This window comes from Microcebus murinus, chromosome 1, assembly GCF_040939455.1.
Source record: "Microcebus murinus isolate Inina chromosome 1, M.murinus_Inina_mat1.0, whole genome shotgun sequence".
NCBI classification, from domain to species: domain Eukaryota; kingdom Metazoa; phylum Chordata; class Mammalia; order Primates; family Cheirogaleidae; genus Microcebus; species Microcebus murinus.
Window position 1 is genome coordinate 108230953 of NC_134104.1, and position 232580 is coordinate 108463532.

Below are 232580 nucleotides of genomic sequence, written 5' to 3' on the forward strand. Positions count from 1 at the left end.
ACACTGTATAGGCCTCTCAATTGTTACCAATTTTAAAAGAGAAAGGAGGATATTATTTATCAGCCCCCTAAACCTCGACAAGAAACAATGGCAACTGGCAGGCTCAGCCCAGCCCAAAGGGACAATGCAGTGGGTTCTGGACTTCACCTCCCTGCTCTGGTGATGCTGCAATGACGTGTTCTCTAAGGCCAGACTTCACCTGGCCCTTGGGGCCTTCCCTTGTCTCCTTCCCCCAGTGTACTCTTCTGATTACCTTCTTCCAGGATGTTTCTGGGATTTGGTGCCAAGCAGTGAAAAAAGCACTGGCTTCAAAGCCAGATGGTCCTAGGCTAGGTTTCTATGCCAGCATCCATTATACTGGTTTGTGACGTTGGAGATGTTACTTTACTCTCTGAGCTTTGATTTCCTTTTCTGTGAAATGGGGATAAGATGCTAATGTATAGAGTTGTAGGGTCACAGGAGATCAAATTTGTCTAACAAGACACTTAGCATATGGTAGGTGCCCATAAATCAGAGTTCTCACTCCTGGCTGCACCTTAGAATCACTTGGGACACATTTAAAAAATACTCATGCTCCGGACCCATGATCCAGGGATTTGACTTGTCAATTTTTCAAACCTCCTCACGTGAATCTAATATACAGCCAGGGTTGTGCCACTCCCAAAAACATTTCGTCCTCTTTCCCTTGCTTCTGCTGGTTGGTACAGGGACTGAGTTGTGGTCCTAACTGACTCCATGCCTGGGGTCTGACTCAAGACATGCCACCCCAGGGCCAAAAACTTTGTAACATATTCAAGTTACCACCTGGTGCATGTTTATTGGAACTGCCACATTGTGCATTCATTCCATTGTGCCACGCCTTTTAAACTATGTTTTCCCAATTAATCCTATCTCTGCAAGGTAAATTATATCACTGTCTCCATTAGAGAGTGAGAAACTGAGATTCATAAATGTACATTCACTTTTTGAACAAACCTTTGTTGTGTGCCAGTGACTGCTCAGGACAATACATCAAAGTGATGCCTCTGGGTGAATGAGCTTGCTTGAGTCACAAAGCTGGAAGTAAGAAAGGAAGTCGGGACTCAGCCTCACACTGTCCAACTCAAAAGTGTACTTTCCTCTGCAGCTCATGGCCACACAGCCAGACAGTTCAGGCCAGCACGCACCCGCACCAGGAGAAGGGTTTCGTGTTTAATCATCCATTCAACCCCTGCCTCCAGGTGGTGCTACCCACACTGCAGTGTCCCTGAAGATGTTCCCCACGTTGTGCAAGTCAGTGGCCCTGCCATTTCTATCACTGCCATTTTACAGATGGGGAAACCAAGGCACACAGACATTTCTAGGATCACAAAGCCAGTAAGTGCCTGCCAAGTGTCAGGCTGTTTTGCAAGCTTCCACAGAACAAGATACCCACTTTGTGTGTAGGCCACTGCCAAGATGCTGTAGGTGTTCAAGCCCCAGTAAATGATATCTGAGCAGTGCCTGGCAGGGCCCTCCTGAGGGAGGCAGTGACCTAAGAAACAAGGGTGGGTAGGAAGTTCCATAGTTGTGGATTCCAAGCAGATTGTACATCTTCACAATTATATTTAGCTTGTACTGCGTCACACACTCAGCCAAACATATGAAAACACAGTGTCTGCATCCAAAGAACTAAATATACAAAAAGACAGAAAGATATGTCAGGAGGAACAGAGTGAGCTTCTCCTTTCCATGCTATTTCCAGGTTCTGGTTTGCACTGAGAGCTGAAATCAGATACTGAATCAGTATTTATGGCTTTTTGTTTTTCTCAGTAGGTACGGTGGAAAGACAGCCACCAGAGCCTGCAACGGGGATCTCTGCCCACTGACTCCGCAGGTGCACTGACATGCGAGCGAGCAGACAGCAGTCTCATACAAAATCCAGAACTCTGGTTCTTAAACTTTATTTGCATCAGAACGCCCAGGGAGCTTCTTAAAACATGAATTGCTGGGCCTCATCCACAGTTTCCAATTTCTTTGCATTATAGCAAGTTCCCAGGTGACTCTGATGCTGCCCCTCTGGGGACCATGCTTTTAGAACCCCTGGTCTCCAACAACCAGGCTACTGTATGAATGCTAGAAGGGGCCCAAATCCAAGATATATGACTGTTTAAGTGATAAAAAGGAAAGATGACAGGGGAAAAGTCAGGAGAAGAGTTCACTACTATTTATGTAGAAAATAAGTTGGCATACACACTTGTAGCTGGTATATGCATAGACTACTTCTGGATGGTTATAGAAAAATGTGAATACAGTTGTTCCTCAGTAAACATAGAGGACTGGTTCCAGGACCCTCATGCGTACCCAAATGCGCACGCGTACTCAAGTGCCACGGTAGGCCCTGGGAGTGCAGAACCAGCCGATACGGAGAAATCGGCCCTCATTATACTTAGGTTTTGCATCCCGCGAATGCTGAATTTTCCAATCTACTGTGTTCGGTTTCAAAACATTTGCATATAATGGACCCGTGCAGTTCGGACCGTGTTGTTCAAGGGTCAAATGTAATTGTTGCCTGGGGACTGGGAGTCAAGGGTGCTATGTTGGCTGTTCGGTGGGTCCCGCCTCAACCGCAACACTCCCCCAGATTATTTTCCTGCCCTCTCTGCCCTGTTCAGAGTGTCCTTTACAGCCTCCATCACGCTGTGTCCCTTGATGGTCACTTCCCGCTGGGTTTGGCCAATGGGAAGCACGACGAAATATCTGAGAGTGTGTCTGTCCCCAACTAGCTCCTCCACTAAGGCTTCCGCGCGCACTGGGCTCCACCAACACCGCTCCCTTCTTCAGGCCGTCGTCAGTCTCCGGCCTCCACTTCCCTCGTTTGTCCCCAAACCCTGCCCACACCTCGGTAAGCAGTGCCTTCATCAAAGTCTCTGCATTTGAACCTTCTGGGGGAGAATATTGTTTCCTTCCAGGATCCTGACAGCGGGGTGGGAAACTTCCTGTTCCCTATCTGGCCTTTAGTATCATTTAAATATTTTGCCACATGCTTCTAATATCTGCTAAAAAATAAAAAAATATATATTTAAAATAAATCACAGAAATGCAAATTCATTCTTGAATAATCTAGAACAGTGAGTTCCAAAGTGAATCACTGGAGAATTGGTGTACTAAAAAATCTAATGTCTCGGCCGGTCGGGTGGCTCACGCCTGTAATCCTAGCACTCTGGGAGGCCGAGGTGGGAGGATTGCTCAAGGTCAGGAGTTCGAAACCAGCCTGAGCAAGAGCAAGAGGAGACCCCGTCTCTACTATAAATAGAAAGAAATGAATTGGCCAACTAATATATATAGAAAAAATTAGCTGGGCCTGGTGGCGCATGCCTGTAGTCTCAGCTACTCGGGAGGCTAAGGCAGGAGGATTGCTTGAGCCCAGGAGTTTGAGGTTGCTGTGAGCTAGGCTGACGCCACGGCACTCACTCTAGCCTGGGTGTTAAGCAAGACTCTGTCTCAAAAAAAAAAAAAAAAAAAATATATATATATACACATATCATAAGAATCTAATGTCTCTTCATCTTGTTTGCCTCTAATCTGATGCCAATAATGAGCTGTTATTTATCTTCTTATGTTCCAGCCCTGTCAGCACAGCCACATTGAAAGCTCCTGGAAGACAAGGACCACAGCTGAAGCCTCTTTGCAGTGCACTCCGTGTCTGGGTAGCCAGAGTACAACATGGTTGAAAGAAATTTTCAGTTTTGGTGTCCCACACTGATGGAGTTCAAATCCCGTCTATGCTGCTTGCTCGCTTTGCTTCCACCCAACTCCTGTCCCTCCTGGCTTCCTTAAGGGACTCACCACATCACAGAAAGGGTTTGTACTGTTTGGACATGGCCTCTTGGGTGCCATGTACATTAATGCTTTTACATGATTTCATGACCCTAAGAAGCCAGCCACTAAACTCCCAGTTGTTTTCATACCTACAAGTGTATGACGTCCGCCCTCATCACGCTGTGCCTGAGCTGCACCCAATCCCCGGCTGGAGTAAGAGTGGAAAGGGTGGAGCATCGGAAAGGGTTTTGGCCTATGGTACCAAGACTTAGAGGACACAAAAATTGTAAATAATGATTTTGAAAGCTTAATATCTATTTAGCAAGAGTAATGATTTGAAGTGGGAAGTGCCAGATGGTGTGCACTGTTAATAAAGCCCATCTGTGAGCCCTATCATGAATTATAAACTTGATTTGGAGGAGAACATCTCCTGCTGTTTGCCCCAGTTGCCAGAATGTCTCCTTATAGCTCGAGGGTCGGGTATGAGGTGCGGCAGGCAGAGGAGCCTGTTGCTTAATACTATATAATAATTGTTACATGATAGAAGAACCAAAAATCACGAAGGCTAGCCTTTTAAGGTTATATTAATAAAATGTTTGTGGCATCCAGAGGGCCATGTGGATACTTCCTGCTTCACGCACAAGCTTGCCCCTGGAGCACGGAACAGCCTCACTACAGGCAGCGCCCCTGTCCCCAGTGTTGGGTCCGGACAACTCCTGACCTTCTGCCCCAGGCCTGGTGGCCCCAGTTTCTGAGCCTCTCTATCCTCACTTGGACTCTTGAAAAGGACTTCAGCTTCTCTTGAATTAGAGGCCATTTTGCTGCTGCTTCTCCACCTTGACCCTGCAAATGCCCTGTCCCCTTGATGTCTCACCTGCAGATAATGAGTTTTCCCACCTTCCTCCTCCTTGGTCCCTCGGAACCAGGTCACCTGGATGACCCCGCCTGGATCCTCTAACAGAAGAGGGGACTAGACACTGAGCAAGTCACTTAAATCTCTGAGGCCGAGTTTCTTCATCTGTAATGATACTTCACTGAAGAGTTCCAGTGAAGACTGATGTAAAGCGTCCGGTTGCGGGTAGGAATAGGAATAGAGCAGGCCAACCCTGAAGCTCAGTCCCAGGACGGTCGGCTTGCTGTCCCCCACACCCCCCGCACACATACACACACGCTCTTTCCTTTGCTTTCTGTCTCACCTGCAGTGAACGCCCTCTCCATACTCCCCACAAAGCCCCAATCAACACATTCCCTGTGAAGTCTCTTTACTATTCTCACCCTCAAAGGGCTTTCCTTCCCAGAATCTCTGTAGGTATTACATCTGATTATGTGTTGCCTTGTGCTGCTCTCAGTTATCTGCCCTTGTGCTTATCTTGCCTCTGAAATCGATTACAACATCCAGAGAGACATGCCTTCTATGTCTTTACACCTTCTCATATGTTTCTGATCTAGAGTTGGAAAGACAGAGGAAGCTTAATTATTCCTATTTCTTTGTGATGCATCTTGTCCTATGTCAGTGCTCCTTAACCCTCACAGTGCATCAGAATCACTTGGGGAACTTTAACGTGTGCCAATTCTCAGGCCCCACTTCCAAGGATTCAGTTTCAGTTGGTCTGGAATGGAGCCCACCTGTGGGCGTTTGTGCAGAAGCTCTCCAGGTGATTCTGATAGGCAGCTAAGACTGAGCACCCCCTTTACCATATGAACCAGGATGACTTTGTCCTCAGCTGTACTTAATTCCTCATACCACTTCAATTTGTCTTCTGGCTGCACTTTCTCCATTTTAATATTTCAAATTATATCTTATGAGTTAAATTGCAACTCTCATTCCTTTCTGATATAATATGCAAAGAATCGTCTTTAGGCAAGTGAAAACTTTCTGCCGTTACCTCATTGGGCAGAGAGTCAAGCTGTGAAAAAAAGAGCCGAGGCTAGGCACTGGCACTGGAAGGCCGAGGCAGGAGGATTGCTCCTAGCACTCTGGGAGGCCAAGACGGGAGGATTGCTCGAGTCAGGAGTTTGAGACCAGCCTGAGCAAGAGAGAGACCCCCGTCCCTACTAAAAATAGAAAGAAATTATCTGGACAAGTAAATATATATATATATATATATATATATAAAAAAAATTAGCCGGGCATGGTGGCACATGCCTGTAGTCCTAGCTACTCGGGAGGCTGAAGCAGAAGGATTGCTTGAGCCCAGGAGTTTGAGGTTGCTGTGAACTAGGCAACGCCACGGCACTCTAGCCCAGGCAAGAGGGCGAGACTCTATCTCAAAAAAAAAAAAAAAACAGCCAAGTAATTCCCTTTGAGATGAGACTCTCATTAATCAATGATCCCTTCTCCAAGCACCTGCGTGAAGCCAGGCAGTCACCATTTGTGACATTCCACTTCCTTTCCCCAAATACATTAGACAGCAGAGCTAGCAAACAGTGACCAAAACTACTTTTATGTATTGGGGTCACCAATAAATAACGATAAGAGAAAAGGAAAAGAGGCAAAACACAAAGGTGATGAATTAATGAGGCTATTAAGACAAAATGATTTAATGGCAAATACGTGAGAAAGTGAATTAATGAGGCTTTGATGGCATTTACAAGTTTCATTTCCCTTGAGCATCTCAATGAATTTAATATCTCCTGAAAAACTTTTGAAAATATTATTTTTGAAGACTTTCTGCTAACAAGACAGGAAAAGCACCCTCGAGAAAGATTATTCTCATTCACCCCTTTTGGGTTTACTACCGTTTTAATTAGTGGTGAAATGAAACCATTAGGTGGAAAGGAAGAAACCTAACAAGTCATAGAACTCTTTAGCAGCCAAGGTACTTATAAATACAAATTTTTGTAAGATGCTTAAGACAAAGAAGGAAAGGAAACCATGAAGAAGCATACACTATACTGACTAAATTGTCTCTAAATTATAATGTTTTTCAAAGTTTTCCATGAGGCACCAATGAATTTTGAAATATCCTGTCAGATTTATTTTCTTAACAATTGCTTAAAGGAGCTCTATTTATCTGTTCAGAACCAAGAGAAATATTATACTTTGTTATAGACTGTGTTACTGGGGCTCCATTGCTTCAACATTTTCTCTACAGTGTACAGTTAAATTAGATTCTGGAATTTATGAATTTACTTCTGCATCTACCCCTTCATTCTTTTCATGAGCAAAGTTTTTTTATTATTCATGAATCTTTGGTATGGAACAGGTTACATGTTTCCTTGGAAATCATTTCAGGACATTGTTTTTAAGAAAATTTGTCATTTTTCTTCTTGATAATTCTACAGGGAGGCCCCCCAAGTGCTTCATGCTGTATATTCTCCCAGAGCTTTTACACATTTTAAATCCTCCCTCTAAAATATGAACTAAGACTAAGGGTAACCAACATTAGGAAATCTTCCGATATGAGAAAAAGTGACCCCAAAACAAATATACAGACTAAGGGAATATAGATGAATAAAATATAAGAGTAAAGAGAGCAGAAGAAAACATTGAAACTATTAGAATTTATATCCTCTGGGCGAAAAAGGAAGCTATTGCATCCATTAAACAAATAAAACGTAGGAAAAAAGATACAATCCAATAACATGGAAGAGTTCATAGAAATTAAAAATATAATAGCCAGAATAAAAATCTCAGTGATTTGATTACTGAAAATGATGTGAAAAAATCAAGAGTAGAATGATAAAGCCAAGGAAATCTACTACAAGTAGAACAACAACAAAAAGCAAATGATGAAATAAAAGACAAAAAGATAAGAAATAACACAGGAGGTCCAACCTGAAATCCAGAAAGGAAAAGCAAGGGATGTGTGGTGAGGAGGTGGAGAAAAATCACACAGAGATTTTCTAGAACTTAAGGACGTTAGTTTTAGGTGGAAAGGGTTGGAGCCTGGGAAGTCCATCATCATGGGAAACAGGAAAAAGACACAAACTAAAACTAATACTGGAAAATTCTAGAACACCAGGGATAAGAAAAGATCCTAAAGCTTTTGGTGATTATTTCTTTCAAGTTCATATTCAATGAAACAGGAATCAAAATGACTTTAGCTTTCACAACAGCAACATTAGACAGAAGACAGTGGGAAAATGCCATTGAAATTCTAGGAGGACTCAAAAATTCAACCCTTAGCCTTTCTTAGGAAAGTATCAAAGAGTACATATACCAGCAAAAATGGAAAATGAATTAAGAAATAAGAAGTTATTGAATGGAAGTAAAAAGGAGTCCTTCATAAAAGAATTGTGATGGGAAGTCCTAGAAAGTTGCTCCATGTCCTTGTCAACACTTGACATTTTCCGTTTTTTGTTTTGTTTTTCATTTTAGCCATCTAGTAGGTGTGCACCGGTATCTCATTATGGTTTTTATTTACATTTTTCTGATAACTAATGATATTGGGCACCTTTTCATTTGTTTATTAACCATTTGGATATTTTCTTTTTGCCTGTTCAGCCCTTTTGCCCATCTTTTAAATGGTATTATCTTCTATTTTCTTATTGATTTGTAAGAATTCTTTTATATGTTCTGAATATGAGTCCTCTGTCAGGCTCGCCTTATACTGTGTTAAAGATGTATTTTGATGAATAAAAGCTCAAAGTTCAATTTATCAGTCTTTTCCATTATGGTTGGTACTTATAATATCCTATTAATATTGGAGTTTTCATTCTTAAATTGGGAATATTCTGTACATACTTTTTAAAACGTTTTTAAGTTATCAGTGTTTTGAAAAGCATTTGACAGATTAATATTTCTTCAAGAACACTTTTTCAATGGCTGCGTATTATTCCATTATATGGATATATCATTCCTTAAGCAACTCAACACTTACCGTTGTACATTCAGATTGTTTTAGAGCATGACTTCAATAAAATTATAAAAGTAATGAGTGTATTACAAATTAGAAACTTAAGATTTTAGAATGCAAGTTTGCCTATTTCCAATCTTCATTGCCCAGTGAGTATATATTGAGCACCTAATGTTTCTTTAGCATTGCTCTGAATAATTTTGGAGGATACAAAAAGAACACATAAAGTGAGACCAGTCCTGAAGAAGCTGACAATATATTTGGTGGCCTCAAATTTCTCCTATTTAGAAATTCAGGAATAATGATAGCTCAACTGTTAATAACTATATTTGGGATAGGAAGAAGGCCAAGGGAAAGCAAGGTGGATGCTTTTAGCAATTAGACTAGTTGGCTTCAAGGATCTTGAAGGGTCTTCACATGTTGGGGTTGAGTACTCCACAGTGTGGGGGCTTGTGTCATCAAATGTGTGGAATCAGGAAATAAGCAGTGTGTATCTAAAGGACAGAGAGGTGTTGCTCTAGATTGAAAGAAAGGGTAAATGTGGACAAGTCATGGGAAATAAGAGTGAATAAGTAAGATGAAACCACATTAATGAAGGCTTTGACAGGAGGAATTTGGATCGGATTCCACAGGCAAAGTTTCACTGCAGCTGGGGGTGAGGTGGTGAGGAGCCAGGCCATCAGATTGCAGCTGCCATAACAACCCTCAGGCTGGTGGGAAGTGAGGGAAAACACAGTCAGACAAATTAAAATGTATAGGAATAATCCAAGGGCCAGGTGATGTTACCTTAGAATAAAGATTTACAGCTAACACAATATTTAAATGAGACAGAAAACTGGATATTTGTTTCCATAAGGTCTCTTATTCTAAATAATATCCTGAGTTGTTCTTTAAAATGGCATTTCAAAAAGAAATAAAATATCTTGGCAATAATTACTGAGAGCCACTGACAAGTGTTCCCTCAAAAACAACTTTCTATATGCAGGAATAATTATGATTTTGCCACTGTTTGGGAAAAAGAGAGAAAGAGGATTTATTGAACAGTGCTTTTATGTTTACTCACATGGCAAAGCATTAAAACATAATGACCCAGGTTCAAATTCTAGCTATACCATGGTAGAGAAGTCATTTAAGCTCTCTAAACCTCAGTTTACTCATCTGTAAAATGGGGATAATAATAATTAGAAAAATGCCTTGTCACATAATAAATATTATCCTGGTCTCTGAGGTAAATGTCATTATTTTTAGAGATTTATTGATTAAAATATTAGCTGCATAGGGATAATCTATTAAATATATTAGGATAAAGTTTATCATTTATTATCATGGTAAATGAGGAGTTAAAATATATAAGTAATAAGCCATGAGCAATGGGATATTTAATCAAAAGCACTCTCTAAGGACAAAGTAGCATTCCTTGGCTCTGCATCTATTATAGCCATAGTATTATTAATAGTAATAAAGTGGTTGGTTTCTATAGAGCCTAAGACTTGGAAACAAAGCCAAGCAACATATGTATATATTTATTTAACAGTGTGAGACCCGGCAACATTTGGTGGCAGGCGTGGTGTTCCACTCAGTGGGATGAAATGCGTGCTTCACGCCAGCTTCTTTAAAGGGACTGTTATTCATCACAGCTGTAATGTTCCCTTCAGAGAGCTCCCACCGGAATGGAAAAGGCTCACTGGCAATTTATATACAAAAGCCAACCCACGTTTGGCTTTGAGAATTCACTGGGAAAACCGTATGCAGTCTCTTAGTTATTCACGGACATGCTCTGATTTCTGATGGAAGTGCTGTGGTTTCGTTTTGTTATCATCACAGCAAAATTAGAAAGCAGCAAAGAAAAATTAAAGGACTGGCATGTAGACATCTTCTAGCCGACAAATTGTTATGTGGGAAGTCTTCATGGTTCACTTGCCATGTAAAAATAGGCATCATTCACACAGCCCTGTGTTTGGAGTGTGTAAGTTGGCCTTTGCCCCTGCTGTCCAGCCCTCCCCCACTTCACTTGATGAAGTCACACAGTCATCCTCTTCCCTATGAACACTCAACTCGCCCTGCGGAGATGCAATGGGTCTGAGCCGCACCAACACCCTGCCCCTCAAAACAGTGCCACTTCTGTACACTACACTATCTCTTAATATCTAATGACATGTGTGATCGAAAAAATATATGTGCAAATTACTTTACAGTTGAATCTTGATTCAAAAGGAATAACATCTCCAGTTAACACCTTGCAGCCAGAATAGTTTCCCAGCCCTTATTTGGTAAGTACCTAACTCTGCACACCAAGATTCTTCCCCAAATAATATATTATCTTGTATCTGCAGAGGGGTGATCTGTTATTCTAAAAGCACATTCATGTGCACCATCATATTTGATCTTCACAAGAAATGTGAGAAGGAGACAAGGCAAGCACCACAGTGCCCATTTTACAGAAGGCAACACCGGAGTCCAGGAAGATTAACCAGTTTGCCCCAAATCTCACAGCAGAGAGGGGCGGACGGGAGGCTCAAACCCAGAGAATAGTAAAGCATACTGTCCAACACTTTATGCTACTTCCCTGGAAAGTTTTTTGCAAGAGAAAGGGCTTCATCTCCTACAATGATGAGTTAAATCTCTACTTAAATGATAAAGAATAAAAATAAATAGTTTCTTTTAGTCTCAGAATGAAAAGTAAGCATGATACTGGATTGTTTAAACATGAAACATACAAGGAAAATGATGCTGTCACCTTGGGCTGTGCTCCTCGTAAATATTTTGAGTAGTCAGAACCTGTCAGGTTACTTGAGCAGCACATGAGAGAGACACATGAGTAAGCCCTTTTAGTGCAAATATTTGCTAAATTTTATTTGATGACAAACTGAATTTGGTTTGTCAGTTATACTAACCAGGAACACAATTCATATTATACATAGTTGTTATGTTTCAGGGCTAACAGGTAAAAATTCAGTGAAGAAAATTTTACATTTTGTATTTTCTCTTTTTCAAGGACTTTAGTGGAGATAAGCTATCACTGGCTATTAAGAAGCTCAAAGTCCCATTTATTTATTTATTTGTTGTTGCCATGGTTGACCTTGGGGTCTTCATAAATTCTTTGTCTAAACTGATACCTAGAAGAGTTTTTCCAACATTTCTTTTTCTATAATTTTTATGGTATCATGTCTTAGATTTAAGTCTGTTATCCATCTTGAATTAATTTTTGTGAGTGGTGAGACATATGGATCCTGTTTCAATCTTCTACGTGTGGCTATCCAATTTTCCCAGAACTATTTATTGAATAGGGCTTCTTTTCCCCCAGTGTATATTGCTGTCTACTTTGTCAAAGATCAGATGGCAATATGTGGATGGTTTTATATCTGGTTTCCCTGTTCTGTTCCATTGGTCTCTCTCTCTATTTTTGTGACAATACCATGGTGTTTTGGTTACTAAAGCCTTGTAATATAGCCTAAAGTCTGGTGAAGTCACACCCCCAGATTTGTTCCTTTTGCTTAAGGTTGCTTTGGCTATTTGGGCTCTTTTCTGATTCCAAATGAAGTATAGAATTATTTTTTCCTAGATCTGCAAAACAAATGACATTGGTATTTTGATGGGGATTGCATTGGATATGTAAATCACTTTAAGTAGTATGGACATTTTAACAATGTTAATTCTGCCTATCCATGAGAATGGATTTTTGTTAAAAAGTCCCAAAACAATAGATGCTGGCATGGATACAGAGAGAAAGGAATACTTATACACTGTTGGTGAAACCGAAAACTAATGCAACCTCTATGGAAAACAGTATGGAGATTCTTTAAAGAACTAAAAGTAGACCTACCAAAAAGTTATTTTATCAAAAAGACACCTGCATTAGAATATTTACTGCAGCACAATTCACAATCACAAAGATGTGGAATCAACCTAAGGCCCATCAATTTATGAGTGGATTAATAAAATGTAGTATATGTATACCATGGAGTACTACTCAGTCATAAAAATTAATATCTTCTGTGACAATCTGCATGGAACTGGAGACCATCCTAAGTGAACTATTGTAAGAATGGAAAACGAACACCACATGTACTCAATATTAAATTGGAACTAACTGATCAGCACTCACGTGTGCAGATGGAAGTAAAACTCAATAGAAATCATGGAGGTGGGAGGGGGACAAGGGGATCGGTGAAATCATAACTAATGGGTACAATGCACACTATCTGGGTGATGGGCACACTCACAACTTTGACTCAAGCAGTACAAAAGCAATCCATGTAATCAAAACATTTGTACCCCCATCATATTCTGAAATTTAAGTTTAAAAAGTTTAAAGTCCAATTTGTAGTCCACTCTGGCAAGATAGAAAGAACTTTGTTATATTATTTTGATTACTAATTTTGCCCTCATTTCATCTTATTTTTTCAATGCTTTTTTCCTCCCCATATCCACTATTTTCCTTTAAAAACTGTATTGCACTATATGTATCTTTGAAAATGACCACAAATTCTTTTGCAATGAATGAAATAGGTATAATTGAATACATGTGTAAACCAGGTGTCACTTGGAGACTCCTTGGAAACTAGGTAAATCTAGTATTCCCCTCAAAGTATGCCCATCTCTACAGTCCTGTGGGCCATGTTAGTTCAGGCCGATTTATTCATGTTTTCACTCCTTCTTTCAACAATTATTTACTGACCACCTACTACATCCCAGGTATTATTACAGGCAATAGCAACACAGTGATGAAAAACACAGGCAAGTGCCTGCTCTGGTGGAACTTACATCCTAGTGGGTGGGAGGCAGGTAAACACACAAACAAAAGTGAAAGGACTAAAAATGCATGAAAAGATATTTTTAGATAGTGAAAAATTTAATGAAGAAAACGAAACAGGATGCTGTGAGGTCCTGAGACGTGGTGAATTTCCGCCGGGGGGTTAGGGAGGCCCTCCCTGGACGGTGGCCACTAGCTGAGGCCTGAGGACCTGGGGGAAGGGCTCTGGCAAAGGGAACCACCAGGGCGAGGCCTTGAGGCCAGGCCGAGCTGGGCACATTTACAGAGACTGGGGAGGCGTCCGTGGCTGGGGTTGGTTGCACTCAGAATAGAAGGGCTGGCCCGGATCACACAGGGCTTTGTATAAAGGAGAAGGGGGTGGACGTTTATTCTAAGTGGGGGGCTGAGGGATGTGACTGTGGATTTTTAAAAAGTCACTGTTAGTGTTTTGTGGAGAGAGGACTGTACAAAAGCAGGGCTGAAAGCAGGACACTCATGAGGAGGCTCTCGCGGCTACCCAGGGGACAGGAAACAGCTGCTTGAACTCCGAGGGGCTGGCTTTTTGAGTAGAAACAGGTGCGCTGGGACCGGCACACAGGTGTAATCCTAGCACTTTGGGAAGCGAACGTGGAAGCATTACATGAGGCCAGGAGTTCAAGATCAGCCTGAGCAAAAGTGAGATGTCGTTTCTACAAAAAATAGAAAGCTTAGCTGGGCGTGATGGTGCATTCCTGTAGTCCCAGCTACTTGGGGGGCTGAGGCAGGAGGATTGCTTGAGCCCAGGAGTTTGAGGTTGCTGTGAGCTCTGATGACACCACTGCACTTTAGCCTGGGCAACAGAAATAGTTAAGGCAGATTCAGTTGTGGCGGTGCTGAGAGTGATGCAGACCTCCATCCTCAATTCCCCGCTTATTCCCCTTGCCGGCTTCTGCAAGAAACTCAAAGGCACCAAGGTTGTCATTTTTGGAATTTTACTTAAGATGTGTGGGGCCCTGGGCAGGAGCTCACTTTAGGGAGCATGTGGGTATCTTTGATACAGTCCCCTTTGTCTCACTCTGCCCCTTTGAAGGGTCTTTGGTGCTTGCCTGTGACCTCTCTCTATGCCAGTCCTCAGACACATGTAATCCCGTCCCCACTGCCAGCTTCCTCTGAGGGACAGCCCCTCTGCATCAGTGGCAGTCTGAGATCTTTGCAGGCGTGTTAGCTCACATGGGAATCCACCCGCTGTCCACATGAAGTATTACGTATGAGCTGACTTGTGGCTGGCTAGATGATATGCCATTATGGTTTGTAGGCATTTAATCAGATATTTCTTTTTATTGTATGATTTACTTTTCTATTGTTGTAATCTGTGTATTTTTTTAAGCCTCAAACATTCCGTAGGCCATTGTAAAGCTCGCCTGTCCTGCGTTTGTGGAACCCAACGAGTCGAGCAGCCACGTCCAGGCTTGTCCGTGTGGCCCAGCCTCGCTGGCGTTCTGGCGACTAAAACCTCCGTCTCACTGCACAGAAGTATGAACTGCAGTGTCAGCAGGTTTCCATGACACCACCACGATGTAACACACACATCTCTCCCACACTCCACTTGTCACGAGGCCCTGACAGCGCAGGCAGGGCTTCCTGTGCTGCCCGCCCTCCTCTGGCTTGCAGGTTCCTCTCCACTCCCGCGCCCCTCCTCCCCCACGGGGCCTGGAAGGACCCACCCAGAGCCGGAGGTAGCAGAAATTCAGCTCTGAGGACTGGAGCTGAGGGTGGGCCCGGGCCAGGCCGTGAGGGAGAGAACACTGTTACAAAGCACTCAGGACCCCGCATGTGGGAATCTTGGGGAAAGAGGTGGAGGTAGAGCTGGGGAGGAGAGGGAGAGAGCAGAGAGCATAGTGAGGGAACAAGGCGGGAGGCCGCTGGGAAGACAGACCTGCTCCTGGAAGAGTCCAGGAAAGTCACCTTCATCCCCCTCTGCTCCAGCAGCTTGTGTTTCAGCAGCCACACAGGTTCGTTTCTGACATGGTTCCCCTCCCTGTTCCCCACTTTCCTCTCCTGCTCCATCTGCCCCGCACCCCTTGGAGGTCACAAGGGCCCTACATCCATGCAGAATTTTGAAACCCAGAAGTAGATCTGGGGATTGAACATATTCGCTCTGGAGCCAGACTGCTTGGGCTCAGATCAGCCGTGTGGCTTAATCACCTGTGGGCCTCGGGCACACTTCTCCACAGGCCTGTTTCCTCGCTGTGAAACGGGCTGGTAATACCACGGTTACTACTTCCCCCAAGTTGTAGTGAAGTTTTCTGCGAAGTGCCTATCGTACAATAAGCACTCCATAAGTGCTTAGTTATTATTATTTTAAAGACTTGTCAAAACAGGATCACAAAATTGTAGTATATTTTCAATATTTACATTTAACAAATTATAACTTTTAATCCCCAAAATGCAAAGGCATGTAACTGTGATATTCACAGGTAATTACAGAAGCCAGTTTTTTTTTTCTTTAATTAGTTCATAGCACCCCAGGGGTAGGATGGTTCAATCATGAGACATGAGTCTAGAGTTGAATGAGAAGCAGGTATGTCTATGACTGTATTTATAACCTCATTTGGAAGCAATGTTAAAAGTCTAAATTCGAGGTCCTTTGTGAATGTTTGTCTCCAAGCCAAATAGTCTTCTGGTTCCCTTCCTGACTCCTTCTCCCACCCTCTTCGTATTTTAAAATGAGTAAAACAGATAAACTCAGGGAGTTGGAATAGACTCCTCGTCCTGTCTCTCTGATTTCACAATTAGGTTAACAGAGTATGAAGCTTTTGCTTCTGTAATTGAATGATTTATAGGTTCACATATATTACACACATCGGGGAAGGCAGAGAGAGAGATTTAGCTTAAGATGTCGATGTTGAGGGGAGAGACGGTGCAAGGCTAAAACTCATTTGTCCTGGAAACACCTGAAGCCAGATCAGTCTTTGAGAAGACGAAGGCCCGCAGGTGCTGGCCAAAAGAACATTGTGGGGAGGATAGGCAAACTTTCCCTACCTTGCAGTTTTGTTTTCATTCATATATGCCCAGTAGAAGCTGTGTGTAAGACAAGCAGGGAATGGATGACTTCCTACCCAATAGTACTTCATGGCTACAAACATGATCCTAAATTATAGCAGCCCATAATGTGGCAGCCTCAAGAGGGACACAAAGTTAACACTGCCCCACGGTTTCCCCTGGAAACACCAAAGGCATGCATAAAGGGCTTTGTGGCTGCTACCCGGGAATGTTGCTTGCAGAACTTTAAAAACAGGAATCTTGCCAGCTCTCAGGGAAGCTGAGATGAAAAGTCTACCTAGAGTAAAGCAGACTGGCTGACCTTTCCATGGCCCTTTTATCCTTAAGAGTCTGTGGTTTTGATATAGTGTTGAGTATTTTTTTTTTTTTTTTTTTGAGACAGAGTCTCGCTTTGTTGCCCAGGCTAGAGTGAGTGCCGTGGCGTCAGCCTAGCTCACAGCAGCCTCAAACTCCTGGGCTCGAGTGATCCTTCTGCCTCAGCCTCCTGAGTAGCTGGGACTACAGGCATGTGCCACCATGCCCGGCTAATTTTTTATATATATATCAGTTGGCCAATTAATTTCTTTCTATTTATAGTAGAGACGGGGTCTCGCTCTTGCTCAGGCTGGTTTTGAACTCCTGACCTTGAGCAATCCGCCCGCCTCTGCCTCCCAAGAGCTAGGATTACAGGCATGAGCCACAGCGCCCGGCCTAGTGTTGAGTATTTTTTAACTTTCTTTCAAGAAGAGTCAGTCAATAGATGAAAAACAAGGTCTGGTTCTGCACTAATTCCCCCATGCATTTTTCAAAGGTTTTAAAAAATGAGCAAATATTGTGGTCACTCAATAAGTAGCAATAATCCAAACATCATGAGAAATTTAAATTTGTCTACTTTGGAGATTTGAGAATTTAAAATTGCTATGAAACCATACTTGGGGTGGGAAGGAAATACCATTTTATAAAAATGAGAGACAAGTCAAGTCATTTTTGCTCTGCACATAGTAAGAACACAGCACGATTTTTTGTTTTCGTTTTAGTTTAGTGAATGAGTTGTTGAGGAACACAGTTTGCTGTGTCTTAATGTTGATTATTTTGGAAGAAATAAAGTTATTGGCCAGTGATGACAACTTAAAAAAATAGCTAGTATTTATAAAATGTACTCTACCTCAGTTATCCATTGTCGTGTCACAAGCCACCACAAAATTTAGTTGCTTAAGACAATATTTTATTATTTCTTAAGGTTTTATGGGCTGATTGGGTTCAGCTGGGTGGCTCTTCCACTCCATGTGGTGTCTGCTGGGTCTAGAATGTCCAAGATGTCTGCCTGGCTTTTCAGCTGGGATAGCTGAAACAGCTGGGATTTGGCTGGGCATTGTGCCCTCTCTCTCCAGGTGTTCTCTCCAACAGAACAGCCTAATCTCTTTGCATGATGGCTCAGGGCTCCTCCAAGCAAGGAAGGAAGGCAAATCCCTGAGTGCAAGTATTTATTAAAATGCTGCTTGCGTACTACTTGCTAGTATCCTAATGACCAAAGCAAGCTACCCAGCCAAGTCCAGATCGATGGGAGACGGACTATACAAAGGCTTAAATACTGGAAGGCATGGTTCATTTGGGGCCACCAGTGTTCAGTTATCCACACAACCCATGCACCAAACCCTGTATTGGGCATTTTACATCCATTTCCCTTCTTTAGAAATCAAAACAACCTTATAAAGTGAATACTATTTAGAATCTTCATTCTAAGGTGAGAAAACTGAGGCACAGAGAGGGTAAGTTATTTGGACAAAATCACACTGGTAAGAAGTGGCAGAGCTGGGATTGAATCCAAGCCATGTAATCCCAGAGCCTGAACCCACTGGTCTGAAGGCATAAGCACAAGAATAGGAAATTATTAACTTCTAGAAGTAAATGATATCCAGATAATTTCAGGTAATATTTGATTTGGGGATTTACATATTTGATAGCAATTATAAGAATTTTGTCCTCCTTTTTTTAAAGAGAGGTCGAAAAGAATTGTGAATCACAGAGGCAAGAGCCCTAGATTGATGAATTCCTTTGACCTGGGTTAGAATTTTACTTCTTATTCATTGTCAGTCAGCGTCTTAATTTTCTCAAGTATAAAATGGGAATGATAATATCTAACTGCTGAGGCTGTTGTAAGTATTAAATGAGATAATACAGTAGTGTGAAGTATCTAGAATGTTCTTGATGCATAGAAGGCCACGTGTGAGTGTGACAGTGGACAGAGCTGACTGCAGGGACACATGGGGAGATTCATGGGGATTCGTGTCAGGGGATTCATGATCTCCCACATAAGCTCACCGGAGAATGCTCAAGGGAGGGAGCTTTAACCACAGAATAGGTGTCACAATTGCCTGTGGCTAGGAATCCCCGGCCAAAACAGAGTGGCAAAAATTATTGGTTTGCTACACCTCACCTAGGAACACCAGAAAAATAGACATTATGGTTCCTAGAAGACTCACGACTGGTGTTGCCACAAGACTAGTGTAGCTAACCCAGCCCAACCTCAATAGGCTCTATTATCAGCAAATTTAATCCAGCTCTAAGGATCTTCCAGGGCATTCCCCAAATTCAGCATGTCTTAGCTCAGCAAGTATCAATTATCTAGTCCTGATCACCTTCCAGGGCAGAAACCATTTTTATGCTACTAAAGATGTGGAAAAGGGACAAAAGAAAAAATCGATTCATCGTGGATAACGTTCCAAACCTTAGTTTCCATTGTCTGGTTATGCCAGCAGCTGTCTGCTGGTTTTGAGGCAGTTTGCAGCTGAAAGAAACAGGACTCCACATTTCTTCCTTTAGGGTCTGAAGGATGGCTTTTTCCATGGTATTAAGGCTACAGTTCTATACATGAGTTATGGCAGCTTTAAATTACAGCCACAATATTATGAGTAAAAGGATAAATCTCTCACTGCCTTCTTTTAGCCCCAAAGCAGTTGGGGGGTGGGGAGGAGGCCACTTACCCAAAAGCAGTAAAATGATGGTAGGAGCTGTGTCTGTCTTTTCTGACGAAAAGACAGCTGGCAGCAGGCTTTGCTGAGATGCCCTCAAATGCTAACGTGTTATTACCCAAATCTCGCCTCCCCAGATGAAAGAGGAAGGACAAAGTAAAAGAGGATGATTGAGGAGAATGAGAAAATGACGAACTCTTTTAAGATCTGCTTGTTTTATTTACATTTCTGATAGTATATTGCCCAAACACTGCTCTCTGAGGACTCAAGGAAACCCTTCCCAAGTACAACTTTTGGTTTTTTAAAGGTAGTTGTCTACAATTTATTAAATGTGTTTCTTTCTTGCTATTTCATATGCCTGCATAATACCTGAGCACAGTGCCATGCTACTGGGATACAGTTTCTATTTCATTAGCTGTGTAAACTCATGTGAGTTACTTACCCTTTTTAAATTCGGTTTTGTCATCTGTAAAATGGACATAATGACACCTACATCACAGTGTGACTGGGGTAGCTAAGTGAAGTTGTTTGCACCTTCCTCTCTCTCACCGTTCTTCCAGATTCAATCAATTCTGCACCCCACGTGTCTCCTGCATGGATTCCCTTCACTCCATTTTCCCGCTGATACCTCATCTCTCACCTGGACCATGGCAGGAGCCTCCAACAGGTTTCCCTACCGGGGATGCCAGGTAGAATGCACACTGACCTTCCTCCACCCAAAGCCCTTTGCTCACCTCCATGGGCTGTAGGTTAAGGTCTGAACTGGAGCAGAGCACCCAAGGCTCCGTGATCTGGCTGCGTGGCCTCCCCAGCTCGATACTTCACACCCAACTCTTTCTCCATGCACAGCTTCCCATTCCCCGTGGCAGACCATAGCGTTTGCTTTTTCACCAAACTCCTCCCCACGCCCCCACCATCTTTACACAAGTCATTTTTTCTGTGTGGAGGGCTCTACTTCCTCTTTTCCAAAAACATTCCCGTGCCCACTTCAAGACTCAATCCAGGGATCATTTCCTCCGTGGAGTTTTCCTCTCCACTGCCCAGGAGAAGGGGGCTCCCCTGCCTTTGCACAACGTCGCCTACCTGCATTAGGGCACTTTTCGTTTCGTTTTATCACAGTCTGCCCCACCTTGCTGGCAACTGCGGCAAGTGTCTTTGTGGCCCCTGTGCACTGCACAGGTCCATGGATAAGGACTCAAAACATGTTTCTTGAAATGAGCTGATAAATGCAAAGTGCTCACTACAGCATTTCCTTCCTTTCAAACGGTGACTTTCCTCCCTCCCTCCCTCTTGGCTCCAGAAGTCAAACTTACTTATTGTTACTTTCAAAGTAACAAATTTATTGTTACTTTCAGGAACAATGGCAAACTGAATGGATCTAGTTTAGCTCAAAGCACACAGGAGAGTGGGGAGCCGTTATTTTAAGCCATAATGAGAAGACTCTAAATAATAAAACACACAAGGCTTAATTCTGAAAACATTTATTGTATCAATGATTTACACTCCATCTATTTCAAAAAAAGAATCTGGAGGCAGTGTATAAATATTAAAGCATCTTTAAAATATGACAAATAAAAAAATAAAATCCAGGACAAAAATATTTCAAAGACAGCAGAAAACTAAATGCCTTCTCAGCCCCCTGAAATATCACTGCTGCATAAGAGTAAGGCCAGGGAGGACAAAGGCAGAACGTCCTTGACTGCTCTTGAAGGTGCTTTGGAGAGCCTCAGCTAGTGGTGCAGCCTTTGAGGGGGTGACAAAAGCTATTTATCATATGACAGAATTGAGAATCCAAAAGATTGTTGCAACTATGTGGCCAAATGTGCAGTGGCAGGGGGCATTGGCAATATACGTAACCTTAACATTTGTACCCCTATAATATGCTAAAATAAAAAAAATTTTAAAAATGTGCAGTGGCCAAATGTGAAATTTTTGGTTGACGTTTTTGTATGAAACTTATGTTTTAAGCACACATCTTTGTCCTTGCAAACCTTTTAGCAGCCTAGGTTAATTTCCAAACAACTGCATTCCCTTGTATTCTTTTCCCAGCCTAAGAATTTGTTTGTTAACTATTTTAAAATAAAAAATTAAGGAAATCCAAGCAGCCTTCTCTTCCTTTGATTAGAAAATTCCAAGGAGCTCTAGTCCTGGGAAGAGATGGAGGCACTTTGGAGGCTCCGGCGCCAGCCGCACCAGCTCTGCGTGTGGCAGCTCTGATGCAGCAGTGTGGCACGGTGACAATGCTTCTCGGGTCCCATGCCCTCACCCCACTTGTGCCTCTCCAGTGGGGCTACCAGGGCTTCAGCCGCAGCATTTTAAAGAAGAAAGAAATTATTTGAATGGAGGACTTTGTGCAGAAAAAAAAATTTGGAAGCTGAAGAACAACTTTGAAAAATACACAAGAACAAAAGACTTTACTCTGTAATAAAAAGGAACAAATTGCTAATACATGTAAAACACGAGCGAGTCTCAAATACATTAGGCTGAGTGAGAGAAGCCAGACCCCAAAGGTTACACTCTGCACTGCTCCATTTACACGATGTTCTGGAAAGGCAAAGCTACAGGGACACACATCAGATCAGGGCTGGCGGGGAGCGGGCTGAGGGGAGGGCTTGACTGTAAAAGGCCACAGGGAATTTGGGGGCTGATGGAGCTGTTTTGTGTCTTGATTGTGCTGTTATTACAAGACTGTTAAAACTCATCGAATTGCACACTTAAACAGGGTGGGCTTTACTGTACACAAATTATACTTCAATAAACCTCTCTCACACACGTACTCACTCATGGGATCCTGCTAGGGGTGGTTAGAATCAGGGTCTGTGGCAGTGTCTAGGAAAAGGCCACTTGGATTTTGCCTCTGTTGTGCACTTTGTTCTGTGGCAGATTCTGTTTGTAGAAAGAGTTTTGCTGCTGAAAACATTTGGAAACCACAGGCTGAGACTAATGCCAGTAAGGGGCAGCTAAAGTTTCTTACAAGAGCAATGCCTCTCTTTGCTTTTCTTTTTTTTCTTTCAGATGTATCTTACTAAGGGGCAGAAATCAAAAGAAGAAAAAAACAGACTGTGTACTTTTACTTTCCCTGAGTAACCCCAGAAGTGTTTTCTTTCCTTACAATTTAGTTTTAATAAGAACTCTGTGCTCTCTAAATTTAGGGCCAACGGTATGGCATGAGCCGTCTATCTTTGCCAGCTTAAAAGGGCCAGGTGAGTGATGCCCCTCAGGGTGAACAGGTGCAAGTCAGCGATGCCTTTGTGAACCTCAAACAAGCACCGGACAGGCTTTACTGGACCCCAAACAGCAGTGGAAGGACAGCAATAAAAGCACTTTGGAACGTTTTGCAAGCCTGGGAGGCTGGGTGAGTAAATCATCCCTGAAGCTGTGGTTTGGCTCCAGGAGCCAGACAGCCCTCCTGAATTCGGGGTTGTGCAACGCTGCCATCTGAACGCCCTTCGGTCGGGCCAGCCCCAGCGCCCTTTCTCCACCAATCCCCACCACCCGCCACTGCCTTCCGCCCAGACTTCTCACAGCGGCCTGAAGGTGTTAACGTTTATGAAAACTGTGAGGGTTTGCTGACACACACTGGGACTAAGGGTATTCATTGGAAGATGTGAAATTCCTTCTTTCTGGCCTGTCTACTTCCTATCAGATGTGCAGATCGCTGTGTGCTCAATCATCCTCTGACGCCCAGAGCTCCCATGCAGCCCATCCCCACCTGGACACATACCTCCTACTCCAGAACTTTCCCTGATCTGACTCCACCTCCACCCTCACAGACTTGCTACGGGGCCTCTGGAAGTCATCATCTGATCCCAGCTCCTGCCTGGTGGCCTCTTTTCCATGGCTCCCTGTCTTCCCAGATGCCAGTGTCAGCTCCTCTCCCGTCCTCCCCAGGTCTGGAGTTGTGACAGTGTCTTTCTGTTGCCAGCCCCTGGATGCTTCACCACCCTTCACTGCTTTCCTAATCCTGCCCGCACTGTGTAAATAGTCCTTTCGTCACATTTTCTTCACTGAATCCCTAGGATGGTTTAATCTGATTTATGTTAGGACAGCAGCCATCATTACTCCCTGCACCAAATCCTCCAATGACTTTTCAGTGTCCTAAAGATAAAATTCAAACTCCTTTATGCCCTTCCTCCCTGACCTCAGCTCCCACCACTCTCCCCTTCTCCACTGGGCTGCATTCTGTTCCGACTCTTGCCCATTTGGTGCTGTTTGCCCCTGCTGCCCCCTGTCTGGATGGCTATCCATACGCTGGTCTCAGCATTACGGTGGTGGGTCCGGTGCCACCTCTTCAGAAAGGCCTTTCTTGGCTTCTCTAAGTAAAGTAGCTCCTTCCCTAGACACTCCTCATTCATCCCATTACCCTATTTTGCCTTTTTTTTTTTTTTTTTTTTTTGAGACAGTCTCACTCTGTTGTCAGGGCTAGAGTGCCATGGCATCAGCCTAGCTCACAGCAACCTCAAACTCCTGGGTTCTAGCGATCCTCCTGCCTCAGCCTCCCTAGTAGCTGGGACTACAGGCATGTGCCACCATGCCTGGCTAATTTTTTCTATATATATTTTTAGTTGTCCAGCTAATTTCTTTCTATCTTTTTTTAGTAGAGACGGGGTCTTGCTCTTGCTCAGGCTGGTCTCAAACTCCTGAGCTCAAACTATCCTCCCGCCTTGGCCTCCCAGAATGCTGGGATTGCAGGAGTAAGCCACCACGCCAGCATAGTTTGCCTTTTTAAAAGACTTTATCACTATCTAAAATTACATAAATTATATTGGCAAATATGTTTTTGTCTGTTCCACACTGACATAAGCTCCAAGGAGACCAGGCCTTTGTCTTACCTTACTTACTACTGTGTCGGTCGGAGTTACAGCAAAAAGAAATGATGGCACAGTCAAACTAAGCCAAAAGTATTTCATAAAGGAACTATTGCAAGAAAGATGAGGGCAACAAAGGACAGTGCAATACCCTGGGGCTAGTAACACCAGGTTATTCAGAGGGTTTGCCCAAAGCTGCCTGATGGGCTACGGCCTTTAGTTGCAAACTCACTGCAACCTGGCAGGGAGGCAGGTTCACTGGTCATGCACCTTCCTCCCAACCTTCCAATCTGCCAGCGATTCCCATTATCTAACAGGGAGGTGGAAGGCAAAGGAGTTGATGCAGTCCATACAGGTGGCCTTCCTGGGACACAGCAGGGTGAAGAGCAGAGTGCCTCTCCAGAAGCATAGCATTATCTAAACTAAACTCAAGAAGCTGCTCAGCACCAGGCCCACCACCTTGGATAGCCCCCGGGAGCACCAATCACCTAGACTCGTGCAAAATGGCAGCCCTGCCTGGCAGTAGAGCTCACAGAAGGAGACGTGCAATGAATCCATGAATTTTCATGGGTTTAGCTCTGGTTTCTGGAGACTGGTTGGGGCAACACTCATTCCCTCCTTAACACAGGGCAATCAGGAAAGATGATGATTCCCTCCACGGTAGGCTTTCTCAAAGGGTTTCCAGGACATCAGTCATGACCCTGTAAGACAGACAGAAAAAATTCCTGAGACTAGCAGGCTTTTACGTTCCGTGCCAAGGACATTTCTGAAGTTGAAGAACAATCTCTATTTATGAGCAGCATGGAAACAGGAGCTTGTTTTGCGTTGTGTATGGAGGCAGGGAGGAATCAGGTAGCAGGCTGGCAACACTTCTGATTTTTTCATGGAGCACAGAGCTCTCCAGACTTTATGGGGGTAGGAACAAAATCATCTATCTACAGGATTAGTGGCTGAATGGGGAAGAAGCCAAGTTCCTACACACTACTGCCATCAACTTTTAGCAAGGTGTGGAGTCACTATGGTGACATGTATGGATAGGTATATCTATGTGGATTATTAAACAGAAATCCCCCTTGAGTGCCTATTCAAGGTATGGAAAGTGGCGAGAATTCACAGCAACATGAAGATAGAAATCTTGCTTTTAATAATAAGCAACGAGAGGAGCTGCAGATGCATGATTGAGAACCAATTGCAAGGGGTTGTGTTACATTATGAAGGGTGGAGTGGGAGCCACTTGTCAAAAGGGTTTGAACATTAAGCCATAGAATAGTACGATGTGATGGAAATTGCTGCCAGAAGAATTTCCCCCACTTTCTCAGTGTAGGACAGGTGGGAAGAGGAGGTGGCCTGGGACGGCTGTGAAATGCAGAGGCTGGGGCAGATGGGACAGACTGCCAGGATGCGCTACATCCTACAGTCACCCTGAGTCTGCCTGATGGCAAGATTGTGTCATCCCATAAACACTCCGGAGCTGTAAACAGCTGTGAGCTCTCTGCAGCTGTGTTTACCTGGTAAATTTAATTTCCCAGCACACCTTTCCATTTGATCCATCCTGTATTATTTGGATGAAATAATGTCATTGCTTTCAATTGCTTTGCATTATCTTTGTTACAAAAGGAAAATAAATCCCTGGCACGTGTTAATTTCCTGTAGGAATTCTGGCTTCTCAGATGGGAGGCTGCTGCATGCTTGTTGGCTGATGACACACTGATCCACCAAAAAGGAATAAAACCAGCAAGTACATGTCCTCTGGGGGGCTTTTTAACTTCAAGCTTATAATGTAGAAACTTGTTCTGTCCTTTCATAAACCACTCAGAGGCCACCAGCTGATAACAGATTAAGAAGTTCACCTTCTATATGAAATTTGCAATTGATGGGGGGAGGGTCTTTATTTATTCAAAATTTATGGAGCTTTTACTAAGTGCCAGGCTCTGAGCTAGGTATGGAAGACTCGAAGATGTCCCTCAAGGAGCTCACAGCCTATGCTGGGGGAGGGAGAGACAGAGCAATGCTGTGGTGGTGAGAATTCCAGGGTGTTGGAGGACCTAACGGAAGAGGCTGCCGACCTAGACTGGGGCTCAGGGTGGTCAGGAAAGTGTCGTGGTGTCTCCCATTTGCCTCTGCAAGTCTGCTCTCCACCCTGCTTTGTGCCCTGGGGGCTGACTTGTAGGGACTTCATCAATGGGGAGCTCCAGCAAAAGATGAGCCAGAGAGAGGAGAGTCAGGCTGGGAGGCTAATTCTCTGGGACTCCTCCTTTCAGGGTCATTGCAGACTGGCGGTATCCTCTATAGAATGATGCAGCTCCTGCTGAGGGCGCCTCTCCATAGGACTCTTTCCTGTGGGTTCTAGTACCTTTCTCTCCCCCAGCTCTTCCCAGCCTCTGGGGTGTTCATAGTACTGCTGGCCATGGGGCACTGCGCCATCGCTTTTTGGTTTCCTTAAACTCTGCTCTCGCCTTTATAACCAGTCCCTTTAATAATTCTCCCTAATTATCCAACGATAATGTGGCATCCATTTCCTGCTGGATCCTGATGGTCATGCAAGCTTTCTAGGAAGAGGTGATGCCTGAACTGAGTGTGGAATGGTGAGCAGCTATTTGGGTGAAAAAAAAAAAAAAAAAGAAGAAAGCATTTAGTCAGAAGCAACGGGCAGCCAGTGAAAAAATATGGAGGGAAGATCAGGGACTGGACCTGTTCTTTCTATCCTGCCGAGCTGATGGAGCAAGGGATACAGCAGGTGCCCAATTATGTTTATTGACTAATGAATGAGATGCAATGAATTCACTAGGGACAGTGAGCAAGGGGGAGAAAAGAGAAAGAATACCAAGTTAGAATGGAGGCAAGCAGGATCCAGATGAGAATGGACCCAATAAGCCAGGCTGGGTAGTATAGGAGTTATCCTGAGGGCAACTGGGAGCCACAGAGAGTCCCAGGCAGGGGCAAGGACCACATCAGATGTGCATCTCATGCAGCTCTCTAGTAGCATCAGTGAGTCAGACAACAATGGAAGACCAAGATTGCAACAATGAGGGCAAGAAGAATGCCAGCCTTTGCCAAGGCAGGGCAGGATGAATGGAGAAAAAGAGAGAGATTCCAAATGGAAAATCCTTTGAGTCCAAGGGAATGATTAGCTGTGGCTTGTGGAAGATAGTCACAATTTATTGTTGAGTATAAATGTATAACAATGTATAAAAGAGTACACATAACATACTCTCCTTCTTGAAAAATTAACAACATATTTTACTTTTAAGGCCAGGAGGGATATACCTTCAGATATCAGCAGTAATTTGGGGATGTTGAAAAAACAGGCACTTTTTACTTCTTTAAATTTTCCTTTCTAGTATTCTCCTTCTTGTTTTTAAAACGATAAGCATGTATTCTAACAGCAAAAAAGTTCTTTCAGACAGAAGCAGAGAGAGATGGATGAAATTCTGGGCAGGGATTTGTCCATCTTTAAAACGTAGAGGTTTCCACTATAAGTCGAGCATTCTTAATCTGAAAATTCAAAATATGAAACACTCCAAAACATTTTGAGCACTGACGTGATGCCACAAGTGGAAATTCCACACCTGACCTCATGTGACAAGTTGCAGTCAAAACACATTCAAAACTTTTGTTTCATGCACAATATTATTAAAAATATTGTAAAAAATTATCTTCAGGCTATGTGTATAAGGTGTATAAGAAACATATAAATTTTGTGTTTATATGTGGGCCCTATGCCCAAAGTCTCTCATTATGAATATGCAAATATTCCAAAATCCTAAAAAATAAAAAATCTGAAACACTTTTGGTTCCAAGCATTTCCGATAAGGGACAATCAACCTGTTCTTATCAAACCTCAGACCACAGAATATGAGAAGCCTGAAAACTTGACTTGTAGCTTAAGAGTGAAGAGCACAGGCTTTGGAATCAGACAAAGGATGAAGCTTTACAAGGGCAGGTGCTTTGATTTGCTCACTGCTGTTTCCCCAGGGTCCAGGACAGTGCCTGGCACTCATTAGAAGCTCAAGAAATACTTGTGCAATGAATGAAAACCAAGTTCCACCACTGACTAGCTGTGTTACTGTGAGCACATTAGTTCATCTCTCTATGCCTTGATTACCTTTTCTCTAAGATGGAGAAGAATAACAGTAATTAACACAGAGATCGGTGTGATGATTACAGGAGATAATACACACAAGCAGAATGTTTGGACACAGCGTGTTCTCAAACTACGGCCAGCGGGCCACATGCAGGTGTTTTTGTCCGTTTGTTTTTTTACTTCAAAATAAGATATGTGCAGTGTGCATAGGAATTTGTTCATAGTTTTTTTTAAACTATACTCCGGCCCTCCAACGGTCTGAGGGACAGTGAACTGGCCCCTTGTTTAAAAAGTTTGAGGACCCCTGGACTAGAGTAAGCTCTCAACGAACAATGCAAAAGTAAACAGTCCTGGCCCATTCTAACCGAAGACTTTCCCACTAGAATTTCATTTCTTTGCCCTTAGCTTTCAAAACACAGATGGTCACTTAATCCATCAGGCACAGTGCCTATGGCCCATGAAAATGTTTTCTTTCTTTTAAAATCAGAAGAAAACGGAATATAATAATAATGAATATGTAATAATAAACCCAGCCTAGCTTATAGTCACCATTATACCAATATGGTTGTAAAATATAATTTAGAATTTTTGTTTTTAATGGCAGAAAGGCCCCATGAAGGCAAAGGTACCTGCGGCCCACAAAAGTCTTGTGTCCCTGTTTCTTTCATCACCCTATTTTTATTATTCCAATGGATAATTTTATTCAAAACTTTATACATTAAGCTGCTAATATAAGTCAGATGCTGTGCTGTACAGAACAAAATCTGAAGAAAACTGAGAGGGCTCTGAGCTTGGGGTGCTCCCCAGGCACAGTGGTAGGTAATGGAGAGGCCACGGGGGACAGTGATAACGAGATGTCATCACCCAGGGGGACGTATTGTTTCCTCAAAAAGCTGATGATGCAGGTGAATGGGAAGTTCCTAACACATGATCCCAGCATGATGAACTCTGTGTATCAGGAGGAGAGTGACACAGCATTGTGGCATTGTATCATTTTTCAAGTCAGGAGCCTGAAGCTAAAAAAAAAAAAAAAAAAAAAAGAGTTTTTTTTTTTTTTTTTAATATATAGATGACAAGACATGGATCGGTAGAGGTATGGGTTTCCTTCTTTTTTTTTTTATTTATTTCATTTTATTTTAGCATATTATGGGGGTACAAGTGTTAAGGTTACGTGTATTGCCCAATCCTCCCCCTCCCCCATCGAGTCAGAGCTTCAAGCATGGCCATCCCCCAAACGTTGCACCTCTTACTCGTTGTGTTTGTATATACCCACCCCCTCCTCCCCCCTCCCACCTGCCTGGCACTCGATAAATGTTATTCCTATATGTCCTTCTTGATGTGTATAATGTATCATGTCAGAAATAATCTTGATTTTGCCAAAACACCTAATATATAAGCCCTGAAGGAAAAATAGCAATAATGTATAAAATGTGAAGATATCAGTGGGTTTTACTACATGAATATCCAGATAAAATTTCAGCCATTTGGGGAAAGAGGAAAATAGAAGGAAATTATCACAATATTGCAGTAAGTGTTTTGTCAACTTGGAGATGGAGTGCCGTCAAAACCTAACTATAACTTATCTCTGGGGAAGGTAATTGTGAGCTATTTTTATTTACTTTTTATTTTTATATTTTGCTTATCTCTCTATAATTCTTTTGTTTTTACAATGAACACCAGCAAATTTTATCTCTAAAAGTCAACATAGTTTTCTAAACCCACCTATGCAAGTTATAATGTCACACATTGAGGATTGAAAAACTGGTAATAAGCTAAGTGTTCATCAATACAAGATTGATTATATTTTAGTCTAGCCTCAAACAGTCTTTAAAAATTATTAATTAGATCAGATTTACTGATATGGAAAACATTTCCAATGTATTGTTGAATATAGTGTCTTAAAATATATAAAAGAGTACACATGACATAATTTCCTTTTTAAAAAATTAAAAATATCCCTTTTTAAGGCCAGAAGTGATATACATTAAAATCTCAGGACTAAATTTGGGTTGTTGAAAATACAGGTAATTTTTGTTTTTCTTCTATACAAACTTTCTTTGTAGTTTTCTCTTAAGAAAAACAAAAGCAAACAAACAAAAAAACTATGAGCATGTATTCTCTTCTAACTAGCAAACATTTCCCCTGAACATTTCTCTAATTGAAATCCAATGTGATTTTAAAAGGAGGAACAAAAAAATGTCATTGCCACAAATTTGACATCTCAAAGATTTATCTAATCATTCCCCAACCAACCTGCTTCTCTTTCCTGCTCTGTTTATTGGGACCATTCTTGAGTTCATAAGCTCAGCACTTGTTTCCCAAGTCAAGCTGCAATGAATTGCGATGGCAATAATGGCCTCCCTAGTAGCAAAGGTGAAGTTACATTTAGGATGGGCTGAGGGAAAGGCATTCCTGACAGGGGACACAGCATGAACAGCGACTGGGAGCTGAGAATATGTGAGGAGACCCTAGTGGGTGAGGACAGAGTGTGAGAAGAACAATAGGAAGTAAAGTGGGTCAGGTTAGAGGGTCTTGAATATCTGACGGAGGGGTCCTCAGTTCATCCAGGAAGTGATGAGGCCATTGGGTTTTTGAGCAGCAGAATGACCAGGGGTAATTGGAATTTTAGAAAGACTCATCTGAGGGCTGAAAGCAAAAAGATCAGTTTTACTGCCACTGTAAATATCTTGGAGAAGAGTCTGGATGAACCCAGCAGGAGTATAAGAGGAAAAAGTGATAAATAAGAGACCTTCCAAAGGAAATAAAATATTTACTTTTTGGATTGAGGCTGTCAGCCTGCAGGGAGTATGCCCTCAGGCTTGTCCCAGCTCCAGGGAGACACATCCCCTTGGCCTTTGAGACACAAACCTGTCACTCTTCCATCCCACAAGGGCAATGGTTGTGAAGGTGCCCACGGAGCCATCGGGCACGGCTCACAGAGGTGGCCATCTGTCCGCAGGCACACCTGTCTAGACGCACCTCAGAACATCCCAGTGAGCAGGTGTTATGGTTGTATTCTCCTACCCAATCGAAAGAAGAAAACCAAACCAGGAACATTTAAGTGACTTGCTAAAAGTCTCACAGCTATTAAGTGGCAAAGCCACAACCAGCAGGGAAATATACAATTGAGCACCTACTGTGGATTAGTACCCATGAGTACCCATGACCAGGTACTCATTGTATTATACTTTACTGGGATTAATCCTCACAGTAGCCTTGTGTGCTATTATGTGATAGATGAAGAAACTGAGGCTTACAGAGATACGAATCGCTCCCAGAGCAGGCAGGATGATTCAGGATTGGGACTAATGTGTGTGTGATTCCAAAGCCCTAGCCTGCAGTTCACTGCAATATGACAAGTCACACCAGGGCAGAGGAAAAAGTTAAAGACTACCCAGTCAAATTATTGGACTCAGTGAGTCAAGAAGTTCCCATTTACTCTTCAGTACATATAAGGATAAAATCTGTTCTCCCACTATTCGATCCTGCAGTTTGGCCCAAACCTGTCTCTTTGAGGCTTTCTCTTCCCCACCCTCCACACAAGCCTGTGCTCAGATACTCGCTGGTGCTTGGAACCACAGAAGGGCTCAACTTTTTTGATCACAGCAGAGAAGAACTCAGTGTTAGCAAACTGAAAGCTAAATCCCAACTGTCAGAGAGATACTTACACTTTGTACAGTGCCTGTTTCCTTAAAAACCAAGCAGTCCTAACTAAGCGTCTGTTGTGACTAATTAGAGGAATGTTCTTTGGACAGACAGACTCAGAAGCTTCTAACAGAAAAGTAAGATCAGCCCTTTAGAACTGCTTCTTCTCCCTTACAGGACAGCAGTTCTGAACAGAATGCTTAGTGGCCAAGTTTCACCAGGGCCTTAAATAAAATTTCTTCAACGTGGAGAGATCAGTGAATGAAGAAAAACAAAAGGGCTGGAAGCCGCTCCAGAGTTCTGCTCATCTTTTTTGCTGGTTTCGTTCCTTTGCTGCCTTGTAGGGGAGGGAGGAGAAACTAAAAATGAATAGGGTTCGTTAGGACCGTGTTCGGTATTACACTGGAATAAGACATTTGCTTCATTCCTCACCCACATTTACCCATTTTTTCTGGGAGATTCTTTTCATGATCCCAGGGTCCAGCTAACCAACACATTAAAAAAAAAGAACAAAAAAACCCACAACTAACATTTATATGATGTAAAATGAATCTGACTTTAGTGAAAGATATTCTGCCCCAGTATAGCAGCTTTTGTATTCTTTTTGCTCCCAGCCATGTACACATTATCAACGTTTGTCTACACTTTTCCCATAAACCCAAGAGAAGGTTCTCTGTGACCTCCAAGAAGAAACATTTCATTTTCTCACATCATACCTCCGATTTGGTGCTCATATCTACACAGTCACCAGGAGAGACTAGAGGGCGTAGAAAGATTGTGCACCTTTAAGAAAATGTCCTTACTGCTTAATATTGTTGTGCATATTCCTCTCTCTCCAGCTGGCTTGTCAAGTCCCTGAGGGTAGGGACCACACTGCACATCTCAGAGCCCCCATACAAGTCTAGTTTGTGGGAGGCATTCAACAAATCGGTTAGAAGTCACAGGCCGGGAGAGCAAGTCAGGGGGATAGCTGGGAGAAAGAAAAGCCAAACATGGAAAAACACCTACAACCTGAGAACAGGCCTCTTCTGCAGTGCCCATGATAACACTGACTTGGATCTGATTTTGCCACCCAGTTCCAGCGGTGCAGGAATAAAGCCCAGAGCGGTGTCGGGTGGCCGCAATGGGGAGATGAGGCTGCAGCCGCTTGGCAGCTCCTGAACCCGCCAGAGTGAAAGAAGAGAGGATTTAAAGTGAGGCTCACCTGCCACTGCCTGCCAAGACCTGACATGCCTTGGAAACAATCCCTGAAGCCTCAACAATTACCAAAAGTCCTCAGCCCTTTGGTTGTTTGTGGCACTGATCTATGACATAGCCTCCAAGTCCCGGCGGGTTTTGAGAGGGCAGAAAGGACACTTGCCTGAGCCCAGAGATTTCTATATTTAAGATAGTTGTCTCAGCCTCTATTTTGGAAATAGTCTGTCACAATTAAACTGTGAGTCCTTCTCTGTGATGTTATTTCTTTGCAGTTGACACCCTGCATTGTAAAAGACACTTTTTTCAAGAGATAGCCCATATGGATATTATTCCACATTTGTGGTAATGACTATAAAGCAGAATGATTATTTTATTTCTATTTAAGCAAGAAGCCAGACTCACAGATCTTCATCTTAAAGAGTACCATACTTGTTGCAAAAACATGCAGCATTTTATATGATGGTTACTGGTAAGGGCAGCTCCAGAATTTCTATACCAGAGGGGTTTAGAGTGTCAATATGTTTGGAAACAGAGGAGGAGGATGGAAGCCACATGTATATGGCATCTTTCACAATATTGGGAAAACTTCAGTTGTTTATATCCAACAGTGGAGTGGGGCCTTCAGTCCTAGCTATAGGCCCTGAGTTGTCACGGCTATTAGCCTAATCCTGCATTTCACCATGATTCTCAATCATTTCCCACTCCTCCCAAGGAAAATCTTGTTCAGTTTTAGCATTTTACTCTCAGATCAACTTGGCTGATTTTCAATATGTTTAATAATTTAAGTAGGTTTAATATGAGTTATCTTTGATTCCTCTGTTTTGAACCCACCCTCTGTTCTCCATCTCCCCAATCATCTCTCTCCTAGACTATTGTAAAAACCTCCCACCTCCCTCCCATTCATCTTCTTGCGTGAAGGGACTCTCTTAATGCATATTCACGTCACTCCCCTTCTTTAACAGTTCTCTGCAGTATTCAATCTGACTTCCTTAACAAGACATCTCTAGGCTTTTATGATCTGACCCCTGCCTGCCATTCTTAGAAAAATGAAAAAATTGTTCTTTCAGTTGTTGCAGAAGTTAACAATGTAACGAAGGCCTTTGTAAAGGGTTTCCAGGATTAGGGTTTACTGAACACTTTGCAGCACTTTGCAGCTCCCCCGATGACTCCCACTTCCAGGGAGCAATCTCTGCCCATGAAATAGTGACCATCATTGGATTCTGTCCAAAAATGAACTCTTAGGCTCTTCCCAAGGACAGTCCTAAGAAGAAGTGGGGTTCAAATCAGGGAAGATTACATATGGCATTCCTTTCTCAGGTATACATCTTTACCTTGGCAGCAGGCAAAGGCTTATGAATATTTTTTAGCGTTCTGAAAGCTTTGAAGGACTAAAATAAAAATAGCCAATCTAATTACCAGTACTGTTCAAAAGCTGTTGACTTAAGAACAAGCCTATTAAATGACAAGGGAAAGATCTCCTTGTGGGCCCAATTGAGCCCAGATCTGCTGGGGTGTTGAGCTGTGCTAAAAGATTGCTTGTGTACTTTGCTTTGTACTTTGCAACTGGGGCCTGTGAGGGATGTCTTCTCCTTGGGCTTTGAGATCCATGTTAATGGCTTATTAAAGATGAGTGTTTAGGGCAGGCAAACTCTGACACTGAAGGAGAGACCCCAGTTGACTTCAGAACTAGCCAAATTGGAAGGAGCCAGCCTTTGGCAAAATGCTCAAGAAGAGGAGGTTTGCCTCCTGTCCCCTCACCCCTCCCCCTTTTGGGGCCTTCTATGGCACCTTACCAGAGTGATGTGGGGACAAGGTCCACATTATGAAATCATCACACCTGGGTTCAAATCCCTTAAGATATATGGCCTAGAGCAGGGAGAGTCAAACCAAGTCCTGTGGGCCAAATCCAGCTTACCACCTGATGTTGTAAATAAAGTTTTATTGGAACACAGCCACACTCATCACTGAGTGGTCTATGACCACTTTTGTTCTATAATAGTAGATTTGAGTAGTCACAATAGATGGGTCACAATAGAGTAGTCAAATATAGCTTTCAAAGATTAAAACATTTTTCTTTTGACTTTTTACAGAAATGATTTGTAGACCCCTGGCTTAGATCAAGTGACTTAACTTCATTTTCTTTATCCCTAGAATGCCGATAATAACATTCCAAAAGATTTTATGATAATGCGAATAGGTGTTAAACAAAAATAGATAAATATGTTTGGAAAACTTTTGGTTAAATAAGTATGTGTTCCTTTACTATAGGTCCTTTCAGAGTTTTTAAGAAGCCAATCAGGGAATCTGGCGTGTATTTCCCAAATTAATTTAACCGTGGAACCCTACTGTCATGGAATAATGTACAAGAGTTGTCTTCATACATACATGCATGTTCCTCAGGGTACACAAAACCTTCCTAAGGGATGCAGATAGTTTTAAAGGAGCCAATTTCCAGATCTTAATTACCTCTGTATTTTTTCATAAAACTGACCCACCTGAGAATAAGCCTGCCCTCCTAGTACTGGGGTCTTCTCCTCTTATAAAGAGGAGAGAGTCTCACCCCTCCCTCACCCCGAATCTTAACTATGAGGGCTTGCACTGGAGTCCAAGTACTCTGGATTACTTGCTCCTTTAATGATAAATCATGAAAACTGTAGGGCCTCCGTCTTATACAGATTTTTGTTATGCCTGAAGCTCTGTATTAATGAGGTGTTTGGGGCACTCTGAGATGTTGTGAATTCAGAATAGCTAGAGTGGTACACGTTTGTGACACATTCTTTAGCCTATGACTGGAATGTTTTTTGAAACTACCAAATTTTTTGAGAAACATTGAAGAAAAACCCTTGGGTAAAAATTCTGCATCATTTCTTCCAGATTTTGTGCTCTTTATTCAATAAGCTAGTTAAAATTTATTTTATCAGGTCATATTATAAAATATTTTTATCAATTGTGATCAATCCCCACCTGATTCCAAGTTATCAAATGTTTGCTATTTTCTATTCCTATTAATTAAAAAAAGAATCTTTAAACTTATGATGAAAAAATTTAGATGTTAACTTAGAAATGTATAAAAAGGGTATGTGACTTCTTAAAATTCTCTTTGGGCTGGGTGTGGTGGCTCACACCTATAATCCCAGAACTTGGGAAGGCCAAGGCAGGAGGATTGCTTGGGGCCAGGAGTTGAAGACCAGCCCGGGCAACATAGTGACAAATAAATAAAAAAATAAGCCAGGCATGGTGGCATGCCACTCCACTCCAGCCTGGGTGATAGAGTGAGATCTGATCTCTAAAAAAGAAATTTTAAAAAGAAGAAAAATTCTCTTTTGATGTAAGTAAGCAAAAAAGTTTGGAGACTTGTCTCTTGCAGGACCAGTTTTCTCAACACTCTCTCTGGGAAATGTTAAATCAGACAGGTCTATGAAGAGTCCATCAAGAGGCCTCACCCACCATATAGCAGCTATTGAATAACTATCTGTTCTTTTCTCCTGGTATCTCTGTCTGGCCAATCTGATCAATCTATTCATTCTTGGTCTCCTCTCTCCGAAACTCCAAACTTGCTTTCGGAAAGGGTTTGATGAATTAATTTATACTAAGAGATGATTTAATCTAGGGTGCTTGCTCATGTTTCACCCAGTGCTTGTACTTTAACAGTGGAGAAAATATAGGGCAATGGAAGAGGCATGGCAGGACCCGGCACTTCCCTATCAACCAACATCAGGCCTCTGAGAGGGACTGCTGATGAGCACAGCTTGCCTTTGCAGGGGATGTTCCACTGGGACGAGTGGGTACTTCGCAAGAGCAGCCTCAGGGCCTGGCTCCGTCCCTGCTGACTGGGAGGCTGAAGCTGCACAGTGGGTTCTGGGCCCCAGGAGCACATTCCCTCTGAGAGGTCACATGGGGAGCCGTCTACCAGAACACTTCTGCGCCTTCTCCCGGCACCACCCACGCTCAGCCAGCTTGTGGTATTTGGGGCTGTCTTACTTTCTCAGGAGTTAGAGAATAATCTGGAAAGGCCAATTCTGTGAGCTTTCTCCAACCTCTCAGATGTGTTCAGCTAAACATTTAGCAGAGCACAAGAAATTCTGACCCACCACACACCGTTTTAGAGAAGCCCAGAAAGCAAATCCAACCAAGGTGACCACATTCTCTCCCTTCACCTTCTGAGCTTCTTTCCTGGCCTCACACTGCTCCATGTTCAGTTTTGGTGGGGGCTGTTGCTTCCAAAGAGAGGCTGCGACTGCAGGGGACTGCTCTCGGGCCATATTCCAAACCACCACCTCCAGAAAAGGCTGGCCAAGTTATTTTCTAAAAGTCCTGATTCCTGAAATGAAAGGCCTCTGTATCCCATCATTACTCCTCCAGGCTTTGCTCCCTTTACCCTAAGACTCTATGTTGGGGTGGGAGAGACTAGCAGGTAAGACTATGTTGAAAAACCAAAACAAAAAATCCCATTTAAAGTTGTTCAAATGATAATAATGATAATTAGACTACTAATAAATAATAATAAATGTATCTGAAGTCCAGTGGTAATTGGTGTGTCCAGTCAGGTTTGCTCCAGCAGCTCAGCTAATCCACTAAAGCCCTCACTCCTGCCTGGCCACAAGGTAGGCTCTGTCCTCAGGCTCCACATGATTAGGGTCGCAGCCTACCTGGCCCGTGCTCTCCACCATGACTACAGCGCTGTCCACCTCACGTACTCACACTGCACTGCTCAGGGAAAGAGCCTTGTCAAATAGCAAGGGAAAAGGTGTCTTTGCTAGAAGCCCCAGCAAATCTTTGTTTCCCGTTGTCTCAGATTGGGTTATGTGCCCATAATGCAATCACTAGATTAAGTCAACGAGGGCCAATCCCTGTTTTGTGGGGTGAGAGTAAACCCCACCGAAACCATAGGTAGACCCATTTCTTCCCTACCTTGAGACCAATAATTTGCTACATAGGACAAGCCTGGTCACTAGTGTTATACTGACTGACCTTCTGAACTCTTGACTTTGCCTTGCCATGACCTTCAAGACAGAGCCCTTTCTTCGCGTTTCCTGATGGACACCCTGGCTTCCAAATATCTGTCTCCTCTGGACCCAGTATGGGCCACTGATCCCAGGATACCACCTCAGTTGCTTGCCCACTTGGAGTGGAATTTAGTTTTAAAGCGAACATCTCTCTAGCTCTCTCTTCTTACTTCTCCAATAGGGCTTTTCCCCTGGAACAGCCTCAGAGTCAGCAATCTTTCCTTCAGGGAGTAGTCGGGTGAGTGATGGCTCCACAGCCTCAGGCACTCTGACAACTTGGCAGAACACAAACCGTCCCGGTCTGTTCCAGGCCATCCCCTGTGTTGGCCCCTTCCAGTTAGCAGCCTTGCTTCCAGCTGCAGCCCACAGTGAAGGGAAACACTGATGGAAACACTGTCTCCACTGTTATGTTAAGGGATTCTCCATCAAGCCAGCTGTAAACATCTCTCTCTTGGGTTAGGTAGCCCAACCAGAGTGTAGCTCTAACTGGGGTAGGATGGGAATCAGCCCCTGAAGTATTGCAGAGATCTCTTCCAGTGTTCAAGCTCCTGTGGAGGCATATGTGGACTCCCTCTCTTCCCTGTAGGCATCTGGATCAAGAAGCTTCTGCTTGTCCCCCTGGGGCCCACCACCCATGCCTATGAGGTGCATGCTGGTATGGGCACCACTTCACCCAGACCAGTCCTTGGCCACATCAGAGCTCAGCCTGACATGCTCACAGTTAAGGCTCCCTCTGACCCTTGGTGATTGCTCAGCCAACCCTGGGAACAGCTTGCTTTGTTTGTGCTGCTTCTGTGAGCCACATGACTGATTTGTTACCCACAGTGCAGGCACTCTGCTGAGCAGCCTGAAACTCTGCCTCTCCTGCCCAGCCCTGACCACTGGAAATCCAGGCTGACATGGCCGCGTCCTCTCCTGTCTGAGCTCCATGCCTGCCCCTTGACTTTGAAAAACATGTGCCCTGCCCTGGCACCCCAGGATTCTGGCAGCTGGAACTCCCTACACCAGCCTGTCTATTCTAATCCCACACAGCTCCTCTCAGACGAACTTCCAGTCCCAACCAGCGTATACTGCTTTCCTCTCAGGCCTTTTCTATTTTCCCTCCTAAAAGCCACAGTGTTTCATAAAAACCTCATGCTCTACCTTCCTCTCCCATACCTTTATCCTAAAGCTGCTACGTAGCCTGCTAAAGAAAAACACTTCACCCCTCCTGTTTTATATTTAATGTCCAAATGATGTTCTTTCCTCTTAACATATTTAAAAATCCAGCTTTCTGTTTCTTCAGTTGCAACCCACTGCTCTGGGCGCCCAGGCAGTCTATGGAGTGTCATAGAGGTGGGCTCTCGAGCTAGAACTCCAGGCGTCATGCCCTTCAGGGCACAGGCTAGCAGGAAGGTGGGCTGCAGTAACCCTTTATAAAGGACTGAGGCCCCGGGGTGGGCGGGGAGAGAGCGTGGGCAGGCGGCGGGGCCTGTGGAGGGTGTTGCCTGCACTGCAGGGGTGGTCACAAGGTGTGAGCTGTGACCAAGGCCAGGATTAGGAACAGCTGACTGCACCGGTGACCCCACCCCTGAACCTCCTTCCCCTGGTGCTCTCAGAGTGGACTCGAAACATTCTGGAACCTGAAGTGAACAGCAATTTGACCTTTTCCGGGCATCCCACTCCCTTCTTTTTGATAATGGCCAGGGTGTAAGAATCAAGGCAGCAAGTTAGAGTTGCTTTGAAAATAATCGGAAAAGTCTGCCAGCCAGGAATGATGTTTAAGCTCCTCCCAACGATCATCTGTGAGCATTCATGCAGTGCTCCACATTTCCAGGGAGCTGAGGCAGTCGGTGATGAGTATCGGGACGGAGCATGACTAGGGCTGTGAGTCCTATTTTTAATTCCTCTTAAGATCCTCACTCATAGCCTGAATGAAGAAACCACGACCCCCTCTCTTCAGGCTGAGGCCTCCTGCAGGGCTGAAGCCAGAACTTTATGTCAGTACCCCCTGGACTGTCTGGTCAGAGCCAACAACTCTCTCCTCACAGAATGTTCTAGTTCCCCTTTCCTCTCATAAGCCGTAGTAGACACAACAAAGTCAAAACCTAAGCAAGTGAAGATGCCAAAGCTTGCTTGAACATTCACGGATCAATGCAATTATAAGCGCCTTTGTGCTTTCAACCGAATGCTTTATTATTAATATTTATGTGAAATTAAAACCTGTTTTGAGCTCCTACAATCTGGTAAGTGTTCTATAATTGCATTTACTGATATTGCCCTGATATTGAACACCTGGGAACAGATATAATAAATAAAGGATGTTGCGAATCTCAGGTTTGATTACTCTCAAGTCAGACAGGCATGGGTTTGAATGTAGCTTTGCCACTTAAATTCGCCAAACATCAGTAAAACAGGGTAATTATACCTACTGTCTAGGGCTGCTGTGAAGATTAAGTGAGATAAGATTTGTAAAAGGCCTAACATAACATTCAAAAGTATGGCTCATTCTCAATAAATAGTATTAAATAGTTAATACTATTAATATTAATATGCTACATCAAAGTGGCAGTTCAATATAATCAGGAGACCCAGATAAACAAAGTGACTCTTAAAAAGCTCTCTTTTGGGGGATGGTCATGATGGAGACTCAGACTTTTGGGGGGAGGGGGGAAATGGGCATTTATTGAAACCTTAAAATCTGTACCCCCATAATATGCCAAAATAAAAAAAAAAGAAAACATGAAAAAAAAAAAAAGCTCTCTTTTTTCCTTTATGCATTCAACAGTATTCACTGAGCACCTGCGCTGTGCCAGTCACCACTCTAGAAGCAGCAAATATAGTAGGGAACAAGACAGGGAAAGCCCAGAAACCCTGGAGGTTACCTGAGAATAATGTGAAAATAGCAATAGAAAAGGAAATAATTAATAAAGAAGATAATGAAAAAAAAATACTTATGACTCCTTTGGTAGGCCATTCCAGAACTTTTTTAAAAAAACTTTCTAAGTTTTTCCTTATTCTCCTTTCTATTGCTTTGTAGGCCATTGCCTCTAATTCCACCCTACGTGGAGAAGAGTAAACTGCTGGTCACCCTCAGCATGTTAAACCTATAAAATAAATCACAGTGATAACCAACACGCATAGTGCTTACTAATTTAGGTTCTTTAGAGATTACTCATTTAATCTTCACAGCAATCCCATGAGGTAGATACTGTTTTAAACCCCACTTTACAGATGGAATAACCGAGGCTCGGAAGCTAAACACCACCTAATCATAGGCAGAGCTGGGGTCTGAACTCACGCCACCAGCTCCAGGGTGCCTGCTTCAGCCACTGCACCATTTTGCCTCTCTCATCTCAAAATCTCTACCCGGGTTGCTAGTCCCACATCTACCTCTTTTTCAGTTCGAGTGGTTCATGAAGAGAAACCAAAAGCCTTTTTCTTTTTTCTCTCCTTATTTTATAAATAAATGCAATCGTTTTCCTTTTTACTGAAAACAAAAACCCAAGATCAGTGCTTTATCTCCAAAAGGGTTTTTGACAAGTTATTGCAGAAAGGGTCTTTAATTTATTCACGTTGTCCTCATTAATGGAGAAAAAGTCTTGCTGGGCCAAATGAAGCCAACGTATCTCTCACTCACCATCTAATTGTCTTAAAAGCATGATCCAGCACTGCAGTTAAAGCAGCAATTCTACCCATCTACTGCGAGAGCGCAGGCGACTGTGAGATTCCGTGAGATTAGATTAGATGCACACACAGCCAAGGTCAGGGAAGGGACTGGAGAGCACAGGAGACAGACGTGTTACTCAGGTCTATGTGGGGGCTTCAATGGCTCTCTGGCTTTTCCCCATCATAAAAAAACTGCTCTAGGTAGAAAGATGGTAGCTCCACATCCGCCTACCTACCAACTACGTCTGTCTGTCTGTATCTATACACATATCTGCACCACACACTCACACATGCAATTCCTTCTTATTTTCCTTATCTTAACCATGAAAGCATTAATTTTGTGTTTACCCTTTCAAGTCTCCATCATGGATAGGAAAGAAAAGCCCACCCTCGTAATTGTCCACTTCCCTGGCAAAACTTCCAAAAAACAAACCATAAATGTAAACTAGAAAATGTTATCATTTAAATATATAAAATATAGACCACATAGGTATAAATAAAGATTATATGTGTGTATGTGTGTTTGTGTGTATATATGTGTGTGTAGCATATTTCAGACCACAAACAGTGGTACAAAATATATAACATTTAGTTTCATGAAAACAAAATCTAACAAGTCTTATGTGGAAAAAATGTCAGCCAAGGAGGGCTTCTCCTCCAACTGTGTGCCCAGGCGCCATGTGGGAGGGGCTTCTGGTCTGGGTCCCGGCAACGACTGAGGCATCCTTCTTTCTGTCTGGTCTTTCTGTCTGGTCTCTGATTGTCCACACAGAGAGGCTGTAAGGCTCTGAGGGGGCAGCTCTCTCTAAGGCCATCCTAGGGCGCCCTCACTACCCAGGACACAGGCAGCTCTGTGCCGCTGTCTGGGGCTCTTGGACCCTGCTGCCCAGCGTGCACTCAGGGTTTCCAGGAGACGCTGGGCTGGCTGCCTCCCCAGCCTTTGAAGTGAGGATAGAAGGATGAGTACAGATGCTCATCACTTTTAGATTCTACTTTTTTTATCTGGTATTTTTCTTACCCTTCTGCTTCCTTCCTTCCCAAGGTCTCAGCCTGGGGGAGCAAGCAGCGCTTGGGAACCCTTTCTCAGGCCACATCAGAGTTTATTTGATCTCACTTCGTCTCCCCTCTAAGCCTCCTCTGTTCTCTGTCCACCTAATCTGTGGCTTTTTGAAGGAATGAAGGGTGAAAGGAAAGACTCGCTCTTTCTCATTAGGTTTTCTTTAAGCCCTGAGCCCATCAGCACTTTTAAAAGCCAAAACCTTTTTTCTGCTACAATAACTTGAGGCGAAGAGGTGGCATGCCCAAGTGATGCAAGGAAAATTGGAGCATAGGAAAATGGAGGGCAGGCAGACATTGGTCTTTTCATTTATCACAGGTACACACCTGCGCATCCCAATATGAGTTACACATATATGTATTTAATATACAAGAATTATATTTACACATATAGGCATGACTTACCAGTGAAGTTTTGGGCCATAGATTATAGCTTTAGGGGGAAAAAAAAACCATGGATGCATACTTCTATCCAATTCTTAAATACTTAAGTTATAAGCATTTTCAATATATGTTCCAAATTTAGAGTTTATAAAATGTTGGGAGAAATGGAGAACCAGAAGATGACACATGATGATAGATAGATAGACAGATAGATAGATTTCTCATCTCCAAATGCAGAGAGAGAAAAAGGAGCAAAAATTTCTCATTCAAACACTCCATAACAATAGACTTATTGTAACCCCAGCCATGTCATTTAGTTTAACAATTTCATTTTCATCTTTAATAAGGATTAAAAGTGTGCTCAAATACATGGCAAATATAAGACCACAGATTTCAAATAATGAAGTTGATTGGGATGGAGGTTTAAAATATTGGCTTATTCATGAATAAAACATTTTAGAGCACTAAGCAGATAATAAAGAATTCCTAATCCTTGCACCAAATGCCACGATTCACGATGTTTTTCTTCTTAGGAAATTGCCTTCATGCTAAACTCAGACATATTTGGTAAAAAATCAGGCCATATAGGATCTTTCTACACAAAATGTATGTAAAAGAAGTTGTTAAAAAATCAGTCTTAGGTTAGATTGATTATGTCTTTAACTTATTGCTACTAATCTAAGGCAAGAAACTTAACTTTTGTTTCTATCTAAACATACAAAGGGAAATTATTCTTCCCATAGGTACGGAGATAGGCCATGGCAGTCTCTGATTACCTGTGTCGAGGGAGCAGCTATTTAGGGAAAAGATACTCCCATTCTTCTAGCCAGTCTGGATCTTAAGAGCACAATCCTCCTCTTCCAGTTGTTTTGGCAGGAGCCAGTTTTTGTTCCTGGATGTGTAAACATATTTTTACTACAAACCTTAAGTGATGAGATTCAGGGAAAACAGTTTCTCAAGTATCAGGAGGGACTATGGGCAATAGACAGAATCCTGGGGGAAGTGGCCTCAGGAATAGGGATACCAAATTTAGCAAGTACAAATACAGGAAAACTGGTTAGATTTAAATTTCAGATAAGTAGTGTAAGTCCCAAGTATTGCATGGGACAACCCCAACGAGGTGGAATCATGTGAAGACGGAAACTGACCACTGGGTGAGTGCCCAGTGGGAGTATGGGCTTACCGACCAAAGGAGTAAACAAGTGGCCACTGGGGCACATGACCACCGGGCAGCCTGGCCTCAGAAAGCAGCTTACAATTCTTCCAAGGTCGCTGACAGTAGAACAGGTCCACAGGGGGCTCTCAAAGTGAAGTGTCAAACTGAAGCAGTGGGAGTAGCATGCACCTACCTTGGAATTAGTGTGAGCAGCTTGGCACAGGATCCAAGCAAGACCAAAGTGGGGCAGAAAAGGGAACAAGGGGCCTGTGTACCCAGGGAGCATCTGTCACACCAATGCGTGGCTTGTCTCTAAGTTATCTTAGGATACAAATCTGTGCTTGGGAAGCTCATCTGTTTCTGTGCTTCTGTATTTTCCTTTTTCCGTCTTCTTGTGTTTTCACCTTATTTCTCAGTCAAATTTCCTTTTGAAAATTCTAGCCTCTGTCTCTGAATAATTAACATCTGGGTCTTTAGTCTTGATCACCCTCATCAACCCCACCTCTTCCTGGCAACCGGAGGACACTCTCTTTGAAAAGAAAATCAGTGTTATCTATGTATAATTTATATGTAATAAAATTCACAAATTTTATGTGTACACTCTGAGTTTTGACAAAAGTTTACAGTTGTATAACCACCACCACAATCAAGATTATAGAATATTTCCACCACACAAAAATATCCCCCGTATTCCTTTGCAGGTAATCTCCTCTTCCCACACCTGGCCCTTGGCAACCACTGATTTTCTCTCTAGCCCTACAGTTTTGCCATTTCTAGGACTTCACATGAATGGAATCCTATTGTATGTAGTCTTTGGTGTCCAGCTTCTTTCCTTTGCATAATGCTTTTGAGATTCTTCTATGCCGTGTGTATCAGTTTTTCATTTTTTTTTTAACTACCGACTAGTGTTCCATCATAATGACATACCACAATTTGTTTAATTCTTTCAAGAATTAATGGACATTGAGGCTGTTTCCAGTTTGAGGCTATTATACAAAGGACTCCTATAATAGTCAAATAAAATTTTTTGTGTGTACTAGATTTCTTTTCTCTTGGGCAAATATTAATGAATGGCATTGCTGGGTCATATCATAATTGCACATTTAACTTATTAAAAACTACCAAACTGTTTCCCAAACTGGCTCTATCATTTTGCATTCCCACCAGCAGTGCCTAAGAGTTTCAGTTACTCCACATTCTCATCACACTTGGTATTGTCAGTCTTTTGACAACAATGACTGTGTGGTAGTATCTGACTGTGCCTTTAACTTACATTTCCCTAATGATTCATGTTTAGAATCTTCCCACGTGCTTGTTGGTTATTTGTATATCTTCTTGGATAAAGTTAGTTTGTCTTGTTTGTACTTAGCTGTACATGTATCATATTCTGGATACAGTCCTTTTATCATATAAGCTTTGCAAATATTTTCTCCCATTCCACAGTTTGCCTTTTCACTTGCTTAGTGGTGTCTTTTGAAGAGAAAAAGGTTTTACTTTTAATGAAGTCCAATTTATTTCTTTTATGGTTCATACTTTTTTGTGTTCTATCAAAAAAGACTTTGCTTAATGCAGGGCCATGAAGATCTTCTCCCATAATTTCTTTCAGAAATTTTGTAGTTTTATCTCTAACCTTTAGGTCTATGATCTGTTTCAAATTAATTTTTTCTATAATATGAGGCAAAGAACAAGGTATTTTTGCATATAAATACTCAATTGATCTAGTATCATTATTGGAAAGACCATCCTTTCTCACATTGATATTCTTTGGCTCGTTCATTGAAAAACAGTTAACCATATATATGTGAGCCTGCTTCTGGACTTTCTATTTTGCTTAATTGATCTATATGTCTATTCATAGGGCAATAGTTCATTCATTGTCTTGATTATTAAGGCTTTATAGTAAATCTTGATATCAGGTAGTATTAGTTCTCCACCTTTGTTTTTGTTTTTTACTTTAAAATTATTTGGACTATACTAGGAGTTTTTATTTTCATATAAACTTTAGAATCAACTTATTGATTTCTTTTTTTAAAAAACCCATTCAAATTGTGATTGGGATTACATTGAAGTTATGGAACAATATGGGGAGAATTGACATTGTAACAAGAGTAAGACTCCAAACCATAAACACCTCTCCTTTATTAGGTCTTTGATTTGTCTCATCAGAGCTTTGAGTTTTCAGCATAGAGATATTCTACATATATTGTGATACAAATTACTCCTAGATATTTCATGATTTTATGCTTATATAAATGGTATTTTATTAGTATTTTTAATTTAAATTTTGAATTTTTATTCATAGTTAATAGAAATAGAATTTTTCCACATTGACATTGTATCTTGCAGAGGTGCTAATTCAATTTTTAGTTTGAGTAGTTTTTTCTTTTTTTTTATTTCAGTATATTATGGGGGTACAAATATTTAGGTTACATATGTTGCCCTTGCCCTCCCCCTGCCCCCTCGAGTCAGAGCTTCAAGCATGTCCATCCCCCAGATGGTGTACATGGCACTCATTATGTATGTACATACCCATCCCCTCCTCCCATGTAAAACATGCATTATTTATATTAGTGAATATTCCATGTAATGTATACTGGACAGCATGTATTCTGCTGTTGGGTGAAATGTTCTATAAATATAAATTAAATCAAGTTTGTTGATAATGTTATTCAAGCCTTCTATATCTTTTCTTTTTAAATTTTTATTTATTGTTTTTATTGAAATATAATTTAATACCATAAAATTCGCTCTCTTAATGTGTACAATTCAATGGCTATGATATATTCATAGTTGTGCAATCATCACACTATCTAATTCCAGTACATTTTTATCACTCCAGCAAGAAATTCCATATCCTTTGGCAGTCGCTGCCCACTTTGCCCCAACCCCTAGCAACTACTAATCTACTTTCTGTTTCTATGGCTTTGCCAATTCTGGAAATTTCATATAAATGAAATCATACAACATGTGGCCTTTTGTTTCTGGTTTCTTTGGTTTAGCATAATATTTTCAAGGCTCCTCCATGTTGTAGCAATTATGAAAACTTCATTCCTTTTTATGGCCTAATGGTATATATTCCATCATATGTATACACAGTTAATCCTCATCATTCAAAGATTTTATATTTGTGAATTCGCCTACTTACTAAAATTTATTTGTAATCTCAAAATCAGTACTCACGGTGCTTTCATCATCATTTGTGGACATGCACAGAACAACAAAAAATTGGATTCTCCCAATGTGCACATTCCCAGCTGAGGCTGAACAAGCTGATATTCATATTCAGCCTTCTCATTTAAGCAGTCATATTATGAACAAGTGACCTTTCTGTGGTCCATTTACTGCCATATTTTTTGCTCTCTGTTAGTTAATTTGCTGTTTAAAATATCTTCCAAGTGTAGTGCTGAAGTGCTGTCTAGTATTACTCAGCACAAGAAGGCTGGGATGTACTTTATGGAGAAAATAAGTGTGTTAGATAAGCTTTGTTCAGGCATGAGTTATAATGCTGTTGGCTGTGAGTTCAATGTTAATGAATTAATGATATATATTAATATTAAATAAGGTATTTAAAAAGAAACAAACATAAAGCAAAATTATTTATTGATTGGTTGACAAAAATTTTGTAACTAAAGGCCCTTAGGAACCTAACACTATATTTCCCTTAGGTGGAACGGTTCAGTATTCACTAATTAAGTGGTCATGATGACTTAATTGGCTATACTGCATTTTGTTTACCCATTCATCTGTTGATAGACATTTGGTTTTTTGTTGATTGGTTTTTTATTTACCCATTCATCTGTTTATGGACATTCTGCTTTTTTTCTATTATCAGTAATGCTGCTATGAATATTCATATAAATGCTTTTGTGCTTCTGTATTCTTTCTGATTTTCCATCTACTTGTTTTGTCAATTACTGAGAGAGGAATATTGACAATGCCAACAATTATAATGGATTTATCTATACCTCATTTCAGTTCTATCAGTTTTGCTTCATATATTTTGAAGCTCAGTGTTAAGTACATACACATTCACAATTGTTATATCTTCTTGGTGAATTCATCCTTTTAGTATTATGTACTATTCCTCATTATTCCTGGTAATTATTCCTTGTCTTGAGTGGATGCCAGATATTCTGAAATTTACATTATTAATTGCTAGATTTTGTTATATTCCTTTAAATAGTGTTGGATTTTACTCTGGCCCACAGATAAGTTATTTAGAATCATTTGGATCATTTTGAGGCTTGCTTTCCAACTCTGTTAGAGTTAGTTCAGAGCAGTCTTTAGGGCTAATTTAGCCCTACTAGTAAGGTAATACCCTTCTGAGGATTTTATTCAATTCCCTGCATATTACAAGGTCTTTCTACTCTAGCTGGTTGTAATATAAGCTATTCCCAAGCCTAAGAATGTTCTGCCACTCATTTTCAGTGGCTCCTTTCATGCCTCCCATGCATGTGCAGGTCTGTACTCAGCTAAAAACTCCAGAGCACTCGTACATGCACTCCCTCACTCTCTCTATCTCTCTGGTACTATAGCTTGAAAATTCTAGCTGCTTTGGTCCTCCAACTCTGACCTCTATCTCCTCAACTCAGTGAGACCGCGGGGCCATGTTGGGTTTCTCTTCCCTGTGCTACAGCCTAGAAAGAGCCTATGGGAAGTGAGCTGGGGCTATCACAGAGCTCACCTCCTTTGTTTCCCTTCTATCATAGCTTTATAATCCTGCACTGCATCTTGATTAATATGTGAAAACAATTGTTTCATATATTGTGTTTGATTTTCTAGTTGTTTAAGGCAGGAGAATAAGTCCTGATTCCTCAATCTTAACAGAAAGTGAAATTCCTGAGAGCCCAAGTGCTCTTTATGACAAATCCAATCCTGTTGTCTCTGTGCTGAAAACTTTTCAGTGACTTCTTTGGCCATCAGTTTTAAAAGAGTAAATAAATGAAGGAGAAAAGGGATATGTGGGTATCTCTAAAGACAAAGAAGTTAAAGCATGGTCTTTAGGGAACCAGAAATAGTGGTGGAGACTGAACGATAAAAGGTACAAATTCATGAAGGAGGAGGTTGGAGGGGAGCTATGAAGACAGAGTGGAGCAAACAGTGGCCCAGTATCCCAGTGTCCTGAAATTCTTCTGCCAGGACCCACAGATACAGCAAAAACAACATCCCACTCTGGCCATCCCAACTACTCAGCTTCATGTCTGTCCCCTCTGCCTATACATCCTTCATCCCATGGAGTCTGGCCAAGAATACAGACCGTGGAAATCATTTTGACTATGCTGCTAGATTTTGTGGGGAAGTTCCCTGAAGGAATTAGAAAACTAAAATGGAAACAAATCTTTTGAATCCAAGATTGAAAACCAAGAAAATGGAAAAACAGACTACACTTGATTTCAAAGGACCTAGCCAGTTGGTAAAAAGTTGTGCAGGTGGGTAAGGTCTCAGCCTGTCTGAGAGCCACATAGGTTCAAGAAGGGACTTCTTAGGAGGGAAGCCATCTTTTCCTTCTGGGTGAGTCCTAGGGCTCACCCTAAGCCTCAAAAGCATCCAAATGATTCTAGGTAACTTATCTGTGTACCAGAATAAAATCCAGGCATATGATTTAAGCCATAATCAGAACAAGAAAAGAGCTCCCTGGTCTGGGTGCTTTTTGCTACAACTGTTGCCAGGGATGCACAACTATGGGTATAATCTTCTCAACTTCTACCTTGGGTGTGGGGCATACCTGGGCTGCCTTGGGTAACTGGAAGGATACTGGCTAAGGCAAGAAAGATATCAACATTTATTGAGGGCTACTATATGAGGTGTTGTGCCAAAGCCCTACGGACTTCATCTCATGTAATATTAATAGCAACTCTCATTTTACAGATGAGAAAACTGACGTTCAGAAAGGTTACATGCATGTCACATAAATGAAAGAGATTCTCAGGTAGTGTGGTGAGAGCTCAAGCCAAGTTAATATCCTGACCCCTACATAGGTAATCATGCAGACGTGTGACATGTACTTGTACGTGTCGTAGTAAATTATAAATGGAATGATTTTCTTTGGAGAGTTTAATAAAGTATAATATTCAAAAAATTAAAGACATACCTCTTGTACAAATACAAAATGAACACAGCTGAACATGTTTTTAAATTCACTAATGAGGGAACTAGTAAGATGATAAATAAGCGAACATTGGAGGAACTGTTTATTGGCAACAAAAAAATAAAAATGGTTAGAATGGGATTACTAGATTATGTACAAAACTGGTTAATGTTTTACAGGGTAATAAAACTGTAATCTTTGAGGCTATCTTTTCTATCAGACAGAAGTCATTTGCATCTTTACCAGACAAAATTATCTACAAGTTAACATACAATTTGACAAAGTCTAAGACCTATAAACATTAATATAAAAGGAGTCAAATGAAGATACATTTCCCTAGATAACTAAATACTGAGTGGTGGGTTTGTTAAACAACTGTCTAGTATGATACTGAAAGGTCATGGTTTCTCTTAGTGTTATTTCTAAATTTTGGTGGATTATTTTTCTTGTCAATACAGTGGGAAATCTATTGTAATAGTGTCAAAGTCTTTGACAGAGAGTGGTTCCAAGTTTTATGGGGCTGGAGCTTATACAATATTAGACTCTATTTTAAAAATATATACATAAAAATATTTTACTTTTGCAAATCTTACAAAAATATATGAATATGAGTTCATATTCACACATAAATGCATATTCCTTGAAGGCATTGGAAGGGGCCATAAACAAAAGAGTCCTGTTTATTTAAATCTCAAATATTCTGTAACCAAGCACCTTTAATTCTGAGCTAAATAGTGTATAACCAACCTAAATACGATTTTTTTTGAATTATCTAATATTTTGTATCATGTTAGGATCCTTCTGTTCACTGTTGCATAGGTGATTTGGTTGAATGAATTCTCTACACCCTTATAAATTATCTTTAAAATCATACACACTAAAGAAGCTTCTGACTGCACCAGCTCAGTTACTTTCCAGCCCCTAGACTTCAAGGCAAGTTCTGCCTGATATTTACCAGACTAGTTCTTCCACTTTTTCCTTTTTTTTTTAAGACACAAAGTCTCCCTATGTTGCTCAGGCTGGCCTCAAACTCCCGGGCTCACGCAATCTTCTTGCCTTAGTCTCCAGAGTAGCAAAAGGACTACAGGTACATACTCCTCCTTGACTTGGTAGAGGATAAAAAGAAAGGAGGAGAGAAAGAAATGCAAGGATAAAATTATAGTGAAGAATCTGTATAGAGCACTTACTATGCCAGACACTATTCTAAGAGCTCAGAATGTATTGACCTACCTGAAGCAGGTCTTACTACCATTCTTATATTACAAAAGAGGAAATATGATTAAATACCTTGCTCAGATAAAGCTAAAATCCATATGGTTTTGTCCCAGAGTGAAGTCACATTCAAAGAAAGATAAACAATTTTGTGTTTTTCTTTGTAGGCCCTTTGAAAAACTTAAGAGTCTAAACACAGAGCTTGTATATACCCTTATTAAAATCCTTTGGCCTTTCCTATTCTCTAATTCCCTTTGCATTGGGTTTCAAATGACAAAAATCCAACTACAACTTTCTCAAGCCAAGAGGAGTCCTCGTGAGGCTCTTGTAATAAGGGGTGTTCTCCCTTCAAGCATGGCTGCATCCGGGGCCTTTAGTGATGCCATTGGAGCTCTGAGCGTGGCTCTGCTTTCCCGTGTGGCAGCTTTGCTCCATAGACGGGCAGTGTCTTTCATACTGCTGGGGAAAATTGCATCCAGCAACTCCAGGCTCACACAATCCCTACAACTAGAACTTCCAGAGTAAAATAGACACCTTCTCTCTCTCGGTGCCCATATATCATGCCATAGAGAAGGCCGGTATCCCAAATTATGGAGGCCTCTGATTGGACAGATTGGGCAACAGGGGGCTGGGGAGAGTATGGGAGAACTTAGTCCTTCCAGGACCACATGCAGTATGAGATAATGCCTCGAAAGGAAAAGCAGTCAGCTGTTAATCTGACAAAGGAGAAAGAATACCAATCAGGCAAAATCAGTGGACATCCATGATACCCTAAGACACTGGTCTTCCTCCTTCAGCTGACCCAGGGCTCCTCTTCTTAGTGCCACACAGAAACCACAATCTCATGCCCAACACCTCTGCATCAGTTCCACCTAGAGCTCTCAACAGATTACATTTCTTCTTTGCCACTCCCCTCCCCTGTAGCCCCCTTCTGATTTAGACTTGCCTGTCAATCATTTACATTTTAATGTGATTTTTTTCACTAATGCAGTGTCTCCCAATAATATTTGGATTTAAAGACTAAGTGAGCAATTAAAGCATTTATTCTCAGCTTAAATTAACTTTAGCATAGGCAAACAGGAAGGCAGCAAACTCCCCTGCAACACTTGAAAATCCAGCAGATATGCATTTTTCCCTATGCAAGCTGTTGTCACACAGAATCACCGGGGCCAAGCCCTTCCACTGACCACACACCGGATCATTGAGGCAGGAGACCAGAATCTGACTGCAGCCCGTACACAGAGAATTCCTTCCACAAACAGTCATAGTTTCTTTTAGGCCTGGGACACATGGGCAGCCACTTCTTCTCAAGGGGATTTACTAGGGCTCAAAATGATCTTACCTTCTCTGGTTACCCAAACCAAATAGTTGACCCAACCACGTTTCATTTGATATCACCATAACTGAGTAGCCCTCTTAAATATTCTTGCACAATTCTCTTTTTCTTTATACCTCCTCTCTCAGTCTCAGCAAAAACACTTTATAAACCCTCACACGTAGTCATTTTTGACCGCTTAATTCCTCTTCTTTTATCTGCTATGTAAATCTTTTGAATGAGAGCTGCCTACAGCAATGAAGGAGGGAAGAATTATATTGGCAGGATGATGGAGCAGCATCCCAGATGCTACAAACAGCGGGAGTAAATGGAAGGCGACATTTCTTCCTCAGCACTGGGCAGAGGAGGCTATAATTAAATCGACTAAGAGCCCACACCTAGAGCAGCAGCCAAGCTTTGGTTTTTAAATACATTCTGCTCATGGGGTGGCCCAGTGTTTTCTCTAAATTGTTTCTTGTCAATAAATGAGCTCACCCCCTGCCCCCTACTTTTCACCACAAGGCATTGTAAGTTCTACCTTCACCCTGGAAGCAAAACAAAAGTGTGGTATTTCTAGAGGAAAGAAGTGCCTTATATATGCCTTTATTTCTTCCACATTCTTCTGGTTGGATTGGCATTGATTCATGTAACAAACTTCTTCCCCGAGGAAAAGGCTTTGCTAACATAGGAATGCTAAACAATATACACATCACCAGAGCTTATTTCCTTCATTCTGTTGGTAACATTGGTCCCTACAGGCCAGTAATCAATAGGAGCTTGCTATTTCTTTGCTGTAAAACTCTTTGCTATAAAATGTTGCCTTCCCCCTGTCTTCAGGGCAATGTTCCTCTGTCAACCAATACCCTTGTGGCTGAGGTCTCAAGGACGGGTTAGGCTGTCTTGCCAACAAAACTCAGGCATGTGTAGGTACTTCTGGAACACTGTGGACCAATAAAGGAGCCCATTTGGATGTCTGTTTGCATGAGGGTCCAAGAAGCTTATGGGAAGAAACTGCTAAGTTTCCTCCTAAGTTTTAATTCTAAGAAAGAATTAATGCATGTGGGCAAATGTGAGTGAAGGAGTGGTTTTGAGTATGATTTTGAGCAAGGCTCACACTGCTCTCTGGAGCCGCCTTCCTGCTGCTCTCACCCTTAGCTTTCCCAGCACCCCCCTCTCTCCCCAGGTCTCTGATTGAGTGGCAGAGGGAGGTCAAAATGTAAAAATCAAAGATGAGATGTTTCACTAACACCTCTGTAAGGCTGTAAAAGCAGAAAGATGTAGTCCCTTGTGTCCCGAGTTACAGAGTATAACGCATATGGAAAACAATGCATTACCCCATTTCACAGGGGGCAACCTGTCAGCTCAACATTGGCATCCAGAGCAGCAAAGCACCAAAGCCACAGGCACACTCCAGTGCTATCTGGGTGGGAAGGACAGGAGTGGGGCACAGGGAACATGTGCACAGCCAGAGCCCGCCAAGGCTGGCACCTTCCTGCGCTCTTTGGGAAAAATTTGGTAGGGGCAAGGGGGAACAGGAGAGATGTACAGCTAGAGTTCTTATAATTGTGCCTATAGGATGAGTCAATTTAAAAAAATCACTTTATTAGTATTTCTGTGACCCTGTTTTCCTCCAGGTTTGATGTGGGAAGATGTGAGATTCACAGTTATGGTAAAAATGCATTTATGCAATTGTCTATGGGGTTTTTTTTTCCAAAATATAGTTTGGACTCTAAGTTATTCCATTTTCTTGTTCTTCAATGAGCTGACATTTGAAATCAGTCTGGCTTTTTGTTGGTCCTGTAATATATATCATTTCCAAGAGGCCCCTAGAAGTGTAGAAAGCCAAGGCAGGTCCAGAGATTATAATATTGATTTCACTTACAAATACACTTTCAGTGGGAGAAAGAGAAGGCCAAATCTTTAGCCAAGTTTCTACTGGGTGTCCCTTTTTTAAGACTGTAATTTGGGTGCCTGCAATTATTTGCATTTTTGTTGCTAATTGCTCCTGCCATTGGTGCAACCAGCCACTTTTGGGTGCAATTACCCCCTCATGGGAGCAATTACATATAAAAACTGTTCTGCACGTGCAGCTAATTGTGACAAAACAAAAGGAAGCTGAGGAGGACAATTTGGTTCATCAAGTGCTAACTCCAACTTCATACATGTGCCGGCTGTGAGCAGGTAGGGCAATGGGTACAGGAAAGTAACCCCTATGCTGGATATTATGGGGTGGATCATTCCTGCCACTGTTTACTCGTGTAATTTTGGAGGATTAAATTGTGGATTTATTTAACCAGAAAAGAGCAACTCAGCTACTCGTTGGTCTTTTGCTAACGTCAGTTCCAGACACCAAATCAAGCCACAGAGCCCTCTAATTAAACACCCAGACTTTCCAGAAAATGCCAGATTTTAATGAAATTCTGTTTTTTTACAGAAAGCACTGACACATCCATCTCATTGAGTTATAACATACATACAAGTCTCCCTCCCCTTGTCTCTATTAGACATGCCAACTTAACTGCTACAGCCCTAGGCTTGGGAATAGTGGTGTGATGAGCTGACACACTAGGTCTGAGTACAGGAGCAGCAGCCTCAGCTGGCAAAGTGTAGCAGGCATTCTACACAAACCATGTCAGGGTTTCCAGGCAGCCCACATAACAGAGAATTGTCGCATTACATCTCATTGCCTGATTCAAATTTTAGATTAGAAATGGGATATGGGTGATGTAATCTAAGGCCACCATCAGCCTGTCTTCCTGCTTCAGTTGAATTCACACACACACACACACAGGTGCCCCACCATACCTTTAGCTAATTGTTTTTAGGAGGCCGTTAAGCACACAGGCTCTGGAGCCAGACTGCCAGAGTTAAGACCACAGCTCAACCATTTACAGCCTTGAGCAAGTTACTTAACCTCATTGAGCCTCAATTTCCTCCTCTGTAAAATGAGGATAGAAATAGCCCCTGCCTCATATGGTTGTGACAGCAACTAAAAGAGGCAATCCATGGAAACACTTAGAACAGTGCCTGGCACTCCGTGTTAGCCATTTTTATCATTACCTATGCCATTTTACTGCAATTATGTATTTCTAGATCTGCCTCTTCTATGAGTTGTTAAGAAAAATTATACAAAACTGAAGATAATCATAGGGTTTTCCAAGTCATATTCAAGCATTATCTAACACACAGGCCTAAAGGGAAAGTAACTTTGTTTGACTTATTACTTTTTATTGATTAGAGGCTAGACTCTAGAAAGTTGGATATTTGTTTGTAGAAGATTGGTAAATGACAAATGATTTTTATCCAGGAAAGAGGCAAACTATTTCTTTCCAATCAAAAAGAATAAACTCAAAGAAAGGGTAAAGGTTTTATGATCCTGGAGGACATTACACAGTTTTTTACTTAACTTTACAATCTTATTCAAGCATTTTCTTTTTTTCCAATGACTCCATTTATCAGTTTCTCCTATCCTCCTTTGATCCAGCTTTGCCATTCTGCTGGTCCCTTCATTAATGAATTAAATAAATCTCTAACACACACTCACTGTATATTTTTCTAAGATCCACATTTTTACTTTTTTTTTTTTAAAGTATTAATGCCAGAAGCCATGTGCTTCCTGCAGGCAGGACTCTAATTCAGTGCTAATTCAGTGTTGCTTACATTTTAATGTGCATCCAAATCAACTAAGAATTTACCAGGTTTGGGGAAAGGCCTAAACTTTGAAATTTCTAGCAGGTGCTGCACAGTTTTAATCCTGAGGACAAAGCCTGGACTTGGAAAATGCAGGTGCTAAGAAATGTCTTAGAAATGTCTAAAGATCCACCTGTGAGAACAAATGACATGTCTTATTCCTTATTGCCACCCTCCTCAATATCTAGCCTTCATGTTCACAACTTACACGCAGTGATACGGAGGAGCTGACTTGGGTGGGGACACAAAATATTAGTAGGCCTTGCTTATCATAATGACCTAGTTAAATGAGGGATTAATGGAAAGGTGGGGGAAATGGCAGAGAGGTTAGGTTGTCAAAATTCATCTGCTGACAACAGTTATGGGCCCCCCCAGAGACATACTTATCAGCAGGAGGGTGACTCACACCAGCAGCATTGCCAAACCTCATTCCACAAAGGCCACATGGATCTCTTCTCAGGCAATCTTAGGCTTCAGAGAAGTGAATCATAGTCTCAACAACACAGTGGGGACTCCTAACCTGGGCAGTGAGTGGACTTAATTCCCAGCTCCTATCATATCATGGCAACCTGCCTTCATGTATAGATAAATTAACAAGCAGTGAACTCTCCCCTACTAGAAAAATAAAATAATCATGTGGCCTTTGTGTGAATTTAGGAAGAACTATAAATGTTCTCAACCCTGATGGCACATTAGATCTGGAAACTTGTATAAAAACATACATATGCCTTGGTCTCACCTCTGGGGAGTCTGCTGGAATCAGTCTGGCTGGCACCTGACAATAGTATTTTAAGGTTGCTCTACGGTTAAAGGGGAGATAACAGCTACATTCGCTGTACCGTCATTGAGGTAAGTGGGAAGTTGTTGGGTATTGACTCCTTCAATCAGTTCAGCAATACATTAAGGCTAAGCTGTCCATAGTCATCTTAGGAGCATTGCAAATTTTCAAAGAAAGTAGTTTTAACTCTCTGAACTTTCTAATATGAATGGATTAGACCAGCTTTTCAGGGGAAAGTGTTAGGTGCTCCTAACGGTCTGGGGTAGGTGATGTGAATCCTGGCCATGTGCTGCCACTTCCCCAGCACCTGGAAATAAGAGGAATAATGTTTCACTCGAGGCTGAAACTAATAAAATCCACACACAATGGATATAATGAAACAACCAAGAGATTGTAAATATGTGATTATGAAGTTTTCTTTGTTTTTAATAAAATACTTTTATCGTTGAAATAATAAAATGTTTCTAGAATTAAATTATTTTGAAAAGAGTTACATGAGGCAAGAATGTAAAGTCTCTCATTTCTACACCCTCTTTCACTCCTTATCACTGCCCTGCTCCCAGCGCTTCCTTCCTCAAAGGAGCCAACCGGCGAATCTAGCACATTTCCTTCTAGATCTCTTCTGTGCATATATGAACATGTTTGTGTGTGTGTGTATGCATATATTTTTCTTTTTCGTGCTCTACTAAGTCTTCCCCGCCATTCTCACTTCAATCTATTCTAGTCAGGCTCTCCCCATCACTCTGTCACAGGAACCTTCAGCAAAGTCTTCACAGTGTAAATCCTGTGGCAAATCTCAGCGATCATCTTTCCTGCCATCAGCAGCAGTTGTCACGGTGGCTCACTCCACATGCCACACTCTCCTAGCGTTCCCCGCACCTCTGGCTACTCCTTCTCAGTCTCCTCCACTGGCTTTTCCTCCTCTCTCTGATCTCTAAGCTCAGATACCCCCAGTCCTCTGAAATGTTCCTTGCCCTATCTGTGCTCACTCCATTGGTCTCTTAGCTTTAAACACCATCTGTATGCTGATGACACCCACATTTATACTTCCAGCCTGCATATCTCTCAAAAACTTCATGTTTTGTGTTTGGGTTTGGTTTTTGTTATTACACAAATATCTTTATGCATATATCTTTGTGTAAATATTTCTGAGTCGTGAATTCTTAGAAGGGGAATCATGAATGAGAATGCTTTAGAATATCCAGTACTGCAATCAAGATGGCCTAAGTTTAACTTCTGGGAAGCAGGAGTGAAAAGGGATTGAATTTAGTGACTGAAAATCTAATCAATTTTAGCATGCGGTGGTGCCAATGAAGCATAGAAATTAGCAATTAGCAAAAAGCATACATCGTTTCCAGTAGTCTCAGTCAGTCCAAAAGCGTTTGTGGAGTATCTATGAGAACGCGGGCACATGCAAGGGAGGGAGATGCTGATCTGACAACGGGAGTTCAGCCCCAGAACGGTTCTCCCTGGGGAGGTGCTGCTAATCTGTTGCTCCTGCCCATGGCCTTTTGATGAGATTGCATTTCACTGAGCAGCTTCGGATTTATGCCCTGATACCTGCACATTATACATGAATCTTTCAGGAGTTTCAAATAATGTATCCCAATAAAAACCACATGCAGAATCATAATAATGGAAACCTCAGTGTTAACTTTGCACCTGACAGTCACTAAACACTTCAGTCTACCATCTAATTTAGTCTTCACAGTCACTCTCTCAGGTGAGTAGTATTATCCCCATTTTCTACATGAGGAAACTGAGGCTCAGTGAGTTTAGGTAACTTGCCCAAGATCAAGATCACATTGCTCCACATAGTGGCAGAGTCAAGATAAGGATGTGGTTCTGACTAAGTCCAGACCCATGGCCATAATCTCTGAGCTATCCCATGGGCCTAGGATTCTGGTTTAGACATTTGATCCCTCAGTTGAAACAAATCAGTCCTTCAGTGCCAATCGAATTTGAGTGACCTAATAAAGCCCAATTTTTGCCCACCAAGGTTGAAGACCAAGCGCTGTCCCGAGGTAACCCAAGGCTCAGCTTGGGAGCCAGTGCACATCCCAGAAGGACATCTGTCTCACTTTGCCTTTCCAACCCGAGAGAGGCAAACAGCGACAACAAGGACCACAGTAGTTATGTAACAGGAGGTTTGCTTCCCTGTAACTGCCTCTCATCCTTTACCGGGAACCCTGCTGTGCCTGAGAAAGGAATGAAGGAGAGAATTCATGCTGAAAACTGGTCAACATCAGTACCTGTGTCAGAGAAATAAGACATAACACTGTGGAAAATGTCATTAAATACCAACAAAAATAATGTTAAATACATTCACCTATTTGGAAAGGCTGGGGGAAGAGGGAAGAAAAGTAAAAGAAGAACAACTAAAATATAGAGGACAAGTGTAAACAAGCAACGACAGATTAATAGAGGCTACCATGCATTGGTACTATGTGCCAGCTACTTTATATGTGTGATTTTTGATAATTCTCAAAGCCCCGTGAGGTGGGTGTCATTATCTACATCTCTCACACAAATCTCTTTGCTGTCGTGGCTGCTGAATCAGTATCATGGCCAACTTTAGATCATTTCCAATTTTGATGTTGGCGAGTGGAGGGGGCACCAAGTGCCTGAGGCTGGGTGCCCCTGGAGGGACGGAGACGACCCTGGGCATCTTGAGGAGAGCAGAGCTCCAAGAAGGGAGGGGAATGAATGAGCACAGCAAAAATCACCAGAACAGGAACACCCAAACTGGACTGTGAGCACGCAAGAAACACATTTTCATTCATTCATTTACTTATTCATTCATTCATTTAACAGCCACTTATATAAGGTTTCCTATGTGCTTGGCACTGTTTTAAGGGCTTTTTAAATATTGCCTCCTTTAATGTACAAAACCACATTATGAGCCATATTCTAATATTATCCCCATTTTACAGAAGAGGACACTAACACACAAAAAAAGGCTTAATAACTTTCTAAGGCACAAATATCTTGCTAAGCTGCTGATTAGGAGTTTTGTTAGAGCAGTGAGGTTACTCTAACTAGTACAATGTCACTATGGAGATATTTTCTATTTGGACTTAAAAGACTAATGTTGCCAAGGAGTTTGCAAAGACCAGAAGAATGACTTGAAAGACATTGGAAATGAGGTTCAAAAGACATCTCACATTTTGTTGTGGCTTAGTTCAAAACACTTATGATGAGGATGAGTTTTTTTGGATAGTATGGGTGGGGGAAATAATACATTGACTACTAATGATGCGTTGAAGGTGTCTATATAATTTTATCTACAAAGTGTCTTGTGAAATTTAGTCATTTAAATAAAATGAATAAGTTCCTCACTTAGATCCTGGAGCTTGTGTATTCCCAACCGTTAAGTGAAGTGTAGGAATGGAGAGCTGAGTAGGATTAATACCTTCCAGCATCTACATTTTAGGCCTGCTTAACATGGGAAATTTAACTTAAAATAGGAATAATTGCTTTTCGCAAGCAGTTTACAGATTCAAGACCAAAGCTGAGCCTCTGACTTGTCTTAATTCTGAGCTTGGAGCAGAAGTCATGAAGTGTTTGTGTAAGAATGGGAACATATGTAATATAAAAGATTCTAACTACACTTGAATTTAGCTATCTTTTTTAGAAATCATACGCGCTGCCTGATTCTACCATAAATAAAGTGATCATGTGGAGTATTTTTCTTGGATGCAAGGATAGAGTACAACTAGATCCTGGAAAGGTTTCTAAGAGAAAACATCAGATCAGCTGAGACAATCTGACTTCCTCTCCCTTCAGTCACTTTCTGCTCCCTTTGTTCTCCGTCCTTTGAGCTCCTCCTCATTAGAGCCTCTGGCTCTCTAATTTTGCAGTCCCACCATTTGACATTGAATTCACCTTTCCTTTTGACAGGACCTGCTGCTTTATCATTCGCCTTTTCTGTCTCTGCAAAGATAAAATCTTGTTTCTCAATGAAAACTGAGACTCAGATACAAAGCATAGCCAAGAAATGGCTTAATTGGCAAAGAAAAAAGAAAATTATTGAATGAGCCAGATAAGTGACCCCAGGCCAAACCCAACTTTAAATATGCCATCATTATTGTCCTTTTTTCAAACTCAGAACTGAACCAAAGTCACCACTTTTTGAAAGCTTTGTGAAACTCAATCAAGCACTGCAGTGGGGTATGTGAATGGCATTATTTACTGAGAGAATCAATTGTACCAACCTGCTCTGTCACTGGTTGAACCTAACCACGCTGGGACAACCTCAGGTATGACTAGTAATTGAAATCTAAGCAGAAAATGTTAAGCTTCTGCTTGATCTAGGGCTACAGCAGCAACTGTATATGCAACTAATATTGTCAAGTAGTCTTACAAGTCTTCAAAAACAGATTTGTGAATTTGATTTCACCCTTCAGATGACTGAGTTCTTATTTATATTCCATAAGCTAAAGTTAGATAACAAATTTTCTAATATTCCTCCTCCCCTTCACCCACCTACCTCAGTCTCTCTCACCTCCCTGTTTTCCTTCCTCTTCCATTTCCTCTTCCTCCTCCCTCTTCTCTCTTCTTTACCTTTGGTTGGCAGAGCAGGGAGGTCTTCCAAGGGCAGCCTTCATACCATTTCTCCCTTGAGGGAGCCAATCTGTTTTCGTGAACTTGGCTCTTTTATTTCTGTCTATGATTTCTACTTTCAATCTCTAGTTCTATCCGTTCACCTAAATCCCAGGTCTATAGGACACTTTACATAGAACCACAGACTTGTATATATTCAGCCACCTACTTGGTCCCTCCACTTAGATATCTTAATAGGCATCTCAAACTTAGCATGACCCAGACATAGCTCTAAATGTTTCACCTGCACTCTACCCTCTCTTACATTCTTCCCTATCCCCATAAATGGCCTCCTCACCAATTCCATTCCTAAAATAGAGAAGTTATCCTGATTTCTCTCTTCTCTCACCCCATTTCCAGTCCAGTAGGCAGCCCTATTGACTCTGCCTTCAAAACATTAATGAGGCCACCCACTCCTTTGCTTTAGCATCTCCACCCTGGTCCAAGTCACCAACCTCGCTGGATGGCTGAAATTCCAGCCTCCTCACTCGCCCCCAGATTCTCTGACCCCTACAACCTGAGCCTCCTCTTCTTAGGGTGGTTCAATGAAAACACTAGCTCAACATCCAAAGGGCACTGAAAAGGATTTTAAAATTCTACTGAGGTTTTTTAAACAGGCCTAAAGCAAGATGCACTGCATTGCTCATGGCAAATTATCTAAAATCTCTCTCCAGCCATCCGAGCCCATCTCCACGGCAGCCACTCAGAAATCTCTCCTGGCTTGTTTCCCCACCCTTTCTTCAAAAACTTTCCTCCTAAACTCCCCCAGAGTTGGCTGTTTCCCTCTCCTCTCCCCGCTTCTGCTTAGCCCTTCACTAACAAGACACAATTAGCTTTTCTAGGCCTCCTTCAATTCATCTTTTATTCCAAGCAGCAACACAAAGTTAGGCTCCAGCTCCGCCTTAGAAAGGAAGGAGGCTGCAAAAATTTGTTATACTATTCTTTTTCTTTAACCCCAGTCATAAATTCTCCCTAGGGAAAGCTTTGCTGTCCTCTGAAAAGAAGGCATCACACCATCCAGGTCACCTTCCAAACTCATAACCCACCCTACCATACCTCTTCCAGCCCTTCCCTCCTATTGAGTTGAGCCAGATTGTACTCTGACTTTGGGCATGGCTGAGTGGAATACCTCGAGGTTGCCAGTGGAGAATGGGTCTTCCAGAGTTTCTTCCAAAACAGTGACTTTCAAACTTTTTTTTGAGCTTCACTGTAAGAAATACATTTCACATTACAGCCAAGTTTACTTATGTGCACACACATGCAAGTGAAACAAAAGTTTAATAAAATATTACTTAACTATCACTCTCTGATATTTTCTATGTATATAATTTTAATATGGTACTGATCATCTTTTAGTGATACATACCAAAATATTTATGGATGAAACAATATGAGGTCTGGAACTTGCTTCAAAATAATTGGGACAGAGGACTAGGGTAGAAGAAACAAGATTGGCCATGTCCGTGGACAGGTACTCTTGGTGAAAGTGCCCTTAAAGTTCAGTTCTGAGGCAGGAGGTGGATTATTTATTTATTTATTTTTACTATTCTTTATTTATTTTTATAAAATAAATTAAATATTTATATTTAACTGGAACTGAGGTACCTCAGGGCCAAGGTCCAGGACACCTTCTCCCAGTTTTGTTAGGCAGGCCACACAGAGGGGCTAAAACCAAAAGCGTAAGGCTGGGAAGGGAAAAAGATTGCAACTTCTGTTTTCTTGGTTTCCTTTGCTGCTTGTGGCAGAGAGTTAAGATTTAAGAGGCAGGGTCCAGTGGCTCACACCTGTAATCCTAGCAGTCTGGGAGGCCGAGGCGGGCGGATTGCTCCAGGTCAGGAGTTCGAAACCAGCCTGAGCAAGAGTGAGACCCCAACTCTACTATAAATAGAAAGAAATGAATTGGCCAACTAATATATATAGAAAAAATTAGCCAGGCATGGTGGCACGTGCCTGTAGTCCCAGCTACTCGGGAGGCTGAGGCAGTAGGATTGCTCGAGCCCAGCAGTTTGAGGTTGCTGTGAGCTAGGGTGACGCCATGGCACTCACTCTAGCTTGGGCAACAAAGCGAGACTCTTTCTCAAAAAAAAAAAAAAAAAGAGGCAGGGTCACATTATGATTTTGAAGAGCCCTACGTACTTTTACTTTCATGTTCTTTCTTCCTTCACACACACACAAAATTTTAATTATATTTTGCCACTGTATTCCTATTAATAAGACAAATAAAATTAGTATTAAGACATTTTCTTCAACCTAAAAGTTAATGTTTTTCTTTTAATTTTAAAATAAATAAAACATTTTCATGGAACCTCGTGTGGATTCTAGCTGCTTCGCCTCTGGTGCTAATGGATGTCGACTCCATTAACAGACGCCTGTTAAGTACCTGTTGATGGCTGGGTATTATAAAAAGTTAACTTTAAGGGTAAGGACATGACACTGAGGAGATGAAGGTTTAAGAAAATTCTTTTCTGTGCTTCCTTCTCTCTGTTCACACTGCCCAGAGCTCCCAGCTATCAGCCATGATGATGGCTGGATCTCCAATTCACTTCGAAGGATGAGAGCGTTGATGTGAAGGGAAGTGTCATTTTCTACACATGAGTCACCACAACACTGTAATATTAGAGGATTATAGTTTCCAATTTTAAAGCAAAATTTATTCAAGCACGCTAACAGAGATATCAGGAATAAATTTTGTCCTCTACTACAAACATCACTGCAGATGTCTAGCATTAGTCATGAGAAAGACCATTTTAAAAGATGTTTACAAAACTACCTTCAGAATCTTGGGTTTCATTATCATAATATTTTTCTGCTGTTGATTAATTGAGTATCCAGTCTTATGATCCACCGAGTCACAAATAGTAACACATAAGATTGGTAATGGCTCCTACAATATTTCACATTTTCCCCCCAAACGTATCAACAAGAGACAATTTATGACAATGTTCTTTGTCAGTGGGGCTCTAATTCACTTTTCCCCACCTTGTTCTACAGGTCTACAGACGATCAGAATCTAAGATGAAGTCCTGAAAATTTCCTATGCTTTTCAAAATATATTTTATTTCACTTTAACCTAACACAGAGATGCCAACCAGCACATTCAGCAGTAGCCTCTGCATGTCCTCAAAAGAGGAGGGAGTGTTACAAAACTCGAGAAATTGAGAACTGCTCTTAATATTATCAGAACTAAGTGGCGAGGCGTGGTGGTTCATGTCTGTAATCCTAGCACTTTGGGAGGCTGAGGCGGGAGGATCACTTGAGGCCAGGAGTTCAGGCCATTCTACAAAAAATAGAAAAATTAGCTGGGTGTGGTGGTGCCCCCTGTATTCGCTGAGGCAGGAGAATCACTTGAGCCCAGAAATTTGAGGTTGTAGTGAGCTATGATGATGCCACTGCACTCTAGCCCAGATAACAGACAGAGACTTTGTCACCGAAGAAGAAGAAGAAGAAGACGACGACTAAGTTAACCAAGTTATTGTGTTATAGTAGCAGTAGGCAAACTGCAACCTGTGGTCCAAACCTGGCCTACCACCTGTTTTGTACAAACCAGGAGATACAAATGATTTTTACTTTTTTTTTTAATGGTTGGAAAAAAAGACAAAGGAAGAATAATATTTAGTGATGTGAAAATTATGTGAAATTCAAATTCCAGTGAAATAATATTTAGTGATGTGAAAAAATTATGTGAAATTCAAAATTGAATTTGAATTTCACATAATTTTTTATGTGTTCAAAATATTCAACATTTATGTGTTCAAAATATTCAAATAATTTGAATTTCACATAATTTATTTATGTACACTGTAATTCCAGTGTACATAAATAAAGTTTAATTTGGAACACAGATCAGAACCACCAAGTTTCTTTTTAGTAATCCCATTACAGGAACTCTTATCCATGAATAATGCATGAATAATATTACTAGTTAACCTCTGTTGGTCTTTTACTATGTGCTGGGCCCTATGCTAGGTGTTTCCATCCATTATCTCATTTAATTCTCACAACCTAGTGAGATAGATAATGTCAAGATCTGCATTTCATATTAAGAGATGAGGAAAAAATGAAGCTCCAGGGAGATGAACTAACTTGCCTAAAGTCACTCTCAGCAAATGCCCTAACTGGGACTCAAACCCAAGACCATCTAGTGTCAAAGTTTATACCCTTAACTGTGGTGTAATTGTGTTTCCTGGCCTTATGGATGTTTGTCATTAGTACTTCCTCTCTAGGAAAGACTGCATAAAACTCACTGTCTTAGTCCATTCATGCTGCTGTGCCATAAACTGAGCAGTTTTAACAGTAGAAATTTATTTCTCACAATTCTGGAGGCAGAATTTCTGGAAGTCCAAAATCAAGACATTGGCAGATTCAGTGTCAGGTCTGCTTCCTGGTTTGTAGACAACTGTCTTCTCATTGTGCCCTCATAGGGAGGAGAGAGGAAGCAAGCTCTTTCCTGTCTCTAGATAAGGGCACCAATCCCACCATGAGAGCTCCACCCTCATGACCCAATTACCTCTCAAAGGCCCCATCTCCAAATACCATCACAATGGAGATGTAGGCTTCAACTAACGAAATTCGCAGGATACAAACATTCAGTCCATTGCACCAAGTACTGTGCAAAGTCAGTCTTTCTTTAATTTGTCCTAAATTTGCAACTTTTCTAGCTTCATATGGGAACCCTGGTCTAGCAAACTTGCTCCTGGTGAGTCAGTGTCTATCCAGCCATAGCTAGCCCTGTTGTGTGTTCCATCCCCCTCTAAGACTTTTTTGAGTGGGGTGTCTCTGCTCTTCATACATGGAAGTTTCCTCTTCTTCAAGCCTGCTACAGTTTGGTTTAGTTTCCTTAAATGCAATGACCAGAACAACACAGAACATAGTTCAATAAACTGGCAAGATAGTGTTTATTTTCATTTCTCATGTCTTTCTTAATGACTCATAGCATTTCATGGTTCTTTTAGTTCATCTTTTTAGGGACACAGAAGCAAAATAGAGAAATGTTTTCAGTTCGTAGCAAATTCCCAATCACATTCCTAGAACATAACTTTGTTTGCTCAGAGCCAAGCATCCTGTTATACAGTTCACATTAGTTTTCTCTGAATAGTTTGAATATCATTTTTCTGCAGAGTTCAAAGCCTTTAGTTCTAGTTATAGAGAAAAAGGCATAGCACAAGTTGTCGTGTGTATGTGTGTGTGTGTGTGTGTGTGTGTTTGTGTGTCCCTGCCCTGGGAGGGGCTGCCCAGTGAGGCAGGGAAGACCTACATTCCTTTAGAGGAACTGGAATTTCCAAATATCTTCCCAAGAATACCAGATGTGATCTAATCTCTGAATGGAAGTCCAGAGACTCTGTTCCCATGACTTGTGACTCGAGATTCATCTTTTAACAATCAAGCCTTCACTTCACCGAAGTAAGAGTATCTATTACCTGAGCAATGTGGATAAAGCATATTTTTTTAAAGGCTCTCATTTCTCCCAAAGGAATAGAAACAATATTTTGATTTAGATATATTTTACACCTGTCTTCTTAAATATGTTTTTCAAACCATATATTTCTGCCAGGTTTATGGGTAAATTTTCATGGTAGCCTCAGTCTAATTGCCAAATGGTGGTGGGGGTTTGACCCTACCACGGCTCCTGATGGTACCTGGCTAGCCTCCCGATAGTAACCAGTTTCGCAGGCTGCGTGCTTTGCATGACGTCATACATCAACCTGGATGAGAAAGCATGCGTAATTCCTGCCTAGCGATTTATCTCCACAATGAAAGATTCTATTGATGAGGCTCTTTCTGGACATTCATGCAACTTTTTCAAAGTTGACTTCCATGTTTTTCATTACCTCTCCTCTCTGTAATATTCAACTAGCCTAGTCAACTAGCTCCTTAGGTACTAACTTCTCCCAGTCCCTTTTTGGAAAACCTAATAAAAATTTCACCTACTCTTACTGTTCAACACATTTGCTGTTCTACATTTATTTTTTGTTTGTTTTGTTTTTGGTTTGGGTTTTGTTTAGAAAATTAAGTTTAGAGGCCAAGAAAAATATTTTTGTGACAAAGGATACCAATTGTGGTATTCCTGTCATCAGTGCTGGGCACCTTCCCTCAGTAAGTATCACACTGTCCTGAGGTCCCCCAGGTTCCCAACACCTTAAGGCAAATAAAGAAGGGTGGACTCCTTCTGCCTGTATATAGATTGTGAAGAATCAATAGTTAATTAAAACATTGCTTTAGGACTTATTTTCATAAGTATAATAATAATTAAATATAATAAATCAATGTGTGAAGATAAACAAAATACAAACATATTTTATTTGCTTATCAAGAACACTATAGAGTAGAATCTTGTCTTACCTAGAACATAGATTCTAAAATCAATGTGTAATAAGAAGACCACATATAATCCAACGTACTCTTGAAAAGAATCAAGCACGGTATTCATAGCTTTCTACTTAGAACTCTTTACAATGTTTGTAGGATGTACAGACGTCCTACAAAGAATACACATGCAAAATATGCAAAATATGTTTACAGTATTTTAGTTCCATAAGAAGGATAAACTGGATTCATAAAAGGCACATATAATGTGACTCCACTATATCTCACCTCCTCTGAATAGTAGTAGTAGTAATAATGATGATGATGATGATGATGTTAAAAATTTGCAATATGGCTACTAAAGTCACTGAGATAATCACAGCCCCAATCATATATCGTTCCATGTGGTAGGGCCAAGGAGAAAATGGTGCCAGCTAACTCAAAAGTAAACTAATTTAGTATAGTATTTTAAATGTCTCCGCATAATAGCAAACCCAAAATTTTGGTACCTCTACTCTATTTATTTTCTTGCTTCCTACATAATTTCTGACAATTGGCCAGCCCTCTCACTTAGTAATTTCTGTGTCTCATCAATGATCTGAGAAAGGACTTAGAACAGACCTGAAGAAAGCTTTCTTTGGCGTTTCTTCCTGTAGCCTCTCCTCCCCATCAAGCACGTCCATTGACAGGGCAGGTACCCCTAGGGTGGTTCTCATTTGCTAACTTTAGGCTTTATTCCATCAGCTCAGCCTCTCATACATTTTGTGAGTGGAGATTTCCCATCCCATTCCACCCACAATGATTAACTAATGTGAGAATTATTAACTCATGCTCCTTATTCCTCACTGGATAAGTCAGAAGAGAAAAATAATTATTAGGTCTTAAGGTTAATAATTCACACGTAAGAGTCACCTGGATTATGTTATCTAGTATGCACAATTAAACCCTGGACTTGTGGAGAGTCCAGAGAATGTGACTATCTCTTACATTCTTCAGGTGGTCAGAATTCCACAAAAAGGAGCTTGCCTTACTGGGCCTTTTAGATCTGATACAATTTTATCAACAAAATATCACATATAGCCAACCAATTTATTTCAACTTGGTGTGGATTTTGTGTCTCAGAGTTAGCCAATGGCCTCAGAGGGGGATCCAAAGCATTTCTGGACAAAGCCCAGAGATAGTGGATCAAGGTCTCTATAAGACCAGGTTTGACCTAAAGCCTATGAAGCTGACTAGGAGCTCAAACTGAAAAAGCACTGCCATTCCCAGGCTCAAAATGAGTCCTACAGGACAGAGCCTGAAATTGGACTAACACTTGGTTAAATCAAAAGCAATCAGCCATGGCCGAGGCTCGCATCAGCGTAATGAGGCCGTAAGACTGGCAAAGCTGGAGAAAGACAAATTAAAGCTTTTAGCCCATGTCAAAAATAATTGTGTAATATGAGTCTCTAATCTTGTACTTATTTGTATTAAATAAAATTCTCCAGAACTGCATAAATAATAGTATGTGATCATGAGCTTCCTATGCATGCTGAATGTGCAGTGAGATGTCTGTGAGAAGGGAAGAAACGCTATAAATCCCAGGCTTGTTTCTTTTACAGAAGACCTTGCTGGCCCTTTTAAGAATCACAAAATGTTAGCTATGGCCTGGAAAGACTGCCCTGGATGGGGCACTTTTAATTCATTAGGGCCCCAAGTAACCAGGAGCAATCTTACTTTAGAAGAGTAGTTTGCAGGTAGTCCTTGAAACAAAGAATTTCTACAGTCAATGTTGGAATCTCCCTGTTTTATCAAAATGCAGTGTGCATGTGAACTGTTATCTGTTTAAAAAAATTCTCAGCCACAAAATACCACAATAAAAAGAAAAAAGCGGCCAAAAATGCAACCCTGTATTTTTGCCATGCTGTCATTCTGGTTTCTACAAACAACTGGATAAGAAACAAATTGAAAATTATCAATGTTTCTCATACATTTTCAAAATTTCTATTTCTTATTAAAAAGTTTTTTCTCTGATTTTACAGCCTCATTAAATGATTTCCCAGATGAATCTCATTTTTGATAGTGTAATGGTGCAGACAGGGAAATGTAGTGATAAATGTGGAATATTTGTATTTAAAAGTCCAGTCTGAACCATCATAGTTTTACATACTATGTTTATTATAATATAATATCATACATCATAATCTGTTGAGTTTTAGAAAGAAGGTTTTTGTCAAATTGCATCTACTCCTTTTATTTCCCAGTTGAAATATTATTTTTAAAACATTTAATGCTTTACATATCTCACATAATTTGTTGATTGTTCAGTAGTCCTAGCACTATGAGGGCAAACCCAAAATCCAAACCTCAGTGGTGTATAATTAATAAAAAAATTAACTTACTACTCTACCATGAGAAGTTGGTCTAGAGATAGGGTTTCTCTGATTTTTGTTTAGTAAAATATTTTCCAATATTAATATTGCTGATACCTCAATTAATGGCCTATTTGGAAAATGTCTTAATTTCAAATATAAAATTCAATTTAGAGTTCTGGTCCTAGTAATGACAGAGAAGCTTACCTCTGACTAATCTTCCTATAGATAACAACGGTAAAATTTAGACAAAAACAAAAAAAGCTATATTGTAAGGCACAAGAGAGCAGCCAAACTCAGGCAGAAGCTAAAGAGAATAAGGAAGGATGAGAGCCACATTTATAGAGTGTAGCCCTGAAGGCACATCCCAGTTCCAACTATGCAGAGTGGATAGAATTCAAGTGGGAAACTGCAATTCTGTTGGCTTCTAATGTCAAAGGATGGAGTTCAAGTCTCCTAGGACATCTAGAAATTAAGGGAGAAAAATCCCAGGAGCAAGGAAAGTACAGAGAGGGAGCCCTAAAAATCTGTGTAGAAACTCCTCTCAAATCCTGAACTGTGCATGTGTGTGATAGACTTCAAGGAGCCTGTGGAAAGCAAAAGGTAGAAAACTATAAATCTGAGCAAATATTTCAGTTGCTGCACAAGATAGGAAGACTGAATTTAAAACCTGAGAACTGCAAAATCAGAAGGCCTTAGCATATACCATAAACTTTTCATTGAAATTCCAGAATAGCCATACCTTAGGAAAAGTAATTGTGTCTCAGGGCTGAGGGGCTTGCTCTAAGAATAACGGTAAAACTGAAACAGACCTGCCCTGTGTAAAACTAAGTGTACATAAATTCCAGGTGATCAGTCAATAATAAAACTGCCTACTTGAACAAAAATCAACACTATTCAGAGGAAGATAACACAATCCAGCATCTCTATGTTAATTACAATATTCAGTACACAATTTAAAATTATTAGATAGACATTATTAATCTGGGTCTAATCAGGGGACAGAAACCACCTGGTAATTTGAACAAGTTTAACATAAAGAATTATTAAACTATGATAGGAACTAATTATAAAGATGTGAAAAGAACTTAAACTTGAACTGAGGCAGAGTATACAAGGAAGAACAAATGTGGAACAGGGTCCTCTTCCCAAGACTGGAGTTCAGACCTCACTGGAGAAGGTGCGGTTGCAGTGCAATGGATGACAGAGAAGTTTACTGGGTTGCTCTGTTAGGAGCTGGTCCACAACACCAGGCAGCAGGGAACAAACTTCTGGTATACAGGCAAGCCGAGGCTAGAAGATGGGTGCACAGAGGGATTCAAGGTGCTGGAAGCCTACTTTCTGGCACAGTAGTACACCTTGGATATGTAGTGTTCATGTTTGGAGGATCTTAGGAAACACTTCTCTGGGGTACAGGCAGGTTAAGGCAGAATCATAGCACAACTGCCAACACTGGTCTGAAGCACATTGGTGTCTGCATCAGGAGGATTCACAGGAAACAATTCTCTGAGCTATAGGAAAACTGAGACTTGTGGGGGGCTGTACAAAGGCAACTGGGACACCTCTCCCAATAACGCCTAGTGTGTGCCATTGTCCACATCAGGGAGGCTTTGGCAGAGTGATCCCTGGGCTTGGAATGGGACTGCAAGTACCAAAGGACTTCATGCTCTGCAAACACATCTGAGGCCATACATCACTGGATGCACTGATAAACTCTGCAGCAAGAGAAAGTAAAAATAATTCAGTATTCCATAACTAGGTAGAGAAGCATCCTTCTTTCTCCAGTGTGCCTTCTGCCTCCTCTACTAATCGAGTTAACGTCATACTTACTATACAGAAGTAATGCTTAAGGAGCCCAATATATTTCCAGAGAGCAGATACTGAAGGGTAAATTTGGAATTAAAAGGTAATAAGTTGATAACAGGCACACATACAAAGAAACAGAAAAATTTGATCTAGAGCTAAAAGGAAAAGCCATCAATAGAAACTAACCCTAAGACTAAATACTGGAATTAATAGACAAGGAGTTGGCAATGGCTACTATAAATACGTTTAAGGACTTAAAGGAAAAGATGTCATAATGATTGAATAAATGGGAAATACCACCAAGAAATAGATACTATAAAAAAGAATCAAATGGAAATTCTAGGTCTGGATATGAAATCTCAGAAATGAAAACAAACACTTAACAGAATCTTGGAATAAAAAAGGGGGGTAAATAACATTGAAGACAGAACAACTGAAATGATCAAATCTGAAAAACAGAGAAAAAAAATTAAAAACACATAAAAAGAGCCTCAACAACCTATGGAACAATATGAAGTAGTCTAACACATGTGTAATCAGAGTCTCAGAAGAACAGATAGAGAATGAAGCAGAAAAATATATTTAAAGAAATAATGGTGAGAAACAATTTAGAGATCCAAGAGTTTCAGCAAACTCCAGACAGATGGATACAAAGAAAATCACACCTACAAAAATCATAATCAAAATGATAAAAAACTAAAGATAAAGAGAAAATCTTTAAATCAGCTAGAGAACAAAAGGCATATTCCATACAAGAGAACAAAAACACAAAACAAAAACACAAATGACTGCTCACATCAGACAAAAAAAGAAGGCTGGAAGACAATGAAATGGCATCTTTAAAGTGCTGAAGGAAAATAAAACTGTCAATACAGACTTTCAAATAAACAAAAGCTGAGCGAATTTGTCACTAATAGACTTGTACTTCAAGAAATACTGAAAGAGTTCCTCTGGCTGAAAGGAAGCGGCACCAAACTGAAATTTTAATGTATAGAAAGAAATTAAAACTCTAGAAATAACAAATATTTGGATAAATATAAAAGATAAACTTTTTCTTCTCTTAACTTAAAAGACAACTGATTGTTTAAAGCAAAATTTATAACATTGGATTATGAAATTTATAATCTACATAAATGTAAAATACATGACAACTGATAGCACAAAGAATGGGGTGGCATAAAAAGAATTATAGTAAGTCTTCCGTTAATATCATCAATAAGTTCTTGGGAACTGTGGCATTTAGCAAAATGATGTGTAACAAAACCAATTTTGCTATGAGCTAATTGATATAAATAAGAGTTCGATTCCTACAGCATATTTCTGGTCACAACACCACCACCAAGCTTCTAAATAAAGACCAAAAACACTTCAAATATTGAACATTAAAATGTGAGCTATACATACATTTAAGAAAGATTAATAAAAACAAGTAAGATAACTATGCAATTTTTGGTGAATTAGTGAGTGACAGCAGTGACAGTGGTGGTGGGTTAAATCCAGGAATAAATATTTGCAAAGTGAAAATTTTAAGAGACCCTCTTACCACCACACAGTTCCAAAACAATCACAATATGGCAGGCTTGCTGAGTGCTTTCATACTGCATCATCTATTGTGCATTCGTATGGTTATTGCATCCTTGACGGATTTTTACTTTACAGTAGTTTGCATTCATTCATTCATTTTCCAACTCACTTACTCTGGTTCAGGGTCACAGGTGGCCGGAGCCCATCCTGGCAGATCAGGGTGAAAGGCAAGAACCAACCCTGGACAGGCTACCATTCCATGGCAGGGCACACTTATTATACACACACCCACACTTGCTCAGACTGGGACAATTTAGACACCTCAATTAACCTAATGTGCACATCTTTGGGATGTGGAAAGAAACTGGAGTACCCACAGAAAACCCACGTAGACATGGGGTGAATGTGCAAACTCCATAGGGATAGTGTATTGATTTTTTTTCTCATCCATGTTATAATGAAACAACATTTAATGAAACAATGTTATTTGAGGACTTACTGCACACTGCTATAAATTCTTATATTTTGAATGAAGTGGCACACTATTAACTATAAGTAGGCTCTGATGAGTCCACATGCAGATTGTAATCCTTAAAGCAACCAGTAACAAAATACAAACAGATATATCTAAAAATGGAAGAACCTAAATGGAATACTCAAATATATTTGATTAACTCAAAAGAAGGCTGAAAAGGAAGAAAAGAGAATAGGACAAATAGAAAACAAATAGTAAAACACAGACTTAAATCCAACAGTGTTAATGATTACATCAAATGTGGATGCTTATATGATCCAATTGAAAGGCATAGACTATTAGGCTGCATTAAGAAAGCAAGACCCAGCTGTGTGCTGACTACAAGAGACAGGTTACCACCCAATCTATCACTGAGTAGATGCTTCCTAAATCATACATAATGAATTGGAAATATTCCTGGTTTTAACTAAATATGTTTAAGATATTTAATTCAATTAAATTGTTACAGTTTCCTCTACGAATAACAATGTACTAAACAGATGGAATTTGGGATTTTATGGGACAGTTTTGTTTCTGCTGCTGCCAATCAAATATTTGTTCACTTCTCTTCATGCTCCCTTTATAACTGCATGCAATATGTTATATTTAATCTTCAGACATGGTCTAATATCTCAAAACCACTTTTTAAGCATATAAAATCACGGTTTGGAATTATAATAATCCTTAACAAAGACAGGAATCATCAGTTAAATAAACAAATCATTGAACTGAGGATCAAGTGTTCCATGGTGGCATTCCTGGTAAGGTAGGGAGGCACTGTGGAATGGTTAGAAGACAAGGGGTACAGAGAAAACAATAAGCCTTGCTTTGATCTCTGTCTCCTCCTCTTACTGGCTGTGAGACCTGAAAGCTTCACAAATTAGCTAACTTTTGGTTTTTGCACTTGCTCCCTCCTATATTTAGAAGGATGACTAAGTGCCAGACTGCTTAGGTTCAAATTATATCAACTTCTTCTAACTAAATAACTTTGGGCAAGGTACTTAACTTCTCTATACTTTAGCTTCCTCATCTGTAAAATGAGAATAATAACACCAACCTTATATGGTTTATGTGGATTAATGAGTGATATTTCTAGAGCACTCAGAATAATGTCTGGCACACAGAAAACAGTATAAAACTGTTGGCAAAATAAATACCTTCCTCATTGAGTTCTTATAACAATTAACTAAGATGATTTAAATAAATCACTCATTACTATGCCTGATAAATAGTAAGTACTCAATCAACAGTATTTGCCATTACTAGTGCTGGAGGTTCTGTGGGTGATCAATGCTAAACATCAGCAATTGAGGCTGGGCATGGAGGCTCATGCTTGTGATCCCAGCACTGCGTGGGCTGAGATGGGAGGGTTACTTGAGGCCAGGACTTTGACACCAGCCTGGGAAATATTGTGAGATTCTGTCTCTATAAAAATCCTAAAATTAAAAAGTAGTCAGATATAGTGTCATATGCCTATAGTCTCGGCTACTCTGGAGGCTGAGATGGGAGGATTGCTTGAGGCCAGGGAGTCAAGGTTGCAGTGGCATGTACTCCAATCTAGAGGACAGAGTAAGAACACAGAGACCATCTAAGATGTTTAAAAAAAAATGAGGGGAGATGCTATAATAATAAATATAAAGTTGTAAGTGTCAAAACTGTTTAAAGCTGATGAAAATGTTAGTGAAAAACTAAAGCTTTATACATTGTTGCCTTTAGAGAGGATATAATTAATGGAGGAAGAAATCAAACATTTCAAAGTCCTTGGTCTGCAGACTGGCAGCAATAGTATTCCCTGGGAGCATGTTAGAAATGCAGAATCTTGGGCCCTACCAGAATCAGAATTAACAAGACGCCCAGATGTTTCTTGTGCAAATGAAAATTTAAAGTATTTTGTAGAATATTTTCACTTTCCATGTTTTTCCCTGTGGTTTATTTTGAATATACCATATTAATGATATTGACACTTGGGTAATTTTAGGCTTTTTAAGAATGATACATGTTTCTCTGAAGATGTGACTAAAATTTAGCTACATGCATGATTTTACTATATCCCAGGGACAAATTTTTCTTATCAAAAGTCACTTCTGGTTTTATAATGTGAATCAGGGTGAAAGGAGTCACCTAGTAGATTTTATAGCAAATATCACTGGCATTTCTCAGTTTTATTACCCGAGCGATTCATGTTTCCTAAAAATCATCTCTGAATCAGTAGAGTTCAGAAATTCATCACTTTTCACTGTTCACTCTTGCTTAGCCTGAAGATGAAAAATGAAAACAGGTCTCTGATTCATGCTTCTTCTGTTATATGAAGCAACAATTCACTGACTTTTAAAATAGAATGTTTCAAGACCAAATATTTTATTTGGATGTATCTGAAGAGCTAAAATATTTCTATTGAAACTCTCTGTGAGAAAACATTATAGATATGAAACATCTGTTTTTGGTCATTTCAGTTAAAGACTAATATTTGCACAGGTCAGGAAGACTCAGGGTAATATTTTGTTGTTTTAAGTACAGTATTTCCATGATGTAGTATTCCTGAAGGATTAGGTAGAAGTATTCACCACATTAACATGGTGCAAACATTCCCAAAGTATTTGGGAACATGTATATGTGCAAATATATGAAACTCACTTTCCCACTTCCTTTTGTTCTTTCTTTTTGGCGATAGAAGATGAGGAGAGTGTGGATGGGGGTTGGACACAGCTATGGAAACACCCTGGATGCTCAAGATCAGGGTAAAGCTCTTTGGGGCTCCCCTTTCCTTTCCACAGGCTAACCCCTTTTCCCTCATTCTAGGTCCACAAATCACTCAATTCCTTATCTTTCTACCCAGAGTTTCCACCTCAGCTCATTTCTAATTTTGAGCCCTTCTGCCCACCATGAATGAGTTCCCAGTCTCTTGGGTCTTAGAAACTGTTATGGGTTAAATTGTGCTCCCCCAAATTAGTATGTTGAAGTCTTCATACCTAGTACCTCAAAATGTGACTGTATTTAGAGACAAAGACTTTAAAGAGATAATTAAGGTAAAATGAGCTCATATGGGTAGACCCCAATCCAACATGGCAGATGTCCTTGTAAGAAAAGGGGATTAGGAGACATGTGCAGAGGAAATACCATGTGCAAAAAAAAAATGATGGCCATCTACAAGCCAAGGACAGAAGCCTCAGAAAAAATCAACCCTATTGACACCTTAATCTCAGACTTCTAGCCTCCAAAATTACAAGGAAGAAAATTTCTGTTGCTTAGGCCACCCAGTCTGTGGTAGTTGATATAGCAGCCCAAGCAGACTAAGACAGAAGTCTTCCCAGTGCACAGGGTACATGTGAGTCATAGTCCTTCTCTCTGGAGAGATTGAGTCTGGTGGCATGTGGAGTAGTCTTTAATATCTGAGAGGGCTTTTGAACAGAGAGGAACACCCACAATTATATGAACCTTAATGCCAATAGAGTGAGCATTTAGGCATTGATATAAAATTTGATTCAATTCTTTTAATTTAAACTGCAAGTGCAAACTTAGCATGACTAATTCTTTTGAACATTTTAATACCATGAATAGACAAAATACACAAATCTGATGATAAAACTTATTAAAACATTTAACCTTAAACTACTCCAAACAGCAAATACCATGTGTTAAATTTATTTCCTCATAAAAGTTGTTTTATACCTTCTGGGATTATAGATAAACTTATTTTGATTTCTTCCTAATGTTTCAGTAATATTAGTTTGATATTAGTTTCTAGGTAATAATTCACACTAGACCCCACATTTGTTGAGGTTCTGGATTTCTGACCATTTCTTGGTTGAGGCACAAAATTCAGTTTTTCTCCCCAAGTGACTCAAACCTAGGCTAATAGCTACAATGTTGAGCCTGTTTTCTGTATTGTTAAACTCTGTGATTAGGTTGCTTAGACTTTTTAGAGTCTACTCCTTTCTCTAGATTTTAGTTTGCTCCCAGAACTGGATGTTTGCCTCCAGAAATAATATGTTTTTATTTCTCACTTGACCAAGACAATATAATGTGTTGTCCTTATATTGGCATAGATTGATGCGGTATATTAAGATTAGGGTTATAAACAACTTATTAGTATTTTATTACCATTAGTAGAGCTATTAGAGTTTCATTATCTGGGAGTTTAGTCCATGTGCTTAGCAAAGCTCTGTAGGACATTTAGGAAATTTATCACGATTGAATACACTGTGGATCCTTCTTTTTATTTGGTTACTACACCTGACCTCTGGTGCTGATTAACTGTCCAGTTATTCTACACTTCTGTTAACTCGTTAATCAGAAGCTCATACCCCTTCATAGATTCCTCTTGTTTCAATTAAACTTATGTTTTATGCTTAAGTCAAAACATCGTGACCAGTGCCTATCTTCTGCCTGAGCTCTAGTCACATGACAAAATATCTTGTAATTAGTTAACCTGGGACTTTTAGGCTTGTGCCAAATCGCCACAGTGATTAATAAATATTGTGGAGGAAGATACCTTATGGTTATGCAAATACCGCATTTATTCTCAAATTTTCACTCACTAATCTTTGCATTTATTGGTGAATCTTGCTAACAGTAGTTATTATTGTGGTGTTCTAATGGTGATTTTCTATTTCCCTCATTTCTTCTACATATTTAGCACTTGCAATTCTTCTGCAAAGATTTGATCCTTCTTATCCATTTATGTATGCCAGTATAGAGTTATGAATGTTATGAGTATTTGTTTTATTTGGGAGGTTATACTCCAATACTATTATTATATAATTTGCTGCTCAAATTGTTCCAACTTTAGCCACTGAGAGACGGTTCTGTTAGTTCCTGTGGGCCTTTGGTATATACCATCCTTTCCTTTATTTTTTTTTTTTTTTTTTTGAGCACTTTCTTCTTAATCAGCTTTGTTGAGGTATAATTTATATGCCATGTAATTTGTTTTATATGTATGTAAGGATTCAACTTTCATACTCATCATATCAGGAGGTACATGAGATAAATATGATTTCTAGTATATTTACAGAGTTATGCACCTATTCAGACAGTCTCTGTGTAGAATATTTCCAACACCCCAAAAACCTCATCTCCATTTGCAGTCATTCCCCATTCCCAATCTCAGCCTTACACATTCACTAATCTAATCTCCATAGATTTGGGTTTTTTCTGGACACTTCCTTACTTTCTGGCACTGTAAGATGTTGCAGGTTCACGTTGTATTTTCTCTGCCCTAGCCCTAGAAACAATTTCTTCAGGGAGCACTTGTTTTTTTTTTTTTTTTGGAGAATGGTATTTGGAAATCAATATCTGAGTGCAAGGCATGCCTATTTCTGCTTCTCCCTTCCAGCTACTGTTAGTTGACAGAGGTAGGAAATACATGTATGTATACTGACCCATGTGTACACATATACCTGTATTTATGTTTTATCCATCTGTATACATATGAATATAAGTTCATGCTGGTATCTGTGACTCTAACCAACACCACAGGATTCATTCTATACTTTCCTCCTTGCTTATTTGTAACTTCTTTCTCTGTTGGTGAGAAACCTGGCTCTAATTATTTAAAACATATTTTCCTCTTCAATCAATTTTTATATGTACTGGGTTGCTTGGTGATCCTCAAAAACTTATATCCATGTACTAATGTCCCGATGCTGTGAATATAACCTTATTTGGAAAAAGGGTCTTGGCCAGGCACAGTGACTCATGCCTGTGAGCACTAGTAATCCTAGTGCTTTGGGAGGCCAAGGCGAGAGGATTGCTTGAGGCCAAAAGTTTGAGACTAGACTGGGCAACATAGTGAGGCCCCCACATCTACAAAAAATAGAAAAATAGGCTGGGTGTGGTGGCATATGCTTATAGCTCTAGCCACTCAGAAGGCTGAGGCAGAGGATCCCTTGAGCCTGAGTTGGAGGCTGCAGTGAACTACAATTGTGCCACTGCACTCCAGCCTGGGTGACAGAATGAGACCTTGTCTCAAAAAACAGAAAAAAGGGTCTTTACAGATGAAATTAAGGATCTCAGGATCCTTATCTTGGGTTATCCAGTTGGCCCTAAATCCAATGACAAGTGTCTTATAACAGACACACAGAGCAGAGACACAGAGAGGGAAGAGAAGGCCATGTGAAGACAGAGGCAGAGACTGGAGTGAAGCAGCCACCAGTCAAAGAACACCTGAAATCACCAGAAGCTGGAAGAGGCAAAGGATTCTCCCCTAGAGACTTCAAAGAGACTGGAGTCCTGACAAGATCTTGATTTTAGACTTCTATTTCCAGAACTATGAGGGAATAAATTTCTCTTGTTTTAAGCCACCAACTCTGTAGTAATTTGTTATAGCAGCCTAGGAAACTAACACAACATGTAAAATAGTTTCAGAATTGCTAACTATACCTACTTGAGAAAAAGATTTACCAACTAGAGTATAGTGTTTGTATATAGCTCTTTTTGTCTGCCTTATACTATCCAGTCATGATACTGTTTTTCAAAGCTACTTAGGTCATCTCCATTAGTATGTACTCTTTTTTCTGGAGGGAGGGGGGTCTGGCTTCTTTTCATTCAGCATGACTTTGAGATTCATTGTTTTTGAATGTATCAAAATGTGTCTTTTTTACTGCTGCATAGTATTCTGTTATATGGATATATCACAATTTGTTAATCTAATCATCTGCTGATGGACATTTCAGGTTTTTCTAGTTTGTTATTTTTAAAGTACATTTTAAAAAATGGGCTTTTTTTGCATAGATGGGGGTCTATGTTGCCAAGGCTGGTCTTGAACTCCTGGCCTCAAATGATCCTCTCACTTCAGCCTCCCCAAATACTGGGATTATAGACATGAGCCACCCAGCTCTGTCTGGGTTACAACAAATAAAGCTGATAAGAACATTTTTGTCCAATCTTTGTGTAGATATGATTTTAAATCTCTTGGTTAAATACCCTGGAGTAGAATAGCTGGGTCATATGGTGGGTATCTGTTTAAATTTATGAGAAACTGCCAAGTTGTTTACCAAAATGTTGTACTATTTTACATTGTTATCATCACTGTATGAGAATTTCAATTTTAAAAAGCAGAAATAAAACCTTTTTGGTAAGGTCAAATTTATCAATTTTCTCTTTCATGGTTAATGCTTTTTGTACTCTATTTAAGAATTCTTTGCCTAATTCAAAGTCAGAAAACCTTTCTGTTTTCTTCTAGAAGTTTTATACTTTTAGCTCTTACATTTAGGTTTAGGATCCTCTTGTAGTTAATTTTTGCAGAAAATGAGACATAAGGGTAGAGGTTCATTCTTTGCATTGATATCCAATTGTTCTAGCACTATATTTTGAAAAGATTATGTTGCCACATATACACTTAATTACCTTGATATCTATGTTGAAAAAGTGGTTGATCATTCGTGGTTCTATTTCTGGAGTCTCTAGTCTGTTCCATTGACCTATATATCTATCCTTGTGACAATATTACACACACTGTAGTCTTAATAGCCAATAGAAAATTTCCTCCAATTTTGTTGTTCTTCAAGATTATTCTGGTTGTTTTTGGTCTTTTGTATTTCTATATAAATTTTAGAATCAGTATATCAATTCTCTCTCTCACACACACACATACACAACTGCTTTAAAAATTTTTCTTTTGAAGTATGACAAAAATACAGAAAAGTGCACTAGTCATAGGTATATAGCTTAATGAATTTTCACAGAGTTAACATACCCATAATAATTAGCACTCAGATCAAGAAATAGGACTATAACAGCACCTCACAGCACATTTCAAACAGTCAACCCAAAGAATATACTTTATCTGGCTTCTTTTGCTTAACTGTATGTTTGTGAGGCTCATCTATATTGTTGAAAATAGTCATGGTTTTATTTATTCTCACTGCTATATAATATTCCATTATGTGAATATAACATAATTTATGCATCCATTCTATTGTTGATAGGCATTTGAGGCTATTATGAATTGTGCTATGAACATTTTCTTAGGGAGTAAGCATTTTTACTTGGATATATATCTAGGAGTAGAATTGTGGAGTGTTTATGTTTGCGTATGTTCAGTTTTAGTAGGCACTGCAAACAGCATTCAAAGAACATCACACTATTTTATACTCCTAATAGCAAGTGTATGTGTGGTTCTGGTTGGTAACAGTATTCCTATCTCTTTCATTTTTGCCATTCTGATATGTAAGTTGTGGTACTGCATTGTGGTTTTAAAAAGTTTTTTCAATTGTTTTAAAATATGTATACAAAGCTTACCATCTTAACCATTTTTAAGTATACAATTGAGTGATATTAAGTCTATTCCCATTATTGTGCTACCATTAACATCCTCCATACACAGAATTCTTCATTTTCATAAACTGAAACTCTGTACTCACTAAATGATAACTACTCATTTCCCCATCCCTCCAGCCCTGGTACCATTCTACTTGTCTGTCTCTATGATTTTCACTAATTTAAGAACCTCATATAAGTGGAACCATACAATATTTGTCTTTTTATGACTGGCTTATTTCACTTAGGATAATGTCTTCAAAGTTTACTCATGTTTTAGCATGTGTCAGAATTTTCTTCCTTTTTAAGTCTAAATAACATTTCATGATGTGTATATCAAACAGCTTGTTTATCCATTCATCTGTCTTGGACACTTGGGCTGCTTCCACCTTTTGGCTGTTGCAAATAATGCTGCTATGAACATGAGTGTACAATATCCATTTGAGTTCTTGCTTTCAGTTCTTTGGAATTGCAATAAAAAGGAATGTAATAATGTCTTTTGCAGCAACTTGGATGGAACTGGAGACAATTAGCCTAAGTGAATTATCTCAGGAATGGAACAATAAATACCACATGTTCTCACTTATTAGTGGGGGCCAAATGCTGTTTTAGCTTTTTAATTTTTAAAAAAAAAATTTAATTTTTAGAGGAACCACCATACTATTTTCCATAGTGGTTGTACCATTTTACATTCCCACTGTGTACAAGGGTTCCAATTTCTCCACATTCTCACCAACACTTATTTTGTTTTTTTAAATAGCCATTTTAATAGGTATAAGATATTGCACTGTGACATTAATTTGCTTTTTCCTGGTGACTAATGCAGCTGAACATCACCTGTGGTTATTGGCCTTGTAACCTCTTTTGTAAAGTGCCTATACAAATCTTTGCCTACTTTTCTTACAAGTTGTTACTCTTTTCCTATTGACCTGAAGTTTATTTATGTATGCTGAAAGAATATTTTGTCAGATGTATGTTTTGCAAATATCTGCTCTTATTCTCTGGGATGTCTTTTCTGGTAGGACGGGGAATCTGTAGCTTATGCTCTCTCCACGATTTTGAAAATCAGACTTCAGGCCCATCCATTCCTTAAGGTCTAACAATAGTTGAGTCTTCTGTGAAACATCCTTTTAAAACTTTCTTATGCCTCTAGTCTCTGTTAATTTTCTCCATCTCTGCCCTTCTAGAGTATTTACAATCTGTTTTTGTAATCTAATGGTAATACAATTAGATTGTATCCTTATTTGACTCTTCCAGAGTCTGCAACCAGACTACGTTGCTTAAGAACTTTGTATGTATTACTTCCCTGCCTATACTTTAGAGGGCAAGGACTTTTTACTTATATTCCTTTTTTAAAAATTCAGTAGATTTAGGGGGTACAAGTATTTTTTTTTACATGAATTGTATAATACTGAAGTTAGGGCTTTCGGTGTACCAGTCATCCGAATAGTGTACCTTGTCCCTGATAGGTAGGTTTTTATTCCTAACCCTGCTTACATTCCCCGCTTCTTAGTTTTCAATGTCCATTATACTACTTTATGCCCATATATACCCATCATTATCTCTCATTTACAAGTGAGAACATGTAGTATTTATTTTTCCATTCCTGAGATAATTCACTTAGGATAATGGTCTCCAGTTCCATTCAAGTTGCTGCAAAAGACATTATTTCATTCCTTTTTATGGCTAAGTAGTACTCCATGGTGTGTGTGTGTATTTTCTTTATCCATTTATCAGTTGATGGGACACATATCTTTGCAATTGTGATGCAATGAACATTCGAGTGCAGGTGTCTTTTTTGTAAAATGATTTCTTTTCTTTTGGGCAGATATCCAGTAGTGGGATTTGGGATTTTAGATTTCTGGATTGAATGGTAGCTCTACTTTTAGTTATTTGAGAAATTGCCTTCCCTTTCCACTGCACCTGTGCCCTCTATTGTTTTTTGACTTTTTAGTAATGGCCATTCTAACAGGGGCAAGGTGGTATCTCATTGTGGATTTAATTTGCATTTCCCTGGTGATAGTGATGTTGAACATAGTTTCATAGGTTTGTTGGTCATTTCTCTATCTGCTTTTGAAAAAAATCTATTCATGTCTTTCACCCACTTTTTGATTTTTTTTTTTCTTGCTGATTTGAGTTCTTTGTAGATTCTGGATATTAGTCCTTTGTTAAATGTATAGTTTGTGAATATTTTCTCCCATCTGTAGGTTGTCTACTTACTCTATTGATTATTTCCTTTGCTGTGCAAACTTTTTAGTTTAAGTTATATTTATTTAGTTGTTGCTGTATTTGCTTTTTGGGTCTTAGTTATAAATTCTTTGCCTAGGCCAATGTCCAGAAGAGTTTTCCCCATATTTTCTTCTCAAATTTTTATGGTTTCATCTCTTACAATTAAGTCTTTACTCCATCTTAAGATAATTTTTGTATATAGTGAGAAATAGGGATTCAGTGTCATTCTTCTGCATGTGGCTATCCAGTTTTTCCAGCACCATTTATTGAATAGGACATCCTTTCCCCAGTGTTAGGCTTTTGTCTGCTTTGTCAAAAATTAGTTGTAGCTATAATATATGGCATTATTGCTGGGTTCTCTATTCTGTTCCATTGGTCTATGTGTCTACCTTTATAACATTATCATACTGTTTGGGTTACCACAGCCTTGTACTATCATTTGAAGTCAGGTAATGTGATGCCTCCAGTTTTGTTCTTTTTGCTTAGGATTGCTTTGGCTATTCAAGCTCTTTTTTGGTTCCATATGAAGTATAAGTCTGTGAAAAATGATGCTGGTATTTTGATGGGAATTGCATTGAATCCGTCAATCACTTTGGCCAGTATGGACGTTTTTAACAGTGTTGATTTCTCCAATCCATGAGCATGGAATGTTTTTCCATTTGTTTGTGTCACCTCTGACTTTGATTTCTTTCATCAGTGTTTTGTAGTTCTCCTTGTAGAGATCTTTTACCTCCTTGGTTGAGTATATTGCTAGAGATTTTCTTTTCTTTTCAGCTATTGTAAATGGTATTGAATTCTTGGTTTGACTCACAGCTTGATTGTTATTAGTATTGAAATGCTACTAATTTGTGGATATTAATTTTGTAACCTGAGAATTTACTTAATTTATTAATATTTATCAGTTCTAGGAATCTTTTAGTAGAGTATTTAGGGTTTTCTAGACACAAGATCACATTGTCAGCAAACAGGAATAGTGTGATCCCCCCTTTCCATATTTGGATGCCCTTTATTTCTTTCTCATGCCTGATTGCTCTAGCTAGGACTTCCAGTACTGTGTTGAGTAGAAATGGTGACAGCAGACATCCTTGTCTTGTCTCAGTTCTTAGGGGGAATGTTTTCAAATTTTCCTCATTCAGTATGATGTTGGCTGTGAGTTTGTCAAATATGGCTTTTATTATTTTTGGGTATGTGCCTTTTATGCCCAGTTTGTTGAAGGTTTTTATCACAAAGGAGTGCTAGATTTTTCTTGTTGGTTTTTTTTTTTTTTTTGCATCTATTGAGATGAGCATATGGTTTTTGTTTTTAATTCTGTTTATGTGGAGGACACTTAATTGATTTGTATATGTTGAACCATCTTTGAATCCCTGGGATGAATGCCACTTTATCAAGATGAATCATGTTTTTGATGTGCTTTTGGATTTGGTTTGCCAGTATTTTATTGAGGATTTTCCATCTATGTTCATGAGGGATATTGGTCTATAGTTTTCTTTTTTTCTTGTATTCTTTCCTTGCTTTGGTATCAGGGTAGTACTGGCTTTGTAGAATGAGTTATGCAGGATTCCTTCCTTCTCCATGTCATGGAACAGTTTCAATAGGATAGGCACCAGTTCTTCTTTGTAGGTCTGGTAGAATTTGGCTGTTTATTGGTCTGGTCCTGGTTTTTTTTGTTGTTGTTGGTACTGTTGTTGTTGGGATATTTTTTTTATTACTGTTTCAATCTTACTACTCATTATTGATCTGTTCAGAATTTCTGTTTCTTCCTGATTCAAGCTTGAGATGCTGTGTTTCTAAAAACTTATCCATTTCCTCTAGGTTTTCTAGTTTGTGTGCATAGAGGTTTTCATAATAGTCTCAGATAATATTTTGTATTTCTGTGGTAGCATTTGTAATTCTTCTTTTTGATTTCTGATTGAGCTTATTTGAATCCTTTCTCTTCTCTTTATCTACCCAGTGATCTATTGATTTTATCTTTTCAAAGAAATAACTTTTTGTTTTGTTGATCCTTTGTATTGTTGTTTTGATTTCCATTTCATTTAGTTTTGCTCTGACCTTTGTTATTTCTTTTCTTCTGCTAGCTTTGGGTTTGATTTGTTCTTTTTCTAGTTCAATGACCTTTAAAAAACATTATCCTTAGTAGAAACTAACAAGTACAGCTATAAAAAGAGTTTAATACTTGTTATACAATTCAAAAAATGTTAACACTGCAGGGAATATATACTATCCACTAAAATAATTTATAACAAATAAATTGTTCACATTCAATAAACTGTCTTAAAGATATATTGAAAACAGAGCCACAGAAGTCATTAAGTGTGTCTAATGTCTACAACATAAAGGGATAATATTGCAAGTGTTTCACTTTAACCTCTCTAGACTCTATTTGGAATTCCACTTACTAACAGTCCTGAGTACTGCCTTTGCTATCTACTTAGTCTTGTTTACTTATTCACCTCTAAAAAATACTTTTGACCTCAAGTTGGTAAAATTATTCTGTCATATTTTTATTCTTTTGCTCTGTTGTTGATCTTTTTATCATGAATCTGGATCATCTTGAAATTGTAAAGCTGTATAAGGCATTAACATGGCCTTTGAGAGTCTTGTTATACACTCAATTAGCTACCTAAAATAAATATAAGTTTCTCAGTAAGCATGGGGATACTGTAGGTGGTGGTGGTGATGTTGATGTTCTTCAAATAGCAAACAAGATTTTTTTAAACACCTATATTTTAACAGTCCCTTTAAAAAATTGCTTTTAAATTCAACACATCCATTGCTCAATTTGCACTTTTAGTTCTCTAATTATCAGTATGTTTCTGGACCCAGAAAGAATTTTCCATTGAAGTGATATCTGAGCTTCATTGGAGAAATACAAAACATTTTTAAAGCCTCATTTTAATACATTTTTTGGGAAAACAGCTACTTAATTATATTAAATTTCATTGCTTGTCTTCTGAGACCAAGATGAAGAAAAATTAGATGTGTTATCTCTTTGGGGAGTGTTCTGATGAAGTGCCTGCATTTTTTTCACATATCAGATAACAAGATGACCAAGGTTTTTACAGGCTTTGTGCCCTTCCCCTTGGAATTCTATAATAAACATCCCTCAAATTCAAGTATAACTTTCTTGGAATGAAATGCTGCACATGTAATTCTAGTATCCTCTTTCTGCATCAAATCAGAAAAAACGAATCAAAACTCATAAGAAATTCTCTATCAGCTAGTGTGATATTTAGGGAGATACAAGAAATCCTTGAAGCCTCTAGATTATTTAATGCAGGCATCCTCAAACTATGACCCGCAGGCCACTCGTGGGTGTTTTTGCCCGTTTGTTTTTTTACTTCAAAATAAGATATGTGCAGTGTGCATAGAAGTTTGTTCATAGTTTTTTTAAAACTATAGTCTGGCCCTCCAACGGTCTAAGGGACAGTGAACTGGCCCCATGTTTAAAAAGTTTGAGGACCCCTGATTTAATGTATTACTGCAACAAAACCAATAGAGCAATTTTTTATGATATAGCCAATTCAGTTATTATTACAATAGAGATGCAATGACTATAAAGCATTTCCTCAAGTGCTTAACTCATTATGGAAAAGCAACATCGGATAAACCAGAATGTAGGGACCTGGGGTCAAAAAATGGATGTTCTGGCCGGGCGCTGTGGCTCACGCCTGTAATCCTAGCTCTTGGGAGGCCGAGGCGGGCGGATTGCTCAAGGTCAGGAGTTCAAAACCAGCCTGAGCAAGAGCGAGACCCCGTCTCTACTATAAATAGAAAGAAATTAATTGGCCAACTGATATATATATAAAAATTAGCCGGGCATGGTGGCGCATGCCTGTAGTCCCAGCTACCCGGGAGGCTGAGGCAGAAGGATCACTTGAGCCCAGGAGTTTGAGGTTGCTGTGAGCTAGGCTGACGCCACGGCACTCACTCTAGCCTGGGCAACAAAGCGAGACTCTGTCTCAAAAAAAAAAAAAAAAAATGGATGTTCTGGTTAGGATAGGTTTGGTTGAACTTACCAGAGGTTGATTGTAGTAGCTTAACCAAATTAAGAGTTCATTTATCCAAGGAAACAAGAGTTTGGGGGTAGGGAATGTGAAAGCACTTGAGAAAACAGGCTCCCTCTCCTCTCCTGGTCCCTAATCCTTGGTACTTAAAAATGACTGCTCCATCTTGACACTGTATCACAATCTGTATAATAGAAAGGGCCAATTGAAGGCAGAATGCTATGCCAGCTGAGAGAGAGATACTAGGGAAAAATATTTCCCTAATTTTACTTTCCATGAAGTAACTTTTGTTCCAGGTCATCAGCCAATGGATCAGTTTACCACCCTAGCTGGAAGTACATGTATAGAGGTATTTTACATAAGATTCCTTATTACTCAAAGCAAATTTATGATTTTGTTAGCAAGGAAGAAGAGTACATACTGGATAGGCAAGCCAGCAAAGTCTATCATATTTGATTAACTGAATTAAGTGCCATACTTTGCATAGTATTTTAAATCTGGCTCTTAAACATTTTTTTCAAAAGGCCTTCATCCATTTCCATGCCTTTGTAAGTTCATCACCACACAGACTATAACTAAGTTTTCTTCTGATTATTGTTTCTCAATTTACCTGGTATATCAGAAAGAAAGAACAACTTATGATATATCCACTTTATGGACTAGTGCAGTTATTAAAAATGGAAAACATATAGCAAAAGATTTGTATAAGCACTTCATGAAAAAAATATCTAAATGACTAACAACAACATGAAAAAGATGCTGGAAAAATGGGGGTGGTCTGAGAGAAAATGCCAATGACAGCTCTGTGTGAGAAGCTGAACCAGATACTCCTCTATTTAGGGGACACCACACAAAGGGTTAAAGTGGCCCCAGGTTGCTAGCATCCTTGGGCATATAGCAGAAGCAGATGCAAATCATCTTTGAATGAAAGTGTCCTCAAATCAGGCCATTAGCATTCCAACATATTAAGATCAATGAAATATAAATGCACAATCTAAGATCACCAAGTACACATGAAGGCAAGCCACTATGGGCAAAATAGATAAAAAATATACAAATTATTTAGATAGTGGAATTGTCAGATCTAGATAGATTAGAAAAACTAGGTTAGAAATGTTTAAAGAAATGAAGTATGTAACCACAAAGATGGGCAAGCAATAAGAGCTTATAAGGAATAAAAGATATATATAACATTAAAACAAAAGTTCTAAAAACAAAAACTAGATTTTTTTTAAAAGAAATAACTCAATGTATGGATTTAACAACAGGCAAAACATAGTTGAAGAGTGATCTGGAATACACAGCTGAAGGAACTACCGAGAATAGAGCACAGAGAGTGAGAAGATGTAAAATATGAAAGAAGATAAGAGATATGGAGAAGAGAAGAGGAAACAGCAAAATATTTATTCTGAACTCTAAGAGAGTAGAGAGAATTGAGGAAAAGGAATAATTAAAAAGATATTGATTGAGAATTTTCCAGAAGTGATGACAGATATAAATCTATTTTCCCAAAAGTAGAATAAAAGAAATCCAAGCATATATCACATCATAGTGAAACTGTAGAAGAGCAATGACAAAAAGATTCCAAAGTAGTCACAGAAAAAAGACAAATACATAAAGGTACAACAGCAATATTGAAAACCAGAATGAAATGGAATAACATCTTCAAAGTATAAGTTTTGCATCATAGATCCAACCTATTGTTTAAGAATGAAAGTGATATAAAGACATTTTCAGATAAACAAAAATAGAGTTTTCCACTATGAGATCTCCATTAAAGAAACTGCTACAAGATGTACTTTAGGAAGAAGGAAAAATGATCATAGAATGACAGTGTGAGGTATGAGAAGGAATGGCAAGTAAATAAAATAGAAAATACATATATACAATAAATATACTTATAAATACACAGACATACATATATAAACAAACATCAGCATAAAATAATCTGGAGAGGAGTGACCAGATTTAAAGTGCTCTAAAATCCTTGGTTGTGGCTGGGCGCAGTGGCTCACGCCTGTAATCCTAGCTCTCTGGGAGGCTGAGGCAGGAGGGTCGCTCAAGGTCAGGAGTTAGAAACCAGCCTGAGCAAGAGCAAGACCCCGTCTCTACTAAAAATAGAAAGAAATTAATTGGCCAACTAAAAATATATAGAAAAAATTAGCCGGGCATGGTGGTGCATGCCTGTAGTCCCAGCTACTCGGGAGGCTGAAGCAGAAGGATTGCTTGAGCCCAGGATTCTGAGGTTGCTGTGAGCTAGGGTGATGCCACGGCACTCTAGCCTGGGCAACAGAGTGAGAACAGAGTGAGACTGTGTCTCAAAAAAAAACAACAAAACCTTGGTTGTCTAGAAGGAGGGTTTAAGATATTATTTATTTAATTTATAACTGCATTAAATATTGAAGGTAAATAAATATTAAATAATTATAAGTGTTAAATATTCAAGGTAAAATTTTAAGGGTAACACTAAAAGATTAGAAATCAATAGTATAAATTCCAAATGAGGAAAAAAAATGGAAGAATAAAATACACAACCCCCCCCCACATTCTTTTGTAAAGGCAAGGAAGAAGGGAAAAGCACAGAAAAAAATAGGACTCATAAAATTTGTTCAAACAAGTCCTCAAATATATGTCAACAATTACAATGAATGTAAGTGGAATAAACTTGCCAACTAATGGATATACTGCTGTATTGGATAAAAAGCCAAAATCCAGCCGGGCGCGGTGGCTCACGCCTGTAATCCTAGCACTCTGGGAGGCCGAGGCGGGCGGATTGCTCAATGTCAGGAGTTCAAAACCAGCCTGAGCAAGAGCGAGACCCCGTCTCTACCATAAAAATAGAAAGAAATTAATTGGCCAACTAATATATATAATATAAAAATCAGCCGGGCATGGTGGCTCGTGCCTGTAGTCCCAGCTACTCGGGAGGCTGAGGCAGGAGGATCGCTTGAGCCCAGGAGTTTGAGGTTGCTGTGAGCTAGGCTAACACCACGGCACTCACTCTAGCCTAGGCAAGAAATCGAGACTCTGTCTCAAAAAAAAAAAAAAAAAAAAAAAAGCCAAAATCCAGCTATGTGAAATTTATAACAGACACATCTAAAGTTTAAGGACAGAGTAAGGTTGAAAGAGAGGTGGGGAGAAAGAAAAGATACATCAGATAAATATCAACACAAAGAGAGCTGGGATAGTTACTTTAATATTTGACAAAATAGATTTAAAACAAAAAGCAGTATTGGTGATAAATAGGGCAACTACTTAACGATAAAGGGTAAATTCAGGCCGGGCGCGGTGGCTCAAGCCTGTAATCCTAGCACTCTGGGAGGCCGAGGCGGGCGGATTGCTCGAGGTCAGGAGTTCGAAACCAGCCTGAGCAAGAGCAAGACCCCGTCTCTACTATAAAAATAGAAAGAAATTAATTGGCCAACTAATATATATATATAAAATTAGCCGGGTGTGGTGGCGCATGCCTGTAGTCCCAGCTACTCGGGAGGCTGAGGCAGCAGGATCGCTTGAGCCCAGGAGTTTGAGGTTGCTGTGAGCTAGGCTGACGCCACGGCACTCACTCTAGCCTGTGCAACAAAGCGAGACTCTGTCTCAAAAAAAAAAAAAAAAAAGGGTAAATTCATTAGAAGGAAAATATAACAATTTAAAGTTCTATTTTCCTAATTAAATAGCCTTAAAATATAAAAAGCCAAAATTCATATAATTTCAGGGTAAAATGGACAAGTGCAGAATTATAGGAGTAAATGCAGAATTATAGGTACTCCTTGTTCTTTACTGTTAAAACTGTAAATAAAACAATGAGTGAATACATTCAAAAGGTAACATTAATATTGGTTTATGGGATCAAGGGTAATTTTTCTCCATTTTCTAAACTTTCTTGATTTTTGTGATATTATTTTTTACAATGTACCTTTTCCAAAAATGAAGTATGGAGGTGAAAATTTTAGATAATTAAATGTGTTTGGATGAGCTTAGTTAATTATGGTTTTACTATATTTGGGGATAATTATAGCCTACAGTTTTAGTTTCCACCCCAGTGTTTATCAGGTTGAGTGTATTTTAATGATAATGACTTGTTTGTATATTGCTAAAATGTCAAATAACTTATTCAAGGACTTCAATGGCTCAGGGACTACTTGACTTATATATTAAAGAATGTGGTTTACTACACAGTTTCTGTTTTACTCAATATGAATGAAAGATTTTTAGAAAGAATGCATAATAATGCACTCTAAATTTAAATATGCTACTGTTAATGGCTACATCATTCTGAATATTTGTTTGAACAACAGAGCCACAACTTTTCTAGACTTCTGCCCAGATTTTGTTATTATCACTGTAGGGATCAGTTACCCTGAAAAAAGTAGAGAAAGAAACAAATTGGTAATTCCTCTTTTTCTAATATTGATACTCCTTTGGACTTAACCTTTATCGTTATTCCTAAAACTCAGTATTCTACCTTTATTTATACTTTTTGAAATGTGTGATAAGCAATAGTTAGAGGAAATAGGATCAGATTATTGTATATGTAATGGAAAATAAGGCAGCATGCTAGGAAACTGGCTCTAAAAAAATAGGCACAGGCTTACTTAATCATAGTACTGAAAACAGAGACTGTAAGTGGATTCTCTTTAAATATATAAACTAAAAATCTAAACTGTTGATTACATTAATTCAGTTAATCTACAATACGAAATATATTTTCATAGTTGTTTAAATTTTATTGTATGCAATTCTGAAAAAATAATAATACCATGCTGGAAAAATAAAACAGTAATTAAAATGTATTATATTTTGAAAAATATAGAAAAATGATGGGAATTCTAAATTTGTATGAATGTGTTTCCCAATAGATGTGTTTTAGAATCTTTTGAGATTTGAATATCCGAAATATTCAGTTGGTCAAATTCTTTCACTGTTTAAAGCCAACAATAAAATCAATAAGAATGCAATGCAGTTATTTCCAACTCTGTGCTATGACAATAAGATAAAAAAGTCTAGGCATGAAATCTTAAAACCTTCAGAGAATAACAAAAAATTTCTATATATATTTTTATCATCACTTGATTTTTCTTTTCTATCATTACCTTTTGTGTTTACTGTTTAAATTATTGAGTCATACATACAATGAAAAGCACAACCATAAATGTACAGCTTGAATTCTTACACAGTGAGCATATCTGCGGTACCAAGTAAACATTAACTTTTAAGGTGATAAATGCTAAGATTGAAGGATTAAAACCATTAACAATAACCACAAAAAGACAAAGTAGTAAACAAAAACATTAAGTGTAAATAAATCAGGTGGGTGCACAATTGCAAAAGTGAAACAATTTTTGGCTTACATTTGATACTACATAGGTATTCTATCTTCAGAACATGATAAAATACATTGTTTCAATCTGACAGGTTCCTGACTTGGAGCTTCTCCTACTGTATTTCCCCCCCTGGTGCAGTAGCTGAACACTTCAAAGGAAAGAGCAGAAAAAAAATCATAAAACTTTAGTACCAATTAGATTTTTTAGCAACGTTCATGTGCTTACCAGAGCTACATCTCTTACTTCTCCTACAAATTGTTACCTTATGAGATAACCTTTAAGTTGAAAATCAACTTTTCAACGTTTTGGTGTTTTCTTCTTTCCCTTAATTGGCAGATCGCTAACTTAGCATTGGAGTCTGTTGTGGGACCTCTAGTCGTCCAGTCCATGTCTAGTGGTAGCGCTCACAGGCTACTAAAGACTACAGGAGAAGGTACACAGGGACTCTACCCACCGTTTGCCTTGTAATACAGTCTTTCCCAGATTTGGGACCCAACATTTTTTTTTACCCTTACAGAGCAGCAAAGTTAAGAAATTCATTCAGTGAACTCTTTCTCATTTTATTTTCTGCACCTTCAACAACTTCTTCTACCCACCAGTAACTTTCCCAGTAACCAACAAATAGTTAACACAGATCGCTAATTTGGAATTTACGAGCAATTTAGCCACACACGTGATTAGCAACATTAAGGGGGCTCTTCCCGGCAAAGCATCCACAGAACGAGAGGCCCCTGGTACCCAAACGAGGCAACAATGAAAGCTCGGCAAAGCTCGGCTACGTTCCCGAGAGCCTCGGACGCCTGCTCTGATTTCAGGTCTCCGAAGCGCGCCCGCTGGGCTGCCTTCAGGGCCCAGGCACAAGAGGGTTCCAGGGAAGAGGGTCTCATTGGGGACTCCTGAGAATAACGTACGCGACCGTCACCAGCCGTCCCCACCACAAAGAGTAAACGCTCCGCTTCCAGTTACCAGGGCAACTCTGCAACCCGACCCTGAGGCTCAAGATTCCGCATCCCGGGACACCGGGAGGAGGAAAGAAGAGCATCGCGGCTCTGCCGCGGGGACTCAGAAGCGTCCCTGCCGCCGCTGTCCCTAGGGTGCTGAGTGCGACACGGGAGACGCCCTCTCCGTGGGACACGCGTGGGTCCGAGGTTCAGCCACCCCCACACCCTCGCCGCACCCGGTTGGCGCCTCCCGCACGTGGCAGCCGTGATTGTCCCGGGGCGGTATCCCTCCGCGCCCCCGCCTCGGTCTCCCCCCGCTCTTCCCGGGACCCTCCGTGTCCGAACGCCGCGGAAGGATCCCACGCACGCGCGCGCGCACGCCCGCCGGCGCCGCGGAGAACTAAGGGTGCTGCGGTAGGGAGCAGCTGCCGCTGCCAGCATTGCCGCTCCGCAGCCTCCCGCAGCTGGTTAGTCAGCCCCGGGGCTGCGGGCGGGCGGCCGAGCTGGGCGCGCTCCGCGGCTTGTCCCTCACCGCCGTACCCGCGTCCTCCCGCCGCAGCTCCTCGGGGAGGGGGGCGGTCGGTGCCTGCGCAGAGCCGCCTCCTCCCCGCCCCCGCCCCGCCTCCCCCCGCGCCGTCGCCGCCCGCTACCGCCGCCGCCGCTGCGCCTGCTGCTCCTCGCCGTCCCCGCTGCAGTGCGAAGGGCTCGAAGATGGCCGGTTGGCAGAGCTACGTGGATAACCTGATGTGCGATGGCTGCTGCCAGGAGGCCGCCATTGTCGGCTACTGCGACGCCAAATACGTCTGGGCAGCCACGGCCGGGGGCGTCTTCCAGAGCATTACGGTGAGGACCAGTGCCGGCTGGGACCCCGGTCGGGGTTGGCCGGCTGCGGGGGCGCCGCAGCGCGGGGCCAGGGCATGGAGGGCCGAGCCGGCAGGTGTGCGAGGCGGCAGGCGCCGAGGATGCGGCTGCTGGGCGGGCGGAGAGGCCGAGGCCCGGGGACGCCCCCTCGCCGGAGGCTGCGCTGACAGGTGGGGGTGGTGGCCGGTCTCCTGCCTGCCTGGTCCTGGTGTCCCCGGCGTTCCCAGCGCCGGTCCGGGTGCCTGGGTGGGGGAAGGGGGCACGCACCGGCTGGGGAGAGGGGGGCCTCCTTTTTCTGCCCCAGTGCGGTTCCTCTAGATCCCCTGGAAGCTCCGAGGCTTGCTTTGCTCGTCCCGGGGTGGAAGAGGGGGTCGGGGATCTGGGACGGGGCGCGCGGGCCCAGGTGGAGGGTACCCGGCGGCCCGGCCGCCCCTGGCTTCGTGGACAGCGCGCCGCCCGCGCCTCAGGCTGTGGGAGGCGGCGGCCGCGGCCCGGCCCCCGGGATTCTCGAAGCGACTTTGCGTAGGTTTGCCGGTGTCCAGGCCTTTGGGGCTTGCGAGAAATGTACGCCGACCGCGTAGGTGGATTCGTGAATCTCCACTTCAGCTCTGGCTCTATAGGTTGTTTTTTTTTTTTTTTTTTTTAATTCTCCAAGATGGCGAACTGCCATTGATTTCTCTCTTCCTCCTATGAAGATTCATCGATATACTGTTATACCCAGTTACGCAACATAGCTCTAAAAAGGGGATGCTTTTGGGGGCTTTCAGTAATCTGCGATGACTGGGGGGACACCTCACTTCTCCAAGTCCCTCCCTCTTTAGTGATGGTAGTAAAGGAGCTAATGCAGATTTATGCTTCACATTGCCTGATTTTCTTGTGACTTGATGGTTTTTGACTTGGTCGCCACATGTTTGGGTGAATATTTGTCACTAAGCCTCCAACTATGTTTATTGTTTTGCCTATTTCTGCCCAAGGATCTTTCTAAAATTGTGACAGTTGTGTGAAGTACCATTCCCCTAATTTCTTAGCCCCACGCTTTCTTCCCATCAAATGCCAAAATTCAAGTCCCCAGAATTAGGGGTGCTAATTTTTTTTTTAACTACTTAACATGGTTTAACTTTTAACTGTAGAACTCAGTCTAATAGTAGTACTTTAAGGTCTCCTTTACCCGCAGTGGACTACAATTCTTTTAGAGAACTGGCATCTGGTGATCAACTTCCCCTACCCCCCCCCCCCCACAGCCCTCTTGTCTTTGTGTGTGAGTTCCCGCTGTCTGGCTAGGAAGATTGCGGGAGTGTGCTTGGAAATGGCTGGGGCCTGCTATGACTCTGCAGTTCTGATGGGGGCGACGCCTTCCTTCTTATTCATGGAATGATAGAATGCACGTTTTCTTCTTTCCGGTTCTGGTGGCTACCTCAGTTTCTTTCCCAATCTCCCTCCATTTTCTTTATTCTTTTTACCATTGCCTACTGCAGTGCTGTAGACAGAATCCGCTTTGCGTTAGCCCAGAAGGAAAACTGATTACTGAGATGGGAGGGGAAGGGAAGTTGGAAAGAAAAAGGAGTGTGGCTAGAAAAATAGGAGGGAAATATGAATTTGGAAATGTGCTGAGTTCTAGGAATGGAAGTTCATACCATCAGGGATATTTCAAGTTATTCCAAGCAGAGGAGAAGTGAACAAATCTGCTAAGCACAGGCTTTATTTCAGTAGACTTTAAAACAACTTTAACTTTGATACAACATGACTAGCTATAATGTGACCGAATATGATAGACAGGCTGTGTTGAGTCTATAGCTTAATCTTTATCATTACATAAGCACTTTCAGGTACCACCTGATTTGATATAGTTTATAAATAACTCAAGTTTGTAGTTTGCCTAGTGTCAACTATCAGCCATTTATAATTCTTTCTATATATTTGTCTTTAGTTAGCAGACCACTCTGTTAACTGTGAAATCAAATTAACTGATAGTACATATGTAATCATGTAGGATTAAGTAATTAATCAGAAAAGACTGAATCTTGATTTTATATTAGTGAAATGTGGCTGTCTTGTAGTATTTGTGTAAACTTAGTACACAGTCTTTCCTGTTATATTGAGCCCTGAAAGGAATTAACTACAACTTCATGTTTTTTTTTCTTTTTCTTTTTTTTTTTGGGGGGGGCAGCCAATAGAAATAGATATGATTGTAGGAAAAGACCGGGAAGGTTTCTTTACCAACGGTTTAACTCTTGGCGCAAAGAAGTGCTCAGTGATCAGAGATAGTCTATATGTCGATGGTGACTGCACAATGGACATCCGGACAAAGAGTCAAGGTGGGGAGCCAACATACAACGTTGCTGTCGGCAGAGCTGGTAGAGGTAAGCAAAGTATTCTTTTGGTTTAAAAGTTGCATGCCACATTACAACTTATTAAGCAGTTTCTTTAACAGTTTGAATAAAAGTTAGTCCATAATGGCTATTAAGGTGGTTTTTGTGAACTGCCCAGCACTGAAGAGAAGTACTGCTTTAAATTTACCTACTCTACAGCAGCTGCACATGCAGCATGGCCTCAGATCCTGATTTTATTCTAAAATAGAACATTCATACCAACTCATTCCAGCTTTAGTGACCTTAAAATTAAAAGTCTCCTAAACTGCTTGACATGTCAAATGATGCTCCTACAGTGTATCAGATCATTAAATTGTTCAAATTATTTGATTATTTTAGTCCCTTTGAGTGTTTGACCTTTGGATGTCTCTCTTTTTTTTTTCTTTCTTGCTAGCATTGTGATTATTTCACTCAGCATAAAGAAGGAAAAATTAACATTGGTTCATTTTTCTATTAGGACCTTTGCTGGGGAAGAGAGCAATAGTTAGGTGAGGGTTTTTTAATAAGTTCATTTACTAAAATATTTTCAAAGACTAAGTGTGTCTGAGATTTAGATTTGAAAAGGAGAATTACATTTAGTTTTTATACCTGGTCCAAAAATTCTGGTGTCTCCAGACTATTGTCAACTTTATAGAAACTCTTCACTAAAGGAAGTCTCCCTATGTTATCCAAAAGAAACTTAAAATTGAGGTTGACATCTACTTGATTTATGAATACATTTAAATGTGTTATCCTATATGAATATTTTGTAAGAAAAGAGGGCTTCTGTAGCGCATACACAGCCTTGGCACATCTAATTTTAAGACTAGCTTTACCATGTGAAGGGACTTGAATCTATTTAATGCTAAGGTTCTGCCAACTCCCTGTGAATGTCCTCAAAGTTACACTTATTCTGGTTTGAGTTGATATTTATTAGTATTAATAGTAAAATTAGATAACTTTGAAACAGTAGACAAATCTCTCTAAACATTAGCTGTGCTCAAGAGATAAATATGCTAAAAAGCATTAACTATGAGACTTGAAACCAGAGTGAGATTTTCATACTGTACAGCACTACTGACATCTAGTGGCAGTGAATATAAAATCTGACATATACATATATTTTGGGGATAGAACTTTGAATAGCATCACAAAAGAGCCTGTTAGAAATAGTAAACCTATGTCAGGATTTTAGACTCTAAAACAAAGCTAGCACAGTGAGGATATCATTAAGCACAGCCTTAAATACATTTAATTTGGCCTTTTCTGAGTGGCACTGAAAATGCTATTTAAAATTTCATCTTCATTTTCCTTTGGAAGTAACAGACACACTAGCCTCACTGGTAAGACTTGTTTGTACTTATCAAGCATGTTAAATTTGGGGAGAATTTTTAAGTAAATACTCCAATTTTTTTAAGTTTATATTTTTGGGACAAGTAATAATGTGTATTAGTCACATCAACCAGAAATTTTTTGCCCTAAAGTAGAAGATAAATGATTGCACTTTTTCCACCCAGCTCTAGTGTAAAGATAGTTGTATAAAACTTTGCTGCTTTGTTGATTGGGCTTCCAGGATGCCGTCAGTTGTTAACTCTATTCTGTTTTTAGTACATTACAAGTTTGAAAGTTCTTCTTTTTGGAGATCTAATTGACTTCAGTGCTTGACAGTTCATGGAAAACTAGCTTAATGTTAACTTATTAATCGGGGTTCTGTCTGCTAAAACTTATGTGACTTTCTTGATTAACACTTCTTTTGAAACACTTTTCTTCTTTCTCTTTCAGTCTTGGTCTTTGTAATGGGAAAAGAAGGGGTCCATGGAGGCGGATTGAATAAGAAGGCATACTCAATGGCAAAATACTTGAGAGACTCTGGGTTCTAGCTGCTAGGCAGACTGTTAAGTATTAGGGGAAAATTGCTCTTAAACTTTCCTAGCTGTAAGCTTAAGTCTTAATTCTGGAAATTTTATTAGCAATGCAGGGTGATGGGGTATGAACCTGTGTCTCCTTTGTATCCCTCTGTTGGTGGGGAAAGGTGTCTTTCTTTCTGCCCTCCCCCGCTTAAATAATTCTGTTCACTTTTGTTTTGTTTCCTTGTGTACTCCAGCATTGGTTATAGTCATGGGAAAGGAAGGTGTCCACGGAGGCACACTTAACAAGAAAGCATATGAACTCGCTTTATACCTGAGGAGGTCTGATGTGTAAGCAGCCTCTCCCCATCTACCTAGCAACTGTCTTCATCACCACCCCAATTATGGTCACAATGCTGCCAAACTATAGATGGTAGCTAATTTTTCTTTACCTATTTTCTAATGTCATGATTCCTGTTTGCCCAATGGATCATTTGTATGTTAACAACTGTATGTAACCAACCCTTATCTGGCAACATAATTGCAGCACAACAATGATTTGCATGATACCTTGAAATTGGGGGGAGGGGCATGCCAAGTTGGGCATCACTTTGTCTTAGCAATTAATGGGATATTGATTACTAAAATAAGTTAATATTAAGCAAGGTGCCGGTTGTACAATCTCTAATTTGATCAATGTCTTTTCAGCACTTTGAGCATTTACTTGGCTCATTTAGTCTTCCTTTTGTAGCGCATGGTTGGGAGGAAAAAGTGCATGCATCTTTACTTCACTCCTCTCTTTTTCCCATCCCCTCTCTTTTGCACATAGGCATTTGGTTTGCTTCAATCTTCTTTTATGCAATGCTTGGTTTATTTTACCAATTAATACCCCTTTTGTTGATGAGCTATTGAGAGCTGCAGTAGTTTGCTTTTAGTGTTGTTGTTGCACTTGGCTAGAGACAAACCTTTTTTCATCGTGTCTACAAGACATATGAAGAGTGCAATGGCAAAACAAGAGCAAAAAGCACTTCCTCCCATCACCTTATGGTAACCATACTGATTGAATCCCCAGGGACATTCCATCATTGCAATAGCTCAGATTTTTGTTCCTGTCTTTTTCTTTGCACACCAGCTCTACTCTTAGTAAAACTGCAAAAGGCTGCCATTATGGACATTAGGTATCCCAACATAACCATCTGGAGTGTGTCCAGTTTGTTCTTCATAGGACCAATTTTTATTTGCAGCTTGAGTTTTTATATAAAGTTGCATTATTGTGGACTTGGCTGTCTTGTGATGAATTTTTTTCATATGTATTCTGTGCCATACAATTGTTAAAATGAACTGTTGCTATTGTGAGATGGATTTTAACTGACCTATTAAGGGTTTCTTTCGAATGGCACTACTTAGGGACATTCTAGTATTTGCTTCTATTGTTTGGGCCTTGTGGATAATGTACAGATTTAAAAACAAATCTTGTTGCTGATTTGTCCATTTCTTTCCCTGCACTTTGTTACATCTGGGATACAGTCTAACTCATCTGATTTAATATGCATTTAAAAAAATGCCATAACTATTAAACACCTTGTTTACAGACAGATGAAATAAATTTATTCCAACCAAATACTCCAGACTCCTGTTGTTTATATAAGTTGTTGGCTTACTGTTACAGTTGATTTTTGACACAATAGGAACATACAGAATAAGCCAAAGTCTGCTGCAGGCATAAAATTTTAAAATAAAAACATTGAGCTGATGGCCTACTTCATTTCATGTAATATTATAAATAAAATAAGTGCCTGAGAATTTATTTTTAATGGGCTTTGATCTATTACACATGGCTTTTAGTCATCTTAGGCTCATCTTCAGGCTTATGTGAGGAAAACTGACTTATCTGTGAGAAATATTTTCCTCTTCCTGCTGGTCTCTAGATATGAAATCTAGTGAGTAGTAAGGACTTCCATACCAAGAAGAGTTTCTGTACCATGTGGATTCTTCTGTGTTGAAATGTCATATGACTTTAGATTTGGAGACTGTATTAGCAGCCTGAAGTCAGCCAGCAGGGCTCCTCCCACGTAAGAGCAGAAGACACTCCTTAGGCAGCATATAATAGAAATGGGATGCTTTTGCATTTTCTGGCTTGGGAGTGACATGTTGACCATAGCTATGTAATAGGTTTAATCCCAGAGGCCATAAGATCCCTGGTATGTATTGAAGTTGAAAAAATATGTAAATTTAGGACTATTTGGAAAAATCATTATTACCATCAGCTATCAAACAGAAGCTTAAAGCAGGGGTACTCAAAAGTTAGTGGGCTTAAATGAAACTGAGGAGCTAGTTATAATGCAGATTTTGGACTTTGGGGTTTCATTATAGAGATGGAGATTCCATAAGCCCAAGAAACCCCTTTTTAGAAACAATCACTGGGTCAATCTGGTTCATTTTAAGTGCCTATCTGCTACCCCTTGAGAAATAGTGTGTTAGAGAATAGGAATTAATCTCTTTGCCTTACATAAAATATACTGGGCATAACTAATAATTTTTTTGACAAATTGTCAGGCATTAGTTCTGGATTTGTACATGTGGAATGTAAGGATTTGGGGCTGTTTTGGTAGTTGGACATACCCTAGGAATTGTAAAACAATAAATAACTTGGTATTAGCATCTTGATCTGTTAAAATCCTGGTTAAGGACAAATGGAAATTTGGTGGTTGGATTGTGATGATTTGAGATTTTACAGTAACATACATTCACACTTAAATTGTAAAGAACTATTAGGATGACTAATTATAGAAAGCAATAACCAAAATTGTGAAACCCTTAATGAATTAACCTATAAGTAGGCAAGGGGAGGGGTGTCTGAGTGTGTTAAAGAGTATGGATAGGGGAGTAGGAGAAGGTAAATGTTATTAAAATAGTAAATAATTAATCTCATTGGTCTTCTATGTACAATTTCAATAGAAAAACATTTATGGAAATATATACATGTGTACTTTGTACTTAGTTCTCAGAATTTTGCTTATGGAGAGGAAGCTATACAAATTTGTATACCAGAATGTCCATCACATGGCATTACTTACATTAACCAAATTTAGAAAACTTCTACAAGGTTCAGCTTTAAGGGGTATGGGTTGAATAAACATGTCCATAGGACAAAATAGTCATTGAAGAATGACACAAGAAAATGCTCACCAATGAATGTTAAGTAATATGAGGATATAAAAAGGCATTGCATACAGAGTAAATATAGTATCTAATACACATGTGTTTTACATATGTGTTTCTGAAGGCAATATATTAAGATAACTTCTTCTCTGGGATAGGTTTCCAGGGACTATTTTGATTTCGAATGTTTTAAATGTTATTGTTATAATCAGAAAAATTTTAAGTTAGGGTTTTTTTTTTAATAGAAATTAGATTTTAATTTTACTGTCCTACTCAAAAAGCTGTATGGTTATACTGTGAAATTACATAAGATTTCAAGTGACTATTAAGAGAAGTAATAATACACACTAGTGCTGTTAAATAAGGTACTTCATGTTTTTTTTTCACAACTAAAAGTAATAATTTGGAATTCCAACACTAATTTGTTTTTTTAACTTAAAGGAACCAGCTTCTTGATTTGAACTGTGGATTAAGGACTGAGGGAATACAACATCTAATATAATTATAGTGTTACATGGTACTATGACTTTTAACTTTCCCTTTTTACCTTAAAATATTATTTTAGGTATGATTTTTATTTAATGATCATTTTAAAAGCTATTTTTACTGTACATTTATGTGCCTGACACAGAACACAATGTTTTGTCTTCACACTCTACCTTAGGTTGGTTAAATTATGCAAATGATCAACAGATTTAAAAAGGTTAGAGCCATACAATTATGCCATATTGCAAACTGTTTACCATGGTAAACTCCGATGTCTTATTTCTCAGGCCTGTGTTTTATTTCTTTAAAAAAAAAAAAGGGGGAACAGGGATGAAGTGATACCAGGCAGTTGATACTGAATCTTTTATTTTTCAAAGTAGAAATACCATTTTTTTTTTACTGATTATAAACATTAAAAAAAATAATTTAGAATGACATTTCCCCTTCTAGCTTTCTTTTAAAATAAAAGTTTTTACAAGAAAAGGCTCCATATACCTGGTATACTTATTCTATACCATGCTTTTATTCATGTCAGATCTATATATCTACTTTATTCTTTCAAGGCTATATAGAAGTCTACTATAAAGATGTGCCATAATTTACAGTAAGATAATGTACACTGCTTTTGAAAGATTTGGGCTGTAGTCTTAACTTTTTTGGGTATTACCCAGTTGCCTGATGATGCCAGTTCTAAGGTGATGTTTGTTTATATGACTTCAGTCATTATCCCTTGATAGCATATAAATAAGGATAATGTGGTAAGTAAAAATACTACAGTAGAACAAACACTTACTGGTTCTTAAAGTGGAAAACATGTTTATTAACATTCAGACTCCCCTCTTACAAGGCCGTATAAAAGTTCTTATTAGCATTTTGATTATACATTAGTCTACATTTTCTACATAGTTACAATGATGTATAATTTAGCCTTTCATAATACATTGTTTCAATACATCATTAGTTCTGTTAAACATAAGCACTTTTTTTACTTTTAAATTTAATACTTGAACAATTTCCTCTGTACATAGTTTAGCAGGGCTATTTAGTATAAGTTGCTCTTTATTAAGAGGTATATGATCTGAGTATTAGCAGTTGCTGAAAGTTTGGTGTCTTTATGCAGCATTTTCTTTTTGCTTTGATCACAACACAAAACCCTTAAGGATACTGAAATTCAGTAAGTAAAGTCCAGAGCTATTACTTTAGCTGCTGAATCAAATTTATACATAACACTATAGAATTAAAAACCTTAAAAAAAAAAAACAACTTTTGAAATCTGCACTAATATAGACTGTTCCTATCAGGATAAAACTACTTGAGAATAGGAAGGAAAAAGCTTTCAGTTTCTTTGTGCTGATAAGAAAAATGCTAAATTACCTGTTACCTCTCACTAATGATGGCAATTTGGGGAAATAGCAGAACAAACACATTCCAACTCAACAACTCTAGGTAACTTCATGGAGGTGGAAGTTGGCTTAGTTCATGCTAGTGGCCACAGCACTGACCTCGTGTGTGAAACACAAAACATTTGCATACTCTGATCTAGATCTTAATTGCAAACTATATTGAGGATTTTAAAAAATATATTTTGGCTATATTTCATTCCAAAAGAACTGATTTGATGCTTGAGTTACAGCACCAGTCTATTATTACTTATTGGTGAAATGAAGTACACTCCTGCAGATAAGTACTGGATCAAAAAGCCTGTTTCAGTAATCCAATTAAACTGTAGAATACTAAAAGTAAGTTATTTCTACAGAAATCTCTGAAGGGAGCAAAAAAAAAAAATCAAATTACAGTATATACCTAAATAAACATTTTAAAGGGAAAATACCAACCTCATTCTGAAGGTCAAACGGTATTTGCTATGTTGTAATCCCGTTCACCATTAGGCTGCAATTGGACCACGACACTATGTTCATTAATTTCATTTTCTGCATCACTACTGTCAGTCTCTTCATTGTCATCTTCCTCATAGTCTGAAGATTCTGTCATGTTCTGATGTGAGTGGGATTCGGACAAAGCCCCAAATGACTGGGCACTGACGGAAGCTAAAGGTCTAAGTAAAGGGGTATGTTCTGACACTTCATTTTCTTCTTGACTACTATCTGTGTCTGAGTCTGAATCGCCTTGAGAAGGAACAACTTTTTGCTTGCAGACTGGACAGGTTTTTTTGGTTTTAGTTAGCCAAGGGTCTACACACTTGCAGTGATAAGCTGTTGAAACAAATTATACATCTTTAGTTAATATGCTGTGGTTGAGGACATATTAATATTTAATCTCTTGTCATATTCAGTGTTTTGTATGCATCATGTAGGGACAGCAGGAGAAAAAAAGTTTGTAAGTTTTTATAAATATATCTCCATTCTTTAATGAGACCACTAATTAGTATAGGGCCTAGCTTACTGAGTGCTAACAACCATTTTCTGTCTCTTCCCCAGTAATATTAAACCTGAATATGAATTAGTCTGTATGTAAATTCAAAGCAGTATGTAATTACTCATACCATGGGAACAGGGAAGGATTCTGAGCTTGTCTCCATCTTCATATTCATCCAAACAAATTGCACATACATCATACTCATCTCCTGTAACAGAAAATTATAAATAAAATATGTAGAGAAGTATTTTTAAGTTTTCAAACTTTTCAAGTTAAGTCTTCCCTGTTATTTTAAATGCTTTTTAATTTATTTTTAAATGATGACTTTTGTTTTTTGTCAGACTCAAAGATTTACTTTGCTATTCAAGTTCCAGGACCTGAAGTTTTAATAAGAATCATTTAAGTAACTGTATTCAAATCCTAGTTTTGAAATATTTTATGCTGAAGAACAAAATTTTTGACTGTTAACATTTCTCAAAGTCTTCGGATCATTTTTAAAATAAAAATGGAAACATATTAGAACATAATAAGCCAGTTTGAAATGAGACACACTGGGCTTCATATCTCCAAAGTTGACCAGTTCTGTGGTACTTGACAAATTGCTTAGCCTTTGACATCCAGTTCTTTATCTTTAAAAAGATTTTATCTAGCTTGCAGGTTGTGAGGATGAAATGAGGTGATATGAAGAAAGGGCCAGGTACACAGTATTCAATACTATCATTGCCATTTTAATTGTATTACTGTTGAATTTATCACCTTTATAATCATGGAATTTTACTAATTCATAACTTTTTGGAGTTCTAGTGTAGTTAAAAGTCTTTAAAGGAACTGGCAGTCTTTTAATACATCAGTTGGCATAGGCACCACTGTGATTACTTTCAATTCAGTGTTTTCCATTAAATAAATGTTAGATAAAAACTTATAAAAATCTCAAGGAGCCAAAGACAGTTAAATTCATTGCCTATCACACAAAGGGACAACCACCTTAGGAGACATATCAGAAATAAATAGCCATTGTCTGAATATATACTCTGGATGAACATGACAAATAAAAAACAGAATGATATTTATTTTGAAACAATCTCTTTAATGTTTTCTAGTTATTTAAAACAGCACCTTCAAGGGAAGTCCTAAATAGAAAGCTTTAATGAGAATTATTTTTTGTACAGTATCTTGAATTTGGTTACTAAAGTATCACCTATCAAATATATTCTATAAGAAATACATGTATACATATGTTAGAAACTCGTGTAGAATTTGATGAGACTGATTAGACTCAACTATTAGAAAACTAAAAGACTCCTGATATAGCTATAATTATTTGTAATTATGCAGATGATGCATTTTCATGGACTTTGAGGACAGACTATTCTAATATATTAAGCAATTCAGTCATGACTGATTTCTCATACAAATCAAACTTTCAGTCTCATCACCTTGTGAAAATAAAAACAGGTAAAATTAATAGAGATGAACAGGAATAGACTGTGGCTCAAAGCTGTGCCAAGGCTCTAAGGTTCATTTTATTAAGGTAGGGAGATTATTGGTATTATCCACATAGGCCCAGTGTGATCATAAGGGTTCTTAAAAGTGGAGGAGAGAGGCAGAACAGTTCAGAGTCAGGGGGATGTGACTGTGGATGAATGGTCAGGGAGATGCAACTATTGGCTTTGAATGTGAGGGGAAGGAGGGTTACAAGCCAAGGAATGTTGAGTGGCCTCTAGAAGCTAGAAAAGGTAAGGAAATAGTTTCTCCCCTGGAACCTCCAGAAAGTAATGCAGCCCTGACAACACCTTCATTTTAGCCCCATGAGACCTGTGTCAGACTTTTAACCTATAGATGATAAATTTATGCTGTTTTAAGCCACTATGGTTGTGGTAATTTATTACCACAGAAATAGGAAACAAATATAGGTAGTATTTGTGTGAGTTATCTTTAAATGTATGGAATTTATGCTTTGGAGTCACTGATCTTTGATACCATCTTTGAATTGTTTCAAATGATAGATTTATATTAATCTCCCATATTTTCTTGCCATAGCACTTACTTTGAAGATGACAGGTCAAGACTCAAAGGTGTAGTTTGTGATAATGAATCAGATTGGAGTCTAGTGCTCTATAGAATATTAACCCCCATGGCCTTGGACTTGTGATAAAATGGTAAGGCGTATATTAGAATGCCTTGGGATCCTATCCTGGTCCTTTTATTAGGTATGTAACCTTCTACAAGACACTTACCATCTTTATGTTTCTGTATTCTCAAAGGCAAAACAAAAATATTAACATATCTATGTCTTAGGGTTCTTGTGAGGATTAAAAGAGATAATGCAAGTAGAGTTCTTTATATAGTGTTGAGCACATATAGTACCCTCTCAACCAATTTACAGCTGATAAAACTAGCTAACAGGCATACTGACTTATCACATGGCATAAGGCTGTGGCTAGGAGGCTCTAATACCAACTTTGTGCTTCTGTCCCACCAGATGAACTGTATGCTTACAAAAAGCTAATGACAGTGATCATAGAACCTATTTGCTATACTCAGAGTAATTATGAAACTTCAGCCCCTTGATCTGGGAGCATAAAAGACTACTGGTTTTATGTGAAAGCTAGGTTGAATGCAATAGAAACATTTTAAAAAGCTAGTTGCTCCCCTCTTCTCATCCCTAGTTAAAATGTGGTTAAATTGGGCATGGGTAAGAAAACTAAAAGACAGGACAAACTTATATATCAATAAAAAGCATGAATGAAAGCAGAATCCAGTTCTTGTCTCACTTTGAGTACTTGAAACTAATAATGGTAGAAAATGCATCATGTATCATGACAACTGGGAAATCCAGTCAGTGGATTCATACACAAAAGGCTGCTGTCCAACATAAAACAACTATGGAGTGGACTTATATTTATATTTAACTTAAAGATAAGTTTAGGACTTCATACGTTATTGTGATTTACAATTTTAGTAGAGTGTAATAATTTTCTACTGGTTCTGGTAGTGCTTAATAAATGTTACTTTTGTTACTATTAGCCTTATGCTAGAAAATTCTATTCCTTAATATAAAATTGTAGTTCTCAATTGGAGACAATTTTGCCCCCCAGGGATGATATCTGGAGACATTTTTGGTTTTTACATCTGAGAGTTGGTGTTGCTGGCATCTAGTGGATCAGGGATGCTGCTGAATACCCTATAAGGTACTGGACACCCCCTCAAACAGAATTATCCCATCTAAAATGTCAATAGTGCTGTGGCTGAAAAACTCTGATATAAGCTACTCAAGGCTAATTTGCTAGTTCTTTAGTGGATATGATGTTAGAAGTTGAGGGAGGAGTAAGAATCATGTCTGTTATGTAAAACTATCTGGAAACACTGCTGTCTGTAATGTTTTTGGCATTGTTTGAATAAAGTTTCAGAAAAATTTCATGAAGCTGCTTTTTTTAAAGTCTCATCAGAAGATGGCTGACCAGAGACACCAGGTGCCAGATCGTCTCATAACGAAGGAAAAGTTTTAGATGAAAAAGAAAAAAAAAAAAGTAAACATAGATCGGGTATAATTCCAAGGGAAAAGTGCCAAAACCTACAGGAGATTCCACAGGAAGAAGTTGCAGAACAGAACAAGGAGCAAAAAATTGGCAGCGATAACCCCTGAGAGGCTTTGAGTCCAGCGAAAAGGGTAGGTAGAGCAGTTTGTTTCTTCTTCCCTCACATCTCTAGAAGTTGGCAGGCTCCTAAGCTGCTGGTGAGCCTTTCTACCCTCAGGAGCCCAAAAGCTGCTGCCATCAGTGAACTGGGAGCTTCTTGAAGACAACGCACCAGACTACCAGCCCCTTTGGGGCACGTCCCATCACCACTGACCTGAGCTGAAATGGCAGACCATATTGCTTCTCCATCCACTGTATGCCTCTGTCCTCCCCAGAAGGCTTCAGCCCCTAGCTTTTGTCTTGCTCATTCCCAAACATTTCCCTACTGCGGCCCAGACTGCAGGAGCCACGGGGGGGCCAGTGTGTCCCAGGGGATCTGCATGACTCCAGAACCTGGGTGTTTCAGACAGATTGCCTTCTAGAGATAAGGACAGAGATGACCAGAGTGCTAGCTTCCTCCATTCAGACTTCCTCTCTTGCCCCTCCACTGCCCACAGCTGCTATACACCTGAGCCAGGGCTCTCAAGAGCTGCTGCCTCCCCTCTGTCAGTGCATCCACAACAAAGGGGCTTCCACCGAGAGTGGGGCTCATACTTTTCCTCTTAAAGACCTGCAACAGACTAAAGAATGCTCAGACTGTGAGCTCCTTGTTCACTGGCCCTCCCTGGTGCTGCTTGCCTGGCTGCTCCATCAGAGCAGGGCACACCCCGAAGTCAAGGGACAAACTTGCTTGAGTACCCCATAGGCAACTTGGGACCAGCACGCTTCTTCCTGGCATGGTCCAGGACTGATTGTGGGTCGTAGGAACAGGCCCACAGGCCACGTTACATACCTCCAGGACTCAAACGTGCTGCTTGGGAGCACAGATGGAGATTTGTGAACTAATCTCAGGAGGTGAGGGAGCCTGCATGGGCAGAACTGAAAAGAGAGCATGGTATGGACCCCAGCTGCAGCACAATCAGAGTACCCTTCTCCCCACAGGAAAGCTGCACTCCAAAACCAGGGTGGGATCCTGGACAGGAAGCTCCTTGCCCTCCGTGCCACTATAGGGGAATCTTAGCTAGTTTGAGCTCCTGCCTGCTGGCAGACATCGGAGGGAAATTGTGTAACAAAAGAGGGGAAAGGAGCAAAATATGCTCCTGATGCAGCCAGGTTGTGAATCTCAGATCGCCCCATTCCAACAAGCACACTTTCCCAAGAAGTTTGGGGACAGATCTTTGACCCCTGCCGAAAAAGCTACCTTTCCAGCTTTTGTGGAGCCAGCTCCACCCAGCCTCACTCCCCTACCTGCCTCTGCTGTGGTGGAGAATAAGGAATTACATGAAAGTCTCAAAGCCCTACCCACCACCTGGGGCATTCAAGTGCTTCTCTTGATAGGCTAGAGCCGATCACAGGTCCTCCAAACAACACTGAAGCTTGTTCCTTCTGGCAAGCACCACCTACTGACAGGGAGGCCAATTTTCACAGCCCTTTACAGTATTTACTGACTTAGTCATACAGGGTGTGGTTCATTCTTGCCCACAAGCACCACCTATTGTCTCAGAGACTAAATGAGGCATGCCAATACAATTCACACTGTTAAGATGACCATGGGGATGGGGAAAGAGAAGGGATTTCAAAGACCTCCATCCACCCTTATCACAAAGAGGGAATCTGCCCACACATATAGCTCACCACTGCTACAGCCTACAACCAGTAACTGAGAAAACCACTACACTAAGGATATAACCATGGTATCCATCCAGATACTAGATAGCCATCAAAGTATGCACAAGCAAAGCCAAAGGTTCTTACCCAACATATGCTACTGACACAACTTTATGAGTGAGGGGGGAGAAAAACAGCCCCATCTAAAGAAAAAAAAATCCAAAAATAAGAAGTGACAGCTGTTCCTGATGAGAAACAATCAGCAAAAGAACTCCAAAAGTATGAAAAATCAAAGCAAAAGGACACCCCAGAAAGGGAACACAAATGGATATCAACCAAAATGAAAATATTGAAATGACAGATAAAGAATTCCCAATGTGAATTATAAGGAAGCTCAGTGAAATCCAAGAGAAAATGGAAAACCAACTCAAAAGAAACTAGAAAAACAATTCAGGAAATGGTTCAAAAATTCACTAAAGAGATCAACGTATATTTTTAAAAAAACAGAATTTCTGGAAATGAAATAGTCATTTAAGGAAATACAAAACACAGTGGAAAGTTTTAAAATAGACTAGATAAGACAGAAGAAAGAATTTCAGAGCTTGAAGACAACTCTTTCAAATTGAGTAAAAAATAACAGAGAATTAAGAGGAATGAACAAAGCCTAGAAGAAACAGGGGATTAATGTAGAACAACCAAATATAAGCATTATAGGCATCCCTAAGGGTGAAGAAAATGCACAAGGGCTGGAAAACCTATTTGAGGGAATAATTGAGGAAAACTTCCCTGGTCTTGCCAGAGATTTAACATTCAGGTACATGAAGCTCAATGAACACCTGGGAGATTCATTGCAAAGAGGCAATCACCAAGAAACATAGTCATCAGATGGGCCAAAATAAAAATAAAGGAGGATCTCCTGAGAGCTGTAAGACAAAAACATCAAGTAACTTAGAAAGGAAAACCTATTAGGCTAACTGCAGACTTCTCAACTGACACCTTACCAGCCAGAAGGGATTGGAGCTCCATCTTCAATCTTAACAGAACAACTGCCAGCCTACAATTTTTTAGCATGCGAAACTAAGTTTCATATATGAAGGAGAAATAAAGACTTTTCCAGACAAGCAAACACTTGAGAGAATCTGTCAAGACCAGACCTGAACTGCAGGAAATACTCAGAACTGCATTATACATAGATCTGCACAACAGATACCCACCAGTGTAAAACCACCCAAAAGCTAAAGCTCAGAGCTCATATAAAACAATAGCACAAGAGGTAAAACAAAACAATAAGGTGCTACCAAACAGGATGAACAGAAAAGCATCCCATATATCAATTCTACTGATCAGTGTGAATGGTCTGAATGTCCCAGTCCAGAGACACAGCATGGCTGAATGGATGAAAAAAACAACCTAAGTATCTGCTGTCTCCAGGAAACAAATCTAACCCACAGGGATTCATACAGACTCAAGATGAAGGGATGGAAAAAAATATTCCATGCAAATAGAAACCAAAAGAAAGCAGGTATAGCCATTCTCATATCAGATAAAATAGACTTTAAATCAACAACAGTAAAGAAAAACAAAGATGGTTACTATATAATGTTAAAGGGAGTAATTCAACAAGAAGACCCTTTATGCATCTAACACAGGAGCATCCAAATTCACAAAGCGAACTCTACTAGATCTAAGCAAAGAGATAAATAGCAGCATTGTAATTTCCAGGGAGTTCAACACCCCACTAATAGAAATGGATGGATCATCCAAGCAGAAAATAAAGAAATACTAGATTTAAATGGGACTCTAGAACAAATGTGCCTAACAGACATTTATAGAACATCTTACCCCAAAACTAGTGAATATACATTCTCATGAGCACATGGAACATTCTCCATGACTGATCATATCTTAGGCCACAAAACATGTCTCTACAAATTCAAAAAAAAAAAAAAAAAAAGAAAAGAAACCATACCACATATCTTCTCAGACCACAGTGGAAAAAACTAAAAATGAACTCCAAGAGAAACTGAATTCTACACAAAGTCATGGAAATTAAACAACATGCTCCTGATTTATTCAGGATTTCAATAATGAAATCAAAAGATTCCTCAAACTGAATAACAGAGGGACACAAGCTGTCAAAATCTATGTGATTCAGCAAAAATAGTCCTAAGAGGAAAAGGCACAGCCTTAAAATGCGTACATGAAAAAGACAGAAAGATCACAAATTAACAATCTAACAACATATCTCAAGGAAATAGAAGAGGAAAAGCAAACCAAACCCAAAGCCAGGAGAAAAAAAAGAAATAAAGTCAGAGCAGAACTAAACAAAGTGGAAAACAAACAAACAAACAAAATATAGGATCAATGAAACACAAAGTTGGTTCTTTGAAAAGATAAACAAATCAATAAACCTCTTGCTAGATTAACCAAGAATATAAGAGAAAGGACCCAAGTAAGCTCATCAGAAATGAAAAAGGAAAGACTACAACTGATACCACAGAAATGCAAAGTATTATCTGTGAATATTATGAAAATCTCTACACACATAAATTCGAAAACCTAGAGGAAATGGACAAACTCCTGGAAACACACAACCTCTCCAAGACTCAACCAGGAAGAAATAGAGCTCCTGAACTGACCAATAACGAGCAAGAAGATTGAAGCAATAATAAAACAGCTTCCAAAAACAGGCGACAGACTGAGACTCTGTCTCAAATAAAAACAAAAATAAAATGTGGTATGTGTATACTATGGAATACTACACACTCATGGAAGAGGATGAACTAAGTCCTTTTGCAACAATTGGATGGAACTGGAGACCATTATCCTAAGTGAAATATCTAAAGCAGGGGTCCTCAAACTTTTTAAACAAGGGGCCAGTTCACTGTGCCTCAGACCATTGGAGGGCCAGACTATAGTTTTAAAAAAATTATGAACAAATTCCTATGCACACTGCACATATCTTATTTTGAAGTAAAAAACAAACGGGCAAAAACATCCACATGTGGCCCGCGGGCCGCAGTTTAAGAATGCCTGATCTAAAGAATGGAAAAACAAAACACCACATGGACTTACTATTAAATTGGAACTAACTGATGAGCACACATCTGCAAAGGGAAGTAGAACTCAGTAGAAGTCAAGCAGGGGGAAGGGATGGAGAGGATGGGTGAAAATCTACCTAAGAGGCACAATGAACACTATCTGGGTGACAGTCACATTTATAACCCTGACTCAAGTACTACAAAAGTGATACATGTAACCAAAAACATTTGTACCCCAATAATATCTGAAATTTTTAAAAAATGGTCTCATTAATCAGGGAACATTATATCATATAGATGAACAAAACGTTGATTTTTTTCCCCTCTAAATTTTTTCCTCCCTGTTTTTCCTCCACCGATTTGAAGCCCAAACCCTTGGCTCATCAGATACAGCAAAAGCACTGATACATCATAATAGGAATCACACAGAGACCTAGGTAGCCATTGCAATAGCATGAACTGAATATCAGGTCTGGCCTATCCTTGATACTTGCTTTCCTTAAAGCCTCCATTCAGTCTTTCACCAAGTCCTGTAAACTTTTATATGCCAAACATGCTTTCAATCTGTCCCCCTTTTCTCCATCTCCTCAATTACTATGATCCAACAGTCTGGATTACTCTTAAGCATCTCCTTTCTGGTATCCCTTCTATTCCTGTGTCATGTAGTTTTTCTCTTTAGCAGCCAGAGTGATCTTTTAAAAATATATACCACATCATGTCATTCCCATTTAAATGGCTCCCCATCTCACTAAGAATAAAATCTGAGCCCTTTATTATGGTCTTTATATAGCTATCTGTGATTGGACTCCTGCCTCTCTCACCCACCTCATCTCTTCTTACTAGTCTACCCTTCACTCATGCTCCAACAATTGGGCTTCTTTCAGTATTTTAAAAAATAAGACTGTAAGTTAGGTGGGGACCTGCTTTTGCCCAGACTATAACAAAAACATCTGGACATAAAATTAGATATAGAAGGAGGAATCATCATTTCTAGAAATGACTCACAACTGAGCTAATTTGAAATACTCTAGTCATAGTGCAAACTGATGCAGAACTTAATTGTTCAAATATCTATCAAACCACTCAAGAAGTCAAGTCAACCAAGAACAGGTTTCCTCAAAGTAAAAGAGACTGAACAAACGTTCAGAGCTAAATACATACATACATACATACATACATATATATATATATATATATATATATATACATCATGAAAGACAATGACTTAACATATGCATCATAAATAATCTGCGCAGAAATGATGTATCATTGGATTCATGAGTTCACCACTTACTCGCCACTTCTGCCAGAGAAAAAAACAGTAGCAGCTTTGTCTAGCAAATAGAAATAAACAACGTATTATCATCCATTTCCAGGTCCCAAGAAATCTGAACAAGAGATAACAGGATAAAATATTTTTAAGGCCAAATTTGCCTGAGAATTCTTCCTGATTATTTTCAAGCTCTGGGCAAAGGAACTAGTATCTACCTTTAAGGTTAGATTAAAGGCAGTTAAATGTGGTCATAAAAAATGAAGCATTTCCTTGGAAATAACCCAGGTGCCCATCAATACATGAGTTGATTAATAAAATGTGGTATATGTATACTATGGAGTACTATTCAGCTTTAAGAAACAATGGTGATATAGCACCTCTTGTATTTTCCTGGATAGAGCTGGAACCCATTCTACTAAGTGAAATATCTCAAGAATGGAAAAACAAGCACCACATGTACTCACCAGCAATTGGTATTAACAGATCAACACCTAACTGGACATATAGGAATAACATTTATCGGGTGTCAGGTGGCTGGGAGGGGGGAAAATGGGATGGGTATATACAAACATAATGAATGAGATATGCAACGTCTAGGGGATGGTCATGCTTGAAGCTCTGACTCAAGGGGGGAGGGTGGGCATGGGCAATATATGTAACCTTAACATTTGTACCCTCATAATATGCTGAAATTTTTAAAAAATGGAAAAAAAAGAAAAAAATAAATAAACAGAATCAGGATTCCAATAAATTTTAAAAATTAAAAATGAAGCATTTCTTAATAGCTAGATTAAACAGGTAAAAAATTATAAAAATCAAGTGTTGCCCTATTTTTATGCAATCTACTATAACATGCTGTATTGCTTTTTTTCTAATCTCCACAATAAAAATCTTTCTCCTTCTATATATGTTATCTTGGAAAATTTCAATGATTATGTTATTGAGAGAAAATGCCTGATAACTTAAAATGTCAGATATGAAACAGATTTTTTATCATTTATATTTCAGGTAGCCAGCCATTTCAACATACTGATGGGGTAAGGGGAGATAGCTTCCAGAGACACTGCCTTAAATGCTTAGCAGAGGGATTATTAAGTGAAAACATAATTATTTTCCATCTGTTAGGAACCGTGGTGTGTGGTAACAGTCCTTATGGTTAGACTTGGAGAAATACATTAATTGAATGACACAGGAAATATAGGAAACCACAATTTCAATTGAAGAGCCATTTTTGAGGACAATAATGAGTAATGAAGAAATTTATAAGGATGCTAGGTGCTTCAGAAGCAAGAAAACTAAAAGGCTATTATAATTTGATATGTACTAGATATGGGTAAGTCAATACTTAAATCATGTAAGTATTAATTAGCACAAATATTTCTGAAAGAGCTGTAAAGGTGAAGATCAGTAAGATTGAAAGACTTAAGATTACTATGTGCCCTGAGTACGGTAAATAGGAAAGTGCTGACTAACTTTTACAGATACTACATTGTTCAAGGCAGAGTTTCAAGTTGCTAGTTATTAAAGTTTTGTGGATTTGATTATAGGCTATGCCTATGGAAGGTATTTCCAAATGCCAAATTCTTTTTGGTTTATTGGCAAACATTTCCAAAATAGAAATACTTTTTAACACAAGTCGATCATTAGAATAGCTTCTTTTCTTTCCTTCCCTCCCTCCCTTTCTTTTTTTCCTTCCTTATCTCTTCTCCTCTTTCCTCTTCTCTCTCCCCTCTCCTCCCTCCCCTTCTTCCTTTATTCCGTCATGTATTTTGCTTTTTACAGATGGATAGGAGGAGAAAGGATAAGGGTTGGGGTTTGAGGGTAACACCAATACACAAACGTTCAGATTCACCTAGTTTTTCCACAACATTCTATAAACCTACAAGCATTCTTATAAAGACTTCCATAGCTTGGTACTATGACTCACTGCAATGGTGAGTACCCACAGAAGTGTTCTACATTTCCCTTCATGTTTTCAATTAAATGCAACAATGAGAATACTGCAACAAATTGTTAAGTTAGGATTTTTTTCTTTCTAACATCTATATGTATACTTTGTCAAAACCACTGGAGTACACCAGAACATGTAACAATTATATCTCTTTCATTTACTTTAGATGCCAAATCTCATGATAACCAAAAATTCTACAACAAAACTACAACTAGCTCAAACTTACTGTTATTGAAAAGAAATTCCAAATGTAATGTTTATAAAGTTATATATTTTCTACACCTTCGTGATTTTGTCTTTTTTAATCATAAAATAATGTTTAATGACTGAATTTTGATAACACTAATATTTTATTTATGATTTTTATTTAAGGGTTTCTTGTTTGTTTGTTTGTTTTTAGAGATAGGGTCTTGTTCTGTTGCCGAACCTGGAGTGCAGTGAAATGAGCATAGCTCATTGCTCCCTCAAACTCCTGGGCTCAGGTGATCCTCCTATCTCAGCCTCTCAAGTAGCTAAGATTACAGATACATGCCACCATGCCTGGTTAATTTTTTTTTTTTTTTTTTGGTAGAGACAGGAGTCTTGCTATGTTGCCTATGCTCGTCTGGAACCCCTGGCTTCAAGTTATCTTCCTGCCTCAGCCTCCCAATGTGATGAGATTACAGGTGTGAGCCATGGTGCTTGGCCTAACAATTTTTTTTTTAAACCTAACTTTTCCCTATAGTATTTTAAATAGTCATTCTGTATTACTCTTTATTGGTTATAACTTGGTTATATTATCAATGCAAATAAACTAGGGCTGTACCCAAGGTCTTTCTAAATAGAGAAGCAAAAAAAAGTTGAAGATTTATCATCCTGAAGAGAAATATCTAAGTTAATGGGATTTTCAAATGGTAAATATTGTGTCAGACCTCAAATACTTAACAAGTATTTACTTGTACTAAGTACAGAAGGTTTTATTATTCTTTTTTCACTACTATTTTTTAGGCCACTAGGAAATCAGGGTGTGCAACATCCTTCCAGAGGTAACTTTAACAAACTCACATTTATGTACATCCTAAAATACTAGGTTGTTCTAATCTAAAATTTATTTTTTTCCTTCATATGAAGTAAATTAAATTAAAAACTTGCTCAGACTCAGGTATGCTTGGGGAATGGGGCCCACAGTATTTCTACATAAAGCAGAATTGCTTCTAGCCTGTTGACTAGATTGGTCTAATTTGTTATAACTCTCAATATATAGCAAAGGTGACTATAATAAAATCATACATAAAATTTCCTTCTAAATAGTGCATACAAAGTGATAAGAAAACACCATGATCCCAATAGAAATGTGAGCAAAGAGCATGACAGGTTACAAAAGTAGAAATATAAATGGGTCATTTACCTTATTAATGTAGAATATGATGAAGTGAGTATAATCATTTACTGCTTGGAGACTTGAACTTTTAGTTCAACTTTTGGTTTGTCTGAAAAATGTTTATTCTGTTTGACATAGTGAATTAAGGAGGAGGATGATAAGTAGGGGTGAGGGTAAGGGGAAGAACAAGAGAAGGAGAATGGGAAGGATGAAAGCCAGGAGGCAATTTATTTTATTTTGAAATAGTAGTAACTGAAGAGGGAATACTACTCAGTTAGATAGGACAAAGTAGTATTTACAAGTATAGTGTTTGGAGTCAGGAAGTTGAATTGCAGCCTTGCCACTTACCTTTACCTGACTGTGTACCCTCAGGTAACTTACCTAACCTGTTAAGTCTCATTTTCTTTATCTATAAAATGATGTGATGATACTTTCCTAATTGGGCTGCTCTGAGAACTGAGTTCATGTATGCAAAGTACATTGTTTGCTTTCATACTATGTAATAGGTGTGTTATATATTTACAAGACCTAAAATAGAAAATTATCAAATTTTAAATGGGTACAATGCCCATCCCAATCCACTTTTAATACCAAGTAATCATTTGTTACAAATTACACTGACTTCTTCAGTTACAAAGAGGCAGGGGTGGACTGAAGGCATGGTCCTCCTTAGCAATTATAGCTACAGGCAAATGATAAAAGCCAAGAGTGCTATGATCCAAATCAACCTGTAGGACTAACTCTCTCAATCCCCTTCAGCCAAGCTATTAAAGCACAGACCTTAGCAACTTTATTTCTGGACATGAAAAATAAAATAGTTTATCTTCCAGTAATTCAGGAAGGCACTGATCAATTAGGAGCCATAGCCATGACAATCTTTCCTTACCCGGCGTGAATCCTCATTATTTCACTGATTTGTGGCCATTATGAAAAGCATTCCTTTAGAAGAACTGAGAAACATTCCCTTTTCTGACTTGCTTTAAAACTCAGAATGGTCTTCCCTTGTGACAGTTCAATACATAACAAATACCAACTAGCATTGGTTGGATTGAACTCTAGTTATTGATTCTTAGCTTTATGATAAGAGGGACCATGTCTTTTACTAACTACCATATCCCTAGTGTTTAGTATGGTACCTGGTATAGAGTAGGCTCTCAATAAATATTTGCAAAATAAATGAATGCCACAAAGCATCCATTCATGATAAATGGTTAACAAAGAAGTATCTACCTTTCACCTGGAACCTGCTACAGTAAGTCTCCTGCTTCATTGTCAACCCCTACAGGGGTGGGGAACCTGTAGCCTTAAGGCAAGATGTCGCCTTCTAGGTTCTTAAGTGAGGCCTTTTGACTGAATCCAAATTTTGCAGAACAAATCCTTTTGGGCTGGCCAAGTCTGTTCTCCATTCACCAGTGGGAGGCATCCTTTTCCACAGTAATCTGATATTGTCATTCTTCTGCCCAAGGTGTTTTTTTTTTGTTTGTTTTTTGGAGACAGGGTCTCTCTCTGTTGTGTGGGCTAGAGTGCAGTGGCATCATTGTAGCTCACAGTAACCTCAAACTCCTGGACTCAAGCAATCCTGCCTCAGCCTCCTAAGTAGCTAGGAGGCTATTCAGGTACCACCATGCCCGGCTAATTTTTCTATTTTTTATAAAGACAGAGTCTGGCTCTTGCTCAGGCTGGTCTCGAACTCCTGCTTCTGCCTAAGTTTTACCATCACACAATAAAATCACAAGTCCTTACCATGGCATGATCTGACTCCCCACCTACCTTTCTGTTCTCTTCTCTAAGCACTCTCCCTCTAGACCACTGCATTCTAACTACATGCCCTTTTTGTTGTTCCCTGAATATAACAAGCACACTGTTGCCTCAAGGCCTCTGTACTTTACTGTTCTTCTGCCTGCAACATTCTCCCCTGTTCTTCCTCCTCCCCATCCTGTTTTTATTCCCTTATTTCATCTAGATTTCTATTCAAAGTGTCCTTTTCAGAGAGGTCTTCCCTGTCTGATCTAAAATAGCTTCCCTTCCTCTCACTTATCACTCATCATTTGTTTTTCTTTATCAAACTTACTGCTATGTGACTTTATTTCTTTACTTATTTGTCGGTTTGTCACCACTAAGCTCTACAAAGGCAGAAGTGTTTCTGTGTTATTTATTGCTGTTTCCCCAGAACCTACAATAGTACCTGGCACACAGTAAAAAGAACTCAGCAAATATTTATTGAAGAAATATATGAATAACTACATAAGTTATTCCCAGGAAATCCTGATTTTTATCACCAACTAATGATCCACAGCAGAGGACTTGATCACATACATCTTAGTACAGAAAGCTAAACATTTTTATATAATGTAGATAAAGCTATATAGATCCTGATGGTGGAGTGAAATTGGCCTTATGTTTTACCATCCTAATTCAATGTTGAATATGCCAGCCAACTGAAGACAAGGCATTATACAACAAAATACTATATAGAATAAAATGCTTGCACAGTGGCAATATTAAATACTGTGTCTCCTGTTAATCAGAAAATAGTCAAAAAGCAATATCTCATACCAGGAGAGACTGGAGAAGAGTTGTTAGAGAGGGAGTAGAGTTAGGCCTTAAAGATAAAATTAGATTTAGAAAAATTAAGGAGGAAAAGACACTATCGGAAGAGTAATAGTTGAAAAGCATTTGCAAAGAAGAAATAAACATAGCAAAGTCAAAGTTACGCAAAGTCAGAAATTAGGAGCAGTGGAAAGTGAAGTTGGATGCTGTGGTTGAGCCACAGCATGAAAAGCTTTGAACGCCAAGATAAGGACTCTGATGTGATCTCATAAGCAGCAAAGGCCAACTCTAAGCCTTCAAGCAGAGAAATGATTGATATATGAAAACTACATCTTAAAAACTCTTTGTCAGTGTGCCAAAGGGATTGGGGGCCTGGCATGCAGATGTGAGCCTGGAGACAATGAGACTGACCTGCTGTTTGGCATTCCCAGGAGTTAATAAACTGAAGTGGGCTTGCATGATGTACTGCCAACAATAATGGAGAGAAATGATCAGATCCAATGACAATTTAAAAGAATGATTCATTGGGTTCAGTGATTAGATAATAGGTAATAAAAAAGAGGAGTGAATCAAAGATGATGTATATAATCAAAAGTGATAGCTGTTTCCTAATTTTTAAATGTTTTATTTGATGTTAGTAAGATACAACATGAAAAATTAGTAGGAGAGAGAATGGTAGAAAATTAACTATACAAGCAAATTAGCTACACAAGCTCTTTAAAAAAAAAAATACTTGATAAGTTAACTCTAAATATTAAAGAACCAGTTAGTATTTTATGAGTACATTTTATCCTGAAATGTTGAGTAACTACTACCAAAGACTAATTATAGCCTGAACAACATGTACAGCTTATTAGTATACGAGTGTGTAAGAATATATTATATCTGCAAAGACGGAGTCAAGATCTGCTCTTCCTCACTGGACTTCACACTGTAATATATGAAATAGAGTCCTGTGATGGGAAGTCATACATTCCATGGAAATAAATAAATATATATATATGAACTTACATTTGTCCTGTAAATTCCTTGAGAATCAGGGTCACATTTTCTCCTTTGTATGTTTTCTAAAGTGTCCATTATGGTCAGAGACATACATTAACTTATTTATTTGACAAATACAGATTAAGTACCTGCTAGGTTCCACAAACTGCACTAAAGCAGAGCTTACATGAAGAATCGGGTTTTTTAGGTAAACAAAGCAGGGACAATAATTAAAAGCCAAAGAAACTCACAGAGTTATGTAGGTGGCACACGAAGTAGTAGCTCATTAGGCTGGAATGTAGGATGCAAAGAAGAGAATAACAGGATGAAGCTAGGGGTATAAGCAGGGTTCAGACCATATGGTCCTTGTGCCATATTAAAGTATAAGGTTGATTTTATTCTTACATATAAATGATTCTGAGAATAAACCATGAAAGTTCTTTTGCTATACATAAATACGGACAGTAAGCATCTATCCCCAACATCAAGCAGAGTGGCTGGTTGAATATATGTTGACTTAATTTATGCAGAAGGAAGAACAGTTTTAGACATACTAAGTTAGAAGAGTATATAGGTTATCCGGCAGAGATGTCCATTAGTTAACTAGATATCTGGGACTAGAGCTTAGGAGAAAGGTCTAGGTAGGATATGAAAGTTTGGAAGTCATCAGGAAACAGATCACCAGGAAGAGGCAAGGGCTAACAAGAAAACGATCTGATATAAAACCCCATAGATCTGTGCCTGGCACACAGAAAGCTCTCAAATGATTGTTATTATTATAAATAAGAATTGAACCAAGAATAAATGGAAACAAAGGAGATCCCCACTTGCTGGAGGAAGAAAAAGACTGAAAATATTGATAATCAACTACAGCAATGCTCCTGAGTGCCCACTTATCCATAATTATCCACAACTGAGAAACAGGGCATATAAGTAGAGAAGTTACTGATGTCAGTGAGTTGCATATGTAAATTCTATGGCAGCAGAAAGCAGAAAAAGATTTAGAACCCCTGGATCAAAACCTTTTCTTTTTAAATCAGAAACTATAACCTAACTTTATAAATTATGATAAACCAGTATGAGTTTTTCACAAATATTACTACTCTCAACATGTTTTTAGTCTATGAAATTTGGATTTCTGTAGTATTAATAAGATTAAAAAAATTTTTTTTTAATGTGTGTAGTCTGCCACTAAAGAGGAAATTCATCTATTCAATGACTGGTTCTAAATTTCTCACAATTGGCTTGAAGTGGAATAATGATAGTAAGGTATGCTGAGAACAAAGTTTTACATTGTTAAATCATCTGTGCAAATCAAAAACTACTGTGATTGGAAACAACTGAGAGTATATTAGCAAAGGCTTCCAACTCTGCCAAATGCTGGTGAGTTTAATATTTTAGTGCCGATGTAACTGAATTTAAGTGGTCTGTGATTTCCATATAATTTGGGGCAATTAAGCAAACACTTAAGTTTCTACCATATGCTATGCTAGGTATGAATGATTTATAGAAATTAAAAATAATACAACCTATGCAAAGAAAAATATCTTCAAGACAGACTAATAAAAAATAAGTAAAAAAAGTGAGGTCTACTTCATTTATGTATTAGGAGTTTACAAAAAGATTCATTAAATCAAAATGTTTTCTAAACTATTTCTGCTAATTCAATATTTACAGAAACCCACTGGCGACAACTTTTAGTAAATTTTATATAAACTTTAACAGTTTCTTCTTAATTTATATGCAATATTGTGTCCTCACTATCTAGGAAAAACAGTGTGTCTAAGTGCACAGTGTGGGCATATTATCTTTAAAATATGTAAATGAATGTGTAGATATAGGTATGTATAAATGCCTACATGTATATTTATGTATGTATTAATACACACACACACACACACATGCATACATTTCCTAGCCCTGCCTACACAAAAAGCCTAAATGCAGATATATCCTAGCATCAATGATAAGAGCTGGCACCCAGACCTTAGTTTCTAATACTATTCCCACAAAAAAGAATGAAGGCTCCTCAGACAAATGCTGATTGCAGGGCTAGAGCAGAAACAAATATAAGATGAACATCTTATTGTGCCAGAAAGTTAAAAAAAAGAAGAAAGAAAGAGTGCAAAAAAAAAAAAAAAGGGACTTGTGGTTTCCAGTCTGGCATACAGGGAGCTTGTAAGTCATCACTTCTATCTTCACAATAACAAAAAAACCAAACAAATTAAAAAATAACTCTTCTATATCTATCAGAGAATTAAGGCCACAGGGAAAATTGTTGCCCTTAAAATTGGACAGACTGGCAGAGAGAATCACAACTTACTGGAGCAGAAGCCCAGGAGCAGAAAATTCTGCAAGAAATAGTACAAGGGTAGAAAAACATAAACTGTCATTGATGAACTGCTGTAGGGCAGTGAAGACAAGTTTGAGAGTTAAAAACTCAGAAAAATTTGGATGATGTATAATTATTATGTCTAAATATAACTGAAAATTTGTATCTTTTATATTGTATGATATTTTTGATATTTGAAGCCCAATTCACAAAATTTTAAAATGAGTTTTTTCTCATTGGGTGACTATAGTTTATAATAATCTACTGCATATTTCAAAATAGCTAGAAGAGAATAATTCCAATGTTTCTAGCACAAAGAAAAGATAAAAGTTTAAGGGGTATCACAATTATACTGATTTAATCTTTACAAATTATATGAATGCGTTATGCTATCACATGTACTCCCCCAAAAACAAAACGAGTTTCTTCGCTAGCATTTCTTAATGGACAAAATCACATATTTGGGGACTCTTATAATTTGGGTATAGGAATAAGCCCTAATCGTCATGAATAGTTTGTCTATGAGTAAATATGCGCAAAAGAATAGGCACATGAGTTCCCAAGTAGTTGTGCCTAAAGATATATTAGAATAGGGCTAGTAAACACAGAGTTGAAGTCTTCAACAATCTAAGCTTTGTAAACTAAAGCAATTTCGTGTTTGTGTACCTATACATATTATTTGGCTACTCCTTAAATACAAACAATGGAGTGATCAAAAAAAAACCTCAGCATGGGGGTACAGATGTTCCAGGTCTGGCATGTAAAGGAGTTTAAAAGTCATCACTTGTTCCGAACAAGTAAAAGGCTGGACTAACTGAAAAATCAACTTTTCTTAGCTCCATCAGAGAAGTAAAGTCATAGAGACTGCCCCTCAGATTGGAAAGACAGAAGGCAGATACAGAAATTCACAACTTATCAGAGCAAAAACTGAGCAGAGACCACCATGGGTAGGAAAGCCTAAATCATAATTGACAAATTGCCAGTCTCGGTATGGATAGGGCTAAGAGTTAACACCTTCACAGGGACCCAACACTTTTGTGAGTTTTACCTTTGGAGCTCTACCAGGGAAAATCACCTTGGGCTTTGGGGGTGGAGGTGGAAGCATTATGTTCTGAACCAGGCCTGCCTCCAAGAGAACATATTTTACCAGATCATAACCTACTAGAGTTTTACAGTCTAACTGACCCAACCCCCAGCCAGCTCTAACCTTCCCCATGGGAAAGAAAACATTCAACTCTAGCCCCTTCCAGCCAAGTGGTCTCAGCTAAAACTGGGAAGAACCAAGAGGTGCTTACGAAGTTCAGAGCCTTGGTCCACAGACTCATTAAAAGACTTATTATAATTTAGATAATCATAAAGTTAGGTTATTAAGTATGAAATATCTGATTTCCATAAGTACTCAGTATGACAGTTGATATCTCTGACATTTCACTTTGACACTTCTTGTTTTATTTTTATTATGAAGGTACATCCTCAGTCTTTTAAACGTATGTTTTGGCTTATGATTATCGTTCAAAAAAATTTTTAGAGCAATTTTTGTGAAACCATGGATAAGTAAAAAATTCATGTTATTTCCAAATATGAGTTGCGTTGTGAACCAATTCAGTGCAGACAGCTCAAAATATCAACAAAGTGTTTGGGGAAAATGTATATGTCGATGGTTTGAGAAGTTCCATTCTGGTGATTTTAATCTTGAAAATGAGCCATGTGGGTGGCCTGAGACCTGGATAATGATGAGCTGAAAGACGTAGTAGAAGAGAATCTATCTCAACCTATGCATGAATTAGCAGCAAGGTGTGATGTTACCATTCCAACAATATTGGACCATTTGAAACTAATTGGCAAGTTAAAGAAGCTGGATAGATGGGTTCTGCATGAATTAAACAAGTGTCAGAAGAGAAATCGTCTCGAAGCTTGAATTCTATGCTGTCACACACAACATAAAGGCAAACCATTTCTACACTGTATTGTTATATGTGATGAAAAATGGATTGTTTTTGACAATCACAAGCATTCGGCAAAATGGTTGGATAAAGATGAAGTGCGAAAACACAGTCGAAAACCTAATATTCATCAAAAAAAGATAATGGTGTCTGTTTGGTAATGCAGGGCTGATCCACTACAACTTCATGAAACCTACTCAATTGATTACAACAGATTTCTACTGCACCAAACTGGACAAAATGAAGAGGATGCTTCCGATTAAGCAGCCGAGATTGGTTGACACAGGACAATCCTCTTGCAAGACAACGCTCTACCAAATGTTGCACAAACAACTCTACTCAAACTACAGAAGCTGGACTTGGAAACTCTCCGTCATATACTGTATTCACCAGACCTTGCACCAACTGACTACCACTTCTTCCAGGCTTTGGACCACTTCTTGCAAGGAAAAATATTCAATTCGCAACAAGCTGTGGGAAACATCTTTTGTGATTTCAACGCCACTCGCTCTCCAGGGTTCTTGGCTGCTGGCATTAATAAGCTATCATTAAGATGGCAAAACTGTGTCGTTAGTTTAGGCTCATACTTTGATTAATTGTACTGCTTCTTGTTTGAGATATAATAAACTACACTTTTGATTTGAAATCGGACATCTCATATTTAATGACCTAATACTACCCCATTTCTTTGCTTCCCTTTGTACCAAAACTTCTTGCAAAAGTTGTCTCCAACCCCTCTTTTTCCATTCTCTCTTAAACCTGCCACAATCAGATTTTGGTCCTGACCACTCTGTCAAAATTGTTCATCAAGATCATTAATAGTCTTTAATGGTCAATTCTCAGCTCTCATCTTACTTACGTTTCAGGAGTACTGACACAGGTTATCACTCCTTATTCCTTAATAGATTTGCATCACTTGGTATCTGCTAAACCACACTATTCCAGTTTTCCTCCTACCTAACTGGTCACTATCCTCAGCCTCCCCTGCTGCCACTTCTGACTGATGCCTTTACTTATGTTGGAATGCTCCTGGGTGTCCTTGGTATTATTCTATACACTCATGTTCTTGGTAATTTCATCCAGTCTCATGAAATAAATACATCTTTATGCCAATACTTCCAGTTCAGACTCCTCTCTTAAACTCCAGACTTATTTATAATGTCTAATAGACATATTACATTCCATATGTCCAAAGCCAATCTCCCAATTTCTCCCCCAAATGCTCCCCCATGTATTAACCATCCTTACCTAAGGATATTCCTTAAATAGAAGGTCCATCCTTCCTGTTGCTCAGACCAAAAAATCTGAAGTCATCCTTGTTTCCTCTCCCCACATTTAGTCTACGAATAAATTAAGTGTACTTCATCTTCCAGATATATCCAGAATTTAAAGATTTCTTCATCTCCTCCACTGTTATCAGTCTAAGCTACATTTATACACACTTGGATTACTGCAATGTAATAATACCCTATCTGATCTTTCCACTTACACCCTTTACCCTCTACAGCCTATTCCTAACATGGCAGCAGAAAGATCCTTTTAACATTTAATTAGATGTTCTCTCTCTCCTCTGTTCAAAATCCTACAACGGAGGCCGGGCGCAGTGGCTCACGCCTGTAATCCTAGCACTCTGGGGGACGAGACGGGTGGATTGCTCAAGGTCAGGAGTTTGAAACCAGCCTGAGCAAGAGTGAGACCCCATTTCTACTAAAAATAGAAAGAAATTAATTGGCCAACTAAAAATATATAGAAAAAAATTAGCCGGGCATGGTGGCACATGCCTGTAGTCCCAGCTACTCAGGAGGCTGAGGCAGTAGAATTGCTTGAGCCCAGGAATTTGAGGTTGCTGTGAGCTAGGCTAATGCCACAGCACTCTAGCCCAGGCAACAGAGTGAGATTCTGTCTCAAAAAATAAAAATGAAAATCCTACAATGGCTACTCAACTTACTCAGAGGAAAGCCAACTATACTTTCCATTTTTCACCTAGGACAGTATTAACATCATTTTCTTTTTAAAGAACTTTCTTTAATACACATATAATAAAGCCTCAAAAAGTAATTCCTAAAGGTAGTCTTCAAACTAGTTCTGATCTATGAATAAATTTTAACTAATCCACTGTCTCATGACAGTGATGTGCATTTTTATAAATGTCCTTGTCTATTTCTTTATTTTAACATGATGTTCTTTTTCCTATTTTGTTGTTGTTATTATTAAGTGTGCTATTTTTAATGATAATGGTAAATGGTAGGTGTATTTTTTTTTTTTTATTTGAGAAAGGGTCTTGCTCTGTTGCCCAGGATGGAATACAGTGGTATGACCATAGCTTACTGTAACCTCAAACTCCTGGACTCAAGCAATAATCCTGCCTTAGTCTCCCAAGTAGTGGGACTATAGGCATGTGCCACCACACCCAGCTAATTTTTAAATTCTTTTACAGAGATAGGGTTTTGCTATATTGCCCAGGCTAGTCTTGAACTCAGGTAATCATCCTGCCTCAGCTTCCCAAAGTGCTGGGATTACAAGCATGAGCTACTGCACCTGGCCCAATGGTGCAGTAGAAACATTTTATTACTTGAAAAATAAAAGTTTGGCAGAACTATGTTTTAATGTCTTCTCTGTTTTCTCCCTCTACTCCCTATACTCTTTCTCTGCTGAACTAAAAAACAGAACATTTTTACTGATATATGAAATTGCAAAGTCTGGGAAGTACTAGCCAAAGGATTTAACAAGCATGTACCTATACAAAAAGCCTACTAAAGCATAGAGAAGGGTAATTATATTGATTATAGTAGTTATTTTACCCACACCCCTCCCCAGCTTCAATACTGGGTATATGACATTAAAGTTCTTAGCATCTCTAACCCTCTATTTCCTCATCTATAAAAGAGGAATAATAATTACACTCATTTCATAGAAGTATGAAAATTAAATGAGATGATACATGTGAAATATATTCACACGTAATATCTACCTATGTGTTTAGCTAATGCAACACTACACAGTGGTATATGGTAAGAAGAGGGTAGGAGGAAGGTCAGTGGGAGCAGACCACACTGGTACAGAAAAGTATTTTATTCATTGACATTGTTTAGAACTACTGCAACATGGTGATAATAAGAAGTATTTTGGTGAGTTTCATTATTATTTTAAAATTCTCTACAGACTATGCACCACTTTCTTACCTTCACCAAGACACCACAGCAAAAGACCATAACCTACATTCACTCATTCACTATTAACTGAGTATCTACTTAGTGTTAGGCATAGTGTTCAGCAGGGACTCAGAAGATAGTATCAGAGTATGGTCACCATGTATTCTTAAATAAATCAACAGTCATTATGTAGAAAAGAAAAGTATTCACTTACCTTTCTTAAATTTATGTATAGGGAGTTTCTTAAGTTGATCTTTACGAAGTCTGTTTCTTCTAGCTCTATGTCTGTCCTGGACAAATTTTGTGATCTAAAAATAAAAGAGGAAAAAAGGAGTCAGATATTAAACATGCAAATAGAAAATGGTCATTAAAATAACAAATATCTTTTAAGTTTCTGGATAGCTGCTGCAAATCAATTCAGTTTATATAATACCCAATCACAATAATATTATTAATTAAGGCATTAAATTCCATTAGTGATTAATTAACCCATAAATTATCCTTTGAAGTTTTTATTCATTGACCTTGATTATCTTTAACTTACTGATAGAGACATTATAATTAACATATAACTGCTTGTAAAAATACAAATGATAGACTATGAGAGACAAAGACTTCAATGGGTCAAAAAGAACAGGATGTTTGAGATTATTATAAATTAAAACTAATAAAAATTTTAAAAATATACATACTAGTTACTTCATCTTTAGTCCTAGTAGCATAGTAGGCAGAACTAATATAGAATACTTCCACTACAAATATTCAAGATATGTCAGATAAAATGTCCAAAATGTTTTAAACTATAAATTGCTATGCTTACCAGAATAAAAGGGAAGTGACAGGGCCAGAACCAAGTGCCAAAAGCACCATCCACACACAAAAAAAATCTGACAAATTTTACTACATCAAAGTTAAGAACTTCTGTCCTCAAAAGGTACTGTTAAAAAAATAGACAAGCTACAGACCAGGAGAATATATTTGCAAACTGCATACATTATAATAGAGTTGTATCCAGAATATATAAAGAGCTTTCAAAATTCAATAATAAGAAAACAACTACCCCATAGAAAAAAATGAACATATTTACAGACACTTCACCACACAAAGTATATGAATGGCAAATAAGAACTTAAAGGGATGCTCAACATCATTAGTCAATAGGAAAAAAAAAATTCAAATCACAAATACTACTACACATCTGTTAGAATGACCAAAATTTAAAAGACTGACTATACCAAGTGTTGGCATGAAAGTGGAAGAACTGGTATTCTCTTATAGTGGGACTGTGAAATGGTACAACCATTTTGGAAAACAGTTTAGCAATTTCTTATAAATTTAAACATATACTTTTCACGTGACCTAATCATTCCACTCTAGATATACTTATTCAATAGAAATGAAAGTATATTTACATACCACAACTTGTACCCAAATGTACATGTCAGCTTTATCTGTAATAGCCTAAAACTAGAAACAACTCAGAAGTCCACCAACAGGTAAATGGATAAACAAACTGTGGTTTAGTCACACAGTGGAATACTACTAAATGGAATAAATAATGAGTACATTCAATAACATATATGAATCTCAAAATAGTTATGCTGAGAAAAAGAAGGGAGACACAAAAAAGCACATCCTTTATGATTCCATTTATGTAAAGTTGTAGAAAATACAAAATCATCTATAGTGACCAAAATCAGATTTGTGGTTGCCTGAGGATGTGGGAGAGACGATATGAAGAAGAAATTGGAAGGGATGAGAGGGAAGGATTACCAAAGAGTATTAGGAAACTTTTTGGGGTGATCAATATTTCATCATCTTGATTGTGGTGCTTTCATAGGTATATACCTATGTCAAAACTTACCAAATTGTATAATTTAAATATGTGTAATTTATATGTCAATCAAACCTCAATAAAATTTTTTAAAGTTCAATCAATAGTAACCACTAAAACATAGCAATATAACATAAGCTTTCAAATCAATAGGAGAAAGTAAAAATTAAATATTCCAAATTTACATAGCAGAAAAAATAGAATAAAATGTAAATGAAAGAAATTAATCCAAATATATGTGATCACAATAAATACAAATAGGTTAAATTCACCAGTATTTTAAAGGAATGTATCATATCGTATAAGAAAAAAATTCAAACTATATGCTATTTATAATACACAAGATTAAAACTAAATAATAACACATTATGACAAAAATAAAAGTAAAAAAGGGCTAGGTAAAGATACACCATGAAAATATTAAGCAAAGAAAAGCTGCTGTATCAAGTAAAATATAACTTAAGGCAAAAAGCATTAGTAGGAGAAAGTTATGCAATGATAAGAAGGATACTTCACCTAGAAAATAACAAAATTATGGCAGAAATACACAAATTCATAAGCTCAGCAAACTATAGCTCTCACAGACAAAAAATTTAGAAGACTATAAATCTATGCCGTTCAATATGGTAGCCACCAGGTACATGTGACTGCTGAGCACCTGGATATAGCTAGTCTGAACTGAGATGTGCTGTATGTATAAAATATACAATAGATTACAAAGACTTAATATGAAAAGAATATAAAAATGTCATTTATAATTATTTAATTAAATGTTGAAATCCATTTTAGACTTATTAAAGTATTAAAATTAATCTCACCTGTTTCTTTTTACCTTTTTAAAAATTTGGCTACCAGAAAATTTAAAGTTACAGTAAAATGTGGCTCACAATATTGTTGTAAGTAGAATCAGTATTTGTCCTTTGTGACTAGCTTATTTCACTCAGCATAGTGTCATCAAGTTTCATCTATGTTGTAGCATATGTCAGAATTTCCTTCCTTTATAATGCTGAATACTATTTCATAGTATATGCATACCACATTTTGTTTATCCATTCATCTGTTAATGTACACTTGAGTTGCTTCTGTCATTGGCTGTTAAAAATAATGCTACTAATGACCATGGGTATATAAGTATCTGTTGGGGTCTTTGCTTTCAATTGTTTTTGGTATATATCTAGAAGTAGAACTGCCAGATCATATGGTAATTCTATGTTTTATTTTTTGAGGAATTGCCATACTGTTTGCCATAGTGGCTGCTCCATTTTATATTACTACCAAGAGTGCTCATGGGATTGTCTAGTTTTAATGTCAAGATTATTCTGGCACATAAAACTAAAGCTTTCCCTTATCTGGATATTCAGATTGCTAATAATCTACGATTTTTGCATCCATGTCCAACAGTAAGATTAATCTATATTAGAAATTTGAATAATCCAAAAATTTAAAGACAAAATATATACATCATAATCAGATGTGATTTGTTCCCAAAATACAAATAGTTTTTAAATTTACAAAACAAATTAATGTAACCCAACATATGAACAAGGTAAGAGAGAGAAAAAAAACAATGATTATTACAACAGATAATTCAGTATCAGTACCCATTGAAATAAAATAAGCAAATAAAAATCTGGTTTCTTTATTTCCAATCCTTATACTGCTTGTTTTCCTTGTTTTACCAGAAAACATAGCAAAATGTTAAATAGGAGGTACAACAAGAGGTAACTATTTTCTGTTTCTGACTTCTAATATTTCACCACTTAATAATGTTTATTCTAAGGTTTTAGTCTATAATCTTTATAGCTTACAGATATTTACTTTGAGTTTGCCAAAAGCATTTTTGTTTATTTGTTGTTTCTTTTTATTCCTTTCTCTATACTTCCTTGCTCCTACACTAAAAACCCAAGAAAATCAACAAATCACCAATTAAACAAGTTTGTAGATACATAATTAATATATGAAAACCAATGACGTCCAGTGTCCAGATCTTGGTTTCTAAACACAACTCTCTAATGAAAGGAACCAGAGCTCTTTGGAAAAATGTCTGATTTTACGGCTGGGACAAGAGAAATAAATGATGAGTCTGAACCATCTTAAAGTACCAGACAGTCAAAAAAAAAAAAAAAAAAGTACCAGACAGTAGCAAAGAAATGCTTAAAATACAAAAGGATTGGGTCAAATCAAAGGGACACAGGACACAGACTGATGGCCAAAGTTCAAGAAATTTAAAAAACAAAAACAATGTAGAATTGGATTATAACCCAAGTATAAAATATATACAAATGCATACTAATATAAATGACTGAATAAATAAATGCTGAGAAGAGAAAAATCTTCCTTACAGAAGAATTTCAAATAACATATGTAGCTACTCCCCTCACTTCCAGGAGATAGAGCTGAATTCTTGCCCTTCCACACCTTAAGAATAGGTGATACTTAGTGTCCCACTCCCAAAGAAATAGAGAAGGAAAAGGAAAAAATATTAACTTTATAGTAGGGAAACTCAGCAAATACTACCTTAACCAAGGGACAAAGGTTAATATCATCAGTGATGTTCTACAGATATTATGGACCCCCTAATGTGATGTGATAAGAATGGTACTTCACCTCTGTGATATTCTTTTGAAAAACCTATAGCCCAGTCTAATCATGAGGAAAAAATCAGATTGAAGGACCTTCTGCAGGATATTTTGCCAGTACTCCTCAAGATTAATAGTGGTCATGAAAAACAAGGACAGACTGAGAAACTGTCATAGATCAGAAGGGACTGGGAAGACTGACAACAAAATACAATGTGGTACCCATGAAAAACTGGTGAAAGCCAAACAAAGTGTGGAGTTTAGTTAATAGTAATATACCAATGTCAGTTTCTTAGTTTAGACAAAAGTCCCATGATTATGTAAAATATTAAAAATAGGGAAACTAGATGAGGGATGTACAGGAACTCTATTCTTTGCTACTTTTCTGTAAATCTAACATTATTCCAAAATTAAAAGTTATTTTATTTTATAAAATCAAGAATATTCTTATATCCTAGTTATAACCAATTAGAAAATGCAATTTCAAAAATCACTTTCATAATAACAAAAACCTACTGTATGTGTAATAAGTCTGACAAAAGACATGTAAAAAAACATTTATAGGAAAAAAAATTTATTAAACTGATGGATATAAAAGAGCTAAATAAGTTTTTTTAGATACCATACCATCATGGAAAGACTGAACATTTTAAAGATGGCATTGAATCTTTAATCTATACATTTAATACAATAATAAGCTCATTGAATGTTAATATAAATATTATTTATGACAAGTTAGAATAGTGGGATTGTATTGTATCTTTGCAAATCTATTTTAATATCTGTCTAAATAGAATACAAAGAGATTTTCATATCTGCTTTTGTCTTCAAATGTTTTGATATTGCACATCATGTAGCCTCTAGGAACCTCCACTAGACACCCCTAAGAGAATGATAATGACAAACGCAAATATTATCTTGGCTATATTATGACAATAATTTTGACCTCGCAGACCCGCTAAAAGTCCTGGAACCATATCACTGTTTTGGAGAAACAACATTTCATTCCCCCTTAACCTTAGGCCCTCATTTTATTTTTTTACAGTTTCATATAAAAATTTTCAAACATACAGAAGAGTTGAAAGAATTATACAATAAATACCCATATATCCACCACCTATATTCTACAATTAACATTTTACTATACTTTTTATCACGTGTCTTTCTAGCCCTCATCTACCCATCAATACGTCTTACTTTTTTCCTCTTAATTTTTTACAATGCATTTCAAAGTAAACTGCAGATATGTATCTCCCCAAATACTTCAGGATACATATCATTACTTAAAGCTCAGTATTTTTTTTACAGTTCTTTTGGTTTAAGGTAAAATTTACAAATAATAAAGTGCACAAAACTTAAGTGTGTAATTTGGTGGATTCAGACAAATGCCATATATTTGTGCAACCCAAATTTCTACAAAGATACAGATCATGACTCTATCTCCCTCACACCCTTTTTTAGTAATTCTCTTACCCCTTCCTAATCCCTCCAGAGGCAATCACCAATCTGATTTTTTCCTACTCAAATTATGTTTGTCTTTTCCAGAACTTCGTAAAAATTAACTCATACAATATATACCCTTTTATGTAAGAGTTCTCTCACTCAATACAACATTTTGTAGATCCATCCATACAATTTTTTAAAAACTATTAAAAATTAATTTACCTACCATGAAAATAACTATCAAGATGAGACAGATGCCCACTATAATAAGGAAGGGGATCAGGTAATACTCCAGAGGAAGACTAAATTCTGGAATTAAGACAATGTGGCCCCTAGAAGAAAATTAAAATTATTAATTGAGAAATAATAAGAGTTGTCATATTATGATGTTAATTAAAAACAAGGAAAACTATTTTTTAAAACAGACATGAAGATATTATAATTCAATCTACTACACACATATCATGTTTTTAATATATGACTTCTAATAATTTAAGGAATACTTTTTATATCAGTAAGTCTATTTTAGGCATTTTCAAAATAACTTGCCTATGAATTAAAAGAAGCTCTTAGATTGGGTAAAGGAAATTGGCCAAGCAATACTTACTATGTTTATTCTAGAGAGATCTTTACTTACTGAATTTAGTAACCTGGGAAAAAGTTATATTTCATATGCAAAATCAGCATAAATAAGAATGGTAGCACCATGGTTAGCACGTCAACAAGAACCCACACCTCAAACAAATTACTGTTAATTTGTTACTCCTGTGGAAAAATTCTAGAGCCACTACTAATAAAAATTATACTCATTCCTCCCTATCTGCTTTACATGTACCTGTTGTACTAGGCACAATGAACATCCCTACATTCGCCTACAAGAATAGTGGCTTCCTTTATATGTCCCACCTTCTCCACTGCTTGACTAAAAGAAACTACAGAAATGTGTATGTTGTGAGGGTGGGGAGTAGGGAATTCTATACATCTTAATTCTCCTTTGTTTTTCATTAACCATGTTATTGGTTATTGTGGTTTTACTATTACAAAAATTGACAGGGATCCATGAAATAAAATTGTGATCAGAATAAGTGTATTATTTGTGTTGCATGAGAAAATTTTACATGGCATCAAAACCCTGCATTAAAAATCTCCTTAGTTGGCCGGGCGCGGTGGCTCACGCCTGTAATCCTAGCACTCTGGGAGGCCGAGGCGGGCGGATTGCTCGAGGTCAGGAGTTCGAAACCAGCCTGAGCAAGAGTGAGACCCCGTCTCTACTATAAATAGAAAGAAATTAATTGGCCAACTAATATATATATATATATATATATATATATATATATATATATATATATATATTTATTAGCTGGGCATGGTGGCGCATGCCTGTAGTCCCAGCTACTCGGGAGGCTGAGGCAGAAGGATTGCTTGAGCCCAGGAGTTTAAGGTTGCTGTGAGCTAGGCTGACGCCATGGCACTCACCATAGCCTGGGCAACAAAGCAAGACTCTGTCTCAAAAAAAAAAAGACAAATCTCCTTAGTCTAGAGAAGAGTCTGTATGATGTTCAGTAATATGACTGATCTCTCCACTGAGTCTACTATACTACTAAACTAATATGCTGCCAGCAATGCTATTCTGTTATCCACTGCTGGGTGATGTTTTAGGTAGAGAAGACAGGTACTTCATAATAAAGGTTTAATATAAAAAATAATTCTCAGTATAAAGGGAAATAAAAATAGATTTACTCCTTCCCCCATACAGAAGTGCTCACCATAGTACTTAAGAACACCATAGTACTTAAGACAAATAACATGAAACCAAATTATTTGTATTCCAAAGCTGTTTTTAAATCTTCGTGCTATTATTTATTATTCTTACATATAAGGAGCTCTATTAAGCTTCAACAAAAACATAACACAAAAAATATAATACCAGGAATTTCACCTAATAATTTAAATAACTTTCAAAAATCGTGAGGATTGCCAGAAGACAAGTAGTTTCTTACTTCAATCACTTTCCAGCAGAATGGGGGATGACAAAGGATTTTACATGCATTTTTGTAACTGTACATAAAATACTGAAGTACCTGATATATCATCAGTATAAAAAAGAGAAAAGCAGCAGCATCAGGCCTGGGCTGCTCTATTTGGTACTATCTCTTCCAGCATGAGGCCAGCCAGTTCTGCAAATAATGTCCCAGTTCTTGGCATGTACCCTCTGAAACTGCACTGAGCCAGTACCTCTTTTTTTTTTTTTTTTTTTTCAGTACCTCTTTTAAGTATAGGGATCTTTCCATGAGACACAAATCCTCTGCAAATTCCTTATCCCACATCTACCAACTTGCTATAAATGAACGCTGTTGAGGTCTAGAACCCAAACTACTGCATATCCTAAATTTAATACATTGTAGCTTCATATCCCAGCAGAAGGAAAGCTTACACCTCACACGTTCTGTTTTTTTTCCCTTCTCTTTTTATATTTATGATTTTATAAACCATATTCAGCCTGGATAAGATAAACAAATAATCCCTGTCCTAAGAGACAAGGCTCACAGTTATTCAGAAATGAACAGAGCTGCTATGTGAGAAGAGAAGCAAGCTAAATGAAAAATCAGGAAGTCACAGTGAACTAGAAAATAACACACTTTACTGGAAACATTCTGCATGTTTGAAACTACATATACAGAATCAATTCCAGAATTTTCCAGTAAGTACTGTGTTCAGATTCATAGGCCTAGGTTCTAAATCTAATATTCTCCATGTCCTATTAATGCTTGCCTGCTGTACCTCAAACCAATTTAGTTTACTGTCAAGATCTATTGTGAGGATTTTAAAGGGTCTACAATTGATAAAAGTTTGTGTATCAAAAGTCCAATGCACATTGAAGATACTGCTTTTTTAAAAAACACCAAATTGCTGATGGCAGATGTGAATGATAATGATGATACAGAGATATATGGAGAATTACAACAGAATATAAATCCTTTGGCTTCATTTATATTTCGTCTGTCTGCCCAGGTCTCCCAAAGCTGAGCCTGCAGATCCATCTCTGTCTTTCTCCCAGATTAATCTGTATTTGAGGAAGGAGTTATTTAAACAGCTTAAGTATTTTACCAGAATGCCCCTATGTCCACACCTAAATACAGTAGACCTCATGAGCTCTACAGCTAAGATTTGATCACTGAAGGAGAATCCTAAGCAACCCAGAAAATAGGATCTTATTCTTTGCATGAGTTCCCCAGCTAATTTCAAACCAGCCTCATGGTTTTAAGCTTAATAACAATAACCTGTCTAATCTCTCCATCCCTCTGCTGATGCATGAAGTCTCGTCTGTTCTTTCTGACATCCACCCCCACCAAACAAACTACTGAGCCTCAGAAGATTTACAGCCATATGCCAGAGCCTCTGTCATATAGACCAACTTTCCAGGCAACAACCTGTGTTCAACCCAGGTGCTGGATACCCCCACTATTTCCACTGACTACTTGCTTGAACTTGCCTTTTTCAGACAAAGCTCATAGCTGCCTCACCAAAAATCCTACATGCCCTAATACATAGGCCAAGTGCTTAGCTCTGTGTCCTCATTTGTGGCACACCCTAGCCAGGGCAATCAGGAAAGAGAAAGAAATAAAGGGCATATAAATCAGGAAAGAAGAAGTCAAATTATCACTTTTTGCTCACTATATAATCTTGTATCTAGAAAACCCTAAAGACTCTACTAAAAAATTCCTAGAACTGATAAATTCAGTAAAATCTCATGTTATAAAGTTAATTTCCACAAATTTCTATAGACTATCAGTCAAGCTGAGAGTCAAGTCAAAAACTCAATACAATAGCTGCAAAGAAAATAAAATCCCTAGGAATATACTCAACCAAGGAGGTGAAAGATCTCTACAAGGAGAACCATAAAACAATGATGAAAGAAATCACGGATGACACAAACAAAAACATCCCATGCTCATGGACTGGAAGAATCAACATTGTTAAAACCCCTGTACTGCCCAAAGTGATTTACAGATTCAATGTAATTCCCATCAAAATATCAACATCATTTTTCACAGACCTAGAAAAAACAATCCTATACTTCATATAGAACCAAAAAGGAGCGATCAAAGCAATCCTCAGTAAAAAGAATGAATCTGGAGATACCACATTACCTGACTTCAAATTATAATACAAGGCTATGGGAACCAAAACAGCATGATATTGGTATAAAGGTAGACACATGGATCAATGTAACCAAATAGAGAACCCAGAAATAATGTCATATCAACATATCAACAGTTACAACTAAGTGATTTTTGACAAAGCAGACAAAAGCATACACTGAGGAAAGGATGCCCTATTTAATAAATGGTGCTGGGAAAAATTGGATCACCACATGCTATCCAGAATAATGAAATTGGATCCCTATCTCTCACCATATACAAAATTAACTCAAGATGGATTAAACACTTACATGTAACATCTGAAACCATAAAAATTTGAGAAGAAAATGTGGGAAAAACTCTTCTGAACATTCACCTAGTCAAAGAATTTATGATGAAGACCCCCAAAGCATATACAGGAACAACAAAAATAAATAAATTGGACTTAATTAAACTAAAATGTTTCTGCACATTAAAGGAAATAATTAACAAATAGACAACCTACAGAATGGGGGAAAATATTTGCAAGCTATACATCTGACAAAGGACTAATACATAGAATCTACTCAGAACTTGAACAAATCAGCAAGAAAAAAATAAGTGACCCCATGATAAAGTAGGCAAGACATGAACAGATTATCTTCAAAAGAAGATAGACAAATAGCCAACAAACATATGAAAATATGCTCGATACTGCTAATCATCAGGGAAATGCAAATTAAAACCACAATGAGGCAATATCTTAACCCTGTCAAAATGAGTATTACTAAAAAGTAAAAAATCAATAGATGTTGGTGCAGATGCAGTGAAACGGGAATGCTTATACACTGTTGGTGGGAATGTACAACCTCCATGGAAAACAGCATGGAGATTCTTCAAAGAACTAAAAGTAGACCTACTATTCAACCCAGCAATCCCACTACTGGGTATCTACCCAAAGGAAAAGAAGTCATTTCACAAAAAGACACCTGTACCTCAATGTTTATCACAGCACAATTCACAATTGCAAAGATATGGAATCAACCTAACTACCCATCAACTAAGGAGTGGATAAAGAAAATGTTGTATTTATCTACTATGGAGTACTACTCAACCATAAAAAGAAATGAAATAATGTCTTTTGTAGCAACTTGGATGGAACTTGAGACCATTATCCTAAGTGAAATATCTCACAAATGGAAAAACACATACTACATGTTCTCACTTATAAGTGGGAGCTAAATGAGGGATATATATGATCATAAAGTAGTGTAATGGACATTGAAAACTAAGAAAAGAGGAAGGTGGGCAGGGTTAGGTATAAAAATCTACTTGTCAGGTACAATGTATAATATTCTGATGACAGGTACACTGAAAACCCTGACTTTAGCATTATACATTTCATTCACGTAATAAAAAACACTTGTACCCCCTAAATGTATTGAATAAAAACAAAACAAACAAACAAAAAAACTGTAGGTTGGAGTCCTGCTGCTCAGGGAGGCCTCCAGGAAAGGTTCCCACAAGCCAATGGGAGGTGGTCTGAGAGGTGCTTTGTGTTCTTTCAGTGAGACACATGTCTTCATCTTCCATGCATCTCTTTAGAAAAACAAAACAAAACAAAATGTTCCCCTTTACTCTAATTACAAAATTCATTCCTGTTTCCTTGCAAATTTTAGGAAATTTTCAAGAAGAACCAAAAAGAAAAAAGTGTCTTGACCATCTTTTTTCACTTCACAATACATTTTGATCATCTTCCAATATCATTTAATAGCCTTCAAGTGCATCCATTTTATTAGCTCCATAATAAAAATAATATTCCATAAAGTTACTATTCATGTGCTGCTCACTGTTCTTAAAAAAAAAAAACTATAAAAAATCATTTGTAAAAACAAAAAAGCAATAGCTAGGAAAACCTGAAAAAGAGAAGTAGGAGTGAGGAATGGCTATCTGTCAGACACTAATGCATATTATAAAACTTTATTATGAAAACAGCATGATATTGGTAGATAAATGATAAAAAATAGAAAACTCAATTGTGCACAGAATTATAGCAGCATCTCCCTGGGGTATAGAGATGGACATTTTAAGAAGTGGCATCAGGACAGCTAGATGTCTATTTAGAAAGACATGTTTGAATACATTCCTCAAGTCATATATGTCATAAATTACAAATAAACCAGAGATTTAATGTTAAAAATTAATGTTAAAAAGTATTAATATAAATGTAGGTAAATTCCTCTCTCATGCTAGAGTGGGAAAAACTTTCCTAAGACTCAAGACTAGCAACCCAAAGGAAAAGACCAATACATTTGATTACACTAAAAAACCAACACCATAGAAAAATAAAAATGTCAAAATAGGAAAAAGTACTTGTAATGCATCAGAAACAAATTAAGTAGCTTCTAAAAAGAGGGAAGAAAATAACCAATAAGCTAACAGGAAAAAGTGAGCTAATCATAAACAGTTCATAAAAAACAAAATGCAAATAGCTCTTAAGCATAAGAAAATATGTTAAAATTTGCTTGTAATAAGAGAAATACACATTAAAACTAAATCAGAATACCATTTCTCACCTCGCTGATTAGCAAAAACCCCAAAATCTGACAACAACTTTGTTGGTGAAGCAGTGGTAAAATAGACACTCTCATGTATTGAGGAACCCTTATGGATGGGAATTTGACAATATCTGGCAAAAATACATATACATTTAACCTCTGAACTAGCAGTCCCACTTCTAGGAATCTATTACAAAAGTATAATGGCAAAAACATGAAAATACTTATATATAAGGTTATTAATTACAGCACTATATATAATAGCAAAATAATGTAAACAATTCAAATGTCTATCAACAGGGGACTAACTGATTAAACTGGCATGTCCACAAAATGGAGCTCTATGCAGCTATAAAAAGAAATGAAGACTATCTCTTATCTACTCATCTGATATAATCTCCAGGATATACTGTTAAGTCAAAAGCAGGATGAGGAATAGTGTTTATGTATTGAGGGTAGAAGATGGGGGAGAAAAGGTATGTATTTGCCTATAATGTTTTTAATTTAATGAATTAAATAATACATTAAAATCTTTTTAAAAAAATTTTTACTTACAAGGTAAGAATGGGAACAAGATAGAGTGGATGATACTTAAAATATAGACTTCTTTGAATATATATTGTCTCATTGATTTTCACTTTAAGTTTATGTACAATTATAAAAGTCACACTTGGGGGGAGAAAATCTAAAAGCAAATGAATCAATTAAACTGTGTTTCCAGTTGATAGCATCAGCACAGAGAATTAATATTTCACATGTCTTTAAGGCAAAATAATTTGACTTTACATACCCATTATGATATAACCTAAGCAGAAAAAGAACTATTTTTTAAAATATTGGTAGTAGTGTCTGTATTCTGAGTCTGTTGTATGTATATTGGAGAATTAAAGAAGATAAATTATTATGTTGGTGTCTTCCAGTGTAGAAGAATAAAATACAAGATTTAAGATCAATAAAGTAAAAAGCCTGCAGTCCTGAATTTACATAGGAAGCAACAGTATGCACTCATGATTTATTGTATCTTTAAAAAACATATATATTTCCTAGTTCTGTCCACTGAAAGAAAGAGTGGAAGGGGCTTATGGATGAAGTAGGTAGGTATGTAGGTAGATAAATAAGGCACATCTGTATATGTAGGTCTACAATCCCCTATGCACAATTCTGAAAACCAAAAAGCTTTAAAAAATGTTTGCAATTTATTTGATAATCAACTTGAACTGACATGCAAAAATACTCATCCATTCATTGTAGATACATTAATTTAATTATGGGATGCTGCCTCAAATCCTATTTGGAATGTTATTTAACTTGTAAAAATCTAAAAAATTTTTATTTCCATAATACATCTGTCCCTAAGAGATGGGATAAGAGATTTGTGGACTTGTATTAACATACAAAGGAAAGGGAAAGGGTCTAAATATGAAGAAAATAAAGCAAGTTATAAAATATTATATATTGTATAGTTCAATATTATGAGTACTTTATCATTAATTAATGGCAGTAATCAAATATGGGGGAAATTAATGGCTTTTTTTCACAAGCATATGTTAGAGAACAGCATTATAAGGACTTTCACTTTAAATGTTTTATATTTCAATTTTTCCATAGTTTACCAGCAGGTATTATTTTTTAATTTAAAAAGGAATGATTTTATAATTAAAAATACTCTTTAAAATATATATTAAAATATATAGAATTTTTCTAAATAAGGGAACAATATTGAGGTAAAAGCAAGTACTAGTTCTCCCCTCTATTAACTATGCAAACATGGCTGACAAAATATCATTTTTGATACAACATCCAAAATTATATTCCTTAACTTAATAAAAATGTTTGGAGCATATAACATACCAACAGTTTTTAAAATATCATTATTATATGGAAGAAATGACAAAAACAATAAACAGAAAACCTTGTCCTCTTTTTTATGTATTTTCAAACTCAAATATTCATGAATTTCTTTTCTCCCTAAATTAGAATTGGATTTCATTGTGCCAGTTTCCTTTTGGTAAATGTAGATAATAAGTAGTAATAATAACAACCACTCAAGGATCCTTGTGAGCATTAAATGGATAGCAAATGAAGAAGTCTTGCCTTCATGAGTATCTGGCACTTGCTAAATTCTCAATAAATATTAGCTGCTTTTATTATTAATATTTTGTTATTGTTCCTCTTAGTCAAAAACCTGTTCCTACCCACTAGGTTTTGGGATCTGTTTCAAGGAAGAAGCTCTGAAATGTTCATTGTACTGTTTTCTGTATTAGATGACACAGCTGTGGCTTACTTTTAGTAGATATATTACCTTTGTAATGAGATTTTGGGGGAGAAGTTTCATATGAAAGTTTTCATCCTAAATCAAACTTTTAAAACTTGAAAACTGACTTTTTATCTTTGTAAAAGTTAGTCAGTTAACACACTTGTTTTGTATTCTATGTTTATAAAGTAACTTTGTTTTTAATAATATACGAACATTTCTTAATAGGAAATATCATATAAATGTAAATTGCATTGTTTTTAAATATCAGTGGTTTGATAGCTCCAGTAAAATGGGAAGTTTCGTTATCTTTTTAGCAATATGGGTGCTTTAGTATCTCTAGCATGAATATATTTTCAATATATAATCATACAAATAAAAAACAGTATAACACAATAAGTCAAAATCATAATGACTTAAAAAAATATTTTAGCACAACAGAGTTCATTCTAAACCATAATCTTGATTAAAATTAATATTAAAGAACATTAAGCTACATGATTATTTTTTATGTCCTTTACTTACCCTTTTTCATATGTGAATTCATCTTTCAGAGAATTAGCTGATGATTCACCAATAAAGACAGACGGAATGTCAATTTTCTTTAATACATCAACTGTATAAAATAATAATAAAATTATTCTTAAAAGCCCATACTTAAGTGTACAACAGCTTAACTTCATAATAGCAGCAAATGCAACTGGAAACAATTACAATCAACTTTAATTGCCTATTTGGTTGATTTTCCAGATTGCAGATTTATATTCATCATCATATTAGTTGAGAAACATTGTAACATTTACAATAACAAAGCTAACATTTTGCACATATACATTACCTCAATTCTCTGAATAGTTCTATGAGATTGAAACATAATTTTTATTTTTAATATTTCCATTAGATTTATTCCTCTATAGAAATGACTGTAACTGTTAGAGAAGGAAGATGAGGAAGACATTTTATGTTTATTTCCCCTACATAACTTAATTTCTAAGTGAAAAAGAGATAAAGCTTCTTTTACATACCCATTTTGAAGAGATGTATAAGCCAGACAATGTTAAGAAAAGACCATTTTACAACAGTCTAAAAAATAACATTACACATCTCTGGCTGTCTCGAGGGAAAGGCTAACAGGAGTTCAGAAAGGGCATAGCGTAGGAAAAGCTGGGTAAATTTCTACTTCCTCCTAAGCCTGGAGTTCATGGGAAAGCTTTGTGTTTTGATTGGAAGCCACCCTAAAAGAATTTTGTAAAAAATTACCTATTACTCAGGAACAGAAATAAGAACAATCCTCTTAATGTTCCTAATAGAAAAAGCAGCCTTATTATTAGTTGTGAGTTTAATTTGGCAGATTTGGCTTTAGAGAAAGCCCATTTGTTTTCTTTTGTTACAGTTTTCAAAATAAATTCATTCTACAATTTTAAAACAATGCATATTCATTATGCATTTTTGAAGGGGGGGTATAGAGTAAGCAAAGAAAAAGAAAACAAAACACAACCGTAATCCTTCCCACCCAAAAACAAATGTTTCATTTGAAGTAATAAACATTTGAAGTTCTGTAAGTTTTGACAAATACATGCAATTACAACCACCACCACCACAATTAAGATATAGAATGTTGCATCACCCCCCTCAAATTTCCCCATTCTCCATCAACCACTCTCCCTAATCTCAGCAATTACTGATCTATTTTTTTGTTGTTGTTGTTTCATCCTTATGAAAACAAGTTTTAAATCTCAGTATCCTTGGTAGAGTAAGTTTTTTTCACTTCTAAATTATTTTATACAAATATAAACATCCAATCCCATACATATTCTATTTTTCTCTCTCTTCTACCCCCCACCCCCACCATGCAAACCCAAAGCCCTAAGAGGGCAGAAACCAAATGGTTAGTCAGGAACACTAAATCAATTATTTTTATATCAATGTGATCAATTAAAATTTTATCTTTCATATCAATGGGATCATATAATAGAAAACAGTATAAGCTTTTTTAACACTTGATATTCCTCAGATATCCTGCCATGTCAATAAATATAGATCTACCTCATCATTTCATTTTTTATTTTTTTTAGAGACAACGTCTCACTATGTTGCCCAGACTGAAGTGCAGTGGCTATTCGCAGTTGCTAACACGGCACACTATAACCTCAAACTTCTGGGCTCACGTGGTGCTTTTGCCTCAGCCTCCTGAGTAGGTGGGCTACAGACATGTGCAACTGTACCTGGCCTTATCTCATTTTTAATAGCTGCAGAGGTATTAATAAACTATATGTATTTTAGGGAGATACTGCCTATCTTGCTAAGAGATTTTTCTCTACCACATATCAGTTTAAAATTTATTTTATTTGATAGTTAAAACCGGGAATTATACACCCTTTGTAAAATGCTTTATTCTTTCATGAAGACACTATTATCAACTTAAGGAAGAACTTTTGGCTCACTATTGGCTTATAATTACTGGCAGTAATGTACTTCCTTGAGTTATGATATCTAAAGAGATGTAGAAAGCATCTTACTTTAGTAAAATGATTAAGAAAAAGGGGAAAATGTTATATGCAAATATGACTAGCCATCTTGGAAACTGCAAAATTATTTATCTACCAAAAAAACAAATATTTTCTAGTTCACAAAATACTTTTAAAACACTGCATCTTAATTTTGATCTGCAAAACATCTCTGTGAAGTATTCACTGGCAAACAATATTATCATATATCATAGACAAATCATAATTTGAATGGCAAACCCCGACCTCTACAGATTCATATGTCCAACTGGTTGTTCAGTATCTCCATTTGATTGCCTAACAGATGTTTGAAACTTAATGTTTCTCAGATGGAATGCAATGTCTCTTTTCCCTCAATCAACTCTACTCTTTCTCATCTCTGTAAATAGCATGACCTAGTTTCTTGACCTAAACATCTTCAAACTCTGTCAACTTCAAAATATATCCATAATCCCACCACTTCTCATCACTTTGACTTGTAATACTCCAAGTCCCCTCTTGCCTGGCGCTACAGCAACTTTCTAAATGATCTCTCTGTTGGCATTCTTGCTCATTTTTTACCCTCAGTCTACTCTCCAAAGAGCAGCCAAAGAGCTCCTTTTAAAATGTCAGATCACTTCACACTCGTTTAAAAGCTGTTTAAAATTCCAAAGTCCTTATCATGGGCTGCAAGTCCCAGCATGATTGGCCCAGGCTCCTTCTCTAACCTCATCCCTTGTCACTCTCTCCCTTACTCACTCTCCTTCAGCCACTGTGGCTTTTTGCCACACCTTGGAAACACCAAGCATGTTTTATGTTTGAGCTTCTGCACTTTCTGTTCCCTCTCCTTGGAACATTCCTCCTTCAGAAATCTGCATGACTCCACGGCTTACTTTAGCCTTGTGCTCAAATCTCAATGCCTCATAGAAGCCTTCTGTGACCACCCTATCTGAAATAGCCACCTTCCTCTCATCTTTGTCATTCTTATTCCCTTAGCCTGATAAGTTTTTTTTCATAGCACTTATCACTACTTGATATTATAGCACATCTATTTGATTATGTATTCATTGTTTTCTCTCCTACCCTAGAATGCAATAACAATATTAATAGTTGAATAATCATTAAAAATAACAATATCAATAGTTGAATAACCATTAACTGATTACTAAGAACCAGGTTTTCTAGATGGTTATGGTCGTGATTCATTCAATCCTTACAGCAACTCAATAATGTAAGTACTATTATCATCCACATTTCATAGATCAGAAGGCACAAAGATATTACGTAATATACCCAAGGTCACATAACTACTAGGTGGTGAAACCAGGATTCAAACCTTGACAGGCAGTACCCAGAAAGCATGCTCTTAACTACTATACTCTACTACCTCAATGAAGGATATGAAGGCAGAGCCTTTGACTGTATCATTTCCTGCTATAGTCACAGTGCCTAAAACAGTGCTTGGTACAGAGTAGGCTGTTAAAAAGTATTTGTTGAAGGAAGAAATCAAAGAAAAAAGGAGAAGAAACAAACAAAGAAATATTGATAACTGCCCTGGTTATAGTTAGAAATATGTACAGCCTGGACTTAAACTTGAGGCTTTCAACTACTTATTTAAGGCTCTTCCCACTCTGGTATGGCATGGGTTTTCTCATACACCTTCTCTCCTATGATCTTCACAGATTTGTCAGGTCATATAGAAATTAAAATTGTTTGCATTTTTGTAAATGGAAATAATGGGCTTACAAAGGTTAAGTCATTTTCCCAAGGGTACAGGCTAGTTCTTATACCAACTAGCCTGGAATAAACCCATATTTCCTGGTTCTGAAGTGGTATTCTTCCTACCATGTTCTGTTGCCTTCTGAAGACAAAGAATGTTATTTGGCTTACTGAGTTAACTCATTCTGTCTCCTGACTAAAATAAAAATGGACACATTCCTTGTGTTGGCAGCAAGGGGCTTTTAAGACTTCCTTTTGTTTCCAGACATTAGAATCTCCACTCTTGGGAGAACATCAATATTCCCTGTAACTAGAGATTAAGCCTTGAAAAGAGGGATAGCTACATGCCCCTTTGGATAAATCCATGCTTTCCTTTTCCCTACCAAGTGACAGCAAAGATGAAAATGGTAAAGAGCTTTCCAACATCTGTCTCTGGACATATGAAATACTTAAACACACATACATGCCCAAGGATGGAGCAAATTACCACAGAAAATAATCCAAGCAATAAAGTCAAGAACCAAATTCTGAGTAATCTTTGAACTATCACAACTCAGTTGGAACATTTCCACAGCAAAAACAGGATTCTATAGATATGTGCTACTATTTAGCACATTCTGCTGACAGGATTCTATGGTTATGTGCTACTATTTAGCACAATTCACTGACATGATTATCACTAAAAAGTTTCATTTAAAGTTTTGTATTATTAATACAAAAACAAAACAGGTGCTAAAGGTAACTGACAATTCCAGCTTGCAAATTTTTTATTGAAAACATGTCAAAAGAGTAAATAGTTTACAAATAATATTCAGTTTGTTCAACACAAAACATATTTAGCCCTTGAGAGATAAATCCTGGGCTTAGGCCTCAGCAAAACATGCAAAGAGTAAGAAACCTGCTCAAAGTTATACAGCTGATACAAACAGGAGCTTGAATTAGAATTCAGATCTGTTTATTTCCAGATTATAAGTGCTTTCTATTTTGCCAGTAATGTATACAGATCACAAAAGTTACTGATCTGAGCTATATTGAGTGGAATAATGTATTTTTTTAATGCAAGGTAGTTAAAGAAGAAAATGTATCAAATCTGCAGTTTCAACATTACTAGTTTATTTAGAAGTAAACTCCCTTCATCAAGTTAGTCCTGTAATTCTCACATAGTGGTTGTCAAACTGTTCCTGAAGTGCCAGAACTTCTTAAGGGTACTTCATGGATTCTACAATAATGAAGATTTAATGAGCTAGGAGATTAAAATAATAATTTAAAATATAAAAGAAATGAATTAAGGAACTCAAATTTTACTTCTAATATAATTTTGCCTCATTATATTAAGAGTAAGAATGACAAACAATAACAAAAAACACTGTTTTAAGCTATAAAAAGAAGATTTTTTGGTCAAGAAATATAAAATACTTCTTATCGAGGATACAGTTATTTAAAGTCCTAAATATATTACAATGCATTATATCAGTCCACAGCTTTATAACTACTATTTGCTGCAAGCTCTACATTGTATATATGAATCAACAGAATTTAGCAGCAAAAGATATTATGGTGATGTATGAAAATAAAAACAAAAATATCTTCTAATCATGAATGTTGGCAGTGAATCATCTCAGTTGCAATTAGAAAGGCTTTGATAAAACTTAAGTGACAGAAACTACATTAAGTGAAACATAAAGCTTAAGAGTTGTCTGATTACAGCAGTTATTTTGCTAAAATTAGCTCATGTTCCCAACAAGCTAATATTTAGTAGAGAGTAATAAATATATATCCATTTTAAATGAAAAAAACATCGATATGCCAATATATGTCAAGGGACTAATAACTGTATTAGAATGCACAAGTACGTGGCTTTGAAATTCCACCAGATTACAGTAGCTGCTGAATACATCTGCATATCTAGAATTTAATGTTGTGAATCTCTAAATAAATCACAAAAATTCTTCTATAGCATTCTTAACTCAGCATGTTTATCTCTATTTAAGGCTTTTTTCCCCTTTGGTTGTTACCAAAATATCAGTAAATAATAAAATATGTATGTTAAAAAGAAAAACTGTTAAGAAAAGAACAAGTCACTTCCACCTCTACTGTGAATAAAATTTTCCCGAGAGGGACAATCCTTTTAAATTTTTAGTTTCAAATGATCTGTCAAACAGGAGAGAAGAAAAGTGATACCTGTACTTACTGTCGTTGGATCCCATGCTTATGAGGTCATCAGAATCAACATTGTGAACTATGGCTGCTTTGTATCCTGCTCTCTGTGCATTTAATACCTGCAAATTAAAAGTGAGTCATGTCATGAGGAAGATTGTGTTTTGTCATAATGTCCCTCAATTTCAATAAATAAAAATCAACATGTTTTATTCTATATATCTAGGACTGGATTATGTGCATATATAAGAATAAACCTCAGGTGTGTTCTTGAAAGAGATGGATGTTTTACAATTGATTACCAAGGACTTCTTTAGATATCTTCTTGGCTTCATTCATGGCATTAAGTTAAATCAGAAGCAAATAAGGGATAGGGATACAGGAGAAAGGGAAAAGGGAAAGGAAAGGGAGGAAGAAAACCCAAAGCAATAAACATGTCTATTTCTAAGAAGTGGAGACTTGCTTTGATCAGGCTTAGGGGTCATCAGACCTTGGGTATTCAAATCCATCCCAACTCTGCTACTTAGTAGTGGGATAAACTTGAGAAACTTACTTCTTTTTTATTCCTCAGTTTCCTAAGCTTTAAAATGGGAACATTTTTCTCACATGTAAAAAAAAAATTTTTTAAATGCTTAATACCATGGCTAACAGTAGAAATGAGTAGAATAAAAGCAATTCATATTAGCTTGATCATCAACAATGTTCTTAAATTCTCTTCTAAAACTTTGAAAACAATTAAAAATACCTGCAGTTTGAAGTTGTTTTCTTACTTTGGTTCTATCTAGCTATTTGATCGTTCCTAAAGCTGGTCTCCAAAATAGTAACTTTTGCACCATAATATGCTGGATATGTGGCAGAATTTTCTTATATGAAAGATGTGAAAAGTGTTCAAATATGTTATCACATCTCACTTTAAAAATAACAATCTGTTATAAATAAAAATAAAACCAGACCTAAACTACTTATTGTATGTCATTAAATCATTAGTAAAAATGAAGGATCAGATCATTATTTGCATATTGGTTAAATAAAATGAAAATTGGGTAGGCAAACATATATATATGTATATAGTTTTGCATGTTTAAATGCATTTGAATATTTTTGAATAGATATGTGTTAAAACAGTTTTGAATACTTGAAATACTTTTGAATATATAGTTTTGGGTACCAAACAAATAGAATATATTACCTTATGATCACTGCATATATATGTCTCTCAAAGTGTTTCCTTAATACTTACGCTTTTAAGAAACAGGAAAATTAATCTTTTAAAAGAATTTCCAGGTCTAATATTAGCTCTTTTTTAGTAAACAACATTATAATGATTCAATATTCAGCATAATTCAATAAAAATAAAACCTGAGTCAAGTTCTAAAGAATCAGAAAAAGCCCAAAGAGTCAAGTTCCCAAGAGTAAAGGAGATGACCAATTATTCAGACACATTCTGGATCTGAAAGCAAGGTAAGAGAAATGAGGCCCATGTATTGAACCCCACTCAGGGAAGTTGGTCTTGTACAGAAAAAGATTCTCTTCTATATTACCTTTGACATCCCTAAAACTACCTCCCCAATGCAAGTTAGATTTCTAAAAGAGACAAGAGTGTGAATAAATCAGAATAATTTTATCCTATTACGGAAAAAAATTAAATCTGTAGGAGATATGAGTGCCTCAATGAATTAATATTTTGTTCATCTTTACAGCCTCAATGAAATAGTCTGACATAGAATAAGGCAGATATTTACTAAATATTACTTAAGTTAAATGTAAAAAATATGTGCTTAAACTAATAGCTCACATTATAACATTATAAATACAAGAGATAAAATTAGGCAGAAAAAGATTTTTTTAAAACTAATTAAAGTAATATAAATAGTTAATTGACATAGGACCTATTACTATAATGTTAGGAATAATGGTAAGAAATTGATCAGCCAACATAACTCTGACAAGGAATGTTTTGTAATTGTACAAAGAAAGGTCAATAATCAAGAAAGTTAATTTACTATTTTTGCATGTGAATGTGTGTTTTATTTTTAGGTGGATTTTGTTACCTAACTAAAATTGAGAAAATGCCAGTCCCTGCAGCCTCTTCCCCATAAATATGACTGCTTTCCAGAAGGAAGAAAATCTCTTAAGGATTTTTTTTTCTTGAGACAGAGTCTCACTCTGTTGCCCAGACTAGAGTGCCGTGGCATTAGCCTAACTCACAGCAACCTCAAACTCCCAGGCTCAAGCAATTCTACTGCCTCAGCCTCCCAAGTACCTGGGACTATAGACATGCACCACCATGCTCAGCTAAATTTTTCTATATATTTTTAGTTGGCCAATTAATTTCTTTCTATTTTTAGTAGAGACGGGGTCTCACTCTTGCTCAGGCTGGTTTCGAACTCCTGACCTCGAGTCGGCCTCCTAGAGTGCTAGGACTATAAACATGAGCCATCACGCCTAGCCTTAAGAACGATATTATACTAAACTTTATTTCTTACTGCTTATATATATTAACTTATTGTTTATTCATTATATTACCATAGCAGCACAGACTTCCACTGGCTTTTATTTAAACAAAAGTATATTTGGTTGGGGTTATTATTAATTTATCTGATGCTTTAATGATCATTTTAACTGTTCCCAAAAGCTAACCAAGTAACTGAGGAGAAATGTTTCTTTCCACATCCAAAAGCAACTGTTGCCAAAGATAGGATTTAAGAAATATAAAATGAGATCAATATCAAAAGCTGTGTCCTGCTAATATAAAACTTAAGTTTTTAACTTCTTTTTTAAAGCCAACTAATTCACATAGTCATTGAATTACAATTTAACTTTTTTCCCCTGCAGAAATATATACATGAACAAAGACACAACATTGAGGACACAGAGAAAGGTAGTCTCAGGAACTATAATAGAGTAAAAACTAGTTCAATTCACAAATATTTGCTGGCCAGGCAGCGGCTCATACCTGTAATCCTAGCACTTGGGGAGGCCAAGGGATCACTTGAGGTCAGGAGTTCAAGACCAGCCTGAGAAAGAGCAAGACCCCATCTCTACAAAATTGAAAAACTAACCAGGCACAGTGGTGTGAGCCTGTGATGTCAGCTACGTGGGAGTCTAAGTCAGGAAGATCACTAGAGCCCAGGAGTTTGAGGTTGCAGTGAGCTATGATGACGCCACTGAACTATCCCAGGCACAAGAGTGAGACCCTGTCTCCATTAGAAAATATATATAGATAGAGAGATAGATATGTATATATATTTGTTGAGTTTACATAATGAGTAAGATACTGAGTGCTGGGTACAATGCAGAACTCAAAGGTGAAGCAGAAACAGTCACTATCCCTAAGGAAATCTCAGTGCTCATGGATATCCAAACAGATCAGGTGCTTTCTTGCCCCTGTATATTTGCTCATACTCTTGTCTCTTCTGGAACAGGCTTTGTCTTTTGAACGCCTATCAGGCCTTCAGATTCCATCATCTCCATGAAGCCTGCCCTGTCCCATACCCTGTTCCACATGCTATCTCCAACTACCCACATTAATTGCTCCCTGCTTAGAGCATTTATATCTATTTATATTTTCCTTTAAGATCTTATATAGTGCCTTATACTTATGCACACATGTACTATCCCATTTCCAAACAGTCCTTCAGGAGGTCCTTAGATCTCCTGCAGTTGCATATGTAAAAATTTTTCTGGTGAGAAAAGAAAAAGTAATCAATAATTTTGTAAGATGCTTTCGCACTCCCAAGTCATTAAGAGCTATCAAAATAAATGAATGAATTTATGACAATCTACTATGTATGCAAGTAAATCTAGCCATTAGGTTCTTAAAACAGTATCAAGCAACTGAGAAGAAGTATTTTTCACACATCCAAAATCTACTTGTTTCCATATATACAATATAAAATTATGTCAACATCAAAAGCTGTTTTCTACTAATAAAATAATAAAACTCCTAAAATAGAAAACAGGAAACCACTAAAATGGAGAGGAATTCTGTAAGTGTGAACTCCAAAAAATAGAAGCATGTTTTCAAAAATTTAACAAATATGATGGCTGCCCCAAGGTTTTTGTTGTTGCTTTTATTGATTTTTAAAATAAAGAAATGAAATTAAATCAAGGAACACATTAACATATGGACCAACAGGCTTATGAATACAAACAAGGAAAACATATCCATGTTTATGAACTATAAAACTCATGTGTCAGTCAAATTAAATTACGTTTTCAACTAAGCAGCAGCTGGTATTTTTAAGAACACATGAGGCAGAAATAAAACTTAAATCATTTCATAAGCATGTGTAAGTTTTCACATTCATAAAATGCAACCTAAAACACATGGTGTTGGATTGAAGCAAAGAACTTAAAGAATCATGGAAAAAAGCATGCACACTGAATAAACCTAAAACCAAAACATCCATCAAAACTGAAAACTGCTATTAAAAAGCCTTCTGAACTGTATTGCCAATCTGCCTTTTTAAGGAGATTGATCCGAGCTATTAGCTCTAATTATGGTAAATACACTGGATATTTTACATCTAATCAACAAATTAGATGCAACTAAATGACATAGAACAGGTGGCATCTAACCAAGAGTTTTAAAGAACTACAGAACTGCTAGCTTGTTATCAAAAATAGCCAGTATGTCTAAAGATAGTAGACTGCAAATAGTAGAGTCTTCAATAAGACAGGCTCTAAAATGAACCCTTGGAATGTGGCACAATGGTTCATCTTATTTCCAAACTGGGCAAACTGATAACACTGACACTAATAAAACATGCCTTATAAGAAGAAAGAAGTGATTATGCTGCCAAGATGATCATGAATAGAGATCTTTTAAAGAACACATAGGGATGAGAAGTTGGGGAAACTATTGGTAGAACATATATAACAAGGCTCCAGATCAAAGCCTGTATGAATAAAAGAAACCTCTATATGCTAGTGCTTTTTATATATTACCCCAATACTCAATATACCTCCACAATGTAGATATTCTTTTCAATTGATTATTTTTAGAGACAGAGTCTTGTTCTGCCACCCAAGCTACAGTATAGTGGCATGATCATAGCTCACTACAACCTTGAACTCCTGGGTTCAAGTGATCCTTCAACCTCAGTCTCCCAAGTAGCTAGGACTACAGGAGTGTGCCACCATGTCCAGCTATTTTTTTTTTTTTTAGAGATGGGATCTCACTATGTTGCCCAGCCTAGTCTCAAACTCCTAGCCTCAAGCAATCCTACCACCACAGACTTCCAAAGTGCTAGAATTACAGGTATGAGTCACTGCACTAGGCTTTTTTCTATATTTTAGAAATGAGGAAAAATGGGTAAATGAAACTACCTGAAGGTCACACTTAAGCAGGGTGAGATCTTAACAGTATTTTATGTGGTTAGACAGAGAAGCCTGGGGATTTCCAGTGGATCAGGATGAGGCCCAGGATTACTAATCCTATGTTACATCTTCCAAAAGTCTGAGAAGAGGAACCCAACTAAGAAAGCATCAAGAAGCAGATAATATTCATCTTAAAATCCTGTGGGTAAAATAAAACCTATAAACAAAACAGTATAAACCAAGAAGAAATGTGTTAAAATATTGTGGTAAAGTTGATAGAAACTTAGAGGAAGAAAAGCTATGGGGTACACTTTACTGGACTTGAATTTATACCTCAACAAAGAGAGGAAATTCTGATTAACAGTGGAAAGATTTGGGGAAATTTTTTACATGGGAAGAAGAGACAAACGGCATATTAAAAGATATACTCAAAACAATATGAAAAACAGAGTGACCTGACTTAAAAAAGAGTGTTACTGAAAGGGAGAACAGCAAAGTAGTTAAAGTACAGACTCATGGAACTAGACTACCTGGATTCAAATCCTGCTTCTGTCATATACAAGCTGTATAACTTAGGCAATTAGTTTAATGTCCATAAAACTAGTATGATAGTGTACCCATCTTAAAGGGTTGCTCTGAAGATTAAATAATTTAAAAATAGTGCTTAGTGCCTGGCACATACTAAACAGTGTTGGTTAGTTATGTTTTATTGTCATTGCTATTAGTTTTTATTGTTGGTGTGGGAGAGTCAGCGGTAAGCATAGCTAGGAAAAAAAGAGGCAGATTGTGCAGTACCCTGATGGCCCTACAGAAAGGCAGACTTGGGGTCTCCTCAGTCAAGAGTTCATCGTAGGCACTTGAATAAGGATTGACGTGGATAAAGCAATGTTTTAGAATAATCTGGTAATGGTCAGATTGAATTGGAGAGAAGAGACTGAAGATCTGGAAGCTGTTATGACAAGGTATCGTGATGGCAATGATGTGAAAGATTACTATCTTTTATTCTTCTTCATAACCAAATTTTTGAACTTGGGGAACTTGGAGAATACCTTTGACCAAAAATGGGAAAGCTGAGAAATAGAATTTGTTTTGGTGGGAAAGCAGCAGGGACTAGCTTTGAACATACTACATGTGAAAGGTAGTAAGGTTTCCTAGGTAAGTAGAACACATGAGATCTTGCCTTAAGGCAAAAATCTAAAGATTTGGGGCAAATTCATTCATTTATTCATTCCATAAATACTTGGGATAAATCTAGCTACCCTGTTGTTGAAAACAAATAAATTTCTAATAAAAGATAGACCATTCACATTTTTACATTTCCTATAGTCTTCAATCTCCTTTAACATCCATACATGAACTAAGTGTATTTCACTGTTCCCCTGGGAAGGGACACTATAACTAAACAGACTTGTGTACATGTCTATTAACCTGTAAGAATGGTAAAACTGCAACACAGGTGATATGTTGCTTGGTAGAAAAGAACTTGAAGAACCCAGTGATTTTATCAGCAGTCTGGATGCTCATGTAAAATCAGACACATTTAGAACAAGAACATTGTTTATTTAAAACTTTTATCTGAATTATAGTGTCATTTTTCTCTTGCATGAAGAATAATTTATAATGTTTGAACAACAGTGAAAAGGCACGCTCAAAAGCAGCACTACTCTGACAGACAGAAGGAGGATATTTCATCAACACCACACATGCATCTCCTGCAGATGCCCAGTGTTTCTGAGAAGAGCTGTCTTCAGATAATGGGCAAAAGATGCTTGATTCAGAATAGTAACTGTTTTAAATATACTCTCTTCTAATTTTAACAATAACACAAACTTTAGTTCATTATTTCAACATTTGTATTATATGTATAAAAAGGCCATTTATTTTAACTGGGAAGTAGAAAGAGAATATACTGAAATATGTCAAATTGAGAGTAATTCATACAGAATAAAAGTATATGTGATTTAGAGGAAACTTTCAGTGACAAGTCATAATTTTATTTATTAAAGCAAGTATAAATATAAGTAGGGAAAAGTAATAAATATTTGTGAAATTAATTTAATCTGGTTTAGGGATAAATATAAAAATACACCTATCTCAAGATGCATTTTGAGTGTTTAATCACTAGGAAGAGAATGACTAACTTTTCTTCAACTATTTAGTCATATGATACCTTTAGTAACTACAAAGTATCTTTATTATTTTTTTTCTCTTGAGACAGAGTCTCACTCTATTGCCCTGAGTAGAGTGCTGTGACGTCAGCCTAGCTCATAGCAACCTCAAAATCCTGGGCTCAAGCAATCCTTCTGCCTCAGCCTCCTGAGTAGCATGTGCCACCATGCCGGGCTAATTTTTTCTATATTTCTATATATTTTTTAGTTGCCCAGATAATTTCTTTCTATTTTTAGTAGAGACAGGGTCTCGCTCTTGCTCAACTCCTGACCAACTCCTCAATTCCCACTCGAACTCCTGACCTTGAACGATCTACCTGCCTTGGCCTCTCAGAGTGCTAGGATTACAGGTGTGAGCCACCACACCTGGCCTAAAGTATGTTTATTTTCTTTTTGCTCCCAATGTACTTTCCTGCCCAAGTATGAACCCAGGTTCATATTTTAAGTTGATATTTTAAGATATTTTCTGATAATAATAGTGTTATATATAAAAAAAATTCTATAGTTAACATTCTATTTGCTGGTAAAAGACTGAATGCTTTCTCCTTAATAAAAGCAACACAGGCCGGGCGTGGTGGCTCACGCCTGTAATCCTAGCTCTCTGGGAGGCCGAGATGGGCGGATTGCTCAAGGTCAGGAGTTCGAAACCAGCCTGAGCAAGAGCGAGACCTCGTCTCTACTATAAATAGAAAGAAATTAATTGGCCAACTAATATATATATATATATATAAAATTAGCCGGGCATGGTGGCGCATGCCTGTAGTCCCAGCTACTCAGGAGGCTGAGGCAGGAGGATCGCTTGAGCCCAGGAGTTTGAGGTTGCTGTGAGCTAGGCTGACGCCACGGCACTCACTCTAGCCTGGGCAACAAGTGAGACTCTGTCTCAAAAAAAAAAAAAAAAAAAAGCAACACAATAAAGATATTCACTCTTACCACTTCTATTCAACATTGTACTGAAGCACTCAGCCAATGTAATAAGGTAAGGGAGGAGGACAAAGGAAGAGGAGAAAAGAGATAAAGAGAGAGAGAGAGACAAGGAGGTGGAGAGAGGGAGAAAGTACAAAAGCATATATGGATAAAGTAATGAAAAAGTAAGACAGCCTTTATTTCCAAGTTGATATAATCATCTATTCAGACAAATGTACAAAAAGACTACCAGAAGAAACAATTGAGTTTAGAATTCTATTTCCAGTTAAACTCTCCCTCAAAAATGAAGGTGAAAATAAGACTGCCAGATAAGTAATATTAAAGGTAGTCTTTTAGGCTGACATGAATGTAAAGTAGACAATAACTGAAATCTATACAAAATTAAAAAATTAGTAAATATACTAAGTAACTACACAGGTATTATGAAAACAGAATAAAGGTATTTTGTTTAGTAATTCTTTTTGGCTGGGCGTGGTGGCTCACGCCTGTAATCCTAGCACTCTGGGGGGCTGAGGCGGGCGGATTGCTCAAGGTCAGGAGTTCAAAACCAGCCTGAGCAAGAGCGAGACCCCGTCTCTACTATAAATAGAAAGAAGTTAATTGGCCAACTAATACATATAGAAAAAATTAGCTGGGCATGGTGGCGCATGCCTGTAGTCCCAGCTACTCGGGAGGTTGAGGCAGGAGGATCGCTTGAGCCCAGGAGTTTGAGGTTGCCATGAGCTAAGCTGACGCCACAGCACTCACTCTAGCCTGGGCAACAGAGTAAGACTCTGTCTCCAAAAAAAAGTAATTCTTTTCTTCTGTTTTAAAAGATAACTGCATAAAACAATTATGTGTTGATAAGCTTTTAACATGTAAAGATGCAATTTGTATGACAATAATAGTTCAATAGAGAAGGAAGGGAATGAAAGTATATTGAGTAAAGTTTTTGTACACTATTTAAATTGAATTAGTATTAAACCTAATACTTTGTTTCAAGTTAAGATGTTAATTGTAACACCCAGGGCAACAACTGTGAAAATAATTTGAAAACACACAGTATTAGGTTGGTGTAAAAGTAATTGCAGTTTTGGACTGGGAATTTAAAATCATTATAATGAGGCTCAAACATATCTTTATTACTCAAAATAGGAATCATTATAATCAACACATTTTTGCAATGAGAAATGTTTGTTTATTCCTATAGCATAAAAATCTGTGCTTCGGGATACAACTCACTCTTGGAAAGCATTTTCTGCATCCTGCTAGTCGGAGATGCATTTTCCCTGCAAAAAGTTGTTGAGATGCTTAAAGAAGTGGTAGTCGGTTGGCGAGAGGTCAGGTAAATATGGCGAATGAGGCAAAACATCATAGCCCAATTTGTTCAACTTTTGAAGCGGTTGTGCAACAAGCGGTCGGGTGTTGTGGTGGAGAAGAATCGGGCCCTTTCTGCTAATCAATGCCAGTTGCAGGCGTTGCAGTTTTCAGTGCATCTCATTGATTTGCTAAGCATACTTCTCAGATGTAGTGGTTTCGCTGAGATTCAGAAAGCTGTAGTGGATCAGACTGGCAGCAGACCACCAAATAGTGACATGACCTATGTCATGTCAAAAGTTTGACTTTTGGAAGTGCATTGGAGCTGCTTCTTGGTCCAACCACTGAGCCGGTCATTGCCAGTTGTATAAAATCCACTTTTCATTGCACGACACAATCCCATCGACATATAGTTCATTGTTGTTGCGTATAAGAAGAGAAGACGACACTTCAAAACGAAGATTATTTTTATTTTTGGTCAGCTCATGAGGTACCCACTTATCAAGCTTTTTCACCTTTTCAATTTGCTTCAAATGCCAAATGATCGTAGAACGGTCAGCCTTGAGAGATCTTCAGCAACTTCTGATGTAGTTGTAAGAGGATCAGCTTAAATGATTTCTCTCAATTGGTAGTTGTCAACCTCCAATGACTAGCCACTGCACTCCTCATCTTCAAGGCTCTTGTCTCCTTTGCAAAACTTCTTGAACCACCACTGCACTGTACGTTCGTTAGCAGTTTCTGGGCTAAATGCATTGTTGATGTTGCAAGTTGTCTCTGCTGCTTTATGACCCATTTAGAACTCAAATAAGAAAACTGCTCAAATTTGCTTTTTGTTTAACATCATTTCCATAGTCTAAAACAAATATCAAATAAACAGCAAGTAATAAGTCATTAGCAAAAATATAAAGTGAGAAATGCAAATGACTGTATAACATAACCACATTTATTTAAGAATGTATTCCAATATCAAATGGCAAATTTCAATGATGCTAAAACCTAAATTACTTTTGCCAAACTAATAGAAGAAACAAGAATATTAAAAAGGAATGCTGGGGACAGGCACTGTGGCTCACGCCTGTAATCCTAGCACTCACGGAGGCCAAGGCAGGAGGATTGCTCAAGGTCAGGAGTTCAAAACCAGCCTGAGCAAAAGTGAGACCCCGTCTCTACTAAATATGGAAAGAAATTATCTGGGCAACTAAAAAAATATACAGAAATACAGAAAAAATTCGCCAGGCATGGTGGCACATGCCTGTAGTCCCAGCTACTCGGGAGGCTAAGGCAGGAGGATTGCTTGAGCCCAGGAGTTTGAGGTTGCTGTGAGTTAGGCTGACGCCACAGCACTCCAGCCAGGGAAAGAGAGTGAGACTCTGTCTCAAAAAAAAAAAGGTATACTGGAAAATACTTATATAACACACACAGAAAAAGGCAGGAAATGAGGAAAAGAGGAATAAAAAAGACATAACAGAAAACAAGTAACAACACAAAAGATATAAATCCTATCTTGTAATTAATTAAATTAAATGCAAATAGATTAACCATCCCAATCAAAAGCCAGAGATGGCTGAATAAATTTAAAAATATAATCTATCTATATTTTACCTACAAGAGGCTTACTTTACAAAATTCAAAAACACAAACAGGTTGAAAGTAAAAGGAAAGTAAAAATAGTTGAAAGTAAAAGAAAAGATATACTATGCACATAGTACAAAATTGGACTTTAAGGCAAAAAATGTTACTAAGATATTTATAATATCTTCCACTAGGAAGACATGCCATGTTTCGCCGAAAATATGACAGGGTCTTATATTTATTTTTCCTCAAGAAGACACCCTAGGGATTATTTTCAGAGGATGTGTTATTTTTTTTAAGTACGGTACAACAATCTACATTTATTCAAATATAGTTAAGTCATCTTCTTCTGGAACATCATCATAACTCTCCAAACCCCGAATTCCATCCTGAATTTCTTGCGACTCTATTTCCTTTAGAACCATTGGCCCCAACCTCTCGTGTCTAGCAATAGAGCTCTCATGGGGCAGATGAGAAGGGCTGCTCCTCTTCTTTACCACTCTGCGACAAAATGCATGGATTCTGCAGATACTCTGCATAGCCACACCCATCACTAGGTCTTATTTTCAGGATAGGGCTTATATTGCACAAATGCTTAGAAATACTGCTAGGGCTTATTTTATGGGTAGGTCTTACTTTTGGGGAAACATGGTAGGAGCTATAAATATATATAGACTTAATTACGGAACTCCAAAATATATGAAGCAAAACCTAAGAGAATTAAAGAGAAAAAAAACACAATACAAAAATAATAATAAGAGACTGCAATGACTACTCTCAATAATGGATAGAACAACTAGTTAGATAATCAGTAAGGAAACAAAAGACTTCAGCAGCAGTATAAATTATCCAAACCTACCAGACATCCATAGACCATTCCACCCAAAAAAAGCAGAATAAATACTCTTTTTAAATGCATATTCTCTAGGATAGACCATGTTAGGCCATAAAACTACCCTTGAAAACTTTACAAGTACTGAAATCATACAGAGTATATTTTCTAACCATAATAGAATGAAATTAAAAATCAATATCAGAAGGAAATCTGGGAAATTCACAAATGTGTCAAAATTAAATAACACTCCTAAATAACCAATAGGTCAAAAAATAAATCACAGGGAAATTTTAAAATACTTTGAGATAAAAGAAAACATATTAAAACTTATAGGATGCAACTAACCCTATGTATTTGACAAAACCGTATCTTTTCATGATAAAAGCACTCAACAAACAAAAATAAAAGGGACACCTCAACCTAATAAAGAGCATCTACAAAAACCCACAGTTAACTTATTTCAGGGTGAAAGACTGGATGCTTTTCCTCTAAGATCAGCAAGACAAGAATTCCACTCTTGACACTTCTATTCAGTATTGTACAGCAGGTTTTAGCCAGAGAGATTATGCAAGAAAATGAAATAAAAGGCATCCTGATTGGAAAGGAAGAAGTAAAAGCATCTCTATGTGCCAGTAATATGTGTGTGTGTGTGTGTGTGTATAATCTTAAGAATCCACAAATAAACTATTAAAATTAATGAATCAATTTAGCAACATGGCAGGATATAAGATACAGTATACAAAAATCAATTGCTTTTCTATACACTAGCAATCCAAAATAAAGTTAAGGGGAAAAATTCTATATATGGTAGCAGCAAAAAGAATAAAACACTTGGGAATAAGTTCACATGAAAAAAAAAAAAAGTGCAAGGCCTGTCTGATAAATGTTATAAAACATTGTAAGAAATTAAAGAAGATCTACATAAATGAAAAGACATTTCATGTTCATAAGACTGGAAGACTTCATATTGTTAAGATGGCAATACTCCATAAATTGATTTGCAATTTCAACTCAATCTCTATCAAAATATCTGTGTTTTTTTGCAGAAATGAAAAGTTGATAACACAATTCACATGGAAATTCAAGAGATTCGGAACAGGCAAAAGAATCTTGAAAAAAGAAGAACAAAATTGAAAGACTCATACTTTCCAACTTCAAAACCTACTACAAAAGCTAAGCAAGTAATCAAGACAGTGTGGTATTGTATAAGAATAATAGACATAAGTGAAATTAATAAGAACACAGTATTTCATATGTAGAATCCCTGCCAAAATTGTTCAACTTGAATTTAATCACAAGGAAACAATCAGACAAATCATTAGATTTGTAAGGGGCATTCTATAAAACAGTTGGGCGGGACTCTTCCAAACTATCGACATCATGAAAGACAAATATAGGATGGGAAAACCTTTGCATCTAGCCATGACAGAGTAACAGATATGATTTCCCTTCCCTTTATAAACAACTAGAAAACTACACAAAATTTATGAAGCAACTGCATTCAATACAGAATAGTATTGAATTAGGACTGTGCTTCCTAAGAAAAGGAAAACAAGGTGATCTCCACAATTGCCCTAGCTTTCTACCTGTACCATAGCCCAGCAGAGCAATGCAGTACACAGCAGTCTCACGAAATTGTGACCACAAAGATCTGAGTTCAAGGAAGCTGAAATGGCTCAAATTTGAATTGTAGATTAGAGTACTACCGAAGAGAGAGCTATGTAGAGAAATTACTTCAAAAATGTGCATGGGTCTTTGGCTGAATACAAAGAGGGTGCGTGAATACAGTGAGATCCTATGAGCCTGGACAAATAACCTCACCACAGAAAAACCAATTATTGGCAGCTTAAGACAATTCCTAGAGCTCAATTCCTAGAGGTCAGAAGAAGTTCAAGTTCTGACGATCCAGAGAGGAGAGACTTCCTTGAAAATCCAAAGCATTCAGAGAACATCCTAGAAGGGTCATCCCTTATTAGTAGAGCTAAAAATAGTACTGATAAAGGTTACTCTTGATCAATTTAACAATTTTTAAAAACAAGCCTCAACAGGACCAAGTTCACCTGTAAGTAATTTAATTGCCAGCTAAAACAACAAAACCCAGACATATGACAACATAAGACAATGTTCATTACCCAAAGATTACTAGACATGCAAAGAAGCAGGAAAATGTGACCCATAACCAGCAGGAAAATCAGTCAACAGAAACAGACCCAGAGATGACATGGACATGGAATTAGCAGATAACAATTTTAAGACAGCAATTATAAATTATAACTTATTATATTTATTAAATAATATTAAAAATTAAATATATTTATAATATAAATATATTAAAAATTACAAATTAAGTCCAATGATTTGAAGGAAAATATTAACATAATGCTCAGAGAAATGGAAGACACAAATATTTTTAAAAAACCCATGAAACTTCTAGAGAAAAAAATATACAATATGAAAAGTCACTGGATGAGCTTAAAAGAAAATTAGACATTTTAGAAGAAAAGATCAGTGAATCTGAAGACAATGCAATAGAAACTATTAACCTGAAACACAAAAGTAGAAAAGTGGCAGAAAAAGGATAGAGTATAGATTAAAGGACATATGACAACTAAACTCAACATGTGATCCAAGATTAGATCCTGAAATGGTTAAAAACAAAACAGTTATCAGGGACATTTTAGAGATAATTAAGAAGTTTAAATATGTGCTATATATTATTAGATAATATTTATCAACATTAAATTTCCTAAGTGTAGTAACTATTGTGGATCTGTAGGAGAATGCTACTACTCTAGTAGAGAGAGTTAATAAGACACAAAATGTGGGGCTTATTTTAAAATAGTTAAGAAAAAAACACTTGGGAGTTATTACAATGGACTAACTTCAGCAAGACGCCTATGTTTTCATCTTGGTTATAAACCACAAGCTTATGTCTTAAAGGCATTATTTTTTTTAATATCTAGCCAGGTATTGTGGCAACCTGATATATTTTATTTAGGCCAGCTTTACATAAATAACATTAAATAGATTAATTTTCAACTACCATGGTTCATTAATAAAATTATATAAATACAAAGTAATTTCACCATGGTCTCAAAAAGATAATAAAAACAAAATCATGCTACACTTAATAAAGATAAGGGGAAAACATAATACTAGTAAAACGAATTTGTTAATACCTATATTTTAGAGTCTAATAAAAATTAACAAAAGATTTTTTGACGTTTCTTAGTATAGACATTAATTACTAGAACACTAAACCTATTCCCACCTTGAAAAATAGAGATCTGATAAAATAAAATTTAGAGAATTTTGAGTGCCAGACTTTATGTTCCTTCTGGAAAAGAACAATCTTGTTTATACACCTCAAGCCTAGAAGAATATCTCTCACATAAACAATTGTTTAAACTAAACCTCAATTAAGGTAATATCCAGCAATACATAAGCCTCAAATCTGAAATTTCCTCAAATCTGTTTCTTAGTTCTCCTCCCAAAAAACACACAAAATGTTTTACTTTAGTCATTGTGGATAAAAACTTTCCTAATATATGTTGCATTTTTCCCACTTTTTAAAGTAAAGGACACCAAATATGATTTGACTTTTTCCAGTTTCTCAGGGAACATCATGAACACGTTTCAACAGACTGTAGCTGGTTTTTCTCCTTAATGTTAAGTGTCAAATATTACTTCCTCTTTTTCTGTTTACTACTACTAGACTACTAAATAATCCCTCCACCTTATATTCTTTTCCATAGTAGAAAAACAAAGAACTAAACCTGATAAGAATTCTATTCTTTAAAAAAAATTAATTGCATAAGAATTCTGAGAACAGATTATCATAAAAAGTACATAGTTTTAATAATGAAGCTTAATTAATGAAGCATAATAAATGTGGCATTTATTATGGTGGTACAAAGGCATGTTTCCTTCTCTTACCTGAGGTTATATTCTGAGAGAGTTGACCTTTTGCTGACTGGCATATTACCACCGTAGATGTTTACTTAAGCTTAGAGGTCAGTTGAATTTATTTATTTATTTCATTAGAAAATATTTTTAGTGGGACTGGTAAAATTTTCTGTGTTATATGAAAAGCCATACTTATTTGTTTCAAGTACAGTATACCAGAAAACAAAAGCCAAAATCTTTGGAACTTCAAAATTAATATTATGTTCCAATGGCATCATTTTAAAGTCAATCTGCGTTATATGAGCAAGCAATTTCTAAATATTGGGAGGCATAATTTAAATTAAAATTACAAATAAAAAGCAATTTTTTAATTTAGAACTGCTCGGGCAAAAGCATACTTCTGAGTGTCCCTGCCAACTTGCACTGCTACAAAGAAAAGGTTGGCCTAAATCAGTATTTTTCCAACTATAGGTCATGATCCATTAATTACTAGGTAGTAAAATCATTTAATGAACCCAAGTGAATTTTGTTTTTTTAAATAAAAAGGAACTTCATATACCAAAGTGTTACAGTATAGGTATAGGCAGAATAGGTAAGTACTGTTCCACGAAACTTTATTGCAGGGCTGTGTGTTGTACACATACGAGGGCATGAATAAAAATTAATTTCTCACTGTGAGTTGCGGTCAAAATAGTTTGAAACTCATTCATATAGTTCTTAGGTTGTCTGTAATCAGAAAAGAGACTGATACCTTTCCATATATTGTAACAGTCATATTCTGCAACATACCATTACAAAATCAAAGTCATTAGCTTACAGGTCTTTGAGTGTGGCTATTTCTAATAAAGTGTAATATTGTGTCTGGCATATGATTAGTACTAAAATTAATAAAATGAATAAAACAAAAATCAATGAATTTAGCAAAACTAAATTAAATTAAAATAATCTTTTTCCCAGTACATTAAGAATACCTGAATAACCTTTGTGCACGGCTATTTCTGATGCTTGCTATTAGCTTGAAATAAAGCTGCTTAAAAAGAAAGCTTTACTTGGTAATGAACTACATCAGTTAAAATGAACTATATAAATTAAAAGCTGACTAAATATTTAATTGTCAATTGCAATTTAAGTCTTAAAAAAGTACTCATAAAATATTCTCTAGTTGCCTATGTATATTAAATTTTATATTAAAATGAAGGATCTAATCTAAGTTTATATTTTTTGGATACTGATAGGATTCATATTCCAATCAAATCTTAATTATTTCTCATCCAAACACAGCAGAGGTTCTATTTCAACCCATTTACCACTGAAAATAAAGCTTTTGAAACAACTTTTTGTGCAAAAGAATAACTCTCTGTAATTGTTACCAGCCTACTAGGAATTTCTTAAGTATTGACAGAGACTTTCATTGCACTTAAAAAATAACTGTGATGGAGCAATTACAATGAGAATTTTCATGCTCAGCGCCACCCAGTGACAGATCTTCACATGTACTCCTTTACTGTCCATTCATTGTTTCTGGTGTTCTAGGCACTGTACTGAAAGCGAAGTACATAAGACCTGCATAAAATATAAGCTCTACTTCCAAGAAGCTGAAGTTAGAAAAGACATACTCATGGGTTTTTAAAGCTAAGATCAAGCTGGAGGAAAAGAAAATATTACTAGGGAGCAAAAAGAAAGAATTATAGTGAAGAATAGAACATCTGGTGTTTGTTCTGGCCTTATAAAAGAAACGTACCCATTACAAGCTTTTCCAAACACAGGATAAAAAATGAGTAGCTTTAATAAGCAATTACTTTATGGTACACTTAACATCACTTTATTTAAAACATTTGCAACCAATATAGAAACAGTCAAAGTAGGAAGCAACTAGGATTAGATATTGACAGCATTTTAACATGATCTGTAGATGGAATAAAATCTAAAAGAATTACTTAATAACTCCTTTAATGCAGTCTGATTAAAAAGTAACAGGTCTCTCTTAATATAAGTAGTGTATACACAGATATTCATTTTACTATAATTTAAACAGCTTACATATACATTATGGATACTTTCACGGTATAGGCTGTGTTTCAAAACACAAAAAGATAAAAAGTCAAAACAAAAAAGAAAACATAGCATAACCCAGGTACTGGGTAATTTTGGAGTTGGCCTCTTCTAACTATTAACTATACATTTGGTTTTGGAGATTCTAGCAGTGTGAGACAACTGAAACTTCACTTTTAATGTCCAACATTTATGTGGACCTATATGGATCCCCTGCAGAAAACGTAATCCAACTCTGCTTCTAAATCTTTCCAAATGTAAAGTGAAAAAATTCTCAGGAAAACTGATTTTCTTTTCTTTCAGAATTACCAGCACACAAACCATCAGCCCAGGTACAAAATACTTTTTCTCCTCATCTTGATGCCCAATGGAAGAGGAAAAGTATTTTCTCTATAAGGGAAGAAAATGAAATAAAGAAATAAATGGGAGATTTAGACTATAGAGATATTTCTCAAAACCTAGCTATGATCTTCTTTTTCAGTCTAAAAAAGTAAAAAGAAATTAAGTAGATTCTCTTTCCCAAGTGATCAAAGCAATGTAGATGAGAATGGAACAATAGATAGATGATTGAGATATGAATGTAAATACTGTTAATTTTATCTATTGGATAAAAATTTCCAAGAACTTTATGGTAGGGAATAATCAATTGTTGAAATAAGATCCAGAACCATGGCAAGCAACCCTGTCAATGTTATATCCCATTCCAACACCATTCTTTCTCATATATTATTTTAGGATCACTGCAGGCCATATTGGGTAAAGTTACCCCTCAGAAGACAGTACTTGGCTCTTAGAACATTTTTACTGTCATTTATTACTTTCCTAGTAAGAGGGGATTTTGCTTTGTTATATTAAGACTGAATAAATTTGTGCATAAAGGAACTTAATCATTAAAATGCAAGTATGTGCAGCGGAATGTCTCACTGCAAAAAAAAAAAAATGCAAGTATGAGAGGGGCTTCAAGATGGCTAATTATATGTATCTGGTACTTGCCTCTTCCACAGAGAGGAATAAAAATACCAAGTAGATAATCACACTTCAAACAGATTATCTAAGAGAGAACACTGGAATTTGACAAAGTGACAGGAAGCACCAAATGCAAGGAATGACAAGGAAAGAGACAACCTGTTCAGCCACAGTCAGCTGGGTGTATGGAGCAGCTTCCTAATGTGGGAAAAAGATAAGTGAGAGAATCCCAGTGGTCCACATTCCCACTGCAGACATCTAAAAGCCTAATCGTGGAAAGCCCCTCAACTCACGTGGGCCCTGAGACTAACACAGAGAGCTGCCTAGAGATTGCATGAAGGCATTGCTCCAGAAAGAGAGCTCACACTAGATCCCACAAACCCCTGAGTTCTAGGCAGTTGCATCATGGCACCATTTGAGAGCACAGTCCCCACCTGACCAGACTGAGTCATGCCCTGCCCTGCCAACAGGCTGAGGTGGGCGTCACAGGCAACAATATTCCACTGCCCCCAACCACAGCTGCTGGGGGCTGCTGTGGGACAAGATGTGATCAAAGCCCAAGTCCCTCAACTGCCTGCCTAAGGCTGCTCCCAGGTAAAGCAACCTCACCCTCTCCAGTAGGAGGGTCACAGCACAGCAGCTGCTGTCCCAACCTGAGCATTCTGCCAGGAGCCTAAGAATCACCCAGCCCCTGCCTACTACAGCTACCATCTGCACACACCACCCAGTACCTAAGCAGACTCTCTAGGGGACTGGGAATTGGCTAGCCCAGTCTGCCACTGGTGGCACCTGAGCACTCCTCCTGGGGTCTCAGGTTAGGCCCAATCAACCTGTTGCTACCATCACAGCTGGCACTCACCTGTATGTGCCTCCTGCAGGTCTGGGGAACAGTAAGCCCAACCCATCGCAGCCATGGCTAATACCAGTATAGACTGCTTGGGTCCCAGAAGATTGTTCCAACATTGCTACTGCTATCACCCATGGCCATCCCCATTGCCCATGGGCTTGAGAACCTGTCTAACTGCCCGACCAACTACTGCCATTTCTAGCACCTGAGCAAGCCACCTGGAGGCCCAAGAATCAGCCTGCCTAGACCTGCAAACACTGCTCCCAGTGTACACCATCCTGGGGCCCAAGGACAGGCACACTCTGCTCACCACAGTGATGACAGGGGTCTGGAGGCTGGGGTCTGATGTCCCCGTTGCCAGGAAAACTTCACCATGATCTCCATTAACAATTTTACCCAAAGCCACCAAGGAAATCACAGACACCACTGACACATTATTTACAGCCAAAGAAATCATATAGAGACTACACTACTGCATGCACCCAGAATCAAAACAAAAATGCCCTACCCAACCAATAGCATAGATACATGTTCAGAAAAAACTCCTCCCCTACAAAAGTAAATTCAAACAATTGGAAGTGACTGTTGCACAAGATGTGCAAAATTCAACATAAGGATACAGGAATGATGAAAAAGCAGGGGAAAAATGACCTTTCCAAGGGAGCATAATAATTCTCCAGCAACAGATTCCAATCAATTAGAAATTTACAAAATCTTGGAAAAAAATTCAAAATAATGATATTAAAGAAGCTCAATGAGATACAATATAATTCATAAAAAACAATACAAAAATCAGAAAGACAATTCAGCATATGAATGACAAATTTACCAAAGAGACAGATATCATTAAAAAAGAACCAAACAAAAATTCTGTAACTGAAGAATTAAGTGAATGAAATACAAAATATATCTGAAAGCCTCGACAACAGACTAGATCAAGCAGAAGAATGAATTTCAGAACTTGAATTTCAGAACTTGAGGTCTTTTGAAATAACCTAGTCAGACAAAAATAAAGAAAAATAAGAATTTAAAAAATGAACAAGGCCTATATGACATATGAGACACCATAAAGCAACCAAATAAATGAATTTTGGTATGCCAGAAGGAAAAGAGAAAATGAAAGGGATAGAAAACCTACTTAATGAAATAATAACTAAGAACTTCCTAAATCTAGTCAGAGATTTAGAAATCCAGATATAGGAGGCTCAAAGTGACACAATTCAAAAATGTCTTCTCAGGGAGAGGCCAGGCAGAATTAATAAGGTAAAAATTTTTAAAAAGGTTTTCTTAACAGCACATTATAGTCAAACCATCAGAAGTCAAAGAAAAAGAGAAAATTCTTTAAAAAAAAAAAAAAAACCCAAGAGAAAAGCATCTAGTTATCTATAAGGAAATGGCCAACAGGCCAGGCACGGTGGCTCACGCCTGTAATCCTAGCTCTCTGGGAGGCAAAGGAGGGTGGATTGCTTGAGGTCAGGAGGTCGAAACTAGCCTGAGCAAGAGTGAAACCCTGTCTCTACTATAAATAGAAAGAAATTAATTGGCCAACTAATATATATAGAAAAAATTAGCCGGCCGTGGTGGCGCATATCTGTAGTCCCAGCTACTTGGGAGGCTGAGGCAGTAGGATTGCTTGAACCCAGGAGTTTGACGTTGCTCTGAGCTAAGCTGACGCCAGGGCACTCACTCTAGCCTGGGCAACAAAGTGAGACTCTGTCTCAAAAAAAAAAAAGAAAGAAAGAAAGAAATGGCCAACAGACTAACAGTGGATTTCTCAGCAGAAACCTTACAGGCTGGGATAGAATGGGATGATATATTCAAAGTACAAAAAGGAAACAACAAAAAAAAGACTTCCAGCCAAGGATACAATACCCAGAGAAATTAACCTTCATAAATGAAGAAGAAATAGTCTTTCCCAGAGAAGCAAAATCTGAGGAAATTCATCACCACTATATCAGCCATATCTAACAATAGGGATGTCTCAAAAGTAGACAGGTAAGTGGACTGATCATCTAGACAAAAAACTAACAAAGAAACTGGATTTAAATGCTGCTACTACAGAATTCCAGCAAAACCCGATGATAAAAAATAAGACAAAACGAAAGGAACAAAGGATATATAAAATAATCAGAAATGAATAAATAAAATGACAGACAGCCCTCACCTATTAATAATAGCCTCAAAAGTAAGGATTAATCCTTCCACTTAAAAGATATAGGGGCTGGCTGGCTGGATGGAAAAAAAACAAAAAGCATATTCCAACTATATGCTGCCTACAAGAAACTCATCTCATTTGTAAAAACACATAAAGACTGAAAATAAAGGGATGGGAAAAGATATTCCATACAAATAGAAACCAAAAGCAAGCAGGAGTAGCTATATTTATATCAGATAAAACAGACATTAAGTCAAAAACAGTATAAAAAGACAAAGAAGGTCATTATACAATGATAAAGGGATCAATTCAGCAAGAGGATATAACATTTCTAAACATATATGCACGCAAAACTATAACTCAACTATATAAAGCAAACATTATTAGATCTCAAGTGAGAGACAGACTCTAGTAAAAAAAATAGTTGGCAACTTCAACACCCTACTCTCAGCATTAGATCATCTAGACAGAAAATTAACAAAGAAACATTGGATTTAAACAGCACATTATACCAAATGGACCTAAGATATTTACAGAACATTTCATCCAACAGCCACACAACACACTTTCTTCTCATCAGCACAAGGAACATTCCTCAGGATAGACCATATGTTAAGAAGTTAACAAGTCTTAACAAATTTCTAAAACTCAAATTCATTTCTAGTATCTTCTCAGACCACAATGGAATAAAACTAGAAATCAAGAGGAACTTTCGAAACTATATGAATACCTGTGAATTAAACAACGTGCTCCTAAAAGACCATTGGATCAAGGAAGAAATCAAGGAGGAAATAAAAAATTTCTTGAAACAAACAAAAATCTTAACACAACACAACAAAACTCATGGGATATATAGCAAAAGCAGTGCTAAGAGGGAACTGTATGGCAACAAATGTCTACATCAAAAAAGTAGAGGAATTACAAATAAACAATCTAATAATGCATCATAAGGAACTATAATAGAAAACCAAGAATAAACCAACTAAAAATTAGTAGAAGAAAAAAAATAATAAAGATCAGAACTAAATGAAATAGAGACTTAAAAAAATACAAATGATTGATGAATGAAAAATTAATTTTTTGAAAAGATAAACAAAATCGATAAACCACTTGCTAGACTAACCAAGAAAAAAAGAGAAAAGATCCAAATAAACAGATCAGAAACAAACAAAAAAAGACATTACTACAGATACAAATGATCATCACAAACTACCATGAACTATAACTAACAAAATAGAAAACCTGGCTGGGCACAGTGGCTCACGCCTGTAATCCTAGCTCTCTGGGAGGCCGAGGAGGGCGGACTGCTCAAGGTCAGGAGTTCGAAACCAGCCTGAGCAAGAGTGAGACCCCGTCTCTAATATAAATAGAAAGAAATTAATTGGAAAACTAACATATATAGAAAAAAAAATTAGCCGGGCATGGTGGTGCATGCCTGTAGTCCCAGCTACTCGGGAGGCTGAGGCAGTAGGATCGCTTGAGCCCAGGAGTTTGAGGTTGCTGCTCACTCTAGCCTGGGCAACAAAGTGAGACTCTGTCTCAAAAACAAACAAACAAAAAAACTAGAAAACCTAGAAGAAATGGATAAATTTCCTCTAGGTTCCTGAACACATACCAATCTACCAGATTGAATCAGGAAGAAACAGAAAACCTGAACAGAACAGGAATGAGCAATAAAAAGTTTCCCAACCAAAAATAGTCCAGGACCAGATGTCTTCACTGGTGAATTCTACCAAACTTCCAAAGAAGAACGCATACCAATCCTCAAACTATCCCAAAAAATTGAAGAGGAGGGAATTCTCCCAAACTCACTTTACAAGGCCAGTGTTACCCAGATACCAAAATCAGACAAGGATGCAACAAAAAAGGAAAACTGAAGGCCAAAATCCCTGTTCAAAATAAACACAAAAAACCTCAACAAAATACTAGCAAACTAAATCCAACAGTACATCAAAAAAAAAAAAAAAAAAAATATATATATATATATATGTGTGTGTGTGTGTGTGTGTGTGTGTGTGTGTGTGTGTGTGTGTGGTGATCAAGTGAGATTTATCCCAGGGATGCAAGGATGGTTTAACATATGCAAGGCAACAAACATGACACATTACATCAACAGAATGAAGGACAAAAATTATATGATCATCTAATAGATATAGAAAAATCATCTGATAAAATTCAACATCCCCTCATGATAAAAACTCTCAATGAACTACACATAGACAAAACATACCTCAAAATAATAAAGGTCATATACGACAAACCTACAGTTAACATCATAATAATTGGGGAAAAGCTGAAACCCTTTCCTCTAGGAGCTGAAACTAGACAAAGATGCCCACTTTCACACTCCTATTCAAAATAGTACTGGAAGTCCTACCCAAAGCAATGAGGCAAGAGAAAAAAATAAAAGGCACCCAAATTGGAAAAGAAGTCAAATTGTCCTTTTTTACTGAAGATATGATCTTATATCTAAAAAAACCTAAAGACTCCACCAAAAACTCTTAGGTCTGAGAAATAAATTCAGTGAAGTTTCAGGATACAAAACTCAGTAGTGTTTCTATATACCATAATGAACTAGCTGAGAAAGAAATCAAGAGGACAATCGACTTACAGCAGCTAGAATAATAATAATAATACCTAGGAATATATTTAACCAAGTAGGTGCAAGATCTCTATAAGGAAAACTACAAAATACTGATGAAAGAAACTCAAGAGGACACAAACAAATGGAAAGACATCTCACATTCATGGACTGGAAGAATTAATACTGTTAAAATAAACATACTGCCTAAAGCAATCTACAGATTAAATCCAATCCCTATCAAAATATCAACATCATTTTTCACAGAAATAGAAAAACAGTCATAAAATTTATATGGCACCAAAAAAGAACCTAAATATCCAAAGCAATCCTAAGCAAAAAGAACAAAGCTGGATGCATCACACTATCTGATATCAAAATATATTACAAGGCTATAAGAATCAAAACAGCATAGTATTTGTATCAAAACAGACACATAGACCAATGGAACAGAATAGAGAATCAAGAAATAAATGCACATATTTACAATCAACTGATTTTCAACAAAGGCATCATGAAAATACATTGGGGAAATAAAACCATCAATAAAAATGGTGCTGGGAAAATCAGATATCCATATACAGAAGAATGAAATTGGACCCCTACATCTCACCATATACAAAAATCAATGACGGATTAGTCTTAAATATAAAACCTGAAACTATAAAACTACTAGACGAAAACATAGGGAAAAAACTTCAGGACATTGATCTAAGCAAAGATTTTATGGCTAAGACTTCAAAAACACAGACAACAAGAACAAAAATAGACAAATGGGATTATATCAACCTAAAAGCTAAAACACAACAAAGGATACAATTAACAGAGTGAAGAGACAACCTGTTTAATGGGAGAAAATTTTCATTTGCAAACTATTCATCCAACAAGGGATTAATTCCAGAATATACAAGGAACTCAAACAACTCTACATTAAAAAAACAAATGATCCCATTAAAAAGTGGGCATTTCTCAAAAGAAGACACATAAATGGCTGACAGATACATAAAAAACTGCTCAACATCACTAATCATTAGGGAAATGCAAATCAAAACCACAAAGAGATATCATTTTACCCCAGTTAGAATAGCTATCATTAAAAAGATAAAAAATATGTGATGCTGGCAAGAATACAGAGAAAAGGGAACTCTTATATACTATTGGTGAGAATGTAAATTAGTACAGCCACTAGTAAACAGTATGGTGATTTCTCAAAAAAAAAACAACAACAACAACAACTAAAAATAGAACTACCATACAATCCAGCAATCCCACTACTGGTATTTATCCAAAGGAAAAGAAATCAGTATATCAAAGGGATACCTTGCATTCTCATGTTTATTGCTACACTATTCACAATAGCAAAGATATGGAATCAACTTATGTGTTCATCAACAGATGAATGGATTAAGAAAATGTGGTATATATAAATGATAGAATACTATTCAGCCATAAAAAAGAATGAAATTAAGTCACCTGCAGCAACATGGATAGAAATGGAAGTCATTATGTTAACTGAAATAAGCCAGGAATAGAAAGACAAATTTTGCATGTTCTTACTTATATGGGGAGATAAAAATATTAATTTCATGGAGATAGAGTATAGAATGATAGATACCAGAGGCTGAGAAGGGTTTGTGGGTGGGATGGGAGGATGAAGAGAGGTTGGTCAATGGGTACAAATATACGATTAGAAGGTGTAAGTTGTAATGTTTGACAGGAGATTACAGTAACTATAGTTCGACAATGTATCCTATACTCCAAAGTAGTTAGGAGAACTTGAAACGTTTCCAACTTATAGAAATGACAAATACTCAAAGTGATGGATGGTCCAATACTCTGATTTGATCATTACACATTCTATGCATGCAATAAAATATCACATGTATGCTATAAATATACAAAATATTATATATAAATTTTTAAAATGTAGGCATGTTTATCAAATAAATGGTAGACAACATGACTGAATAAATGAACCAGTAGCACAAAGTTGTTTGAACCATATATGGGTAGAAATGTTTCTATCCACTGAGCATCCTTGAATACATTCCTTTAGTGGCATTATTTAAACATTATTATGAAAGAGATTAATAAAAATGTTACAAATCACTCTGGAGGAATACAGAAAATAGTAAGAAAAAATAACTAGTGATATTAAATGACTTCCAGATAATTTTCATATTTTAACTTCTACTTAAGGTCAAATCCACATGTTCAATACTACTGAAATATTAAAATAGAAGTACAGAGCATGTTCAGGGTATACCAAGTAATGTGTTTGCCTGGAGGTCTAGAAGAGGATAATGAAAGATAAGCCTAGAAAGGGAAACTAGAAGATTATTTTATAAGATAACAAAATCTAAAAAATAAAGATAAAATCTTACAAAAACAGTACTTTACTATAATGTGGTCATTCAAATAATCTTAAAAATGTTTGTAGTAATTATTCTAAATTCTCATAAAACATTTGGATCTGGAGAAAAATGTTTGTGAGATAAATGAATACCCAGATTTAGAAATATTTTTCAAAGCATTAAGCGAAATGAACATGAAGCCAATGGAAGGGTCCAATGATACTGTTTATTCCCTAATCTATTAAAATTTTATTATAAGCCCTTATGGTTTTTAAAAATAATTCATTCGGCAAATATTTTTTAATCATCTATCAAGTATCATATGATGTATCAAGCACTAGGACTACAGAATCAAAAGCATAATCTTTTTCCTCACAGAGTTTACAAAGACTGACATGGGATTAAATGATATATGAAGACATGACCAGTTCTATCTTGGAGAAAATCAGGAAGGTTTCAGACAGGAGATACTTCATCTTAGATCTAAAATAAAGTCAGATTGGCCAGACAAGACAAGTAGAGGGAGGACATTCCTGGTGGAGGACATGACAAAGACCAAGAGAGAGGGAGGAAGACTGCTAGCATATATGGGGACTTGTAAATTCTTATAAGGTGGGAGGAGGGACAAAGTACAGATGAGACTTGAAAGAGAGGAAGAGGTCAGGTGAAGTGTTGTATCCCAGCTAAGTTTTATTAAAGCCACATTCTAGCAGAAAATAGCTCTGAAGAGTACCAACATATTCCTTATTATCTATAATCCAAATGTGCCTCCATTCATGCAAAAAAAAAAAAAAAAAAGGGAGGTAGGGAAGGAAAATAATATCTAAGTCCTTTCAGCCTTCTTAGATAACATAGATAACTGGCTTAGATAGCTTTGCAGCTGCATCTTCAAAAATAATCATTAGTGCATAAGACAGTAACAAAATTTAGCACATATTGCTGAATAAAGTATACACATGGCATCATTTCTTTTCATCAACCTTCCCTAAAGTCCAGACAAAATACAGTAAGTGACTACTTGAAGAAACTACTGACTTCCATTATAACCATATAGTGGAAATACCTTGGTACGCAATGACAATGGTCAGATTTTTTTATAACCAATCTTTATTTGGTTATAAACACAGAAAGTTGTATAGCTCTGAAAAGTTCTAAGAGATTATTTTAATGTTCTTTGAATAGTTAGGTACTTTTACAGATTAAAAAAATGTCATTTCCACAATCTGTATTCTATTAATAGGGTTTCAAAAAAGAAAAAGAAAACAAAAAATTAAAGAAAGAAAAATATAATAAATTTTTTTTTAATGTCATTTCCCACTGGAAGCCAATTCAATCATTCTGAAAATGTCTTCCTCAGAATGCTTCAGTCACTTTTTTAATTAAAAGATTTAATATAGGCTTCATTTATTTATAAAAGAGCCAACACTGTGCTTTAACCTCAAATGTTCACCAAAAGCTAACATTTCCAAATAATTATGTTTTCCAAACAACTATATTTTGTCATAGTAAAAAAGACTGTCACAATACAAAGATAAAAAAAATAGTGATATTTTACTGTTCCTCTAAAGAGCTGTATTTTCCAGAGGATATGGTTTTTGTCAGTGTGAGTATAAGTTATTATCTTCAGAATAAGAAGCTGACATGTAGTCAATAGTTCCTCTCACTGGCTTTCTGTATATTTCACATATCCAAATACTGATTCTGAGTATGAGTTTTGCTACAACTCTTTGGGGCAATATAGATTAAAAGATTTGCATGTGCTTCTCTCAACCAAATTAAACCAGCGCTCTCTTTATTTAGAATGGAATTCGCTAGCTTCCAAGAAATGTTAATTGCATGTCTGCTGTCTTAATGGCTATCTCTGAGTCATAAACCATTGGGATGGTTTGTATGAAGAAAATCTGTCATTTTCTTTATTGTAGCAAACAAATTCCATCCACTTCATCATTTACTTTTAAGGAAGAAATGAGAAAAGTATAGGTTCCTTTAATTATAGTACAATATTCATATTTTAAACAAATCTAAAGAGCTGCAAACAGTAAATCCCGAAATACCTACCATCATTAATTGGAGATATCTTGATAAATTTATTCTTTGCTTCTTTTCTCTTTGCTATCTACAATGTAAAGGGTTCCTTTCTCCAAGGAAAACTTTAAAAGGTAGAGCCTATTCTTGTTTGTCTGAGATAATCTGGATGCCACTTTGGATAGGAGGCTTGCCAAAAAATAACTTTGACAAGTAAGATGTGCAACGTTTGGGGGATGGACATGCCTGAAGCTCTTACTGGAGGGGGGAGGGGGACATAGGCAATATAAGTAACCTTAACGCTTGTACCCCCATAATATGCTAAAATTTTAAAAAATAAAAAAACTTAAAAAATAACTTTGCAACCATCAACTGTAGCATCATGGATGGTGCTGAATTAAGGAAATGACTTGTTACTCATTCCTAGTGAGCTACATGAGGAATAGAAAATGAATTATTTTCCTATTTTAAGTCAATGCACTCATACAAAATTGTGGATAATATGCATGAATGAACCACTATTAACTATCTACAAAGAAATATTTGCAGTTCTGAAAAGTACTGTCCATATACTGATGATTGGATTCCATAATACACCTAATACAAAACTGTATATAACCATCAGTTTGGAAACTCATTAAATGCAGTCAAAGATTTCTGATCTAAAAATTATATAGCTAATAAAGCCAATAACATACCACCAGTAACCACCCTAGAAAGGTAATTTTCTTTGGGATGAGATTCCAGTTGTTTTTGCTGTAATCATGATGACTTTATCCTTACCCATTCACACTACCTTGACAAGTGATCCATAATTTTTACTCTTATGAATTTATGAAACTTATATTTTAACACATTACATACTGGCAAGACAAAACTGTCTTTGGTAAGCCAAATTAGAAATTTTACACATCAGCTGGCACTGAGTTACTATATCACAGTGTGACTTATCAGACAATAATTTAATTTCTGAAAAATCAGCATCTTTACCATCTTTAACTTTATTCTATTTAATTTCAATGGTAAAAAGCATAAAACATAAACGGCTAATGCCCACCGTCTCTTTCCTATGTCCAAGGCACTGTTTGAAAGGAATTTAACATTGATTAATTTATTTGGTCCTTATAATAATCCTATGATGTAGGGAGCATTATAATTCTTATTTTACAGATAAAGAAATTAAGGTACACGAAGGTAAAATAATTTGCCCAAGATCACACTGCTAGTAAATGATAAAGATTGGATCCAAATATACGCAGCCTCTTTCCAGACCTTGATTATAATCTTTGTCTCCTTTCTAAACTGATATCCCATAAATTTAATGTACCTGAGACAAAGACAGAAATCATTAGGAAGGGCATGAGTAAGGAATCGTTAGCCTTAAATGGCCATAAAATACTCCATTGTATATTTTTGAAGGAAAACATAACAAAGTAAAAGAATATGTACAAAAGCTTAGAATCTTAACCATTAAAACTGCATATATGTGGTAAAGTATAATACAAAACATTTTAACATTTTCCTTTCTAACATGAGAATGGCTTGATTAAAACTATTTTTACATGTTTCTTAATATGTACATGTTTTTAAAATATGCATTATACACAAAAGCAGAAGTCTTATTATTGCATAGTTGGATTTAATAAACCTTTATTAATCACCTACTATGCACTGTAATACAAACTGGATATACAAATATAATTAAAACATGAACTCTAAACACCATCAGCTCACAATTAAGTGACACATATTTAATATAAAAAAACACAATGTGATAAAGAGAAAAGAAGGAAGTATTTACAAAGTAGAAGGTTGAGCTGGAATGATTTGCTCTGCAAGAGAGGGAATAAAAGGAAAAATAAGGATTCCAGAGGAGGTAACATCCTCAGCTAGCACGTAACTGATGAAACAAATTAATGGGTGTAAAGGTCATCTTGGACAGAGATCTTGAAAAGGGAAAATAGTATGTGTAAAGGCACAAAGGAGTAGTCAGCAGGGCATGGCAAATTGAGAGAGCTCAAGTAGGTAGTATGGCTACAGCATGAAATTCAAGGCAAGAGATGAAAAGAGGAGCTGCAGTAATGAATAATCACAAAACTCCATTGGAAGTATTCAGACTTATGATGAGGATCCACTAAAGGGACAAGAGGGTTAACAACCCTATCCTATTCATTCCTGAGTTGTGTTTTCATCCTCAAAAATAAATGTTTGATAACAATATTTCCTGAACTTTCAAAGTGAATTATCTCTCATCCCTGTCTAAAAAAAAAGTTATACCAATAACAAAAAAGTATTTTAGTTTCTAGATACCATACACTGTACTAAGTCAGAAATTATGCAGAATAGTGCAATAAACCTTGGAATCACCAGAATTAGTTAATATCTTACTGGCAAGAAATTAATGAAATAGAATAATATTTCATTTTGATTAGAGTAATCTATAATTATTATAGTTTAATTCTGACTCAAATCTTATAACAGTTTAAATTCAAACTATATAAACAATGCTAAGGAGCAGGAAGTCTACTCCACTTGCCCTCAAGTTCTAATTTATTTCCGATTAAAGGCAACTGAGAGTCTAGATTTGGAAGTAATATACAGTAGTAACAATACCTAACAAAGTGCTCTACATTTTCAAACCCTTTTACATTCTATATTTCATTCCTTTAATAAGTTTATTATGGAGGTGTCATTTCTTCCATGTAATGAAAGAAGCAGAGAAAAAAATCATGCACAGCAAGAGTTAAGGGCAGTCTTTCTGAATGAACAGAAAAATCATCTAAGATTAAGCTATGGAAAGTACACAAAATAATATTCTGTGTCCTATACTGAGATACATTCAAGACACTATATGACACTCGGCTCTGAGGTAGTCCAGTAAAAATAACATCAAAGCTTGTTTTATGAAGGCCTTAATAAATGTGGCTCTTTTGCCAAGGCCAATCTAAAAACAGACTATTAAAAACCACACCTCTAGAGCAGCACTTTTGATACATGGTGAGGGAGGTCCTCTGGCGAACTTTGTTTTACTATCTGAAAACCAGCATAACCTATTTCAGAGAGACAAGCTATTAATATATACAGAGACAAAATTATTACTAAAGAGAAATCTCAAGGTCAGTGTAGATACAGGTATAGATGTGGGTGTTATGTTGATACTGGAAGGGTCCAGGCATAAAACTAAAGGCTGAAGTTAAGTTTCCATTCCTAGATTAGACCAAAATTCCACTATTAAACCACAACTCAAGATGCCCAACAAATGCCTGAAAATTCTTAGAACCAATAGTAGTTATTTATATCAGCATCAGCTTGTTCATTTTCAGTATTTCTAAATTTTAAATCTTTTCTGAAACAAAGGAGAATTTAAATTAGCTAACTAAAGAAATAGTAAACAAAAAAGTGAAAAAGAAATAGTACCTTTATATCAAAATTACAATCAAGTCTTCTAATTAACACAATGAAAGCGCCAGATGAGTTGTCTTTTAGGGGTGGAGGCACTATAGGTTCACAGGCATTCTCTGGTTTTGAATTAATCAAAAAACCCTGAAAAAGAATTGGCAATAAGTTATCTATCTTTCACTCAATGAATCAATCAACTTACCTCTACAAACATGTTTTTAATTTGTTTCATATGTTTTACATTGCTTGATGTATCATACAGCAACTACAACTGCTCACAGTCCCTGAAGTTCTCAAGCAGTATTTGTTTGATGAGCATTCAGTTTTTAAAAAATAAGTATGTCTTTCTTGTATTAAAGTATTTTTAAAAAACACATATAAGCCAATCACCACAAAGACTACCACTGTTAACATGATGGCATATTTTTAAATAATATTTGACATTTCTAAACCAAGCAAATACTTTTTAAAAATTAACTTTCAATTTTCTTTTATGTTATCAAACAATGAAAATGCACCTAATAAATAAAATTATAGGAATTTATTCTACAGAAACATTAGTCTAAATATATAAAAGTATACATGGAAAGATGGCCACTACTACATTGTTTTTAATAGCAAAAACTGAAAATCATGCACAATAGGCAACTGTTTAAAAATGATAGTGTATTAACACAATAGAAAAATAATGCAACCATTAAAAAATGAGTTAGATCTATATACAAAGACATGTCCGCAAGATAATTAAATGAATGAATTTAAAAAGAAAATATCAAGTTACTTTCCCAGGAATGTAGGATGATTTGACATCAGAAAATGTATTAATATAAAATGTTTATGACTAGATTAAAAGAGAAAAGCCAAAAGTTTATCTCAACAGATGTAAAAATATGAATAAACACATAAAAAGATGATCAAATTCATTTATAAGAAGAAATGAGCAATTAAAGCTATGACATAATGCCTTAAAAATAGTTACGCATGGTGCTTGAATTGGTCATGCCAACCATCTATTCCACGGGATTTGGCAATTTCTCCTGCCTTAGGTTACACTGCTTGTGATAAGGAAAGCTTTTGCACATTTCTGGTATAAGATGCATCAGTCCTTCATTTGCTCATAGAACACCTCCTCTTCTGGATTCCACATAGCATTTAGTTTTTGCTTTCCAAGGAAATAGAACTTGGTCATCCTTACAACAATTAATTCTTGTTAAATTTATACCCTGCTCTCTTTTCTGTGCCTTTCTGCACATACTAACTTTTTGCTTTACTGCCAAATCACATAATGCAGGAAATCTTTTTCAACATGCTTATATTAATAACAGCAATTAAAGTCAACCCATATAGTATTGGAAGGCATATAACTCAACCGAAGAGAAAACAATATAAACCACAGCCAAATTTCCCATGTCCAGGTGATGACAACAACATCATAAATGCCACCTGGCTGATACAATTGAAAAACACATCCCAACTCCAGAGATGTTAAAATGTGGCATAATAAAATGCATTGTAGAATCAATGAAATATAATATGTACAGACACAAAAAGGGTCTACAAATGAAACTAAAAAAGGATTTTTGCTTTTTAGTCATTTCTGTATTGTTGGATCTGTCATAATGAGCATGTGTTATTTTTAAACTTAAGAAAATTTATAAAACTCAAGCATACATAAGCTAAAAGTCCAAAAAACAGTGACTGTAAATTGACTGAAACCTTTAAAAAAAGTTCTTAAAGTGTTAAGTATTATCTTTCCTGTGAATTATTCTAAAAATAAGTTGCAAAAATAGTTTACTAATTCCTATCCTTCCCTGAGATGTGAGTCATTTAGAACTAAGTACACAGTTTCATCCACAAAGTCTACTAGTAGCTTAACAAACTTTGCCAATTAATTTGACAGAACTCTCTGGTCTCTAAAATAAGAGTGGCAAGAAGGTGCTGCCTTAAGGCAAGGCCACATGCTCAGTGTCACCCTCCTGAGCCAATACTTTCTTATTGAAAGAATGTTTGCTCTGCAATCAAGGATCCTCTTCATCTCTATCTTTGAGGGCACCTTATGCTAAAATGTAGGAGGACTAAAAAAACTACCAGTGCCCAGGAAACTCAGAATCTGGATGCCCACATTTCTTATCTTTTTTATTGTAATCCTCTCATAATTAAACAGGGATTCTGGAAAATAACAGTGCATGCAGACTGGCATCTCAGTATCATCAAACATATAATTAAATACATAATGCAATAGGTTTACAATATATAAATATGTTACTTTTCTTTTAAAAAAGCTTTTAGGACTATAATGTATAATATAGTCAAAGTGAAAAAAAAACATAATTTTCTGATTGATGAGCTGTCACAAATTGAACACACCTGTATGAAAAAACAGACCATTAACAGCACTCCAGAAGCTCCCTAATCCCTCCTGCCAGTCAGTATTCCCCAGTGACATCCCCAATGATACTATATGAACTTCTAATGGCTTAGATTTCTTTTTGCCTGATTTTACGCTTGACATAAACAGAACCATACAACACAATAAATGCTCTTTTCTACTTCTTTCTCTCAGTACTATATTTGAGGGATTCATTTTTACTGTTGAGCATCTCTACTATAGAGATATACTTTATAAATCTTTCATTTTCACTTCTACATAGTATTTCAAATGTGTGACTATAACACAGTTTATTCTACTGTTCTTGAGCATTTGAGTAATTTCAAGTCTGTGGCTATTACACATAGTGTTACGATAAAAAGTCTTTTTGTGAATACATGAAGTGGAATCATAGGATATATCAAGGTGAGTCACAGGGTATCAAGTTTTAATAAATACCGCCAAGCAGCTTTTAAAAGTAGTATGGGTTACCGATTTTTTTTTCTTTTTTGAGACATGGTCTCACTCTGCTGCATAGCCTAGAGCGTAGTAGCATCATCATAGCTTGCTGCAATCTCAAATTCCTGGGCTCCAGGGATCCTCCTCCCTCAGCCTTCCAAGTAGCTGGGACTACAGGTGCATGCTACCATGCCCAGCTAATTTTTTTATTTTTTGTGGCGATAGGGTCTCACTCTTGTTCAGGCTGGTCTTGAACTCCTGACCTCAAGCGATCCTCCTGCTTTGGCCTCCCAAAGTGCTAGGATTATAGGCATGAGCCACCGCACCCAGCCAAAGTTTACTAATTTTTAAATGGAATAGTCAAATTACCAAAACTTAAAAATCACAGTAAACAAAATCTTGCTTTAATGTTTCAGAAGATATTTAGAACTATGCAGTATTTCAGGGTAAATGTTATGGAAATAGTTACTGTTTTTGACAAATTACACTGGTTAATAAAGTCATAAAGAGAGAAAAAAATAAGGTGATTTGTTTAAAAGATTGTTCTAGGCTGAAAAGAGTTTTTAAACTTTCCTTCCCTTTGGCTTGCACTGAATGGCAAAGTATATAATTAGTAAAGTTTAAAACGTGTATATCCAGTGATAATGTCAACAGAAAAGCCAAAACCAAGGTAATAAAGGATCTTTCTTTTAGTAACAGTGTAACAGTGCAAGTGGGAAGAGAGGGAAAAAAGTGGTAAGTTGTTTGTTAAAGAATACGTGAAGTCACGTTTTAATAATAATTGCAGTAATAGCAAGAAGTTAACAAATCTCACATTTGTTGAGTCATGGTACTCAATACTATGTGCCAGGCATTATACCCTTTAAATGTACTAATTCAATCAATCTTTGCAATAACTCTGTGAGGTAGCTACTATTAATATCATCTTCATTTTACAGATGAGGAAAATAAGTCTCAGAGGTTGGGTAAGTTGTGTAAGGTTATACACAGCAGGCATGCAATCCCAGAAGTCTGACTCCAGACCCTGTCTTCTCAACCACTATGCTGTACTGCCTCCTCAAGACACACACACATACACACACACACAACCCTAAGTGAAGAACAAAATAGGCAATAAGTGGAGGAAAGGATATTTATAAAAATAAACAAACCAAATGTTTGTCTAAAAAGCAATTAAGGCTGATTCTAAAATTTGGCTGACTCCAAATACTTCAAATGATGATGATGTCAACAGAATTTTTCTGTCTTAACTTTTTTTACATTTGAACATAGACCAAAAAGAGTTAAAGTGATCAATTGGATTTTTGTTATCAGCTATAGCTTTCCAATGTGAGAAAGATGAATTTATATCAAAAACTTTCTAGAATGCTAAAAATATCTGCTGCCCTTTTCCCTAATTGTTTTTTGTGTTTTTATTTTTTGACACATTATATTTATAGATACTTACGGGGTACATGTGAAATTCTGTTACATATATAGAATGTGTAATGATGTCAGAGTATTTAGGACATCCATCACCTGAGTGTTTATCATTTCTATGTGTTTGGTACATGTTAAGTCCTCTCTTCTAGCTATTAATATTTTTAAATCTATAATACTTCGTTGTTAACTATAGTCACCCCACTCTGATATCAAACATTAGAACTTATCCCTTCTAACTAACTGTATAATTTTACCCATTAACTAACCTCTCCTAATTCTTCCCTCTCCCAAACGTACCAGTCTCTGATATCTATCATTTCACTCTTCTACCTCCATGTGATCAACTTTTTTAGCTCCCACATATAAGTGAAAATATGTGATATTTGTCTTTCTGGGCCTTGTTTATTTCACTTAACATAATGACCTCCAGTTCCATCCTTGTTGCTGCAAATGATATGATTTCATACTTTTTCATGGCCAAATAGTATTCCATTGTGTATGTACCACATATATTCTCTTCATTTATTCATCCATTGATAAACATTTAGGTTGATTCCAAATCTTTGCTATTGTAAATTGGGCTGCAATAAACATGGGAGTAGAGATATCCCTTTGATTCACTGATTTCTTTTCCTTTGGACAAATACCCATAGTAGGATTGCTAGACTGTATGACAGTCCTATTTGCAGTTTTTCGAGTAATCTCCATACTGTTTTCCACAGTGGCCATACTAATTTACGTTTTAATTAATGGGTACATAATACTTGTATATGCTTATAGGGTACATGTGAAGTTTTGATAAGGCATACAATGTGTATTAATCAAATAAGGGTTATTAGGGTATCCATCACCTTAAGCATTTATTGCTTCTTTGTGTTAGGAACATTCTAATTTCACTCTTTTAGTTATTTTAAAGTATACCATAATTTATTCTTGACTATAGTCATTTTGTTGCACTATCAAATATTGTTCATTCTATCTAACTACTTTTTTTTGAGACAGAGTCTTACTCTGTTGCCCGGGCTAGAGTACTGTGGTGTTAGCCTAGCTCACAGCAACCTCAAACTCCTGGGCTCAAGCAGTCCTTCTGCCTCAGCCTCCCGAGTAGCTGGGAATACAGGCACATGCCACCACGCCCAGCTAATTTTTTCTATATATTTTTAGTTATCCAGCTAATTTCTTTCTATTTTTAGTAGAGACGGGGTCTCACTCTTGCTCAGGCTGGTCTTAAACTCCTGACCTCAAACCAAACTCCTATCTAGGCCTCCCAGAGTGCTACGAATACAGGCAAGAGCCACTGCACCCGGCCTAATTACATTTTTGCACTTGTTAACCATCCCCACTTTATCCACACCCCACCACCACTACCCTTTCTAGCCTGTGGTAATAACCATCATTCTACTTTCTATCTCCATGAGATCAATTGTTTTAATGCTTAGCTCCCATATATGAGTGATAACATGAAAGATTTGTCTTTCTGTGTCTGGATTAATTCACTTAACATAATGTTCTCCAGTTCTATCCATGTTCTTGCAAACAACAGTATTTCATTCTTTTTTATAGCTGAATAATATTCCACTGTATAAGCATTTACATAAAGAAATATATTCACATATGTATTATATATATGTACACACACCTAGAAACACACATATGGCACATATCCTAAAAAAAAACAGGTCTAAAATATTACACACCAAAATGTTAACAATGGCTAGTTCAGAATAATGCAATCATAGGTGATTTTCACTTTCTTTTTCATATCTTTTGAATAATCTGCACACTCTTTACAAATGACTATGTATGGGTTTTGTAATAATAAATAGTAAGAAATGTTTTCATTCTTTATGTAAAAAAGAATAATAAAAATCACCTCATTACATTGTGCCTTTACCATATATTATTATTTTCTTACCTTTAAACCTTCAGCTGGAAGTCTATAACCAAATCTTGCTGGAAGGTCATCAAATGTCTGAGATGCATTTTCAAAAGTATACTAAATATAAAATTAAAAATAATCAAATTAAAACCAATTTATATAAAACATTAACAACAAAAGTTTATTGAATTATGTAAATTATTATTTCCACAATTTTGATTTACTATAACAGCTTATTATAATAAAATCAACTTTGTAAATGTACATCCACTAAAATAGCAAGGAATATATACAATTTATAACATATATAACTGCTTAAATTGGATTTTGATTTCATATATTATTATCAAACAGTAATACTATTTCTATAACATTAAACAACCTACTGCTTTCTGAGTTTTTCCCACAAACAATTTCCTAGAAAGGAATTTTCTAGGCAAATCATCTTTCAGCAAGGGAATTCCATTTTATTTACTCTATATAATAAGGATTTGATTTAATAAAAAAAGATTTACAGGATTTCTGAATGTAGCTATGAAAGATGACTTTACCTGGGGAAAGCAGCAGCATCAGATGATACTTTTATGGCATTGTCAATTTTGATATAAGCTAGACATTTTTATCCAGGGCTAAACAATCAAAAGACTAAACTCAATGAAATACATATACAGAGAAAGGTGAAGGTATTCCAACACTTCAATAACTTCCCCCTCCACCTTACATACAGACATAGATCCCTATACTACAGTATTTATCAGTCCTCTTCCAAAACCAGAGTTCTCTGTGCTTTTAGAAGATAATAGTATTGATAATGATTGTGAGGTGTTTGCTATATCATTTAACAATGTTCCATCTGCTACATAGACAGCAAGAGAAACAAGAAAGATGGATAAAACCAAGCATAGAGAGTAAATAAGTAACTTTTGAAATGAGTAAAGATTATAACATACTAGAAAATTAAGATAGTTCATAACCTGTAGGCCATAAATAGAAAAAATAGAACACACTTGTTTTGAATATAAAAAAGGATAGTTTGAAGATAGATAAAAGGAAAGAAGCAATAGTGTTATAGAGATGGAAAAAGAGGGAAGGATCAAGTAAACCTTAACTATTCACAAAACGTGGATTAGATCACATACCCAGATTAATAGCTATGTCATTCCTAGATCAAACACCCTTTGGTGAGCCCCATTCAGGCCTCTTGTGTCATCTGCCAGAGCTGAGCTCCATTCTAGCCTATTGTGTCATAGCAAATAAACAGCTCCACAGTTTAGCAGCAAGTCATAGCTGTGACAAGTATAAATGCTCTGTCTCTCTAATACAGCAAGCAAATTTTGGATCCAGACACCTTCCATCTGTCAAGTCCCCTTGGCTTACCCTCAACTCAGGTCCTGGTAATCGCACTGTCAGCAGGGCAAGCTAATGCAGCATAGAGAGAGACTGGACAAACTGTAACAGGTACACAGGATTCAGGTAGTGTGGTTCTTGCATCCTACTTGAATCCAATCCTAAGTGTCTTAGCATATCCATCTTTTACCTTCGCTTCTCACTGTATGTTTGTAATTAATTCAATAAACTGTGATTGAAGCATCTAAATTTGGGCACAGAACCTATCCATTCCATTACTTCTGGGATAATCAGTCTATTAGTGTACTTGGAGGCCACCAAGTGTACATGGTAATTGTTTTAGGGTGATTTCCCATTGCAACAGTAACAATAATAATTCACATTTGCAGAGTACTCTAAAGTTTACAAAGTGCTTTAGAATGCTTCTAAACCCATGATCACAATTTATCATTTAATATCTTAATTAAAACATCTTTCTTTAATTGATTGAATTCAACTACAATCAGCTTAGTATTGAACTTGGGAAAATTATTTATCTTCCCTGCTAAGGACACCACTATAAAATAAAGAAGTTGATCTAGATTCTAGATCAATGAATATAGACCAAGGAAAAATACAAATACATATAAACAATACTTAAAAAAAAATGCACTTTTAAAATCAGGAAATGGAAAATCTACAACTATACTAACATATGCTTTTATCACTTCCTATTATAGAAGAGTTTCACTTTTTTTTAATTTTTATTTTGTCACTGGACAGCACTTTACCGACACCCTCGGCCCCTGGGGCAGGGTCAGCCCAGACTCCCAGAGAGCATCCGCCTGGTCTGCTGCAGCCCTCCCTAAGGGGTCCAGCGGGGAGCCCCACAGGGGCAGAGATGCCACCCAGGGCAGGAGGATGACACCACGAAGCTACGGCCCCAGCTCCAGCACTTGAAGCCCAGGGGTAGGTGGGCTGGCTCTGGCTATGGGCAGTAAGGAGAGTTTCACTTTTATTGCTAAAATTATAGAAATAAAATATATAGCTTGAACAGTTATAGTACTTGTAACACTGGAACTTGGAATAAGTTTTGTTATTAAGTGAGACCCTTTTTTGCAACCATTTTGTCCTTCCTTAACAGCAAAATAAGGATTGTCTCAGACTGCCTCTTAAAATCACTTTGTTTAAAACAAAAAACGTTCCCACTGTGAACAAGACAGACAAAACAAAACAAAAGGTGCTTTACTTTTTTGGTATGGGGAAGAGAGGAGTGATGCTTGGGACATTAAAGCATATTCACTGTTAAAAATTTTGAGGAAGAAAATAAAGTTACTCATCTTTAGAATTCTACCCTCAGTAGTTACCACATAACAGTTTGAGTCCACTTATCCTGAAAAGGTCTTTTTCTTAATCAATTATCCTTCTTGGCAGAAGTCTTAACAGAAGATTTAATTTAATTCATAAAGTAATATATAGTTAACAATTACTGAGCATTCATTATGTACAGACATGTTAATCACTTTACAGGTATTAATTTATTAAATCCTCACAACAACCCTATAAAGTAGGCCACTTTTATTATCATCCTCATTCTATAGATTGACCACAGAATGTTGAAAATAACTTGCTCTAATAAATTAGAGAAACCAGGATTCTAACCCAGGCAGTCTTGCTCCAGAGCCCTGGCTCTTAAACTACTACCCTGCACTCTCTTTGATATGCTCCCCCTTTTACAATAAGTTAACTGTGATTTAAGAAATGCTAAATAAAATTTGCCCAAAGTCATGCAACTACCAAGCAGTAGAGCTGGAATCCAACTCAGATTTTAACACCATTGCTGGAGCTCTTAACTATCATGCTATATAATCCAATCCATTCATGACAGCAGGCATTGCGTGTCAAGCAACAAATGCTATGAAAAGAAAATATGATAGAACTAAATCTCTACTGTGTTCCTGACCCTTCCTCTTCTTCTTCCCCCTCCCCTCCCTTCCCTTCAACACCATTGCTAGAGCTCTTAACTATCATGCTATATAATCCAATTCATTCATGACAGGCTGATGTCCAATTTATTTAAATCTGTATTACTACAAACTCAGATTTGAGGGATGCTCTTTCAATTAAAAGGGAGAGTTAATATTAATATTTTCTACTGCTTGACTCACTTCCTTAGAATGACTGTGTCACATCCACTTCCTCTGCCTTAATTTTTAGTTCCCCTTTTTACCAGTTACACGCCTTCACAAGCCACTCCCCTCCAGCTATCTCTGTGTTCAGTCAGCTTTCTAGTCTTTAGTGTCAGCATAGAGAGTAAGCAGCTCCCAGGCTCCTTCACTAGATGACATCAGCATACATTCCACATTTACCTGGCTGCTACATAGGGAATATGGTTAGCAAAAAGGATTGACTGTTCTTCTATATCTAGCATTTTGTTTTGTCTCTAACTAAAAAATACAGTTTGGGTAGTTTCATATCTTCCTGAGGGGGTGACTGAAGGATGTGGATGATAATGCTAATGAAGATAAAAATGATATACAAAACATTTACTACATGTCAGATACTGTTCTAAGTAGTTAATCTTATTTAATCATCACCACAACACTCCAGTTTACAAACAAACTGAAGCACTTATAGCAGCCAAATAATTTGATCAAGGTCATTTACCCCATCAGACAGCTGGACCATAGAATAAAAATCCCCCTCAGGTATACCAGACAGAAAGAAGACAAAAGGAGTAACAGGCATTAGAAACAACAGAGGGAGGGAGAAAGAGAAAGACACAAAATGGACAAATCAAAGGAGCAAAGGGAGACAAGGAGAACTTCATTCCATAATCAGTCCATAAATCCTATAACTCATTTCAAAAGTCATTCCAAGAATATTCCAAGGACTTTGGGGACCAATTTAGAGGAGAGACTGGAATAGCAATGGATGCAGTCCTTAAAGATCCTACTCCTACTCCACTTCAAAAACATCTAGACTATTCCAGAAAACAAACTTAATTAACCAGTTCCCTATTAAAGAGGGTGGCAGGTGACAGAGGGTGCAAAATCTTACATGGACTACTAAAGTTGCTCTGCTTTCAAAAGCTACTGTGTAGAAACTAGCCTGGCTTTCCCAAGTTCTACAATGATCACGGAATCTTTCAGAAGTGCCACAATATGCAGAAGCACAGGTGAGAACAACATCAAGCTTTGGTCAGCAATAATTCTTGCCCTTCTATTTCTCACCTAATATCATTAAGAAAATCAGTTGCATCCATAAAGTAAAAACAATAACTCCTCAGCACAGACCTAGAGTATAGGTCTGCACACATACACACATAGTTCCTCTTTTTCTACCTTCACAGAAGAAACAGAAAATATAAACTGATGCTCCTTGACTTACAAGGGGGTTACATTTGCATAAATCCCTCATAAACTGAAAATATCATAAGTGAAAAATCTTTTGTGAGTCGAATTCTACTTACAGAATTTTCGGCTTATGATGAGTTTATCAGGACATTAACTCCTTGTTAAGTCAAGAAGTATTCATTAGAATGCATATAGCTTTGGCACCATCATAAAGTTAAAAAATCATTAGCTGAGCCGGGCGCGGTGGCTCACGCCTGTAATCCTAGCACTCTGGGAGGCTGAGGCGGGCGGATTGCTCAAGGTCAGGAGTTCGAAACCAGCCTGAGCAAGAGCGAGACCCCGTCTCTACTATAAATAGAAAGAAATTAATTGGCCAACTAATATATATATAAAACTAGCCGGGCATGGTGGCACATGCCTGTAGTCCCAGCTACTCGGGAGGCTGAGGCAGCAGGATTGCTTGAGCCCAGGAGTTTGAGGTTGCTATGAGCTAGGCTGACGCCACAGCACTCACTCTAGCCTGGGCAACAAGCGAGACTCTGTCTCAAAAAAAAAAAAAAAAAAATCATTAGCTGAACCATCTTAAGTCAGGGACTGTCCCTACACTTTCCAGTGTATAAGATAGTAGGACTGTAACCTAGAGAGGACTTCTAAGATTTTAAGGAACAATTTTCTTCTTTAAAAACTTTTCTATCCACCATCAATGACTAGACCAGTGTGGTTCTCTTTTGACTCATTAATGCTAATCTTAGGTTGAAATTTTCTTAGACATCTTGTAGAATTTCTTAAAATATTATTATAAATAGAGATACTATTGAGATCTTATAGTCATTAAAGACATACTAGGTACCAATAAAAACAGTTAAGATTCTACATCAATACTCAAGCTTTTAGGTATGTGTACACCAACACCCACATATGCACACATACTTTAGCAAAAGCAACATCACTCATCAAGTGTTTATTGTACATGAAATCTTACATTAGATATTTAAGCAACAGAAAACGAACAAGATACCCCACTTTCAAATAACTGTATGTGCTTAGGTATGTTTGTAGGTAAAAACATCATAATATTCCATCATTCAGGGCTTTTTAAAAGTTTTTATTTAAGAGATGTTTTCAGACATCAATAAATTTTACTGTACTTACTGCTAAAATGTCTGCTTCTACTGGCAGTAGGTTTAAGAATGCAAAGAGCTGCACAGTCAAGATGGTGTAGACCTGTGTGGCCGACAGCATGAGCATCCCTAGGGAGAGCAGCATCTCGTTGTAAAATCACCTGAAAGACAAGGTCATGAGTAACAATGAGAGCTACTGCCTTATTCAATCATTTGATATAATAATTCTTGATATCAAAAAATATTTCTTTTAATTACAAACATCTGTTAACATTAAAATTAAAGCTTATATTTCAAAAACATAAGAATTCACACACATTTAGACATTTAGGTTAAAATCCAAGGTTAGTCAATACCTACATAATTTATGGTGACTCTAAGTTCTATTTTAATCACAAAACAAACATCCTCCCATAGTGCTCTGTTTACAGCATAGTCTACTAATCCAATTTTCAGAGAATATAGATTTCAACCAAAATAACAGTTAAAAACACATACAAATATCTTTGCTTTAAAGTTTTCTACAATTTAAACAATGTTTAGCCTCTGATTTAATATAAATTCATATGTAAATACTCTTGTATGTTGTGCCCATATTAGAGGATGCCAAAGAAATAATTGCTGCTTCTTATAAATACTTTTTGTACTTTACCTCTTAATAATTTATACTTTTTTCTTCTCTGTTTCCTAATGGCAACAGTGTAGCTACCTCTCCCAAACTCATCCTGTTCTCCACCTAACTCTGGAATAAATACAATTATGCACAAAATGGCTTAACACAGCAGTGCAATATGGAAGGGAAAGACTTTGGATGGGGATGCCAACAGATGAAACAGGAAATACAGAAGGCGGATCACAGTGAGTAGCGTAAGCACAACTTGAGAATTTTGGAACTTAGTATTTATGGAACATTCTGGTAAACATGTGAATAGGCAGTGATAAATAAAGGTCTGGAGCTCCACACAAGGCAAAGAGAAATTTAGTAATCTTCAATAAATAGGTAATAACTGAAGTGATCTTAATATAAAATAAAAAATAAAAAAGAGGACTAAAGAAAACTCTGAAGAATACCTAAATTTAAGAGGCAGGGATAAAAGGGGGGAATAGTTCCAACTTTTTCCCATTAAATATGATGTTAGCTGTGGGTGTGTCATATACAGCCTTTATTATATATTGAGGTATGTTCCTTCTATGTCTAGTTTGTTAAGGATTTTTTACCATGAAAGGATTCTGAATTTTATCAAATGTTTTTTTCTGCATCTACTGAGATGATCATATAGTTTTTTGTCTTTAATCATTTTTAGATGACACATCACATTTATTAATTTGCATATGTTGAACCATCCTTTATCCTGGTATAAAACCCACTTGATCATGATGTATTAGCCTTTTGGTGTGCTGCTGGATTCAATTTACTAGTATTTTGTTGAAAATTTGTGGATCTATGTTCATCAGAAATACTAGTCTGTCATTTCCTTTTGTGTGTGTCATTGTCTGGTTTTGGTATCGGGGTAATACTGGCCTTGTAGAGTAAGTTAGGTAGAATTCCTCCTCCTCAATTTTTTGAAACAGTTTCAAGAGGATTGGTATTAATTCTTCTTTGTATGTTTAGAATTCAGCTGTGAATCCACCTGGTCCTGGGCCAGATGGACTTTTGTTGGAAGATTTTTTTTTAATTACTGATTCAATCTAGCTACTCAATATTGGTCTGTTCAGGAGTTCTATTTCCTCCTGGCTCAATCTCAGGAGCATGTATATTTCCAGGAATTTATCCACTTCCTCTAACTTTTCTAGTTTGTGAGAGCATAGTTGTTCATAATAGTCTCTGATGACCTTTTGTATTTCTGTGATATCAGTTGTAATGTCTCTGTTTTCATTTCTGATTGTGTTTATTTAGGTCTTCTCTCTCCTTGGTTACTCTAGCATCAATTTTGCTCATCTTTTCAAAGAACCAACTTTTCATTTCATTGACCCTTTATTTTGGTTTGTTTGGGGGTTTTTTGGTCTCAATTTCATTTAGTTCTGCTCTGATCTTTGTTATTTCTTCTGCTAATTTTGGGTTTGTTTTGCTCCTGTTCTTCTAGTTCCTTGAGGTATGATATTAGGATGTTACCATTGTGATCTATTTTTTTTTTTTCATGTAGGCATTTAATGCTATAAACTTCCTTCTTGGAACTGCCTTTTCTGTATCCCACAGGTTTTGGTATGTTGTGTTGTACATTTGTTTCCAAAATTTTTTAATTTTTGTCTTAATTTCATCATTGAACCAGTGATTATTCAGTGGCATATTGTTTAATTCCATATGTTTGTATAGTTTCTTAAGTTCCTCTTAGTATTGATTTCCAGTTTTATTCCACTGTAGTCAGAGAAGATTCTAGATATGATTTTGATTTTTTTGTTGTTGTTAAGATTTGTATTATGGCCAAACATGTGGGCTATCTTGGAGAGTGCTCCACCACATGCCAGTCAAAAGAATTTTGACCTTAGATATTATGGTTATAATATGACGTGGTGAAATCCTTTTTGCAATATATACACCTGGGGATCACTGGGCCTCCTATATCTGGATGTCTAACTCTCTTGCTAGACTTGGGAAGTTTTCATAGATTATTTTCTTGAATAGGTTTTCTAAACTTTTTGATCTCTCTTCGCCACTGGGACACAAAAGTTTTTCATTTTCATGAAGTCAAACTTAGCTATTTTTTCTTTTATTTCCTGTGCTTTTGGTGTCCAAGAAGTTATTGCTAATTCCAATGTCATGAAGATTGTCCCTGTTTTCTTCTAATAGTCTTACAGGTGTCCTTGCGGGCCACATGCGGCCCACAGAGGACATTTATGTGGCCTGCCAGGTATTTTTGCTGCCACTGCCCATCCTGCTTAGCAGCCAACTGGCCCCAGGCCCACAGTGCGCATGTGTGGAATGTGTGCCACACTCTCCAATGGCCCTCCAACAGTATGAGGGACAGTGAACTGGCCCCTGTTTAAAAAGTTTGAGGACCCCTGGTCTTATATATAAGCTCTTATGCTTAGGTCTTTGATCCATTTTGAGTTAATTTTTGCATATGATATAAGCTTTGAGTCCAACTTCATTCTTTTGCATGTGCATACTCAGTTTTTCCAATACCATTTGTTGAAAAGACTGTGTACAACTTCTTTCCCCACTGAATGGTCTTCAGTTTTGGGGGAAGACCTTGAGAAAAACTGGTGTTACTTCTTTTTTAAACATTTCATAGAAATCTCCAGTAAAGCTATCTGGGCCTTTCCTTCTTGGAATATTTTTGAGCACTGCTTCAATCTCCTTACTAGTTATGTATCTGTTCATATTTTCTATTTCTTCAGGATTCAGTGTTGGTAGGTCGTGTGTTTCTATTAACTTGTCCCTTTCATGCAGGTTATCCAATTTCATGGCATACAACTGTTCATGGTACTCTTTCAAAACCCTTTTTATTTCTCTAAAATTGGTGGTTATTCTCCCTCTTTCATTTCTGATTTTAGTTATTTGAGTCCTCTCTCTTTTTTTCTTAATCATTCTAGCTAAAAATTTGTTAAGTTTTTTTTATCTTTTTGAAGAACCAACCCTTGGTTTTGTTGATTTTCTCTTGGCCCTATTTTTAAGAACTTGAGCACCCTGGCTGGCCACGTGATTATCTGTATGGCTTTAGAGCACAATGACAGTTAGTCATCTAAGGCTGGCCTGGTAATTGCAAAATTTAAAATTTTCCCAAACATTACAGGAAATCCTAACTTCACATTTAAATCAGTGGCAATACTACACAATCCTCTACACAAAATTGCATTTTAAAACTTCGTTTTAAGAATGTTGGTGGCACTTAGTGTTGAAGACCAACATTACTTTCAGGAAATTCCTTTCCAAATAACTTTTAATTTTGAAGATGACTCAACAGTCTAATGTCAACTGCTTCAGTGCCAAATAACACTCATGAAACAGCCACCCATCTCCATAGGAAATCCTACAAGTAAGCTCTTATTCCATTGGTTCTCAAGCTAAATTTCTAAGCATTACTGGCATCTCAAAAATTGGACAAAACACTCCACTGCTAAAATAATTATAATCTTTTTCAAAATTACAAAAGAGTAAATGGAGAGTAATTTCAGCTTTTCTCTCAATAAATGTATTTCATGCTACAATAAGCATCAAAAGAATGTATGCTATACCAAGCACCAACAGAAAAATAAACAATTAGCTAACTAATTTATATTAGTCACATTTCATTTAACAGGTTATTTTCCCTACAAAGGTGATCGTGGTCATATATGTATACTAAATACATACAGTACCATAAAATTTCCTCCAAAATAGTTTTCTCGGTTCATACAACACTTGAATATATCAATAACTTCATGGTGTTCCTTAAAACACTCATGAATTCCAGGAATTCTGACAACTAGAACTATTAATATCTACTATAGTTAAATTCCCATAAAGTATAGTTTTTTTAAAGCTTTTAGAGAGAATAGCTCAGAAGTTGTAATAAGTACAAGTATTACAGCAGCAAATAAAACAGAACAAAAACAATAAGGCTTTACTTTTTAAGGAAACAAAAAAGGCCTTTTTTTTTTTTTTTGCAAAGAAACAGAAGCTTGCTCAGCTAAATCCACTAACATGAAGCCATCCAAACTGAAAACAAATCTCATCTAAAACTTTTTACTGCTGTCAACCAAATCAAAATTTTTTCAGCTATGCAACAGTTGTTTTACAATTTGACTTTTTCAACAAATGAAACAAAATGAACAAATTTTTAATTTTAAAAGATAGGTTTCCTTAAGACAAAAAATTCTTTCCAACCCCAAGGCCTTCATACCAACTGTTATCAATGTATCTACTCATGTTGCATTTTTTTTCCCATGAAGACAATACTTAATTATTTCTTTCAAAATATTAACTAATACGATCAAAGATATTTCTACTGTTAAATGACAGAACTCATGTTCTGTTCTTCCCCCAAATGTACCTTTGACCTTATGCAGACATAGGTAATAGTTGTCTTTTTGATATTAAACATTATTAAGCATTATTCATTAAAGTATGAGAAAGACTCTTGGCTTGGCTAAACTTTAGTCAGGCTTCTGAATCTTCTACTAGACCATCTGTGCAGTTCCTTGTAAGATCCAGTTTTAGCAAAGAACCCTGCTAAGTCAGCTTAGCAAAAACGCCCATCCTCAGTATCTGATCATTGTCTATATCTGATCAGGTTCCTCATCCTCCACCATCCCCCAGGTGATATATCATCACTCTGGCCTATCTTTAGCAAGAATGCAGTTAGGTCGGTTTAGCCAGAATCCCTCTTACCCGTGATGTTTTCTCTTAGTAATTTTCCATAACCACTGACCCCCACACTGCTCCTTCACTATAAATTCCCAATTGCTCATGCTGTATTCGGAATTGAGTCTAATCTCTCTCCTCTACTACAAGATACTACTGTAGTGGTCACTGTACCTATCAAGAAGGTCCTGAATAGTCTTCCTTACTGTGCTTTAACAAGTGTCACTGAATAATTTTTTCTTTAACAAGTAGAATTAGTAAATTGTGGAATATGCATATAATAGAATTCTCTAGAGTAATTGAAATGAATCACAGCTACATGACCAACATGGATATATCTCACAAGAACAAAGTTGAGCAAAAGACACAAGTCACTGAGAATGCAAACACTATGATTCCATTCATATGAAGCTATTTAAAATTCAAAATAAATGATATTATATACATATTCACATTTAAGAGAAAAAACATAAAGAAAAGAGAAGAAGTAATCTTCATTGAAATGAAATGACAAAGGGGAATGTGATCGGGGAAATAGTGCTTCTGGGAGGCCAGCAATATTCTGTACTTTGACCTAGGCTGTGGTGAGACAGAAACTTGCTTTTTAACTGTTATTTAAACTGTACACAAATGTTTCATGCATTCTTCTGTATCTGTGTTCTCTGATCATTTTTAAAAAGAAAAAATAAAAATAAAAACAAAGCATCCTGGCATTCAAAACAAGGTTTTTGTTGTTTTGTTTTTCTGACTACAAGGAAATATTTTGAAAAACTGGCAAACAGAAGTCTACCAAGATCACACACACAAAGTGAGTCAACAAATAAGCAAATATTAAAAACTAGACTCCTATTCAACCCCAAAGTTACAGCTTCTCATTCAGTGAATATGAGACAGGATGTGGTAATCTATATTATTCATATTATTAACATGTGCTCCATGTGATTCTTATCACCAGGGAAGTCTGGAAAATACACTGTAGTGCAATATATCACAAATCATCCAGGGCCTGTGATAAAAATAAATGTTGCCAGGCCACTCTCCTGGAAATTTACACAGAAAATATACAATTTGACTTTTTAAAACTGTTCTTTAGTGAATCCTCATGATCAAGTCAAACTTGGAAAATACTGTTTTCAAGCCAAAGATTGGCAAGTGGTATATCAAGTCATTATTCAGAAACTTCTTGCAAGTCAATGGTAGTGGGTAGAGAGTCAAACTAGAGAAGAAAAAGCAGGAAAAAAAGAGGAAAATAGGAGTGCTAACAAAAACACATTTCATGACTGTTGTCACCAGTACCATAGGGCTACCAACCCTAGCAATAAGCTACAAAACAAACAAGAAAAAGACAACTGACAATGAAATTGCTTTCATGAATTTCACAATCTTAAGCATCATTTAGGAAAAGATGATAGAAAATTCTGGTTTTCTTGGTTATAAAAAATATCATGACCAGTGTACTTGACTTGAAAGTACCAATCAATCTGAACCAGAATTTTTTATTTTTATGATACTTCACACAAATGTCACCAATCACTATAGCCAACATTGCCAGAAAATTTAATTTTATGCCAAGCACTGTGTTAAGCATTTGACATGAATGTTTTCCCTTCTAATCCTCAAAACCACCTTGTAAAATAAAACAAAAACAACACAGAGAAAAAGCAACTTGCACTGTCATTCCAGTTTCCCTATTTTAGGGGATTGCATTCTATGTGTAGGAGCTAAAAGCTAACTGACTGAATAAATGAACCAATTCCCCTACTTATCATCCCTATCCCAAATCTTCCTTCTTTAATTTACGCACAATTCCTGAACAAAAAGCAGAACATATCCAACAACCCATACACATTTTGAATGTTAAGTATGAAATTTCACCTATTATGTGAATGGTGGAGAAGTCCCGAGCACCAGACCATTTCCATTGATTATAACAACTGTTTTCTTTAAAATATTATCGACAGCTTTGTTACTGGCCTTCTTTTCTGTACCCCACTCTCCCTTGGCAAGTGTTTGCAACCTGCCTATGTACCTACCATGCTTCACCCCTCTTAACTTCCTCTGCCTTTATTTATCATAATAGTCATGACTTTCTATCATATTATTAATATAATTTTCATAACTGTTATGTTCATTGTTTAGTGTCCATCTTTGCCATAAAGATATTAATATATACCCCTCAAGGACAAGAATCTTTAATTTTATGGATATCTATCACAAGTACCTAAACAGTACCTAACATGTATTAGGTGCTTAATATTTGTAAAATGACTGTAAACACAGCCTATCTTGATATCATCTTCAGAGCATCTGAATGCGGCAACCTGCTAACTATGCTTTAAAAAAATCATTTAATACTTTTAACATTAAAAATGTTAATATTAAAACTTTATATATTTTTTATATACAGTCACCCCTCAGTATCTGTGGGGGATTGGTTTCAGGTGCGCACTCCATGAATACCAAAATCCACAGATGCTCAAGTTCCTTTTATAAAATGGTGTAGTATTTGCATATAACCTATGCACACCCTCCCATGCACTTTAAATCATCTTATAATAACTTATACATATAATATTTATAACTTATACAATGTAAATGCTATGTAAGTAGTTGTTATACTGTACTGTTTATGAAATAACAACAAAAAAGTCTTTACATGTTCAGTACAGATGTAACCATCAATTTTTTTTTTCAAATATTTTGAATATTGGTTAAATCCACCCATACAGAACCCATGGATACAGAAGGCCAACTGTAGTTTAATACTAAAAAATACAAAAATATTATGTAAAGAATAAAACTATTTGTTAATACATATAAACTCTGAGTGGTGAGATTTTATGTAGTTTTTATTATTTTCTTTATATTTATTTGCATGTTTCAGAATAAAAAATTAAAACCTTCTAAAGCCTATTTCACTTTCTATAAATATACTATACAAAAGACTAGTGGGGGGAAAAAGCAGAAATCTTAACAGAAATCTGTTCCACCTGCTCAAGTTTTCGAAGTGTGCATTACTTTTACACAGAAAAACATTTTTAATGAGCAAGCAACAAGGACTTTAATTCACAAGTCTAGTCACAATTTGGAGATGAAATGATTTCTTCTGAAGTAAAATGTGCAATCAAAAAAGAATAAATGCAGGCAGAACTTGAACAAGGAGTTTACAAATCTGAGCTGTCATTTTCTTTCTGTAAGTCCTCAAATACACTCAAAAATATTCTATCCCACACCACAGTCCTTATATTAATAGTTATCATTATTGCCATAAACGTCAAATGTAGCAGCCACTTGGGCTCCGAGGTATGTGCATCAGTTGGCAATGCATCACAATCAGCCACATAAACTATCACATTAAGTGATAGTGATAGCTTAATTAATTCCTACGCCATGGATTACTAGTGTCCCATTTTCCTCTGACAAGTTGCTCAGCACTGTGCTCAGGTACAAAGGCATAACCAAACCAATGCCAAAAACTCATATTTTTAGTTCTATCTCCTGGAGCCACTCCAGACACCAATTCCGTACCAGCAGGGGCAGAAAGAAACTATACAGTAAACAAAAAATGTTTAATATAATAATTATTAAGCTATGATAGGACAATAAATATAAACAGAGGTGGGAAAGGGCAAGAGAGAGGAATTACAATGGGGCATGAGGAGACTTCTGGGAGTGATGGATATGTTTATTAACTTTATCATGGTGACGGTTTCATGGTTATATGGTAGAATTTATCAAAGTATACACTTTAAATATGTACCATTTATTGTATGTCAATTATTAATATAAATCAACAAAGGAATTATAAACTATGATAGGAGAGTAAGGAGGGAGTTACTCCAAAAAGACAAACTTGGAAGAGGGGTCCCCTCCCCGAGGCTCAAGTTCAGTTCTCATCAGAGTAGGTTATGGCTGAAGCACACTAAATAAAAGATAATTTCACTGGGTTGACCAGACCAGAGCTGGTCCAAAGTTGCCAGGCAAGTAGGAAACAACCCTCTGGGGTACAGACAAGCTGAGGCTGATAGGTAGATGTACAGAGGTACTCAGGGCACTGTTGCAGGCACAAGGCCTAGAATGTGCAGTATCTACATCAAGAGAGTTGCAGGAAACAATTCCCTGAGCAGAGGTAGTCAAAGCACTTCATCCATAAGGTCTGGAATACATGGTGTCCACATAGGAAAAGTCATGGCAAAGCAGTCACCAAGCCTGGAGTGGGGTGTGAGATCACCAAAGACTTGTGCACTCTGGACACATGGGTGAGGCAGAGCACCACTGGATGTCCCCACCACATGCACTTGTTGAGAGATCATGCAGCAGGAATAAGAAAAAGCAAAACACAACTCACGGGAACTAGGAAGAAAAAAATCACCTTCCTCTAACGTCTGATAAAGTTTAACATCATGTTCTTTATAAAAGAGAAATGTTCAAAGTCCAGTCCATTATCATAGAGTAGGTACTGAGGGATGAATTTGGAGCAGAGAAATAATAAATTAATAATTGACACAATTACCTTTCTGTTCTTAGCAGTATTTAAATACAGCAGTGCTTCTCTCACTTAACACTAAGGAAAGAGTAATGTGAATCCATGGCCATTAATGTATCATCAAGGGAGCTGGGTCTGTAACACTACCATAATAGTATCGTTTATTTTTTTAAAGTCATACAAATTTCTATTGTAGAGCCATATGCATGGTGGTGCACACTTGTAGTCCTAGCTATCTGGGAAGCTAACGTAGGAGGATCACTTGAGCCCAGGAGTTCAAGGCTATAGTGTGCTATGACTGTGCCCGAAAATAGTCACTGCACCTAGTGGGGGCAATATAGTGAGACTCCATCTCTTAAAAAAACAACTTCTTTTCTACTCTAGCCTAGAGTCTATTCTTGTATTTATTTATATCAGTATGGAATCGCAGATTCCTGATTTATTCAATGGGTTTATTATCCATGTATGTTTTAAATGAAAATATTTTAAATTATACAACAATTTGATTGTTGTACCTATGAACTTCTGGAGGCCGCCCACATTCCTTGGCTTGTGGCCCCTTCCTCCATCTTCAAAGCCAGCAATGATAGATTGATTCCTTCTAAAATCACATTTTTCCAAACTCCTCTTCTGCCTCCCTCTTCCATTTTTAAGGATGCTTGTGATTACACTGGGCCCACCTGCATAATACTGGATAATCTTCCTACCCCAAAATCCTTAATCATATCTGCAAAGTTCCTTTTCTCATACAAGATAACATATAGGTTGCAGATATTATGATATGGACATCTTTGTGGGGGTCATTATTCTGTCTACCACAGAAACTATCCCATTTCTCATCAAAATTTCAATTTATTCATGTATTTATTTATATCGGTATGGAATCACAGATTCCTGATTTATTCAATGGGTTATAATCTGCTACAGTATTATTATTTTGATGCCCAACTGTCTCCAATTTAGCCAGTGGAGACTCATTAAAACTGGTCTCTGTGTCTTTTTAACATGTTCCCATCACTTTTGAGTTCTTCTTTGTTTTCTGGCATAAGATTTTCCAATCCCACCTTGTACTTTTTCCTGTCCCAACCCTAAAGTCAGCCATTTCTGCAAGGAGAATATTCTTGTTTATAGGAACCTCACACTAACATATTTGGGGGTTACAGAGCATCAGGACAACTTTCTCTCAAATGACTTAGGGAAAAAAAGATCTCTGTACTGTTTTTACAACTTTCCTGTAACTTTGTAATTATTTCAAAATTTAAAAAACATTATTTTATTTTTATTATATAATGTCTTCCAAAGTTCAAAATAACTTATTTGAAGCTAGATAAAAATCACTGTGGATTCTCCCAGAACCTGATAAACTGAATTTAGCTGTTTTTGAGACAGTCTCTCTCTATCACCCAGGGTAGAATGCAGTGGTATCATCATAGATGACCGCAACCTGAAACTCCTGGGCTTAAGCGATCCTTCTCCCTCAGCTTCCTGAGTAGCTGGGACTACAGGCATAGGCCATGATGCCCAGCTAATTTTTTTTTTTATTTTTAGTAGAGACGGGGTCTCACTCTTGCTCAGGCTGGTCTGGAACTCTTGAGCTCAAGCAATCCTCCTGCCTCGGCCTCTCAGAGTGCTAGGATTACAGGCATAAGCCACCACACCCGGCTGAATTTAGCTTTCAAACTTAAGTGCAAAGACTATAAGGAAAGCTGTAATATAGGAATCGAATTTCTAACTCTGATCTCATCATTTACTATAGTTAATACTACCATAATTATCCTCTAATCTTTACACAGCATTTATTATACTGCTATCTAATCAAACTTTTATGATTTTTTACTAATACTAAAGATAATGCTCATTGGAAAGTATAAAGAAAAACTTGATTATGCATAATTTTAACATTCACAGAAATGAGTGTTTGCATTTGTGTGCTGCAATTTATTATCACAGGTTCCAATAGATCCTTTCTCTCCCAATCTCATTTTCAGCTTTCCTCCCTAACTGCCATCCAGCTCACCTGTAAATGACCCAGCTCCCCCAACACACCAGACACAAAGGCAACAGCCTTGTATATACATCTTAATGGGCCACCACAACTTCCTAAATTTTAATCCCTTATTCTATAGCACTTGCATCACAATGGTTCTGCTTCCCTGATCCAACCATGACTAAGTCTTTTTTCCATGCATATTTTACATCATTTGTATCATATTGTATTATGATTTGTATGTTTTTTTTTTACTTCAAATTATATCAAACATTTTCCCTTGTTATTAAAACTCTTCATAACCATTATGTTAACAGCTACATAGTATTGCATTACATGGCTGGATCATAACTTTGTCTAACTATATTCTCTTATTGTACAATATTAAGTCAAATCCAACTATTTTAGTTACAAATAATTGTACGATAAATATAAATCCCTTTCCACATTTCTGATTATCTTCTCAGACTAGTTTCCTAGATATGGAATCACTAAACCAAAGAAACTTTTTAAGACTTAATATATATTTATTCTCAAATTGCTTTCCAGAATGAATGTTCCTATTTATATTTCCAAATAAATGTGCATTTCATTATCATTTTTCATCTTCGTTGGTGTTAATAAAATTATAAATGATAAAAATAGCTAGTTTATTGAATGCTTAATATACATTATTTCTTTTAATGCTCACAACTCTATGAAGTAGGTTCCACTGCCTTTCCATAAAGATAGGAAAATAAGACTCAGATCAATAAGAAAGTACTTATAATAATGCTTAATACATAGCAAGCACTTTATAAGTATTTGCTATTATTTTTACATAATTTGCCCAATATCACTGACTTTTTAAACATTGAAGCTAAGATTCAAATAAAGGTCTGTATAATGAAATCTCACCATTCCCAGATCATCCAAGTATTATATAAATTTGCATTTCTTTAATTACTTATGACGTCAAAGTTGTTCATGTCTCCGCAATGAAATATTTAAGATTAAATATTTGTAAACTTCTTTCAAGAAAAATTAAGATAAATGAATATATATTATGATAATTTATATGTTCAAATCACCTTCCATTCCAGTCTTAACTTTATAATTCATAGATCTCTGAATCAGACTCCGATAAATGTTTACCCCTATGGCTTTCTCCATAACATCAGAATTAAGTCACAAAAAAAATTTTTTTGAAAATAAATTATGTATTGGCACCTTTTTCCAAACCTAAAGAAAATAAAATGTTCTATCTTCTTTTATAATGCCCAAATACATGTAACTATGTAACATGATAGCAGGAAACTAATAGTACATGTATAATAAGATAATAGTACATGTATAATAGTTCAACACTATGCTAAAAAGATACTACATACTCCCCATATTCAGGATAATCATACATCATACGGCTCAAATTCTTTAATGTTTCACTTTCCACTTTATTTACATAAGTGATCAACTTGTATAGGTAAAAAAGAAAGTAAATGAGTGTTAAAAGCAATTAATATTACACAGAAAAATCAGTTGTTTCTATAGACCAGCAATGAACAATCCAAAAATGAAATTAAGAAAAACTTCCATTTATAATAGCATCCAAAAAATAAAATATTCAGGAATAAATTTGACAAAGAAGACCTTTTGTACACTGAAAATTATAATACACAAAAAACATTGCTGAAAGAAATCAAGGACACATCCACATATTAGACAGCTTAAATTGTTAAGATGGCGATATACTTCCCAAAGCAATCTACAGATTCAATATATTACCTCTCAAAAATTCAATGGCCTTGTATGCAAGATGGAAAAAGTGGACCCTCAAATTCATATGGAATTGCAAGGGGCCCTGAATAGGCAAAATATTTTTTAAAAAGAACAAAGCTGGAGGACTCACATCTCCCAGTTTTGAAATTTTCCTATAAATCCACAGTAATCAAAATCGTATGGTACTGGCATAAGGATAGATACATAGACAAAAGTAGAATTGAGAGTCCATAAATAAACCCATATATCTATGACAAATTGATTTTCAATAAAGACGCCAAGACCATTCAATGGGGAAAGAACAGTCTCTTCAATAAGTGATATTGGACAACTGGATATTCACATGCAAGACAATGTTGTAACCCTAACTCATATCATATATAAAAATTAATGCAAAATGGATCAGTGACCTAAATATAAGAGCTAAAATTATAAAACTCTTAGAAGAAAACACAAGGGTAAATATTCATGACCTGAGATTTGGCAATGAAATCTTAGATATGACCCCAAAAGCATGAATAACAAAAATTAACAAATACATTGAACTTGATCAAAATTAAAAACTTTTATATATCAAAGGGCATTATCAAGAAAGGAAAAAAAAACAATCCACACATTGTAAGAAAATATTTGCCCATCATACATCTGATAAGGGTCTAGTATCCAGAGTATATAAAAACACAACTCAATACAAAAAGATAACTCAATTTTTAAAAAGGGCAAAGAACATGCACAGAAATTTCTCCTAAGTAGATATACAAATGGCCAAGAAGTACATGAAAAAATGCCCAACATCATTAGTCATCAGGGAAATGCAAATGAAAAGCATAGTGAGATATCACTTCATACCCATAAGGATGGTAATAACTCTTTTTAAAACACAAAATAAGTGAAAGCAGGTACTCAAACAAATCTTAGGACACAAAGGCTCACAGCAACACTATTCATGATAGTCAAAAGGTGGAAACAACCCAAATATGTATCAACAAACAGATGAAGAGATAAACTGATATATACACACAATGAAATATTCTTTAGCTGTAAAAAAGGAAGTACTGATACATGCTACAACATGGGTGTACCTTGAAAATATTTTGCCAAGCCAGGCATAAAAGGTCACATGCTGAATGATTCCATTTATATGAAATATACAGAATAAGTAAATCCATAGAAACAGAAAGCATATTGGTGGTTGCCATGGGCCAGGGGCATCCAGGGAATGAGGAATAACTGCTTAATGGGTATAGGATTTTACTTTGGGTGATAAAAATGTTTTGAAACTAGATAGAAGCGGTGGTTTCACACCACTGCAAATGTACTAAATTGTTTGCTTTAAAATGATTACGCTACCTGAATTTTACTTCAAATAATTTTTTTTCAAGAAAAAAGCAACTGACATCTATAATTCATGTTGGACAAATGTGTAAACTGCAAACAGTTTTTCCTTTTGAAGATCAAATATGTAAATTACATATACAGTAATTAGGCAGATAAAGTATTCTTCAACATTTAATGAGTTGTTTTATATCTAAGTAAAATGGAAGTTCAACTCATAACCTCCCATGTCTTGATTCAGAAATATTCATCTTTTACCAGTTCCTCAGTGGGATTATTTCCCACTGGAAATTCATTCTCCCTATAAAGTTTTAACTATCTACCTAGATCATTAGAAACTGAGCCTGAACTACACTCATATCCAATCAAAGCTTGACAAATTTCTAATCCCTTAGAAATGATTTTAAACCAAATTTTTATAGCTGACTAGAAGCTCTCTTATATTAATGAACAAAATATCCCAAATTTTCAGTTTTCTTTTCAATTTACATTAATGTAGTTATGAACATTTTAAGTATTTCAATGTCTGAATATTTATGATCATTGATACCCTAAAACCAAAAAATTAACAAAGTTTCTTACACTCTATTTCCAAGTTAAAAGACTGATCTCTCCGAGAAGGTCTACACCATTGAAAAATCATTAGAAATAACAAATATTTTCCATATGGATCATGTTCTCTTAAGAGAACTCTAAAGATAGATATAAAAATGCCTGATCATGTTACTCCTTTCATAAAATTCCTTAACAGAATAAACAGCTTTCAGAATAAAGTTCAGAACTAAATTCTTCATAAACTGGCTCCTGTCTATGTCTCCAGCTTAGTCCCTTGCCATTCATTCTTCCAGTCTCTCCTCTAAGCATATGAACTTTCTCTTCTCCCACTCTCTCATTATGTGCTTCTCTATGCCACCACAATGTAACAACTAAATTGTTCATCACTCCCATTATTCTTTAAGCTCATTAAAGTTAGGAACCATATATTTTCTGAGTCTATATACAGTGCCTAGCATAGCACAATAATCAGAGGCAACTGACTATTGTATAAAGTTTGAAAGTGTGAATAACTATTATGATCCATTATTAAGATCTAAAATACTATGGCTTATTTTTCCTTTACATAATGGCAAAGGAGAAAACTATATATTAGGCTGTATTTTGCTTATTTATTTATTTAGACACAGGGTCTCACCCTGTTGCCCAGGCTGGAATACAGTGGCACAATCATAATTCACTGTAACCCCAAATTCCTGGGCTCAACCATTCCTTTTGCCTCAGCCCCCTGAGTAGCTGGTATTACAGGTGCATGTCACCATATCCTACTAATTTTATTTGTAGAAAGAGAGTCTCACATGTTTCTCAGGCTGGTCTCAAACTCCTGGCCTCAAGAGATCCTCTTGCCTCCACCTCCCAAAGCACTGGGACTACAAGCATGACCCATCACGCCCAACCCTACCAGCTGCACTATTTTTAAAAATTACAATGCATACTTATTAGTAAATAGCATCAAATACAACATTAATTTTGTAGGTATCCTTTTTAAAACATCTAGTTCATTAACTAAGAGTAGAAATTTAGCTCAATGCTTATTCAATGGAAGCTTATCAGTTCTATATTATCTGTTAGTAAAGTAAAGCATTAGTACAATAGACATTTTACAAAGAAGTCTTAAAAGCGGATTTTAACTCGAAAATTTGAACTACCTTATCTACAGATGAGGAAATAAACTGAGAGGTAAAGTTATTTATGCAAAGTCACCCAGCTAATTAATGGGCAAGTTGGGTAACACCCAGAGTCACTTAATGTTGATACCCTCAGCTGCAATATAACTTTATTTCCATTCCAACCTCATAGACAAGGCAAACAATGCAATTCATAGCACACTTCTCTTTTCTCCCACCCTCAATCTCCCACCCTCAATGAGTCCATGGGTCCTTAATACTTGCTGCATTTAACTGATTCCTCTATCCTAAAGATCTAGGCCCTGCCTTAACAGTCTCCTTCTCCTTGTCATAATATTTACCGAGCACCCACATTTACTGAACATTAAATACATATAAGTTATTCCACTGGGAGAAAGGGGGGAAGGCAAAGACAAACATGAGACAGAAAGATGTGGTTCCTTCCTCTACAAAATTAGTTACAATCTGGTATAGTATTCATGATTGTTACCTGCTTAAATATTTATAAGTACGTAGTACAAGAAAAACTTAATTACTTTCTATCATGAAAAGGCACCTTACTTCTCCCACTAGAAGATAAGCTCCATGAGGGCAAGAATTTTTGTCTTAGAGCAGTGCCTGACATAGAAGGTTCTTAATAGATGTCTGTTAAGAAAAATGCAAATTAAAACCATAATGAGATACCACCTTAACCCTGTCAGAATGGCCATTATTAAAAAGTAAAAAAACAACAGATGTTGGCATGGATATGGTGAAAAGGGAATGCTTATACACAGTTGGTGGAATGTAAATTAGTATAACCTCTATGGAAAACAGTATGGAGATTCCTCAAAAAACTAAAAGTACACCTACCATTCAACCCAGCAATCTCACTACTGTGTATTTATCCAAAGGAAAAGAAGTCATTATATAAAAAAAACACATACACTCATATGTTTACTGCAGTGCAATTCAAAGACATGAAAGATATGGAATCAACCTAAGTGTCTGTCAACTGAAGAGCTGATAAAGAAAGTGTGATGTGTATATATACCATGGAGTAATACTCAGCCATACAAAAGAATGAAATAATGTTTTTCAAAGCAATATGGATGGAACTGGAAGCCATTATCCTAAGTGAAGTATCTCAGGAATGCAAAAACAAATACCACATGTATTCACTCATAAGGGGAGCTAAGCAATGGGTATACATGGTCATACAGAGTGATACCATGTTTCCCCAAAAATAAGACCTACCCATAAAATAAGCCCTAGCAGGATTTCTAAGCATTTGCGCAATATAAGCCCTACCCCGAAAATAAGACCTAATAATGGGCATGGCTATGCAGCATATCTGCACAACCCATGAATTTCATCATGGAGCGGTAAAGAAGATGAGCAGCCCTTCTCATCTGCCCCATGAGAGCTCTATTGCTCAACATGAGAGATTGGGGCCAATGGTTCTAAAGGAAATAGAGTCGCAAGAAATTCAGGACAGAATTCAGTGTTTGGAGAGTTATGATGACGTTCCAGAAGACGATGACTTAACTATATTTGAATAAATGTAGATTGTTGTACCATACTTAAAAAAAAGTAACTCATCCCCTGAAAATAAGCCCTAGGGTATCTTCTTGAGGAAAAACAAATATAAGACCCTGTCTTGTTTTCAGGAATACATGGTATAATAGATTTTGGAGACTCAAAAGGAGGTATGTTGGTGAGGAATCAAAAATTACTATCAGGTACAATGTATACTATTCAGAGGACAGCTACACTAAAATCCCTGACTTCACCTCTATACAATTCATCCAAATATCAAAAACAAAACAAAACAAAAACACTTGTACCTCCTAAATCTACTAAAAGAAAAAAAAAAAGAAAAAAACTGGAAGAATGAATTAGCAGACTTGAAGACAGATCGATAGAGATAACACAAAACAGAGAAAAAATAATGAAGAAAAATGAACAGACACTCAGAGAAATATGGATATTAAATGCATCAATATATGCAAAATGGAAGTACCATAAAGTGAGAGAGAGAAAGGAACAGAAAATATTTTCAAGGAAATAATGGCCAAAAACTTCTCAAATTTATTGAGGAACAATAACTTATTTATCAAAAATGTGCAATGAACTCCCAGTGGGATAAATGCAAAGATACCACAGACACATTATAGTAAAAATGCTGAAAGTAAAAAACTAGGAGAATATCTTAAAAACAGTAAGAAGAGAAAAATAATGCATTACTTATCAGGGAACTCCAATAAGATTAATAGCTGAGTTCTCAGCTGAAACAATAGAGACAAGAAAGCAGTGAGATAACATATTCTTAGTGCTCAAAACAAACAACTGCCAACCAAAAATCCTATATTCAATAAATCAATCTTTCAAAATTGAAGGTGAAATAAAGACTTTCCAGATGAAAAAATAAATGTCTGTTGAGTGAACGAATACTTTCAAAAAATCCATAAGTAGCAAGATTCAAGTAATATTTCCAACAATATATGACAGAGTATGTAAACCTTTCCTTGTTCTTCTCATGCTCAACAATACAATTTTTGTTTCATTGGCCAGTTACTTGGAACTTGCATGACAGGAACTAAAAAACAGTTCAGAGTTGGACAGATTTTCCTACTTAATTTAACATCATGCCCTACCCAACTGAACCAAACACTAGAAAATCTGCAAAGAAAGGAAACCTACAGGCCTTTCTACTACTTAATACTGAGCCTTTTTTCAAGTGCAAGGGGCCTTGGGATACTTTTCTTTCCTTCTCATAATAGGTCTTGGAATCTCTGTGTTTGCCCTCATTTATGAAGATACTGATGGTAACAAAAACATCTCCATTATCATCTACCATGTACCAGGCACTTTTCAAATATTAACTCTAATTTTCAAAACAACTCTCAGAATTGGTATTATCATCAACATCATTTTACAGAATGGGAAAACTGAAACCAGAGAATGGTTAGCACAGGTTTATTCATAGAATTTACTCATAGAATCTCTATGAATCTCTAGCACAGATTTATTCATAGAATCTCTATTCTTCCCATCACACCATGCAGCCTTCTCCTCTTATCCTTTGAGGCTGTTCTCCCACAATCTTAACTATGGGTAAAATACAATCTCTCCAGCTGCCCGCCTCACTTCATATGCTGTCCTCTATAATAAGCACATAGGCTTTCTGATTTTAAAGGTTTTACTATTATCAACTAAGGGTAACAAAGAAGGATAAGAAATATAACAAATTTAGAGATGTTAGAACAATTCAACATTCAACCTACGTTTGTTTATAAATGCCTGGCACTATACAAATATCACAGCCTCTTTCAAAGTTCTCAGTGCAAGAATCCTTAGACTCCAATTTACTGGTTCTCTTTTGAAGCAATAAATGGGAGCCTTGCTAGGTTTACAAAATTTTCCCTCCCCACTACCTTACCTCCTGATCTCCCAGGACACAGATCAAATTATACTAAATGGAAAAAAAAAATGGGTGCATCTTTATAAAGTGAGAAATTAGTACTTCTGAGAAATTTCAGGAGTTGCAACATTCCTGAAACTTTGATCCACAAGCCTAGTTGCTTTAGGCTATTTCCTCACAATGTGAACATTTAGTCTCTTCCATTTTTACAGAATTACATGGAGCTTACAGTTTTCATGTTACATTTCCAAATTTCTGAACAACTCCTCAGCTCCAAGTCTAAACTCCCTATGCCACTAGACACACATCTGAAGCCAAAAACAAAAAACAAACAAACAAAAAAAATTCCCTCCATTCTCCATGATATCCTTATTTCTGCTAATAGCATCAGTGACCTCTCAAAAATGTCTCAGGCCTGTACTTATTTCAGTTCCCAATGTCAATCTCAACATTTTTCATATCTATACTCTTCACTACAATCATCACTTCTTGCCTAAATTACTGTAATTAAACTCCATGATATTCCTGCCTCTAGGCTTCTACTCCTCCACTGGACCTGTTCCCAAATTAATATCCTTAATATCCATAAAGAGGGGTTCTTCTTGACTAAAAATCATATACAAAAGCCTTAGTCTGGCATTTAAGGATTTCCATAACCTGTATCCATCTATCTTTACCAGCCTGTTCCTTAAACATACATTCTTAGCAAATGTACTCTGCTTTTCCTACCTCTGTACCTCTGCTTGAGTAGTGTCCTTATGTGGAATTATATTCTCCTATCCTCCTCCAACTGCTAGCAATCTCTCAAATAAACAAATCCTCAATAAAAGGAAAACGCTGAGGCATATCATTTACTGAACACATACCCTGTCTAGTGCTTAACAAATCATCCTAATCTCCAGAATAATATAATGAGGAAGGAGTTAAGGAAACTGAGGAGGAACTTATCCAAAGTTACCAGCAAGTAAGAATCCAAAACTAGCCCCACAGCATTCTGTATTTTCTGATGAAATATGATATAAGAGGGACAGGATTCATATAGTCAACACACCTGGGTTTAAATTCCAGCTACTCCATTAACTACCTGTGTGAATTCAGCATGTTATATATCTATGACACCTTAGTTTTCCACCTATAAAAAAGGGTAGGTGTATAATCTACCACCTTGACAACTGTGAGAATTACATGAGATAATATAAAGTGCTTAGAACTGTATTTGGCCCATGATAACCAATGTTAACTATTATTACCATTTTGTTGTTATTTACGTGCTATCATATATAAATTTAAACACTACCTACCATATGCTCTCATTGTTCCCAAATCAACTTTTATGTAGTGTAAAACCTGTATAAAAACTTAATACTATATTTTGATATATGCTCGAAATATATCTGCAGAATACATAAATTTTTAAACAAGTCACCACCATGCTTTATTAAGAGGAATTCACTTACCTCCTAATTCTGTTTCCTCTTTTGAGAAAATAATGCTTACTAGCTTGCTTCCCCTTTTTATGTAATGTGAAACTACCAAACACAATACCATAGGGTAGCAACATGCCAAATGGCAAAAAACACTTTTTGATTCAAACTCATTTTGCCTTCTGCTAAACATTATTAATTCCCAGATTTTAAAATGTCCAGAATCATACTTTTAATTTAAATGCCAACATTTTTTAGGTCACACAAACATGAAGTAGGCAAAGCATACCATGATATTTGACCAAGCCATTTCATTTTCATACATTTTTATGGCAAGAACTGTAAAACACAAAATGCCTTCCTATTCAACTTAACTCAAAGACATAAATCTAGCTCTATAGTCATACCCCTAGTCCTATCCTCACTTTGCTAAAATTAGGGCCTGAAAAGCCTCTGATAAATCTACGTTACCTTGGGATGCAGAAAAATATCAAGGGAAGGAAGCTGAATGCTACCAACAATTTTGGCACCTCCAAAATTCTTGAGAGAAATGAACTTTAAACAAGAATAGATGAGAACTTACCCCAAATCCTTCAGTATTAAATCTCTCAAACCAAGATTTTTGTCCACATGATTCACATTACACATGGAGATAAGACATCAAGCTGCCTGACTTCAAAGGCAGAAGTAAAAAAATATATTAATAAATAGCTGTCATTCCTTATAGAGAGAAATAACTGTGTTTCTCTCCAATAGTTTCCAAAATAACAAGCAAACAAACAAACAACAAAACTTTGAGGCTTCACTATGTAGCAAATTTTATTTCATTTAATCCTCAAAACAACTCTCATTTACAGATGATGTCACAAAATTAGTAAGTGGCAGAACTCTGAACCCAGCCTGACTCCCACATTTGGGATCTAGTATTTTGAAACATTTGTGTTTTGCCATAATCCAAGATAACACACTTTACATTTCCATCTTCATCTTGACACACACATACTAAAAGAAACTGAAACAAAAGTCTCTTGAAATAATATTTATTTTTACTCCACAGAACATGCTCTGACGCTTTTTCTTTCTTCCTTCCTTCCTTTCATTTTAATGCTTATGTCAACGTATCAAATTGATCCCCAAATCCATTAATGAATCCCTATGGGCCCTGCACTACAGCACTGCACTACGCTTCTTAAAAGTTCTTTTTAACTGCTACCACTGTCCAATTTTGTTACTTTGAGATGGCGCTGATCTCAACTCATTAAAAATTGTGCTTAAATAGTTTAAACCCTTTCAAGTCCTACCTTAAATTTTGAATTGATCTGTTTTCTCTACAAGAACACTTTGCAGGAACACCCATCTTACTTATTTATATTGTATCAATATATCAAAGACTGCAGATGTTCTCCTTGGAGAACAACACATCATTGTTGAAAGGAATGCATTAGTTTTCACTGTTCTGCCTCATCACTGACGAATAGTAGTGGCCAGGCAGGTTTAGGGCAACTACAAAGGATGTGAGCAGCTGCCCACGGTGCTGAAACTAAGGATGAAAGGATAGTTTGTAAATTTATCACTGCCAGGTTAGGACAAAATAGAGGAATTTACCAAATGCTAGCAGAGAACGCTCAGTGTCTGCCACCAAAGTTGTGTGAGTGCTTCTGGGATACTATCGCTTGGCTTCGGTGTCTGTCCACTCTCTCTCCTTCTCTGGGGCAGAGTTCTATAATCTGTGCAGGTAAACTCAATGAGCATCCTGGCACAGCTGCTGACGTTAAGAGGGCAGAGACGTGGTATCTCGCCTTAACAGGGTCACCTCCCATCCTGCAATCTGAGCGTCCAGGGGGGGAAAAAACCGGTGGAGGGTAAGAAAGAAAGGAAGTGACTGCCCTCTTCCTCAAAGACAAAATAGCCCACGCGACTAAGTGTAGCGAATTCGCTCGAGGACTTTGCCGCAAGTGGTGTACCAAGCGAAGCCTTCCAAACATCTTTCCAGGCTCCTGCAGTCTCAGGAAGGGAATTTAATAAGTACAACAGATAACCCAACAACTTTAGACCCATACAAACTCGCGGGATGGGGGAACAGGGGAGACTGTCCTCCGAGGGCAGGGCTATTTTTTATTCCTTCTGCAAAAGCCTAATTTACTCCGTGCGCAGCTTGGGAGGAGCAGCAAAGACTTCAGTAGCAGGGCCGACTCGGAGCTCGAGGGCCAACCAGGGGGTTGGTGTGTTCTCTGGACCGCCCGACAACCCGCCGCCCGGCCGCCACGGAGCCGGACAGGCTCTTACCTGGAAGCCCGGCCCCGGGAACACAAACAGGCTCGCCCGCCGCGTCGCTGCGGGAGAAGTCCCTACCCTGACTTCATGACTGAATATCCGCACCGACTCCCACAGCCGGGAGTCGGAGCAGGGACGACAACACCACAGCTAGGCGGAAGTCCCGCCCCACTAGCTTCATTGGTCCGCACTCGAAGGCACCGGAAAACCATTGGGTCACAGAGTTGCCTGTTAAGGCTCCTTCCCACTCTCACGCCGGGTCTCGCTGCTTGCTTCTGCCGGGCTAGGAGAAATGCCCAGTTCGCGAGTCTCGTTCTTGGCCGCGTGATCGGCCTGCCCTGGAAGGGAAGCTAAGGGCAGGGTGGGGCAAGCATCTGAGGAACTGGAGCGCGGCTGAAGAAGCTGCTCTTGGCAGGGGAGGGAGCAGGCTGGCAAAGCGGATTGGTTGGGGGCGCCTGCCGCCGGCCATGTGCCCCGAAGAGCAGAGGCCGTAGGGTGTGGAGGGCGCGGGACCACGCAGCCTGGGCGGGTGGGCCTCATCGGCTCCGGCTGTTGGACCAAAGTAGCCCAAGACCCGCCTGGCAGCCTGCCCCGGGGCGGGCCTGGCTGTGGCACCGACGCGTCCTTTCCCTACACTACATTCACCCGAGCTGCTACAGAGGTCCGGGCAAGGCCTCGTCCCCTCTGCACCGAGGCCAGGCTGAGATCGGGGTGGGGAGGCCCCAGGCTATCGCCTTAAAGTCCGGGTCGCGTTGTTAAAAGTGTGAGTGGCCCGAAGCCTGAACGCGAATCCCCCGAGGCCTGGCTCGGAGCCGCGCTGACATCAGCACTCTGGCCCTGACACGCGCCAGCCCCAGGGGCTCAGCAAAAGTCAAACCCTGTGATTCAGCCACTGGATCGGCCTTTTAAAACCCTTGCCTCTTTTTGATGTTCCAAAACTCTGGTTCCCTGCTGCCCTTCTGGTAAGCCTTCCTCCTTCAGTTTGTTCCAATGTTAAACCAATCGAAACATATTTCCAAATTGGACTATCCACACTGATTAACCAGTTGCTAACTCACCACTTGAGAGAGGCAGTGTGGCCTGGTGCAGAGATTGCAGCATCCTGAACTGAAACCTCAGGAAACAGATTCTGGTCCCACTTTGGCCTCCAAGTAATAAGGCCTTTACAGGCTTCAAATCCTTCAACATCATCTTTTTTTAAAAGGGAGGAGGATGGAGACTATCACATAGAGTATCAGTACAATACCATTGGATGTAACCTGTAACTTGATTGCTTGGGGAGACCTGAGTAGCTGGGACACAGGAATGGAGGAAAGACTCCTTTCCTACTGTGCGTCCTTTTGTGCCTTTCGATTTTTGAACATTGCGAATATTGCGTATTCAAATAAAAGAAGTTTAAAAATCAAATTATTGTCCGGGCGCGGTTGCTCATTCCTGTAATCCTAGCACTCTGGGAGGCCGAGGCAGGAGGATTGCTTGAGGTCAGGAGTTCAAGACCAGCCTGAGCAAGAGCGAGACCCCTGTGTACTATAAATAGAAAGAAATTAGCCGAACAACTAAAACTAGAAAAAAAAAAATTATCCCAGCAGGGTGTGTATAGCTGTAGCCCCAGCTACTGGGGAGGCTGAGGCAGGAGGATGCTTGAGCCTAGGAGTTTGAGGTTGCTGTGAACTAGGCTGACGCCAAGGCACTTTAGCCCCAGCAACAGAGTGAGACTCTGTCTCAAAAAAAAAAAAAAACACAGTTCTGCCTTTAAGAAAGTTATAAATAAAAGTCAGGATTGGGAATGTTACTAAGAAGGCTACTATAATTAATATAAACATTTACAATATAAAAGCATTTTTCATTAAATTATCTTAAATTGGTTTGTATATTAAATTAGAGATTTCTTGCATGACATCAAAAATAGTAAAATAAAGAATTTGCATCTTACAGAGTTAAAAAAAAGCATAGAGAGGAGCTTTGCTTGTTCCTTAAATAAAAGGCACCTGGAAGGCCGGGCGCGGTGGCTCACGCCTGTAATCCTAGCTCTCTGGGAGGCCGAGGCGGGCGGATTGCTCAAGGTCAGGAGTTCAAAACCAGCCTGAGCAAGAGCGAGACCCGTCTCTACTATAAATAGAAAGAAACTAATTGGCCAACTGATATATATATAAAAAAAATTAGCTGGGCATGGTGGCGCATGCCTGTAGTCCCAGCTACTCGGGAGGCTGAGACAGAAGGATCGCTCGAGCCCAGGAGTTTGAGGTTGCTGTGAGCTAGGCTGACGCCACGGCACTCACTCTAGCCTGAGCAACAAATCGAGACTCTGTCTCAAAAAAAAAAAAAAAAAAAAAGGCACCTGGAGCCAGGCATGGTGGCTCAGGCCTGTAATCCTAGCACTCTGGGGGGCCTAGGCAGGCGGATTGCTAGAGGTCAGGAGTTCAAAAGGAGCCTGAGCAAGAGCTAGACCCCATCTCTACTATAAATAGAAAGAAATTAATTGGCCAACTAATATATATACAAAAAATTAGCCAGGCATAGTGGTGCATGCCTGTAGTCCCAGCTACTAGGGAGGCTGAGACAGAAGGATTGCTTAAGCCCAGGAGATTGAGGTTGCTATGAGCTAGGCTGACTCCAGGGCACTTACTCTAGCCTGGGCAACAAAGGGAGACTCTGTCTCACAAAAAAAAAAAAAAAAAAAAAAAAAAAAAAAAAAAAAAGGCACCTGGAGTACAGAACATTTTACTTCTGGCTTTAATCTCTACAGATCACAATAGGTATAGTTCTCGCAGTTATGAACAAGATAATGTGTTTAGACACTAAACACATCAGGCACTGCATTTAGACAGACTAATTTTGCTACACCCAACAAAAATATGTATTCTCTCCACCTGTGTTGAATAAAGGCAAATTGGAAAAAAACAGATTGGAAAAATGTATTAATTTTTTTTAAAGTGGGTTAGACACTAAGGTTGACATATCTTAATTACAGTTTTAAAGAACAGGAAGGGTTAATAGGCACATAATACTAAAATATCACTAATTATCTTTTTATATTATAAAAGAAAATGTGCTTTCAGTGTTTTGTATCTAACAGATTTTTTTAATCTTCCTAAAAAAATACAAATAGATAGCATGTAAAAGTAATTATAGAATCTCCTACTTCCAAAATATTGTAAAACAACAACCACAATAAAAAAATACAGATACCCAATTACTTAATTGTCTAACATGGCTTAGAAGTAGTTCTCCCTAAATACTGAAAAGAATGCAGGCAGTCTCCTTAAGCACTGAAATCAATCAGAAACATGAACCCATTCTAGGCATTGTCATGTTTAGAATCGGGGGAAAAAATAATTTTAGAATTAGATAAAAAGCTATTTTCATTTTGAAAACAAAAAATAAGATTATCACTGTGGAAAAAGAAGGAATAGAATCCATAAAGAATCCATATAAATATGGAGTAGGCAAATGTGAAAAAATACCAAACAGAACTTATAAAAATTATTTCAGGGAATTTTTAGCCAAAGATTAGAAAAGACTCTAATTTCTTCACCAAGTTCCAAATTAATGAATAGATTCACTTAGTAAGATATTAACAGTAATTGAAAAGTTAACACCAGGAGACAAGTATCAGTCAGAAGGGCTTTTCAACAAAGTTTATTATGAAGGAGTTAAGAAAGATCAGACAAAAAGAGGAACGTTTAAGGTTAAATGCCTTTAAAAATGATCTAGTCATTGTTTTATGTAAAATGAGTTGCTTCCCTCTCTTATATCTAAGATGATTGACATTAATTTCAACTTTTCTTATTTGAGGACACTGAGAGGCTGTCTTCCTCTATTTGCTAAAAAAGTTATTACAAAATAAGCATGAAAAATTCATATGACAATGCAATATAAAGATGAAAGAACTTATAGGAGTGTGGATGGATGTAATCACTTTGGGAAACAATTTGAAATTGTCTTGAGAGGCTTCAAAAGAAAATTTCCTATGACACAGCAATTCATTCCAGGGAATATACCCTAAAGAAACACAAAATAAATTCATATCTAGGCACATTGTAAGATTTAAAGAAAATCACAGAAAAATAAAAGTTCTTCAGCAAACAAAGAGAAAAATGAAATACAAACAAATGACAGCTAGCTTTTTAATAGCAACAAAAGAAATTAAAAGTTAATGAATCTGCTGGCTTTGGGTTTACAAAAAAAAAAAAGAAAAAAAAATAATAAATAAAAGTTAATGAAAAAATGTCTTCAAATGCTAAAATAAGATACTTACAGTTATCAGTTTGGAATTGTATGCCTAGTTAAGCTATCATTTAAAAGTAAGGGCAAAATAAATACATTTTCAAGGAAAATAAGCACCACTCATTTAGAGCACCACTAATGGACTTCTACTGAGATAACTTTTAAAGAATATCTTCAGGAAGATGAAAATCAAACCCAGAGAAAAAGGGGTGAGATGCAAAAATGTATGGAGAACAAACAAATTGAGTATGATTCCCAAACCAGTAGACATCAAAAATGGGAATAAAGAAAGCAATATTCAGTAGAAAGCAGGAAAGGAGAGATGGGAAGAAGCAAATTAAAGGTATTATAAACAGCAAATTCAAAGTGAGATGGAAGAGATTTCATCAGCAAGATGGTGGAATAGGAGTTTTCTACTGTCATCCCCTTGGAGAAACATTATTTTGAAAGCTAACCCCAGATGACAGTACCTTTGTGGAAGTCCAAGAGTCTAACAAAGAAGTTCCACCACACTGTTGGAGTAAAAAAATCTGAGAATAGATGCATTGAAGGGGGTTAGAAGAACAATTTTGCTTTATCTGCATCACCCCTTCCCCTAAGCAGTCTACCTCAGTGCCAAGAAAGACTCCCTTGGCCTGTAATTTCTCCCATGGGAAAAGTAAGAGCTTAGTGAGTGTCTTAGTGCATTTAGTGTTGTTATAATACCTGAGGCTGGGTAATTTATAAAGAAAAGAGGATTATTTGGCTCATGGTTCTGCAGGCTGTACAAGAAGCATAGTATTTGCATAGCATTTGCTTCTGGTGAGGGAGTTAGGATACATCTACTAATGGTGAAAGGTGAAGTGGAGCTGGCATGTGCAGAGATCACATGGCAAGAGAGGAAGCGAGAGAGAGGGAGTAGGGAGGTACCAAGCTTTTTAAAAAAACAGTTCTCAGGGGAACTAATAGAGTGAGAACTCACTCAATCCCCACTCCAGGGCATTAACCTATTCATGAGAGATCCATTCTCATAACCCAAACAGCTCCCATTAGGCCCAACCTCCAACATTGAGGATGAAATTTTAACATGAGATCTGGAAGGGTCAAACATCAAAACTATAACAGTGGCCGGGCGCGGTGGCTCAAGCCTGTAATCCTAGCACTCTGGGAGGCCGAGGCGGGCGGATTGCTTGAGGTCAGGAGTTCGAAACCAGCCTGAGCAAGAGCGAGACCCCGTCTCTACTATAAATAGAAAGAAATTAATTGGCCAACTAATATATATATAAAATTATATATATAGCTGGGCGTGGTGGCGCATGCCTGTAGTCCCAGCTACTCGGGAGGCTGAGGCAGAAGGATCGCTTGAGCCCAGGAGTTTGAGGTTGCTGTGAGCTAGGCTGACGCCACGGCACTCACTCTAGCCTGTGCAACAAAGCAAGACTCTGTCTCAAAAAAAAAAAAAAAAAAAAAAAAAAAAAAAACCTATAACAGTGAGTGAGCACCTGTCACCCTCAGCCATGTAAGACACTGCCCAGGAGGCCCATAGCCAGAAAACAATTAACAAAATGGCACTAGTAAGTCCTTAACTAACAATAATTACCTTAAAAGAGAAATGGGTTCAATTCTCCAATTAAAAGATATAGAGTGGCTAAATGGATTTTAAATAAATAAAAGGTAAGACCAACTATATGCTTCCTACAAGAAATTCACATCAGCTATAGGGATACAGACTGAAAGTGAAGGGAGAGAAAAAGATATTGCGTGCAAATAAAAACCAAAAGATAGCATAGGTAGGTATATTTATATCAAACAAAATAGACTTTAAGTTAAAAACTACAAAAAGAGATAAATAGGGTCATTATATTGACAAAGGAATCAATTCATTAAGAGGATATAACAATTATAAATATATATGCACTCAATATTGGAGCACCTAAATATATAAAGCAAATATTAATAGATTGAAAAAGAGAAATAGACAGCACCACAATAGTAGGACAAAGCTTTAATATCCCACTTTCAACAAAAGTGGGATAAAAAAAATCCAGACAGAAAATCAATAAGAAGATGGGGGGCTTGGGCTATACTTTAGGCCACATGTACCTCATCTACACATACAGAACATTCTATCCAACAGAGCAACATTATACACATTCTTCTTAACTGCACATGGAACATTCTCCAGGACTGATCATATGTTAGGCCACAAAACAAATCTTCACAGATTGAAATTATATCAGGCATCTTTTCCTGCCACAATGGCATGAAACTAGAAATCAGTAAGTGGAGGAAAATTGGAAAATTCACAAATATGTAAACAACATGCTCCTGAATAATCAATGGGTTAAAGAATAAATCAAAAGCAAAATCAAGAAATATCCTGAAACAAACAAAAATGGAAACACAAACATACCAAAACATATGGGAACAGCAAAAAAAAAAAAAAAATTCTAAGAGGGAATTTTATAGCAATAAATGCCTATATGAAGAAAAAATAAATATTTCAAATAAACAACCTGACATTACATCCCAAGGAATTAGCAAAAATAGAACAAACTAAGCCCAACATTACTAAGAAGAAAGAAATAACAAAGATTGGAGCAGAAGTATATGAAACAGATACTAGAAAAACAATAGAAAGGATCAACAAAACTAAAAGATGATTTTTTTGAGAAGATAAACAAAATTGACAAAACTTTACCTAGACTAAGAAAAAAGAGAGAATACTCAAATAAATAAAATCAGAAATGAATAAGGAGAAATTACAACTGATACCACAGAAATACAAAGCATTGTAAGAGACTATTATGAACAATTATATGCCAACAAATTGTATAATCTAGAAGGAATGCATAAGTTCCTAGAAAAATATAACCTACCAAGATTGAGTCATGAAGAAATAGAAAATCTGAACAGACCAATGATGAGGAAGGAGATTGAATCAGTAATCAAAATATTTCCCATCAAAGAAAAGCCCAGGACCTGATGGTTTAACCGATAAATTCTACCAAACATTTGAAGAAGAGTAAATACCAATCCTTATCAAACTTTTCCAAAAGAATAAAAAGGAAGAGAACACGTCCAAACTCATTTTATGAGGTCAATATTATCTTGATACCAAAGCCAGACAAGGATACGGCAGGAAAAGAAAATTACACACCAATATCTCTGATGAACATAGATGCAAAAATCTTCAACAAAATACTAGCAAACCAAATTCAACGACACATTGAATGAATCAGATACCATGATCAAGTGGGATTTATCCCTGGGATGCAAGGATGGTTCAATATACACAAATCAATAAATGTGATATTCTACATTAAAAGAATGAATGACAAAAATCATATGATCATCTCAATAGATGCAGAAAAAGCGTTTATTAAATATTCTTTCAGGATAAACACTCTCAAATTATATATAGAAGGAATGTGTCTCAACACAATAAAGATCATGTATGGCAAGACCACTGCTAACATCATATTCAATGGTGAAAAACAGAAAGCTTTTCGTCTAAGACAGGAATAAGACAAGGATGGTTACTCTTGCCAATTCTATTCAACATATAGTACTGGATGTCCTAGCCAGAGTAACTGGGCAAAAAAAAAAAGTAATAAAAAGCATCCAAATTGGCCGGGCGCGGTGGCTCACGCCTGTAATCCTAGCTCTTGGGAGGCCGAGGCGTCAGATTGCTCGAGGTCAGGAGTTCGAAACCAGCCTGAGCAAGAGCGAGACCCCGTCTCTACTATAAATAGAAAGAAACTAATCAGCCAGCTAATATATATAGAAAAAAAATTAGCCAGGCATGGTGGCACATGCCTGTATTCTCAGCTACTTGGGAGGCTGAGGCAGCAGGATTGCTTGAGCCCAGGAGTTTGAGGTTGCTGTGAGCTAGGCTGACGCCACGGCACTCACTCTAGCCTAGGCAACAAAGCGAGACTCTGTCTCAAAAAAAAAAAAAAAGCATCCAAATTGGAAAGGAAGAGGTAAAATTATCTTTATTTACAGATTACATGATCTTATATAGAGAACATCCTAAAGACTCTACCAAGAAACTGTTAGAATAAGCCAATTTGGTCAACTTGCAGGATACAAAATCAATATTAAAAAAATCAGTGTATTTCTATACACTAACAATAAACTTTCCACAAAAAAGTTAAGAAGATAATCCCATTTATAATGGCACCAAAAATAATAAAGTACTTAGAAATAAATTCAACCAAGGAGGTAAAAGATCTATACACTGAAAACTGTAAAATATTGATGAAAGAAATTAAAGAAGACACAATAAATACAATAAATACAAAGATACCCATGTTCATAGATTAGAAGAATCAATATTGTCAAAATGTCCATACTACTACTTAAAGCAATCCACAGATTCAATATAATCCCTATCAAAATTCCAATGGCATTTTTCACAGAATTTTTTTAAATCCTAGAATCTTATGGAACCACAAAAGACCCTGAATAGCTAAAGCAGTCTTGAACAAGAACAAAGCTGGAGGCAACACACTTCCTGATTTCAAATTATATTACAAAACTATAGCAATCAAAACATTATAGTACTGGCATAAAAATAGACACCTAAACCAGTGGAATAGAATAAAAAGCTCAGAAATAAACCCATGTGTATATGGTCAACTAATCTTCTACAAAGACACAAAGAATACACAATGGAGAAAGGTTAGTTTATTCAATAAATAGTGCTGGGAAAACAATATTAACTTACACCACATACAAAAATTAACTCAAAATGGATTAAAGACTAAGACCTGACATCATAAAACTCCTAGAAGAAAACATAGTGGAAATGCTCTTGACGTTGGTCTTGGCAATAATTTTTTGGATATGACACCAAAAGCACAGGCAACAAAAACAAAAATAAATAAGTTGGACTGTAACAAATTAAAAAGTTTCTGCACAGCAAAAGAAACAATCAACTAAATTAAAAAGTAATTCATGAAATGGAAGAAAATATTGACACACCCTATATCTGATAAGGGGTTAATATCCAAAATATAAGGAATATAAGTCAATACAAGTCAATGGCAGAAACAAAAACAAAAAACTGAATAACTTGATAAAAAATGGGTGAAGGACCTGAATACATATTTTTCCAAAGAAGATAGAAGTGGCCAACAGGTTTATGAAAAGGTACTCAACATCGCTAATCATCAGAGAAGTACAAGTCAAAACCACAATAAGCTATCACCTCATACCTTTTAGGCGAGTATTATCAAAAAGTCAAAAGATAACAAGTGCTGGTGAAAATGTAAACCCTTAAACATTGTTGATGGTAATGTAAATTAGTACAGCCATTATGGAGAACAGTGTAGAGATGCCTCAAGAAATTAAAAATAGCCCAGATGCAGTAGAGTATACCTGTAGTCCCAGCTACTTGGGAGGCTGAGGTGGGAGGGTCTCCCGAGCTCAGGAGTTCGAGACCAGCCTGGACAACATCGTGAGACCCCATACCTACAAGATATATATAAATCAGTAAATACAAAAATAGAACTACTATATGATCCAGAAATTCCACTTCTGGATATATAGACAGTCCCCAACTTACAATGGTTTAACTTATGATTTTTCAACTTTATGATGGTTCAAAAGCAGTATGTGTTCAGTAGAAACTGTACTTTGAATTTTGATCTTTTTGTATGCTAGCAATATTCAGTAAGATACTCTCTTGGGATGCTGGGCAGCAGTGAGCAGCAGATCCTAGTCAGCCATGCAATCACTAAGGTAGACAACCAAAATTCTACAGCATACTGTGCTGCCAGCTGATTTTGCCCATCTGTAGGCTAGTATACATGTTCTGAGCACATTTAAGGTAGTCTGGGCTAAGCTATGATGTTTGGTAGCTAGGTTTATTAAATGCATTTTCAACTTACAATATTTTTAGCTTACAATAGATTTATCTGGACATAATGGAACTTAAGTCAAGGAGTCCACTAAAGATTATAAATCAAGGAGCATTTATATATCAAAAGGAAATGGGATCAGGTGAGGTGGCTCACGCCTATAATCCTAGCACTCTGGGAGGCCAAGGTGGGAGGATTGCTCAAGGTCAGGAGTTCAAAACCAGCCCGAGCAACAGCAAGATCCTGTCTCTACTAAAATTACAAACAAATTAATTGGCCAACTAAAAATATATAGAAAAAATTAACCAGGCATGGTGGTGCATGCCTGTAGTCCCAGCTACTCAGGAGGCTGAGGCAGAAGGATTGCTTGAGCCCAGAAGTTTGAGGTTGCTGTGAGCTAGGCTGATGCCATGACACTCTAGCCTGGGCAACAGAGTGAGACTCTGTCTCAAAAAAAAAAAAAAAGGAAATAGAATCAGTATCTTGAAGAGGTATCTGTACTCTCATGTTCATTGCAGCATTATTCACAATAGCCAAGATACACATTCAATCTAAATGTCTGTTGACAGATGAATGGCTAAAGAAAATGTAGGAAATACAATCATTCCTCAGCATCCAGAGGGGATTGGTTCCAGGACCCCTCTAGGACACTAAAATACACAGATGCTCAAGTCCCTTATATAAAACAGCATAGTGTTTCCATTCATGTATACTTTAAATCATCTCTAGATTACTTATAATACCTAATATAATATAAATGCTATGCAAAGAGTTGTTATCTTGTGTTCCTAAATTTGTATTATTTTCTATTGCTGTCTTATTTTTTTATTTTTTTTCCAAATATTTTCGATTTGAGGTTAATTGAATCTGTGGATGTGGAACAGTGGATACAGAGGGCCAGCTGCATATATAATGGGATGTTATTCAGCCTTAAAAAAAGAAAGAAATTCTGCCATTTTTGACAACATAGATGAACGTGGAAGACATCATGCTAAGTGAAATAAGACAAATACTGCACGAGACCAGAGAGTGGATGTATGGTGACCAGGTATTAGGGGGTTGGAGAAATGAGGAGATATTGACCAAAGGATACAAACTTTCAGTTGCAAGAGGAATAAGTTCTGGAGACCTAGTGACAGCATGGTGACTATAATTAATAATACTGTATTAGATATTTGAAATCTGTGAAGACAGTAGATCTTAGGTATATTCTCACCATAGGAAAAAGAGGTAACTTTCTTAAGTGATGGTTATATTAATTATCCTGATCGTGGTAATCATTTCATGATGTATATACCTCTATCAAATCATCACATTGTACACCTTAAATATATCAAAATCCCACTTGTCATTTATGTCTCAGTAAGAATGAAAGATTATTGATGAGAGAAACATCAATAATCTCTAAAAAAGGTAAGTGGAGTAAATTTGCCAATTAAACAAATCAACTATATTCTTTATAACAAGACATAATACTAAAACTTAAAAGGACACCAAAAGGCTGATAGCAAAAAGTGGGCAAAATATGCAAAGCAAATAACCAAATGAAAGCTGGCATAGCTGTATTACTATTAGGGGGGAAAACAGACCTAAAGTCAAAAGCATTGTTACTAGGATAAATAAGATTATTAAATAATGATAAAAAATTTACAAAGATGTTATAATAATCTTGAACCAATATACATCTAGAAACAGCCTTTAAATATTTAAAGCAAGAATTGACAAGCTTACAAGAAAATGGTGGTAAATCTCCAATCATAATAGAATTTTATATACCATTTTCAGAAACTGACAAATCCAACAGAGAAAAACAATAGTAAGAATATAAAATATTTGGACAATACCTGGTACACTAGAGAACTCTGTAGATATTCTTTCCAAGCACACATGGATCTTCCCCCAAATGGCAGCATGTTATGTCATAAAGCAAATATTAACAAATATCAAAGAATTGGTGGCCATCTTCCGTGATCAGAAAAAAATATTAGTTTTTAACTATAAAGTAGATATTTTTTAAAATTCTAAGATAACACTATGACCAACTTTGGATAATAAATACAAAAAACATCAAATGGACAATTTCCTAGAAAAAAATCTTTTTTTTTAATTCGGTCCCTGTAGGGACTGTTAAAAGTCACCAATGCCAACTGTGTTGCAAGTTATCATGGCAATGTATTGGGAAAAGTTTTCAATTAGCAATAATTCATGCCTCGGATAAACCTCATTGGCTACAATACTGCCCCTGCACAAAGCTAGGGGAAAAAAATTAACTTACCAAACACCTGAAAAGATGTGGGAAACCTGACCAGGCTAACGAAATTGAAATAGTGCTCAAAAATCTGCAAACTCCCCCTCAAAAACTCAACTACAGAAGGTTTTAAAAGTGAGTTCACCATACCTTCAAGGAGTAGATAATTCAATTTTTACCATTTCATAGAATCAAAAGGGAAAAGTATTCAACCAATTCTATGAGAGCAATATAACCTTGATACCAAAATGAGGCAAAGACAGTACAAGTAAGAAAAATTACAGGCCAATCTCACTTTGAATGAATATGCAAAAATCTCAAATAAAACATTGGTAAACTAAAACTAGTAATATTTTTTAAAAAAAACAAACTATGATCAAATAGTGTTTATTCCAGGAATGTAAAATAACACATAAAATTTATTAATGTACTTCACCATATTAAAATCTAAAACTGTAAAATTATCTTAAATGCAGGAAAACCATTTGAGAATTAAGGGAGGGACCTATATTATATAGGATTGTCAGAGAAACCTCCCTGAAAAGGTGACATAAATTGAGACTTAAAGAATAAGATTCTGCTGGGCACAGAGGTACATGCCTATAATCCTAGCTACTTGGGAGGCAGAGGTGGGAGGATTGCTTTAGTGCAGGAGTTTAAGACCAGCCTGGGCAACACAGTGAGACTTCACCTCAAAAAAAAAAAAAAAAAAAAAAAAAAAAAGAATAAAGATTCTTAGGTTGTGAGCCAACACTGATAAAATTAGGTTTAAAAAAAGGCAATTTGTTTGAAGGATATGATGATACTTACAGGATTAAAAGGATGCTGAAAGCCCAGTCTTGTAAAGATCAATAACCAGTATCTCTAACTGGCCCACAGAATCAACATTCTCATGCTGGCAGTACCACTCCAGCCATTTGCATCACTCTGCTCACTGTTCAAATT

General features: G+C 37.3%; 2 protein-coding genes and 1 non-coding gene across 5 annotated transcripts; 1 reads left to right on the forward strand and 2 right to left on the reverse strand.

Moving 5' to 3' along the window:
* The first annotated feature begins 95755 nt into the window (after window positions 1-95755).
* On the forward strand, window positions 95756-101920 carry PFN2 (profilin 2). 2 transcript variants are annotated; one of them, XM_012782847.2, is made up of 3 exons: window positions 95756-96086; window positions 98272-98464; window positions 100235-101920. In XM_012782847.2, the coding sequence occupies exons 1-3, from the start codon at window positions 95955-95957 to the stop codon at window positions 100330-100332; spliced, it is 423 nt and encodes a 140-aa protein (XP_012638301.1). In that variant the 5' UTR covers window positions 95756-95954; the 3' UTR covers window positions 100333-101920. The 2 variants fall into 2 exon arrangements, with proteins under 2 accessions (XP_012638301.1, XP_012638302.1); XM_012782848.2 differs by having other exon boundaries at window positions 100557-101920.
* Window positions 101921-104255: 2335 nt separating this feature from the next.
* RNF13 (ring finger protein 13) lies at window positions 104256-219491 on the reverse strand. 2 transcript variants are annotated; one of them, XM_012782846.3, is made up of 10 exons: window positions 219327-219491; window positions 195713-195842; window positions 189915-189995; window positions 183769-183894; window positions 151380-151467; window positions 145509-145599; window positions 136277-136382; window positions 130409-130502; window positions 106451-106531; window positions 104256-106160 (listed from the first exon to the last, which is right to left on the reverse strand). In XM_012782846.3, the coding sequence occupies exons 2-10, from the start codon at window positions 195824-195826 to the stop codon at window positions 105796-105798; spliced, it is 1146 nt and encodes a 381-aa protein (XP_012638300.1). In that variant the 5' UTR covers window positions 195827-195842; window positions 219327-219491; the 3' UTR covers window positions 104256-105795. The 2 variants fall into 2 exon arrangements, with proteins under 2 accessions (XP_012638300.1, XP_075860780.1); XM_076004665.1 differs by lacking the exons at window positions 183769-183894; window positions 189915-189995; window positions 195713-195842; window positions 219327-219491 and having other exon boundaries at window positions 151370-151467.
* Window positions 219492-231499: 12008 nt separating this feature from the next.
* LOC142874883 (U4 spliceosomal RNA) lies at window positions 231500-231641 on the reverse strand. Its single transcript, XR_012922468.1, has one exon. It is a non-coding gene; the product is annotated as a U4 spliceosomal RNA (small nuclear RNA).
* Window positions 231642-232580: the final 939 nt, after the last annotated feature.

What these genes read in the sequence shown, in the direction of transcription:
- PFN2 (XM_012782847.2), top strand. Translation starts at nt 95,955, where the DNA reads ATGGCCGGTTGGCAGAGCTACGTGGATAACCTGATGTGCGATGGCTGC. An exon ending in GCGTCTTCCAGAGCATTACG is followed by an intron (nt 96,087 to 98,271) that starts GTGAGGACCAGT and finishes TGGGGGGGGCAG; the next exon opens with CCAATAGAAATAGATATGAT. An exon ending in TGTCGGCAGAGCTGGTAGAG is followed by an intron (nt 98,465 to 100,234) that starts GTAAGCAAAGTA and finishes TTTCTCTTTCAG; the next exon opens with TCTTGGTCTTTGTAATGGGA.
- RNF13 (XM_012782846.3), bottom strand. Translation starts at nt 195,826, where the DNA reads ATGCTGCTCTCCCTAGGGATGCTCATGCTGTCGGCCACACAGGTCTAC. An exon ending in TAGAAGCAGACATTTTAGCA is followed by an intron (nt 189,996 to 195,712) that starts GTAAGTACAGTA and finishes TTTTATATTTAG; the next exon opens with TATACTTTTGAAAATGCATC. An exon ending in AATCCTTCCCTGTTCCCATG is followed by an intron (nt 106,161 to 106,450) that starts GTATGAGTAATT and finishes TTGTTTCAACAG; the next exon opens with CTTATCACTGCAAGTGTGTA.